Source organism: Mus caroli, unplaced genomic scaffold (genome assembly GCF_978045245.1).
Source record: "Mus caroli unplaced genomic scaffold, Mus_caroli_1 scaffold_10, whole genome shotgun sequence".
NCBI lineage: Eukaryota > Metazoa > Chordata > Mammalia > Rodentia > Muridae > Mus > Mus caroli.
In genome coordinates, this window is record NW_028227265.1 from 117,501,274 (window position 1) to 117,789,631 (window position 288,358).

General features: G+C 47.7%; 4 protein-coding genes and 3 pseudogenes across 13 annotated transcripts in view; 4 read left to right on the forward strand and 3 right to left on the reverse strand.

The window, feature by feature from the left end:
* Window positions 1-53,731: 53,731 nt before the first annotated feature.
* On the reverse strand, window positions 53,732-68,613 carry Tex29 (testis expressed 29). Of its 2 annotated transcripts, none has more exons than XM_021170903.3 (7): window positions 68,450-68,613; window positions 68,117-68,211; window positions 64,792-64,902; window positions 56,327-56,396; window positions 55,179-55,363; window positions 54,430-54,489; window positions 53,732-53,833 (listed from the first exon to the last, which is right to left on the reverse strand). In XM_021170903.3, the coding sequence occupies exons 2-7, from the start codon at window positions 68,172-68,174 to the stop codon at window positions 53,760-53,762; spliced, it is 558 nt and encodes a 185-aa protein (XP_021026562.1). In that variant the 5' UTR covers window positions 68,175-68,211; window positions 68,450-68,613; the 3' UTR covers window positions 53,732-53,759. The 2 variants fall into 2 exon arrangements, with proteins under 2 accessions (XP_021026562.1, XP_085700337.1); XM_085844211.1 differs by lacking the exon at window positions 68,450-68,613 and adding an exon at window positions 68,313-68,442.
* Window positions 68,614-74,224: 5,611 nt separating this feature from the next.
* Arhgef7 (Rho guanine nucleotide exchange factor 7) lies at window positions 74,225-180,968 on the reverse strand. 5 transcript variants are annotated; one of them, XM_085844206.1, is made up of 22 exons: window positions 180,522-180,966; window positions 149,647-149,733; window positions 125,689-125,773; window positions 124,254-124,384; window positions 121,077-121,278; window positions 115,688-115,776; window positions 107,951-108,045; window positions 107,637-107,732; window positions 103,324-103,446; window positions 99,565-99,703; window positions 98,853-98,912; window positions 98,078-98,224; window positions 95,814-95,900; window positions 93,496-93,574; window positions 93,221-93,360; window positions 90,624-90,848; window positions 88,800-88,893; window positions 86,494-86,583; window positions 83,867-84,043; window positions 76,946-77,045; window positions 76,583-76,637; window positions 74,225-75,515 (listed from the first exon to the last, which is right to left on the reverse strand). In XM_085844206.1, the coding sequence occupies exons 1-22, from the start codon at window positions 180,888-180,890 to the stop codon at window positions 75,393-75,395; spliced, it is 2,793 nt and encodes a 930-aa protein (XP_085700332.1). In that variant the 5' UTR covers window positions 180,891-180,966; the 3' UTR covers window positions 74,225-75,392. The 5 variants fall into 5 exon arrangements, with proteins under 5 accessions (XP_085700332.1, XP_085700334.1, XP_085700333.1 ...); XM_085844208.1 differs by lacking the exon at window positions 90,624-90,848 and having other exon boundaries at window positions 180,522-180,968; XM_085844207.1 differs by lacking the exon at window positions 83,867-84,043 and having other exon boundaries at window positions 180,522-180,963.
* LOC147002538 (ribosome biogenesis protein NSA2 homolog pseudogene) lies at window positions 168,707-170,107 on the reverse strand (annotated as a pseudogene).
* Window positions 180,969-193,775: 12,807 nt separating the features above from the next.
* On the forward strand, window positions 193,776-194,216 carry LOC147002539 (large ribosomal subunit protein uL24 pseudogene; annotated as a pseudogene).
* A 26,571-nt stretch (window positions 194,217-220,787) lies between these two features.
* LOC147002540 (katanin p60 ATPase-containing subunit A1-like) lies at window positions 220,788-221,999 on the forward strand (annotated as a pseudogene).
* A 13,949-nt stretch (window positions 222,000-235,948) lies between these two features.
* Window positions 235,949-266,316, forward strand: LOC147002541 (uncharacterized). Of its 3 annotated transcripts, XM_085844367.1 has the most exons (7): window positions 235,949-236,091; window positions 249,682-249,741; window positions 252,084-252,185; window positions 253,020-253,103; window positions 265,619-265,699; window positions 265,874-266,004; window positions 266,145-266,316. In XM_085844367.1, the coding sequence occupies exons 1-7, from the start codon at window positions 235,998-236,000 to the stop codon at window positions 266,226-266,228; spliced, it is 636 nt and encodes a 211-aa protein (XP_085700493.1). In that variant the 5' UTR covers window positions 235,949-235,997; the 3' UTR covers window positions 266,229-266,316. The 3 variants fall into 3 exon arrangements, with proteins under 3 accessions (XP_085700493.1, XP_085700495.1, XP_085700494.1); XM_085844369.1 differs by lacking the exon at window positions 265,874-266,004; XM_085844368.1 differs by lacking the exon at window positions 253,020-253,103.
* Window positions 266,317-286,060: 19,744 nt separating this feature from the next.
* Ankrd10 (ankyrin repeat domain 10) overlaps window positions 286,061-288,358 on the forward strand; it is a 23,985-nt gene continuing 21,687 nt past the window's right edge. The window contains exon 1 of one of the 3 annotated variants that reach the window (XR_015048696.1): window positions 286,061-286,560. Coding sequence is in view for 2 of the 3 variants with exons in the window: in XM_085844212.1 (XP_085700338.1) it covers window positions 286,354-286,560 (207 nt within the window). In the remaining variant the exon portion in view is untranslated. Of the gene's footprint in view, window positions 286,561-286,870; window positions 287,163-288,358 lie in introns of those variants that run through there. The other 2 variants (XM_085844212.1, XM_085844214.1) reach the window with 2 other exon arrangements.

Here is a 288,358-nt window from a genome sequence, read left to right on the forward strand (position 1 = left end):
TGCTTGCTGCCAGCTGCCATTAGATCAGAGCTGCACAGATCCAAACTTTCCTCTGGTTCCCTCCCCCATGAAGTCCCAGGAAAATGGATTCTGGCTGGCAAGTTTTCAGCAAGAACCAGCTACCCCTTCCCTCCTCAAATGGTTTCAGTGTTGGCGAGTAAGCTAGATTAATACATTGAATCCAAGCTGTTTGATAAGAAAGAGACTCCTGATTTCAAGATGTCAACACAAGCAGCAAAGTTCGTATTAGGATGCATGGTGCCCTGCACTCCCAAAAGCCACCACTTGAATACCGTGTGCTGTCTGTGGTTCTGATGAAACAGCCTGGCTCATTTACACCTCATCTCAACCGGGGTTCCATGTCACTTTATCCCCAGTGTCAACCAAGGGCTCAGTTGATTGCTAGGACATAGGCTGATAGCAAGGCCAGGGGTATGTCTGGGCAGCTAGCTCCAAGGACTTAATGACCCTATCATGTGTCTCCACATCCATGAAGGGATGGCCACTCAAGGGTTATGCTATGCCTCACTTCTGCATCTCCTTACTGAGAAACAATGTCTGTCCATTTGTGAAGTTCAGCAAATGCCATCTGAGGACCAAGCCTTAGTGATAATGGAGAAGCTGTGACTCGGATGAATTTAAGCCAGGAAGAACGTGGAGTGGAGATACAGTCCAGGAATCACGGGTTATTTGTCCTTGGATCTGAGAACTGGTCGCTGCTATGACCCCCACATTCATAACCTACTGTTCTGGTACACACACATACACACACACACACACACACACACACACACACACACACACACCCGCCTCAGTGGGTGATGACCCAGGCTCCGTGTTCTTAGATGGAGACCTTGCAACACATTACAGCACCCAGGACCTAGGATTCTCCACACAGATAAGGACCCCTTTCTGGAGCTGTCCTGGGTATCTCCTGGATTTATTTCAGCTGCTTACGATGAAGACATGACTAAGATTCACATGGCAAAACTGGGGAACAATGTAGGTCCAGGCCAGCTGGCTTCAGGGTCAAAGTCCTACGTGGAGGTTCTGAAAGGCAAGACCAGGCTAAGACAAGAGACAAAGTCTTCACCGCCTGCTTGTTTCAGCGGTGGGGGACACCGCTGCTCACTCACCAGCCCCATGCTAGCTGTGCATGTGTTGATAACTGTCAGGTGCTTCATAGTGCTGCAGGCCAAGGCACTGCCATGAAAGCATGCATGTGAGGGGTTAAATAAGTCTGGGACTCAGAGAAAATAACTTGTTCTTAACATGAGGGCCCAGGAAGCACCTAGTATGGGGAACGGGGAACGAGGTGACTCCTAAAAGAGTCATCAACAAGACTCAAAAGAAGGAAGAAGGCCATGCTTTCATGCAGAGGCAATGGCTGCTTTGAGAGAAAATGACCCAGGGTGAAGAGGTAACCACACTGCAAGACACAGACCCAAGGAGGAAATCATATCTAATAACAACAGTGCTAAGTGTTGCCTGTTGTGGGTGCTGTGAGATCTTCTCTAGTTAAGTCTTTTCCCCCATAAACATATAAACATAGATGTCCAACTCTTTGCTATAAACCAAGAATGACAACAAAGATACTTATAACAGAACCCAACTTCAGTTGCTTTTAAGCAAAATAACAGGAAAGGTAGTTTATATTCTAAGTGCATTAATGCATTCATTTGTTCAGCCCCATACACATACATGGACATTAGGCTAGATGTCAAGATTACCCAAAACATAAATTCATCAGTTTTGATGTTTTTGCTTTCAGTGACTAAACAGCACAGAACAATGAGTACATCCCATAATTTACCTTGTCTCAGGTGTCATACGTCACTAGAGAAGACCAAAAGCATGCAGAATTCATGTGGAAGTCACATGCAAACAACACACCAGTCAGTACCAGGGACTCAGCATCCACAGATTTTGACATTTTCAGGGGGCCTAGAACCCACTCCATAAGTGTCGGTCCCCGTTAGAGCCAGTGTCCAGCATTTTCCAGACCAACAATACAATGACTTGTACTATCTTTAAAGATGTCTTCAGTGTACAGCAACACTGAGGGGAAATGATAATTACTAATCCAAACCACTGCCCCTAGAAATGAGTACGGTCACGAGGCATTAAACAACCATCTCAGGAAACCTCAAAGATGATACTTAATAATTAGTCTCCACATTGAAATGCAGGGCAGAGCCACACGTGTGGACACACACCTATAATGCTATCACAGTCAATGCTAAAATGAAAGGAATCAGCTTCTACATCAGTGTCGAAGCCACCTACAGCCTTGCAGCATCCTTGTCCTAACAAGGTAAGCACATATCTGTAGACAAGAGGAGGAGCGAGGGCGGGGTCAGGAGGGGAGGGAAAGAAGGAAGGATGGGAGGACCGATGCCACTATGTCCACACTGACCTTAGTATAAAGTCATCACACTTAACTCCTAACAAAAGGTCAGCCCACAGGACTGAGGCAACATCAGTTAGCTGGATGAGACTGTCATAAAGCATACACACACCTCTCTCTATGGATTTTTCTGCCCACTACCTCCTCAATTCTCTAGCCGCTCCCCCCCCCCCAAGTCACTACAGGAAACTAAACCAGAGGACCCTTACCTGTCAGAAATAGCCAAGTGACCTAGGCAAGTCTATGTCCCCTTTAAGAGTGTTGGTAGTAGACCTACTATGTGGCCAAAGATCACAGGACAGGACCCCACATGGACAGTGCCACCACTGCAGACTACTGGTCCCCAGAGCATGAGGTAGAAGCCTGGCAGGGACATTGTACCCTGATTGGCTGCAGGCACTGGGTGTCAGGGAAAGTGAAGCTCTAGCCAGGGACAAGTGCAACATATTCACGCAGGATCATGGTGGGTACAGAGCCTGGAACCTCTCCAGTTCTAAAAGATATGAACACCTAGCACCCTGCCTGTCAGCGGGCACCCCGACTTCCATGTTCTCAAGCCATTCTAGTACACTCTCAAGTCCTTCCTGTCTGCAAGGAGCCCTTCCTGTGGAACAGCCCAGCCAGCAGCACCCTCTGCGGGCCCTATTGGAGGGGCTTCCCACAGCACACCTGAGGGGCAGACTGGAGCAAGGACACCACTCTGGACTGAAGGACTGACTCAGCAGGAGTGGACCTGCATTCGCTAACAATGACTGGAGCAGAAGCTCAGAGATAACTAACCACTTGCTTAGAATGTGTGAAGCCCTGGTCTCATTCCATCCCAGCACCAGAGATGGTAGCAGAAATTTTAGTAGCAACAATACCATACCCATTTTCCTGGAAGACTCACTTCCCACTGGGAAGCCATCTTCAACACCTCATCTGAAGGACCATAGAATTGAGACGTCCTCTCTCCTAAGGGTTCCTGGGGGCGGGGCGTGGCAGAGCTGGGGTGCGGGAGGGAGTGTCGGTATGTGAAGATCCCCACCAGTGCATGCTGCGGGACCCTACCACTGAAAGATGGACTGCCTCTGAGGAATCAAAGGACACTTGGACATCCAGAAGTGGACAGGAGACTGGGGGTGTGGCTCTATGGTGGAGGCTGCCTGACATGAGCAAAGCCCTGGCTTCCATCTTAGCACTGGGGGGTCCGGAAGAGGGAAGAAAAGAAATCGCCAAGTCTTCAAGACAGAAGAGTGAGCACAGCTGTTTTTCTCTGCTTAAGAACTAGAGAAAAGCTTGGGCTTCGGGCCAGAGACCTCCAAGTCACGTGATCTTTCCCAGACATTGCCACTGAGGCTCCAGGGCTGCCCACCTCGCCTCTGCCACGGCACTCAGCTGTCCCTACCAGACAGAAATTGCCCTGAACCCCCTCTGTATCGAGACAGGGGGACATCAGATGAAAGACCACCCAAGCACAAGATGAAGAAATCACAATTTCCATGTGGAGACTAAGTAACGGTTTTCTCTGACTAAAACCAGTTTCTGTTGTTCCTCTGAGAAACAACACAGTGAACTTTCCTTTATAGTTTCCATTACACCACCCTGAAAGGTAATTCTGACAGTTAGCAATCCTGCCTTTCACAGCACAAGAATAAAGCTCCGAGCCTGTGGCTTTGCCAGCGGGAGAAGGAACTGGGAGGGGGAGGGGGCGTTGACAAAGTGCAGAATGAAAGCCAAAAGAATTCTGGGTTTTCTCCCCCAAAATGAACTTGAGATAAATTCAAAATCAGACCGTATGAAGGGGATTGTAGCGCTGAAAAGCCCAGAATCACGAGAGCAGCAGGATAAGACGCAAACAATTAGAACCTTTATTGCTGAAAGACTTTGATGAAAGTAATATTGGTTAAGATTTGAAAACACAGAGGTGTGTTAAGTACGGCATAAAAACAACCTTGTGTTAACTAATTGGATAATGACACATGTTACCACAACTGTCAGCTTCCACTGTGCCTTTAAAAGTTCCGTTTATCAAGCATGTAATTTCATTGTTAAAATACCCAAACCGCACAGAGGTGCCCGATAGCCAGTGTGAACCCAGCACACATCCCTTATGTATCTGCAAACAAGCAAAGCCCTCCTGCTCTCTGTCCCGGCATGGGGTGGAGGCAGGCTCACCCCTGGTTGATCCAGCTCCTGTGGAAACTGTCAAAGTTTCTTGTCTTAAAACTGCACAGCCACAGCATGGCTCTCACGTCAATGTCTCCAATTTATAATTCAAGAATGGAGTTAAGAGACCTTAGGCTGAACCAGAAAGAAAAAAAATATATATATCATTCCTGGTTCCTAGGGAGGCTCAGAAAAAGGTGACGCAGGGTAACACCTGAAACAGTAGCTGTGAAATCGCCAACCTGTGTTCCCTCTGCGGCTGGGGAGACTCTGTCTGGCCCCACTGACACCCTCCGTCCCACCTCAAGCTGAGTTCTTTTACTCTTTCCTGTTTGTCCACTGAGCCTAACTCAAAGCCAAAAATTAAAACAGCAACCAAAAAGTAGTTTCCAAGTGGCAGAGGTCTCTGTGGAACGACTGCTCTTCCTGAGGCTCACAGCCTCACAAGACGGCTGCACGCAATTATGCTCTGAATGCCATGGTCCCAGTAACAGAGAGAAAATGACCTCGAAAGAAAGCTCTCCTTTATCTGGCTGCCCTGGACCTGCTGCTGGGTCCAGGAACACTGTGTCTGTTTCCACAATGCAAGGTACAGACGAGTGTGTCACACATTCTTACAATCACTAAAACACAACTTTCTGCCAACTTGAGCATCCAAGTCTGGACCGCCCACATCCCGCATCCAGAAAGACATCTCCAGGACAGTAAAAGCTCCCTCCCCCCACCCCCACCCCACAGAGAACTTCCAAGTCTAGTCCAGCAAACACAGGTCTCATAAGGAAATCTGCTCCCAACATCACTGGGTCTCTAAGGACCAGATCTAGGCTGTGAGAGCAAACACTTCCAGGGGACAGCAGGCACAACCCTGGAGTCCCCTCAAGAGGTCTCACCCAGAGCAACTCAATTACACAGCCTTGACCCACCTCTGATCTGGATTCACAGCTAGGCTTGTTCCCCTTCGGTGACCAGTGTCTGTCCCCACCCTCAGTACATCACACACCCACATCATGGCTGAGCACCAGAACGTCTTCTCAAGACTCCAGAGGAACCAGCCACCTTACCTGGTACCCTGTCCAGGTGCCGGCCTGTGCTTGCCTGTGGACTCCTCCATCCCTGTCAAGGTAGGGCTGCTCCTTCAGAAAGCAGGTTGCCAACTACAGCCTCCTCGTCGGCAGCCTTCGCAGTGATGAGCACAGCTTGGGACCGTCCACAATTAGCCAAATACTGTGTGGTCGCAGCGAATCAGCCACGGGAACCGGCACACGGATAGAGAGCAAAGGAGGCTTTCAGAGGGACTCGGAGGTGCCGTCCCTGAATGCTACATTTCTTCTTCAAGATCGTTCCAGCCAGCCCCTTCTGCTATTTTTACTGTACCATAATGCACTAGGTCTGGCTTTTACCCTATTGAAAGAACATGAATATATTATTATCCACACAAAAGAGCAGGTTATTGTTTATGAATTACCAGCCTTCCCAGCAACAAAGCCTATTTTCATAAGAAAACTCAATTTCATTTTAGCTCCAATTTGATTACCAGCTGAAGAAAGGAAGCTCTGCTCCCAACCCTCAAAGGGTTTTTATTCATACCATTGAATGGGCTTTATTGCTTCCTTTTCAAAACTGACGTAGAAAGCTTTTAGAGTAAAACATTGACAAAAAATTATTGCGCTGCTATTTTGTACAACAGCAGAGCTGAGGAGGGCAGTGATTTCTCAGCCATCCTTCACGGTACTTCAGAATGGTGCGGGCTGGAATTAATGACAGGGAAGGGAGAGGAGGCACGCTAAGGTCTCACAATGCGCGTCAAATCTAAATGATCACCATACATTGAAAAGCCCCCAAAACGCCCAGGCTGACTGATTCACGGCTTTCACCAGAAAGACAGGCTTGAAGAGTTTATTGCACCACAATTTGCTCGGGAATTATCATAAAAATGAATGTGGAGGCTGAATGTCACCCCAGCATGCTCCAAAAACACACACCCGGGGACAAAGTTCATGTGGGAATTACAGCCGCACTCGCAGGCTGCCAGGGTCAGGGTGCAGGGTGTGTCAGGAGGCTGAGTGGCAGTTATCTGGCTTCCCTCAGCCAGGCTCACCCAGGGCACTGGAGAGACTATCCCTGCCACATCAAGTGTTTCCATTTACCGAAGCTTAAAGTAAAAGAAGCTATAGCTGCGAACAGCGAATAGCCTGTGCCCCACCTGGGCTGCAAGGCTGGGTGCGGGAAAGCTCTTGGCTTGTTTGTTTTCCTTGTGCACGGGAGAAGGAAGTTTGTGGGAACTCAAGTGCTCCCTGGAACAGTATAGAGGCAAATGTTTAAATGATATGGAGAGTATTGTTAAAATGGCTCTCGCCCCATGCGCATACTTCTCCTTTCATTAAAACGGGAGCAATAATGGCTAAGCTCATGGGGTTGCCAAAGAAACCTGCACTTGATATTATGCAAATAGAGCCTATGGTAAAATAACTTGATGCTCGGGCCGACAGCCAGCCCGTTCCAGCGGTGTCAGGCAAGATCAGACTATTGGGCCGGTGAGAGCTGTCAAGGCCTCCACCCATCAGTCAAGTGTGATCGTCACAGTTTCCTGGTAATGTTTATGTGCTTTTAAAAGAAATAAAACTCATCAGAGCAAAGAAGCTGGACCAGTTCTCTGATAGGAGGCTGTCCTCTGCTGTCTTCAAACAAACCTAACCGGAGACAGATGAGTCAGCCCTTTCCCGGAGCCCAAGCAGGTAGGGTACGTTGCCTCAACTTGGCCCAGATGGCCTTGAACTCAACCCCAACACCTGCCCCAGTGTGTGTCCCATACACTCTGGGGCTTCCTTTGGGACTTCAGTTACCAGAGTAGCTCATGTGATGTGGAAGACAGTGTGTTCCTTGATCCACGCTGTGTGTGTTCCTAGATCCACGCTGTGTCTGTTCCTTGACCTACATTGTGTGTGTTCCTTGACCTACATTGTGTGTGCTCCTTGATCTACACTGAATGACTTCACATCCCTGAAGCCACTGTCAGTGACTTCCCTTCCCAGCTCTGCGATGGCCACTGGTCATGGCAACCGACCTGACCTCGGCAGTGTCAAGAATAATGTTGTTTAGACACTAGCCTGCGTGGATGCTCCACACACTTCCAGCATGGGGCATTCATCGCTGGTGTGATGGTACAGGCCACATGGCTAAAGTCAAACTGACTTGGCTTGGGCTGTCGGCTCTGCACTCTCAGCCTATTCCGTGTTGGAAAAGGTGGAGTCTGCAGTGAAACCATCATGGACCATCATCACTAACTCAGTGAAGCCCAGGCATTAATCCCAGGAGAAAATCATCTGATCATGCTTTTGACAACTGACTAAATCCAAGACCTTGGCTTGTTTCTTTTAGGTGGTGTGGGTTTCTTCACACAGAACCATAGCTGCCAGCTCTAGAACCCACACTGAACAAAGTTCACCTCACACGTGTGTTCTCCACCAGGCATATCGTGGCCTTCCTGAGTGTGGGACACCAGGCTTCATGGTCACAGAGCAAGCTGCAGGGAGCAGAGACCTCTTCCTGCTCAGCTAGAATAGCTCCCTGGACACTGCTCAGATTCTTCGCCACTCCAAGCAGACCTGCAAGAAGCCACAGAGGCGTGATATTAATTTAGGGGCTAGAGATTAATTTTGGCAAGTTAGTGAGTTCACAAATACATAACCCATGAGTTCTAGTGACAGCCTGTTTTCTGCTTGCAGCTGTCTGCTGTTGCATCTAGAGTGGTGCTCTAGGGTGAACAATGGCCCAAGTTCACGTGTCAGAACCCAGAGCCCAATGAGATGTCTTTGGAGACAGGGCCTTTGGGAGTCACTGGGGTTAGATGAGGTCATAACAGTAGGTTCTCATTAGAATTAGTATTAGGTCCTTAGAATTGTGGTCTTGAGGAGAAGAAGAGAGAAAGTCCACCCACTTAGGACACAGTAAGAAGGTGGCCATCACAGACCGGGATGAGCTCACTCCCAGAGTGTTTGGAATTTGCTGCGGCTGTTTAAGCACAAGAGTGTGGTGCTCTGCCTGGGAGACTTGAAGGTATAGGGAGGGGAGAGGGGAGAATAGAGGTCCATGCCCCTCACCAATGATCACCAAACCCCTGACACCTGTCAGGGCATCACCAAGAGCAGCACAAGAGCTGGCCAGAGCCAGCCAGAGCCAGTCAGAGCAGGTCAGAGCTGGCCAGAGCCAGCCAGAGCCAGTTAGAGCAGGTCAGAGCCAGCCAGAGCCAGTCAGAGCAGGTCAGAGCCGGCCAGGGCCAGTCAGAGCAGGTCAGAGCTGGCCAGGGCATGTAGCACTGCAGACTTTGAGATATTAGCATGAAATCTGGCTGAGCAATTCATGGGCCAGCCAGCGCTCTAAGACAGGAGAAATCCTGCATGTTGAAGCAGATTGCAGATGCTGACTGTACTGGCTAGTTTTGTGTCAACTTGACACAGCTGGAGTTATCACAGAGAAAGGAGCTCCAGTTGAGGAAATGCCTCCATGAGATCCAACTGTAAGGCATTTTCTCAATTAGTGATCAAGGGGGAAAGGCCCCTTGTGGGTGGGACCATCTCTGGGCTGGTAGTCTTGGTTCTATAAGAGAGCAGGCTGAGCAAGCCAGGGGAGGCAAGCCAGTAAAGAACATCCCTCCATGGGCTCTGCATCAGCTCCTGCTTCCTGACCTGCTTGAGTTCCAGTCCTGACTTCCTTTGGTGATGAACAGCAGCATGGAAGTGTAAGCCGAATAAACCCTTTCCTCCCCAACTTGCCTCTTGGTCATGATGTTTTGTGCAGGAATAGAAACCACTGACCCAGCCAGGAGCCCATGAATTCAAAACTAGGTTTATCTTTTAAAAGATATTAATGTTAAAAAGATAAGATGCTAGTAAGATATTAGTACCAGACCCCACTTCTGTTTTCCAGCATCTTAAAGTCAGCTCACAGAGCCTTGCTGCTCTCTTCCTGCTTCCCATCCACACACAGGATGCTCCGGCCTCTGGTGGCTTCTGCCCAGACTTCCTGGATTTGGAAGCAAAGACACAAAAGCATTGCCGGACAAGAAAAGAATGGATCCTGTGAGGGGAACCATCTTTGTGTTGAACTAGTGATTAAAAAACCTGGGTTCCAGAAAGCCAATGTGGCCTCCCAGGACTTCACAATCATAACCCCGCCCCTGTGCTCCACAAACTGGGAAAAGCAGCTTCCCTAGAGCAAAGCTTTGTGCAGATTCTCAGAGACTGAGAAGACACAAGAGTCCTAGTGTGGCGAGCACCAGACTTTCCACAACCCATGCTGAGGGGACGCAGCACCCAGTGGGCAAGCAGCAAAACTTTACAATGCTACATCCAACATGGCAACGAGTCTAGCTTTCCCAGAGGCCCATGACCCTCATTTCCTCAACAGTGACAGGAGTTCCACCTTGTAGCAGGCGGCAGAGTTGGCTTCCAGGCACCACAGAAGATGGACAGGACCAGTGAGAGGAGATGAGTCCACACTGCCCCTCCCCTAAATACCAAATATGGAAACTGGCCAAAGCTTGCTTGTCTCCTAGGCAGCCTTGGTGTGGGTCAGCAGGGGGTGGTACTGTCTGGGCTTAGCAGCAAGCACAACTCAACTGTGTTCTCTCACCATGTTCTTCCAGTTCATTCTATCTGTTATGCTATCCTGAGAACCCTACAGACCTCAGGTCATTAGACCTACGACTCTGGGCTATGTCACCATCACTGTCTTGGCTCATGAGAGATACAGGGCACAGGACAGCTACATGACATTCCACAGTGGATACTGCAGAGAAGAGTCACATGGCTAGCTGCCCCACAGCCCCTTGAGTTCAGACTCTGGTTCAACACGGTCACCACTCTGCTTGCACACAACCACTGCATCTGAACACAAAGTGATTGCTCAGACACTGTCTATCCCCTTTCCATGGTCCATCAGCACCACCGAAGGCATGCCCTTGAGATCTCTAGTCACCAGCCTCTTCCAGACTTGGAAAGGCTACCCAGGGTCCCTCAGGCCCTGTGGTTGGAGTGGCCAAGCTGTTGGAGCCCAGGCCCAGCTACCACCAGAAGTGAGCACAGCTGCCCAAGATGGGCCATGATTCTGAGAGTCCTGCAGGTGTTGGCCCAGGCCATGCAGAAAGAAAGAAAGGGGAAAAGGAGAGGAAAAAGGAAAAAGGAAAGGAAAGGAGAAAGATGTGAGCATATCAAAGAGGTAAAGATTTGGAAACACAAAGCCAAAGAAATTAAAGGCCAAATGAAAGTAAACTTTGAGGTGTGCGAGAAAGGAATGCATGCAGTGTAAGCGAGACAGAGCAGGCACAAACACATGCAATGCACATCTAAATGTGTGTGTGTGTGAGTGAGTGCACGCACACGCGAGTGTGCATGCTCCAGCACATGCACATATGTGGAGGTCAGAGGACAATTCAAGGCCATCTGTTCTCTCCTTCCGCCTTGTTGAGACAGGTTCTTTTGTGTTTCCATATATTCCAGGTTAGCTGGCCCACAAACCTCCAGACAGTGCTCCTGTTTCTACCTCTCCTCTCACACAGGAGTGCTAGGGTTAAAGATGCCTTCCAACACACCTGACTTTTTAATGTTTTCCAAGAATGGAACGCAGGTCATCAGGCTTGAATGGTGGACATATTTATCCACTGAACAATCTCACCACTCCAAAATGCTCTTCCAGTGTGAGTAGGGTTTGTCCTGACACCAGAGACAGGTGAGCCCATATCCCCCAGTGACCTGATTTCCCTTCCAGAAAGTAAAAAGCCAAGATCGCCCTGGGCTCAAGAAAAATCACACCATGTTAGCCAGTGTGGAAATGCCAGCGACTCTGTATTGGTGTTCATTATGATTACAAACCTATAGGTACCACACACACACACACACACACACACACACAAAGCACACAGTGCTTAGAAAGCAGCAGAAGTACCCTATATAGCCGAGGCAAAAGCAAGGAGATAAATAATATGGCAGAAGGTATTTTAACATGAAGGTTTGGCTTTTGAGGGGTGTCACATGTCAAAGACAAAGTCCCTTCACAATGCAGAGGCAGAGTGACCATCATGGGTCAGAGAATTCTAAAGAGGGATGAGATGGGGAGCTCAGAACCCAACCCAGACCATAATGAGCGTCCCCAGCAGGAGGAGCACCCTGGGAGGTGTGCTGGTTTGAATGAGGCTGTCCTCCATATGCTCAAATGTTTAAATAGTTGGTCCCCAACTAATGGAAAGATTAGGAGGTGTGACACTTAGTATGGGCTTTGAGGTTTCAAAAGCTCACAGCAAGCCTGTCTCCCTCTCTCTGCCTGCAACTTGCAGATCAGATGTGAGCTCTCAGCTACTGTTGCAGTACCTGCCTGCCTGCCTGTCTGCTGCCACACCCCATACCATGATGATAAGGGACAAACCCTCTGAAACTGTAAGCCAGGCCCCAATTCAATGCTTCCTATTATAAGTCGCCTTGGTCATGGTGTCTCCTCACAATAGAATAGTGACTAAGACAGAAGTATTTAAAGATGACAGACTGAGAGGAGGCCTCCTACATAAGAGAGGTAGGAGAAGGCCACAGAGTCCTCCTGTTACAGGGCTTAAAGATTATCAGAAAGCTATTGTCATTGCAGGCTAGGTCCAACCCAAAGAAGGACCTCAGCTAACTCCCTATCGCCCTGGACTTTTGTCTATCACTGAGACATTAAGGCCTGACCTGGGACCACATCCCATCCACGATCCTGTGTCTCTCCTTCTCAGGTGCTTCCTGAAGCTCAACTGCACAATCACAACTCTAGGTCCCAGGCAGAGGCCCCCCTACAGAGCATGCCACTCTCTGACTGAGGGGCACAGCGGCTATGGTGGCCAACCTCCCACCTCCATGCTGGGACATAGCAGGGTCCTGAAAATGAACATGGCAGCAGCATGTCCAAATGACTGGGCACACGGGGGTGGGGGGGATAGGAACCCTACCTGCAACTGGAGCTCATCATCTGCCACAGAAGCCCTCTCCACTTGGCTCATGTCCATTGTCTTTGGGTGAGTGCAGCTGTGCAGAGGGACGATATGCGGGGGGCCGAGAGGAGAGAAGCAGCACAGCAGTTGTCCCCAAGAATCTCAACATGACATCCCGGCCGCCCTGCCTTCACTGCAGTGGAGGCAACCGGGCAGCTGGAACAGGAGAAGATTAGCAGCCACTTAACATGGGCACTGTTTAGCCAGAGTCAAGACATCAGAGTTAAGCAGGGCCCCTGAGAATCCTGGTATTCTAGCTGTCTCCCTGTAGCAGCTAACACTATGGTCCTGGGTTTGTGGCAGCAGAGGACTGTGACGTTGGCTATGATCACGCCAGGTGGGAATCTTCAGATATTCTAACACCTGGCACCGCTGCCCTCAGTGACAGCCACACAGGGATGAGTCAGGAAACCAGGCAATCCACCCGCTCCTCCCCCATGACCACTCCAAGTATAAGCTCAGATCTAACTGTGATCCTGTCTGGCCCACTTTGCTCAGCCAGGCTTCAACTGCCTCGCAATCAGGGGCCAGAAGACAGTCGGTTGCTTCTGGAGGAGACTGGGACTCAGCTAAAACCTGGGCCCAGGTGACTCAGCCCCACCTAGCTCGTGGTGTTGGACTCCATGGTCCTGGACTGCAGAAGGGAGGAGAGGATGCCCTGGGCTGGACTAAGACAGCTGCAGCTCTACCACATTGTCAGACAATGACAGTGACCAAGAAGCAAAGGCTGGACATACAGACCCAACTTTCATGGCTCAAACCAAAAGAGGGGTCAGACAGGAGCTGGAGCCATTCTTCATTTGACCAAATAATGTGTCAAAGACACCGATGCCTTTTGTGAGGCCTCTTCCTCTGTGGGACCAGAGAAAGGACAGTGGCAAGGCTTTCTTTGAAGGTCTTCCTAATTCTCAGTGGTTTAGAACCGGGAAGAGGAGACTCTTGTAGAAACTGTTGCCTGGAAACCAAAATAGAGCCGAGGACTAGGGAGGTGGCCCAGTCTACACGCAAGCATGAGGGCTTGAGATTGGTCCCTAAAACCATGTAAAAATAAGAGGGGCGGTGCATGCATGTCTTCCCAGTTCTGGGGAGGTGGAGATAGAGGTCCTGGGGCTAGCTAACAGCTCAGCCTAGCCTACTCAGTAAGATCTAGGTCAATGGTATGACACTGTCTCACCAAGCAACAACAAAAGTGAGACTTAGAAGAGACAGATCAGAGGTTAAAAGAGGTCACTGCTCCTGCAAAGGACCCAGGTCTGGTCTTCAGCACCCACACCATGTGACCCACAATCACCTGACTCCAGTTCCAAGGGATCCAGTGCCTCTGGCCTCCACTATGTGGTGGAGCTATGCACATACACATAAATGATCATTTTTCCAAGTACACACACACTTACCTTTCTCCTTTCTGGTTTATGAAATCAACTGAATACCAGAGCAGGTCTCATTCCTCTTTGCAAAGGCTTAGAAAGGTTATGTCCTTGAATTGAATTTCCCTGATAGCTTCTGCACACAGCTTCCTGGACAATCTAACAAATACGTATTTCTTCCAAATCCATCCCCTTTGTTGGGTATCTGGGGACAGGTTTTTTCATAGAACAAAAGATTTGGTTCTTAAGACCAGAAAAGACCTGGGTGGCAAAGGCTGGGAGGAAAGAATGGCATTGGGGAATTCCCTCTCATTCTTCAAGGGCAGGGAGCCCCTTGAAGCCAAACCAAGAGATTCTGTTGCTTTTGAATCCAACCTCCTGATGGCCAGAGCTCTCAACAGTAGGGAAAGCTATTTTAGCCTTGGATAAAACAATACTCCTTATTCATTTTGCTCTGCATTTAATTTGAATAAACTGGATTCTATATGCATTCAGCAGGAGAGGCAGGACTGTGGGGATCCTGTCAGCACGCCAGGGACAGTACCCACTTCCCATGTGTTAATGACACCCAACTAGAGATATGGCCCTTCTAAACTTCAGAGAAAAACTACAAGCTAGTGAAATCCTATAGGTCCAAGGAAACTTACCTGTGGGCCCTAGGCAAGGCTTCATCTGAAACCCTCTGCCCTTTGTCACTGTCCTAGTGTGTCTCTAGACTATGGTCCAGGGCACTAGCAGGCTTCTTAGAAAAGCATCCCAGAGAATCATCCACTCTTCCTTTCAGATTTCTTCAGTAAGGTGATGATAATAAAATTCTACACATGCTGGCCATACCTGCATAGAGTTGAGGGGTTCATATTGCAAGAAACTAGCCCAGGTCTACTGCTGAGTCCATGGGGCCTCCCAGAAGGGACCCTGACCAGAGCATGACACAGCAGGTTCAAGGTTCAGTTATTTGGTGTCACCCATCACAAGCTCAACTTGAGTTGTAGTCACCTCTGGCCCTCATCTCCCGACTGGGAAGAGGCCATCAAGACTTGGTGTTTGAGCTAAGGTTTTCTCCTGAGGACAGTCCACAGTGGTCCTGGACATCTGGCCAAGTCACTAGAGTCAGTAAACCCCCAAGCTTTCAAGATTGTACCCTGGGACACAGGACTTGAAAGGCACCTTGTTCAGTTCTCCATCATTTGTGAAGCTATACTGAGTTGACAGTGACATCATCCAGTTTCTCAGACAGTCTTGAGATCATCTGTCCATTGGACCAGCCCCTCTTCACACCTGTCACAGGTCGAGAAGCCCCTGGGAGAGGCTGGTGTTCTTCCACCCCGGGAATGTCATTCACACAGAGTGGGGGGCATCTACAGGCATGAAGAATGTCTGCTAGACCCTAACTGGGTGAAGGAGATGTAGAAGCATGGGGCTGGGCTTGGCATAATAACGTAATGTGACTCTGCCACTTCTTCTGTCTCTATCTCTCTATCCCCACTCCCTCGTGTGTGTGTGTGTGTGTGTGTGTGTGTGTGTGTGTGTGTGTGTGTGTGTGTGTGGTGTGATGTATGCACAAGTGTGGGTGTGCACAGGCCATGTTCTTCGCGGCTGTGTGTATCAGGCTCTCTGGGCCCGAGCTTCCAAGGGGCCCTACCTCCACTTCCCTCCTTGCCGTGTGAGCACCGCAGTTGCAGGTGCATGCCCTGTGTGTGGTCTGATGTGGCTTCTAGAGATCCAATTGCAGGCCTTCGTGCTTGAACACCTAGCCCTTAGCACTGAGCAATCTCCCCAAAACCCAAAACTCTCTTTAAGCATACTTTGGAGTTAATATCCACAGGAGTTTATGGTGCTTTAGCATTCTTAGGATGAGCAATGATCAGTTCAGAATAACAGCCATGCCACCTAATTCCTTGCGTTGGGAACACCCAACCTCTTCTCTATGAGTATTGTGAGGTAGTTGGTTGGTACTGTCAATCGCAGACATCCCCATAGTGAGAACATGAGGTTACTCCTCCTGTCCCACCAAGCCCCTTGCCCACTGACCATCCTGCTTCCATCCATCCCTCCCCACGCCCTTCCAGGCCCCTTCATCAGGATCCTAATCATTACTTAAGTTCACCTTCAGTGTCTGTCCCCATCTAAGTGGGAATGTGCAGTGCTGGTCTTTCTGTATCTGGTCTATTCACTCAGCACAATGAACTGCAGTCCCATCCAGGTCTCTGTCGATGACAAATTCTCATCCTTTCTATGGCTGAGCGATGCTCCATTGTGTGTATATGCCATATGTTCATTATCCATTCATTAGTGGGCCTCTTTGGCTACCGTAGGCAGTGCTGCCAGGGACGTGCAGACACAACTCTGTGGAATACTGATCTCAATGGCTTTGCCATATGTACCTGGGCATGGTAGCACCATTGACCACACGGAGGTTCACATTCTAGCTTCGTAAAGAATCTTCATACTGTTTTGCTGACGCCACACTGATGATGTGTAAGCATTCATTCCCCTCTGTGCACACCATGGCCAACATGTTGGTTTTGTCATTTTTTTTTTCTACAATGACCATCCTACCTTCAATGAGGTAGCATTTGTTGTGGGTTTGACTGGCATTCCCACAATGGTTAGTATTGTCAAACATTTTTTTTCATAAACGTATTGACTACCGTGTATCTTCTTTTGAAACCTCTCTTTAGGCTTTTATGCTGCCCCTTCTTTTAAAGGCTTGTGCAAGTTTCTATTCTGTGCTGTTCCCTCTGGGTTCTGGAACTTAATTACTTGTGTGCAGAATGGTTTGAAAGCCTGTCCCATCCTGGAGGTCATCTCTCCCCTGGTTGCTGCTTCCGATGTACAGGATGCTCTGGCTGGCTATGTTCCTTGTCAGGCTGCTTTGGTTTCCTCTACTCTGGGGGTCCTGTCAAAAACACCTCAGCCCTAACTAATATCTTGAAGTATTCTCCTTCATTTTTATCTAGCAGATTCATGATTTCTGATCTTACATATGGGTCTATGCTTTTTGGGTTAACTTTTTGCTGTAGTGAGAGGTAGAAAGTTAATGTCTCTGGCATGTGGAGATTGCAGTCCCCCAGCTGTTTGTTGACTGACGCCGTTATTCCTTAACCATTCTCCAAAGTCTGTGAATATATAGGTTTTCTGGGCTTTGGCTCTCCTTTGGCTTGCATGTCCATGTACGCCCATACTATGTGCTGTTTGAGCTACAGTTGCCTTCTAATATGATTTGATGTCAAACAGTACGCTAGGTGTGTTCTTACTGCAAGAAGGAAAAACCAAGATGTGTCTCACACCAGGTGTGCAGGCCAGTGCTGAAGGTCGAGTACCTCCTGCACCATGCCGGGGTCTAGAAGGGATGGTGATCTTTCCCTGTCTTTTCTTGATGGTAACTGAAGCTTATCTAATGTTCTTAGAAACAAAATAAAAAGAAATAAGGAAGAAATGATAGAAGATAGGGAGGGCTGGGGAGTGCAGTACCCGAGGGGTTACCCCATCCTGTACCAGTACTGCCCTAGCAGTAGTAAGGGCTGCCTCTCCATCCCTAGATACCCTGAGATAGCCCTGGGCATCCTCTTGTCTGATCCTCCTGTTCTACCATTGTGTGCTCAGCTTTCTGCTGCTGACCTCCTCCTGCTTCCTCCCTCAGATCAGCACACTACCCAGAGCTCCGGGTCTAGCATAGTCTGGGCCTGCTTACCCTGGAAGGTGGATCAGCTACAGCTTCACACACTGTGGACAGTGACTGAGAGGCTCAGAGGCAGATGGTGGTTTTGAGCTGTGAGCTACACTGCCACAGGGATGTATGCAGCTAGCTCCCTGCTGTTCTTACCAGAATGGTGCTGCAGGTGGGGTAAGCAGTGCTGGCTCTATGCTGGTCGGCAGGAAGGCGTGCAGAGAGGAAGTGCAGTGCATGCCCTGGCACTCACTGTCATGCTCCTAAAGCCACCACGGGAGCTCACGGGGGTCCACCTCCCCACTTTCCTCCTGAATCTCATCTCCCAGGACTGCTCTGTTTAGTGTCTCCCAAGGGGCTGCCATTGGTGCTGTTGATGAATTCTGGACACTCCACTTCCTATTTGGATGGAGATGAGCTACACCCTTGTGCCTTTATGTTCTGAACTGCCCATCTGTGGAAGAAGTGCATTGCCAAACCCCTGTCCTCCATAGCAGACCAAGCAGCTGGACATTCGGGAGTGAAAGATGTCACAGAAGCAGAAGGTGGTTTTGGTCCTCAGGGCACTTGGGCTTCATTTCTATGCTAGGATAGATGAGACCTGTGGTAGCAGTGGGCATACTCTCATATCCCAGTGGGGCACTAGGCCTGAGTGCAGCCTGTCTTCTCAACAACCCCTTCCCATGGCTCACTGGCCCAGGGGAGACAAATGACACCAGGATAGTGGCTAAAAGTTCCCTTTCAATGGTCCTGTGTGTCATTTACATTTCTCCTGCAGTACAGAGCGTTCAGAGCCAAGTGAAGCCACCTCTTGCACATAGAAAGGGCTGCTTCAGCCACTCACAAGCTCCAGGACCCCTGGTCTTTCCTGATACATACTCAATACATGGTCTCTGAGGGTCTAGAGCCTCCAGGAGACAGAAGGGCTCCAGGTAGGAGCCTCACATTTGCCTGAGGAGGATGCTGGGCAAGCCTGGGAGCTCTGGGGTACTCACTCTGCAATTCAACTAACTCTCTCTCTCTCTCTCCCTCTCTCTCTCCCTCTCTCTCTCCCTCCCTCCCTCCCTTCCCCCCTCCCTTCTCTTAGTGTCTGCATGTTCCAGTCTAAATACGCTCATGAGTTTCCAGGTGATCTCCTGTCTCCACCTCCCATACCTCCCTAGGAGTTCTAGGATTATAGAGACATGTACAGCATCAGACTCAGAAAGTCAAGCTTGGTTAGAAAGCTCCTTTAGCAGCCAAGCCACCTCACTCGCCTCACTTTAGATCTTAACTTTCTACCACGTGGGCACTCTGGAGCCCTGGAGAGACTCCCAACGACCTGTGTTTCTTTTTCAGTGTTGATCTCACATTCAATACTTGGAAGAAGTCATCCCTCTCTTACTGTCACATCCCAAGAACACACCACAGGCCTACTCAGTGAAACTAGAGAGTCAGAGCTGAGCCAATACCTGGGGGGCGTGACAAACCTCAGCTCTGCATTTCCTGTGGGCTCGTCTCACCTCGCCTTACTGAACCCTTTTCCCTTTTGCCCAAGAAACTTTTATGCAACCCAGGGTATATAAAATAGATCTATAAATTAAACATTTGCTTAATATATCATAAATTTGTTTAAAACAGTTCTTGTTATAAATATAATTGAACCACTTACTAAGATGCAAGCGAGTGATGAGATGAGTGGGCTTCTCAGCCTAACACCGCACAACTCCAGTTACACGAGTTTGATGCTAAGGAAGGGGATAGGAAATGTTAAAAAGTCCTGTTTGCTGTAATTTTGCCTCCCTGTTTCAATAAGAGCAGAAAACCTTGTGTGTATAGTTAGAGCACTGCCCTTCATAGCACACAGTAGCCCTGAATCTGAGCCAGGTGCTTCCGTGAATGTTTGTTTCTGTGCAAAGTACACATGTGTTCAGAACCAAGGCTGCTGTGAAGTTACACTGTAACACACAGGCAAATGTTACCAGAAAAACCTGGGGTTTGCTATATGCTTGATTTTTAACTGACTTTGGTTATTGTGTATACAGAAACCTTTACTGTTACCAACTGTTCCTCAACTCCTCATATTCTGTAAACAGAACCCTGCATGGGTGGTGACCCATAGTTTACAAGAATGCTCACTGCTGGGAGGGGCAGGAGCTCAGGAGGCAGTGACCCAAGAGCCATTTAGGAATGGGGGAGGGACACATGAGCAGCTGGATATGAGTGACAGCTGTGACTGACAGCTCAAGATGCAGTGACTCTGAACCTGAGCTTGAGCCCAGCAAAGCCCGAGAGAAGCCTGACTCTAAGTTCATAACGAAGTCAAGCAGAAAACAGGGAGTCTTACCTTCCCCAATGTGGGGTGTCCATGATCATGCCTGGCACACTGTGACACCAGAGCCTGTGGCTCACTGTGGCTTCTCGGAGCTACACTGTCCCCATGTCTTGGCTGATGTCCTTCTGTCAACCCTACATGGAATTCTTTCACGGACTGAAAAACCCTTGTGCTCCACTTGCTCATCTCACAGCTCATCCTCCACCTGGGTGACCACGGGCATTTTTCTGTCATATCTATAGCTCTGCCTTCTCCACACTGTGGTATGGCTGGAATCCTCCTGCAGGGCCTGCAGACTGGCCTCTAGGTCTTAGAAACAGGCTCACTGTGTGCACATCTCCCACACAACTCATGCCTCAACGCTCATTTCTTTCACTCTGGCTCAGCATGTCGCTCTCTGCTCCTGATACCGCTGCAAGCCTCCCAAAGGGACACACAGGTACAGAGGATCTTTGAAAAATCAACTATCTAGAGTCTCACCTTATTTAATTAACCCCCCTCCCCTGCACACAACTGACCTGCTGGAGAGTGACCCTGTATTCAGGGTGGCTCACAAACTCTCCAGCTTTCCTCAGTTCCCCCCAATTCATGATCTCTGTTCCCTCACTAACTTTAAGAGACAAAAAGGTCTGCAGAGCAGAAGCCCACATCCTGGTGCCCCCAAAGGACTCTTGGTTGAGCCACCATGGTCACCAACATCATCACCTTGCCGACTCCAAATACATTTCTATAGCGTTGTGCTCTGTGTTCAAGGACCACTTGGGCCAGTTGCAGTCCAGCACATCAGGATGCTAACACCCATGAGGAAAATTATTAACATTGATCTTATTAGGGTAGGTATGTGACTGGAGGCAAAAACCAATTCAAAGTCTCGATTGCCTGTTATATGGAAATCAAACTCTGAGAAGGGCACGAGGCACATTCATCACCTGTGACAGAAGTGCTTGCTTGGAAGTTTTGGAGTTCATTTGGGTTTGAGAAAAGATTTTGTTGTTTTACTTGAGGGGAGCAGGTTGAGGTAGGGTCTCACTATGTAGCCTGCGCTGGTCTCAAACTCACAATTCCTCTGCCCCAGCTTTTCAGATGCAGGACTGCATGCAAGCATGCTACCACCTCTAGCCTATGGGCAGTTGCTGGTAACAAACTGATCTGGTCTCCTATCTATTTGGACAGTGGGCATGCAGGGCTCTTCCCTGGGCAGCTATGTGTCCCTGGGCAGGTCGCTTGCTTCTCTGTTTGTCTTTCTGTGTACATTCTGGATTGCTGGGGAACCCTGACTCAGATGAATGTGTGCGCGTGCACTCGCACACACACACTTATTGTAAAAGGTGTATTGCCGTCCACTCTGAGATATGAGCAGTCTTGTGATGAGAGACGCTTGAGAGGGAGCTACTGCCTTCTCCTCACCTGATACCCTTTCTTCCCAGAGCTCCCTCTCCACCGACAAGGAGGTTTGTTTTGTTTTCTTGACAGAGCACCTTCGGTCCTCTCTTGTGTTGCTTACCAACTCACTTCTGAAGGAGAGGCAGATGCTCACCTGCCCAACAAAAGCCACCCCTCCCTCTGTGACGGCCCCACCCCTCTGTAACGGCCCTAGCTACTGAGTGCACCTCAGCTCCAGCCTCTCTGAGGAACCCAGCCAGAGTCTGTGGGCTATACACGGCTGTGGTAAGCAGGGTGCGGCTCTGGCCATCACTTTCTCCAGAGTCCATGAGCCTGCCACAGAGCCATGGGCACCCTGAGAGCGGGTATGTGCCCCATCGCCGTCTCCACCCGGCTGCCCCCTAATTGATAATGTAATAATCAGGAGAGGTATATTGCTGCACGCTTCAACCATTTATCACAATGTTGATCTTTATTTTAAATATAAATCAGGCAATCATTTATGTCTTTTACGTTCTTTGTATTTATTCAAGAATATTTAACTGTAGACAAAAGGTGACTTACTCATTATTCATCCCCGCACAAGGCGAGTGTGGCAATTTGAAAAGGCTGACATTTGAGCTTTTTGCCAACACTAGCGAAATTATACCCTTCCTATTGTAAATCAATGAAGTAGAATCATTGCGCACAAAGGAATTAAATTGCCTTGTCACTTTAATAAGGCCACCTTACATACAACCTTCAGCCAGCGCCATTGTGCCTGGAAGCGCAGCTCCAGAGCCTGGCGCCTCGGATCTCAGCTGGCTTCCCAATTAAATGAGCATCTTCAGGCTCCTCCACGCCACCCTCTCCTTTTTGAGAGACAGTGTCAGAATGTCACCGTGCAGCTCGCTATCTGTGGCAGACACCCATCGCAGTGAGTTGGCACCCACAGCAGGGCCTGACTGTAGCTCTTCCCCACCCTGTTCCCTGGGTCTCCTCCATGACCCCTCCCTTGTGCCAGTCCATGAGTGCACACGTAGACCCATGGGTACCGCCCTCCCTTGGAAAAGGAGTTCATGGATTCAGTTTGCTTCCCCTGAGAGAGGAATGGCAAGATCTCCAGGAAGGAACATTTGTGCAGCAGCTAATGACCCCTCTAGAATTCAAGGACCTCAGCAGGACAAACTGCATGGACAAGACAAACATGGCCATGGGACAGGACTGTGAGCAGAGACTGAGGGCAGCAGTGCACACAGTAGCTTCCCCTCAGACCCAGCATGGACCCAGGATGGAGGAGGTCCTTGCCCTGTTCCCTCTGCACTGGGCGATTCCAGTTGAGGAGAAAGGACAGAGAATGTAGCAAGAGCAATGGCAGGAAAGAAGTAGTGTACCTTGAGACATGTTCTATTGTGGAATCCGTTACAGTCGCAAAGCAAAAGACAGCCATAAATCAACAAACACATTTGCCACTGGTGGGGACATCAGGTGTGTGACTACAGCAAGACAGGGGAATCTCTGCTACAGGTCTCAGGTCTCAGATGCTGAGGACAGTCTCAGCTTTGGGGCTAAGGGGTCTGTTCCAAGCTAAGAAAAAATACACTGCAAACGTTTTCTTTGGTAATAGGTCAGACACAGAGGTGAGCAGTGAGCAGCCACAAGGAAGACTAACAGACATGTTGTCTCTGAACCTGAGCCTTCCAGCTCTCCACTATCATGAGGTTCTAACCAATCAGCCTTGTAGACTCTTCCACAAGGGGTGTGGCTTCTGATGGGAAGTTTGGCTCACATTTGAAAAAAAGGAAATATGAGAAAAAAAAACTATATTCCATGAGGATGCTACAGATGATAAAAAAAATCATCAGAAAAATGAAAAGGAAATACAGAAAACCACAGAGAATATTCTAGAATAAGCCTAAGACATTTACCATCTGTTTTGGAAAAGAGGTGCTGTCTTTCCCCTGGAGCACCCTGGCCTTGCACCCCCATCCTAGGCAGAGCACCCATCCATTTGCAGCAGTAACTGGAGCCACTCTGCATCCTGTGCAAGAACCCTGAGCATAACATGGCCTCCTGAGCCTTGTGTGCCAAGTTGGAACCTGACCTTTGACCTCAGCAATGAGCAGAGACTTCCTATTGAAGTAGGGAGGGAGGGGGTACTGAACAGGTTCCTCTAAGAGCCATCATCTCCTTTGGAGACCAGGATCCAGCATTCTCAGAAAAAGGGTGCCTGGCTCAGACCAGCCAAAATTCAAATAAGACCTGAATCCTCACAGAACAGACAGACCCGAAGCCCAAATGCAGCTGTAACTAGAGCCCCAGGATATCCATGCTGATCCCTTTCTAAGCAGCACCAGAGGACCACCCTGACTCCACAGGTCTGCCCATTCCCACAGCAGCCCGAGAAGAGGACTCTGACTGTACAGGATACCCGGCTCAGCATCCTCTTTACCTCATAGCTACACACTACAACTTTGTCAAACCAGCTTCCTTCTGCTTTGAACTGGTTATTTCATGGGCTGAAGGAGATCGAAGGCCATGGGGACACACTCCTCTCCTTATGTCAGTCAAGAAGCATGTATTACGTTAGTGCCCACTGAGGGTGGAGGGGCAGGGCACCACCAGCTGCCTCCCCAGCCCTGCATCTACAGCAGGCAGCTCTGAGGCTTACTCTGCAGGACCCTTGGGGCCTCGATCAGAGTCTGACAAGATCAGATGGGGAGCAGCTATCCTCACTGGCTGGAGATCCCTGTAGAGTTTCTTCAGGGAACAACAACCTTGCTACCACCACCACCCCCATTTACCATGCTACAGAGAAGACCAGGTACACATGGGCTTCCCAGCCCAGAGAACTCAGCAGGTCCTAAGACTTCCAATCTCTCTGCTGACTTTTTTCTTCAGGGTTGCTTGAGGAAAGAAATCAAGACAAACAAATGATTAGAAAGAACGTAATGACTATAAACAACCTAGCCATGACCAAGAGACCCAGGTCTGATTCACTGATATGTATCATGGATCAACGTCACCTCTTTGTAAGTTCCCGAGGTCTCCCACTACAGATGGTTTATGTGTTCACACATACGTAAAGGGAAGTCACAAATAAAACAAAACAAGTGGCCTAAAGCAAAGGAGGCAACTTTGGGGGTACTGAGGATTTAGGGGTTACCCCAGCTCCTGTGGGCACACCACCCTCAGACTGTAGATTTCCACGCTATCCTCCAGGCCAAGGGTTCTTGAAGACATAGCAGGTTCCAGGTTAGAAGCAGGAATGAAGACTGAAGGAAGGATGCAGACAGGAGGCAGGTGAAGAAGATGTCAGATGCTCCCAAGAGTCCTCAGGAAAGAATACCAGAGCTGAACACCCAGAACATCTGTGTGGATAATACCAAAAGAGAATTTTATTATGTGGCCCAGAGACTTTTCTTGTGATATTTTGATGAAGAATGTGCGTTCTTTTTGCCCTTGTCTGAAGAGTCTATCTAAGGCTAATATTAATTGCATTGACAAAGGAAGTCCCCAAAAAGCTCAACCAAGACTTTGTTCTCTGGTGAAGTCTTATGAAGAGCATTTTAATGAAAAGGAGCGCCAGGCAGTGGTGGTGCATGCCTCTAATTCCAGCACTTGGGAGGCAGAGGCAGGAGGATTTCTGAGTTCAAGGCCAGCCTGGTCTACAGAGTGAGTTCCAGGACAGCCAGGGCTACACAGAGAAACCCTGTCTAGAAAAAACAAAAAGAAAGAGAGAGAGAGAGAGAGAGAGAGAGAGAGAGAAAGGAAGGAGGAAGGAAGGAAGGAAGGAAGGAAGGAAAGGAAGAAAGAAAAGGAGCAAGCTGAGAAAGGAAATTCCTAGTTAAAAAAAAAAAAAGAATGTTAAGTCTAGGTGTGGTGGTAAAAGTCTTTGATCCCAGCATTCAGGAGACAGAGCCACGCAGATCTCTGAATTCAAGGTCAATCTGCAGGGCAAGTTCCAGGACAGCCAAGCTCAGGCAGTGAAGGAGTTGGAAAACTGAAAGCTGGTGATGATGTAATAGAACAGGGTGGGCATGTTCCAGTCCCAGCACGTAGCAGAACTTGGCAGCTTTGGCCATGTGGCTCTGGCTTTAGAGTCAAAAATAGAAGGGACTACTGGGCAACTGATGCTGGTTAGCTAGAGCTAAGACATTAGCAGTGATTAAGAAAAGACCAGGATCACTTAGGTGAAACCTGGGAAGTGTTTTCTTAGAGCACAAAGAGACTGTGTTCCAGAGATAGCCAAGGTTGTACCGCCTGCTGCAGCTGGACTTGGTAATGTGTACGAATCACCCAGGTGATACTGGTGTTGAATGTCTGAAGGGGTCATGGAGAGCAGCTGAGGCTCTGCACTGTGAGAGGCCATGGAAGGCCACTGGTGAAAGTGCAGCCTCAGTTGCAGTTGATGGCCCAGGACTGAAGGGGTCATGCAAAGGAGCTGAGAGTTGGCACCATGCAGAGAGCCTATGAGAGGACATTGGTGAAACCTAGTTGCAGCAGTGTATTGGAGATGCCAGTACCATGGGATGATCACCAAGAACAGCAGCAGCGGTTGAGAGAAGTCAACCAGAGCCTAAAGTTTTACAGAGGGCAGAGCTGGAGATGTGACCCAAGTCCCATGAAGGATCTCAGAAGATTGTGTGTGGATCTCAGACATTTGAACAAGAAGCTGTAACACTGAAGTTGCCTTGGAGACCCCAAGATGTCTGAGATGCCAGAGTCATGGGGATATCTGCTGAGGAAAGCTGCTAACAGGGAGTGGAAACAGCCCAGGAGAAAGAAGTTTGTTGCAGTCAACAAAGATGAAAAAAGGAGTTGGAGATCTGAAGACCACTTTGACATCAGACTTGGAGATGCAGAGTTTGGAGGTTGCCCAGCTGCTTTCCTGTGGGCATTACAGTTAAGTGATCGGATGAATGTCAGGAGAGACCTTGAACTTTGGACTTTTAACATTGTTGAGACTGCTATAGATTATAGAGATTTTTGAAGTAGGATTAAATGTATTTTGCATTATGCTATGGCAAGGCATGGCCTGCAAAGACTCATAGGTGTGAGCAAGCCTATGGGGGCCAGGGAGTAGAATGTGATGTTTTGTATATGCTTGGCCCAGGGAGTGGGACTATTAGGAGTTGTGGCCTTGTTGGAGTAGGTGTGCCATTATGGGTGTGGGCTTTAAGATCCTCCTCCTAGCTCAGTGTTCTGCTAGCTACCTTCCAATGAAGGTGTAGAACTCAGCTCCTCCTGCACCGTGCCTGCCTGGACGCTGCCAAGCTTCCACCTTGATAATGGACTGAACCTCCGAACCTGTAAGCCAGCCCCAATTAAATGTTGTCCTTATAAGAGTTGCCGTGGTCATGGTGTCTGTTCACGACAGTAAAAACCTAAGACAGATGTCAATTAACACTGAGAAAAAAATAAAACACACACACACACAAGAGAACAGATAATCAGCACTGTATGCCAGGACGGTAAGCACAGCAGAGACAGGATAACACAAAGATCAGAGGGCAGCACTGTCAGGACACTGAATGGCCACCTTGCCCTTGGGCTAGCTCCCACAGCTGTCCCACGGGTTCTTCACCTCCTCCATGCCAGAGTTATACCTTAAAATAGTTCTAACTTCCAAAAATCACTGTCAACAAGTCACAAAACAAGAGAGATAGGCAAAAAGCCTCTTCAGTGTCTCTTACATATAAAAGTTATTACAGAAAATATTGTTTAAAACAGAAGAACCAAGAGGCTAAAAGTCCAACAGGAAATAGGCACACACAAACAGCGCTCACAAATCAGCGTATGAAAGGGGTCTGCTGTGTGAATTAGATGCTTAGCCCCACTCATAAGCATCCAGCCTGCCACAGAACTCACCAGTTTGGAGAGAATAAAAAATCTGACCATAGATCCGTAGGCAAGATCTCTGGGCAAAGCCTCGGATGCAGGGTTGGATGGAGGTGGAGGAGATTGTGATTCAGTATCTCTTGGAAGGAATTTCAAAATAGTCAAAAGAACATATCTACTTAACCTATAGAGGTTTAAATGTGAAGTGCCTCCCATGGGGCTCGGGTGTTTGCTTGCTTCCCAGCTATTGCTGCCATTTTGGAGGCTCTATAGCCATTGGGCAGTGGGGTTAGGCCAGCATCAGTAGGTACTAGGGTGAATCTTTGAGAGCTACTAGCCTGACCCTGGTTCTAGCTGCCAGCTACTTCCTGTGAGCCACCACGGGTGCCCATCACTGCTGGGGTAGACTGAAAACTCTCTGAAACTATGAATCAAAACATGGTGGTGCAGAAGTAACATCCCCTTTGCCAATTTCTACAAATGTGGGTGGATAGTTCCCAAGAGTCTATCCTTTGCCAGCTAGCTACACAAATGGTAGAGTGGCCACAGACCAGGACCTGCAGCTATGAAGAAGGAATGTATCCATAAGATAATATTGAGTCAACAACAATTCCAGGATGTATCTTTAAGTTAAAGCAAATTACAAATAGAAACAGATACATAGATAATAGATACATAGATATACATGGATACATAGATGATAGATACATAGATAATAGATACATCATAGTTATATAGCTACATAGTAGATACATGGATATATAGATGATAGCTACATAGTAGATACATAGTGATAAATCTTCTTATCCTCACCCTTTTAAATGTATAGAGTTTAATAAGAAACACACCTATGTACTTAGAAAGTAATTGGGAGCTGGGTGTGATGGGGCACGCCTTTAATCCCAGCACTTGGGAGGCAGAGGCAGGCGGATTTCTGAGTTCAAGGCCAGCCTGGTCTACAAAGTGAGTTCCAGGACAGCCAGAGCTACACAGAGAAACCCTGTCTCAAAAAAAAAAACAAAAAAAAAAAAAAAAAGAAAGAAAGAAAGAAAGAAAGAAAGAAAGAAAGAAAGAAAGAAAGAAAGAGAAAGGAGGGAGGGAAGGAGGGAGGAAGGAAGGGAGGGAGGAAGGAAGGAAAAGAGAAAGAAAGAAAGAAAGAAAGAAAGAAAGAAAGAAAGAAAGAAAGAAAGAAAGAAGGAAGGAAGGAAGGAAGGAAGGAAGGAAGGAAGGAAGGAAGGAAGGAAGGAAGGAAGGAAAGAAAGAAAGAAAGAAAGAAAGAAAGAAAGAAAGAAAGAAAGAAAGAAAGAAAGAAAGAAAGAAAGAAAGAAAGAAAGAAATTGGGGCTGGAAAGACGGTCAGCAGACAACGCTTGCTACTCTTACAGAGGACCTGGGGTCACATGAAATGCACTAATGTCAGACACCAAGAGCTTGTAAAAGAGGAACTGGAGTGGTGGGAGGAGGGACTGGGCTTCCGTGGCATGGAATGGCATGGCATACCACAGCCAGTAGGCACACAGCACTGCCTGCTCTGACTCTCCATCCACAGAAGCAGCAGAAACCAGCACCCTAGGCCCTCACGACTTCTTGTAAGTTTGTCCCCACTAGTGACACCAGGGTTGCTCTTCAGATCAGCTCCTTCCAGGGCTCTGTGGGGCAGATGGAAGGAACTTAAGGGGGTTGTATAAGAGGGAGGGAAGCTTCATCCAGGACTGAGGGCACCCCACTCCCCTCTCTGCACATGTGTGCTGACTGAAGAGGCTCTGTGGGCTCTGGAGACAATTCCATCAGCAGCAGGAACAATGTGTGAGCTGGGGCATGAGCCTGCAGTGGCAAGCCCTTGAATCTGTAATGAACTGTTTTGTTTTGCTTTGTTTTCAAAGTGGCAGGCAGAGTGGAGGGGAGGTATTCTCTCTTTCTCTTTTCCTTTTGTGAGAGAAGACCCAAGCTCTGACCTTAGGCTTACTGGGAACTCGCTGTGTACCCCAAACTGGCCTCAAGCACATCTTCCCCCTACCTCAGCCTCCCAAGTGCTGGGATTGTAAATCTGTGCCACCACATCCAGTGGAAATGTCATTCTTTCGAGAAATAGCCAGATAACCCATGTGGCCAGACAGGACTAGAATGATCTGTTCTGCAGCCTTGAAGACTGCAATCTCTGGTTGGGCTAGCACACAGCTCACCCCAGCACCCCACAGGGCTATTCCCAGCAGAACTCTGGCACCCATCTTACCCCAATGATCACATCTAATAAGGGGGTCACATGTCCTCAATACAGTGAAACAGGGGTGCAGGGATCTCCCATAAGGTATTCTATAAGACAGTCACCCCAAAGACCACAGGGCAAGTGGCATAGTTCAGACTGCAAGGGAACCCCACGCTGCTGATTGAGAAAAAAAGCAGCGGGCACTCTGCTAGATCACGAATATGGAGACACGTCATAAAGAAAGAGCATGACCTGTGGCCTTCAACTGCTCCTACATGGCACAGAGGATGAGAAAGATGTTTGGGGACCACAAAATAAGCTGAAATATGAAGTGTAGTAAACTTGGAAGTATTTGCAAATTGTTCATGAAGGATTTGTGTAACAGTGATAGAGAGGGGTAAAGAGATAGACAGAGAGCAGAGGGGACAGAGAGGGAGTTACTGCTCTAGTTTACAGCAAGGACCTGGGAGAGCAGGGGTTCAAAATGAGGAGGACTAAAGTCCCATGCAATAGCCACCTTTATTCAGAGCATCAGACAATTATACACTAAAGGCTAAGAAGAGTCACTTAAGTGCCGTAAACAACGGAAAAGGGCAAGCCAGCACCGCAAAAACGTGTTTTCCCATAGAGGCGTATAAACAGATAACAATATCTAACTGTGATGAATAATCCAGAGTGAGCTCATTCCTATCCACTGCATGTGGGCGAGACACAGACACGTACTCTAAGAACATCTCTGTCGTTTTAAAGAAACTGAGGTCGCAGGACTCTTGTCTTGGTTTCTTGGAGTTTTCTTACAAGCACACAGAAATCTTCTACAACTCCATTCTTGGACAATGTTTCAACAGAGAGGGAGACAAAGGCAGAGAAAGAGAGAGAGAGAGAGAGAGAGAGAGAGAGAGAGAGAGAGAGAGAGAGAGAGAGAAGAAGAGGGGTGGGAGAGAGGGGAGGAGAGAAGGAAGAAGGAGGGAAGAGAGGGGCAAAAAGAAAGAGGGAGAGGGAGGGAGGAGAGAGAGAGAGGGAGGGAGAGAAAGAGGGGAGAGGAGAGGGAGGGAGGGGAGAGAGAAGCAAGAGGGAGAGGGAGAGAGTGGAGAGAGAGAGGCAAGAGAGAGACAAAAAGAGAGACTGGGTGACAAAGAGGGAGGGAGAGAGAAAGAGGGAGAGGAGGGGGCAGAAGAGAGAGACAAGAGAGAGGAAAGAGAGTGATATAGAAAGGAGAAGAGCTAGAAGGTAGCGAGTGAGACAGGAAGATGGAGAGATGCAGAGGGGGAGGATGAGGAGAACAGCAATACAATGAGATAGAGTGACCAGGGCCACAGGCACTGCTGTGACAATGAAGGATGGTCACAGGGAAAGGAATTATGAGGCTGGAAGACAGAGATGTGGTTGCCAATGTTTGTGCTGCCTGGGCCCTGGCCCTGTGTCTGCCTCTCTTTGCTGGCCATGGCTTCTCTGGGGCTCAGTTTCCCCACTGGGTGTGTAAGAATTCCACAGCACTCACTAAGGATTAAGTATAAAGCGCCAGGCGTGGTAGCTCACCTCTGACCCCAGACATCAGGAGCACTGAAGCAGAACTGTTGGAGCCCAGGAGTTCCAGAGCAGCCTGGGCAGCAAGAGAGACACCGTGGTCTCTAAAGAACTGAAAGTGAAGGACCCATATCACTTGGAAGAACCGAGGCCTGAGGTGGAAGCCAGGGACAGGCGGACAGCGATTCAGATACTCAAAGAGAATCAGGACTGAGGAGGTGACCCACAGGTGACGCCATGGGGCAGACCGGACTAGGGAGTGGGACAGGCCCACACCATGACACAGAACTGCAGACACTACTGAGATCATACAAAAAGAACAGAGGGTAGGGTGGGGATGGGGCTGTGTGCCGTCGTCTCACTGTGCTCACTCAGAGGGTGAGGGCAGGGGTGGCACAGAGCAACTCCTGATAGAAGGGGAAGCTACTAGAGACAAAGAAAACCCTAGCAGGCCAGGAGGCCACTGCCTCTTCCTTGCCAGAGAAATAAGCATGGAGCCAAGCAGCTCCGGGTCTCTCTCTCATTCTCAGAGTCAGAGCCCACAGCCAAAGAAAATGTCTGCCAGATCCCGAAGTTCAAAGGAGCAAAACAAAGGCAACATCCTACTGTCAACCCCACGCCAGAGGCCCTGACACCCACGGTCAGTTGTGCTTGGAGCAGCGCTGTGTGAGCCAGGACCTCTGCAGCCTCTTGTCTTTGAGGTGAGCCTCTGGCTTCCATGACAACTAGGCACGACCATCTCATGTCACACAGGGGACAGGGCACCAGCCAGCACAGCCAGAAGCCAAAAACAGCTTTCCCTGTACAGACCACAGCCAAAAAGGCCCTTTCTTTTCACTCTGTAGCTCACGCACCCTTCTGGCATCAGATTCTTTCCATTTTCAATATTTTACAGTTTTGAGTTTCCTGAACCTGCATGATAGAAAACACGGGCACAGAACGGCGCCCGGTGTGGAGAGGCCGGGAACCAGGAAGAAGGCCAGCTTTGCTGGAGATGTTAACACGGAATGACCTTTCTCTGAAGGGTATTTTAAGGAGACAAAGCAATTCTCTGTAATGTGGTTACCATAGTGACTGGCCCTTTAAGAAGGCCCGGGCGGGCGCGAAGCAGCCCGCATCTGCCATCAACACAGGCAGCACATGGTTTGATAAAGCAACATTAGGGGATTCATTTGAAACAGGAAAGATAAATGAATGTTTTAAAAACCAACCGGAGGAGGGGAGACACCCACAGAGCCGAAGAGCAGGGCTGTGGTGAAGGGCAGGGGCCTTCTTCCAGGGTAGCAGGGCTGGGCAGCGCCAGGCTGGGCAGCATGTGAGGTGAGGTGTGTTCCCAGGGTTCTAACACCAAGACCCAGGTATGGCAGAACAGGGCAACAGTATCACCACCAAGGAATAAGGAGGGGACATCTATAGTCCCAGACTGCTGAAACAAGACTCCAACTTAAGCATAAAGGAAGTAGGGTGAGATGGCTCAGTGGGTAAAGGCGTTTGCCATGGAAGCCTGGTGATAAGAGTGTACTCATCTCTAGACCCCACATGAGGGCGGAAGGAGAAACCCAGCTCTATATTGTCATCCTCTGACATCCACATGCATACCGTGGCCTGAACAGCCCCATGGTGATGATGATGGTGATGGTGGTGGTGATGATGATAGTGATGATGATGATGGTGATGGTGGTGATGGTGGTGGTGGTGGAGGCAGCGGCAGTGGTGATAAATGAGAAGACAGGGAAGAAGAGAAAGAATAAAAGAAACAAAGGAAGTTAGGAAGGAAAGAAAGAGGGGAGGGAGGAAGAGTGGGAGAGAGGGAAAGATGGAAAGAGAGGGGGAAGGAGGGAGGGAGAAGGGACACTGGCAACATGAGCCAGGGGCAACCTCAGAACTAAAGAAGTGAAGAGGCCAAAGGAGAAAGCAAAACATGTCACAGACAAGGAGCCACCAACCAAAGAGACACAAAGGCCCGCTTGCAGGACTGAGAACAGACACTCATTTTTAGTGGCAGTAATTAATACAATCAGTCATCAGCTCTGCTCTGACACTCACAGGCTAAGGACTCCAGAGAAACACGTCACACCCATTCCCTGTGCTTAGCTTCCCTTCATGGCAGCCCACTCACTTGATAGCTCACACTCTCACACCTGCCTCTGGGGTGAACAGCAGCCAGAGTGACCCACCTAGGCTTAGCCCAGGTGTTCATTTCCAACCCTGTGAGCACTGAGCGCTGGACCCTCTTGTCCAGGATCATTCATCATGGTTTGTGTGGCCGTTGATATGTGTGTACTGGGACAGGAATCACAGTTAGTCTCTGGAGATGGGGAGCTCACAATGGCAGAGTGTGGTGGTGAGACTCGGGCTTTCACAAAGGGGCTTCCAGGGCTCCCCACTCCACCCCCATGCGCTTGGCCGGGTACCAGGCCCTACCAACCCCCATGTGCTTGGCCGGGTACCAGGCCCTACCAACACTCAATCTGCAGGTGCCATGAGTATGAACTTCTTAGACTTCAAACCATGAGAATGAATGTCTGGTATTTGTAAGCCACCTGTATTATGGCATTTTATTGTAGCCACGTGGGTGGGCACCGACTCTGCGGTTAACACTATAAAGAACTGTCAAAGGACCTTCTGAAGCAACTCCACCCTTTTACACTCCTGCCAGCGAGGCAGGAGAGTTTTACCTTCCACAGTCTTGCCAGCATTCACTATTAACTACTTTTCGGTATGGCCATGCCTGTGGGTATAAAGCTGTGTTTTGGCACGCTTTAATTAATGTTTCCTTAGTGATATGACACACATATCGCAGTGAGCTCAGAGGCAAGTCTCACAGGTCAGCATCTCCAACAGTTCATACATGGTCTTCCAGAGGCTCCCCACAGGGGACCCAACAGTGCCCTTACCTGCCTAAAGGCTTTTCTTAAAATTTTTCATGGCTACTACTATGGCCTTATAACTTGTCTATTCTCCGTGTTTGGAAAACCAGCACCAAGCTGTGGCCGAGACCTTGGGTCACAGGTGCAATGGCCCTTAAGGGCCTGTGTGACTCCACCCAGGAAACACTTCATCATGCAGCCTTGTGTGAGCAGAGCTCTCCGGAGTCACTCATCTTGTAAACGCTTTCAGATAAATCTAGGTTTACACCCTGGAGCCTGCAATGGGCTGAGTCCTTCCGATTCCTTTTCTGCTTTCCCAGCTTGCGTTGCTCGGCTTCTTTGTGCTGTGCTAAGCTTTCTGTCCGTGAACTTGATGAACTCCAGCCAATTTGCACATCTTTCTGCTTGTTTTGCTCCCAGTGCTCACTGTAAACCTGGCTAAATGCAGCCCATGATGACCGTGCCTCAGCCTGACCGCAATGACACTCTGTAATCTCCTCTATCAAAGTAAGTGACCCCTTGCTTTCCGAGTAAGCCTCCCTTAATTTTAAGAACATGGGCAAAGCATAGACAATTTTTTTTCCCAGAATGCAACCCCCCCCATGCATCCTGTTGCAATCCCCAGTGAAGTCCATCTAAAAGCACATGTTCACAGTCTTCATTATCATGTTTATACTCACATTCAGGTCTAAACTCCTCACCAGAATGTACCATTAAATTCTGTTCACCACATTCTAGTTTCTCCTGTTCACACCACCAAACTCTTCCAGTTCCTCCATCAAATTGATTGCAAATACTTGAGACCCACACAACCCATTTATCATAACAATAGCCCTCTTTGCTGGCACCAATTCTTTGTCTTATTTACTCTGTGTGACTGTTAACCATGATGCGTGAACCATGTAAAGGAACAAATATTTAGTCTGGCTCACAGTTTTGATCCCATGATGTCTATTTTGAAATTCTTTTTCTGTTGTTGGTTTTTTTTTGTTTGTTTTGTCTTGTTGTTTTGTTTTTCAAGACAGGGTTTCTCTGTGTAGCCTTGGCTGTCCTGGAACTCACTCTGTAGACCAGGCTGGCCTCGAACTCGGAAATCTGCCTGCCTCTGCCTCCCGAGTGCTGGGATTAAAGGCATGCGCCACCACTGCCCAGCTATTTTGAAATTCTTGACCGAGTTGCTCAGTTCATGCAGTGGGAGTGTGTAGCAGAGACAGACTGGTCACATCACAGCAGGCCAGGAGGCAGAGAACACAACTGGGTTGGTCTCTATAAGCCTCCCACTGCGACCCACTGTACAAACGATGCCCTCTTCCTACAGGTTCCACAGCATTCCTGTCCCAAGATGGCGCTACCAGTTAGGGCACTTTTTAACATCAAAATAAATATCTCAGACTATGGCTACAATGATCCCTGTCACAGCCACCACTCGCTCGGATGATCTACAGATGACAAGGACGACATGTCCCATCATAGCTCTGTGCAAAGCCATGCAGTGGGCACCAGAGCAACCCAATGCAATGCACAGGTCAGATTTAGTGTGTGCCTTAGTTAGTGTTCTATCTCTGTGAAGAAACACTATGACCATGCCAACTCTTATAAAGGACAGCATTTAACTGGGGCTGGCTGACAGTCTCAGAGGTTCAGTCCTTTATCATCACGGTGGGAAACACAGCGCTGGAGATAGAACTGAAAGTCCTACATCTGAATCCACAAGCAGCAGAAACGACTGTGCACCACACTGAGCATAGCTGGAGCATAGAAACCTCACAGCCCACCCCAACAATGACATACTTCCTCCTAGTAGTGCCATTCTCTATGACCAAGCACTCAAACACATGAGTCGATGGGGACCACTCCTATTTAAACCACCACACTCCACTCCCTGGTTCCCACAGGCTTGTAGCCATAATATAGTCCTACTTCAAAAGTCCCCAGAGTCTATAACAGTATCAAACTTACTTAAACATCAAACGCTCAAAGTCTTTTCTGAGACTCATGCAATTTCTTAACTGTAATCTCCTGTAAAAATCGAAATCAAAAAGCAGATCACATACCTCCAGCATACAATGGCACAAGACACACATTACAGAAATGGAGGGAAGAGAACCTGGTGAGGGAATACTGGACCAAAGCAAGATGGAAAACCAGCTGGGAAAATTCCAAACTCTGCATCTCCATGTTTGATGTCAGAATCCTCCTCCATGCAGGGCCACCCCTGCCACACATCTGGCCTCAGTGACTTTCCTTAGTCTCAGAGGGAGATTCCATAACCCCTTTCTTCTACCTTTGACTCTAAAGTCAGACCCACATGGCTATGCTTGCAGAACTTGCAGAACATGACCCCCTTTTCAATGACATCATCACTAGCTTCAGTGACTTCCCTCACTGCCTAACCTTGGCTGTCCTGGAACTTGCCAATAGAATGACCTTGAACTCAGAGATCTGAATGCCTCTGTCTCCTAAGTGCTGGGATTAAAGGTGTATACCATCACTGCCTGGATCTATGCTTTTCTTTAATTACTTTTCACAAGATGGGAACTTAGCTGGGTGGGGTCTTCCCCAGAGAAAACCACTCCCTTTCTTCCACTTCTTAATCTATTTATCTCCTTGAACACAGGCCTTAGCTCCATTTCACTTTTTGGTACCTTCTTTCTACTCAATCTGTACATTTTATATTTTTCCTTATTCAACTTGCTCCTTTTCATCAAAACACTATTCATAAGGGTGAACCATATAACAGAGCCTATATTAAGCTGTTTTTAAACCTCCTCTGCCAGCAGTATTAATCTAAATCTCTTCCCCTTAGATCTCCAACTCTCCAGACACTCTTCCAGGCAGACTCTTCGGACAAGGGCAAAAAGCAGCCACATTCTTTGCCAAAATATCACAAGATCTATCTCTAGGCAACATACTAAAACTCTTTTCTGAAAACCTCTTGATCGAGGCCCCGCAGTTCAAATCACCCTCAGCACCACTGTTTTCGATGCTTCTACTCGGATGACCCATCAAGCTCCACTTAAAGCAGTCCACTGCTTTCCTAGTCCAAAGTTCCAAAACCCACCGTTCCTCCAAACAAAAGCATGCTCAGGCCTATCACAGCAATACCCCACTCCTGGTACCAACTTCTGTCTTTCTTAGTTTTATTGCTGTGGAGAGACACCATGACCAAAGCAGCTCTTTTTTTTTTTTTAAGGATTTATTTATTTATTGTATATGAGTACACTGTAGCTGTACAGATGGTTGTGAGCCTTTATGTGGTTGTTGGGAATTGAATTTTAGGACCTCTGCTCACTCCAGTCAGCCCCACTTGCTCAGTCCCTGATTGCTCCAGCCCAAAGATTTTATTATTATACATAAGTACACTGTAGATGTCTTCAGACACACCAGAAGAGAGTGTCCCATCTCATTATGGATGGTTGTGAGCCACCATGTGGTTGCTGGGATTTAAATTCAGGACCTTTGGAAGAGCAGTCAGTGCTCTTACCCACTGAGCCATCTTGCCAGCCCCAAAGCAGCTCTTATAAAGGAAGACATTTAATTGGGGCTGGCTTACAGTTTGAAGGGGTTAACCCTTTATTATCATGGTGGGAAGCATGGCAGGTAGACATGGTGCTAGAGAGGTAGCTGAGAGTTCTACATCTTCATCTGAAGGCAACAAGGAAAGGCTGCACATCATACTGAGTGTAGCTTGAGCATAGGAGACCTCAAAGTCCACTGCCACAGTGACACATTTCCTCCAACAAGGCCACCCTTCCTAATAGTGCACTCCCTATGACCAACCATTCAAATACATGAGTCTATAGTCAAACCACCACAGTGTGAGAAATCGCCATGGTACTGCTGTTCATGGGGGTTTACAGAGAATGAAGACATAAAGCTGTGTCTCTTCTCAGAGAGACAAAAGTCTAAAGTGACAGGCAGGCACAATTCAGGCCTAAAGTCGCAGGTCCAAAGGCCAGGAAATGACGTTAACCACATCCCATCCTCACAGGATGGCCAAGACAAATCTAGCATGGGCAACCTTCATCTTCAACCTGCAGAGTTGCAACTGCCACAGGCAAGGGAAGAGCAACACTTGGAAGCAGCCCTGGGCTTCTGTAAAGCAGAATCTATCCCTCAGGCAGGCAGCTGCCATAGGTGATCATTTGAACATGGAGAGCTAAGACTCCCAAAAATGGTTATGAAGCTGTAACACAGCCACGGTAACACAGGAGACAGGGACCAGTTGATGTGGACGCTGCATTCTTTACCTGTCTTTCTGGTCTTTTCTCTTCATTCATTCCTGAAGTCAGTGTCTTCATGCCTGCCCAAGTGGGGAGTTTGTGAGTCCTGGGAGTGGAGGCTGAGGTTCTGTTCCAGCTGCATGGCTCTGGAGATGGTCTTCAGCCTCTCTGGCCTTGGGTCTCCTTACCCATGCCTCTGGCAAGCCCCAACAAGTCTCTTGTGGTCCTGGCACTACTAATCCGACTGCTTGGCCCTCTGGGGTCTTAGAGGTGTCAGCTTAGCTCCACTCCCCGTTTCCCGACACACCCTTTTGCTTCCCTGTTAACACAGTATGACTGCAAATGTTCTTTACAGTCTGAAGGTTGAAGCCTCATTATGCCATCAGACTACCTTTCCTTCTGAGGCTCTAGGGGACAGTCAGTTCCATGTAACTGGCAGTGGCTCACACAGCCTCCTCCTTCTCTGGCTCTTTCGCAGGGCTGCCCACCCTCCACATAAATTCTTCCCTCTGCCCACAGCATGAGGAAGTCTTTTCTCTCAGAACCCCAGAAGTTGATCCTACCTGGAAGACCCAAGACAATCATCTACCTCAAGGTCCTACAGCACCTTAACCACATAAGCAGAACGATTGCCACAGGCCGTTCTAGGCCTCTTCCCTAGGGCTCTGCCCTTTTCCCCTGTTGGTGGCTTCCAAGTACCTACAGGATTTTAGTAGTGTTTGTACCCTGTCTCCCACCATATGGTGTCATAGATAGATAGATAGATAGATAGATAGATAGATAGATAGATAGATAGATAGATATGATGGTGTCTCCTTCTCCATCCCATTTTTCCCTTCACAAAGTTTATCTCTACAGCCCCTACCTGCCTGGACCATGCAGCATGATTCCACATTTACCCACTTGCTTAAACCTCATTTCAGTCATAGATACTTCCCTTGACAGAGTGACAGGGCAGGAAGAAAAAAGCCATCAGGCACGGAGACTGACTTAGTTAAGGATTTACTGCTGTAACAGACATTGTGACCAGGCAACTCTTATTAAGGACAACATTTAATTGGGGCTGGCTTACAGGTTCAGAGGTTCAGTCCATTATCATCAAGGTGAGAAGCATGGTAGCATCCAGGCAGGAATGGTACAGGAGGAGCTGAGAGTTCTACATCTTCATCTGAAGGCGGCTAGAGGAGTGGCTCCCATGTGGATAGGAGGAAGGTCTCATTGCCCACCCCCCCACGGTGACACACTTCCTCCAAAAAGGCCACACCTACTCCAACAAGGTCACACCTCCTAATAGTGCCACTCTCTGGCCAAACCTATTCAAATCACCACAGTGACCTTCATGTACTTTTAACTCTAAGATCACCCCAAGGGCTGGAGACCAACATTCCTTTTTGTAATCTATCTACTTATAATCCTGAAAACCATCTTAGGAAGCATAGGTCCTAAGATATCGATATCCCTAGACCAAGAACCCAGAGCTTGCCACACTACTGAGGCAGGTTCCACATCCTGCATCTAAATCCAAACTGATCAGCAAGTTCACTCTCTAAAAATAACCCAGTTTTTCTTTGCTTCATCAAAAGATGGATTATAGCGAGTGCCACCTTCTTATCAGGATAAATGCTTTCATTCCTAGACAGGTAAGGACAACAGCTCCATTACATAACCTGTCGGGAACTGCGCTGCTGCTGCTGCTGAAGTCTTGCTTCCTTACCTTGAAAGTCTTGCAGAGCTTTCCCCACTGTGAAGGCTCAGCAGCCGGCAGCAAGGATCAAAACTTCATGTGGTGTGAAGTTTTCTTCAGGTACCTGTGTTTCTCAGGCAGCAGCAGGGGGCTGCGACTTCTTTTTTTTTTTTTTTTTTTTGATTTTTAATATTTTTATTACATATTTTCCTCAATTACATTTCCAATGCTATCCCAAAAGTCCCCCATAGCGCCCCCCACTTCCCTACCCACCCATTCCCATTCTTTTGGCCCTGGCATTCCCCTATATTGGGGCATATAAAGTTTGCAAGTCCAATGGGCCTCTCTTTCCATTGATGGCCGACTAGGCCATCTTTCGATACATATGCAGCTAGAGACAAGAGCTCCGGGGTTCTGGTTAGTACATCATGTTGTTCCAACAATAGGGTTGCAGATCCCTTTAGCTCCTTGGGTACTTTCTCTAGCTTCTCCATTGGGAGCCCTGTGATACATCCAATAGCTGACTGTGAACATCCACTCCTGTGTTTGCTAGGCCCCGGCATCGTCTCACAAGAGACAGCTATCAACTTCTAAGGCAGAATTCCTGACCCCCTCCCCCTTCCCCTCCCCTGCCTGTCCCATCAATTCATGGTCATCCCTGCCCTTCTCAGACCCACCCTCCCAGTGCCCTCTCATAAGGGAAACTGGGAATTCAGAGGCCACGTCCTAGGAGCTGTGTAAGAGGCCTGATCTTCCTGTGGTTGAACCATTTGTGTATGAGGGAGGGGCGGATATGAAGGGATTCAAGATACAATTCACACAGCATCAAAGTCAACCTTACATAGGGTTTGTATAATCAGTGTGCTGTGCCTCTGTCAACACTGACTGCAAAGCACCCCACAGAGAGAAACCCTGTGCCCATCAGCAGTCTGTTTTGAGGACAACTCCTTTATTTCACAGCAATACATAAGCACCTACTATCCAATGGGCTCAGAATGTAAGGAGGAAGAAATCCCATATCTGATTCCAGTGGTTTGTGGGCCCCTCAAAACACTCAGTCATCATCTAGGGAGATGACTTTTAAGGTAGCATGCTTGCTGTGCACACATGAAGGCTTGAGTGTGGATTCCCAGAGCATTCCCACATAAAAACCTAGGCAAAGTGTAATATGTTCATAATCCCTCCCTGGGGAGGCACAGATAGATCCCTGGATCTTTCTGGCCAGACAAATCAAAGAGTCCAGAGTCAGTGAGAGATCTTGCCTTAGAAAATAAGGGAGAGTGCCCTTGAAGAGATGATTGTCTGAGTTAGGGTTTTATTGCTGTGAACAGACACCATGACCAAGGTGTCTTTTAAAGGACAGCATTTAATTGGGGTCTGACTTACAGGTTCAGAGGTTCAGTCCATTATCATCAAGGTAGGAACATGGCAGCATCCAGGCAGGCATGGTGCAGGAGGAGCTGAGAGTTCTACATCTCCATCTGAAGCAGAATACTGGCTTCCGGGCAGCTAGGATGAAGGTCTTAAAGCCCACACCCACAGCCTACTCCAACAAGGCCATACGTACTCTAACAGAGCCACACCCTCTAATAAGTGCCGCTCTCTGGGCTGAGCATACAAACCATCACAATAACCAATGTTGATGTCTGACTCCATATGCATGTGCACACATGTGCACAGACACGAGAACACATACCACACATATGTGAGAAACATAACCACTGAGGGAGCGCTGACCAGGCGGTGGGGACCTGCCCTCATAGAGGCTCAGTTCCAGGCTCACAGAGTCGCTGCTCTAAGTGTTCTGCCCTCATTGACCTTTGCTGTCCATATGGTGTAAACTAAGTCATCTGAGGAAAGTCTCACCTGAGAGACTGCGCAAACCAGACTGGCCTGAAGCTGTCTGTGAAAGGCTGCCTTGATTGATGTAGGACAGCCCAGTTCACTTGTATGTGACATTGCTAGGCAGGTGGATTGCAGCCTGTATAAGAAAGCTAGCTGAGTGTGAGCTTTGAACAAGCTGATGAGTGAGCCAGCAAGCAGCATCCCTTCATGGTTTCTGCTTCAGAAACAGATAAACTGTGACCAGAATGTATAAGCCAAATACCCTACCTCCTCCAAGTTGCTTCTGGTCATGATGTTCATCACAGCAACAGAAGAGCAATGAGGTCATGTGCTCTTCTCTGGATAATCCTTCACCAGATGCCTACCCTGGGATACTGGATACCCAGCCTTCAGAAATGTAAGAAATAAATAATTGTTTTGTGGCATGTTGTATTGTATTGTATCGTATTGAGTGTGAATGAGAGTTTTGTGCACTACATGCATGCAATGCCTGCAGAGGCCAGCAGAGGGCATCAGATCCCCTGGAACTGGAGTTACAGATGGTTGTGAGCCATCATGTGGGGTGCTGGAAATTGAACTCAGAGCCTCTGAAAGAGCAGCCAGTTCTCTTAACCACTGAGCCATATCTAGAGCTCAAGAAATAAATCTCTTCTGGCCTCTGCACATGTGTGTGATGCACAAAACACCTACAAGTCACAAAACACTGATGTGTGGTACCGGAATACAGATATGGGTTACTGGGGTCACAGGGATATGAACAGATAATTTTTTTTACCATACTTCTTTCTGGAGTCTCCATATTTCCTATAGATTTTTTTTTCTGTCTGATGAAATAGATAAGAAAAGTCCTAGAACAAGTATTTTCTCCCCAATTTTGACAGCTGATGCTTCCCTTCCATAAAAATTGAGTTCACATGATCCTTTCCACAATGGCAGGAGAAATAAAAGTGAGAATATGCTTCCCACAGAGAAGAGCCAGGAACACCCCACATACACAAACACAAACACACACACAGAGAGAGAGAGAGAGAGAGAGAGAGAGAGAGAGAGAGAGAGACTCACATCGTCTGCCCAAGCAGTGTGAATAGGATAGGATCCATGCCTGCCCTTCAGAGGGTGAAACGAAATGCCAGTCTGAGCTCAGAGCTCCCTGGTGTAAAATGCACACTGAGATCCCGGAAAGAACGGCATAGCATGCCATTCATCAGGTGCTGATTGTGTTTAACAGAGATAGATGAGAAATAGATGATAGATAGATAGATAGATAGATAGTCAGATATTGTCTTAGACAGAATTTCTATTCCTGCAAAACATCATGACCAAGAAGCAAGTTGGGGAGGAAAGGGTTTATTCAGCTTACACTTCCACACTGCTGTTCATCACCAAAGGAAGTCAGGACTGGAACTCAAGCAGGTCAGGAAGCAGGAGCTGATGCAGAGGCCATGGAGGGATGTTACTTTACTGGCTTGCTTCCCCTGGTTTGCTCAGCTTGCTTTCTTATAGAACCCAGGACCACCAGCCCAGGGATGGCACCGCCCACAATGGGCCCTTCCAATCTTGACCACTAATTGAGAAAATGCCTTACAGCTGGATCTTATGGAAGCATTTTCTCAAGGTGGGGAAACTTTCTCTGTGATAACGAAGCTTATGTCAAGTTGGCACACAAAACCAGCCAGTACAGATAGATATACTGAGCTAAACAGGATATACACAATCTCCTCTGGCTTGTCTTAGGGCTTGGCTACTAGACCACCCTTGTAAACTCACAAGTATGCTCTGCCTCTCTCTCTCCTCCTTCCTGGTGCCAGTCTGAAGCGTGGCGGAACCATACGAGGCTCCTCCTTTGGCAGAGCCCCTCTGTTTTCTTGCCTGAGTTCAACCCCTGGCTGAGGGTACCCAGAATTCTGCTCATCATCTCTGCCTAGGGAGCCTGGAGAATGGACACTGGTGGGAGGGACCACAGGGACTATCAGTGAGACCAGCACAGCAGTTACTCACTGGATGGCCTGGTGAACCTGGACACAGGTCTCTGAGGGGCCGTCCTTGCCAGAACAGGAAGGGGGTGTGTCCTCAAGGTTATCCATTTCCCAACCCCCACACAGATAGATGGCATGGCACACACACACACACACACACACACACACACACATGTATATTGGTAAATTGTCAAATGCTATTTGAATTCACTAAAAAACTCTGGGAGTAGGATTGCTATCTTTCACCCCAATTTCAAGTCTAGGTATGTTTCTTACAATGTCTTCCAAGGCCTTGGGTCCAGGCATGCACCAGTCCCCAAACCCTGACAGAGAGGGGAGAGAACAGCTAACCATCCCAAGAATAAAAACATGGCATCCTTGAGAACACTTAAAAAGTGAACCATTGGGGCTAGAGAGATGGCTCAACGAGTAAGGGCACTGACTGCTCTTCCTAAGGTCCCGAGTTCAAATCCCATGATGGCTCACAACCACCCATAATGAGATCTGACTCCCTCTTCTGGTGCGTCTGAAGACAGCTACAGCCTACTTATTTATAATAATAAATAAATCTTTGGGCCAGAGTGAGCAGGGACTTGAGCGAACAGAGTTGACCAGAGCAATTTGGGCCAACCAGAGTGAGCAGAAGCCCTAAATTCAATTCCCAACAACCACATGAAGTTTCACAACCATCTGTACAGCTACAGTGTACTCATATACTTGAAATAAATAAATAGATCTTTAAAAAAGGAACAATTTCACACCAAGGTTACTATGTTCTCCTTATGATATAAAAATGCCCACAGTGGGAAAAGGAAACAAGAAATTCAGCCTTGGGAAGTTCAGCCACAAAGACAAAGGTGATTCGGGAACTCTAAGTAAGTCCCTGTCGGTTTCTGCTCCATACTGTGAGTATCCAGTTTGTTGACATTAGTCTGTCTGTTGCTGTTTGTTCTGCTTGGAAGCCTCACCCAGGGAGACATCTGCTCTGCACAGGACTACCTGGAATGCTAGCTGGCTGCCTCCACAGGATCTCTGACGGGTTTCAAACATCTGATTTGCTGATGTTTGCTACCTGTCTATCTATTGCTATTTTTATTTTGGCCTGCTATAGTCTACATAAACTCACATATTCATAACCAGCAGCTATTGCAGATCACTCTCTGGAATACACAGGACACACCCAGGGTGTATGTATGTAGTACACAGCCCACAACCTGCTCCTGGGCTTGCTAGCACCCACGGTCAGGCACTCTAGTTTATTGAAAAGTTGTAGAAGGCCACCTCTGACACTGTGGGGCCGTGATAGGCAGCCTATGTTGTTTGAGGCTTGCTCTGGCGACCCAGTAGAAAACTCTACAAGGGATGGAACAACGAGTCACATCCCCAAAGACAGGTGCCTGACACCACAGAGCCCTCCAACTCCATAAATCTGTGACTATAAGTCACGCAGACAATGTGACTTACTCACCAACTTCTGTCTTAGTTAGGGTTTTACTGCTGTGAACAGACACCATGACTAAGGCAAGTCTTATTAAAAAAAAAAACAAAAACATTTAATTGGGGCTGGCTTACAGGTTCAGAGGTTCAGTTCATTATCATCAAGGTGGGAGCATGGCAGCATCTAGGCAGGCATGGCACTGGCACAGGCAGAGCTGAGAGTTCTACATCTTCATCCAAAGGCTGCTACTGGAAGACTGACTTCCAGGCAACTAGAGTGAGGATCTTATGTCCACACCCATAGTGACACACCTAATCCAACCAGGTCACACCTATTCCAACAAGGCCACACCTCCAAATGGTGCCACTCCCTGGTACAAGAATATACAAACCATCACATTCCACTCCCTGGCCCTCATAGAATTGTTCAAACACATGAGACTATGGGTGGGCCATACTTAAACATAGCATAATGCAAAATGCATTTAGCGCAACTTTTAAGGTCCTCATAGTCTATAGCAGTCTCAACAATGTTAGAAGTCCAAATTTCAAGGTCTCTTCTGAGACTCATCCAATCACTTAACTGTAATCCTCAAAGAAAGACAGGAAACCAGCTGGGCAAATTCCAAACTCTGCATCTCCATGTCTGATTACAAAGCGGTTCTCAGATCTCCGCTCCTTTTTCACCTTTGTTGAATGCAACAACGGCTTTCTTCTGAGCTGGTTCCACTCCGTTAGCAGCTTTCCTCAGCAAGTATCCCATGGCTCTGGCATCTTTAACGTGGCTCTGGCATCTTTAACATCTTTGAGTCTCCAAGGCAATTTCAATGTTACAGCTTCTTGTTTCAGTGTCTGGGATTCCACTTGATCTTTTGGGCTCCTCCTAAGGGCTGGCATCACATCTCCAGTTCTGCCCTCTGTAGCACTCTAAGCTCAGGTTGATCCACTCCACTACGGCTGCTGTTCTTGGTGATCATCCCATGGTACTGACATCTCCAATACATGGGGGTGTTCCACTCCAACTAGGCTTCACAAATAGCCTCTCATAGGCTCTCTTCATGGTGCCAAGCCTCAAATCCTTTGCATGACCCCTTCAGCCCTGGGCCATCAACTACACCTGAGTCTGCACCTTCATCAATGGCTTTCTATGGCCTCTCACATTGCCAAGCCTCAGCTGCTTTTCATAACCCCTTCCTGCTTTCAAAACCAGTACCACCTTAGTGACTCTTTCCCATTACCAAGTACAGCTGCAGCAGGAGGTATAACCTTGGCTATCTCTTGAACACAGCTTCTATATGCTTGCAGAAAACAATTCCCAGAAGATTTCACCTCAGTGACACTAGTCTTGAAAAAGTGTAATATAAAAACAAACAACAACAACAACAACAAAAACCTAGGTCTTTAGGCCCAGGCTTGAGAATGTGACCTTTGTGACTCAATGCTCCAAGGCATGCTAATCATAAAACAGATAGCGACATTCCTCCACCCACCTGCTTCCTGTGTTTGTTCAAAAAAAGGCCACCCTGACCGTTTATGAAACCCGCTATGCAAATGTGCTATTGTTAGAGGCTCATAGAAACTGTCTTGAGAAATAACCCACACAATTACCAGGTATTCCTTGTGACTCTTGTGAGTCCACTCCCTCATGACTCTTAACTGGTATTTTTGGTATTTTCCAACAATGCCCTCCCCACCCCCTTGAATTGTGGTTTCTTCCTTTAAATACCCCCTTACCCAGCTACTCTGGGTCCACACAGTCCTCTACCCCTGCGTGGTATATGACTGTGGGCCCCAGAGCACGCCTGGAATAAAAGTCCTCTTGTGGTTTGCATCAAGACTGTTTCTCGTGAGTGATTTGGGTGTCGCCTCTCCTGAGTCAGAATGTGGGGGAGTCCTCACATTGTGGGTCTTTCAGTCTCTTCTTAATCACCGCTAATTTCTTAGCTCCAGCTAACCAGCATAGATTGTCCAAGTAGTCCCTTCTATTATTCATTCTAAAGCCAGAGCCACATGGCTGAAACTGCAGAGTCTGCTACTTGCAGGAGCTTGAACATGGCCCCCTTGTTCTATTACATTATCACCAGCTTTCTGTTCTCTAACTCCTTTACTACCTAAGATTGGCTGTTCTGGATCTTGCTCTGTAGATTGACCTCAAATGCAGAGATCAGCCTGCCCGTCTTCTGAGATTAAGCTTCTGGCATTCTGTCTAGACTCCACCCCCACAGTCACCTGACTGTATCCAGGTATGCTCCTCCCCCACAGTTACTGATAGCCCAGCCCACTATAAAAGGGGCTGCTTGGCCCCTCCTCACTCTCTTTAAGCTCTCACCTTTCTTACTCTCTTCTCTAGCCCTCCTTCTCTCTCTCCTCCCCCCCCCCACCACATGGTCATGGCCGGCCTCTCTCCCTCTTTCTACCTTCTCTCTTTCTCCCTGCCTTTCTACAATAAAGCTCTAAAACCATAGACTGTCTCTGCTCATCAAGGCCTGCTGTGCTTGAATGATGGGATAGGCTTTCCCCTATCCCATCCTATCCTATGAGCTGCGTTTAACCTCATGCTGGAAGGCCTTTCTGCATTCCAGTCACAGAATAGACCAAGGACTCTCACCCGCATGGGAACCACCCAGTGCCCCCTCCACCCTCTCTCTTCTGCCAGGGGCTGACCGAGCCATGGGGGGGGGCACATTTTGTTCTCAGCTCTTCCGAGGTGTCCAGCTGTGTCTGGGATGCCTGAGACTCTGTTTACCTAGGACTACCCCTTGTTCACCACCCACCAAGCTGGGGTCCAGTGGCTTCCCATAGCCAGACACCCACCTGGGGCCATGTGGACAGTGTGCAGCAGTCTTCCGCGTCCACCGGCCCAGAGCGCCGGAACTCTGGTGGGATGTGGGTTTTCTCCCACTTCCTTTATTCCCTCCATGCCTGGCACCCACTGCCCAACATGACACCACAGAGTAAACTGAAGAGAACCTAGTGTAGAGCCAGTGCCGTTAGCAACTGACACCACCCCTCCCCTTCCCTCCACTCCCTCCCCCGTCTCCCCCCACACACACATAGCAGCACCTGTAAAATTACTTAATCAGCATGTTTACAAAAGGATTACCCAGAGTGCCTGCTTATTTTGAGTTCCCTGGGAATAATTTTGGATAAAGATCAAACCAGGAACTACCGGACTCATTAGCAAATGTCCCTAAGGATAAAGAGAGATGGTTCTACTGGGGATACAACTGAGAGAAGAGGGAAGATGATGTGCAAATAGTGACCATATTGGGGGACATGGGATGGGGCTGGGGTGGGCATTGGATGGGAAATGAGATAGGTGTAGGTAGGGAAGAGGAAAGGATAGGATGGGGGCAGAATGGGTAATGTGGTGAAGAACATTTCAGAGTCCATGAGTGTGGTGGTTTGCATATGCTTGGCCCAGGGAGTGGCACTGTTAGAAGGTGTGGCCCTGTTGGAGTAGGTGTGACCTTCTTGGAGTAGGTGTGTCACTGGGGGTATGGGCTTTAAGACCCTCCTCCTAGGTGCCTGGAAGCCAGTATTCTGCTAGCTAGCAGCCTTCAGATGAAGATGTAGAACTCTCAGCTCCTCCTGTACCATGTCTGCCTGGATGCTGCCATGCTCCTGCCTTGATGATAATGGACTAAACCTTTAAACCTGTAAGCCAGCCCCAATTAAATGTTGTCCTTATAAGAGATGCCTTGGCCATGGTGTCTGTTTACAATAGTAAAACCCTAAGACAATGACTCAAAAGAGACGAGAACAGGGGGGTGGGGGGCGGCAGGAAAACGGTCACAAGCATCCCTTAGAGTTTGCCATTTTAATCATGAACCTGGTGAGAGCGGAGTGTAGCCCTCCCTGTAGGGACACGAATGTCATCCATCAGCACAGAGATGCTACAGAAGTAAAGTGATCTCAGAAGGAGAGATAAGATTCTTCAGTCCTTAGGGAGGAAGATGTGGATTCCTTCAGCATTAATGAGCACACGGTGGAGAAAGGCCACAGCACAAAAGAGTTTTTGCACAGGGGCCTCTGCTCTTTGATACAAGGCTCTTAAATTTTTCTATTTTTATCAGCTTCTTCAATATGAAAAGATAGCATGAATGTAATTGGTGCAATAGTCGTAAATGTGCAAAGCTTTTTTTGTTCAAAATTGGATCATCCTGAAAAGAAAGCACAAAGGGAAAGATGCAGGCTAATTAAGGGGCCTGAACTACTAAGGAGCCCAGTGGCTTCCTTAAAATCTCATTGTTGATTTGAAAAAAAAAAAAAATCACGTGGATAGGGTAAAAACAGAACACCACTCAGGGAACACAAAAGGCATACGCTCACCATCACATGTGTACCTACAGTCACATGTTGTCTGTATGATTTCCTGGGACAGGACCATAGTGCAAACCCACACTGTGTTCCTCAGCACAACAGTGTTCCTCAGACTATCCACATAGGAGTGTCCACTTTCTTTCTGCACTGAACACACACACACACACACACACACACACACACACACACACACACACGTTCATGCACAGGAAACTTCAAATAAGGGTAGACAATCCTTGTCCCTTGACCTCATTTGACTCTAGAAATCGACCTTGTCTGTATAGGTAGTTTATGCTCCCCAGTCACGTGACCAGCATTGAGCTCACTTTTATAGGTCTATCCTGTGTGTGCCTCTTGGAGATCACACTGCCCTGCCTCTCCATACCATCATTTGGGGTATAAATAAATTTTGGTCTTGGTGGCACAAAGCTGGCAGAGGGCAGCTCAGTGCTGCAGGTCGCAGAGCCATTTGGTGCCATTACAATGAGCTATAGGGACACATACAGAGGCCTTGATCTTGTGGAAGGTCTGTAAAGCAGTTGATTGCTAAGTCTTCACTCAGTTGTGCAGCATGGCTGGATGTTTAGTTTCTAGGGTAATTCTCATGTCACTGTGACAGGAACCAGACTCCACTCCACAGGCTCCAGAGCATCAAAGCACTTAGATCCAGAGCCCCTGATTGATTACCTATAAGAGGAAATCATTGAAAGAGAGCTTTGTACAAAATACACCCTTAAACTTTCATCTTCACCAGAGACAAACACCAACAAGCATCAACATTTGTACACCAAAGAAAGAAAGAGGAGTGTGTATTCTGAGGGTGCTCAGCCTCAAATACGAAGTGTCGTTAGAGCCTTGGTGAGCGTGGAGACTTGTCATGTTCCAGTGACAGTGTGGGGCTTAAGTGTTTCCCACACTGGCTCACCCATCTCCTGGCTGGATACCCTAAGCAGTGCTGAACTTGTGGAATGAAGCAACTATAGTGGAAAAGGCCATTGAAAGGCCAGCAACTGCCCTAGCCTGGCACCCGGTGCCCTACAAGAAAGATGCATAGGTGATTGTAACTTTACACACAAGTCTCTGACTGACCTCCTAGCAAGACACAGGCACAGGATCACGGGGGTGGGGGGGAGGGCAGAAACAGGACATCCTGGCACAGAGTAGGTTACAGCAACTGTTACCACTAGCATGGTTCCCTGGAGACCCTTTGGCAGGTCTGATGAGCCAGCCCCACAGCACAGGATGTCATGCCTGCCATCTTGTTTGAGGTTTGCCCTCAAGAAATGGAAGCCACACTGCCCCAAAGGGCCTCAGATACCAAGTTCCCCTTTCCCAGGTGACCTACAACCAATAGCAGGATGAAAAAACACAGAATCCATCCTCTTCTTCCAGACCAATAGTCATAGATCAGAGAAACAGAACCAAGAGGACATATACCATATGTACAGTCATGGTAGGACATATGCTATATGTGCAGTCATGGTATGACATATACCATATGTGCAGTCATGGTAGGACATATATGTGCAGTCATGATAGGACATATATCATATGTGCAGCCATGGTAGGACATATATCATATGTGCAGGCCTGGTAGGACACATATCATATGTGCAGTTATGGTAGGACACATATCATATGTGCAGTCATGGTAGGACATATATCATGTGCAGACATGGTGAAGGAGGCTAAGCATTCCCAAGAGTGGCTGTGCTAAGGATGGGACTTTGGAGTCCTGAAGGTTGAACTCCCGTCAAGTCTTAAAAGTCTGATAACCAGGGTACCAACTCAGGATCCAGCCAAACCCAAGTCCAATGCCACAGCAGAGACAAGCAGGTAACTCCTCACCACGCTTTGCATTGGGCTCAGACCTTTAGCTGAACGAGTGTGCCCGACCCAGATCTGCTTTACCACAACTAAAAAAGTAAAGACTTGACTCCCTCCTCCTGAGCAGGCTGCATCACCCCAGTAAACTCAGGGTGATGGTTACTGTACGAGAAGCCTCCTGATGGGGTCCGCAGCTGCTGTGTGCACCCTCTGCCCTCCTGGTTAAACAGTACCTGTATTTATTATTACTTGCCTTGCCACTAAGACCAAATACCTAAGAAAAAGGACTTAAGGACCAAAGGGCTTTCTTCAGCTCCCACTTTGAGGATGCAGTCCGTCATGGTGGGAGGTCACAATGGCAGGAGCAGCTGGTCACATTGCATCTGCAGTCAGGATGCAGATGAGTCCTGAAGCTCAGGGCTCTCCTCTTTACTCAGTCAGGACCAGAGTGGGCTTTCATGCTTTAATTAACCTAGTCTAGAAACTTCTTCCCAGAAGGGCCTAAGAACTTAGCTTTTCAATGATTCTGGACCCCATGAAGTTATCAGTATCAGCTATCACAGCCTGTTAGTTGACAGTGAGAACTCGATGCCCTTACTCCTGCCCCAGGCCTCAGCCATCTCAGTGATCCCGACTCTTACTGTGGCCTCCTCCATTTACCTAGAGTGGAGGCCACACCTATCACACTCCTTCCAGACACTCTAGAGAAGATGGAGCCCACCCTTCCTACAGGCAGGGCACAGATGCATGCATGGAAGAGCCAAACGCCAGACCATAGCAGGCCATCCTTCACAGGGCCTATTGACCATCTTACATGTGTGCTAGGCTAGGCATCCCCTGACAGGGTCCCCAGAAAGACTCAACCCCACCCCTTCTTCCTCACTGGTCTCTGAAGTGCTATGGAAGGGGCAGTGGGTCTTATGGGACCCAAAGTGGAAAATCCCTTTTCTACATTTACCCCTAACAGAGGGACTTCCTAGGGGGTGGGCTCCAGATGACTGACAGGCACATCTTTGAACAGTGTCCACTCATTTGTGCATCAACAGATCCTTGATGATTAAGAATTGCACAGGGGACCTGGGCATAGGGCGGGGAGGGGTTCTAACAGAGAGAGGTCACCACTAAGGGAAACTGTAATCAGATTCTGGTGATAGCAGGGCAGCCTCCAAAAACTTACATAGGTACCCCTAAGGCACACCTTGAGGTTTCATGTGTCACTTCCATGGAAACAATCCAGGAAGAGTTGGGAACTTCTTCCCACAAGCATGTGCCAGAGAGGATGCCACCCTGCTACCACAATGCTCCTTGATCAAACCTCAGCTTCCCACATCACCAGCCTCCAAATGCGTGCTAATACAAGGCCTGTGGCTTCCACCCAAGTCCAACCTACCGCCTGCATTCCTAGCAGAGTCACTGGGTCTTGACACACCATTGGTGCACGTGTCTGTGTCCATCTTTGTGCTATAGCAGAGTCAGAGGCCTGGAGATAGTCAAGGTCTAGACTATGTATCCCTTTTCCAAAAGCATGCTAGAAACCTAAGCGATAAGACCAACCAGGCGACAGTGGGAATTACAGAGCTGATGAAAATCCACCTGCCTCAGCCCCACAGAAGCCTCTATGGGACGGTGGGGGATGGGGAGTGGGGAGTCTCCATGCCCACAGCATAGAAGCAGCATCACTGAGACACACCTGAGGGGGTTCATCCTCAGCTTTCACCCAAGTGGCAGGAACCTGAGTCAGGTCTGTCTGCCCCAAGTATATCTCTTCAGAGCCCTAGCTCTATAGACGCTGCTCATTTCCAAAGGGCTTCCCAGCCAGCCACCCCACTAAAGTGTTCAGTGGGTGCTCTGAGCCTCCCGTTCTGGGCTCCTGGCTATGGCATCTGTGGAAGCTCTCACCACAAGGTGAGGCATCAGGGAAGATTGGGTGCCTTTAGGGTAGAGATAGCTACAGATGGTTGGAACATCCACTGTGGGATTGCCTCCTCTGAAGAGTCAGTCCTCTGCTCCTTAGAAGGCTTCCACTGGCACATTATGCACTCCCTGAATCTGTGTGACAACCCTGCTCTTTCTTCTGAAAGGGGACTGTACTGGCTGGTTTTGTGTGTCAACTTGACAAAAACTGGAGGTATCACAGAAAAAGGAGCCTCCCTTGGGAAATGCCTTCATGACATCCAGCTGTAAGGCATTTTCTCAATTAGTGATCAAGGGTGGGAGGGGACCCAGCCCATTGTGGGTGGAGCCATCCCTGGCCTAGTAGTCCTGGGTTCTACAAGAAAGCAAGCTGAGCAAGCCACGGGAAGCAAGCCAGTAAGTAACATCCCTCCATGGCCCCTGCATCAGCTTCTGCCTCCAAGTTCCTGCCCTGTGTGAGATGCTGTCCTGACTTCCTTTGGTGATGAACAGCAATGTGTAAGCCGAATAAACCCTTTCCTCTCCAACTTGCTTCTTGGTCATGATGTTTTGTGCAGGAACAGAAACCCTGACTAAGACAGGGACTGTGTGGCCCATCTATGTTAGGACAGTGTTCTTACCTCCTGGTCTCAGCATTAATGGCAGGCAAAGCTGTAGAAACCAATTCGAGTTCCTGCTTGCACCCAAAGGCATGCTCTTTCTCCTAAGTGGAAGCATGGCCAGGGATGAGGCAGAAGAGAACAAGAAGCAACACTTAAGAAATGTCTTTATTTTTTATCACAGACGGTCTCTCTGTTGCACACATTCAAGGTGCTGCCTGGGGCACGGCACTGCCACTGTTGACTTTCTTTACCTCCGGGTTTGAGGGCGATTCTCGGGCTAGATGACAGGGGAGAAATGTGAGTATTTCTCTGATGAGACGTGCAGCACTCAGAAGATTTTTAGCAAGGGTTCGGAATAAAATGAACACGTGACAAGCATTTTCCCAGAAGCCAGCTGGGAAGAGGCCTGTATGGCCATTGTTTCCCAACACATCCTGAGGACTGAAGCCTCACCAGGAGGTCTTCATGCCCCCTGTCTCAACACAGAAGGCACCAAGGAAAAGATGAACCTGTGTCCTACAGGCAATCTTAGATCCACAGACTAGCAGGGAAGGCTCTTCTAGTCCCACTTGCCCTGGGGGGCTTCCATGAAGCCAAGGGCATGAGGGTGAGTGTCAGACATATCTTTCCATCTCACATCCCACAACAAGATGCCACCTTTGGGACATCCTTTTCTCTAACCCAGCCTTCTTCTAGGCCAGAAAAGCAGCAAGAGACCTGTACAGCCACCTGGGAGTCACTGACAAGCAGGTACTGTGCCCCTCCCCCAGCCATGAGCAGGCTCAACAGACCTTAATGGTTTGTCACAGTCAGTCTTCCACGGACCTAGCCCATCTAGGGTGGAGTCTTCAGACCTAGGAGGAAGTCCCTCACCTGCAGTTTCCTTCTGAGGTTGATCTGCTGGTTTGGATTTCATCCATAAGCAACATCCAGCTTAAACAAAGAATGGATCTTTTAGCTGGGCGGTGGTGGCACATGACATTAATCCCAGCACTTGGAAGTCAGAGGCAGGCGGATTTCTGAGTTCAAGGCCAGCCTGGTCTACAGAGTGAGTTCCGGGACAGCCAGGGCTACACAGAGAAACCCTGCCTGGGAAGGGGCAGGGGGAAGATGGGTCTTTGGGTTTCCCCTTTATAAACAGAGCTGAAAATCAAACTTTGAGCCTTAATCAGAAATCTTTGTCTTGGCTTCATCTTTCACCCACCCATCCTTTTTCATTCCCAGCGTCCCTTTCAGGTGTACCCAGTTCTCCATGGCTGCTGGACAGCTACAAAGTGGCTTTTCCTCGTGTGTGCCAGAGCAGGCAGTGAGCTACCATTACTTCAGCCATTGCCTCAGCAGCAGCAGTCACACTCACCCTGCAGTGGCCCCAAGGGAGGACACTGATAAACCTGAAGGTGTTATTGGACTGTCCCCAGGATACACACTGACCAAGACAAGCAAGGTTGGCAAGGAAGGAGGAATCCTCTTTTGGACCCGGCCCTCCACAGTTGGGAACATTGGAATCCTTGCCCAGCCTAAAACAGTGTTGGCCATTCCTGTCGAGGGCCATCAGAAACAGTGAGCATGTCCAAAGGGAAGAGCCACAAGGGTAAGGACAGACGACAGTCATACCAGCCTACCTTGTACTGGGCTCTCAGTCTTCTTGACAGGAGTGGGAGGTTCTGACTTGGGTTCTGGCTTGGGTTCTGGAATGGGTTCTGGAATGGGTTCTGGAATGGGTTCTGGAGTGGGAGACTTCAGTATTTCAACATGTGAGTCCTCTGGGAGTAAAGGCCTCTTCTCTTTTTTAGTCCCCTGTATAACCCTGAGGAAGAAAGGCTTGGTCACAGCCAAGCCCCTAGGAGACAGAAGCCCCTGGCCCTGAATGCTTCCTGCCCCGTGCTCCATACACGGGCTCTGGAATGAGCCCCACATGCTTTGCTCTGTGGTCTCAGCTCCATCTCTCTATGGCAAAACCCAGGAAGAAAGTATACATTGTGCTACAAGTCAGGCTGTGTTGGCCACATGGAAGGCTGGAGCAGGTGCTGAGGGTGGAATAAACATCCTCTCCACGGCTTTGTGCCAATCACAGGACAGGGCTCTAAGAGCGGCAGGCACACCAGAGCTGGATGCCGAATTGAACACCAGCCTTCCTTGACAGACACCAGCCGTGTGGTCTTCACTATCTCCAAGACAATGACAGGAAGGCTGTCCCTCTGAGTGAGCCCCGAACCCTGGCATGCCACATACGGTACACAGAGTTGCTCAGCCCATGGCTTCGAGCATCATGTGGGGTTTGTGGTGGTTAGTGTTATCAACTTGGCAGGATCCAGAATTACAGAGTCAACAACCCACAGAACATGAACCTCACGACTAGATTCATAGGGGTGGCAAAACCAACCTTAACTGTTGGCAGCATCGTCCTTCAGGCTAAGCCGAAATAAACCCTTCCTCCTTAGGTTGACTTTTTAGCCATTGTTGTCACAACAACAGTGCTTAAGGACAAAGGAGGGCCCTTAGCACCAGCCATGGGACCTCCTTGGTGCTGTTTTTCATCACCATCACATAGCAGAAGATGGTCCCTGGACCTGTGGCTGCAGAGGCTGACAAAGCCATTGCACTAAGCCCTGCTCTTGGGGTCTCAGACATCCAGTGGATACTGGGGACTCAACTTTTATCACTAAGGGGAAATGTTCCCAGAGCAGCAGCAGATGCATGAGGGAGTCAACGGGGATCGTACGCTTGCCTGACACCATTCCTCCTCCCACACAGAATTCAGAGCACCCACCTATAAATGACGGCAATGATGAAGGCCCCTGCCACGAACCAAATCAGGGTGAAGAACACCTGTACATAAACTGGGAGACAAGCCCTGGCTTAGAATCTGGACCCAGAGAAGTCAGGAGGGGGTCCCAGTCCCACCCAGAGGGGCCCAGTGTGGCCCAGGGCAGCTCACTGTCATCCTGCTCGTCTGTTAGCCCATTGGATCAGGGTGAACAGTAAGAGAACATTCAATGTCTCTGGGCTCTTGAGCCCAACATGTCTCCACAGGAGGAGCCAATGTTATGAAGTCTCAGTCAGGAAGAGGCTCTAGCTCCCACCATACTTGTCTTCACAGGGTCGTGTGAGGCCAAAGTTTGAAGCTCATGTGGGCACAACAGTCATACTGTCCAACGCTTTAATTATTACATTCTTCCCTATCCCATTTTCCATTCACTCAAGGGAAAGGAACTATCTTTCTGGCAACATCTGACCCAAGGGATAGAACTCCATTTAAGCCCCTACCCTTGCCCCCTCTGAATGACTTTCAGGTGTCCCTAACCAGACAGGAAAAGAAAACCCAACCCTGCTGGATGTGATGTCCTTCAAGGACACTTCTGCAACAGGGGCCTTAGAATAGTAGATGTTTGTTGCTATACAGGTCTGGAACCATGAGTAACAATCAAGGCACCTCCCAGACCTGACGGCTCTGAGAATCCTCAGTCTATTTCATTATGGCTTCTGATGGTTTCTGGTGATCTTTGGCTCCTCTGTGTTTCTGTGTCTTTTCTCTTTGAAGACATAGGGCGTGTTGGGATCATCTTGCTCCAGTGTGACAGCCTCTTTACTAATCACACCTACAAAGACTCTTGTCCTAGTTAGCATTAACCATCAACTTGCTTAGCCTAGACTCATCTAAAGCAAGAGTCTCAACTGCCTGCCTTTATCAAGGTGGTCTGTGGGTAAGTCTGAATGAGTCAACAAGCAGTATTCTTCCATAGTTCCAGCCTCTACATTCCTGCCTTGACTTCTCCAAAATGATGGATTACAGCCTGGAAGTGTAAGCCAGATTAACCCTTTACTTCCTTAAGTTGCTTTTGGAAAATATGTTTTATCACATACATAGAAAGGACATTAGAGAAGAAACTGGTACCAGGACTAGTTAAGTAGTATGTTGCTGTAATGAACCTGACCATGCAATTATTTCTCTCTTTGGACTAGTTTTTGGAGGATTGTAGGTGGTTTTGGAACTTTGGGCTACAAAATCCATCGGTGTTCAGAGCTTAATGAGCTGCTGTTGTGGGAGCTTGGAAAATAATGCAGTGAAAACCTGACTTGTGAGGTTTCAAACACTTCATAGACACTATGTGTGAGAAAATTTGAATTGAGAATCTATGATTGCTGGTCAGGCTAAGGCTGGAAATCATTGGTGATTAACAAGAGTTCAGCACCATTGAGGTAATAATGTCCATTGTTTTGAGGGGGGCCATAGAAATATTTCATCCAAGTCAACACTTAGACATTATAGGCCAAGACCACATCTCATGCTGGAGGATAAACTTGGCAATGTGTAAAAGTCACCCACATTCATACTGTTTTGAGGGCATGAAAGATGCAAGATTGAGGGACTGAGGGAAAGCAACTGTGGTCTGGTACCATGTGGCCGGGTCAGAGTCCCTGAAGAGAAGACAAGAGAGGTCAAGGCTGAAGGTGCATCACTTACAGTGGAGCCCCCAGGATACTGGAGATACCAGGACCATTTGATGTCCACCAAGAACAGCAGCAAGTGTGGAGTGTGGCTGGCCTGAACATATAAGACAACCTGCAGATTCTGAAGATGGCAGAGCTAAGGAGGTGTGGCTGCCCAAAGCCTCTGAAGCTGAAAGATCATGAAGGGTCTTTTGGTAGATGCCAAGCATTGAACTACAGAGTCTTGATCTTGGTTCTGCTTAAGTTTGAGTGTCCCCATGTCATGGATTATTTTGGAATAAGACGTATTTAACTTGTTTTTTATTTTACAGAAGTCCACAGTTAAGAGACCTCAGAGTCTTTAAAAAACCTGGGATTCTTTTAGAATTTTTTTATAAGTGCTCTGCCTACAAGTGTGTGTGTGTGTGTGTGTGTGTGTGTGTGTGTGTGTGTGTGTGTGTGCTGAGCACATACTTGGTGACCATTGGAGTCAGAAGAGGTATTGGGTTCCCTAGAACTGGAGCTACAGATGATTGTGAGCCACCTCATGAGTGCTGGATACCGAACTTGAGTCCTCTGAAAGAGCAGCAAGTGCTCTTAAACACTGAGCCATCTCTCCAACCCCAGAGCCCTTGGACTCTGTAAGTGGTGAAATATTTAAACACTATGGGACTTTTATGTTGAACTGTGTTTTATATTCTAATATTACCATAGATCTTTGGGACAAAAAATAAAAAATTGTGGCTTAAAGTATTGTGTATGTGTGTCCATTTGAGAAGAGGTGGACTGTCCTAGTTAGCTGTCAACTTGACAGACTAGCATCACCAAAAAAGAAGTTTCAACTGCGTCTTCTATCAAGAAGACTCAGTCATGAGTCTGTCATGACTCCATGTCATATCAATGAGTCTCATGTCACTATCAAGTTGGTATAAGCATGACCATGAGAAATTTTCTTGACTGTTAACTGATATAAGGGAGCATAGTCCACTGTAGGTGGTACCATCCCCAGCACAAGTATCTTGGACTATATGAAGAAGCTAGTTGAATATGAGCCCGAGTGAGCCAGCAAGCAATATCCCTACATGATTCCTGACTCTGGGTTCCTGGCGTGAATTTCCTGGGTCTGTGACCTAGAAGAGAAAGCCAAATATTCCTCTCCCAAGTTGCTTTTGGTCAGCATGTTCTGTCACAGCAACAGAAAGAAAACTAAAGCAACACCCTTGACAAGATAGACCACAAACACCAGCCCCAAAGATCAGGTTTTGGACAGAGTTCAAGTCACAGCACAGCTAAAGAACAAGCTGCCCCTAGGCAATGGGCAGGATTCCAACAGGATCCATGAGCTCTGGACTCCTTTGAGTTCTCTAGAAGGAGGCAGAACTACAGGATCCCTTATATGTGGGCAGGAGCTGATTGCCGAATGAGGGTTGAATCCAGCAGCTCATGATGTCAGCACAAGTTTTTCCATCTCATACTGATGTGAGTTCTAAGGCAGACACCCAAAACTGGCTATTCCAGTCTCACCACAAGCAGAGCCTCCCAACTGACAGAGACTATGGCAACATAAGCCTGGCTGGTATGTTTGATGTAGCACCCAATCAAAGTCCCAGTGAAGCCTGTGAGCTGTCACTTCGAGCCACTGAACTTTTGGGGCAACTGAGTATAGCATAAAGTGATACAGGACAAAGTGTGTCATGAGGAGCCCCTGTTCCTGATGTCAAGCACACAGAATCAAATAAAAGGAGATGTGTAACTCATGGCTGGGTTAGGGGCTTTCGGGTAAAACCCCACAAATTCTTGAATCCCAGAGTGATAAAATCAGAACCATACATGAGCATGGCACATATAATATTTTCACGTTTTAGTGTCAGCACCTTCCATATGTGGTAGTGTTTTCTCTCATCCCTGTTGTCAAGCTAACAAAAGCAAGCGATGGGACTCTGTGTCTCCCTCTGCATAGCATCCGGCTGTGAGAAGCCGCATGTGTGGTTTGTCAGGAGTCATATATTGTGACTGCTCTTCCCCAGACAGAGAAAGGGTTATTTTCCAAGGGTAATGTCTCCCCAGCAGAGTTAACAAAAGTTTTGAAATCATCTCAGCAAGTCCCATGAAGAAACTGAAGTCAAATACTTAGAAGAAGTGACATATTAAATAATGTACCCTAAATCAAGGTTGGAGAATGAAGGCAAGTCTTCCCCTTCTAGCTCCCGGTTCCTTTTTGAAATATCTAATGCTAATTCCCCAAGTTCATATTCTTAATAATACAGATTATGCCATAACACAATGTGCACTTCAAACCAGCCTATTTAAGAAGTTGGTGAAAGGTTTTCATAACATGGAATTATATGCACAAAGAATTCATAATACCCTGTCACTGAATCCTACAACTTACACGGCACAAAGGTTCATTTGCTGCCTTGAATGAGAAAGATGTCAAAGAAATGAAAAATAATTTGAGGGCACAGTGAGAACCCAAATGTAGGGCTCACTGCCCAGAATCTTCCTACAGATGGCCCCACCTCTTCACACGAAAGATGTCAGAAGTTAAGAAAAAATCGCGCCCACCCACAAGTTTACAAATGGGGGGAAGATGGACAGAGGGTCAGTATCTGTGGCCATGACATACTGCTGTGATCCCTTGCTAAACAGAAGCTCTCGAGACTCTGTGCTGTTTTCTGGGTTCCTGAAGGAGACCACAACTAAGATGCTTCAGGGACCAAGGCTTGATCTCAAGAGAGTGACTGATTCTGGACCTAGTGAAATCAATGGCTGGCACACACACTCACAAAATTGCTAGTGTCTTCTTAAAATCTACCAGAGCGCTATCCAGAGGACACGGCAGATTACAACGCATCGGTTGTCTAGATCCATCTCTAAAGAGGGGTCTGCCTGGAGGTGCCAGCTCCCCAGCTCCTGGCTCAGACCATAAACTGAGTGTGCCTCACATGCTCACGTGACTGAAAGCTCCTCTTAAGTGTCTCCTGGAAGCTCACTCCTCCTACTTCTTAAGAGCTCTGAATGTAGAACTTTCCAGATACAGTTGCTGAAGGACTGTCAGGCACTTCCCTGATTACGGAACTTAGGATTTGTTTCACCTCACAGCTCAAGGTTGCCGTTCATCATGGCGGGGAGGTCAAGAAGGCAGAGCTGGGCATGCTGTGTCTACATCCAGGAAGCAGAGAGGGATGAATGCCTGGGCTCAGCTCACTGTCACTGTCCCACGGTCTAGGATCCCACCCTGGGGAGCAATGCCACCCACCATGGATGAGTCTCCCCATCTCAATTAATGTAATCAAAATGACCCCCAAAGGCACAGCCACACGCTACCATCCAGATGGTTCCAGAGCTCATCAAGTGGCCTGTCGTCACAGTTGCCCTTGTTAAGTGATACCCAGATACATCGCCCTAGATCATCACCTTCTGCTTCTTATCCCCAAAGTCTCATGTTCATCTCAGAATGCAAAATACAGTCCAACTTCAAAAGGCCCCAAGGTCTTTAAAAGTTACAGCAGCTTCACGTCTAAATAAAGCCCACATCTCATTTCAGATTCAAGGCAATCTCTCAACTGTGAGGTCCTATAAAGTAAAACAAACAAACAAACAAACAAACAAACAAACAAACAAACAGACTAGTTACATACTTCCAACATACGACAATGTTGTACAGAATAAACGCTGCACAGAATAAATAGGCCCGTTCTGAAATGGGAGAATCTGGGTGTATCAAGACATGACTAGATGAAATGCCTAACCAAGATGAAATGCCAGCAGGGCAAACGCAAGTCTTGCAACTTCATGTGCAGCACCTGAGACTCACAATGTGACTGGCCAGTTTAGAGGACTCAGATAGCCTTATCCTCCCGTTATGCCACCCAAGACACACATAGCCTCTCTCAGGTCACTTCTACGTCATGTCTAGAGCTTTCCTTGGCCCCGAAATCCTGGCATCTCCACTATCCTAGGGTGTCCACTGCAACTTAAGCTTTGACTACAAAGCCAACACCATGTGGCTGATGCTGCCAGGTTCTTCTGCCAGCTCAAGCTGTACCATACACACACACACACACACTTGCACCATAGCTCTATCAGCTTGTGCGTGCTAACTCTGAGGGAAACATTTGCCTGGGCTGTTGCCTTTGAGGGAACCTATTTTAGACATTCTTCTTTCAAATGAATTTGGATTTTCACTGCATTGCGCCTCTAATGGGTGGGGCCTTCGTGATACCTTTGCTACTGTCCCAGTGCCATGCAGGTGTCTCCTGAGCGGAGTGACCCCTTTAGCCTTTACACTTGTTCTGTCAGCACTGAGCTCAATGCTCTCTTGGCTCACAAGTTCCTCTGACAAACAAATCAGTTCTTTTTTTAAAAATGCAACTTTGCTCAAGTTCATAGAACACAGAAACCCACAACCAATCAGAACGGAGAGAGCAAGTGACCACTCGGCACTGAGCCCCAACCGTGTGTTCTACAACACAAGTCCTCTACCCAAGGCTTAGAGATCATGGCAGGAAAGGAGGCATCAAAGGAACAGGGAACTGCATGGTGACTGTCTCTCCTAGACATGTCAAAGTGACACCCATTGTCTTAGTCAGGGTTTCTATTCCTGCACAAACATCATGACCAAGAAGCAAGTTGGGGAGGAAAGGGTTTATTCAGCTTACACTTCCATACTGTTGTTCACCACCAAAGGAAGTCAGGACTGGAACTCAAGCAGGTCAGGAAGCAGGAGCTGATGCAGAGGCCATGGAGGGATGTTCTTTACTGGCTTGCCTCCTCTGGCTTGCTCAGCCTACTCTCTTATAGAACCCAAGACTACCAGCCCAGAGATGGTCCCACCCACAAGGGGCCTTTCCCCCTTGATCACTAATTGAGGAAATGCCTTACAGTTGGATCTCATGGAGGCATTTCCTTAACTGAAACTCCTTTCTCTGTGTTAACTCCAACTTGTGTCAAGTTGACACAAAACTAGCCAGTATACCCATGAAACCTCACCAAGGTGGCTTCCTAAACATGCTCTGAACAAAGGCATTGCCACCAGACATGCTAATGTGGGTAACATCTCATGGGACCCGACCCTACACAGAGAACCATAGCAGCTGAGGGATGGGAACACTGGGGAGAGGAGAAGTCATCTTCTCCAGGGGAGAAGCCCCAAACGAACTCTCTAGTTCACAGTGGTCACTCCCAAGTCACATCCATGTACGTGACTCTGCAGGGAATGACCACCTGTAGTTATATATCTAGGAGTGTGTGTGTCTGTCTGTATGTCTATGTGTGTGATAACAATTAAAGAAAAAGAGGTCATGAATTTGAAGAAAAGCAAGGGGCAACATGGGAGAGGCTGGAGGGAGGGAAGGGGAAAGTTATATTTAAAAAAATTAAAAATTATTTTTAAAAATGAGTGCATGCTACTGTAAGAGAAAATCCAAATGTGGTTCCCTGCACCCAGATCAGAGGCATCCTGAGGACAGACAGTGTTAAAAGCTGTCTGACTCTGCGAACACACTAAGACTGCGCACTTGGGGTGGATATTAGCATAAGCTCTGGGATCTATAGCCAGCACGGGGTGGGGGGGGGGGGGGATGAATTTTATAGAATGACCATTTCTTCTAAATAGAAATTAAAAAGGCACCAACTTCTGATTGTTTCTGTCAGAAATGGGTCCTGGTATGCAAGGGTCACTCCTCCCCTAGAGTGAGAAGGGCCCTGAGCCTTCTAAAGTCAATACCTAAAGAGATGCTGTCAGTAGAGAGTCCTTGTGCTGATGGTGTGTCTATTGTGACCTCTTGGGTCACTATCAGAGGCTTAAATGCCCAGTCTCCATGATGCTGACATAAGAAAGTATGGGCCCTGTCTGTCTGTCTCCAGCTCTTCCTGGTGTGGGGTGGCATATCTGGTAGGTCACGTTGATCACTAATTCCCTGACTTCCAAAGCCACATACATTCCCAGGGAAGAGAACAGAGTGCTGTGTGGAAGAATTCACTCTAACTGGGGATTTAGTAAAAGGAACAAGAGGAAAGGAGGGGCCCAAGAACATTTAGCACTGTGCAGAGGGACAGGGGCTGGAGGCCAGCACAGCAAGGGTCCCCACCTACAGTGTGGCCAGTGTGGTCTTTCCTGGCTTTGGAGTGTTTACCCCTGTTCTCTGATGGAAATTAAGGGTGGCTGCATCCCACACGGCTTCCATAGTTATCCTTCTGAAAGTGAGGACATATATGAGCCTCCAAGTAAAATGGAATGAAGGTTTGGAGGTGGTGCTTCAGAAAGTCCTGGAAGTTCAGAAGGCCCAAGTCCTGACATGGGAAAACATAGCCATGGGCACAATGGACACAGCCCTTCACTCCAACGACCTGGTTCTCTGCTTCTTCTGTTCTTTCCCACTCCTCACAAATACCTGGATGTCTAGAAATGGCTCACCAGGAGCAAGGCAGCCAGCCCTGCAGCTCCTTGGATAGCCCAGGCCTGATCTCAGGACTGTATTGTGTTCTAGTGTGGTGCTTAAATGACCTCAGGAGAAACCCAGTCATATCATCGTGTCCCTCGGCTGTCCCCACGGTCCTTGGCTAAGACACCACCAGCCTGGCCCAATCAGACTCTAGCTGGCTGCAGCCAGCAGCATCTTGTCCATCAGCTGTCTTGGAAGGGACATTCTCACACCCAGTGTTCATAATCCCAGCCTTTTCCAGGAAGGACTGTGGTGAGAAGCCCCTCCCACTCCACACAGAGCAGAGGTGTGTGAGGTTGTGGTGTGTGAGGCTGTGGTGACATAAACAGTGGACAAGGACCAGGGTTGGATCACTCACTAGGAACAGCTTTCTCGTAGCAGACGCCCTTGTAGAAACAGCAGTCGAGCCTCCTGCAGCGCTCCCTGGTGACATTGTAGTCACAGATGTCATACAGAGGGATGTCACACACTGCAAGGCACAGACACAGCACTGACTTGGCAGAAAACAAGGCGGGCATGGGGGTGGGGTGCACTGGGAGTCTGCCAGATTGAACCGAGGTTCTGTTAATTCTCTTATTCATTATGAGAATCCTGCTTTGAAACGAGGATGAGAATTAAATTTCTGAACAAAATAATATAAAGTTAATTACGGAGCATAATACAAGGGTGGCTGAGGATCAGGGTGATAAGGCATCTTAGCAGTGACAAGCCAGGCACGGGCTCCTCCAGGCATCCAAGAGGGCTAACACGTGACGTGCTGGGGTGGCCAGGTCACTCAGTGCAACGTGCACACTGAGGTACAACCTGAGCTCTGCTAGCACCGTGGGTTGAGGATTGCTCCTGAATTTAGAAGCTGAATCCAAAAGACAAAACTTGGCACTGGAGAGGTGGCTCCGAGGCTAAAGTTGAGTATGTTGTAGGGACCCAAATTAGGTCCCCAACACTCAGGTAGGGAAGTTCACAATGGCCTCTCATGACAGGGTGGTTTAAGAGCTGGCTAGCCCATGCCTACTTGGCCTAGGAGACACTTGGCATCCATGGGTCCCTCTCAAGATGCTTTGTGAGAGACAGGCAGGAGGCCAGGCAGAACAAGGGTCTGGAAGAACACTTAACACGGCCGATGTGGACTAGCTGGGCCCTTCTCTGCTAGGTGTCCTAGCAGCCTCTATGCCTCCACATGGGTGGACGGCAGGCTCTGTTCTGCTCTGGGTTGCTCTATTACATAAAGCACTGGCAAAGCTCTTCAGGCTTTGCCCTGCCCCAAGAGACTCCACGTTGAGGATGAAGGAAGACTGTGAATCTGGGTGAACAGCAGCACCAGGTGACAGGAGCTACCCAGGTAGGGCTTAACTCTAAAAGAAGAAAGGATACTGTCCTGTACATTTTTCAAAAATAAATGAGATGTGTCTAGGGTGTTACGTGCACAGACTATGGAAAGAAATCAGGATGAAAGCGATGTATGGATGCTCTTAAGATCAGACCAAGAGCTTGCTGGACACACCACAGGGAAGGTGTAACTCCCTCACCTGGACCATTCAAGGACACCTCACACTGTGGTAGCAGCAGAATCACTGACCTGTTTCCTGGCCACCCCAGTGTGCATCTGGACCAACAGTGAACTCCCAGTGGTCTCAGGGGCTTTGTCTCGGTTGGGTGCCGACCGATGATGTCATCTCAGTTGTCAGTGCACTGTTCAGTGTCACCTTTCGCTGTTCCAGTCTCCACCATACCTTGTGCCCGCAGCTCAACTCTGCTGCTGTAGCTCAACTCTATCCCAACCCCAAGCCTCTGTATCTCTATCAGCAGACCCAGATTCTGCTCTTGTCCCTCTTTGGAAGTCCTTGAACTCTCCTGAGCCCTGTGTAGCCCTGTGTTGCCCATATATATATATATATATATATATATATATATATATATATATATATATATACACACACACACATACACACACACACATATATATATATGTACACACATATAATCAGTATATATTAATGTATGTTACATTAATATATTTATTATTTATATATAATTTATTGTATAATTAATAAAATTAATGTTAATATATAATAAATATTAATATATCATATAATATATTCACAGAGGTGTTTTACTGTGTGATGTGCAATCTGAAGACTGATATTAATAGTTACAACTGAACTTTAAGAACCTGTGCTCAATTGGCCGAGAAAGTGAATGTGCCAGACCAAGTCTGCCAACAAAGCTGTTGAAATGTGAATGCATTGTTATCCAAAAAATTCCAACACTGTAGGAAGAAAACATAGCTTCACCTCCCTCCATTTTCCCAACAAGCCTTTGAGGCTCAAAGGAATAATAGGAGTGTGGTCCCTGTCATTTATCGTGGAAGCAAAGCATAGGTCTACAGCTTGGGAACACCAGGAAATCTGGACACCAAGCGGGGATCATTTCATGCCCCAGGGCTACAGCTCAACAGTCCCTAGACACGTTATGCACCTCCTGCCCCAGGACACAGCTTACCTGTACCCTGTGGTCTCCTCTCAGCTGCCCCCTGAAACCTGCAGTGGGGTGTCCCAGCTCCAAGCTTAGGTTTTCAGGGCCAGTGTCCAACAGCTCCCAGGAACCTCTTGCAGAGGTAGGTGGGTATTGATCCCACCCCATGAAGACAGTTCCCCAGGGCTCCTGGCTGTAGATGAAGACTAAGAGGCTGCACACAAGGACCTTAAGGACAGAGTTTTTCCACCCTTTGTTATAGCTACTGCTCTCCCAGTGGGAGACGACAGAGCCACTGGATTCTAGCCAAACATACAGAGCAACCACTCTTGATTTGGCCCAGCAGTTTCTGCTGCTCTCTGTGGCTCCAGTCTGCCTACATCTCCGGCATGGCTTGCTTGTTCTGAATCAGATATCGCAATCGGTTCTTTTAAGAGTCTTTGGCCTGTGGAGGTATCTGGCCCCAGCATGACCTAGTGCCTCCCCAACCCCACCATGGCTGAGCCTCCCCTCCCACTCCCAGCCTCTAGGGAGAAATTGGCTTTCTTTCAGGGAATCCCATAGAAACGCGCCTGGCCTGCCTTCCAAGGGAGACAAACAAAAGATGAACACATTTCTTCTCTGTTTCTCCATGTCATATGGCATAATAGCAATGCATAAATACATGCACCATTGAGGAGAGAGAAAAAAGGAAGTTTCAAACAGTGAGATTTGGGAGGGAAGGTGACAGTCCCCAGTGGTCTGAGGCTCCTCCTGCGAAGCACACAATTCTAGAAGGTTTTCCTGCCTGACTTAAAGTAAATGCAATTATACCATGCACAGTCAACGTGCCTTTGAGAAAATCATATTTTTGCACGACTTCCACACCCAGGGTCAAGTGTCTAATGCCTGTTTACATACCTCGTGGGGAGGCAAAATGTGTTCCTTGTTGTAAAAAATAACTTATTCTATAAAAGCCACTTCTGAGATGAGAGCTTTAAAGTGACTGGAGTATAACCAACCGAAAGCCCTGGGACTCCCTGTTGTTTCTTGAGCTGATGTGAGAAATCCCAAGGGGCTGCTCTGTAATGGCTCAAGACGCAGAGATCTCAAGGTGGCCCCATGGGGTAACCTGGAAACACACATTCCTGCTTTCCTTGATCAGATAAGCCAGATGGCATGGACAGCCAAACTCTCCATGCAAACAGCCCCAACAGTCTCTTCCATGTTACCTGCAAACTTCTTCAGGAGATGTGGTGGGGACCTCTTGATTTCTTTGGTGTATTTCATGGTAGCAGCTGACAGGGGATACAGGGATCAAATATGCCTGGAAGACAGGACACCTCAGCACAGGGAGTACAGGAGTTGTACACTTAAAAGATAGCCTAGGCCACCTCAGCACACAGGGGCCTCAGAATATTCACACACCTGAAGACAGGTCAGGACACCTCAGCACAGGGTGGCAGTGTGGCCATCTTTGGGGTGTTTTGTATGGGTACTAGAGAATTAACAGGTCAAACTTTGAGGGCTTCTCCTGGCCTCAGGGTAGAGGGGTGGTCACCAACCTGTCCATCAGTTCCAGAACTGAGGTCTCTGTACTGCCTCTCTGGTAGCCTCTAAGTAGGAACAATGTTTTGGTTAAGCCACGAAATGGCTACCTCTGCTTCTTGTCTACGGCTCACAAGTAGCTGGAGGTCAGGGTGGATAGAAGGAAACCAGTCCCTGCTTATTGTGACATCATTTTGAAGCTCAAGGTCATAAAAGGGTTACACAGCACCTCATTCTATGGACTGGGTACGGAGAGAGGGGGCCAAGCACACTAATGGGCTGGGGAAATCTCCCCTGTGTAAGGTACTGTTCTGAAGCCTCAAGTTAGAATCCAAGTCCCTCCTTCCTGCAAGCGTGGTGACCTTGGGAGCAGGATCATATTTTTAAATTTTGCCATGTGACTTTTGTTTTCTGGGAGTGTTTTCACAAACACTACTAGGGTGCAACCATGAACAAAACAAGGTCCCCTCTATCCATAGGAGATGGAACAAGGCCCTGTGAGTCCTATGCCTCCATCCTCAGAGTGGACCCCTTCTGCTTATCACTGTGCAAGCATGTCCTTGGAAGGGGGCTGTAACAGTGACAACCTTCCTTTTGCTCCTTGCTGGAAACTGCCATATGTTTCAGTATTTTCCAGGTGTTGCAAGAATCCCAAGTAGGTCAGGGCTGGGAAGTGAGCTACTGGAGATGGCCCCCTTTCTAACTGCAATGCTCCGTGGGGACCCTCCCTGAGATATACCACTGAAGGCCAGCACGGGGCTCTGGAGCCTGTGGAGGCTACGGTGCTCTCATCTCTTGCTAATGTAGATGCAGTATTTCATTAAGTTGGTCTTATTTGTAAACAAATGTGGTTGGCATTTAATAACCAAGAGGCTGTGTGTACGAAGCAGCTCCTGCAAACATGGCAACTTTTACAGAATTAAAAGCTGGTGGCTGCATAATATGAGGGAAATTATCCTGGGAGCTACTGCTCCCTGGGGTGAGGCTGTTGATCAGCCGTCACTGAGAAAGCAAGTACAGCCAGGTGTGGAAGAACCGGCCGTCTGTCTTGCATGTGGAGGGTGGGGAACCCAGGGACTACCTAGCAAAGCTCCCTTGCTCTCAGTTTTTCCAATCCGCCAAGAGCAGAACCCTGCCACAGGGCAGAACTGAGCTTCAGGGACATCTGGGCTCAGCAGAGGCAGGGACCCAGCCCACAGTGCCACGGCCAGAACCAAGAAACTGGGCCCACAGAGCACCTTTGAGTCATTACTCAGGCCAGGACTGGGTGGGTCTCCCACGTCTGCCCTTTGATGGAGACTCCTTGATGCCAGTATTGACCAGTATTAACATCTTCACAAGGTTCTTACACATTCTTGCTAATTTCTACCCCCTCACAATCTGCAGAACTTCTTTGAGATGTAGAACAGAAACAAACAAGTCCAGGGCTTCCTAGGCATGGCAGGAGACAGATGAGGAGTCAGCACCCTCGTAGCCTAGAACCCCTAAACCATTCCCACTGTCATCTGTTTCAACCGCCTTCGCTTCAACACCCTCCGATCTAAAGGTCTTTCATCTTTCACTTTATTTCTATTTAATGCTTTTTGTTATTAATAAAAATCGACTATCTTGCTCCTGGCCTATTGAGAACTGATCTGTAGACAAATATTCTATCTTGCACCATGGTTTCTAACACACATTTATATTTTTTACACAAACAATATTGTTGGCAGCAGTGAGTGTTCCAGTGGGGTTTCTATGACCTGTGCACCCTCTTTCTGCCTTCACTTGCCAGGCAGACACTGGGTCAGTGGTGAATGAGACCCTCTTCTAGTCAGAGAAGCTCGCCTTTCCATGGTCACTAGTGTGCTACGTGCTGACAGTAAGCCCTAAGCCCCAGAAGACAACCAACCACATATCCGTTACACAATCTGCAAAGCCGAGGGCCTGGTTAGAGCAGCGAAGAGTTGGAATGTTACAGCTCTACATGCAAACTATCCAGAGTTGGCCTTAGCCCTCTAACAGCCATTCATCACCCTACTTCTAGGTTAGACCTAACATTTACCTGTGTCTATCAGGTAAAGCCTGTTAAAATGTACCAATATACCATTAGCATCCACACAGCCGAGAGCTAAGGATGTAATTTCATAGCATCTGAAACCTACTGTGAAACCCCCCCTGTTGCTCCGTGCATGCCCCCACCAGGGGGCATGAGTTCAAATCCCAGCACTGTGAGATGGTGGCTCACAACCATCTGTAATGAGATCTGATGCCCTCTTCTGGGGTGTCTGAAAACAGCTACAGTGTACTTACATATAATAAATAAATACATCTAAGAAGAAAAACAAAAGTCAGAGGAGAGATGATTTGGGGAGAAGACTGGAAGTTGGAGGAAGAGGGTGAAGACAACAAAAATACCAGTGTGAGAGCCATGGTCTCATAAAACACTAATAAAAGGGCACATCCACACAGGAAGCCAAGGCTCCTCACACTTGGGGACCAGGATAGGAGTGCTGGCCATGGCTTTCAACACCTCTGCACCTGGGCTGGGACACACACAGTGACCCTTAGACAGGTCTACACTGCAACCCAAGCTCCTGTCTTCCAGGGACAGTCCGAGCCACACTGCCTGGAGAGCAATGGTCTGAGTGGCTGTCCTGCTGCTTATCAGCTCACCAGCTGGCTGCCATCAGGATCGGACATCAAGCAGCAGGAAGCCTGTGGGACAGTCAGGGATGGGGCAGGTAGGACAGGAGGGGACAGGAATGGGGGATAGGAGGGGTGGGTGGGCAAGCAGCGGGCCCTTGGCAGCTCCTTCACAGCACACGCTCAAGTCGAGTGGACTGAGGGTCCAAGAAGCCTCATGTCCTGCCTGCCATTCCGCATCACCAGACTCATAAACTTCCAGACACCGTGGTTGTGCTGGGCAGCAGCTCTGTCTTGTAAGCCACTTACCATCCATGACCTGACAGGGAAGACTAGGTACAGAGCAGGGTCTGTGGCTCTGAGAAACCTGCAGGCCATGGGAACACTACATTAATGATTTCCACTAAGCTTCCAGCCCATTTACTTGGTGTATGCTCTTCTGGAGGCCCCAACTTTGCTACTGAGATTCCCCAAACCACGCTAGAATCTGGCCCTGGGGGATGGAGAGAACAGCCTGTCTATCCCAACCCTAAGAAACACCCGTGTGCTTTTGAGAAGCCATGCAAGGACTGACTGCGGACCCACAGCTGCCTTTTCCCTTAGAGGGATGAGTGCTGCACTTGGTGACCAATCTGTGAGAACTGCCCAGGTATGGACGGGAGCCAGATAGGGACAAATCACAGTGCCTGCGTAGCCCACAGCATGGCAGCCCAGAGCACAGCTTCTAGTGATGGAAATGGAGAAGATGTTTTACCTGGCACCTACACCTCTACTCCTGATGACCCTGAAGGTTTACACCTGTTAATTCCAGCACTCAGAAGGCAGACGCAGGGGAATAACCTAAGTCTGAGGGCAGCCTGGAACACAGAAATGAGCATCTGTAATATCCCCAAACCAGAAAGTCTGTGCACAATAATTCCAGCACCTGTGAGAAAGAAGCAGGAAGACTGCTGCAAGCCCAGGACCAGCAAGTGACTCAACCCCATGTGTGCAGAGTGGCATTAGGACACGCCAAGGGCCGTGATATACACACAGGAGAGCAGGGAGCTCTCACACTCTACGCTTGAGCATCTCTTGAGAGCCATGGCTACTTGCCAGCATGCTTTCACAACAGCAACTGCCCCCACACAACGGAGCTGTCTGCATCCCTCAGGGAAGCCAGGGAGCCAGTGTGATTTATTTCAGCAAAGAGATGCTACAAATGCAAGCCACAGCTTTTGCCTGGGCGAGTGGTTCTCCTGCCCATCTCCTAAGTATCTCCTGCAGGCGCTTGAGACCTGTGTTCTAGCACACTGCTAGCATTTCCTTGAAAAGCAGGGATTTCTAGACTTTAAAACCACTATGAAACAGGTAAAGGTGTGATGTGTCTCACACCAGGCAGTTCAAACAATGTCCAGAGCACACGGTCAATTATAACACAAATCTCATCATTTCTGCTTGAAGAGGTTTGAGGTTCTGACTTGCTCTGGGTTCTCTCAACTGAATGGTGGTTGGCCAGGTCTGTTCACATGGCCGCCCTGGCAACTGACAGCACCGTCCACCAGAGCCGAGTCCTGCACTGCCTTAGAGCCCTACCAGATAGGGTACTCTCACCGTAAGAGCTGCGTGCCCCAAAGCCAGCTCGTGCTCCTGACTGACTGGGCTTGGGCTGAGGTCCACCCTGACCCCCGTGAGTGGGGTGGGTGTTTGGCCTACATCTGTATCCACTGCTTACAGGAGTTCTGGATGACCAAAGAGCAATCTAGAAGATGCTGCAGTCCATAAAGCATTGAGGCACAAAGGAGTGTGTTTGTGTGAGTGTGTCAAACCTAGGAAGGCCTGCTGCTGCCGTGTCTCTGAAATCTGGTACAAACTTCCTAATGGGACTCGGGAGCAGCTCCTGACCAGGTAAAGCTGACTGAACAGCAGCAGTCATTTTCTTTTGTAGAGATCCCAGATTCCTTCAGAACACTGCCTTTGGTTTTAATCCAGGAAATGGCCCACATCTTACCAGCAGTTGTTATTCCAATTTAATGGGAGTGGGAGGGGGGTGAAATTCGGGAGAGAAACTACCCCTAGAACTTCTGTTTCCCACTCTTACCATCCTTAAATGCTCCCAGAAGATTTCAACAGTATTTTCCTGCATTGAACACATCAGGATTTCAAACCTGAAAAGCCAAGACACGCACATGGAAACCATCTCAAGGAAGATGAAGCAACACGTTTTGTGAGATAAGAAAAATAAGGAGTTTAATAATTGCAAGGGTGTAGCACACACAACTGAGTAGTCGACCCCGGTGTGGTCTCCTGTCGTGTCCCAGGGAAGTGGGGGTTGGCATGAAGTGCACAGGGCAGCAGCTGGAGGAGAACAGTGGAGTTTCGGACGCTGCTACACTGCAGCATGGTTCAGAACGGAAAGTGCTTCACATCTACACGACAGGAAATGGCTTGATTCCCCCGCATCCCTTATAGAACACGGAGGACTTAAGAGTTGGTGAGAGGCGCCCTGTGCTGTTGGTATCAAAGCTCCCCGCGCAGACACGCGGGAGAGAGAGAAGTGGGTGTGTACACCAGGGCCAGTTTTAAAAAGAACTGCTCTTGGGTGCAGATTCTTGCTCCCTGGAGAGCCTGGAAGACACTGGATCCTCAGAGAGACAAGGCGGCGTGCTGACAGCCTAACCACCCTGTCCAGGGTAGGGATGCTGGGAACATGAATACTCATGGAACACTCCAAGCAAATCATTAAGGCAGGTCTGAAAGGAATTGTCCTGGGGCATGGACGGCAACCTCGGCGGTGGCAAGGACACTGGCAAACATGGTCTTTGCTTCCTGTTGATGGAGGGGCTGCCCAGCAACCCCAGGCCCCTGTGCCAGCAGTGGAGTTGCAAGGAGTGTTGTTCCTGAGTTGAGACCTGCTGTGACAGCAAACACACTGTCTTTGCTGCAGTGTCTTCTGGGTCAGCAGAGTGCTTGGAAAACAGGGCTTACCAAAGGAAAGGAACACCTCAGCTTTTCTCACCCCGCACACTGAGCTGTAAATGCTAACAGGAGTGGGAGGCTCTGGTGGATCCTGACAGACACAACCCATAGACACTGCAACCAGCTAGAGTGTGGCAGAAGGAGAGAGCACAAACGGCCTTCTAAGCGCCCACGCAGAAACCTCCACATAGGACAGGCGGGCGGGCGGGCGGGCGGGGGCTCTCTGGGTCACGTCCTAGGGAAAGAGGCTGTGCTGAGGCCCCAGTAGCACACATTGCTCTTCAGTGTTTAAAGACAAAACACCTTTCTAAGGGAAAGTATCTCTGACTTGAAAACAACCTCTTTGGAGGAAAGAAGGGACAGCTAAGCTCCTGAGGTCACTGTTAACTGTTGCCAAACCAGGGGCAAGCATGGCCTAACAGAAGCAGGGCCGCTTGCCCAGGCCACCAGCCTTCCAGGGCCTGCCTGGGCCTGGCCTGGGGAGGCAGCAAAGTAGGGCGCGGGCCCAGCACATGAGGGCTCTCGCTGTGCTGCTCCACTTGGGGTTTGTATTGCTTTATTCTCGCTCAGAGGGTTAGGAGGGCTTTCAGTGGCCTGGACAATGCTGACTGCAGCCAGAGGCAGAGCAGAGCTCCTGGATGAAAACAGCCTGCAGCCAAACCCTGCCCGGCCGGCAGCACCGGCTGGAGAGTATGGAATAAATAACACATCTATGTACAGGGCTAACCCACTTCTGCACACTGTGACCAAGGCCCAGACAGGACAGGGCAGGGTAGCAGAGGCGGACACCACAGGCAGGTAACAGTTTCCCCTCCCTAGAACCCATGATGCCCTGGGCACAGCCATAGCCGAGACTGGAATACTGCAGTTAAGAACAGAGACACACAAATTCGCTGTGCCCGAGTGCCTGTTCCCGATGGCACCATAGAGCCTGCATTAAACACGAGTCAGACAGCTGCCACGGCATCTCTTCACCTTTCTGCTTCCAACACTTCACAAACACAACTTCAGATCCCTGTGGCCAGAAAGGCTGAGAAGGAAATCCTAGCAGGAGGGTTAGCCTAGTCCCATCTCAGGTAGGTGCTCAGATCCCAGTATATACAAGGAGTACACAGGTATGCTATTTATAGATTCAACTCAAGTCCAGAAGCCAAAGGACTCTGGTCAGTCACTGCATGGAGAAGTGGCAGATATGTGCACACTCAGCCCACCTCAGTGTCTGTAACTCACATGTAGCTACTTCAGCAACAGCCTCATTGCTGCTGCTCGCCTGATGGAGACCACCTTCCTTAGTCCTGAATGTCACTGTGCTGGAGGCCAAGGGCCCTAGCCTTGTCCAGGAACTGCTGCTCTTCAGCCTATGAGAATGAAGTCAGCCTATAGATTGGTCTCATCCCAGGCAGGGTCGTTCATATTCTTTAGAACCTTCCTCACCAGCTTCTCTAAGTCCTTCCGGGCCCTCTGTTCCTCCTCTAAGGACTTCTTCATCTTCTTGTTATCCTGTAAGGCAAGCAGACAACAGCAGGTTCACTACCTCGGCACCTGCAGGCATCCTTCATCTTAGCTGAATCCTTAGGTAGCCCAGGTTGGGAGGGGCCGGCCAACCGAGCTGAGTCGTGAATGTACTCGAGAGTAATGGCAGACTCCTACTTACACGCATGAAGGTAACGTGAGGAAACGTGCCAGAAGGAAGGGGCTGGTAATAGGAACAGAACAGGGACAATGTCTACAGACCCACTGCTAGCATTTTTAATTCCCCTGTCCAGTCAAATGCAGAACAGAAGCAATAGCAACTGAATGAAACACATCAGGAAGGGAGAAAAGCCTACTGCCCCAAACACGAGAAGGAGAGACGGGCACTGCCAAGTATGTCCAGTTACCTCACCCTCAGGACAATGCTGCCCTGTCCCTCCAAAGCATTGAATATACACATCATACAACGGCTCAAGCAGGTGAAGGGGCTTGCAGGGCAAGTCTGACATCCAGAATTTGATTCTCAGAACCCACATACAAGTAAAGAGAACCCACTCCACATGTGCCATGCCATGTGCCCCACCCCACATCAAACACATAAAGTAATAAAAGACTACTTAGAAGTTAGGCAAAAGACTGCTCACACCCAAACAGCAGCAAACCCAGGGCCGCTCGCACCCAAACAGCCGTGCTGCACAAGCAGGCATCTCCTGCCTCTCACTCTTGTGTTTTAAAATGATAATTTATTCTTTTTTAGACATGCACGTGTGTGTGTGTGGGGGGGGTGTTTTTCCTACATGTATGTCTGTGTACAATGTGTATGCAGTACCCACAGAGGCCAAAAGGCAGCATTAGACACCCCAGGGCTGGAGTTAACAGATAGGCTTCCGTGTGGATGTGTAAGCTGAACTTGGACCTTTTAGCCGCTATACCATCTCTGCAGCCCTTGCCAGTCACTCCTAACTGAGAAATGGCGTTGACTTTGTGGTTTCCTTTCAGTATACAATGAGCTTCACGTTTAAAACAGTATTTCCCTTTTTCTCCCATTAAAAAAAAAAAAAAAACTAATTAAAAGTAAAAACTGGCTGGCGTACCTGTCTTAACTCCTGGACTTCATCCTTTAATGCATACACCGTATCCACGAGGCTCCTGGAACAGGAGAACGAGTAAGCAAAAGAAAGGCCAAAGAGACACAACACAGACGGGCAGTGCCTCCAGGGTGGAGCCCCCCCTAGGTTCCTCAAGCTAACTCCAAGCTTAGACTGCCACCCATCTGAGGGGCTGCACCCCAGCCTCCGGCAGACTTTAGAGATCGTGTCACCCATGGGGTGGTGGGGGTGGGGAGCCAGCCAGAACAGAAGAGAAAGCCATCTTCTTTCTTTTCTATCACTGTCTGCCCGAGATGGAGTGGGGTGGGGGTGGGGAGCCAGCTAGAAGGGAAGAGAAAGCCATCTTACTTTTCCTCTATCACTGTCTGCCCATTGCTCCTGGTCTCTTCGACTATAATCTTTTCTTCTTCTGGAAGCAGCACTTGTGGAGCAGATTCTTTTCGTGAACCTGGGTCATTAGAAAGAGAAGGCCCACGTGAGTGCCACCTGAGGGGCAGGAAAGGGCACCTACTTCACTACACAGTCACTTATCACCTAGCGCCAGTGATTACGCAAGGAAACTTTTCACCCCTTTCCTCCAGCTGTCTGCTGAGTGTGGCCAACCAAAATACTACAGAGCAAACGAAACAGCAAAGGCAAACTAAGTAAAAATAGCCTCTTTTGCGAATTATTAAACTCTCTTAAATACGTTAATCGCTAGCTAACAGCAAGTATACACTAAATAAAGGTCTGTCCACACTGCACTCAACACACAATCGAGTTTAAACCATTATAGCATAGCAGTAACGCTGGAAAGTCCAGACCATGAAAGAATGCATAATTCTTGTGCTTATAAATGAAAAAAGTCTAGCAATTGAAAAAAAGTTTCAGAGCTGGAGTGGTAGCTCAGTGTGAAGGGCTAAGAGTCACAGCTAAAGCGTCAAGAAAAAGCTGTACAGTAGTGATGTCTTTTAAAACCCTGTAGCACTGTAACACACTGGTTTAGGAGAGGTGAGGTTTACTGACTGATCACCAGGTGAAAACATTCTCAGCCCCTTGAGACACACAGCTTCCAATGGCAGCGGGAACACTGCTCACGGCGTAAGAGGCCCATGGTCCTGGCACAGACGTTGGCTGGTAACCACCTCATGTGTCGGACGCACAATGTGCTGCAGACACTGGCCTTGAAAGGATGGGCACCAGGAAGAATTACGCCGTGTGACTGATTATTCTCATTGTTTTTGCGCACCACCACCAGGTCCGCACTGGAGGAAGGACGGGCTCTGCATGAATATGGGCGCCTGCTGAAGGACGGGCTCTGTGTGAACACAGATGCCTGCCGAGGGCTGAGCTGTCTCAGCTCTTCTGAGGAAAGCATGTGGCACGAGGCAAGATGACTGTGCACAAGGGGTTAATTTGCTTTTGTGTTTCTGGGGTGCCCTTTGTATGTCTTTCTGAAAGCATATCAGATTTTAAGGAGCACTTCTTGTGCACCCTCGTTGGCATGGAAACCCTAGAATGGTGTTTGAGAGAGAAAACTGTGAAGAGCAGCTTTTCATGCAATTTAACCCGAGCCTGTGCTTCTCTGAATGCACTGAGGTGAGCCCACTGCTGTCTAAGCTTATGAAATGTCCCTGGCATGTAGGGACATATAGCTGTACTTCAGGCTAACTGTGTATCTGCCAAGCCTGTTGCACTGGAAGGTACTCAGTCAAGCCCAGAATGACAGAGACTGGAAACACCTTGGGGAGTTCAGGAGTGGCCATCAAGCCAGGCCCGCCAGGCCTATGTCACAGAGCACAACTTTGTCAGTAAAAGGAGGGCCCTGTATATGGTGAGGTAGTCCAGCCTTGACTCCCATGTGAGTAGGTTGTCAACACCCTAACATGTTCGGAGTATACTCTTTGTGAAAGACTATCCCAAATGATAGCCACCCCACCCTGGATGGGTTGCAGCTACATGCTCTACAGCACCTATCTTTCTCTCTGTGTCTCAAGTCCTGGAGATGGTAGGCTTTAACAGATAGTCCTAGGGAGGGACATATTTTAAAAACCAGCAGCAGGCTGACAGTGTCAACCCCCACCCCCAGCAGGGTGCAAGTGACAGGCAGATGTCCTTCCTGGACAGCCTCTTTGATTTAGCAGGAGCCACTCTGAGGCTCATTTCCTGTTGAGCACTGAGGGACACAGGTCACACAGAGAAAGCATGTTTACGCATGCCTCCCACACGAGGGCAGGTGTCTTTAGAGGAAGCTAGTGCATTCTAAAAGTGCCCAAAAGTGAGGACCAGAGAAGTTCAGGCATCTGCGCTGCTGGACCCCAGCTCCTGGGGGAAGAAGGGGGTCCAGGAAACAGCACTTGGGATGGCTCTCCAGGCTCCCCACTGTTACCTTGCAGCCAAGTCGTACGCTTGGGCTGGGTGCTGATGGCTGTGTTAGCCTCAAACTGTGTTAGTCTCGGTGACCACCCTGTCACATTAAACTTACTATGGGCTTGAGAAGGCCCAGCGGGTGAGGCCCTGTGAGGCCTTGTCACCATACCAGAGCAGTGCGGTCCGCGCACTTCCTCTCAGCTCTTCCAGTCTTTTCTTGCTGGAAAATCTGTTTCCAGCATTAAAGCTTTCAGATTCTGTAGGAGACTGAGGGGTGCTCTACACTCACCAAGGACACTTTGCTGAATGAAGGTTGACCTTTTAGTTAACCATCTCTTACCAAACGTGGTCCTAAATAAAAGCTATGAGCTCCAGTAAGTAACACAATAGATAGATCTAAGGGACTAAACTTTATGGCACAGTTGTCAGTTTGAAAACACATGACAGGGTCCTGGACGTGAAACTGCTGTGTGCACAGGGCACCCAAGAACTCAATCAACGTCTAAGACTGTACTCTGGATTGAATGTATGACTGCTCCAGCTCTGAGACAGGCAGAAGGAACTGCTGTTGAGCCTGATAGTGGGTGACGGGCATGTAACGCAGACTGCTCATCTGTACAGCAGGCAGATACCCGTCAGGTCACCACAAGCCACCCATCTTTCAACATAACATGCATTTCTAAAATGATTTTTTTAAACGTGTAGCCGCCTTTCAACAAACAAAACAATGAAGTATAGCAAGCCAGTTTGAAAGTTAGCGGTATTTTAAAGACAGCAGTTTTCTAAAATACATACTCAACACTGTACTGAGACATTGCTGTGCTTAGTGGCATCAGAGCACAGTTTTCTTGAATACCTGGGTTGGAAAAAAAGCATGTAACCACAGAACCAGAGAATGTTCTAGCACTTTACATGACGCCCATCACAGGAGCTTAGATACAGCAGCACACTGTGAAGGCTCTGCAGCATAGTGGAGCTGTCTTACACACTGTGGTCCCTAGGGCGATGGTGTCAGGATCTGCTGCTGTTGCTTGCCTGAAAGACTGCATGCAGACCTCTCCTGGAGGTTCACAGCGCACTTCTAGAACACTACAGGTTTGGGTAAAGCAATAAAAAAGGACTCCTTTTATTATAATTCAGTCTATCCAAAGCTCCTCATCTAAACAGTGGACTTCTTAAATCTCAGCATCAGTGTTGTCACTTATGGTGTTTATGGGTAGCAGCATGAGAAGTGCCAGGTAGCCTCACAGCCCCAGTAAAAACTATCAATCTGCCCTCACCCTCCATTACGCCCTCCGTGTGCAAGTAGAGAAAAAGATGCATGCGCCAGACACAACAGTTTGCAATCAGCCCAACCTGGCACTTCTCATGCAGACTCTCCAAGAACAAACCTACAGATGTGTCTCACCAACCTCAAGTCCTGCATGAAAATTTTACAAGGTCATTCTTTGGTGACACTGGCATGCTGGGGACGCCTGCAGGCTCTAGGTCCTATGGCAACACCCACTCACAGATGTGATTCAAGACAGAGAACATGTCCACAGCAACAGAAACACAAGAGTCAAACACTAGTAGTCTCGGAATCCTGCCCTGCATTGTCAAGGCCACCTGGCTGTGGGTCTCGGGTGAGAAAAACAGATCCACAGAGGCTGTTAGAGCCAAGGATCACCCCAGACTCCTTCCTCGTGTCAGGGACCACGGGATGACATACAGCTAGGACTCAGCGATAGCTAAGTCAACTGTCCAACTCTGTAACTGTCACACCCTGTGTATGTTAAAAAAGGATGTGGGCACACACAGGTATGTGTTTGCCTACTCAAAGCAGTAGCTAAAGGTCTGTCACAAATGAGCATCAGCCCACCTAGTCAGTGGCCTGGCACACTCGGGACATGCTCCTGCATCATTTAAACACAGCTGATCCTACTTTCAGGACAAAACATAGCATTACACTTAGTCGATCTCTTCAGGAGCATCCAAGGCTCACAGGCTACACTAGCTATGGCTCTGGGGTTTGGATTGGCTTTTCCAACCTAGAAAAAGGAAGGGCTGTCACTACGAAGGGCTTTTTCTTCTGAATTAGGAGTGCAATTTGCAAAACAGAAGGGAAATGCTGGCCCTGGTCCAAATGAAGGACTTAAAAACTGAGCTTCTTTTCACTGTGAGGAAGGGACGCAGCTTCTGAGGACAAGCCTTTCAGTGACAGGAAACAGGAAAAAAGCAGCTGGACCTGGGGACACACCTTCGATCCCACCTTCCAGGAAAGAAGTGGGCAGAGCTCTGTGAGTTCCAGGCAGCCAGGACTCCACAGAGACCCTGCCTTGTACTATTTAGACTACATCTTACCTAAGAAAGTGCCAATCCTCAATCACAGCAAAAATGCATGCCCGTGGACGAATGCCAGCCTGGAGAATTGGCCATGGCACACTCAGCTTCAAGCTATGCTATGCCCTCCCCCATGTAACAAATATTAAAAGCCAAAGGCTAGCAAATGCAAAATTTATTTCAACTGTACAGAACAGATGTCTTTTTAAATATAAAACAGACACTTCATTGCCATATGCAACCACAGACAATAAGCATACTGTACAATACAATGCAACATTCAGATATACATCCAAGTGAGTTTTCAAATGGGAGTCTTGTACTAAAATGGCTTTTCCCATTCACAGATAAAGAGCACAATATATAATTTCCCCAAGATCTTATACCACTATATACATATTATTGTGTTTTGGCAATCTTAACGCCAAACACCGAGTTAGTGTAGCTTAATAAAGACTTCTGGCGAGTATCAGTTAGACAGGAACACTGTTGGGCCACCTACAGAAGGCCCGAGATGGCTTGGACCTACCTTTTCCATCAGTCTGCATCTTCCGTTTAACACTCACTGCATACAGGGCTTTACAGAGCTGCAGAAATGTTAGGTGCTATCAGCATGACTAGTGTTCCACAAATGTAGAAACGATGGCCCCTCCAACGCTGTGTCCCCTCTGCTACATGAGGACCATCTCCTGTGCCTGTGGCACTAACAAATTTCTAACCAGGTCACAAAACTAATGTCAGACATTCAAAACAAATGCAAAAAGGTTGAGCTGTTGTTCCACAGTGTGGGCCTCAACAGAAATTGTCACCCAAATGGCTCTGACTGGGACAAATGAGCAAGGGCAAACTGTCAGAACCAGCTCAGCAGCGCCGACCACAGCGACAGCTCCTTGAGCCAGCAGTGCCACTCCAGTCGGTGTGATGAGAAAACCCGAGTACAGCAGCTGCGCCTCACTGTTGCAGCACACAGCTGAGGACAGGCAGCCCATACTGAGGCAGAGTCAGCAACGACAACCACCATGTGAGGGGACAATAGAGCCACCTCGTCACTAAATACAGACGGTTTGTGTTTGTTTTGTTTTTCAAAAATCCCATTTGCTATTTGGCTGAATCCATACAACCTTATTCCTACTGGAAATTAATACTGGGCGCAAGTTCGAAAGGCTTGCTCCTTGACTTTCTTATAAAAATACAAACTCTTCAGAGGCAAAGCTGCTGCACAGCTACTGGGGATAGACAGATAGACTCAGTGTGAGCAGCTGTGCTGCCCCGCAGCTCCAGGTCGCAGCAGCAGGACCAGCTCCCAGGAGAGGGAGCAAAGGGGTCAAAATACTGTATCCACTAGCTTGGCAACAGGGACTAGGGGTCAGAGGTCATGGCCACCAGAGCTCCATGCCCTGAAGGATGGAAAGAACATTATTCCCTATGGACACTGTGGCACCATTTCTAAAGCAGGTGTCCACAAACACTTAAAATACAACCCTACACTGTAACACCACAGTACCCGGGCCTGTGCTGCCCCTGGAGGAGCTAGAGGTGGCTGTCAGCTCTAACTGATACATTGTAACAGCACCCAGGCCAGTGTTGTTTCTCGAGCAGCTAGCTGTGGCTGTCTGCTCTAACTGAGGCAGCCTCGCATTCAGTTCTCAGGGCCAGTGCAAACCCCTTACAACAAACCCCAGGGTTCAGAGGGCTGGTCTCCCAGGTCACCCTGCGGGAGCATGCTCAGTCTTCCAGACTGTGCTGTGCTGAATACAGGGCTGCGGGAAATAGCTTCACTGCCACAAGGTGCTCATGGCTCTCACAGCATCCTGTGGCTGTGGGGCAGCCAGGCTGCAGCCAAGCCAAGCACACAGTCACACACCGATGTTACCTCCCACCAGTCATCACTGTGGTTCAGGGAAGTGTGGTGCAGTGGTGAATGTCTAAGCCATGTCGGTGAGAGTTCTCACCTCACAGCCATGCCACACACAGGAAAAGGCACAGAGCAATGGGTGGAGACAGATTCCAGACTCTGCTCTCAACACCCAGTGGCACCAGCCCTGGTGTGCATCAGCCCGGTGTTCTGCACTGTCACCAGAGCAGCTGTCAACTGACTCAGTGCTTCGGTCACAGACAATCCTCTCAATCTCTCCACAGCAACTTGGTCAAGTGCATTATATATTAAAAAAAAAAAAAAATTAGATCCCTGTGTGTAAGGCTAGTCTTCTCCGTTGTGGCACTTGGACGCAAACCTATGTGGCTGCATAAAATAGAAAAGTGTCCATACGGCTGTATCCAAAAGGAAGGGAAACAGTTGCTACATGGAGCTTGTAAGAAAAAGCTCCCTGTTGGGAAAAGCCCATCAGGTACTCACTGGACTTGCCACCTCCCTCCAACAGGCAGCAGTTTAAATTCAGTCTTAGATTGGCAATTAAGCCTCCACTAGGTACAATGGGAAATACCAAGACACTCTCCAGAGTTGTTAAAATATCACATAAGAGAGACAAGGAACAGCAAGAAACGTCTAAGAAAAGCAGGCTGCAGTACAAGCATTGTTAAGAAAGGCTCAGTGCGTTAGTTAGTTCTGGTGAGAGATATATGAGCAGCAGCTCTTACGGGATGCAGAACCCATTCTGTAACTATGGGCTGTCCATATACTGTCATACTCAGAGTCTTCCGAGAGGTCTGAGGGCTCCAAACGAGAAAGGCTACTGCGACGACCCAAGGAGTCTAGACTTGATTGGTCGTCATCAGCCAAGACGTGATTATGCATCAGGTCAGTGCCTTGCCATGCTAAGACGGATGAAGTGACAGGTGCGACAGGCAGAGGGGTGAGGAGGGACGGACAGGAGAGCCACAACCAAAACATGGAACAAAAGCAAAAGGTGATGGGAAGAGAAGGGAAAGAGAAAATATTGTTAAAAAAATGGCAACATGTCTGCTTCTCCTTACTTACTGCTGGGCTTTCCTAATGAACTTAAGCACAACCCTCAGAATAAACCCAATTCTTCCTCAGCCCAAAAGTCACAGTCCTGCTTCAAATGGCTGCATCTAAAGATACCTGTATGTCCCAGCTAAAAAGGCTACACACATTCATGCCCAAAACATGATTCTATATTCTTGGCAATTAACCAATTCTATTGACAATTTATTTAGGACAAAAATCTGTAGAAAGATATTAATTACATTATTAATTAATTATCTCCTATTTTGTTTCACCTCTGCAGTTATTCCTCTACCAAGACCACACACAGCAGAAGGTGCCTAAACTTACCGTGCCGGTCTACAACCTGCCCCAGCCTCAAAGTCTACGTGTGGACAAAGGGAAAGAGTGGTCCCTGGCTGCCCAGCTCCAATAAGCCCTGGCAGAGTGTGTTCCTATGTCACTTCCCCTGGTGTGGAACCTTTACTATCAGAAAGGTGAGTACAGACTGGCAATGCCACCACGTGGAAAGGGAGTTGACAGGAGGCAGGGGCAAGGGGACGGGGCAGAAGGAACTGCATGCGTGGTTAGCAATGTGAGCGTGAGCTGGCCAGCAGCTAGGTGGGCATGCAAGGCTGTGTGGGGCTCCTGTGGGGAGAAACCACAGGGAAGCCTCAGCAACCAAAGCAGGCTGTGTTCCAAGTCTGAAGGCCATTCCTTCTTTGAGACAGAAAGCAATGTCAACTGTGCTTAGTTTGCAAAGTCCTGCTAGCATCCACACATGTAGTGAACAGAGAGAAGCTTGAGGTAACGATATATTAGCATTCTCAAAACATTCTGCTAGGCATTTAATGTGGAAATGTGCTCCCTAGGAGCCCGTTCCCAAATGCCCTCGCCAACCGTATCACCTGTGCAGCACAAACTGTGCATCTATCCCGTTTCTCAGAGAGCTAAGAGGAAGCCATGTATGGCTGTAAGCTGAGGCCCCAGGATGCTGGCTGGGACACAGAACATCAACTGAATGCACCAGTCAGCACACTGACCATGCTTTCTGCATGGAAGGAATGGAGTCAGGAGCATGGGCCAGGCAAGAACAAAGGCTCTGCACAAACCACAGGCTGCCCTCCTCAGGCAGCCGCAGCTCACCCCAGGCACGGCTCCTCGCCCAGAGGGAAGTATGGACTGTCACATGCGGGAGTTCACAGAGCAGCCAAAGTCACCTGGGACTATAAGCTGGGGACTCTCATTTCCCTTTAAGCACTTGAAGTGAGGTGACTAATTAAAACCACACATCTAAAATCTATGAAAGTGCTGGCTATGGTTACAACCTATCAGAATACATCACGTTTAATCATCAAAATTATATTCATGAGTCACTCTTCAACCATCACAATTATATATTCCACAGCTTGCTAGGGTACCCAGGCTTCCTTCCCCATGTCTCTCCTACTCCTCTGAGCAGTTATAACCGGTTCTTCCTTAGAGATGGTAAGGACAAAAAGAGACCTCACTGAACCTCAGCAAGAACTTGACACCATGAGCAGAAGGCAGTGCAAAGCTGCAAGTGGAAGAAGAGGCCCCTCTCCACCTGTAAACGCTACCTGGGGCTGCGCCTGCCAAACCTGCTGGCTAAGCTGCAGGCTCCTTAATCAAAGCTCAAATGGCTGAAAATTCCCTCCCACTTTTCCTGTCCAATTGGCAAGGTGTGATCTGAGCCACCACACTGAAGGTGTTGTTAAAATGTGGAGGTGTCCTTCCAAAAACTGGGGTGGAGAAGGGAACAAGGTAGAAGATCCACGGCAACCAGTTTCTATGCCAACCAGCCAGCTCCAAAACAAACAGAGGGAGGACCGCAGGGGCCCTGCCTGCAGGTCAAAGGCAGAGGCCTCTGAGTCAGGCAGTGCTCCTGGACACACAATGCAGACTCTCACCTGTAAGGTGTTTAGAGAAACTACCTGGTGTCCGCCAAAGAAACTACCATTGTTTATTAACAAATACTAAAAACAAAATAAAATTTAAAGGTGATAGAAAGATGGCTCTAGATTTGAATTTTAGATAATTTTTAAAAGGAAAAAAAAAACCCAGTAACACCAAAAAAGGAGCAAAATTAAAGAAACTTCCACTGCCTTCTGCATGCAGCTGCACAATTCAAGTTTCCTAAAGGATGCTGGCCTTCACACTGGATGCTCCCTAGAACACAGTACTGTGGGACACTGCTATACTACTTGCTAAGCGCCTGAAACCTCCCTCTCAAGAGCAGCTAGTCCGTGCAGCAATTGCTTGTAATCTGTGCCCACACAGGGTGAATTGGGACACTCACTTGAGTTCAGGGTCTGCCGCGTCTTTGCGCTTGTGCAGTAAGCTTCGATAACCTTCAGGATCTGAGCGTCTTCTTCCAGCGCGGCTGTGCCTGTTGAAATACATGAGCCATCACCACTCAGCACACAGCCCAGCGCAGTTCAGATGCCACTGGTCACTTTCTTGTGAGCTAACATTTAGGCTCTCTAAATAGTTATAAATAGCTACACTTAAAGAGATTTTAAGGTTTGAAATTCTCACACTGTGAAGGGTTAGCATCACAGCTCTGTAAAGTCCTAAGTCCCTCAGTTTCTCCACCCACACACCAGACAGACAGCACAAGACTGGAATATGTGGCCTACAGGAGACAGGAGTAGCCAAAAGACCTCAAGTCTCATGAGAACAGGAAGTGAGACTCAGAGCTAAGCACCCCCAAGTGTCATCCACTGGGCCTTGACACAGTATGGGTAGGAGAGCTGCAGAGTCATAACATGAAACTTCTGGAAAGGCACCAGATCGCAGGCCTTAAAGGGACACTGTCTCTGACCCTAGAATTCTCAGGCACTAATGTAACAAATTTACCATGCCAAGCACAGAAGCGCTGCAAAGCTCTGCCTTAAATATAGCCTAGCCACCTGGGTACAGGTTTCATCTCCAGGCAGAGGCCAGAAGGAGCTGTCAGGCAGTGGGACCAATCACAGCCCCTTAGCCCGTGCTCAGAAAAGGATGGCATGTGGAAGAAAGCTACTTGTTTTTTTATATTTTTCTCTTCTGGTTCTAAGTTAGTTAGCTGTATTTTTTCTTTTCTTTTTTAAGTTCACTACTCTCCAACCATGGGAGACCAGAAGGCTGATACTCTCACAGCTGTAAATAACTATGCCTTGGTAACTTTTACAGATTTGTTTATTTCACACCTCAATGTGTAGCCTTGATATTTCTAGAACTTGCTATGTGGCCAGGCTGGCCTCTTATCTTACAGAGATGTCTGCCTCAGCCTCTGGAGTGCTAGGACTAAAGGCATGAACCACCATGTCCAGTTCTCAGCAATATTTTCAGAAACTACAATGTATGTAAGGCAAACCAAGTATTTACTTCAAGACAGAGGACAGCAGTCCTGAGAGCACCCAGCTCAGCACCTGCAACAAGTCATGAGGCCGCTTCCCACAGCTCCTGGCCTCTGCAGAGGCTTCCTCTGGGAATGCAGATCCTTCCCTCAGGGTGCTGGCTGGCTGCTGTCACCAGTTGCTCTGCTCACGCCTAGGTGAGCACATGCATACCACACAAGGGCAGAGAGCCAATGAAGCCAGCAGCACAGTGCAGGCTCACTGTGTCCACAGCTATGCCAGCCGCTCTCCTCAAAGCTGCAGATGTGGACTACCCATGGACACAGAACGTCCTAGCCTTCCAAGCTAACCAGTACATTCCAGAAGCTTGAGAGGTGAGGCTTGCTGAGCATCTGTCTGGCTCACATGTTGAGTAGGGATCAGCAATATAACCCTTCTCTTCAACCCTTGTCCTTGGTCTGCCATATCCTCTCATCCCTAACCCGCTGGGTCTTCTGGGTAAGGATGCAATACTAGACTGCCTCTCCTGTGAGCTGAGCACACACAGCTTTCAGCTGGTGCAGACTTCTCGCATCACAACCACAGCTCTACCACCACTCACCCTGCCTCCAGGCTATGTCTCCCTGATACAGGCCCACCCTGCACCAATCAGACAGCTGAGGTCCCCTCAACAAGTGCCCACCCGTGCCCAGGAGGGGTACTGCTGCTGTCAGTGCTAACCCTAAGCAGGCTGCTGCACAGCACCCCTTCTCAGCAACAACACCAGTGATCCAGGCACCTAGCTAGGACAAGCGAGATGCTTTTACACAGTGCTGCCTGGCTCCCGGGGAAATCCACCCAAGGACCAGTGCTGCAGACTTGGTCTCACAGCTGGGCACAACACAGCATGAAATGTCTGCCAGTACTGAAGGTCTGACTAACATTTGGGTCCCAGCACCCCATCGTGTCAGTCACGTGGAAGATACATGGTAAATGATTATTCCATCAGGCACGCCTGAGCCCAGCCCTCAACTCTCCTCACCTCTCCTAAGCCATGTGTGAGTGAGAGGAATCTGGGTCTACCTCAAATTATAGATCTGCTGGGTGAGGAAAGGCACTAGGAAACCGCAACCCCTCGGAGAGGTGGGCTGGAGTGAGGCTGGAGGAGCAGCCGATGCAGAGACTGCCCACTCCATTCAGCCAGCTGCTTGTGAAGCTGCGGGCCCTGCTCCCCCTGCACTCCCGCAGTCCACGACATGCCATGCTCCCACACATGGGCACTCACTCTTGCGCACAGCGAACTCCTCGTCCGAAGGCTTCCGCTCAGGCTTGCGCTTCGGCAGCAGCTTTTTCATGGTCTTGGGGCTCTTACTGAGATCCTAGGGAGACACCGATAATAAACATACTAACAGACTGTATGACACCAGCTGGCCACCGCCAAGCACCTCTCACCCCCATCACCAGTTTGTCCATGTTTCTCTGCCAATGCCAACATAAACACAAGCCAAGAGGACATTCCATCTTCCATCACCTACAGGCCTCAGCTCTGACGAAAAACCCTTTGTTAACAAACCTAGACCCCACAGTGTACATGGCAGTAAAGGCATGTGCCAAGCAAAGGAAGGACAGACAGACTCACATACTCCACAGAGCCAGGAGAGGGCTGTCCATTCTGGGGTAGAGAGGGAAGGGAAACAGCAAAGTACAAAATCCCAAAGTTAAAGCAGAGGGGGCAGGCAGGGAACCCATGGCTAAGCACAGACTCCTAGAAATGGGACTTGCTGGCTACTCTGTGAGGCCCATGTCCCAGCTCCCAGCAAAGTAGAAATGGATGGTGGCCAGCCACCATCTCAGCCTCTTTCCTTTAAGGTAACACTGGAGTATGACACAGAATGCTGGCTGCAGTAGGCACGGGCACCTGCCTCCCCGCAGCTGCTGTTACAGAGGGGCGAGGCACTTCTACGGCAGAGCAGACTTCATAGCTATCTCTTCTTCCATGGCTAACTCTCAGAGATCCTCCTGTCTTTGTATCTGGGACAGTAGAATTAAAGGCATATGCCACCATGCCAACACAAAACAGACTCTATATTTTGTCTTGTTTTTAAATGTACACTTGGTTTTTGTTTGTCTTATTTATTTTTGTTTGCTCTGACTTTCCTTTTTTGGTTTGAGAGTGTGAGAGAGAAAGAAGATGAAGATGGGTAGGTAGGCAGGTGGAAAGGATCTTGGAGGAGTTGAATATGATCAACGTATGCTAGGCTTCATTGTTTGAAAGCTCTCTCCTGTGGTCCATACTGGCCTCAAACTTAATGTGCTACAGAGAATCTTGAGCAGAAATCAGTTCCAAAACCCCTGTACTGTGGACTCGATGAACCACTAAAACACAGGAGCACCCACCCAGGGGCCTGCCCCACTCACTCTTCTCATCGTGTCTCGCTCGCTGTGAGTCGCCATGGTCAGGCTGACACCTACTGCAAGCCTGGCTTGTCACACTCAGCAGTGCTGAGCCTCCTCAGGTGAAAGCAGGGTTAGGTGAGCGCATGAGACTTAGTGAAGATCAAGTGCATGGTGGCTGCACTCACATGCAGGGAGAACAGGAGCACTGAGGAAGGCTGCTGCACCTCCCCTCAGCACAAGGAGGCACTGCCTTCAGGGACCAACCGCTTTCACTAGGGAACCTGCTCTTTACTTCCAAAGGCTTCAGGACTCCGGGACAGATCTTAGGCACAGCAGAATGGCATGCAGTCAGGTGAGGCCCTTGGCCTGCACGTTCACTCAGGAGCACCTCAGGCTCCGTGCCTCCTGGGCACCACTCCTCCAAGTGTGGGCACAGTGCACAGAGGACTGGAGGGGTGCATGCTCACTCCAGTTTGTTTAAAGGTGACACCTGGCCCTTGTAGCAGAAGGGGATGACATGGAGTAAGGGCAGACCCTCTTCTTGGTTCTGAAGATGCCATGGGGTGGGGCATGTCTTCACACCATGAACAGAAACACAAGACTTTCACTTCTGAAGTCACCGGAAGGACTGCTGCAGCTAAGTGCAGACCTCACATAGAGATGTCAAGGCATGCTCACTGCAGTGGCTGTCTGAGTGGCTGCACGACCTCACCTCCTTGTAGCAGAGAGCAGCTGAGGGCCGGAGGGGAGGTGCAGGCCGCAGGCAACTCAGGCTCCAAGGCTTGGGGGTCTTCGGAGGCTCCAGGGGTCCCCAGCTGATGGTGGTGTGTGGGGTGCCATGGTGAGAGGGGTGGGGGAGTGTGTGGTACGCAGGCGTCAGTGCCACGGGCTTGCTGTCCGCGTGTTTGCTGGATGGAGTGAGAGGATGGGAAGGAAGCTGCCAGGCACAAAAGCAAGAGCAGAGAGCATGAGATGGGCAAGGCCACTGAGACAGAAGGCCCTAACCACACGGCTCCAGGGACAGGAGCCCAGCGTGTGCTCCTGGGCAGACATGGGGCTGAGAGACCCACACTCTGTACAGGTATCAGCTGCTATGTTGTACTGTATGAGAAGCTAGTACATGTATCACAATTTCACCAAAAGAAAACAAAACAAACTTAAAAAATTACCAGGTAGGCCCCGACTAGAATATAGTGACTGAGTGGGGCACACTCCCTGGACATACACTGTCACCTGTTAACACAGGAACGAGAACAACAACTGTCCCTTGGGTGGGCGGGGGGGAGGGGAGGAAGAACTTTCCTAGAGGTGCTGCAGCCAGGCCTATCCCATCTATGGCTCCTCCTGCTTAGGCAAACCCAGTTGCCAGAGCTATGTGAACTCAGGAATACAAACCATTTGGCCTTTATAGGAAGATGTTAATATCTGAAATCAAGATATGTTTATCTTAAGAATCTCAGCTTGTTTTAATAAAAAGCAGAGCAATCTGAGATCTGATTCTTCAGTGGGGGATGTTATTAATAAAGTTTCTATTCATAGAAAACCCCCAAATCAACCACACTGACAATGAAATGAAAATGTTGATAAAATAAGCAACATTCACGTGAGCGCCTGGAGTTCCTGTAGCCAATGCAATTTCAGCACAATTACAGAAGGCCGCTGCGTAGCCTGGGAACTAAACACTGACTGTGACGGTCAGCACCACAGAGCTGAAACCAGAGCCCAACGCTCCAGGCTACCCACTAGTTGCTGGCTCATGGTATATTACAAAAACACCATAACACTATAGAATACATTTTCTCAAATCAAGGAACCTACACATTAGAAAGCTGTGTCCCATGTCCCTTGTGGCAATAATCTGGTAATAATTAAACACTGGCTTGTTCCTCCTTCCTTGAAAAAGAAGAGCTATGCCTGAGACTAAAATGAGAGATTAACTGATGCCAGACAGAATTGGGTCCCAGGCAGAAAGCTTAGGTATGCCAACCAAGGAATTCCTGGAACAGCAGGCCTTCTCACACTAGCACGTGAGGGGCATCGCCTTCTCCACAGCAGGACTGACTGCACAGCTGCCTCTGCCACGGGATCTTCTGGCGTCCACTAAACAGAGATGGCAGCCCACACATACAGCAGTCACCGTGACAGGTGTGGGCAGCCTCGCTTCAGGCTGTTCTGCACATACTCACCCAGGCAGCCTATGTCCCTGGGGTAAACTTAGCCCCACAGAAGCTAAGTGGTTTTCTTTTTTATTACTTTGGTGTCACCAGGGATCGATCCCAGCACCTTGCACATCAGGCAAATGCTCTACCACTGAGCCACACCCCCAATTCCCAGCCTTCTCCTCAGGACCTTCTGAAGTAAGAATAAGTTATGGAGCATAGCCATATGGACTGAGGTAGTAGCTAACACAGTACGGTATCTGAACCTCCAACTGTGAAGACAGCACAGCAAGACCAGAAAACTGGACCCTGGTACTAACAGTGGACAGTGAACCCCGTGGTAGAGGTGTGCTCGTGGCAACTATGGTGACCCTCTACATGACAGCACAGATGGTAAAAACGACCTCTGCAATAGAAAGTATCCCAAAAGGCACACGGAGAAGGGAAATCCATATCCACAAACTGTGCCATCAAAGCTCACTGCTAAAGGTCTGCCAAGTCTTTACAAAGGCCAAACTTTACACACAAATGCTAACCTGCTTTGAAATCTGTACCTCTAAGAAACCAAAGTGCCGCCGAGTTCTCATCTCATCAGGGGAAAAATAAATGGTGCTCTGTTCTGTTCTGTTCTGTCAGGTTCTCAGGTGGCCCAGGCTGGACTCAACACAAAGCCACAGATGACCCTAAATTTCAGACTCTTTGCCCGTCTCCCGAGTGCTGGGAGCACAGGTGTGTGCCAATGTACTCAGTGCATGCTGTGGGTTCTGGGTATTGAACTCCGAGCTAAGAAAGACCTCTCCCAACAGAGACCCCTGCCGCTCCTTAAAGGAAATCAGGAACTGTGTCGGATGCCTTCTCAACACCCTCGGCACTTCCCTTTTGCTTTTCTGTTTATGAATGACATATATAAAGTTTAAAATTCTCAAAGAAAACCATCATTGGCGGGGCTAGTGGCTTCTGGGGTCAGTGGGAACACTGTGAGGTAGCTCTAAGCGGCACTGAGGAGAGTAGACACCAAGTGCCTGGGGCAGCTTGCTCTGTGGTGACACCTACAGGAGCAGGAGGCCAGGGTTTAGAATCCTGCATCCACTGACAGCCTCAAAACAGGCCATTACTGTGAGAGCGGCGAATGGAAGTCATGTTGCCTTACTGTGTGTGATGGCACCGAGTGGGGTTTGATGGTGGGGTTGCTCACAGACGTGACCTTCGTCTGCTTCTGCAGGTGCTCCACCCACTCATGTAAGTCCTGCTGGCTGGTGCAGGACACCAGAATCCGCTCAATCATGCTCCCTAGAGAGGAGGGGCACAGTGAGTGCACATAAGCACATGTACACACCCAGGACCCAAAGCCACCTCACACACCCTCGGACATACATAAGGCTCTTCACTCAAGGACATGGCGCTGGCACAGTGTGGATACATTACCTGATATCTCAAATGCGTTCCTATGGTTTTCACTGTCCTCAAGCTTTGTGATTGTCATTCCTGTTGTTGGCAGCTTTCCCTACAAAAGACCCCCCCAAAACAATGTTTTCCTAATAAAGAAGGGACCACACACATTAAATGACTTCACACGTGGCAGCAGAATTAAAGTATACAAAAGAGCTTAAAGGACACCTTACAGTCAAACCAGATCAAGAACCCAAACTGAACCAAAGCAGGATCTTGACCCAATGGGTGATTCTATGAGTGGAAGACAGAAGACAGAGCCAGGGTGCACAGTGTCTGCTTTAACGGCATATGACAGAGAACTCACTGCCTCACAGAGAAAGGAGTTAGGAGTTTGAAGAGCCAGCTGATGAGTAATAGAGACAAGAATACACAGAGAGACAATTCAAACAGGAAATAAGCCGCGATGTCAAACAGATGCCACAGGGTGCCCAAGTGGCAGTCAGTCTGTCTGTAAAATGGGAGGGATTCTCCATGAAGCAGGAAATGCCAGCTGAGAAAAACAGAGGGAGACAAAGCTCATTTAAACAGTAAAAGCCAGCAGGCAACAGCTTTCCCTGGGCCATATAAACTGTGACAGCCAGCTGCCAAAGGCCACATCTTTACAAAGAGAACAGGGTTTTTCACCATCAGACAGGAGACAGGAGTTGTGCTGATGAGTTTTGTCCACTTGATACAGCTAAAGCTACCAGCAGGAGAGAAGCCCAACAGAGGGACTGTCAGCCTTCCAGGGGCCCACAGACAAGCCTGCCCAGGTACTTTTGATTAGTGATTGACAGCAGGAGGCCCAGCCCACCATGCAAAATGCCACCTCTGGGCAGAGGCTTCAAAATCTTAGAAAGGCGTGGGGGGGGGGGGGCGCAGCAGGGGAAGGCAGGCAGCAGGGCACTCCTTCTTATTCTCCTTCTCCGTTCCTGCTTGTCCTGCACTTTTCTCAGGGGTGAACTGTGACCGGGACATGGGAGTCAAACTGCTTATGATGTATAAACAGAGGTCCAAAGCAAACGAGGAAAACTATCAACGACGGTTTCCCTATCTTGTGCCCTACTCCAGGCAAAACACAAACCAAACAAACAAGTCACCCAGTCCAAACAGTTGAGGGCCAGGCTGAAAGCGCAACAGAGGCCTAACCCCTCAGTGGCTGAGGACAAGAAGCCCCACAGAGGAGTGCTGGCTGCACTTTCCCTGCAGCCGCCTCTTATCTTCAGCCATGGAGCCGCAGTCCCACTGCCAGAGCTGCCATCCCCAAAGCCAAGGAGGTTCTGTTTTTAAGACGAATCTTGCTATGTAGCCCAAGACAGCCTCAAAAATCTTGATTTTTCTGCCTTAGCCTCCAAGCACTGGAGGTGATGATCACCACAGGGCTAATCAGCATACTCCTGTGAACAAAGATGACCCTGGTACAGAGATGGCATCTCTAGGGGCATGCTGCAGCAACAGCAGACAGCCCCTGCACCAGTGCCAGCCTAGGTTGGGGCTCTAGGGTATGGAATGGAGCCAGAAACAGGCATCTCTCAACAGGGAGCTGCCACCTGGGCACCTCAGCCACCCAGAAGGTCTCACCAATGGAAGCCTCAGGTTTCTGATTCTTCCCATGCATATTTGCTCGGCCATCTATCTGTAAAGGCTCCCTTGGGACACCTGTGGTGACTAACCCTCCTAGGGACAGACCAAGCCACATCTACTTTCCACAGTACAACATAAAACACACACATCAGAGAAAAGCCAGCTGAAAGTGAAGCAGCAACATCCACTAGAACAGTATGTGGAGGCTAGCCAGCCCTTGAGACAGGATCACTGAGAGCATCCCCCAGACCCTACCTAATGTCCCCACCAAGAGTCCCTCACACTCTCTCCTACAACCAACTCTCAAATGTTCTCCAAGAAATGGTGACAAACCAAGACACTAAAAGAAAGTTTACTAACAGTTTACTAAGGTAAAATGATCAGGTTCCAAGTCCAGAGTTTGGGATGTTCTACCCCTTGCTGAAGACCTTAGCCCACAGCACCTAGCTGAACCTACCTTGGGCAGAATGGAACATGAAAGCCCAGAGAAGCAATGTGCTTTGCAGAGGACAATGCGGTCAGTGAGAGATGGATGTGGGCTGTTTACTGCTCTCCAGTCACATCAAAAAAAGCAACAGACGTGAACACACAGAGAAGAACACAGAGCCACGACACGGTACCACACGTGGCACACACAGGCGAGTCCAACATTAATACATTCAATTCAAAGGAGAACAATTGCCACATTCACTACAAACAAAAACTACAATCAGTGTAGCTGTGTTTACCTGATAGATGAAACCACTCATCCTGGGACTTGCAGACAACATGAGCAGAAGGTTTGGGAAGAGCAGGAGGTATCTCTCATTCTTCTCCTAATAGTAAAAAGAATCTGTTCATAAATGTGTGCACAAATCTTTATACAAGATCCCACGGAACCTCAGACCCTATTTCTACTTGAGATTTCTACCAAACTAGATGAGCAATATTAAATGCCACCAGAATATAACCAAGTCCACATTAAACCTTAGCATAGTTGGAGAACTATAACCAGAAAGAGTAACCACAAAGACTAATTTTCAAAACACAAAGTAACTAAATGACTCAAGAGCCCCGAGCTTGCGAGCTCTTTGTAAGACTTAAAAAAAAAAAAAAAAAAGGTTTATTTAGCTAGGTATGATGGCACAAGCCTTTAATCCCAAAACATGGGAGGCAGAGGCAGACAGATCTCTGTGTATTCCAGGCCAGTGGTCTATATATTGAGTTCTAAGACAGTAAGAGCTATGTAACAGAGATCCTGTGAAAAAAGAGAGAGAGAGAATGAGAGAATGAAAGAATGACAGAGAGAGAGAGAGAAGAGGAAGAGAGAGAGAAAAAAAAGAAAGAGGAGAGGAGAGGAAAGGAAAGGAAAGGGAGAGGGAGGGAGAGGAAGGGGGAAAGGAGAAAGGGGAAAGAAAAGAAAAGGTAAAAGGTCAGGATATATTTCTTTGTATTGCTTATATGTGTGATGTCTTCCTGCATGTGAACAGAGCCCAAACACCACAAGAAGGTGTGGGACCCCCTGGAACTAGAGTTACAGATGGTTGTGAGTTGCCATGTGTGTGCTGATCATCAAGCCCAGGTCCGTGGGAAGAACATCCACTCTTCATAACCACTGAGCCCTCTCCATCTTCGTGTGGAGTGTCTTTGAATATTAATTGGTAACTGTCTGCGCGTGGCCCAGAAAAAAGAACTTAGAAAATGCTAATGAGGCCTGAGGACCGGTGGATTCTTCAAACTACAAGAAAGTAGGACAAAATATTAAGTCAATGTTGCTCTCATCTATCTGGCAAACCTTTCCAGCTTATATAAAAAATAATTCTTGTACACTAAAAATCATTTGCTTCAAAGTAACAAAAGCCAACACACATCTAAGAGATAGGAGCCCAGAGATCCTGAAGGACAGACAGACAGGCGTGAGTCCTCCAGCATGAGCCACTGCCTTCAGATGTGGGTAAGTGAACAGCTTTCCCAAGCACGTTCCTCACACTACCACATCCACTGAAAGGCTAGCAGGGATAGGGAAGGTGTCTATTCTAAGGAGATGCTGAAACCTTCTCCTGGAGGCACACAGGTGTGAGTGCCAGCAGATCCCTTTTGAGGGAATGACAACTCTAACTCTCTTTGGAGTGACACCGACTATTGTTACAGAGACTTAGCACTTTGGGAAATGTTGTACAGTTATCTAACAAAAAACTTATAAATCACTTATTAAGGGGCTGGAATGGCTCTGTGGTTTAAGAGTACTGGCTGCTCTTCCAAAGGACCCTAGTTTAATTCCCAGCACTCACATGGCAGCTCACAACTGTCTGTAACTCCATTTCCAGGGAGCCCAGACACCCTCTTCTGGTCTCTGTAGGCACTGCATGCACCTTGTACAAAAACATGCATACAGATAAAACACCCCCACACATACAATCATTTGATTAAGGAACATACTCTGAAAGATCTGACTGTTTCAGGTCAGTATGATAAAAGGAGAATGGGATAGTTTCTTCCAGTGGTGGGGACACTCAGGGAAAATCCTGTTTCTTCTTCTGCCATTAAAAGCTAACATTCACTGGAGAGGGATGTCACTTAACAAACCAGCAGCAAAGCAGTGACTCCCACAGACAGACACCAGGATACACACAAGCCAGTGCTGTGAAGCACTAGGTCCCAAAGTGCACTCTTACAGGAGAAGCCTGAGCCAGAGTCATGCTAGTGTCTCTAGAAGACACCTGGACACGCTGAGATACATGGCGGCCTCTTCCAATCTTGGGTGAACACCCTCTCAGTTCACACACACGGCTCTGGAACGAGCTGATCCTGGGTGGATGGGAACTGGCAAGCAGCCCATCTCCTGGGCACTGTCTACCCGTACCACAAGCTCTTCATGTTTGTCAAGGATCAGAAGTGGACCACAGACGTGAGGCTCCTATACACTGTCAGCAGCACATGCCACTCCTCCAGACCTGGAGTACCAGATCCCAGGGGTAGGAAAGAGCCGCGGTGTGAAGGTGGGCCTCCGTACCTCGCTTCCCGCACACTGAATGGTGACTTGGGACATGTATGTGACACTGCCCAGGGTCTTTATGTCATCCCCCTCCCAGCTCCTGATGGGCTCCGTCAGGATCTGTAGCTCCAGCTCCTTCCTCTTGCGTACTTCTTGACACTGAGCCTGAGGGATGCAGAACACAAGCGCTCAGAGACAAGCTTCCAGAGCCCCGCTTCTGCTCACACAGCTACACTCCTCTGTACCAGCTGGATGTCAGCTTAACTATAAGGAGTAAGCCAAGTCACAGAAGCAACACATACTCCTCTCTGGCACCCTAAGTTTTATAGGCTGTTCTATAACGGATGGTAAAGCGAATGCGCAGTACAGTACAGGGCAGTGCAGTGCAGAAGAGCACCTCCCTCTGGCCCCATCAGCACCTGCCAGCAGAGAGGCCTGAGAGGAGGGAGTGTGCTGGACAACACAACAAGCACTGGGGTCCTGGGTGTCACTGAAGCACCCTGGACCTGGGGGCCAGGAGTCAAATGGGTTCCCAGCATCTGCAGCATGAACTACACTGTGTCCTTTGGGATTCCAATCACCTCAGCTCTGGCTCTGCTGCCTACAGTGCACTCAAGTGGAATTAACTTCCTGGCCCTGGAACACTGCTATGCATGTCCTTTACTTCATCTCAATAAAAACTGCACTTAAGTCACAAGTCACTCGTTTCCTGTGTATCTTTCCTGTGGGCGATAACCCACCACGCATCTGTGATGAGAATGTCAGACAAAGTATCATAAGCTTAACCACTTACTGAAAGGTTTTTGAAGGCCGTCATAGACTTCTGAATATCTTGTCTATCAGGATGATAATCCTTTGGATAAAGAAAGACAGGATTAACTCTCACATCGAAAATACCCTGGAGACATTTTGATACTGTTCAGCCATTAGCTTCTCAGCTTGAGGACTGCTTAGCCATTAAAGGATTATGGTGCCAAGAGACTTGAGGAAAACTAATTTAGTACAAAACTGCCAAGAAGGGTCAGCAAACCGCATTGTCTGGTAGAAAGCCTCAGGAGAACATGGCCCATGAGTCCTTAAAGCCATCTGAGCACCCTGCTGTTCTAGAAGGCAGAGCCGAGCTGAGCAGCTGTGAAGACGGTTTACAGACACACACACCCTAGCCTAAGAACAGGCAGAGCCAGAGTCCAGTTAATCCACATACAATAGATGTCTCCATTATCACTCAGCACTCGGTCCTATTGCCTACAACTAAACACTGAGAGGACACCCTACTCTACTTGAAAACTACACTCTGCAGCTTTCTGGAACCCTTGTTGGGTAGATGGGCACATAAGAAAGTAAAAAGGCAGATCGTTCTCCTAGGGCTGGAGGAGAAAACCTCTGCACTTAACAAAGTCTCCCTGAAAACCACTATGTTACAAACTCTGGACAAGCCCTAGGGTGGTTTCACAGACACAAGGGGCCTGACATTAAGGATGGCTCAGACCAGGGAGCAGCTGTACCTCCATGTGTCTCTCCAGCTCCTTCAGCAGTGTGGGGTACTTATCCAGGCGCATGAAGGGCTTGCTCAGGCCGGTGGTCAGCACCAGGATCCCAGGGCTGCTGGCACCTTTTGTTTCCATGAACTCTCCCAGGTCCTCACTGGGCAGCAGGGGCAAGGAAGGAGAGAGAAGAGACTCCAGTTAGGAACACAGGGCAGATCTATGTTTCACAGCCAGTTTTGTCTAAAACAAAATGGCCTACTGCACTGGCTACAGCCTTACACCCCCAGATGTGCTGGTTACCATACCATGTGAAAAGTATCCAGTATCAGTCTCCCTGCAAGGCACATCTTTACCTGGGCATGCTGGCTTCACGGAGACCTTTATAAACTCTCAGAGGTCTCCAGAGAACAAGCTGGTAAGAGCTACAATAAGCTGTCCCTGAGCCACAGAGACCTGTGTGAGGCGGGGGTCTGAGAGCTGGTGAGCTGACCGCATTCTCCAGGAGCAGCAGCGGCATAAAGAGCCGCACAGTACACAGGAGCGGGAGGAAAGTTGAAGGAGTCAGAGTAACGGCCAAAGGGTCTGTACATGGTGTCTTCTGGTGCCAGGAAAGCAGAAGTAACAAACCAGTGGAAAATACGTTCTTACACAAGTGGCCCCTAGGGCCATGCCTACTATCAATACAGAAAGGAAAGGTGCCCATGGGTAGACCCCTACAAATGCTGACTGGTGACTATATACACATAGGGAGACCCAACCTCAGACACACAACCCTCTGACACCTAAGAATGCAGAACAAAACCGAACCCAGGGCTTGTACGTTCTAGGTAAAACTTCCCACCAATAAACTACACCCAGCTTGTGAAAAGCAAAGCTTTCTGACTTGAATAAACAACTTTACTTAGAAACTCAAAAACTAGGCCCAGGCTTCAAAACAGAATCTATTGAGCAGGCATGGTGTGGCTGCTGAATGGGCATCAGAGCTACAGAAAAGCAGCAAGACTGACAGCCTAGCATCTCAGTGTTCAGGCAAAGAACTCACGACTCAAATCACCAACTTACGCCTCAGGAGAGGGGTGGGGTCTGTGGGAGGCTGAGAGGGAACCGTCACAGCTCAGGGACCTCAGAAGGGCACACAAGCACCACATCCTGCTGTGTCTGCTGCTGGCTCAGGAGGGTGCTCCTCTTTATGGCTCAGGACCCCACACCACGCTGCTCCAGGCTTTCCCAGCAGGTCCTAAGGCCCTCGTTCCACACTTGTGCATGCCACGTTGAGCAGGCAAGCCGGACACTCCCCACGTAATACCTCATCTGAGTCCTTCCCCTGGTTATTTTGAGATGTGCTTGCCTTTCAGACAGACTCAAATAGTCACTGAGCTAATAGCAGAGTAGAGGTGCACAGCACTGTTCCACAGGCATTTCCCCAGCTCTGCTGCTTTGACTGTTGCCTTCCCACAGAGGTAAGTCAAGCTCTGCCCAGAACTGCGCACCCTGCCATTTCTGTTCCCACTCCACCCTGTAGGACCAGACACACTCTCCTCAAGTGTATGTGTGCATGCGCATGCGTGTGTGTTGGGGTAGGGGATGGAACAGGACATACCACTTGCTCTTTAGCTCCCTTTTCATTCCACCAATAATACCTAAAGAGTTTTAGAGACATAAACACAGCATCTGTGTTCTGTTTTTGTTAAATGTCATTAATTTGCAAGCTCAATGAGTCAATCTGAAGAGTAACTGCATGTAAACTTCATGCTAAAGAGAAGGAGAGGCTGACCCAGCCCCATCTCAGGCAGAGAGAAGGACCACAGTGTGCCAAGGTGTGGCTTCTACTGCCCCTCTAACTGTGGAGCTAGCTCTCCAGCCCCTCTTCCTACACAGTGGTCCTAGACTACTGTCTCCACACACAATTATAGGAGTGTGACAGGCCTGAGTATACCAAGGAGCAGGAAATGCTTGGGGCCACTCACTTTCCTTACCAAGGTCAGAAAAAGTAATGAACCCTTATTGTGCCTGCTCTTCAGTAACCTACACATGCATGGTCCTACTGATCACAACCCTATGAGCAGGGACTGGCCACTCCAGCCTCTAGGCATCGCAACATTTCTAGGCAGGCAGGCAAGGTAGCCTCATCCAACATATTTCCTTGTGTTTCAGTAGTTTTACATCAAAATGTTCAGTTAAGAATATACTGAATTTATTTAAATAAAAAGCACAATCACAAGTATCTTGATGCTGATGAATATTTTTCCCTTAAGAGAGTTGAACAATACTGAACTGCTGTTTATGAACAAAACCACCTAGTTCCTTCCAACAGTCATAAAATTGGTGTGTTAATAAAGGATGCTGTGCCTCTTTTAGCATCAGAAACCATTCCTGAGCTTGTTTGACATTTGCTCAGTCACCTGGCACAATGCCAGCTCTCAATTCCCAGCACGCATCATAAGGGCCCTCCCCAAAATATTTCAAACAACCCTGCAATCTCTTCCCAACTCAGAAGAAATGGCTGGCACATAAAAAGCACATGAAATCCTGCACACTGATTTTGTTTCAGGCTGAGAGGTTCAAGCTAACAGTGTGCAAGTGAGAACTCCACCTGCAAAGCACTGCTTCTCATGCCTGCCGCACTCTCTGAAGCCTCCGCATGGCATGCAGTGGCCTCCTAAGCATGCAGGGACTCCTAAGCTTGCAGTGACCTCCTAAGCATGCAGGGACCTACTAGGCATGCAGTGACCTCCTAAGCATGCAGGGACCTCCTAAGCTTGCAGTGACCTCCTAAGCATGCAGGGACCTCCTAAGCATGCAGGGACCTCCTAAGCAGTTGCCAGCTCCCTCCAGGCTCTCCATCAAGGAAAGGCCTCAGACTAAGGACAGTTCAAAAGGGTCCTCTTTTGTTCTGCTCTTTTGCTTGTATTGGTGTGTGTGTGTGTGTGTGTGTGTGTGAGAGAGAGAGAGAGAGAGAGAGAGAGAGAGACACATAACACATCTGCTGTGGGCACACATGAACAAGCCAGGGAAGAATGTTGGGCATCCTTCTCTATCCGACATAACCTGAGACACAAGGTCTCTCATTTAGCCTAAAGCCAGCCTAGCTGTCAGCAAGCTCTGGCAATCCTCCCATCTCTGCCACTCAGAGATGGAGTTACACGTGGCCATGCTTCTCATTTCTAACGTGGGTGCTGGGTCCAAACTCAAGCTCGCATGCTGCACAGCAGGACTGTTGCCCAATGAGCCAGCCTTCCAGCCTGTAGTGGCTTGAGTAAAAATGGTCCCCATAGGCTCAGAGAGTAGCATTATTGGAGGTGTCCTTGTTGGAGGAAGTCTATGTGTACAGGGTAGGGGAGCTGAGCTTTGAGGTTTCAGAAGCTCAGGTCAGACCCAGGGCCTCTCCCTCTCCCTCTTCCCTTTCTCCCCTCCCCTCTCCTGATGCCTGAGGATCCAGACACAGAACTCAACAGTTACCTCTTCAGTACCAAGCTTGTCTGTATGCCACCATGCTTCCCACCATGATGATAATGGGCCAAAACTCTAACCTAGCCCTGACTAAAGGTTTCTTTTGTAAGGAGCGGTGCTGTGGTGTCTCTTCACAGCAGTAAAACCCTAACTAAGACTCATCCTCAGAGCCCTTTTCTTTCACAACCACACGAACCAGCTCTTAACATTTTCATTTTGAGGAAAATAAACTTATCCTTGCTGTGTCTGAACATGCTCCATGAACTAGCTAGAGGACAGAGCTGCCCACCTTCCTTCCCTTCTGGCCCAGATGGCTCAGCAACAAACCTGTGCTCTGTGAGGACGCTCACAGCAGATGGGTGGTTGGCACAGTAAGCGAGGTACAGGGTCCTCATCTGCGGCATCAGGCTCAGGAAGCAGCCACCAACTCTCTGTTGGGCTTCAGGAGACCTGTGGGTATGAGAGACACCATCAGACAGAAAGAAACCAGCAAGTGGCAGGTGCTCTGTGATCTTTTCTGCACAGTCCCTTCTGACCCTATCACTCCTACAGGCTGACAGGCTAACCTTCCACAGCGCCCAGATGGCTAGGTCTGACATGCCACAGTGACTGACCGACCTAGCCAAATCCATGTTCTCTGTGTGGTGAGGAAAATATGTCCTGACGCCTCAAATGCTGTACACAAAGTTAGAAGGTACCAAACATGACTAGGAGGAAGGTAACACACATGGCTGTCTCCGGAAGCTTCCTACCCATGTAGTTATGAGGGTAGCACAAGATTAAAGACTCCTCTCAATTGCAGGTCAAGGGGCTGGAAGGAGCAGCTCTTCCCACTTCCAGACATCGGTGATGGGTCACAGGATTTTAAAGTTTAAGCCAACTAGAACCCACTGGTGCTCTGCCTATCCCCTCTAAGTATAGGCCTGGGATAGGACACCACGCTACAGATGGACTGAGGTCACCCCACCTTGCTGTGCCCCAATAGTGCACATCCACCAGATTCCTAGCACACTGAGAGCAAAGAGGACGCCCTGTCCTCTGGGGACTCTGACCAAGAGAAAATAGGACCAAAGCTCCTGATACCAGAACTCTTCATCAGTGCCGGTAAAGCGTCTGCGGTATGCGATCTCCGCTCTAAGCAGCTGTGCTGGCCAGCTGTAGGTCAGCTTAACACAAGTTAAAGACATCTGGGAGGAGAGAACCTCACTCGATGACAAAATCCTCTTTAGGGCTGGGCTATAGAGTGGCCTGTAGGGCACTTTCTCAATTAGTGATCAGGTGTGAGTGATCTCACCCCTGGGTTGGTGGTCCTGGGTTCTATAGGGTTCTATAAAAAGCAGGATGCACAAGCCAGCAGGCAGCACCCTCCATGGCCTCTGCATCAACTCCTGCCTCCAGGTTCCCACCTGGTTTGAATTCCTGTCTTGGCTTTGCTCAATGGACTGTGAATCAGGACATGCAAGCCAAATACACCCTCTCTCCTTCCCAAGATGCTTCTGACCACAGTGTTTCATCACAGCAACAATAACCCTAACTAAGACAGTAGGCAAGGAAGACTGTGGAGAGGAAAGAAGGAAGGAGCAAAAACTAACAAAATGACATGGAGCTAAAAAGAAGGCAGACTAGGCTATGTTCAGAAAGCATCAAATCATAATTTGCTCCTGAGAAAAGACACAGGGATAGTGTATCTAAAACCTGAGACAACTGAGGACTTGCACGGAGCATTTGTGTGACCCAGGGCTGGGATCAGGACATTGGCGGAGTGTGTACTAGGCACACTTAAGGCTCTGACAACAATCCCCTGCAGTGCAAATAAACACAACACAAAGCAGTGATAAGAATTGGACAGTGGGAGAATGGAGTCCTAGGAACCAGAAAAGAAAGCAGAGGACATGACCAAGGGACATACTGCTGTGCACCACACCAAAGTTCCAAAATGGAAAAAACACAAGCACAGGCAAATCAAAGAAGTAACCGTAGGACTGGGCAGAACGGCCAAGGCAGACAGATGTGAGTGTCCATGCGGGAAGTGGTTCCCACACTTCACTGGTAAGCCCTAACCCAGACAACACGGCATCTCACGTTGGATCCTAGCAACAGCCACCTGAAGCTGAACAAGCTTCAGAGAGGGCTGAGAGGCTCTCTGCCTTCAACTGACTCACTCAATGGCCAGACACCTGCTTGACAAGAGAAAGACAAGGAGAAAAGAGAAACAGGTGGGAAGCTCCTTGTCCAAGAGAGACTTCCCGAAGACAGTGTCTGGGAGCAGAGGTGACACCAGCCTGCAGGCAGAGGTAGCACAGGAAACACACACACTCCCAGGCCAGCAGTCGGCTGCGCTTCACTATGACTTCATAAGTGAGACCAGAACTAGGAGACTGCAGGAGCGTGAGCCACAGCCACCTACAGAGGGTCTGAGAGAGCAGACTCAACTCAACAGAACAGACTGGGGGAGAGTGGCTCTAAAACTCCAACCCCAGACCCCACTGTGTCTCTTCCAGGACTGTGTCTACTGTCTCTCTGCCTTAGGCCACACTCCAGGCCCAGCCGACAGCAGACTTGACGCTGCCTCAAGACAAAAGCACCTTAAAGCTGGGCTTAGGGCCTTGCCCCAAATCTCAGCAGCACCCTGACTTCTCTGAAACCTGCTGCTGCAGGTTACACTATGATCCCACTCACAAAGGACACCGAGGCAGGAGGAGCATGAGTAGAGGCAGCCTGGACTACTGAGAGACTCAGCTCCATCCTGGAGCCTTATCAAGATCTTGTCTCTATTTTTTCTTTTTCTATGTATGGGTGTTCTGCTGGCATATATGCCTGTGTACCTCATGGCTGCTTGTGGAGGCCACAAATTAGGAGTTGGATCCCCTGGAACTGGGGTTACAGATGCCCGTGAACTGCCATGTGGGGACTGGGAACAGAACCCAGGTCCTCTTATTAACTCCAGGCCCTTGTCTCAAAATGCAGGCAAACAGCAGCAGCAGCAGCCTGTACTCTGCAAGGAACAAGAGCTGGTGTGTTGGGGTAGCTTTTACTATTGCGAGACACTTTTACTATTACCACACTGAATATTTTAGTTCAATAACATCCCCATTGTCCCCAAAGTGAGGATCTATTATCTATTTTAACAGAATGTTAAGTTGTTTTTCATAATAAAATACAAGGAAATTCTAAACTTCTGTACACCTTATTTGAAACCTTTTAAGACACAATGAAGATTCTCAGAGTTTATTTTTTTTTAAGATTTATTTATTATTATACATACGTACACTGTAGCTGACTTCACACACCAAAAGAGGGCGTCAGATCTCATTACAGATGGTTGTGAGCCACCATGTGGTTGCTGGGATTTGAACTCAGGACCTCTGGAAGAGCAGTTAGTGCTCTTACCCACTGAGTCATCTTGCCAGCCCAAATTTATTTAAAAAAATGTTTTTACACCTGTGTACACATACATGTCTGTGCACACACCACAGCCCCTGTGGAGAGATCAGAAGTCTCTTGTTCAGAGGTCTCTTATATAGGTAGGTCCTGAGGACAGAAGTCAAGTCCTCTGACTTGGGGACAAGCAGCTTTACCCACCTAGCCATCTCTCTGGCCCCAGAATTCATTTTATTATAGAAGCAAATTAATAAGCCACAGTTAACATTCCCACACCAGTGTCGCTGGTATTGAATGGGGAAAACTCTTTATGCCATCTAGCAGGAATACAGTGAATCATAAGGAATCCTGTCAGCTGAAACAGTATGTGAGAGGAAAGCTGATGGCCAAACACATTCTCAGAACACTCAACCACCAAAAGCGAGGTAGAAGCAGCTCTAGAGAATCTCGGGGAGCAGGGTGGGGGCGTGGGGGGAATCATCTCAGAATCGATGGGTACGTCCCACTGTGGGGAGTGAGCCCGGCCAGATTCTAGCCCACTACTCTTGGTATCTTAACCCCCACCTCCCTTGATAGGTCATTTAAAGGAGTTAATGAATAAACATTGAGATTACTGCCTGGCACATGTTAGGAACTCAGTAGATAAAAGAGTATTATTTACTTATAAAGAGTAAATAAATATATGTAAAGTAACCCTGAGCTTACTTCTACAAGCCCAAGCCATGCTACCCAGACATGGCTATTTGCAGGCCAGAGTAACACAAAACTAGAAGAAAACACTGGAAAAAACTACCCTCCATAGTACACGGCATGTAAACGGTTAAGCCTGCTGCTCCCTCCTTCATCAGCTTAAACTCTCACTCTCCTGAAGTCTTTCCCAGGCTAAAGTGTCATAAAACCCAGCCAGCCTAATTCACAGCTTCTACTACAAAACTACTTAAAGAAAAAAAAAAAAAAAAAAAACTAGCTTTTTTATATCTTCAGAACTGTTAATTCTAAAATTATGTTAAACTTCATGCTTTTTTTTTTTTTTTTTTTTTTTTTTTTTTGGTTTTTCGAGACAGGGCTTCTCTGTATAGCCCTGGCTGTCCTGGAATTCACTTTGTAGACCAGGCTGGCCTCGAACTCAGAAATCCGCCTGCCTCTGCCTCCCGAGTGCTGGGATTAAAGGCGTACGCCACCACACCCGGCTGAACTTGATGCTTTTGATATCAACTAAACGCATTTGTATTTGTAAGCTCTTCAGCTGGTTTACTTACTTCGTACATTCTTCTAGGGACTGTACAAGCACTTGCTGGAAGGAAGATATTTCCTCTAGATTTCCCATTAAATATGAAGTATTTGCTGAACTCAACCTAAGGCCAAGAAAAACCAAAGTAGAAGACTGTCAGTGGTCTGACTTCCTACCACAAAGTGTTATTGAAGGCCCTAGTCTGATGAACACGATGCTGTGCCCGCAGCAAGCGGGCACTCTGACCTCCACCCACCACCTCAACCTCCTCCCTCCTCTGCAAACACAGACAGGGGGACCAGCCAGCAGGCAGTCAACGCACGCATGTTCTGGCCAACTTACTTGTCACTGGTCTGCAGTGGCCGCAGGTAGGTGGACAGCACAGACTGCAGCTCCTTGGAATACTCATGCTCTGTTTCCAGGATGTTCTGTAGCACCTGGTGAGACATGGCTGTCACTCACATGGCAAGAGGCATCTGACAGGTTGTGAGCTCAAGCAAGTCCAACCCATCGAGCAAGTCTCTTTATTGCTGACATGCAATACTAACACACTTACTGGCATTACTCTTTTGTGGTTATTAACCGCTAACCCTAGGTGATGAATTATGAAGGCCAGAGGTCTGACTTTGTCTTACTGACAACAGGCATACCTAGATTTTGTCAAAGTGCATTCCATCCTTGGACAAGCCAGGCCAGGTCTACTTAAATTACAAAGAACAGACTGTAGACAGTCTCAAAAGCATCTATGGGCAGATGTGACTCTTAAAGTGCTGTATGGTGCAAAAAAAGCCACCAGCAAGTACCACACACACAACTCACCCAGCTAGTTTAAGAGCAGAAAACTAACCTACAATGATCAGGAGAGGAGGGTAGGAGACAGACTGGCTCTGAATTCTAATTTGGGCACAAGGCTACCCGGGTCAGCACAGTAGCTGAAGCTCACTGAACTAGATAAAACCCACTCGTTCTTGTATGCAGGTGAGCATCCCGAAGCAAAACAGCCCAGACCCAAAGTGACCAAGACTATTAAAGGTTTTGAGCACTACCGTGATGCTGTGGGTTTACACTGTGGACCATTTCAGAGTTTGAGTTTAGGGATCCTCAAACCACGGAAATCTATGCAAATATTCCCCAAACTCCAGAATCGCACAAAGTTCTAGTTCCAAGCACTGAGGTATGGACTTAACATGCATGTAAGACATATTCCAGTTTAATACATGAACTTTATCCTTGACTGGATCTAAAAACCGAACTAAACATGTGGGAAACAGAGACTTTGATCAGACAGTGTGATGATGCCTGGATCATCCCCCACACAACATGCACTGAAGATAAAAGAAAGGCCTATGAAAACAAGTCTTTAGACATTTATTCTTCTCAAGGATAGCAGTGTAAGTATAAACTAACTCTAAAATTTAAAAAGTTACAAATAGCATATGTTAGTATAACAAATTTAGCAAAAACTACTGAACTCCTAAAATTTCCAGACAAACACTATTCCAAACAGTTGAACTTAAACAAATGCTTCCCACCAGAAACCTCCAACACCATAGGCACCTGACCAAGCAGGACAGCAGGTATGGATTTCCTAAGCCAAGAGCCACAAGCACTGACATCCAAACAACAGACTACTGTCCTGGCACCTAGAACTAACCAAGGGCACAGTAGTCTTTAATCCCTGGAAAACATGTCCTTTATTTTGGCCTGGTGCGCACACCTGTCATTTCAGGCATTTAGAAGGCTGAGATAGGATAATTACAAATTTAAGGGTTGCCCTACTTCAGACGCAAGTTCAAAGCCAGCATGAGTAGCAATGGGCAAATAGCATCTATGCATATGCTGTTTCCAAATAAACAAGGGGGGAGGGGAGGCACAGGTAGAGAAGTGGGAACAGGGCAGAGCAAGAACTAGAACACAGTCCCTGGTAGCCCAAGTCACTGAAATTAAGACACAGGACACCTCCCCACCCCACTCCCGTACACACACACACAGTTTCCTTTGCAAAGCAGTTAGCTCCTTCCATGTTCAACACTTGGTGAACTGTAACGCCAAAAAGTGACAGTGGGTCCCTCTGTCACAGGCCCCATAGGGCAGCTCCAGGCCTACAGGGTGGAAATCAGAGATCTACATACAGGGTCCCCCGACCAGAGAGGGAAGTCCCTTTCCAGCCCACCCTCTGGACAGCCAGGGCTATTTTAACTGGTCACACGGTGTGCACATTCTGAGCATGTCCTGCATGTATAGACTTGCTGCCTCACAAAGCCCACACACGCCCAGTAACTCGTCACGGACTGCAAGGGGTGGTCAGGATGGTACTTCCCTGTATGACCATGACTTCTGGTGTATCTGCCTGAGTTTAACACTTGAGCTGAACTTAACATGCACCATCTGACTGTTCTTCAGTTCAGTGCTGTCTCTGTAGATTCTAAGGAGCCCTAAGTAGATGAAGAGTCACAAGCAGCTTACACACTCAACCCCAAGATGAAACACCACAGGCTCTGTCTCTGTGGATGCCTAACTCTAGCTTCCTCCTGAATGGACTTATTCATGGAGACAGCTGGGAGACAGCCAGGAGGGGGGAGGGACTATGCAGGCAGTTCATTCCTTTGTGGGGAAATCTAGATGGTGCACCCAAATTGACAATGTCCTGCTATGACACACTCACTGAACCCAAGTGCCAAAGGTCTGGTGACAGAAGCACACTGACTACAGACACCGCTCAGGAGACAGCCACGTAAACCAGACACCGTTCTCAAAAAGCGACAGAACAAGAGGGCAGTAAGCAGCAACCTCGGGTCTGAAGAGAAAAGGATCGTCCCAGGATGTGTACGGGAAGCTCTAGGCCAATGCTGCAGCTCAGGGAGGAGGGACAGCTGGGGACGTGAGCAGGACCCACCCTCAGAACCTAACACACTCTCAAGGTGATGAGCAAACGCAGAACCCTGCTAGAATCCTGGTGCAGAGACCCCAGGACACTGTGCCTTCCTCAGTCAGAGCCTGAACACAGCTGTGCAGATGCACACCAAGGCTTCCCAAGGGAATGCCACAAGGCTACCCACGGCCCCACAGAAGCAAGCTCACCATGCTGCTCCACTCCAACTACTGACCAGTACCACATACTACTTGCAGATACCTACTGAGTCTTCCACACTCCCCAGAAGACAGGCAAGATACACTGGTGTCTGCACAGGAACACAGAGCCACATACCCACTCACCTGCCTACAACAGTGCCACCAACCCTCGCCCAGGGGGCTTAAGTGCTTGTTGACCTAGGTAGCCTCATCACCCTACCTGGCCTAAGTCTGCCAGTCACTAGCCTCACCTCTCCTCCTCTCTGCGCCTCAGGTACATGCTGGCTGCTGCAGGACCCCATGGACCTCACCCCAGTGGACACAGCTCCATCACACCATGCCTGGGAACCCAGAACATAGCTGTGCTCAGAGAGATGCAGACTTTGTGACCCACAGTGCTGAAGAAGGCCAAAGAAAAAGTCTCAGGCGGCATGGCTGGCTCTGAGTCACGAGACACAGCGCTGTCCAGTCATACAACAGTGCCACCCAGGAGGGCGGACACCCTCAGCAGCCACACAAACGTCCCTAAGACCTTCTGCCTTGAAACAAACCAACTCCCACACTGTGCAGACACAGGCGCTGTCTTCATGGGAGGCAGTTAAAGGAACACTGGCATCTCAGACTTGAGATGTCCTGTGTGTCCCTTAGAAGTAACTAATCTACAGAGCTGGAGGTGCAGCTCAGTGACAGACGGCCTCCCTAGCCTTTGTGAGGCCCTGGGCTCCATCCTCAGCACTGTAAAAAAGTTGAAACATCTATAAAATAACTGACTAACATACAAGAACACAAGGCATTAGGTCACTGCCTTAAGATCCTCCCAAACTAAACCTTAATGTTCACAATACAAGCCTGGTTTACAAGGGCAAGTGAAATGGCACATTTATCCTGTCCCAGTCTCCATTCTGCCAACCACCCCTACCACACACCTCCATAGAGTTCAGTCTTTTGTGTGTTTGTGTGGGTGTGCATGTGTGCACATATGTGAGTCTTCCTAAATCACTTTCTACTTTAGTTTTTTGAGACTGGGAAGGAACCTGGAACTCACGGATTCAGCCAGGGAGACTACCTCATTAGGGAGCTCTAGGGAGCAACTGCCTCATCTCCCTGGCGCTCACCTGGCTTCCACATGGATGTTGGGGATCCAAACTCAGGGGCCCATGCTTCCACAGGATTTTCTTACCTTTCATAACCTCTTAACAACTAGAGCTTACATAACTGGCAGACAAGTGTGCTTTAATATCTACACTGCCAGTCCAGTCTATCTGAATTTTCAAAATGTGAATTGCTAAGCTGGACTCTAGTCACAATTTAGTGTCTGACAAGCAGTCTGTGTGCTCTGGTAGCAAGGAAGTGGTGGTGAAATAAGCAGCTGTAAAGGCTCCTATTGGCTCTGTACCTCTAGGGGACAGCAGGGACCCACTCTAACATTACTGATTGAGCTGTGTGAGGGCTACTCTCAATTGTCATCCTGGGAGATGAGCTTCTGGGCTTGACAAAAGGTGATAATCATGACTGGGCTAAGGAAGTGGGAAGACCTGCCCACTCTGGGCGGTACCATTCCCTGAGCTGTGATCCTAGGCTATCTATGAGGAAAGATGAGATAAGCACAGGCATTCATTACTCTCCCTCCCGACAGACCTCAGCATGGCTAGCTGCTTCTACCTCTGTTTTCTCACTTGCCCACCACATGGGCTGGAACCTGACACTGTGACCCAAAATAAGCCCTTAAGATGCTCTTGTCAGGCACTTTACCACAAGAACAGGAAAAGAAACTGAGACAATATCTTGATTTACACTTGCCTTTAATAACCTCCTGACACCTAGAACCTAATTAACTGACAGACAAGTGTGCTTTAATATCTACCTTTTAAAGCAAATAGGTTTACTACAGTATTCCTAACTCAGGACTCTACTAGGTTTGGGAGAGATATTTCTTCCAAATGTTAAAGTTTGACCAGATAAAGGGCTGAGAGACACAGCTCAGATATTACAGCAATGGCTGCCCTTCTAGGAGACCTGGGTTCAATTTCCAGCACCCATCACAATTGTCTGTAACTCTGGTTCAAGGAAATCCAACACCCTCACGCAGACATATATGCAGGGGGAAAAAAAAAAAAACAAATGCACATAAAATAAAAATAAATTTTTTAAATAAGGAAAATAACATTTAAAAAAAGATTTACCAGGCAAAAGTGGGTCCAAAGAATTCATGTCAAAAGAGTAGTGTTCAGGGACACAGCTGCCCACACTCACACCCACACCCACACCTCCTCTGCACTGTTCAGTCAGGTACTAGTTATGTAGACTCAGGCACAGCTGTACTCCAGCCCCAGCTAAGCAGCTTACTGTCCATAGCTAGACACCCAGCCCCCCTGCTTCCTTCTTTTATACAAAGGAACCTTCCTGGGTTATGACAATTCTGAGTTAGGTAGTAGGAAACGCTGCCTACCCATCACCTAACACACCCCGCCACCAACACTATCACTCGAGGCTTCTCTTTGAGGGACTTTTAAAGTCAGGAGGTCTCTGGCATTCCCTGGGGTTAGGTTAAGTCACTCACTCCCTCACTCACCATGCTGGGCTCCTGATGCCACCTGAAACTGCAGCCCGTGTCATCCTGGCCCACATAGCACAAGCAATTACACAGAAACAGCAGGGAGAAAATGTGTTGCAGGAGCTGGCAGGTGTCCAACTTCCCCAGAAACTGTGGCTAGGACACAAGAAGTGAGGCACTCCCAGGAGAGCCAGGAACTCCTGCTGCAGGTCTCTTAAAGCTCACCTGTCAGACACCCAAAGCCATAGGATGAGTATGTCCGACACTGTCTCCTATCTGAATGCTCAGTCCCCAGTAAGGTTTAGGAGGGATGGCCTTGTTGAAGAAGGTGTATTACTGGGGGCAGGCAGGCTTTAAGGTTCCAAAAGGCCATGCCAGTTAGTATGAGCTTCCTCCTCCCCCATTTTCCCCCTCTCTCTTCCTCTCATTCCCCGTCTTCCCCTCTCTCCCTCCTTCCTTCTTGAGGATCAGGGGTAAGCACTCAGCTGCTGCCCCAGTGCCTGCCTGCCTGCCACCATGCTCCTCACCATGATAATCACAGACTGTAGCCCTCTGGAACTGAGAACCCAGGAAAGAGTTCCCTTTGCAAGTTGCCTTGGTCATAGTGTCTTTTCAAAGAAACAGAAAAGTAACTAGAGATGTGGGATATAAAAGAAATCTTGACCAAAGTGAAAGGCAAAAGATCAGATGAAGCAAGACCTGGGCTGGCAGTGTCTGCACTAGTCTCTGTCTTCTGTGGCCCAGCACTCAAGAGGCTGCAGGAGCAGAGGATAAGCCCAATGCCACTCAGGAACATAGGAGAAAGCACAGGAGTGTCTCCCAGCTTCCAATGTGTCTGTTTCGGACATGGGTAGATCACAACTACTGACTGCGCCCTATCACTCAGTCTGCATACGTATGTCAAGGGAAAGCCACACTGCATTCTTTCCACACTAGACATCAGTTACTTCCTTTAGCAGCACAATATGCTCAGAATGGAAGCTGCTAAGTGAGCAGACTCCAGTGACGAGTGAGGACACATTCTAAACTGGTAAGGGTCTTGGAGTAGGGCATCCAAGTCCTTGCTGGATCCTCATGGGAAAGAGCCTGCCATCATCATGCTCTGGGTGGAGCCAGTAGTTTCACTGTCAGGATACACCAAGTTCAGACAAAGTAGATCATGTCATAAGCATGCCTCTTATAACTGCATGATCCAGTCACTAGATTAGGATCTCATGAACATACTCAGAAACCACCAGGATACCTGCCTACAAATAGAATCTGCCATGCATTTTGTTTCTAAATGTGCTGCCTGGTACTGTGGAAACCTCTACAGGACTTCAGCAGGCACTCAGAGGCTAATTGCAAACTCTTCACATGCAAGGCCAATGCTAGCAGTATCAACAGCATACTGCAGGTCAATCCTCCGACAGCCAGCAGTTCATCTCCCAACCACTCCATGGCTAAGCAGCAAGGACAATAAGAGCCAGCACAAATACCCCTTCCACGGCACCACACCATCAGCACCACACCATCAGCACCTTAGCTAGGCTGCCAGCATCAGGACATCCAGTCAAGAGCTGAGTGCACACCACAGGGACAAGCTTCAGGTGCAAGAACCTGACCTGACAGCTGACAGCACTTATCACATGTCAGAGTTTCAGCTAGGCAGCTGAAGGCCAGCAAAACCACAGCAGGAGAGTCAAGGGCACTACTTTATAAATAACACCTGTCTGGTTGGGTTGGAGAGATGGCTCTACAGTTAAGAGCAATTCCCAGCAACCATATGGTGGCTCACAACCGTCTATAATAGGATCTGCTGCCCTATTCTGATGTGTCTGAAGACAGCTACAATGTACTCATATAAATAAAATAAATAAATATTAAAAAAAGAAAGAGTGAGCGAGCCAAGGTCTAAAGAAGATCTAAAAGATTTTTTTAAATAAATAAATAAATAAATAACAGCTCTCTACTGGTCAGATACTCTAGGGCAGTGACTCCCAACCCTTTACCACAGTTCCTCATGTTGTGGTGATCCAACCACAGAATTCTGTTGCTACTTCATAACTGTACTTTGCTACTGTTATGAATTGTAATGTAAATATCTGTGTTTTCCAATGGTCTTAGGTGACCCCTGTGAAAGAATAACAGCTCACAAATTGAGAAGCACTGGTCTAAGTAATGCCTCTAACTCCATGGACACTGATACAGATACAGTGATCTCAAGAAAGACAAGAGCAAAAAAACAAAACCAACCAGAACATATAAAACTAAAGGATATCTAATCTACTCCAACTAGGCCCACTGGCACCTGAAGTATGTAAGGATTTGAAGTCATGCACTTCACCTTTTTAAGACTTACTTTTAAACACTCAATAGCCACAGCACCTGACTGTGACAAGACTGCAGTCCTGTCTGTGCAGAACACGCCTTCCTGTTCTAGGACACGTGAGACGCTGTCTGCAGTTACTCACCACGTTGTAATAGCTCTTGTTGATGGCAGTCGTATCGAACCCTTTGGGAGGGCTCTTCAAGGTCCCTGATTTGGGTGACACAGGCTTCTCTGCAATTAAAAAAGTAGAAGGAGACTTTATTGGTCAAAGCCAAGGTAACAATCCCAGCAGGCCTACATGCCAACGCCTCCCCTAAACACCAACCCGAGAGAGGAGGTGAAGGGCGGGCCTAGAACACTGCTGAGGAGCAGACCACTTCCTCACGCTGGGAACCCAAGGTCACTCTTTCACCCACCCCAGTCTCCCAGGCTGGAGTGCAAGCATCTGAGAAAGTACACTCGGCAGTGCCAGGAAAAGTTCAGCTACACCTACAGCTTCATAGGGTCATAAATATAAAATGTTCCACAAGCAGAATTAGAGAAATGTTAGCAGGCATATAAGGCTCAAAACACCAAGACCCAGAGTTCTGGGAATTCCACAGCTAAAACAGTGGCAGGTGATAGGCTTCTAAACAACCAACACGGATGCAGACACACGGGAGAAAAGATTCACTCAGCAAGAGACTCCTGTTGGGCCTGCAGCACACCTGTAAGTGGTCCATGCTTAGGATGCTGCCACCTGCCACCATCCACAGCTTCCCCACGCTCCCGGGAGAAGGCATGGAAGCAGCAGTGTTCTGTGTCGTCCATCTGTCTGTATCTAGCAGGGCTTCCATGTGCATGTCTCCTACTTGCTCTCTGGGATAGGGAAGTCTACCTGCCACTGTTTGTAATGGCGGAAGAGAGGGGATGGATCCACTGATCTTGGGGTGTTGTTGGCTCTGTGGGTCAGGATGGAAGACACTGCCACCTTTCCACCCCAGATACTCCATTATTGCCTCCCTGTAATAATCCTGCTGTGTGAATTCTGGTCACTGAGCAGAGGAATTCTATCCCTCTGAGTGTGAGGAGGCACCTGTCCAGTCTCTCTCTGACTCTCCTATTCTCTGCTCACACTTCCTCCCACTACCATCTCATAGCACCAGGCTCTCAGACTATTTCCATACCCAACATTTCCAGGCTACAGGTCCTAAAGCCAAGCTTTACCCTTGAGTTCCCCACCATGGGACTGCTTGCCTAAATGCTCATGCAGTAGCTCACCGTCAAGTTTTCGCACACAGTTGAGAGAAATGACAAACAGAAGGCATTCTCTCTGGATGGAGGAGCGCTGCCTATAGGGTGGAGAAAGAAACTACTCTCTTTCCCTAAGTGTAAGTAAACAGAGGAGCCCAGTGCTTCTGGCTGAGACCCATCCTTTCCACAGGCAGACTCAGCCGGGGACCGGGAGTCTAAGCTGTGAGACACTTTGTATCCGTGGTAGCAGTGATTTAAGCCTGGAAAATCTAGAGTTTGGGCAAGGATACAAAGTGGTCAAGAGTGACCACTGACCCCCAACCCTTGGAGAAAGCACACCTGTAAGCTCGGCCAGCACAGGAGCTTACAATCTAACAGCAAAGCATGGAATTTCTAAAGTCTCTTCTCTCTTCTTTATTTAAACCTAAGGAGGCATCACCTAGTCAATAAAATTCAGTATTTACTACAAGAACCAAGAGAAAGTTTTTCACAATGAAGTTTCAGGCTACAGTGTTAATGAACAAGAACCAGAAAGAATGGGTGGGCTATCCTCCTACTCCCTCTGAGGACTGCTACAAAGCACAGGATAGATGGGAAGTCTATGACCCTGTGTACTAACACATCCTACCATCAGCTCTCAAAGGCCATGAGCCATGTCCATGGAGCCCCCACGACCAGAGAGACTGCAGCCAACCTCACAGAGCTCTGCTAAAAGCAAGCAGGACTACAGCAAGAGGACTACCAAGAGCCATTCCTCATTCCAAACACAGTGTCCACAAACTCAGTATCAGCACAGATGTGTGTGTGTGAAAGGACACAGAGGGACAGGCCCAAAGTAGAGTTTATAGCACTCCTGAGGACCCAGTACAATAAGCAAAATAGAACCTTTTGATGACAATAATCACAAAAATCAGCCTTGATGCTTCTACCAACTGGCTTAGAGACTTCGAGGAAGGACAGGACTCTGAGCACACAGGGCATATGGATGTAATTCCCTTAAAGCACCTGGGTAACATGAAACCCCATGTAAAACAGGACCTCTAAGCACTTGACCATTCACATCTGTTCTCAGCAGCCCAGATCAGCCCCTAGGATGGTCATCTGTGGCCACAAGCACAGAATCATGCTGACTACACATTAATCTTGTGCCTCCACATTCATTCTGCAACAGTAAAGCCAGTACCACTGGCCCCCTGAACCTCCTGTCTCCTCCTCCCTTCTCCCTTGAACTGAGGGATATGTGTGTGTATTAATCACACACACTGCTTGTATGGCTAAAACACAATAGAAATCCATACATAGTACACATCCAAAAATGGTGCACATAAAAGCTGCATAACAACTCTGCACCTTCTGTAGCACTGTACATACCAGACGCTACATACATTATGGGCTGCCAATTAAAGATTCTTACAGACTCCTGGACAGGTCTGTGCTGCAAAGTTTGACAGCTTGACACAAGCTAAGGCCGTCTGGGAAAAAAAAAAATCTCATTAAAGAAACTGCTTCCTGGGGGCTAGAGAGATGGCTCAGCGGTTAGGAGCACTGACTGCTCTTCTGAAGGTCCTGAGTTCAATTCCCAGCAATCACATGGTGGCTCACAACCATCCGTAATGAGATCTGATGCCCTCTTCTGGGGGGATCTGAAGACAGCTACAGTGTGCTTGCATATAATAAATAAATAAATCTTTGGGCTGGAACAAGAGGGGCCAGAGAGAGAAAAAAAAAAGTGTCTGAAGACAGTTACAGTGTACTAACATATAATAAATAAATAAATCTTTTTTAAGAAGAAAAGAAACAAAACTGCTTCCACCCACTGAGTAAGGGCGGCTCCCCTCCATGGCCTCTGCTTCTGTTCTTGCCTCCAGGTTCCTTCCCTGTTTGAGAGCCTGCCTTTATGGATAGAATGAGTAACACAATTGTCCTTTACCTCCCCAAGTTACTTTTGGTCATGGTCTGTGTTCACAGAAAAACTGAAAACAAGCCAGGCGTGGGCCAAGTCTCACCACACGAGGGAGACAGTCAGTCACTGTCATCCTTTCTGAGAGAGGCAGGGCAGCTGAGGGGGAGGAAGAAAACAGAAGAAGCCTTTGGCTTTTTTGTTTGCACAAAAGCTGTAAATCAAACCAAAGCGGGATGCAAAGTAAAAAGTTTCAGCCAGGGAAATGGACTCGAGCTTCTGTTCGGTTAGAAGTGACCTGTGAGCTTCAGTCAGGGGTGCTGTTCAGTGAGAAGTGACCCGTGAGCTTCAGTCAGGGGTGCTTTCAAACTGGCAGTTTTCTGCTCAGAACACTAAGCACCAACTATAAATTATAAACAGAATCCAATCCCATGATTACAAAACCAAATAAACTACTGGAAAATACAATACTAAAATGTGACTATCTAACTCAACTGCTGGCTACAAAGACATTGTTGAATTTTTTTTTTTAATAGTGTGTTTTTACACCAATCTGCTTGAACTACCAATATTTAGAATCAGACTGGCTTAACTTTTTTTTTTTTTTTTTTACAATCAACTCATATTAAGAGAATTCTGTAAGTAGGAGCTAGTCCCAAAAGAGGCTACTCTCCTGTCTCATTGTCAAGTAGAGGGCATCCAGCATAACACTAATATGCAAAATTGCAGTATTTCTTGTATTTACAAGGTGGGGGGGGGACCTGTAGGTCTCAATTTGACACAAAAACTATGAATTCAACTTGCCTCACTGAAAACAGTATTCCTGAAGAGGGGTGTGCTGTGGATCAAACCCAGCGGCCATACAAGTTAGGTATGTGCTCTGCACTGAGCCACATCCCCAGTCCCCAATATACATCTTTGACACCAGGGTAGCCTGGGTACACTTTAAACTGGTACAGAAACACAAACTCATAAATAAGGTGTAAGCGTAAGAAGGAGGGTGGTGTGAAGGAATTGGCATTTACACACACACACAACACTGGCCCTTCCTGAAGCTTCCTCTTTCCCCACACTCCACACCCAAAATGCAACAGCAACCCCAAATGCAAGGCACACTCTATGCATGCTGCCAAGAGACAACATTAAATTTATATCTCTTTGAAATATTTCCACAAGTCATGTGAAGAGGACTCTGGGACTGCCATGCTCACCTAGTGGCATTTCTTATGCTAGGTGAACTAAAAATTCTGCAAGGAGAAGTATCTGAGAAGTAAAAATGTCACAAGACACTCTTACTACAGCAATTCAGAGACCTCAGATACAGCCACATGACTTAGACAAACCAGACTGAACAACTACCTCCCCTGAGTAGGTCTCTACACCCAAGGGACCCTGCTTACAGCATGAGGGACTCTCCCATAAAAGTCCTGCCTATGACATCTTTTTACTTGTTTTTTATTTTAACAAGAAAATCTTAACCAAGTGCAACAAGAAAGCAGGATCACACACACACACACACACACACACACACACACGCGCGCCATCTTCCCCAGGCTTGTCCTTGACACAAGCAGTGATCCATACAAGAGAATAACCAAGGGATGCCAGCATCAGGAAGGACAGTACTAAGTCTCATGAACAACGAAACTCAGTACTGCTGGCCCAAGTCGCTGAGCTCCGACTCACCAGCCTGGCACTGATGACAAGCGTGCATTAAACCATTCTCCCCAGACACAGAGCTTTCGATTCCAAGACACAAATCACAGCTAAGTGGCAATGAAAATGGGCTGAAAGCTGCTACTCACCCCTGAAAGACTTGTCATGAATGAAGTGTCAATAACAGGAAACAGGAAAATCAACATATTTCCAAAGAAAAAAATGGCAGAAATTAGCTGCCTGTGACTAACTGGTTGAAGAAATCTATCAATGACAGTAATAAAACCCAGCCTGGCCCAGGCCATTGGAAAGCACCAGTTTTAACATAACGCAGACTAGTGACAACACAGACTGGTGACAACACAAACAAGCATGTGGCGGCTACAGGAGCACACACCTGTGAACCTGGTGACTCAGAAGGCTGAGGCAGGAGAATCACTTGAGCTCGGGAGTTCCAAGATTACCTGGACATCATGTCCAGAGACTCTGTCTCAAAAAGCAAGAGACAACAATTAACAGACCTAAGAGGTTTTTCTTAGGAAAACAACTGGGAAATGTCATGATCTGATACAAAGCCAGTTTATAATTATGGGGCCTTTATCCAGCATCCCAAGGTACAGGGGAAGATGAAGTTCACTCCACTGAAGACCAGACGCTTTCTCTGCACTTAATGGAGAACAGGCACTCAAGACTAGAACAGTCACATCTTAGGCTTCTCCCAAAGTCAGGTTCAGCCACTCACCACTTGGCTTGATCTCTCGAACGTAGTTGCTGGGGAACCAGCCGGTCCTGCCATTGTGTGTGCCCTCCCACCAGCCTCCTTCCTCCACTCGTGTGACATGGATGACGTCACCCTTTGAGAAGGAGAGTTCATCTTCATTGGTCTGCTGGAAGTTAAACTTGGCTCGTACTACGAGTTGGCTGTTGGTGTTATCAGTCATGTCCTAGAAGACAGGTGGGAGGAGTGGGAGAAATTTCCATGAAGTATGGTCTACTTTCCGATAAAAGTTACACTTCACTGTCATAAAGATGGCCAACACGTTTGTAGAAATGCTCCAAACTCCAGCAGCAGGAAAGCAACAGGCATGGTGGTGTATGCCTTTACTCCCAGCACGAGGCCGAGCAGAGACAGAGAGGTACGTGGATCTGAGTTCCAGGCCAGCCAGTGCTACAAAGCAAGACTCTGCCTCAAAAATAAACAAACAGTAGGAAAGTGTCTTTAAGAAGCTTAAAGCTCCTGATCTCCTTGTGCACCTTGACCACTGTCAGACTGCAACCCAGGAGGGAAGGGACTCTGTACTCCCACTCCTGCAGGCAGGCAGGCAGGCAGGCAGGCAGGCAGGCAGGCTCCTTGCTCGCTCCTGTATGTTCGAGCTTGCACATTCTCTCCCTCCCTCCCTCCCTCCCCCCTCCCCTCCCCCATCACTGTGCCTATCTCTACCTTGAAAATTAATCTCTATACATGTGGACATACTTCCAACTACATAAAGCCACAATGTACACTTGAGTCACTAATTTTTAGGTTATTCCCAATGTTTGTTTATATACTCCACAGTGTTTCTCATATCTCATAAAAGGCTGCCTTAAAAATATTCATACATCCATTTTTCATAGCAAATACAAAAAAAAGTATGTTAAATCATAAAAACATTTAAACTTTAACAGATATTTCTAAACTGATCTCCAAAAGAGTTCTACAAACTTACACCAAACAACATGCCCTTCAGTACAAAGATCCCTCCTTTTAAGGTTTTAAAAAGCATTTATTCCAGAAAGAGTAACAGAAAAACAGCACCTCACATCCTGGATGGTGCTCAGAGACAGCACTTCCAGGCCTCTGAACAGAGAAGGGCAGGCTAGTGTGTGTGTGTATGTATGGGTGTGTGTGTGTGTGTGTGTGTATCATCTCTCTTTCCACCCAGCTTGGTGAGGCTCTGGAGAGGCTCAGAAGTATAAATCTACCATCAAGCGACCAAAAAGACAACCCCTAGACCAGCCTCTCCCCACCACACAGAAACAGAGTCAACACATAAAATCTACACCTATATCTCTAGGGACCAGATCCACACACCATCTACTGCACTGTGGGCTCATTTGACCTGCTTCTTGGGGTGAGCCAAGGCTAACAGGATGCCCTGTCACCACAGCCCATTGGCATCCATGAAGACTAGCCAGGAGTCCTGGCCTCCTCCCTACTGGCCCGATGTGAGCACACTGGTGTTTTCTGGCCCTCCACCCACTCAAGCAGCAGACTGGCACAGGACCCCACAGCATCCCTTGCCACAGTGTAAAAGACACAACAGAAGATGTCCCCCACTGCACAGAGGACTTCATTCTTTTCAGAAAAGGGTGCTCAGTGGACGATGGTCAATGATGAGCAACTCCAGATGAAAGGAAGCTAACACAGCAGAAAGAGCATTTCACTCTCACACGTCCCAAGTGGTTTAGAAAATGGCCCAGGAGGATGAAATCTAAGGCACTGAAGGAGCCTGGACATCTTCCATGGATGCTGTACTAATAAAACTGTGAGTGGATTTGGCATAATTTCCTACGGCAGTTTGCCAACCTGGAGACTGGTACCAGAGCAGTGTCAGGAAAACACCAGAGTCTAGGGTCCCCAGCTCTAAGAAAGGGGGAAATGCCATTACAATCTAGTCATTCCTCCCAGAGACTAGGGACATGGGGAGTGATGCTCACACTAACCCGGCCACGCTGAGAGCCACACTCAGCTATCAGTGGATGGACACTCAGACCCAGACATTCAACAGCATCAGCAGAGTTCTAAAGACAAAGCGTGACAGTGCGTCTCACCCATGAGAAAACCCTCATCCGAAGCCCACAGAGCACGTAGCTCGTGCTGAGAGTCGCCTACACACTAGTAAAATGGCTTTTAAAAACATAAGAGGAATGTGTCAGAAATCTACACTTAGATTCTGAGCAAGAAATACCTGTTGTCCCTTTCACCATGCCAACTGTGGGTTTTCTTGTTCTGAGAAGTTTCACATTTCCTCTTGGGGAACGAGGGCGCCATCCCCCCAGCAGCACCAGGACAGAGGCTGCAACCTCCTCCCCCTACACACACATTCTCAGTTCCAGGGCAGCCAGAGCTGACTGAGGAAGGTTTAGGGGGCAGGCTTTAGGCAGAGAAAGAACTGCCTTCAGTCTTCTGCTCTAAGGGAGTTGCACGACTTAGCAGATGCCCCACCATGCAATCTTTCCAGCCAGTGGGATGGCAGTCCCGATTCCCCAAGAGTCTCAGTGAAACTGGAAGCACTCCTGCTATGAGTCAAATGAGCAAGTCCTTCCAAAGGCTTAACAGGCCACAGTTTCCCATGTGCTCAAACGTAACTCAAAAAGGAAGTTGTGGGGTCTGGTAATGGGGAGTCTTAAGGAGTTCACGGGACTGAGTTTGGGTGGCTTCAGCGGAATGTTAAAAACAAAAAGAGACATAAAGATACAGCTGAACACAGCCCTGAGCGCTTCTGAGTGCTGTGCATCCTCACTGTAGTGCCTGCCCCACAACCTGGGTCCTGCCCTGTTCTCCTGGCAACAGGCTCCTGAATCATGCCCTCTCTGTGGAGCCAGGCTTATGCATAAAGGCGATGTTTATTCTCAAATTCATGTGCACAGCGAGCAATTACCTGAGGGCTGGATGTCAAAGCATTCACCTCTCTAGAGAAGCAGCTGCAGCCTTCAGGATAAACCCAGATAAACAAGTGTCCAAGAGCACTTGGCTCAGTATCTGTGGAGTCCAGTGAAAAGCACACGCCACCACACCACAGCAGGAGCCACCCAGCAACGCCAGGAGCCCAAGGTGCTCCACATCCCATCTGCGTGAGCGCAAGCATCCTCCCAAGCACTTTTGCAGACCCTTGTGCCCAAAATGTCTTTGAATCAAATAATAAAACATCTTACTTACCAAGCTTCGGTACTGGCTCTGAAGCAATTTTGAAGTCCTACTGTGTGAAGACTGGGATCCCAGGGAATCAAAAGACTTTATCCGATGGGACGAAGGCCGAGCACACACAGAATCACTTCCTAGTCCAATGTCTGAAAAGGTGGAACACACAGAAGAAGTGCTGAAGGCCCGATACCATGTGCCTTCAACACACACTGGGTCTAAAACCGGGCCAGTGTGGAGGGACACACCAGAAGTCCACAACAAAGCAGGCCATTCACACTAACAAAGAGCAGATTCTTCTGCTCCATAAATGACGTGGTCATCCCCCAATTACCTCTCCAGGAGCAGTCTGCAGAGGACTGACTTACTGGTTCTCTAATGTCATTCACAACAGTCTGCACACCAGTCTATAGATGTCTGGAACAACAGGAACTGCTCAACGAGGAACTGCCAGGCACTTAAGTCTCCAGCACACAGCACACGTGCCCTTCTCCAAGACCACACGCCACACACGCCACACCGTGGAGGCAGGGATGAACAGCCACATGTCATATAAGCCAGTCATGTCTGAAGACAGCACACACAGAAGTAGCTGGCAGAGGCTACCCAGGCATGCACCACAGCACAGCCCACCGCTGACCAAAAATCATTGTGGGACTCAAGGCCACACTAAACAAGGGACTTGGAAACCAACTGTACTGGCTGGTTTTGTGTGTCAACTTGACACAAGCTAGAGTTATCACAGAGAAAGGAGCTTCAGGTGAGGAAGTGTCTCCGTGAGATCCAACTGTAAGGCATTTCCTCAATTGGTGGTCAAGAGAGGGAGAGCCCATCTCTGGGCTGGTAGTCTTGGTTCTATAAGAGAGCAGGCTGACCAAGCCAGGGAAGCAAGCCAGTAACATTCCTCCATGGCCTCTGCATCAGCTCCTGCTTCCTGACCTGCTTGATTTCCAGTCCTGACTTCCTTTGGTGATGAACAGCAGTGTGGAAGTGTGAGCTGAATAAACCCTTTCCTCCCCAACTCGCTTCTTAATCATGATGCTTTGTACAGGAATAGAAACCCTGACTAAGACACCAACATTGTGAGTGGTAAGGAGTGTGAAAGTACCACATGCTCTGAATCTTAACCGTGTACCAGTGAAGACACAGCCACACCCCAGCAGTGGCACACCCCAGTGTTCTGAACCAACAGCCCCCACTCCTGCTGTAAAGTCAGGAGGCAGGAGATGCAGGGCTGAGGGAAAGGGCAGCGTGCTGAGGAGTGAAGGCTCCCTGCACCAGGAAGTGCTGCCCCAGCACTCACAGCCCCAGAATCACAGAACACCATCAGCAAAAGGCGAAATGCCAAAGCAGCTTCTCTCTCAATGAACAAACGCTCATTTTACCTTGAGGACAGAAAAGCAAAGCCATGAGCCTTCACATCCTCAATGGGAGGACACTTAAAGAGTCTTACCTGCTGTCACTTTATTTAGTGTCACCAAGGAGCTGAGGACCTTGTTAAAGTTCTGCCCCTGATACAAATCATTTGCATCAAAAGTCTGAAAGGAGAAAATAAAGCAAGAAAATTAGTACTGGGTTTTATGCTAGCACAGAATAAACAAAACTCCCGACAATATGCGGTTTCACATGGTCAGCAGCATTGTCTGAAAAACCCAACAGACAGCACAGCCTCCAAGTGGCTCCCTGGGAAAGGAGTCCATTGGAAGTCCCTTGTGAGGATCTCCTTATGGGGCATCAAGCCCTTGGAAGAGTACCAAACCTAACTTGGCTCCCTTTAGTACCCAGGTGAGGCGAAAGCCAGGATGTGGGCCAGGAGCCAACAGTTAATGGTACCCAGGAAAGGCTCATGGTAGCTTGTAATCCTCTCTCCTTAGACCATAAAAGCCCATGGACATGGCAAAGATGCTCTCTTCTAGCATGGGAGGAAGGTAAGCTAAATTCACCCCACTGCACACAAGGCCACGCAGACACAGGGAAGCGCAGAAGATGGCAGCCAACAGGTGGGAGATAGAGTGGATCCCAGAGGAGAGACAGGGCAGGGCCTCTGAGCAGAGTTCTGAAGAACCTAGGCTATAGGCAGCCCATTCTGACCCCAAGTCAGTCACACCACAAGATTAAGGCAGGAAGAGAAGATGCATGAGCTAGCCTGGTTATAAGACCTCTGAAAACCAAATGTGTGTGAACATATGTGTATGTGTACCACTGTGTGTGCATTTGTGTGTTATGTGGATGTACCACCAACCTAAATCTAGGAGAGATAACATACAAAAGATGACCTGGTTAAACACGTCTGGCTTTTGTTTTGAGGCTCGCGCGCGCGTGTGTGTGTGCATGTGCCTGCTTGCAGATATGCTAAAACACTCACATTCTGATAATCAAATCCTCTAACACTGTATCCTAGAAAAACCTCACTGGTACAAATTATAGAAAGAAAAGCCTGGATGCCAAAACGTATCCCATATTGTTTCTCTCTTGAAGCAAACTGGAACCATCTTGGTTCTCTGCCTGGGATGAGCACCTGTGGGCTGGCACTGTACCTTGCCCTCCTCGCCTCCGGTCTGCAGTCTTTCTCAGTGCCAGGAACTCCCTCCTCCGCCCCCTTCCTGCCTCCCACACCGTCCCCCTTCCCCTTCCTGCTGAGCCTTACTCATCTTCCTTCCTGAAGGAGAGGAGCGGCCTGAGCCTTACTGAGCTCCAGAAATCCCCCAAGTACATTTATCACAGGAAAACTTTGTGCCAGTGTTGATGTGTGCATTCCACCCTAGCTCGTAAAGCCCAAAGAAGAGGACCAGACCACACATTTCACACTGCCTAGTTAATGTATACCTGACCAGGACTGAGTGGATCTGTGGGTCGCTCATCCAGAGAGTCAGATGTAGCTCAAAAAGGAGGCTGAGGGTCAAAACTGTTCTAAAAAGGATGTTGCTGAAAGTTCCCAAGAACCAAACCAAAGCACAAACGGTAATGTGTCAGGAACCGCTGGTCTCCTTGGGACAGTCGGTCATCCTCTGAGCCTCCAGGCAGAGCCCTCCGAACCTTTATGACTACAGTCTTGATTCCTGGGCTGTAACACCCGTGCCCAACAGAAAGCCAGCCCAAATGGGAACTCTGTCTAAGCTTACCTCCCTCCCTGTTCAGATTTTTAAGAGTCCCATATGAGTTAAGTTATATCTTTTTAAAGAATAAAATGACTGTCCTGCCTAGGCCTGTTTTCTCATGCAAACGTGAAGCCCCCTGAGTTATAAACTGCTGCAGTGATGGTTTATTCTTCAGCTCTCAATTCTAACCCTGTGCCTGGAAGACTCAAGCTACGGCACAGTCCCCAAGAAACACACACACAAATGTCCACTAACCTTCATTATGGCAAGGCAGCAAGTCACAAACCCCAGAACAACAGGATGTGAGATATGGGAAGCTTCCTGTTATCCCAGGATTATATAGCTCTCCTACCCAGATACCACGGAGGACCTGACTGGCTGCAACTGCCTGCCAATGGGCTTCAGCATGACGTCAGAACTCAGTGAGCCTACCACTACCTTCCTCCCCAGGAAACCCAACAATGAGAAGAGACAAACCAGAAGGCACACTCTAAGCCTGAGAGCATTCAGACAGGACTGCTTTTCCAAGGAGCAGAACGGACTACTTCACTAAACAGCAATCTAACCAACAAAAAGCAAAAGTCCTTTAATTCAGAGAGCATCTGTGCCAAAGGAACCAGGAGAGAGGCCAAGGACCTTCCCTGAAACAGCTTTCATAAACCAGCCAGTAACACACCGAAACTGCGCCCAGAGCCATGAGGTGTCCAGGACAGAACACACAGCCTGGATGCACACTGGGCTAACAGCACAGGCTTGCAGGGAGGCTGGCTTTCACAGTGCATGGAAGGTGTAGGCCACCGTCACCACGTAGACCAGAAGTGCACATCTGCCTGCCCATCTCCTGCCATGACGGTCCGTCTATCCAGGTTTAGTAGAAGCCTGTGACCCTGGATCCACAGGTCAAAACTAACCACATTTCCAGATCTTCAAAGACTAGAGTCTATCTAGTCTTCTAGACTAGTCAATCTGGCCTAGCTGCCACCTCCTGCCATAACTTCTTCCAGACCTCTCAAGTGCTCTGCCTCGGCATACTCCTTATTTTATGGTTAGTAATGATATCCAAATGCAGTAACAGGCTTGTGCTCTTGTACAAGAGCACGAAACAGGAAAAATGTGGCATCAACTGCCCAGTGTCTACCTGATAAGCTGTCACCGTCGAGGTGATCCTGTGGGCTGGCATGAAGGTGCCTGCTCACATGCGGCCCCAGATGTAGTACTTCTGAGCAAACTGTAACACTGTCTCAATCAAAACAACAGTAGGCCACACAGAAGCCTACCTACCTGGCACAGTTGCTAAGACCGGATCCACCCCAGAACTGTCCTATCAGGACACAATTTTCTGACCTCCTCTATCTCTAACCCAGGCTTACTGCACTGTAAGACTTTTCCTCACTACAGTTCCCAGATAAGTCTTCATCCTGCAGGCACACAAACAACTGGCCTGACTGGGGTTGGGGCCCATCACATGGAGTTCCAGGTGTCTTGTGGGGAGGGTCAACAAGCCTCTGACCCGGCTCCTCAAATGAGACCGGACAGGCCCGAGTTGAGCTGCTGTGGAGAATGGCAACTAGCTCCCGGCAGCAGAACTGGTCAAAGAAGCCTCTGCTTTAAGCACAGGGGTGGGGGAGTTGTCCACAAGCGGCAGCAGAACTGGCCAGAGAAGCCTCTGCTTTAAGCACAGGGGTGGGGGAGTTGTCCACAAGCGGCAGCAGAACTGGCCAGAGAAGCCTCTGCTTTAAGCACAGGGGTGGGGGAGTTGTCCACAAGCAGTGTCCATCAGCAAGGTGAGGCCTCCAACTCCAAACAAACAGGACTTCCAGAAACATCTGACCAGCTAGAACAAAAGCACTTTTAACACAGTACCTCCTCCTCTCAGGATGCTGTGACGCAAAATAAAGGTGATTTTGAGTAGGTACTGGCACACTCCTTAGCAAACAAGGGTCCCTTCTACCCCAAATCTAAAACAGCACTTATACAGTGTTGGCAGCTAATGCTCCACAGAGACTCAGAAGAAAGAAAGGAGGGAGGGACAGAGGGAGGGAGGGGGGAGGGAAGGAGGGAAGGAGGGAGGAAGGAAACCCTAATATATGCTAATTTGCTGTGAGGAGTATTCCTTCCCAGAGGACCCCGCTGTGTCCTTCAGTAGGTGACAGACTGTGAGGCAGAAGAGGACAAACACCTAGGTGAACTCTTCTACCCTGGCCTGTACTACACTCTCCACAGTGTCACCTCTGGGCAACTGGGCAAGCACACGTGTCCACAGCCATGCTCTACACACAAGAGCGTGAAGAGCAAAGCCCTGCAGTGTCGTATCTGCCAGCGTTCAGAAGCAGCTTGCTGCGTGAATGTGGGTCACAAGGGAACAGCACTGCAAGGCTGGCGGGAGGAGCCCAGGACTCCTTGTGTCCTCACCGCAAAGATAAAGGAAGCCAGGGCCTAGCCTTGGAAGCCATGTGTGCCATGTATTAGGAGTCATCAGTGGCGTCCACATTAGCAGACATGAGAACACTCCTCGAGGGAGAACAGTACCTCAAGACTACCAAGATATAAGCCAACCTAGACAGAAGCAGGAGAGCCCACAAGGAACCAACATGTAGACACTGCATATAATTTAAAATCCAGAAGGCTCAACAGCGCACCACACACAGACAGAGCCTATCCAGCCACCACACAAACATAAACATCACTGACCACGAAACTGATGTGATGCACCCTGAGATACTGAACTCAAAGCAAACCAAGCTGAGTGACTCAGACCTAAATGACTAAATGCCATCCTTATATGGCTGGCTACACCCAGAAAGTGCCAGGGAAAGGTGTCTCTCCTCCGCCATCTCAATAGGAATGAAGACCCTCTTACAGGACAGACTGACCCCAACACCTTGACATCAATCAGTTCCGCCACAAGAGGTTTATGAGGAAGCTATATTCATTCATTCATTCATTCGTTCATTCTCTCTCTCTCTCTCTCTCTCTCTCTCTCACACACACACACACACACACACACACACGAGTCTTGGCAGATATTTCTGGAGTGTTGCTTGCAAGGTTTAAAAATATACTTTTGTCCTACCATATTGTCAGGCAGAATCTGTGATTTCAGAACAAGACTGACTGACAATGAATGGTAAGTAAGTGGTGCTATTTAAGTATAATGCAAATGGTCCACACTGGTCAGACAGTGAGATCCAGCCCTGGCTCCTCATCTTCCAGGCTCCTACAGATTTTGAACTTAAGTCCACCTACTGCTCCTCAGGGATAAAGACAGAGCTTCATAACAATTACAGCGCTCTCACCGAAGATGACCCTGAACAAGCTACTGTCCTTTAAGATAAGAATTGAACCTTATCCTGTTTGTGGATCCTCTTCATCAACATGCAAACACTATGGCAGGGAACATACTCTTAAGGACAAGGTCAATTATCTTTGGTAATTTCCAGAAGGACAGTCCAGAACACAGTCACACTGCTGGCCAGGCACCCTTCCCAGGCCTAGGAGAGACCGTCATAAAGCACAGCTAGGCAGTGACAGCATCCAGTCACGACAGAGTGGAGATAAGCTTGCTGAGGGTAAATGTCACAGCAGTGCATGCAGAGGCTAGACCTTCCAGTTCAAACCATCTTACACGTGGGGAAATAAGCTCTGACTCAGGCCATCTGAACTCTGCCCTCGACAGTACACTGCCAGCCAAGGAGGGGAGTGCGATGTTGCAGATACCAGGAGGCAGTGCAGTCCCACAGGTCACACAGGCCCCATATAGCTGCTATCCATCCCTTATCTCTACTTGGCAAAGCACTGCCTACCCATCACTAGACCTGAACCCAACCACAGCAGGACCTGAACAGAGTTGTGACAAATGCTTGGGCTAAACCTAAGGGAAGTAACAACGTCTACAGCTCTAAAAGGCAGTGAGAACATTGCAATGACAATGGCCAGGTTTGGACAAGTGTTTCAAGACCCACTGCAAACACTGTTCTCCTTCCTCCTACTGCACGCTAAAGTGAAAAATGAAAGATTTTAAATGGGGGAGGGGCTATGAGCAGTAGGCATCAGATTTTAGAGGACCACTGGGGGGAAGCAGATGGGTTCTGAAAATCCTAACAGTTGGGAACAGTCCCATGAAGCCACATGATACCAAGGACCACAAGCAACTGCACCTGCACCCACAGGCCATTTTGCAGAAGGTGAACAGCACCTAACCCCTCTTTATACTCGGTCCTAAGGGCAGATCAGCTTCAGATGTCCCTGAGTTCATGGGGCGGACACTGAGAGGAAGAGGGGTCAGTAATCCCGCCCTGAGCCAGAGCTCAGCAGCGTCAGACACTCAAGGCCCTGCTCCTAGATAGCCCTCTAGACTCTCCACCAGCTCTTCCTGCCACCCACATGATGGCACAGGCATGCAGGCTACTATCACAGGGCTCAGTGGTGGAGTGTGTGTCTGTCGGACCAGGGCTGGATCACCAGTACCATATAAAAGCCACGGTCTGACCAAGGCACACGTGTGAGAAGAAGATGCACTTGATCACAGGTACAAAGCACTGTCAGCATGAGGGTCAGAAGGCGGGAGGATCTGAGAGCAGCCCACCTGCACTCTATTTATGCTTTAGATGACACAGGTGCCAAAGCAGCCATGATCCAAGAAACACCAAAGGCCCAGATGAGAACAACTCCCAAATAAAGCCTGCTCTCCCAATGTGCCAGGAAAGGGTGGGAGGTGAGGTGGGAACCCTGCCTCAGCGAACACTGAAGTGGCAGGCAATGCAGCCCTACCCTACAGTAAAGTGAACCAGGGAGCTGGGACAGCCACAACAGGCTGCAGCAAGCTCCCCAGGCGCAGCTAGAGTGGCAGTGTCCTTACCCCTACATCAGGAAATACAGGTTTCGGCCTGGCATAGTGCCACACAACTGTAACTCCAGCTACACAGAAAGCTGACACAGTGGGGAGGAAGGGTCACAAGTTCAGAGCCAGCTCAGGCTCTATTGTAGAATGAAACTATATCTCAAAAAGTAAATAAAATGACAATAATCAAGGCTGAGGAAGCTGATCCCTGGAGGACACTTGCCTGCCAACATCTAAAGAGGCCCGGAGTTGGGGGAACAACCCACAGACCACAGAGCACAAGACTGTCCAGTACTGCCACAAAACCATACAGAGCAAAGACTGGAATGCAGAGGGACTGTGGAGAGGGGCAGCTCAAACACTCTACACTCTTTGTCTGCTGAGAGCTAAGGAGGCTGTGGTAAGAAAGGGAGTTTGCAGGTAGAGATCGCAGGCTTCCTGACGACTGGGCACAGCAACCATAAGTAACAGCAAATATCACTTTAGCCAGACTCCATACAAACTCCAAGGGAAGCCTGTGAGCAGGAAACACCAGGGCAGCCAGAAAGGCTTGATATGGGCTTCAGGGTGATGCCATCGAAACAGTCAACAGAACAGCAAGTGCTGATTTCAGAAGAGTCACGCAAGTCAAAGAGAGCACTTCCGTGCAGCACTCTGTAAGTCTTGCTGTCCAGTTCCACATGGTTTCCAGGCCCATCTGCGCACATTTGGTCTCAGCACACTCACCAGCATGACTCTGAGAACAGGGTCTGAGGACTGAGACCCCCAGCAAGCAGCCTTCCTCCTGTGACCCTCACTCCACTTCTCATGGAGCAGATCCTAGTGCCGAACACCTCCCCTTAAAAATGAACCGCCTTCAAGACTGTCTGGGCACAGGGGGGGCTGGCTCACTAAGAAGGGGGAGGAGTTGTGTGTGGTGGCTTGCATGATTCTCAAGGCTGACAAGGAGATTCTAATGGATACTAGCTTTTCTTTGTCTCAGACCCCAAAGCCAGGAACCTGTTCTCTGCCCCTCACTTCTGCCCAGCTCAGACTGTAGGGATCTTTATTAAGTCAGGGATAACTTAGGGGAGGAGGGCAGAGGGGCGGGGGCACAGCAAGGTTTATACAACAAAAGCTGGGGTACGTACATAGGAGATCCTCATCCTTGAGGGGGTAACCAGATCTTGGGGGCACAAAATACAAGCAGCATCAGACCAATCCCCTAAACTCAGCACCTCCAGAGACACAGAGGGGCAGACACTAAGTGTCCTCTTCATAAAATGCTATGGGAAATTAGAACACTTTCATGCAGAATCCTTTGCCAAAACTGTTTAACTAGAATCAAACTATAGGCAGGTTTGTATCTCACAGACACACAACTGTAATCCGAGCACCTGCAGGGAGGGAGATGGATAGGGCAGAAGCATCTCACCCTGGAGGCCAACAAGTGCTATACAGCAAGACTGTTAAAGGAACTAAAAGAAAATGGCAGAGAGACAAGCAGCAGCTATGTTGGGAAGCCTCCCTCCTCCTGGCTGGCTTGCACAAAGATGCTCTCCGGTCTGCTGACAGAGAAGTGTCAGCAGTCTTACCCAGGTGTAGACCCTGCTAGCTACAATACCAACCTGCCTGTACACACAGTAATGACCAACTGTTTTCTGCCAGGGTTTTAGGCCTTTTCCACAGGGAAGAAATGTGCCTGGTGTGTAAACCTGGTCAAAAGCTTATGGCTGGGATGGTCATAGCTAAAGGGGAGTTGGGGAAGACAGATGAACTACTCTGTTGTCTTGCTTTACGGACATGATATCAAACTGCCTTCTAAATATGTGTGTACCCAAAGGACAGCGCTCCTCAGCCTCTTTTTAGAGCCTCTGTTTACAGTGAGTGACCACTCACAGACTCATAACTGGTCATCGTGAATGTCAGCCCTGAACAGAAGCTCTGCATTCCTCCCAAGGCCCAGGACACTACAGAAGGAGGAGTGCTGTGAAACACATCGCCTGACATGACATGGCTGTCTACATCCATGAACTCACAGCAAGCAGCTATGTGTACAAGACTGGGACCATTGACACTCCATCATGGCGGGGAGGGATGCATACGGGTTCAGCCCTCCTGGAGAAGTTGTGGGCAGTAATGGCTGCCAGGGGAGGGCGGGTTACAGTACAAGTCACCCCTGCTCACGTGATGCTTTGGTCAATGTAAGTCACCCCTGCCCACCTAACTCCCCACTTACACTTATGCAGGCATCCCTAGTTAAACACAGTGGGGTCACAGGGCAAAGACATGAAGAAGGCTAGGGACTTGCTGGAAAGACAAGATTCAGTGGGAGGGAAAGGGGAAGAGGGGGTAAACGAGAGGACACAGTCAGAATACACTACACTTATATGTAAATTTGTAAAGAATAAAAATGAACAATTCTAAGTCCTAAGTGATAAAGGTGAAGGACAGATCTTTGTTAGAAGTCACTGGAGAGGCGGGCGGGACACAGTGAATGAGGCATGTCTCCGCTCGGACTCCTCAGAACAGGAAAGCTGCATGCCATCTGAGAACTCACATCTGAACATGGACTAAACAGATTTTAATGCTAAGTGCCTTGGGAAAGTATGAAAGCTAGCATCTAACTGTATGTTAACACAGGCACTGAAACATTCAGAAGTACCACCAGGTCTATAAGGTAGTTTAAATGCTTAGCAAAATACAATTTAAACAAACATGTAAAGACTTGCAGAGATAAAACTCAATGCGAAGTATCAGTCCTGGACCCAGGGTGTTTTCTATGGTGGCTTTCCACACAGTTTCCCATATAAGAAACACTCCCAGGAGAACAGGTCAGGAAGCTCTCTGGCACCCACTCACCACCCCTAACCTTGAGGTAAGAAAACGAAAGCATCCATTCTCCAACTACAGGCAGCAGTGAGCAATCTTATAAGGCCCAATGGCCCTCCCCAGAGACTGCAACTTCAAGTTCACAACCCTACAATCTACACAACGGTAGGCAGGTAGGCCCAGTTCCATAGGACTATGGCTAGAGAGACATTGTTTCTCATATCTGCTCTTGGCTACCAAGACTTCCCATCTTCTGTACTCCTGGGAAGTCAGCTGTTCCCTCCCCGGCTGGGTAACAGGTGCCATCCATGCCCTCAGCAAATCAAACAGATGAGCTAGCCAGCTCCAAATACCACACTCAGCAGCTGTTTCTAAGACCTGAGAGTGTGTCTGTGATGTTCCCACACACTGAAGCCCAGGAGGGCACGAGCCCCCTTCCCTGTCTCTCCAGAGGAATAAGGGGATCATTCCCCAAGAAGCAGAGTAGCACAGGCCCCAGGAATCAAAGGCACTCCATGGAAGAAGGAACAGTTACGAGAGAAAACACCAATAAAGCCTAATATAAATTTAGGCAGAAATACATATTCTGGGTAATTTTACTTTTAACACATACTCAGTATATATAGACTTCACATCCAAACACAGTGCAAAGGCTTGGGGTTTGTTTTACTTATTCAGTAGGAACCTGTCCTCTGCTGGTTCCCAGAACACAAAGGGTTCTCAAAGACACAAAGATGCAGGACAAACAGCGTCAAGAGAAGAGAGGAATGTGACATCCAAGCAGACAATGGCCTCTATTTCTGGATCTGTTTTCAAAGGAAATCAGAAAGATGACTAAAGGACAGCCAGAAAGAAACCTGTTTCACTAGACATGGGAGGGGGCGAGCACCTAATTCAGGGACACGGCATCTACCCAGCTGGTACAAAGCTCTGGGTCCCATCCCCAGCACTGTGTGTGAGTAACTGCAGGCAGGAGTCCCGCACACAGAGTGCCACAGCAGTGCCTCCCTCTCTCCCACCACTCTCGGCCAGGCCTGTGCATCTCAACCTTCATTCCACAGCCACTCATCTGTCATGACTGTCACTGTTTTATCGTCCACAAGGACTAGGGAGAAAATAAAAGCACAAATGTCAGTGATGCCTTTTCCCACTGTCTGGCCAACTGTAAACGTAGGATAAAGCACCCTTGATATAGAACAACTATAGGCAGGGTAAAGCACACTTCACATACAGAGTGTCTGCTCCTTTTCCTGCTCTGGCCCCATGGCACTGAGACTAAGAAAGGGTTTCCCAGCAAGCTTCCCAGACCCACATGGTCAAATGAGTCAGTCCATACAAGCAACCCAGCTCAGCAGCAGGTGACAACCACAGTCTGGCCTGTAACTTGCACTCTCACCTGGCGGCTCAGAGGTACAACCTCGCCATCTCTTCAAAGGGACCTTCAGAACCTACCCCAAGCCAGTAACTGCCCACTGTCCACCCACTGGACACCACACTAAGCTCAGCTGGGCTCCCTGCGAGACAGAGACCCAGGATGGTAGTGGAGAGCTCTTGTAGACTCCTTCACTTTCACATACAGCCCTTCCCAGGATCCCTGCGAGACAGAGACCCAGGATGGTAGTGGAGAGCTCTTTGTAGACTCCTTCACTTTCACATACAGCCCTTCCCAGGATCCCTGCGAGACAGAGACCCAGGATGGTAGTGGAGAGCTCTTGTAGACTCCTTCACTTTCACATACAGCCCTTCCCAGGATCCCTGCGAGACAGAGACCCAGGATGGTAGTGGAGAGCTCTTGTAGACTCCTTCACTTTCACATACAGCCCTTCCCAGGATCCCTGCGAGACAGAGACCCAGGATGGTAGTGGAGAGCTCTTGTAGACTCCTTCACTTTCACATACAGCCCTTCCCAGGCTCCCTGCGAGACAGAGACCCAGGATGGTAGTGTAGAGCTCTTTGTAGACTCCTTCACTTTCACATACAGCCCTTCCCAGGATCCCTGCGAGACAGAGACCCAGGATGGTAGTGGAGAGCTCTTGTAGACTCCTTCACTTTCACATACAGCCCTTCCCAGGATCCCTGCGAGACAGAGACCCAGGATGGTAGTGGAGAGCTCTTGGAGACTCCTTCACTTTCACATACAGCCCTTCCCAGGATCCCTGCGAGACAGAGACCCAGGATGGTAGTGGAGAGCTCTTGGAGACTCCTTCACTTTCACATACAGCCCTTCCCAGGATCCCTGCGAGACAGAGACCCAGGATGGTAGTGGAGAGCTCTTGGAGACTCCTTCACTTTCACATACAGCCCTTCCCAGGATCCCTCAAGCTCCCCACTGTGAGGACTAATGGAACAACTTGCCCCTGCACAGAACCTGAAATGGCTCTGGGCATTCTTCATCACCCCAGAGCAGAAACATACAGACCAGAGAAAATGGATGCATAGTGTGTGGCCCTCAGTCCTGCGGCTGCCCGGGGACTGCTTCAGTTTTTCTTCCCCTAGAACTGAAGGAACATGCAGGGTACCATTCCTACTAGCTCAGCTTAGGGTCCTCTAACTCTGAAACTTCTACCTCGTCTAAGTCTCTAGGAGCTGGGCATCCTTCCACTGAGCTTCGCCATAAGGAAATCAGCACTAAAACCAGGAGTCAGTACCAGCCAGCAGGTGGCACGGAGCCATCTACCAGCCATCTGTCCTCTCAAACTGATCCCCATATGTCGGGACTAAGCTAACAGCACCCATGCAAGTCAGAGTTCACATAAACCATCTGACACAGGGAGGGACACAACGGCTACTATCCTACTACACTTGATCTGCAACAGTTTATGCAGCAAGGCTTTGAAAGAGCCAAACAAAAATTCCGTAGTTCTGAGGATGAAATAAAGATATGTATGGGAGAGAAAAGGAGAGAGACCGAGGTAACACAGACAGGGCACAGCTCAGCCCCTGCTTGTTGGGGATGGTCTAGCGCTATTATGTATTCAAATACTGAATACTGTATCCTAAGATCTGGTTGCCCCAAGACAAGCAAATTCACACACACACACCAGCTTTTGTTGTGTAAACCTTGCCTGCAAGTTATCCCTGATTGGTTAATTAATAAAAGTTGCTGGTCAGAGAGGTAGGTGGAGCTTCGGTTCCCAGGCTTGGGGTCTTTGGTAGGGCCATGAGGAGAACCAGGAGGAGAAAGGAGGAGCAGCCATGGGGTTGCATGGACCATGGGGTTGCATGGACCATGAGCATATGACCATGAGGGCTGGCCTGGTGGAGCAGAAGCAGCCTGAAGGGACATATGGCAAGTGATAGCTCAGGAATTTTGACAGGGAAACAGACAAAACAGCTTAGAAGGTCAACACCTGCCCAGCTCTAATGCTATAAGGTTTGTGATAAATGTTAAAGGTCTCTTGTGTCTTTTATTTTGGAAATAGCTGCCTAAAAAGCTAACTGCTGGTGTATTAATAATTTCCAGCATTAATCTGTAACAACAGAATATTTAAATCACGCTACATCTACTATTTGTCTTGGATAACAACCTAAGGCCCTGGATGGGCCCCATAGTTCTTGAAGGATGCCCAAGGACTCTGACAAGTACCCCAAGTCCCCTGGTTGGTCACCCCATGAGCCCTCTAAGGGTTCCCTAAGGCCTCTGGATAGACACTTTGGGAAATTTTTCTAGTTCAACAAATGTCTACTTAGTGATCCACAAGCAATGACAGCTGCTCAAAGGAGCCACAGGCAAGCAGACAGTCCGGAGCACCCAGAAAGGAGGAAGCATGGCACTGGAGAGTTTTCACCGAACCGATGACAACTCTGAAAATGAGACAGAAGGCAGGTTCTCCAAGCATAGAAACAAGGCACGATGGTTGCTGGCACTAATGACACTTCACAAGAACTGGTAGGAGTGTCAATAAGTGGACACCTGTGAAGCTACAACTCCTAGCACAGGTTAGTCACGCATGGAAGGTGAGTCAGTTGTCATTACAGGCATCTCCAGCAGTTGGACACTACTAGAAGTGCAGGTCCAAGAGCACACAGAAGTCGAGACAAGGTGATGCTGTTAGAGACCAACCCTCTAAAGCCAACTCTTGGATAGGCCCAACACATTTCCCTGGATCAGCTAGGCAGGAGAGTGGCAGAAGTGACAGGCCCAGGTCAGCAGAGCACTGGGCTAGAGACCCTGTGAGCCATCCTGTCTTGAGCATAATGAGGAGGCAGGAAACAAGTTGGGGGGAAAAGCCCATCAAATGGAGAGTTTTCATGCTATGCACAACTTTCCAAGGACAGATACTATCCTGCAGACTTCAAAAACAAAAAGCAGAATTACAGCAACACATGTGAACAGCTCATTCATCACCCAGCACTAAGACAGAAGATCAAGAACTCAACTCTAAAGAGGCCATGGGCATAGCCCAGAGGTAGCAAAAGCCAGACCCTAGACCATACGCTAGCACGCCCAGCAGTCAGAATAAAACTCCACTTCCAACCCTGACTTGGCCCTCAGAAAAGAGGAAGGGTTCCTAATGAGCAGAGTTCCATCCAAGGCCAGCCTCTCTACCAAGCCTGGGCATGCTCAGGGCTTCCATGCCCCATGTCCTCACGCAGACAGGGACTACACCCTGCAAAAAGCTGCAGTGATGACTCTGAGACCACTGGGTCTAGGAGCTCAGATCAAGGCTTTCTGCAGCCGGAACAGTGCAAATGAAACAGGAGAGGACCACACAGGGCTCACCCCTTAGCCCTCCAGACCCACTCACTCACTCACTCACTCACTCACCTCTATGTAACACATAGTTGGCTTCTGACCCACAGACTCAGCTCCACTTGGGCTCTGTACAAGACATGGTGTACTGGGCTCTCCCTTCCCTTGACATGGAACTTCCTAAGGCAAAGGTTACTGGAAAAGTTCCAGACCTAGGTCCTTACCCAGCACCTATCCACTCCCCAAATCTTCTGCCCCTCTGTGCTCCCCACTGTTTCTCCTAACTCCTGTGCTCCCCACTGTTTCTCCTAACTCCTATCATCAGGATTCTTCTGGCTAGTTCCTGCTGTGCACCAGCTTCCTCTGGAGAGAGATTTTTTAAGGCACAGAACATACAGAGAAAGTGAAACACTGGGATGTTTAGGACAGAAGAACTATAGGGAGGTGAAGCAACAGGCTCTTCTAAGGGGAAGTGAATCACTCCAGCCTGCAGGGATGGTCGACTAAGACAGGAAGTAAAGAGCTCTAAATAGCTTCAGGAAGTCCCTAAAACTGACCACATTCACCAGGTTCCTCGATGCCAAGAGTGTATCAGCAGTAAGGCAGGCTGTGAGTCATTCTCAGACGCACCAAGCAACCAGGAAGAAAGTGAGACCAGCTGAACTGCCCAGCAGAACCCAAGACCAGACAAGCTCTCTAAGGAGGCTCAGGCCAACTGAACCACTGGGAAAGGACTCTCCACCTGTTGACAGTCAGCTCTGCTCCTCTGAGTCATGCCGTGCCCACTCTCCTGGAAGCACCCGAAGTCAACTCACTGGCTTGCCAAACTGCAGATACCTGTGTGTGCTGTATCTCTCCAGAAAAAGTCTGTCACAAAACAGTCCGTGTGTTTACTGTGAATACCCCATCAGCTGACTCTGTAGAGCTGCTAAAACATCGGGCACTCAGAACAAGCAAATGATAAAGTACAACAGTACACAGTGGCTCTCCCTTAACCTCTTCATTTTCATTTTTTACAAATGTCTGACCTGAATATATGCCCATATGCCATATGTATAGTGCCCCAGGAGGCCAAAAGAGGGTGTCGGATCCCCTGAAACTCAGGTCACCGGTGGTTATTTGAGTAGTGGGAAACAAACCTGGGTCCTCTGCAACAGCAGCAAAAGCTCTTCCTTCAGAGCCACCTCTCCAGCCCCTATCCACTTAGTGTTTTAGGAACACAGGCCAGCAGCAGCCCCAGTACGCTAGCTTCACTTCCCGGGCTCTGATAAACACAGCCTGACAAAAAGCACCTTAGGGGTGTGGTGGTGAGGACAGGAGTGGTCCTCAGGCCACAGATCTGAATGCTGACTCACCAGGGAGTGAGTGGGCTTTAAGGTTTCAAAAGCCCAAGCCTGACCAATCAACCTCCACCCTCCTCTCTCTCTCCCTCTCCCCTCTCTCCTTGCTGCCTGGACTGGGATGTAGAACTCTCAAGCTACTTCTCCAGTACCAGGTCTGCCTGCCACAATGAACATGTAAGCCAGCCCCAATTAAATGTTTTCCTTTCTAAGAGTTGCCATGGTCATGGTGTCTCTTCACAGCAATAGAACCCTGACTAACATAGAGAGGGTTACAGTGACCACTGAAGTCAAGGCAGGAACTCAAACAGCTAGCCAGGTCACATACACAGTCACAATCAGAGAGAAACAAACAGAACCCACTTGGTGCTTTTGCTCCGCAGCTTTCTTCAGTCACACAGTTCAGGGTCCACATTCAGACTGGGTCTCCCAGTTTCAATTAATAACCAAAATAATCCCTATGGACGTATTCAGGCCAACCTAATCTAGATTGTCCTGCACTGACTCTTCTCAGATGATTTCAGGTTGTGGGATGTTGACATTCAAAACCACATCAACCATCACACCTACCATCATACCAACTATCACACCAACCATCACACCTACCATCACACCAACCATCTAACCAACCATCACACCAACCATCTAACCAACCATCACACTTACCACACTTACCATCACACCAACCATCTAACCAACCATCGCACCAACCATCACACCAACCATCTAACCAACCATCTAACCAACCATCGCACCAACCATCGAACCAACCATCACACCAAGGAAGGCCCAAATACTCTGTGCAGAGCCACAATCTAATAATACTTACAGCTCATGTTGTGAGGCTACACAGAAGGACAACTTAAGAGGAGATGCATGGACTCTAGAAATACAGACAGACAAGAGCCTTTAAATTCCACCAGAAATTACATGCACACTGGGCAAAACCATCTCAGAACTGTCACTAATCCAGCACTGTCCCAGCTCTCCTCTGATCCCCAGACACAGGTACCAGAACTTTTTGACAGAAGATTTAACTATGTACATTTAACTTCAAACTGCTCAGTAGGCATGATTAGCGCCTCTGCTATAACAACCACCATAACCAAGGCAACTTACAGAAGAACTGAACTGGATTTAAAATTTTAAAACTTCAGACATTTAGAGTCCATGCTAGTGAGAACTCACATCCTGATCCACAAGGAGATAGAGAGGGAACACACTGGAATCAGGCGAGGTTTTCTTTTCTTTTCTTTTGTTATGGGTGTTTTTGTTTTTTCAAGACGGGCTCTCTGTGTTTGAGCCCTGGCTGTCCTCTAACTCTTTCTCTGTGAACCAGGCTGGCCTCAAACTCGGAAGTCTACCTACCCTGCCTCCCAAGTGCTGGGATTAGAGGTGTGATCACCTGGTCAAATTTTTGACACCTCAGAGACAATCTTTAATAGCACACTTCCTCTAACCAAGCCACACCTCATAATCCTTCCCAAACCAGAGTCCCACCAACGGAGGACCATTTATTACACAGGAGCCTATGGAGGGTACTCCCATTCACAGCATCACTGGCAACAGTGTTGGGAAGGTCACAGAAACAAACGCTTTCTGCTCTGTCCAGCATCCCAACCCCCCCTCAGCCTCCCACATCACTGCCTCCAGCTGGAGTGACCCTGCCCTCTCCATTGTCTCCACCACCACACCCTCACAAAGCCTGAGAGCATCACAGGTTTCTTTAAATCCACTCCAGACTTCCCAGGCCACTGAGGGGCTTATGCTTAAGTAAGAAAATGTTTAGACAGAGATGAGCAATCTCCTTTCTGAAACCTCACTTGAGCTGAGCAGTGGTGGCACATGCTTTTAATCCCAGCACTTGAGAGGCAGAGGCAGGAGGATTTCCGAGTTCGAGGCCAGCCTGGTCAGCCAGGGCTCTACAGAAAAACCCTGTCTCAAAAAAGAAAGAGAAAGAGAGAGAGAGAGAGAGAAGGAAAGAAAGAGAAAAAAAAGAAAGAGAAAAAGAAAGAAAGAGAAAAGGAAAAGAACCCTCACTTTAACTACCTAAGTCACCCTGGCTCACTTCAACCCTGGAGACTGAAGTCCTTTGGGAGTCTCTCCACATTGAGGCAGGAATGAAAACCTCACTCAAAGGAGGTGTACCGGCTGGTTTTGTGTGTCAACTTGACACAGGCTGGAGTTATCACAGAGAAAGGAGCTTCAGGTGGGGAAATGCCTCTGTGAGATCCAGCTGTAAGGCATTTTCTCAATTAGTGGTCAAGGGGGGAGGGCCCAGCCAGCCCATTGTAGGTGATGCCATCCCTAGGCTGATAGTCTTGGGTTCTATAAGAAAGCAGGCTAAGTAAGCCAGGGAAGCAAGCCAGTAACATCCCTCCATGGCCTCTGCATCAGCTCCTGCTTCCTGACCTGCTTGAGTTCCAGTCCTGACTTCCTTTGGTGATGAACAGCAGTATGGAAGTGTAAGCTGAATAAACCCTTTCCTCCCCAACTTGTTTCTTGATCATGATGCTTTGTGCAGGAATAGAAACCCTGACTAAGACAGCTCAGCCTTCTCTCTCCTTTTCAAACAGCTACAAGCCTGCTTTCAGCTTGAGCTCCCCCTGTACCAGGCTGAAAGCGCTACAGATGTCCAGCCTCCACAATGTACCTGCTAAGGCTGCTCTTTCAAAGAAGTCCACCTCAGGGAACTGGGAATGCCTCACTCCTGCCTCGGATTACTGCACCCAAAGAAGGAGCACACCAAGCAAGACACACAAAGATAAGCCACACTGTGTATTTTTGAGGTCTACTTCTCTGAGGGGAAAAAGCAGTTGCAGGGCACCTAGGAAGGTACACTGACAGACAGTAACATAAGACAAGAGAAGGTAGAAGCAGCTATTCAAAGCCTGTATGAATTCCTACCTTTAGCCTTGCTGTGGCCTAGCAGGAACATATTTGCAATGATAGTTACAACTTAAGTACTAGCACACAGATGGAAATGGCCTTCACTGTTTACAGCAAAGGAAACTGAATCCCATGTCCACATCTGACAGGATTTACTGATCTTCAAAAGGCAGTCACTGAATCAAGAGACAGACACAGAGCATGAAGAGATGGCCATTCTGCTACCATAGTGTATCAAGCTAAGGTATGTTACAGAACATATATGCTACAGTATCACAGGTGTCTAAGGCTGTCTACATATGTGCAATGGAGAAAAGATCAAACCCCTAACATGGACATCTAGCCACAACATCTCTAGACAGCAGTATCACGTAATTTTTTCCCCTACATTTCTCTACTTTCTGAGTTTTATGTAACAAACACAGACCATGGGCAACTTAAAAAGCAGAATAAGCACCATGGTTGAAAGCACAGAAAATACTGGTGGTTTTAACAGGAGCTGCCTGGCACTCTCTGTGATGTTTATTGCTAACTCGTGTTTCTTACAGCACACACAAAAGACAAGCATCAAAACACCCACTTGCCAACTGACGGGAGGTGGGGGAGACTGGCAAACTGGAGCAAGCTGTAACCATGCATCTGGAAAGAAGCTGGTGTCCAAAACAAGCCAGGAGGTAAGACCACTACCTAAAACCTTTACTCTATAGCCACATCTCAAAAGGCCTAAGAATAACCAACAGCTATTTTTCATAAAGTTCAACATCACTAATATCAAGGAAATGCAAAGTAAAGCGCAATGAACTATCACCTCTGACCTCTTGGCATGTCTACTGTCAAAACGACAAGAGCTACCTGCTGGGGAGAGGTGAGGATATGAAACCCTTCAATACTGATTGGTGGGAATGCAAGACAGTATATACATTACAGACACTGATAGATATATACAGTGGTGGCTAAATCACCCTGTGATCCAGCAATCTGGACCAGATACACTACCAGGTGTATAGCCAAAGAAAATCAGACATGTTCCCTATATCCTGCAAGGGTGTTCACAACAGCCTCAAAATGGAAACAACCTGAGATGGACAGATGCAAGGACCTGGACACTGTGAGGGTGAGAAGAAGGAATGAGGCCCTGTCGTCACTGGCAGCGTGAGTGGACCTGGAGAAGCAGCAGGGAGGGTAAGCCAACTGCCCAACACCAACTGGTGAGGCAGGAACAGTCCAAGCCGCAGTCACCAGGGCTGTGAGACGGTCAGGGCAATGGGAGGATGCCCAATCACAGGGGACAGAGTCAAGGTAGCCGGAGGATGAGTGTCAGTGGGCACCACAGTGTGGCAGCTACAGCTGACAACATACATGTGAAGGTGCTATAAAAAGAACTTAGCATGTTCTCACCACAAAAAAAGTCTATGGTGGTGACAGATGGAGACTAACTTGATTTAATCATCCCACAATGTAGTCACATATCTGAAACACCACACTAGACCATATTAAGAAACTAGGTTGTGAAGCAAACATTATGTGGACAGTTAGTATCTTAATCTCTAATGAACTGAAAGACCAAATGTACAAGCCAAAAATGTCCAAGAACTAGGAAGGGCAAAATACATTTCTGTTCTGAATCACCAAGACCTTTGGACAGTTAATACTTTAATTAGTGTTTTTAACTAAAGCAGAAATGGTGTTGATATTATTGTCTAGTGTGTGAGACGACAAGAGGGAAGATTGCAGCCCTGGGTCATAATCTCTTCCCGGTCCCACACGTGTATCAAAGCCAGAATTGGCTGGAATAAAGAGAGTGTGGTTTTCGTCATTGACAGACTCCCAGAAACCATCTTGGCAACCGTGAGAAATCACATCCGAATCTTATTTTCCTTCCCAGAGCAGAGATACTGTACTGGAAGCAACATTAGTTCTTCAGCAGGAGAGCCGTGGTGCCATGCTGCTCTGTCAGTTCCTCTTGCTTATAACCTAGTTCTCTCTTGCCTTGGAAAGGCCAGTGCCATCTGGGCAGAGGACTCTGCCAGGAACGGTCAAGCCAACATGGCTCCCACTTCATAATTTCAACTTAGACTTTAGAAAATGACCTGAAATACAGCCATTTATAATAGTGCTAAATTCCAACTTTTCAAAATTCATGATTAAAAAGTGTATATTATAACATTTGCAAATATGTAATATACAACTAAACACTCTTAGAACAATGGCTGTTTCTCTGATGAACAACTAAATCGAAGTTCACTGCTGCATTTCCTATCTTTGCTGCTAACATCCCTGATACTGTCTGTCATGACGTAGGCCAAGCTTCATAAGACGCCACTGGAACTGGATTCATGTGGCCTTAATTTAAGGGGTTTTGTTTTATTACTATTGCATGTTTATGGTGCCTTGCCTGCATGCAAGTCTATGTACCAGGTGTGCATGCCTGCAAAGGCCAGAATCAACACTGGATCTGGAACTGGAGTTAGAGAAGCTTGTGAGCCACCATGTAGGTGCCAGCACTTGAACCAGGCTCCTCCGGAGAGCAGGGAGTACTTTTAACTACCGAGCCATCTCTCTAACACCAATTTTAGATACTGAATAAAGCTAGTACAAGCGTCATGGGAGTGACAAGAAAAACCAGTTTTTTTTTTCAAGGAAGGCAGCCTCTGCTCTGGATAGCTGCAGTTCACTAGTCAATCATTCAAGTGCTTAATTATCATTACTGGGTAAGAAAATCTTGACAGTTAATACACTGTGACCATCAACAAATATATCTAATATAATTTGAGGACAGAACAACAGCAAGTAAGAAAAAAGTTCTCCATCTCTGCAGCTATTCCACCTTAGGAGCTGCAGACAGGGGACTCCGTGACCTGTCTCGCAGTCACTGAGGTACTTCTGGTTGCAAACGTCAAGCACATCAACACTGCCAATAGCACCACCACCGTCACAGTTCTGGTTGGTTTTTAGATACAAACGGAAAGACACTGATGTTGTTGTGCCCAGTTTTCTGCACAAATCAGAAAATAGAAGTGCATGTGTGTGTATGTATGTGTGAGCATGTTGAAGTATACAAGTTCACAAACACACATGTACACATGAGGGCATGCATGCATGTGGAGCCTGCCAGATTGGCTCTCCTCTCTAGGCGGCAAGACCCAGGGAACCCTGCAATCTCGGAGCCACATCAGTGAGATCCTGTGCACCTCGCTTGGCTTTTTCTCTGGACCTCACACTTGCACAGCAAGCACTTTACTGAATAAACCATCTCCCTGGTGCCTACTCCAAATATTTTAAGGACAGCAGTTGGTGGAAAAATAAGCTGTAAAAAGAAAATAAAGAAGCCAGCAAGATGGCTCAGCAGGTAAAGGCCACTGCCATTAGGGCTAAAAAACTTCATCCCTGGAACTCACCAGGTCAAGGAGACACCATCGGTTTCTCTGACCTCTGAGCCAGTGCTGTGGCACACTGGCGCACACACATGAACACGGGCAATAGAAGCTTAGAAATGACTGATACGGCCGGGTGTGGTGGCACATGCCTTTAATCCCAGCACTTGGGAGGCAGAAGCAGGTGAATTTCTGAGTTCAAGGCCAGCCTGGTCTACAGAGTGAGTTCCAGGACAGCCAGGGCTACAGAGAGGAACCCTGTCTCGGGGGGGTGGGGTGGGGGGGTGGGGGGGGGGTGGGGGGGGGGATATGACCAATACTGTGATGGTACATTTCTTTTCTTTAAAGAAATCATTAGGAGCTAAAGTAGAGTAAGCTAGACAGTCTTTCTTACTAACACAATCTGTGTGTTGTTTCACAGTCTGAAACAACACCCTGGGAAAAGCCCCTTGGTATTAAGTACTAAGAACAAAAGCTACATTGGAATTTAGGTTATTTTGTTTCCCATTTAATATCAAAATGTTCTCAGTCTCCCATCTTTTGAGAATTGGTTGGATATTAAATGTGTCAGTCCTAGTATTACTCAAAGGTACAAGGCCCTTCCCTCGGGGCTTCTGACTGCGGAAGATTTGGTCTTTCCCTAAATAGGCCTCTCCCCTCACACAGTTACAGACTAATGGATGAGTTAAAGCCATTCCTTTCCATAGGAACTTCCTAAAACGTGATGGCTAAACAAACTGGAGATTTAAGTATGGTATACCTTGAGAAAAATGTTATATTTTCCTCTACCATATTTTTAAGTAACTAGAAGAGATATTTACTCTTTAAAATCAACACAAAAAAAAGACACAATTGGTCTTTTTTTTTCTTCCAAGAGGAAACCTATTTGCTATCACAAGTGCAACTTCAGACTCATCCTCTCAGTAACCAATCCTTAGCCAGGATTTGCTTGTGTTCAGGGCTGCTCTAAGTGCCTGGGACAGGCCCATGTTGGGCTCTGACAGCATCTCTGGACAAACTCAGAGCCATAAACATCACTGCTATATGAAACAGCAACAGCCTCTGCAACCTTTGCAAAGATGGAAAGAAGGGGCGACTTTCACGTTTCTTTAAAGCAATTTCTTATTATAACAGTTTACACTGGTTGTGTTAATGTGTAGGGTGAGTCTGAAAAAATACTGTAACATAAACAAAACCCAGGCGTATGTATGAGGATAGAACCCTATGACAAAGGTCAAAGTAAATTTCCAGTTACTAAAACGGCAAGGCTGGTGCCACCAAGAGAAGCCAAATACCCCATTTTTAAAGAGCTGTGAGGCTTTCTGAAATCGGCCAGCCACGATCCAATTATCTGCAGCAATTTCCTCAAAGACATCAAATAAATTAACAAAAAGGACGGTGACACTTGAATCACTATAAACCACTGTCTGTCCTATTTCAATTTCAAATACACTTTCCAAACGAGACTGGATGACTTCTACACTTCATCTCAAGAAACACGCAGTCAAAGTCTGTCCTACCAGAAAAGGAACACCGCACTGGGTCACCACAGGACTGGAGTGTGTGTGATTTTACCAACCCTTCACGGGGTGAAATTGCAAACCTCGAAAGTGACAGCAAAGCTCATCTACCTGAACGTCCCCAAAAAGCAAAGCCACTTTTCTAGATCTACAACACTGCCCCACGAATAACAAAAGCAAGGAAACAGCGACATCCCTGGGGAACTGACACAGAAGGACCACAAAGGGTGTTCATCAAGCACTATGGAAAAGACAATCCCACGGAGGTGTCCCCAGAAGCAGGTTTTACAAACCCCAGATTCAGGCTCGTGAGTTTTCTAACGTAAGCAATTATGGGTGGAGGATCCAGCCACGCCGCCGAATTTCGGGCCTGCAGAAGCAGCATATGAGGATGTGAGACCAAGAGGGGTTTGGCCCTCTACACTGCAGCTAGGACCTTGCCTGACCGACCACCTGCTGAGGGCTGGGTCAGACCTGGTTGTGATGCTAGGGATTCCCAAAGGGCGGTTTTCAGGATTGGACAGATGTCCCCCGAACAACAGGGACTACCAACGTGCCACCTGCACAGGAGCTCGAGAACCAGTGGTTCGCGTGGAACCAGAACAAGGCGTGGGGTCCACGCGCCAGCCGCGAGGGGACGTCGAGAGGCTTCTTCCCCGGACAGGTAGCCCCGCTCCACGGAGCCGGCGGTGAGGAGCGGTCGCTCGGGACAGCGTCAGCTCACGCGACCCCGATCCGACCCCCGACCACCCTCCGCCCCGGCCCTACCTCCCCCGAGCCCGACCCGACCTCCCCCGCCCGGCCCGCCCGGCCGGCCCAGCCCGGCCCGGCCCCGCGCTCACCCACCTCTAGGCGCAGGGACGCCCCGCAGGCGCGCAGGAACTCGCGGATGTTGCTCAGGCACTCGCTCTCGTTCCGCGGCTCCGGGTAGACCTGCAACACACAGCGGCGCTGAGCGGGCTAGACGCTTCATCCGCTCCCCTTCCTCGGGGCTGCACCAATCTCCGCCCCTGCCCGCACCCGGAAGCGCGCCCGGGACCGGAAGTGACGGCGTCAAACCGCGCCCCCGCGTCCCCTTCCCGCGGCTCCTGCGTCTTCGGCTGCGGCAGTCTCCTCCCCAGCCCCGCTTCAGTCCGGTCTGCGCTCTCCTCCTCCTCCCGGCTCCCCTCACCACGCGCTCCGTCTCCTTCGGGCCCTGCTCCCGTATCGTGCGCACCCGCCTCCTCCATAGCCGGCGTCCCTCCAAACGCACTCCACTTCCTGGCCTTGCTCAGGCCCTGCCTCCTACAGACCTCCGCTCCAGCCCCACGCCCACCCCTCCAGGCCCTGCTCGGGGCTCCCATCCCCGCCTCCTGACCGGCATTCTACTGGCCGCACCTCACGAATGCACAGAACTCTGCCTCTGCAGCTCGAACAACCCCAAAGAGATTCGAGAGAACTTCCCTTCTTTCTCACCTAGGTTCCTGCAAAGTGCAGTTACCATAGCTTAGATTAATGAACAGCATAAATTCTGCAGGTCGGCATGAAAAATGCCCAGATTCCTTTTCCCAAACACAGCCCATGTGCTTTGTGATTGATTAACCAGAGTCGCTGTCCACTGTGGCTAAGGCTTCAGAGAAGGCTCCTGTTGCTAGCCTTCACCATGAGCAGCGAGGAAGGTCTGATCTACCACCCAGTGCTGCTTCTGCCCACAGAAGAGTCCGTGAGGCATCCTGCTACACTTGCCACATGTTAGGATATGAACCCGACAGTACCAGACACTAAGAGAAACAGGAGCAGAATCTGAGGCTGGAACAATGTAAGGAAGACTCCGATACATCAGGAAAGATTTTTATTTCATAAGCTTCTTTGGGCATGAGTTATAGTGCTGTCGGCTGTGAGTGAACAGTACAATATATCCACAAGAAAAAAGATTCATCCATAGACCAGGCTGCTCTGGAAAATTGCTAAGGCAACACTGAATGCCTCATGAAGCTGTGGAGAAGATGGAAAAGCAAAATGTAGATTTATGAGATGACCAGTAAAAAAAAAAAAGGTTAGACAGCATTTCGAGTCTGAAAGCAAGTAAAATTTACAGTTACATTACCTGGGGCCAGAAACATGCAGTTTCCTCAGCTGGTCATTAAAAGACTGATACATCATGAACATATCAACTTACAGTTCAGAGTGGCTGTATGGATAAAGAGTTTAGGAAAGACTTTGTTATCTATAGCTAGGGCTGTGCTAAAGACAGGTTTCCAGTGCTGCTGAGACAGCGTGTTTTCCGTGAATGTCAGAAAACAAAACTACGTTATGAAAACAGCTTCTCAGACTCCTGCGCAAAGGCTTCCGAGACGGTGCAACCTTGCTATTGTGTGCCAATACCAAGGGCAATTTTTAAATATAAGCTGCCCCTAATGGGATACAAAAAACAAACCCCAGGGCCACTTAGGACCAAAAACTTCCACTGCATGCCAGTCACAGGAGATGACAATACATGTATGGATGGCATCCAGAATGCTCTGGGGTTGATCCACAACTGCTTCATCCCAGTCCATGAACACTTCCAGGACAAAACCTTAGCTTCTGGGTGTTATTAACTTAATGTCCCTGTTCCACTCTCATTCAACCCCCTTAGGGCACAGTACAAGCTTTTAAGGCACACTGCCTAGACAAGCTGTTTAGTAAAGCTTTTAACACTCAAAGGCCAGCAAGGAAATTACCATGTGAGACTATTGGAAACCCATCCCATGTGCAATGTCAGCTATGTTGGCACAACCTCGGGCGGCAGCAAGCTGGCCATCAGCAGTAACTATCAGAAAGGGTTTGGCCAAGTTGCCTTAACGACTGTAAAAGTATGACAGAAAATATAAGTAATAACATCAAAACCATAATGAATACTACACAGCAAATGAGTGGAGAGTGGAAACAAGAAGGAAAACTAGAGGAAATTTGGCCTGGAAGGGCAGTAGAAACCACTGACCAAGTCCTAGAAATGATCAAACATGGCACTGGAATAAATACTGTCAGCAAGACAACACAAAGTATCCCCACGGCAGCTAAAGTAACAATCCAAGTCTGCCTTGGGGGAAAAAAAAATCCTAAGACATGAAGAATGTGAGCTCATGCTTGAATGCAGCCTTGCTTCCACTGCGTTTGTCCCTTGAGTCAAAGACTGGAGGTGACAAGCCAAACAGACGAGACTAAGCAATGTTTCAAGCCTTAAGCCAGTTTCAGTCTACTTAAAAAAAAAAAAAAAAAATGCCAGTCTTCTAAGGGACAGCCATCTTTACCCACATCTTCCCCTTCTACCAAACTAATTCCAATCTCCCCAAGATCAGAGTTCAAAGTACATTCATCTTGCAGCTAGCGCCCCCTATGGGGCAATTTTAACATTTTCATGAAGCCAACCACGTGATCTTTGCAGAGTACTTTTCTTAAGACTTTTTTTGCATTCCTACTATATACAGCGCCCAGTATGTGTGTGTGGTGCTGCAGTTACTGTCTGATTGTGAACATGCTGTATATGTGGATGTGTGATAAACCACTACAGCCATGGTACGGTAGATTACACAGTCCTGTACTGGAGATGATGTCTTATTGTAAGTAAATACATAACATTTATAGCATACATTCTCCAAAAATGCCCATAAAATAAGGTCACGCATTCACTCATTGGCAGAATTTTGTGACCAGCCATGTGCACACATGCTCACATCTACAAGTACATGCAAATTAAAAATATGACCAGGGTCATTTGGTTTCCTAGCCCTGTGTTTCCCCCAAGGACAATGTTGCAGTTCAGTATTCGAGATAATTTCAGAGAAGGTAAACACTACAAATAGTTAGAATCATCTCTTCTTCATCTCTGCATTTGATTATGAAACCACAGGCCAATTGTTATTTTCTTTTCTTGTATGATAAGTATATAAAATAATGGAAGCAGCATACATTAATTTTGATAATTGTTAACTATAAAAAGCAAAATTCCTTGAGGATTTACATATTAAGGAGAAATGTGGTTTTTAAATTACACATACCTGTGTGGGGCATGCGTGCCACGGTGTGTGTGGAGTCCAAAGGAAAAGTATAGCAGTCAGTTCTCTTCTTTCACCCATGTGGGTCCCAGGAATCAAACTCAGGTCATCAGACTTGGTGGCAGACACCATTACCCTCTGAGCTCTCTCACGGGCCCAGATTGTTTTTCATCTGTGGATTATACCACTTTGCTAGAATGAAGTGTTGTCCACCACCAACTCTTCCTGACTGTTCTCTCCATGCGTGTGCTGAGTGGCATCCATAAAGATGAGCACGTGGAAATGGGAGCTTTGTAATGGGACTTATTCTTTGACACCTAATGAGTGACAAGAGCCAAACTCCAAATGTGGCCTATTACCCATTCAGAGATTTTAAATGTTAAAAGCTTCACTAGAGCCTCCTATAATGTCTATGAAAGCAAGGAATTAGAAAACCCAGAGTCACAGAGTCCCTGCCACTGGGGTCACTGAACCCAGAGTCACAGAATCCCTGCCACTGGGGTCACTGAACCCAGAGTCACAGAGTCCCTGCCACTGGGGTCACTGAAGTCTTAACACCCTGGGTGTTTCACTTCATTTTTGTTTTCTTTTTTATAAAGCATGTTTGTGATTGTCCTTTAAGTGACAAGAAAAGAATTTCATCTTTTTGCAGTACATCTGAGGAAGACAAGAAATGGATGACAGTCTGCCTTATTGTGTGACGTAGGAGAGGAATGTTATGAAGAGGAGCAGGGACAGCCAAACTGGCTATGTGTCCTTATGGCTACAGGCTCCTTTTTGTGGACACACTAGTTGAGGCTCTTTCCACGGGTCACCTTAAGACGTCCTGGCCCACATAACTCTCTTAAGTCTGGCACATGGGTGCATGTAACTAGAACTTCAATGAACATCGCTGTTTGGAAAACTAAGGGGTCAACATTACAAGTGAAGACCTCTAGCGCTATAACAAACATGTCACTAGGGGAGTCACTTGACCCCTCTAGGTCTATTTCCTTATCTCCAGTTTAAGGCCAGTAGCCTAACTGAGTTGTTGGATCAAGTAGATAATAAATTAATCCAGCAATATTTACTGGGTCTCAAGTTCACAGCAGAGCACACCATTTAGAATAGAAGTTCAGTTCCAGCTACTTGAGAGAGGGGTAGGTCTATCACTTGAGCTGATCAATTTAAGTCCAGGCAACACAGCAAGACACCATCTCAGGGCAGAGGGGAAACACCCGTGACGTTTCAGAAGCCCATAGTGTTTTCTAAAATGTACATAGTCAAGGGCACCGGAGACTGTAGTGAAAAACAACATGTCTAGAATTATTACAAGACAAAACAACATGGGAGAGTCCTTCATGCCTCTCTAAAGACAGTTTGCACATAGTCAATGAACAAATGAAAACCTGACATCATCAGCCATCAGGGTCCACTCATATACATTCCCACGCACGCACTCGCACACACACATGAGAACACATTAAAAGTCCAGCCAACACTGCACGCCTAGCAGAGGGAGAAGAAGGAGAATGTTCACAGTATCAGGGTCGGCGAGGCTGAAAAGCAACCTTGAGCCTGACTTGGGAGAGTGGACCAGAAAAACAGGCAGTTCCTTCCACAGTTAAACTTGTTTCTACCCTAGGACCCAGCTGTTGTTTGCCCAGGAGAAATCATAGCCACTAAAAGCCCAGTGTAAGAATGTTCACAGCTGCTTGCTGATTAGCAAGGCCACCAAGCAGAGGGCTCTGCATGTACTCTAGAATGGCAACAGTGGCCTGACACTTGCTCTGCCCAGGTCATGTCACAGGAATGGTGTGAAAGGTTCTCCACAATATTAACTTGCAAGCTTTCACCAGGAGATAATCAGGACTAGAAATCGTCTAAAGACCTTTCTGGTTTCCCTAGAGATAGTCTTTATGCTTGATAATTGATCAAAATGTGCCTGATATGAAAATTAGTCACCAAGTAATGCTGAAACCAGAGTCCAGGACCCTCACAGCTGTCCAGTTTCTCCTCCACTCTTCACCAGCTGCTCCTGGCTGGGGCAGTGAATCCCCTCCCCAACAGTCTCAACAAAGTGCCAGTGAAGGCAGCTGTCTTGGACAGACAGCTGGACAGTGTTTAGGGAGTCTGTGGGGCAGCTGTATGAGAAGGCAGGACATGTGGGTCAGCAGGGCTGAGAGCATGTAGGGCATTTGCCGCCTGAGCAACCCCATTGCCCAGAGTCCCTGTTCTCTGGGTTCTTACTGCACAAAGCTACTATGTTTGCAGAAAACGCCACCTGATTCTGATGTCCAGCCAGGCTTGGACATAAGAACTGTCAGAGGCTAAGGTCAAGATCACAGGATGAGTGAGTGACTGAATGAAATAGGGGTGAGCTGTTGGGGAAGGAATATTCCAGTTCTCCAGGGAGAATCACTCAAGCTCCTGACTCCAGAACAAAGGTCCCACTCTGTCAACAATAATCTTGCCACCCAGTGGGGAAGATCACTATGTGTTCTGAGCCCTGTGCCTCTCTGTGCCATCCACAACATGGCAGGACCTACTGGAACATACCTCAGCTCCCTGTTAGACATCAGCCCTAAGGCCAACCCACTGGCACCTCATGGTAAAGAGCTAAGCTGAGCGAGCGCCCATGCACCTGGAGCATCCATGCACCTGGTAACGTGGCCATGTGGGCTGAAGTGCAGGAGCCTTCCCCAGGAAAAGTTGCAAAGAGCAGTAGAGGGAGCCCTTATTTTACTCAAAGAGATGCCAAGACTTGTCCCAAACTATGCTGTGAGCTTCATCAGCTGGCTGTGTCTGCAGAGACATGGTCTCTCAGCTGCCCATTCTCTGACATTGATGGGCTTCAGCCTATCTGCGGTCCTGGCAGGAAATGGGGAGACACTGGAGGTACTGGCTACATGGTGTGCTGACACTATGTCACAGAGATGTGAGCATCTCACCCCAGCTCCACACTTAGTGACATTACACTGGTACCCAGGAATCAATGAACACCAGGACTCAGGGACCCCCATCCAAGGAGCCCAGTTTGTTAAACACTCACATAAGTTTGTTGTTTTTTTTTGTTTTGTTTTTGGGGTTTTTTTTTTTGAAGCCAGGCTTCTACTGGAAGTCCTCTCTCAATGAGAGCAGCTCTGGAGTCTATTTCAGGCTTACTCTAGGAGCCCTGCACGCACACACACACACACACACACACACACACACACCAAACACAGAGTCCTTTATAGGCCAATGGGGAGTAGTGGTCTCTTGGGAACAGACTTATCTCTCAACTCACAAATGGGCTCTTTCAGCCTCATCTATTTAATGTAATCTGTGCTCTACAGAGACCTTAGCCTGAAGAGCTTCCCATGGGCAGCTGGAAACAGATAACCAAAAAAAAAAAAAAAAATCAGTAAAAACTATGATGCTTCCCCAAGATGGACCACCACCACACAACACATAAAAAGCAGTGCTGTGTGATGCAGGCCTGAAATGGCCACACTCAGGAGGTAGAGGCAGAGGATATTTAGTTTAAGATCAGACTGGAGCCAGGCGGTGGTGGCACATGCCTTTAATCCCAGCACTTGGGAGGCAGAGGCAGGCGGATTTCTGAGTTTGAGGCCAGCCTGGTCTACAGAGTCAGTTCCAGGACAGCCAGGGCTATACAGAGAAACCCCGTCTCGGAAACAAAACAAAACAACAACAACAAAAAGATCAGACTGGAGTACACAGCAAGGTCCTGCCCCCCCCCCCCAAAAACCCACTAGCTTTCCTTATATAACTGACCAGAAATATGGAGTATAGTATGGACAATACTCACTTGTAAACTAAAGTCGGGTGTAAGTGCCCAGAAAACATGCAGTCCCCACAAGCAGTGGCAAGAGCAGATGCTCTCAAGGATGGCAATGGCAGAAGGCTTCTTGTAACTGTGCACCTATTGTACCTCATTATTAAGTAAACTAAGGGGAGGACAATAGCTATCCCCCAGCCTGCCAACCTTCCCCTCAGGCAGGACAACATGCCTTCCCGAGTGCACAGCACCTTGTGTGCGGATCCCATCAGAACAGGCCTTTATTCCACCACAGCAGCCAGCCGGAAGATCCAGCGAGGCTGAAGCAGGGTCCCACTCCTCCAAAACACTCTATGCTTACTCTGCAGCACGGTACGGAGTGTACAGAGTAAACACGTGTGAGTGGAACTCCCTAGACAGTTCTCCTCAATCCACTGGACAGCAACGGAGGCAGTGAGCAAAAGTCACCAAGGTTTGCTGCTAACTACCAAATAAAGTCCTTCTCAAAGACACGTGGCTTAGTAAGAAAGCTTACTGGGAAAAAAGTGTAAGCCTTTAATAATGTATATTTTTCTTTTGCTTTTTTTGTTCCCAGGGTATCCCAAGCACCAGCTCCCAGACACAATGCCACAGCCACCAGGAGGAAGACTAAATATTTTCTCATTGGATAAAACTGGTCAGACTGTAATGTACAATGGCAGACAGACATATACAGCCTCCACTCCCACCATAATTCAGAAACCACCCGAGACATGTCACACTGAAAGATGACCCAGGCTACGCTTACGTTAGCCCACATCCCCTGGGACCTGGTTCCCACCAACTCTACTGGCATGTCCAGCCCGGGGGAGAGGTGGCAAGCATCCCAAAGGCATGCCAATGCCAAAAGTGGATAAGAAAATACTTAGAGACAAATCATGTGACCTGGAACAGCATTATCCCCAGACATGCTACATAAACAGGCTATGGAGTGGGAACTGCCGGGTGAGAGCAACTTGGAAATGGGCAGGTATCCCACTCTGCTACCCAACAGTCTGGCCAGAGTAAGACACTCCACTCCTCCATGAAAGCCACTCTTGTGACAGAAAAACTGACAAGAGTCATAGGTCAAACTGAACAGCTCGTGTTGAGCAGTTGTATTTTGTCATCTTTCTTTGCAGCTCTGGCTTAGTGAATGCCCATAAATGATGGGATGGAATCTTGGGAGCCTAGCTGACTGACTGCTTCCTGTTTAAAAGGATGTGTTTGTTTTTATATATGTGTATGTACATGAGTTTATATACACCCCACGTGTATAGGTGCCTTCAGAGGACAGAGGGTGTCAGGTCCCTGGGAACCAGAGTTTGAGGTGTTTGTGAGCTGCCTGATGTGGGTGCCGGAAACGAAATCCAGGTCCTCTGCAAGAGCAGTCAGGGCTCTCAACTGCCAAGCCCTCTCTCCGGGTCTCGCTCCCTCCCTCCACTTCTATGATGCTTTATCCAAACACCTTGGATTCTTTATGGTTGTCTATTTCTTATCTTGCTCATTGTACCTTAAACTGGCACTGATGACATTTCTAACTCTCTGATAGTTCAGAAAAAAAAAAAGTCTTGCTTTATTATCACTATTATGATGTATATGAGAGGGGGAGAAAGAGGGAAAGAATGAGAGCAAGAGAGACAGAGAGAGGGAGTTGCATGTGTTTTTGAAATTGTTCAAAAAGCTTCTCTTATAGCTATTAGACATTGGAAAGCCACATCCAAGGAGGTGACCTCGTTGTGCCTTTGATCACGGAGACTTGGAAGGAGCAACACACAGAGAGAGCAGGCATGCAGTGGACAAGAGACAGTGAAGCCCACAGAGCCCCTCAGAAAGATGGCTGGCCATGAATTGGGAACAGCTGAGGGTGAGCGGGGCAAAGTGCAGCTCTATAAATAGCCCCGGTGCTCAAGGAAGGCAGGACAAGAAGGATGGAGTGACACTGGCAAACTAAACCCCGTCAGGACAGCATCAAGGCCAGCGGGGACTCTTCCAGTGTCAGGGATGACAAAGAGATAAAAGGCTCCTGAACTCAGAACAGTGTGGCTGAAGTAAAACAGGCACAGCTGGGAGAGAGCTCGGTGTATGGTGCAGCATCCTAGAGAAATACTTTTTTTTTTTTTTTTAGAAACACGCTTAGAAAATTTGACCTTCAATGGTTGCAAGTGTACCCACTGGCTATTTCTTCCGTCCATGTTTCCACGACTGAGACATCCCATTGCTTATAACCTGATCCTTTGAGAGAGTGAAAGACAAGCCACAGACTGGGGGGAAAATATTCGCAAGACTCAAACCCAAAGACCTATATTCTGGGGTTGGAGAGAAGTCCAAACATTTTAAGAGTACTGGCTGCTCTTGAAGAGGACCCAGGTTTGATTCCTAGCACTTAGATGGTAGATCACAACCACCTGTAACTCTAGTTCCAAAGGATCCAACACTCTCTCCAGTTTCTAAGGGCACTGAACACAGTGATGCACAGACAGATATGTAGGCAAGATACTCTCACACACAAAATAAAACAACAATAAAAGACTGGTATCCTCAATAAAGAAAGAACTCTTGGAGCTGGCAAGATGGCTCAGCAAGTAAGAGCACTGACTACTCTTCCGAAGGTCCTGAGTTCAAATCCCAGCAACCACATGGTTGCTCACAACCACCTGTAATGAGATCTGACGCCCTCTTCTGGTGCGTCTGAAGTCAGCTACAGTTTACTTATCTATAATAATAAACAAATCTTTAAAAAAAGAAAAAAAGAAAAACTCTTAAAAACTCAAAAAATAGACAACAAATAGCTCAATTTAAAATATGAGTAAAGGGGGTGGGATTGCTGGCTCAACAGTTAAGAGCACTCACTGGCTGTTCTTGCAGAGGACCCAGGTTCAAGTCCCAGCACCCACATGATGGCTCACAGCAAGCAGTCTTAACTACAGTTCTAGAGACTCCAACGCCCTCTTCTGGCTTCTAGATGAGCTGCATGCACATAGTACAAAGTCACACACATAAAATAAATCTAAAACACAAAAAGACAAGTAAGATCTGAATGGACAGCTCATTGATGTCAAGAATTCGTCAGCTTTCCACTACTATAACAAACACCAGAGACAACGCACACGTCATAAAGAGGAAAGGCTTGTCTGTGCTCATAGCTCAGGTTTGGTTCCTCGGTCCCAGTGGTTTGGGTCTTATGTGAAGACAGCACATGACAGCAGGGTTGCACAGCAGAGGAAGCTGTTCGTTCATTCATGGCAGCCAAAGAGCAGAGAGAGGAAGAGGAAAAGACCAAGGACTTGCCTCTCCTTCAGGAGCTCACTCCCAGTGGTCAAGTCCCACCCACCGCTTAAAGGTTCGACCATGTTCCAGAGCTTGGTGAACAAGCTTTAACAGGCTCTGAGGGACACTGGCCCAAGCCAGAGCATCAGGCAAGCATATGGTAGTATTTTCTTGGTCAATGATTGATTGGAAGGGCTTAGCCCACTGTGGGGGGTGCTGCCCCTGCGTAGGTAGTACTGGGAGCTGTAGGAAAGCAAACTGAGCAAGCCATGAAAAGCCAGCCAGTGAACAGCATTCTGCCCTCCCCTCTGCTTCAGTTCCTGCCTGCAGGTTCCTGCCTTGACTCTCCCACCCCACCCCCCAGTAATGGAGTGACCTGAGAGTTGTAAGATAAATAAACCCAAGTTGTTGATCACAGCTACAGGGTCAAAGTAAAACAGGCCTCCGAGTCTGCCCTGGAAGACAACACCTGGAAAAAACACCATGCGTCTAGGCCGTGTCTGGAGACAGACGTTGGGTACATTTGAAGATCAGTAGCTGCCCATGGCGGCAGGAGGACACGGGAAGGCAAGGATCTGGTGGCAGCGAGGCTGTGCCCTGCTATGCTGTGAAGCACATGTACACCATTACACACTTGTCAAGAACCGAGCTGAGTGGAGCCTAGGAAACCGAACCTGGGCTACTAATTGCTATTATCTCAATGTCACTGCAGCTCATGCTGAAATCTGACCTCTTGGAGGGCTAACAGCCACAGCAGGCGGCAGTGTGTAATGAGAGGGGGTCGTCTGGCCTGCTTCTCTCTGCCCCTTAAGTGCTCACCTGCCCTTCTGTCCTGCTATGACATGACACAAAAGCTCTTACCAAGGGTGGCCCTGGGATCTTCAACTTTGCGGCCTCGGTCCCTGGGGTCAGCGAGCTCTGATTACTCATCTCTGGGACAATAATCACATACCAATATTTGCCATTAGTTGTAACCAGGCGCACCACGCCTATAGGGGGTGCTGACATGGGGAGGGTGTGGGGGACCGAAGGGGGACAATACAGGAACTGGTACTTTGTGCTCGATGTTTCTGGGAACCTCAGGCAGCTCTGAGAAGTCTGATCACAGCCAGCCCCTCGGGCCTGTACTGTAAGTTCAGGCTCCCGCTCTAACACCACCAGTCAGCTGCTGTCTCACTTGTGCGAACCCTGTTCTTCCAGGGTCTGGGCAGGCCCCTCCTACCATAAGACTTTTTTGCTTGCTATCCTCTCTGCCAAATCACTCTCCTCCAGGGTGTTCACACCAGTGTCTGTTCAACTGACACACCTCAGGAACAGCCACCCTGACTTCCGGATGCAAACTGCCCCACTGCCCACGCTCTCCCTCCCCCTCATCCTTTCCCTCCCTCTCTCCTGTGCACTTTCCCTCCTTGACACTAGTCACCGCAAACCTGTCGTGCAGAGTTTATAGAGCATTTTGCTTACAGATGACAGGTGTTCTCCAATTAACCTTACACAGCCAATCTAAATTTCCCTGGCTCCTCTCAAGAACTCCAGATAAGCACTCCAGTCAACCTACAGGAAGTAGGCCTGTTTCCTCACCTACTTCTTCCTAAGGGCAAAAATCTCTTCCCCATTCTCAGGCCTTAGGATTCCTCATTCCAACTACCAGAACTGTGGGCCTAAACGTTTCAAATGTACATCCAAGATTTAGGAAAAAAAAATCTAAACTACTTAACTTTCCCTGTCTCTATCTGTCCAGCAGACTTCAAATCAACTACAGACTACTCCAACAATTCCAACTATTTCCTCGAAATGTACATCCAGGCCCATCCTCACAGAGTGCACTTCCCTAGCTTCCAATGGTCCCACAGAACCTGGACATCGACTGAAACAGCCTGTTCTTCCTGGCCTTGACCAGCAACCCAGCTTCCTTGGGTCCCTGATGACACTCCAGTGTCAGCAGAAAGCAGCCAGAGAGAACGATGCCCACTTAACCCAATACCTAATAATAAAACCCAATAATAAAACAAAAGGTGGAACTGGGGGGCTCCAGCAGGCAGGAGCACTGGCAAGTACAGCTCTGGCAGGCCTTGCCCTTCCCCATTCCCTCTGCCTCACTAAACTGTTAGATTACATTCCTAAAGGTACCCACCAAGGTCCAGTCCCTTATTTGCCCACTTCCTCCTCCTGAAGCTGACCACCGAGGTCCAGCTATCAAAGTATTGAAGTCTAGCAATCAAAACCCCTTTTGGCCCACCTAATTAACATGCCCAATTAAATTAAAGATATCCTAACTCAAGTTTCACTTTTTGCCTTCATACCATTGGCCATTTTCCTACAGGCCATATCTGTCTTCAGAGGCAGTCCTTTGTCCCTCCTGGGCAAATATCTCTTCCTCTTCTCTCTTGCTCTTTTCCCTTTCTTCCTCATCCTCCATCTCCTGTCTTTGTCTCTTATTCCCTGCCCTTAACTCTCTGGGATAAATAAATCTTCCGCTGAGAACCTGATCTGGGGTGTCTTGTGATGACTCTGCCCCTTACAGCTATCTCCCTGAGCTCTGCAATGATGAACGGTCTTGGGAACTATCTTATTATTCTACTGCTGTGAGGTTACACCAAGACCAAGGCAGTTTATAGAAGGTATTTGATTGGGGACTTGCCTACAGTTTCAAAGACCACCCCTCCATGACCATCATGGTGGGGAACATGGTGCCGGAGCAGTAGCTGAGAGCTCAGTCAAAGCCCACTCCTCAGTGACATCGCCTCCTCTGACAAGAACCCACCTCCTAATTCTCCCTAAACAGTCCATAAACTGGGAGCCAAATAAGTACAGAAGAGTATAGAGGCCAGTCTCATTCAAACCACCAGAGGGACAAATCTAAGCGAGGATGATATGTATAGCCACTTAATTTTTTTTCAGTGAATTAGTAAATTAAAGACCTGTGTCTAAAAGCCTCTAAGTACCAGTGTTGGCTTGACCTTAGCCCCAAATGTGGTGCCAATGGCTGTTGTAATGTCTGATTACAAAAAGTCAACAGGTCCATAGCCTGAGACATACCTTCTGTGACTCTGTCATTATCTGGACATCAGCGTGCATCTGCTATGAAAGGTCTAGGCAATGGATGCTCATCCCAGGGATGCTGGGAGACACGGTCCATTATCCACCCAAACCTGCAGTTTAGGACAGACCATTCTAATATAAGGATTAAAGAATCCCTAAACTATCTCCTTGGAAACACAGTCTCAAGAGTGAATGACACAGGAATGAACCATCCCCTTGGCTTTACCTAAAGACCACAACTCTTCCGGTTGCGACAGGCCTGTTTCTGCTTGAGGCTGCTGCCCTAGGGCTCCCCTGCTCTCTGGAATGCTCTCCTGTGAGTTTCCTCTGGGATTGCAACACTCCATCCTGCAGGAAAGCTCCTTAAACGGAAGGTGATCAACTCAGAATAGCCTCAGGAAGTCCCTGAAACTGACCAGATTCACCAGGCCCACAAGAGTAAGTAATAAAAGCTGAGAGTGCCCCTCAGATGTGTGCAGCTAATCTGCAAAGAAGGCTCTCAAACAAGCCGAGCTGCAAGGAGTGAGGCCAGACCAGCTGCTTGGAAGAAAGAAACTGCTTCCTTGGAAGAGGCTTAGAGCAACTGAGGAACCCGGGGAGGACACTCTCCAACCTGTTGAGCTGCCTGCAGGCTGGGCAGTGAGCTCCAGGTTCCCAGCTTTTTGAACTCTCACCCATATAGGGGTGGGCACCAGTGATGTCTTTGAGCCATTTCTGCATCTGTGAGTAACCCACCATCTATATTATCCATCTATATTCCTGTAATAAAACTCACTGGTTCACCAGGTTGGGTTTTGGTAGCATCCATACTTAGGTCTGTTTGGGGCTCCATATCTGGGGGGGCACAGATGCATATGCTATGTCTCCCCAGGAAAGGTTTTGTCATACAACACATGCCCACACTGGGTCTGGGGCTCCATTTCCTGCAGGTGCATCAGGGCATCGATGCAACCAAAGAAGCTCTGGTTTCAGAGCTCATCCCTCTATCACCGAGGAAAATCGCTGGCTCCACACAGGGTCTCCCGCCAGCTGGCCTGATCACTTGGCCACCCCCGAGATCTGCATATTTCATTGGGCTATGTTATATGGTTTCCTAAGTTTCACCTGAGAACTCAATGTAGACCTCAACAATTCTGATATTCCAGAGAGAAAAAAAAAAAAAACAGCAATGAGGAACCACAGAATCAGGCTGGACCAGAGGCAGACACAGTCAGAGGAGGAAGGGCAAGGCAGCTGCCCACACTGACCTAGGCACTGGCTCACAAGCACTGGCTCAGCTCAGGGTAGCTCCAGGGAAGGGTGACAGCCTGGCTACTCTCTCAACTTCCGCGTCAACTTCTGCGTCAACTTCCGCGTCCTGCTGAGCGTATTCACAGATGTGTCCTCAGTTTAGCACTTCTGCCTCCTCCATCATCTTTGCTTACTTCTGAGCCTGTCCTGGGAGATTTATTCTGGTGGTTCCTTCCTCAGATCTGAAATATCCACTGGTCTCTCTTTCTGCAACCTCGCTTACTGCAAAGACCTTCTTTCTCTTCTGTCGCTGTTTCTCAAAGCCTCCTCATGATGGCCCTCTTAGGATTCCCTGGGCTTGGCTCTAGAATCATCTCAATAGACAAAAGTTGGCCACAGGATTTCCACAAAGCCCCCATAAGAGTGTCCACGCTGACCAGAGCTAAGGCTTGAGGGCCCCAGAGGGTCCTACACAGGTCAGTGTTCTGTGGTCTGCTGGGACAAGTACTGTCAAGTGTCTCTGTCCGTCAGCTCACAACAGAGACTGAGCTGTAGCCTACCAGGAGCTGGTGTGACCACCAGCTAGTCTCAGTCTTGGTGAGAACAGGAAATCCAGCTTGGGCCGGGGCCTCACTAGCTTCCTCAGATTTACAGAGGACCAGGCCAGCCCAGAGCAAGGACCAACCATCTTCACGTAGCTAGAGGCAGTGTGGGAGCACAGGAAGCCTGGCTGTGCATCACAAAGAAAAACATGTCAAATTGGGGGTCAGTGGACAAACCCACCGCCACACCCCGGAGTTTGTTTACGTTTCCCACAAAGCCTCACTAGGAGAGAATCTGTCTACACAGATCCTGCTGCTCCTTGGGGGAACTTCTAGAAGCCCTTGTCTTGGTCCCTTGGTTCTACATGCTGAGTTAGCCCACATCATAGACCCTGGACCAGCATCCTGAGTGTGGTCTCTTAGCACATGGTACACCTCCCATTCCAAAGGAAGTTTTTAGATGTACAGACACATATAGGGACCTCTTAGACAAGTTCAAAACCCCTATCCAACCCAAACAGGATTTCTTTCCCTTCTTCCTGCCTCTGAATTCCAATACTGCATACATAAATCAACCCAAGCAGACACTGGGACACCACTGTCTAAGCAGAAAAGACTTAGGGAGGAACTACCAGGCCTGAGGAGACCCTCCAGGGTGAGCATGCAGACTGGCCACCTAGGCAGGAGTCTGCAAGGCACATAGTCCTGGTTCTGTGTGATTTGTTCAGTAGGCTGCTCGTGGCTCCCAACTGAGAGCCCCTGAGCATCAGAGCATCCGCTTTCTCTCTGACCTGGGTAAGCATGAGGGCTCTCAGGCCTGGCCCAAGCCTGTGATGTCTGGAATTCTGTAGATGAAAACCAACAGTCAATGATTTCATGAGCCAATGTGGTGATTTCCACCCCAAAACTGACCTGAACCGAAGGCAATAGAAGGGGTCGTCATAACTGGAGAGGACCCAAACCCCATGATTCCTTAGTGATACGGGAGACTGTTGACATTTTAATACACTATACCACCTCTGTGGAGAGGAGGGGGTGAGCCTGCTGGCCCAGATATTTTCATCCTGGAACTCAGTAGTGAGACACCTCTTCCATGCCCACTGTGACTCCCAAAAGCTCTCCTCGAGGCCTCACAAGAGGAGGCGGTAAGGAGCTCAGTGCCTTTGTTTCCCCAGTCATGAAAATGGAGCTGAACTGGGCTGAGTCAAGCTGGTTTTAATACTTCAAGTTGGAAAAATAACCCGAGAGACTTGCTCACAGCGATCGATCTCACGGTATTCAACTGTGGGTTCGCTTCCCTCCCTGGTTGTCATGGTATGTGACACACTGTGAGCCCTTACTGCATGGAAAAAAGAAACAAAGCCAGAGAGTCCACAGAGAGATGAAATTATAACAGATGACCCTCAACTTGAACCTGAACTTAGCAGAAACTCTACATTTGGCATCCCTGAAATACCTGCCGTCTCTCCAAACGGAGACTCCGACGTGCTGACTACAAGACACACTACATATAGCATTTTAGAATGGTGACAGTCTTCCCTTAAAAGCCACCCACTGCCTAATGAGTAAAGACACAACACAGATAGAGTCGTGAGCTGAATGAAGGTGACCACCTTGGAGGTTCTCGGGGCATAACTGTTTACAACCAATACAGACCGTGCTGGACTTAACCCAAGGACTTGTTTACTGTGGAGAAAAAGGAACAGACTTTAAAAGCTAGGAGACAAAAGAAACACACCCTAGACCCACTTCCCTGGAGCTTCCGGGGCTCCAACATGGAGAAAAACATACTCAAAGGTCCACTCCTGCTAGCAAATCCCCTACACAGTTTCTAATGACAGGACCTCCAGTTGAGTCCGCCACAAGCACTGTAATGCTTTCTGCAGGAATTCGGATGTTTAAACTCTTGAGGCCACCATACTTTGCAACTCCATTTCCACTTGCCACGCCCAGCTAGCTCCAGGCTCTCTCCTTGGCCTTGACCAAGGTCATCAAGATAAGTGCAAGCTTTAACCTGGGTGGCCCTAGCCAGTCCTGCTGAGCCTGCTGACATTGTGGGATCACAGGTGGGGTATCCTTCCCTCATGATGATGAATCTTTTGGTGACACACCTCAACATCCCCACACTACTCTGCAGGTTCCTTGGTCTCCTGCTCTCCCAGGCACTGTCTGGCTGTCGCTCGTTTCAATCATGGCACCAGGCCTTCCCACACCTGCAGTATACAATGTCCCACCCCCACCCCTGGGGAATCTCACCTGCAACAGCTCCATGCCTTGTCTCTAAACTGTGACTCCAAGTTTATAACTGACCATTATCACCCAGATGTCCACAGCTCCACAGACACTGCTACCAAATGCTCCAGACTTCCACCAAGCAACCAGGGCTCACATGGCTCGTCCTGCTGAGCTTCCACAGATCAGTGGGGACTGGAACGGCCATCCCCAGGTAGCCTGCATCAACATCTTCCCTGAAGTCACTCTCACCCCACCCCATCTTCATCTCTTGGCAGCCCCCCACCTCAAGTCTAACAGCTCCCTATGTTTTCTACCCTATGACTGGAGTACTGTTTTCTGAACACTTAGGCAATCATGGCTCAAAGCTTCTCAAACTCCTTGCCCACCAGGCCCTCTGCTGTCTTCCCTCTCTGTCCCTCAGAGAATATTTTGCTGCCAGCCTGGACCATCCAGCACAGGTCTAGGGAACCAGGTCACCCCTGGCCAAGCAGGGCCTCTATCTAGTGCATGTGTCCTTTGCTCCACATAGCCACCATCTGCCAGGGCTCATTGTGAGGCTAGAGCCTTCCTAAGCCACACTCGGTCCCATCTGCCAAGGGTCAGCCAGGTCCTGCTGTTGTGCATATTTGGAAATCTGTCTCCTGTTGTCTGAGCACACAGCTACTTCATAGCATAGCTCGCTCACACCATTTCTTCACTCCCACAGCTCTTGGAACATAGTGAACACCCAGACAAGATCTGGTGAGAAAGACACAAATGAACAGGGAGCCTCTCTGTAGTAACTCCCATCCCCCACCATAAATGTAAATACATCAGTCATCTCGGACTTTGAATCTATGCATGTCTTCTTCATTCACAAGGAGATTCAAAGGTACGGAGCAGCCAGTGTGATGTGTCAAAGTCCCATTCTCCCCCACAGAAGCAGGTGACAGAAACTGTTCTGTGACACTTACTGTGGCATCCATGGGCAGTATCGATGAGGATGGATCTTTACACATTAAATTTTCTTTATAGACAATTGCGTGGTGTGGTGTCTACGTAGAAAGGACATCTTACCTTCCTTTCTAGATGGGTACTTAGGTGTCTTTGCGTCTCAGACATTCAGGGCAAGGTTAAGCAGAGGGGGAGACAGTTGCATCCCAGTCTTGCTTCTGATCTTAGGGGATGCTCTATCTCACTCCTGTTTACACCAGTGGCTGTGGGTTCCACAGCAGCCCCTTCAGCAGGTCAGGTGACCTTTCTTCCTCACCTGAGTGGCTGTCAGGATGTCTTAGGAGTGGATGATGGATGATCCTGGATGCTTTTCTGCATCTACTGGCACAATTATATTAATGGGCTTCCAACTGAGAAACCAATGTGATTCTCAAGACTGGTCCCTCTTGGTAAAGAATGGTACCATTTTTACATAATGCTGATAGACTAACAAACATAGTAAGTATTTAATGTAATATTTAATGTAAGTACACTTTGCCTGCATGTATGTGTACCATGTGCATGCAATGCCTACCCAGACTAGAAGGAAGCAGCAGATTCCTGGAACTACAGTTACAACCAGTGCTCTTAACTACTGCACCATCTCTCCAGCCCCTGCTAGACTCATTTAAGCTTTACCCCTAAGTTCGTGAAGGTCACAGGTTGGTGATAGCTCTTCTTACAATATCTTTGTCAAGTTTGCCCTTGGCATAGGTTCACTGCTTGGGATAACGTAGGAAATATTCTCTACCTTTAGAAGTTTTAGAAGACTTTATGAAGAACTGGCTTTATTTTTCCCTACACATTTGGTGAGATTATCTAGGGAGATTATCTCACCTGGAATTTTCTTTATGGGAGGTGTTTTCCTCTCCAAACCTGATCTCTAGAGTAAGTGTAGGACTATTTGGGTTATTGGCTTCCTCTTGAGTAAGCTTTAGACATTTGTGCTTTCCAAGGGATGTGTGTACTTTGTCTGAGCTGTAGAATTTACTGGCAAAGGAACAGAATCCACTGTCAGAGCTTCCCTCCTGCAGCAACGTCCACTGGTGAGCCCTCCCCACCAGTGGGCTCTGCCTCAACGCCCATGCCGCTGGCTGTGCCTTCTCTCCCTTGTTCTCCATCAGATGTAGCTTCTGGATGTTTGTTCTTCTATAGGACTTTTATATTTCATGATTTCCTTTCTGCTTTTTTTTTTTTAAACTGGGCAACCTAATAAATACTTCTTGACAACTGCACATAAGATAAGGCCACTTGGTTGTTCAGAAAGAGCATAGAGACGGTGTGTGGTCTTTGGGAGTGAGTGGGATGACTTGAATGATGTCACTGTCAAACCAGCAAGACTGCATTTAGGCACCCATCGTTTTCAGAATTGTGGGTAACTTGGGCACACTTTCCCCAAGTCACAGTGCCTCCTAGTGTTACAAGGCCCAACTCAATCACATTCTCTCAGTAACTGTATCTTTGGTCATCACACCAGAGTTGTATATAATGGGGATGATAGATTCTTGTTCACAGCACGTATTGACAGGCCAAGGGTGGCTTTCAGCTCAGGGTGTGTGACATGGATTTTTGGAAACACAGGCCCATTGGCCTAATGAACCTTTCGTTCTCAGGTGGTTCTCGTGTCAAACCATCACCAACAGAGCAGAGTTTAGTAACCATCCTCTTCTATGCCTTCTTTCTTCTTTTTCCCATTTGAAGAACTTTTAATATTTCTGATTCTCCCTGGGCATGAACTTCAGGTATAGGGACCTCCCATTTTCCTGTTTTCTCTTCTTGATTCTGCTTAATCATGTTGGAAAGAACTTTTACTCTCGACGGCCCCTCTCTGTCCAGCAGATAGACAGGAAGTGCTCCCTGTGGAGTCTTTCCATCATCCTTCTGCTTGGTGTTTCTCTTTTCGTGCATCTTAATAGTCTTTTTCATCTGGTTTTGTTGTTATTGTTGTTTTGTGTTTTGTTCTGCCTTTTGTTTTTTGAACATTCATAAGCCTTCTGACTTTCTATTTTTCTCATGGTAGTCTCCAAATGATATCCATATCATTTATGATGCAATTCAATATATTCATGATGTGGTGACAGCCAAGGAGCAGCCATCCAAGACCTCTCAGGTGCCAAAAACCTCTTGATGTCTGTCTCGCTGACCCATGATCTTACTTCAGGCAGCCATTCTGGTCTTCCTTCCTTTGAGGTAAGTTTTAGTCTCTTCAAGCAGAAGCCCCATCAGACAGCAGGAGACCATGACGCATGCTGGGCAGCTTGGTACCACCCCAAGCATCACCTCATGGCCAAGAGCCAGTGATGGTGAAGCTGTGGTTGCTCCTGAGAGAGCCGCCTCAGCGTGGCCGAGTCACCCATGCACTTGTCAGCAGCTGATAGTGTCTGAAGATGCTAATGCCATTCTCCTGTCCAGGAACAATGTGTCCTCCGTGACATGGTCTGGGAGTTCATCCTTTGACATGAGTCTGTCACTCTGGCCACATGCTGCAATAAAGCTTGTTCCAAATGGCTGTACCCAGAAAGCATGCTTCTGTGTGGGAAAAGCCCGTGACCGGCAGTGGTGTTCCTGAAATTAATTACACATCCCAGATCTTAAGTAAAGCAAGCTCCTCAACACCACAGGGAAACGGCTCAGGAGAAATCAGGGCAGCCAGGATGAAGTGTCTTGAGCCTCTCCCTCCTCCTGCGAGCCTGCAACTCAGGCAGTCAAATCTGAAGCATGCTTCCCAGTCCCCTCCTCTTCTGTCACAATTATTGCGACATTCTTACTCAAAGTGACTGACAAAGTCACTCTTAAGCCACGTATTTAAAAGGCAATGGGTGTTTTCTGAAAATCTGTACTCCTAACCAAACGGGTTGTTTTTTTTTTTATTAACTTTCATTCATTCATTCATTTTATTTTTTAGAAAGGAGCTGCAGCAGCATAAGCAGGCTTCACACTTACTGTGTGGCTGAGGGTGACCTTGAGTTTCTGAGCCGCCTGCCTCACCTTCCTCCTGCTGAAACTAAGGCATTCCACACCCTGTTTTATGGGATGCTAAGGATGGACCCCAGGGCTTCAGGCATGGTGGGAAAGTATCTCACCAACTTCTCCAGCCTACAGCTCACAGGTAGTCTTGACAGCCTTACCCACCCGCAGGTGTCCACTCTGGCTGAGTGGTAGAGAGAGGTATGTTCCAGCTCTGACTGACCGGTCTGGGATGGCCCAGGTGAGGACTGTTGGGATCTTCTCTGGGTGACCCTTAGCCCTCAGCCACCATCCTGGGCTTGTCTTCTCAGTGGACTAGAGTCTCTGGAGAGTGAACGAGCACAGCCCTAAGACAGACAGGCTAAGAGCCAGCAGCAGATGTCATTGCCCTCCCACTGGCCAGGTCCCATCTACAGCAGCTCATGTTCGAATGAAGAAGTCAGCTCCGCCTCTTGACCTAAGTAAAGTCGTCTTGGCGTACAAAATCTGGAACTCCTGACAGCAGGAGTGGGTGTTTCTCTCTTTGCCTGCTCTTGAGACGCTCTTCCTCTTATTGGGTTTCCTTGTCCAGTCACCATGTCCAGTCCCCATGTCCAGTCCCTATGTCCAGTCCCCACCGGAGGCTTTTGCTCTGTCTCACTGTGTCTTGTTTTGTCCTGTTTGGCTGATGTCTCTTGGAGGCCTGTTCTTTTTTGAAGAGGAAACGGAGGTGAGGTGAGGTGGATCTGGGGAAGAGGAGAGGTGGAGTGGAGTCTAAGAAGAGGGGAGAGGCTAAACTGCGGTTGGGATATATTGTATGAGAGAATAATCTATTTTCAAAAACAAATAATTTAAATTAAAAGGTGTGATGGCGGGGCTGGTGAGATGGCTCAGTGGGTAAGAGCACCCGACTGCTCTTCCGAAGGTCCAGAGTTCAAATCCCAGCAACCACATGGTGGCTCACAACCATCCGTAACGAGATCTGGTGCCCTCTTCTGGAGTGTCTGAGGACAGCGTACTTACATATAATAAATAAATAAATCTTTAAAAAAAAAAAAAAAAAAAAAAAAAAGGTGTGATGGCAGTGAGGCTGGAGACTTGGGATCATTTCCTGAATCCCCAACACCCTTCCTTACTTGGAGTCCTGACCTGATGTCCTCCCAGATCTTTACACAGGAGCCATGTCTAAGCACGGTCCTGTGGGTGCCATTTACTTAGACTCTAGTGTGAGCAGTTCTCCTGAAACTGAAATTCACAATGTACACCATCCTCTGTGCCAACCCTCAGGTAACAAGACAAGTAACCTGACTGTGTAAGGGAGACATCTGGGCTGCAGGACTTCTGCATCCTTGACACAGAGGGCTCCAACACTCTACATCTAAGACCACAGCAGGTCTCCTATGATGTCCCTGGAGAGGTGGTCCAGCAAGCACAATGGTGTGTGTTGCTAGCCTACTTGTGATAGGAGCCTGACAAACACATTCTGTTTGAGTAATTCTCTCTCTCTCTCTCTCTCTCTCTCTCTCTCTCTCTCGCTCGCTCTCTCTCTCTGTGTGTGTGTGTGTGTGTGTGTGTGTGTGTGTGTGTGTATGTGTGTGTGTGTGTGTGTACAGGAACACATATGCACAAGGAGGTCAGTCAGAGGTCAACACTGGGTATCTTCCTCCTCGGTCATTATTTTTGTGACAGGGTTTCTCATTGTGACTCATTGTGACTGTGTGACTCATTGGTTGACCTAGGACCCCTCCAGGGGCCCTTGTTTGTTTGTTTTTGTTTTTGTTTTTTTCAAGACAGAATTTCTCTGTGTAGCCCTGGCTGTCCTAGAACTCACTCTGTAGACCAGGCTAGCCTCAAGCTCAGAAGTCCGCCTGCCTCTCCAGGGGTCCTCCTATCTCCATCCCCCATTCAGACCTTGGATTGCTGTGAAGTGCCACTATGCCCAGTTTTCACTGTTGGGCTGCAGATCAGAACCCGGGTCCTCCTTTGTGCACGGCAGGCACGTTACGCACAGAGCCACCTCCCCCCATCCCTTGGATTGACTAACACGTACATTTGGGAGGAGCTCTGCCCGTGTTCTGCGTGAACATCCGCTACTCTGGCTGCGGGACCGCACGCAGCACAGTGGATGAGCAGCATCAGCCTGGCTGAGGGAGCCACAGAAGCTCAGGGCAAAGACTGAAAGCACAAAGTCTCCTAAGCTGACTGGACGGCAGGAGGCCACAGCAGCCCAGAGCCCTCTCTCTGTGGCACGGGCAGAGCTGCCTGCTTCCCCTCCATCCATGCCATATGGCCTTTAGCCTTCACGAAGCTGGACCAGGAAAGCCTGAACCGCAGCAGCTGAGCACCCTGCAGCTGCACAGGACCTGGAGCTGAGCCTTGTACCCTTCCCCAAGATGACAGTCGTCTGTTCAGGAAAGGAGGAGGGCAACTTCCCCACCCCACCCCTCTGCTCCCCAAAATAAGATTAACAGAATCTGTCCCTTGAGAGACTTCAGGGACAGAACAGCAGTTCCACAGCACCCAGCTTGTCTTCTCACCACCCTGGGGACACCCTGCTGCCCGCAAAGGCCACTCCTGCCAGAAAGAGCTGTGCGCACTGACACTCAGTGAAGGCAGACAGGGGACCTAAAGTCACGCAGCAAAGGTCTGCACCATGAATCCAAGTCTCCCTGGCCCTGGAAGACCTTCAGGAACCATGTCTCCTGGAAGATCTCCAGGAAGGGACGAGAGACCTGGGGGACCAGCAGTATCTGGCTTTTGTGTGGCAGAGTTGCATACACAGAGGCACAGCGAGCCCTCACCTCCAGGTAAATGACAGACACAGGGCAGTCTCGATCTTCAGAAGCTAAGAGCATCAAAGGACACAAGGCCCCGCCCAGCCCCACACTGTAATCCACAGGGACCAGCTGTATGTGAGGAAATAAACTGCTCACTCTCACGACACTCCAGCTTCCGCTCTGGGGCTCATACCCGTGTGCACACCACATGTCTTGGTGCAGAATCTCGGTAGCCACCGACACAGTGTGCGCGCTCTGGGATCACAGTGAGGCTCAAAGTCTATTTTCTGCTCTGCTGTGATGTCCATCCTCCTGGTACCCAGAGGAAAGAGATCCTGAGAGGGCAGACCCAGGCCAGCTGCAGAGGAGGTACATCTGAAGGATGCACCCAGCAGGGCACCTCCACCATCTGACCAGGGCTGCATGCAAACCGCAGGCCACTTCTGCCTGAAACCATGATGCTGGCCACTGCTGCAACTTTGTCCTTCCCTCCCCTGGCTCCTAGATGAATGGGGACAGTGCCACATGATCTAATCCTGAGGTCAGGCCCAAGCCACTCTATGGTGTCCCAATCTGGGTTGCAAGTTCCTGAAGGCGGTGAGGATTGACCTCCTCTCAGATTCTCCCTTCTCCTTCAAAGCTAGGAGACTTGGGGGAAGATGTCTGCTATGCCAGTGTCCCCTTCTACAAAGTGCGCCTCTCACGAGGTGCGCTGAGGAAGGAAGCAAGACACTGTGATTATAGACTGATGCTTTCTTAGTCTTAATGAAAGTTGGACAGTTCTTGCAGGCAGAGGGCATCGGGAAGGATCTGGTTATTTCTAATGATGGACGGAAGGATCTTGCCAGGGCAGCACGTGCTGGTCCCAGGCTAAGAGCTCTAAGCAATATCCCCAGGGATGCCAGTAGCCATGATTCCCATCCTCTTGTCCCAAACTGGCTGTTTGCACACATGTGTATGTGTCCACATCAGTGTATACACACCTAGTGAGCACCCATGCACCTTTATGCATGTGTGCATATGTGTACATGAGTGGGCTGCTGTGTGCTTACCTGTACATGTGTGTGCACAGGTATGTGTGCATCTACATGGACGTACACACATCTAGTGAGAACACACACATACCTTTGTACATATACATTCATGTGTGCTGCTGTGTGTGCTGAGTTTGCACGTGCATATAAGCATCCGTGTGGGTGGACTTGCATGCTAGTGAGCATACATGAGCCTTTGTACACATAAACATGTAATCTGTGTGTGTGCTTCTGTGTGTACCTGTGTGTGAACATCTTTGCATCTGAGGGTATGTACATGCACATCAGCAAGGGTGCACATGGCTTTGTGTATGTGCGCATGCGCGTGTGGCTGTCCGTTCACCTGTGGGTGGGTATGCATGTGCATATGCCGACATAGACACGACAGCGTTCAGTCTGGCCCTCAGGAAATCTCTTCTAGTTCCTGAATTAAACTGAATTTAAGTGTTTTGGTTTGGGTTGGGTTTCTGTATAAGACAACAGGGCACTTCAAGCTCACTCATCTCCAGGCCTGAAACCCAAAACCACCCGCTATAGTTGCTGGCTCTAGGCTAAGGCAGCACCCTGAAGTCATGTGCTTTTAAAGGAAACAAAGTGAACTATTGCAAAGTTCAGCATGCAAGACTCTACTCTAGGCTGACTTGTGGTTAGGCTCTTGTTAATGATGGTCTGGATGAAGTCTGTTTTCTAACTCTCCCCAAATGAACTGGCATGCCTTCACAAGAGCCACTATGCTCCCCATCTTCATTAGAGCCACCGTGCTCCCCATCTTCATGAGAGCCACAGTGCTCCAGGTCTTCATGAGAGCCGCTGTGCTCCCCGTCCTACACAACCTGCTCTGAGTGATCAAGTCATTAACACTGTCACCACAGCCACGACTGAGCGTGTGTTGCTCAGTGGTCAGGCCCAGAGGGAGTGCCGCTCCTGAGTGGGCATTTCTATTGTCTGCCCCCATACCATGGAGGCTCTTTCTCATCCTATCCCAAGGGAGCTATCCTATCTCTTCCCATCAGCTGCAAGACTGACCCAAAAGTAGGTCTTGCATCAAGTGAGATAGCAGACTTTTGGAAGGTCCCCATGGCTGCTGGAGGGACATGAAGCACACACAGCCCAAGTCACATGTCAGAAAGGTCAGTCCAGACCACCCAGCTGTCCATCTTACCCAACAAGATCTGTCCTTCTGCCTCACACTGTTCTAGCATTTAGCTATGCTTTCTCTTGTTCTAACCCCTTGAGAAGAACCTGCTATTTAAGATGTCGAGCTGGTGCCTACATAAAGCCTTCACCCCCTAAGTCCCAGAGTTTTGGGTACATGAAGTATTCTGCATGCTATTCTTGATATATTGATATATTCAGGCTATACTTGAAGCCTTCCCTGAGTGGTTGATATACCTGGTGTATATCAATATATAAACAAGAGATATAAACAAGCCAGCCACAAACCCTCTCCCTACAATTGTGCACTGCCTGCAAGATACACTAGGGCAATGGCGGCACAAAGCTTATAGGTATAACCAACCAATAACTCATCTGATTTAAGACCCACTCCATGAGACGGAGCTCAAACTGGATACGATTTAGGTTTCCAAGAACCTGAGACTAGGTAGCCCAGGGACCTAGGGCAAAACCAAATAATACTGATCTAAAAAAGGGGGGGGAAGGAGGAAAAATGCAGCAATAGATAAAATGACACCTAATGATATTTGTGTTATATTCATAGATGGGCTCCTTGTTCAACCAACACTAGAGAAGCTTCCTCCTGCAGCAGAAGGGAACAAATAGAGACCCTCATGCAGACGCTATGCAGAGACTTTGGAACACTCATGTCTAAGTGGGCTGTCTCCATCAAATCCCTCTCCCTCTCAGGGCTCAGGGAACCCTGAAGATGACGCCGAAGAGGTGGGGAAGAACAGGAATGGAGGACACCAGAAAACAAGGTCCTCTAGATCAACATGAGCGAAGCGCAAATGAACTCAGGGCGACTGGGGCAGCATGCACAGAGCCTGTGGCGCCCGCACCAGGTCCTTTCTCTCCTTCGATATAAGAGCCTTCAGTTCCATCTCCATGGGGCTCCTGAGTGCTGGGGATGGGTGGGTCTCTGGCATGGGGCTCTTCTCCTTCTGATGATTTGTCTTGTCTGGCTTTGATGTGACAGTTTTTGCTTCATCTTATTATATTTTATTTTGCTTTAAATATTTTAAATGAATGAATGGATTAGTGAAAACCTAGCAACTAGGGTAATTAATTAATGAAAACGAAAACCTAGCTACTAAAGTAAAGGTTAACCCTGAGCTGCCATTCAGACCTTCACCCCCCCCCCAACCTCCCCCCTACCCCCCACCCCCGGGAGAAGGAAATCAGTTTTCTCCAATGGAGTGACACTGGGTATATCAACCGCTCAGGGCAGGCTTCAAATTCAGGAGTAGTTGGCCAACATAGAGGACTCCACAGTTTTATTGTGGGCTTTTAATTGGTTACAGGTGGTGGGGTTCCCTCCTTTGGGGCATTGTTTAATTTTTCTTTCTTAGTGCATTGGGGGGAGGGCGCTGAGGTTGTCGTGCTGGGTGTTTGTTTTGTTTTTGGAGAAAGATTTAAAAGTTGGGGGTGAGCGTCTAGAAAGACTTGGGGGAGAGAAAGAATATGATTAAGTATATTTAAATTTAAAAATTGTTTTAGATAATAAAAAAAATGCCAAAAGTTGGCTCCCACAATGTCAAGTAGGTAAGAAAGTTCTTAAAAGTTGATTGAGATCAGCTGTGGTTGGATTATGCTCCACAAAATTCACACATGGTGGGCCCAGCCCCCAGGACCTCAGAATGTGGTTTTACCTGGTGATGGTCACTTGGGAGGTAATTGGGGAGATGCCCTCATACCAGGTAGGGGACCTATGGTGGATTTGGACAGAACGGATTTGCCCACAGTGAGAACTTCATATAACACAGTTGTGCTTCCACAAACTTAGGGATCCCTGAGAGTGTGAGAAAGGCCTGGGCAAGTGGCAAGTGCCCCAGTACATGCAGGAAGCACACGCCATACCTTGGTCACGAATTTCTGGCCACCAGACCACGAAACAAATGCATATATGGGGGGGGGACCCCCTGGTTTCAGTTACATTCCCAAATCCTGGTGACCCCAGTTCTCCCACAGAGAATGCCATGTGGACTGCACACAGCTTCCCTGACCAATTCAGGGACAAACAGTAGGAACAAAGTTCCTGGAGGCTTTTAGGGAAATGAAGCACCTTTGCACACTGCGTCCACAAGTAAAATTAAAACAGCATTTTAGCATAGATTATGCTTGGTGGTTTTCTATCCTCTAAAATTCCTGCATCTATGGTGTGCCTCCTTTGGACAAAATAACCTAGAAGTGTCTGTAAGCAGGAGTTTACTAAGGATGGTGCTGCCAAGGCTCAGGGACACGATGGCTAAGACAGGTTTGGGATCAGAAAAGGGAGGGAACAGGATGGGACCAGCTCAGGCCTGACTCTCCAGAGAACAATCAAAGGGCAAAAGTTTGATCCCCAGAGCTGGGGAGACTTGCCAATCCCAGCCTCCCTCTTTCCTGCAACCAAGAGCCGTGGCAGGCAGCAGTTAGCAGAACCTCTTACCACCAGTCTGAGGCTCACTCCTCTCGCCTCCAAAGAGAAGAAGAAGAAACACAGAGGCTTCAGGAACGGGACCCTAACCCTCCATTTTCTTTGCCTGAACTGGAGCTTAAGGAATGTCCCGTCCCCGCTAGCCAACCCCGTTGTGAAACACATCAGGACGTGCTCTTAATAAAAGACACATGGGAAGCCTTCCTTCGGCACTCATTCCCAGGCCTGGACTCCATTTTAAACTCATGAACTTGCGAAAGGGAAGTCCTACGCTGCTCACAACCCTCCAGTGTCAGCATGCCCACGTAGCAATGGGTCCAGCTAAGACCCTTCACGTGCCAGACCTAAGTTCAGCTCTGTTTCCAGGCATTTCCTTTTTAAGGAGAGAGGGTCTCCCTCTGGCATTCCAGCACCGAAGCAAAAGCTGCCCCACACATGTGCTTCAAGACAAATGTGATTCCATGCAAGCATTCATTGCCAAGTGCGGATGACTTCATGGCAGATGCAAACTCGTGGAATCCAGTATTTCAGACAGTGGCTGATGGTTTACTCCCCACAAATACCCCTCACTCAAGAGCCAGGGACTATCTGTACAGGGTCATCAGCCTTCACAAAGAGAGTCAAAACAACAGCGACCCAAGACATTTCCACTTGACTGTAGTTTCTTCAGAATGTTTGAGACCAATCTAGCTGCCAAAGGCTAGCCCTTTTTATTCATCTCTCTGTGTTGTGTCAGAGATGAAAGAGGCGCTGCAAGTTCCTTCGGGGATCTTTCTAGAATGTAAAACACATCACGTGACATGTTTGCCTGACCATACCAACGCTGCAAACATGTCATGTGACGTGTTCATGGATGGGAACATGTCCATTGACATAGCACAGGAATCTTTTTACAGCTTTGCCTCAGAAACAGAAGAGGGTTATCTTTAAGAACCTTAGCATGTGTCTCACTCAGACGTCTGTCTTTTATTATCACCAATGGCCAGGGGACAGCCGGGTTTTCTCAGTGTCTGGCAAGTCAGACCCTGCTCTCTTCAGTCGTCGCATCTTAAAATTGTAACTTTATTGATCTGCCCCATTTATAAACAGCATTTCCCACATCAGTTAGTCCTTCTAAGATGCATGTCGTTTTCAATACAATGTTCAAGAAAACACCTAAAACCTGTGGTACGCATGTGGAACTCATAGTAATTGTTTTCTGACACTGCAGCATGCCAATTTATGAATACAATTAGAATTTCTGCTTTTTCAGGTCACTTAATATGCATTAACAGAATGTCCTGCCTAGGGCCTGTCCGTGTGTATGTGCATGTGCGTGTGTGTGTGTGTGTGTGTGTGTGTGTGCTCCATTAAGAAGTGTTACTTCTTCCTAATTATGGGACACTTCCATTTCTGTATTTAACACCTTTTAAGTTACTAAGGATCTTAAGTTTTCTTGTAAACTGTGTATTGGCATAATCTTGAACACAGGACTTTAGTATTTTTTGACCTATCAAAGCTGGCTGTTCTTAGAAGTGCTCCCAACCCCTGACCCGGCCAGCTATGTGAGCTTACAAATGAAAACAAACTTTGGTCACCCAGAGCGGTGGTCAAGGTTCACACTGCAGAGTCAGGGAGCCAGCAGCCAGCAGCAGCAGGCAGACAGCTCCAAATCTAGCAGGCAGTGAGGATAAAAATTCTGATCCATCCCCAAAGAAATCGGGCTTCAGCACCCCGTGTGCGCTGTTCTGCAGGCTTGGCTGAGTGAAGAATCCCTTGATGGGGAAGGCAGTAAGTCATTTCACAGCTCGGCCCTCCCTTGGCTTTTGATGCATCCTTTAAACATGCCCAGCCACCGGTCCATTCAACGCAAGAGTCAGACTGCAAAGGCAGCGACGAAACCGTTCAAACAAAGCCATCGCAGAAAGCTGCGCGGCACAGAGACGAGGTTTTCCGATCGGTGTCGGCGAGGGGCGAAGCCGACCTCCCAACTTCACGTTAGGGTGGAGCAGAACCCCACCGCCGCCGGCACAGCCAACTCTCCTTCTCGTGACCCCGAGCCGGCCCCGAGCGTCACCGCGGCCCCCTCCGCTGTCTGTGCTCTCAGGGCGGGTCCCCTTCCCGGCGCCCCGCACACAATGGCGCCCCGAACTCCCGCCGCCGGTCCCCGCGCCTTGCGCGCCGCCGGGTCCGCGCACAAAGGAGGGCGCGCGGGCCCCGAGCCGGCGCGCGCCAGGTGCTCCCGCGCGCCCCGCCGCCCGCCCGGGCCGGGGACCCACCCGAAGACCGTGCCATGGCCACTTACTTTCTCGATGGTCCCGGGCAGCAGACGCTCCAGCAGCCGGCATAGGACCACCCCGTCCTTGAGCGACGCCTGCAAGAAGACCTCAGGGTCCGAGATGGTTTTCTTGGGCGACTCCAGCACGCCCAGGGTGATGAGCCACGTAACGGTCTGCTCGGCAGAATTCATCGCTGCGGCGGCTCGGGCTGCGCGCACAGAGGGGGCGCCGCGCGCGATCACCTCGGAGCGGCCCGGGCCGCGGCCACCCGCGCCCCCGCCGCCTCCGCGCCCATGGGCGGCCGCGCGCCGGCGATTGGCCCGGCCGGCCCAGCAGGTCCCGCTCCGCTCCGCGGGCTCGCGCGCGCCCTGGCCCGCTGTCAAGTGCCTTTTCATTAGCGGCGCAGGAACCTGCGGGCGCCCGGCACCGCCCCCGCCGCCGCCCCCCGGCCGCGGCCGCCGTCGCCCGATGACATCACCGGAGAAGAAAGACGCGGCGGCCGCCCGCGCGCACCCCGCGCCAGCCCCGGCGCACGACAGCTGGCGCGCCCCCCGCTCACCTGCGCCGCCCGCGCGCCCCGGGGCTGCGCGCCTTTGTGGGTAGGGCGGCGCGCGATTAGTAAGCGCTTCCCAGAATGCTCTCTTGAGCTAGCCCGCCGACTGCGGGGCGCGGGCGTCTCTTCGCCACCTCGCCAGCCGGCGGGGATGGCACGCACATGCTCGTTAGATCTGTGACCAGATGGGTCTCACTCAGGCAGGAACGAGCGTCGGGAACGCGGGCGCGATGCTAAGCGGCTGGCTGCAAGGCCACTGGAGGCGGGGAGCGGGAGCGGAGATGGGGGGCGGCGGGCGCGGACGACCTTAGTAGCCAGAAGCCTTGCATGACTCCTCGTGAAATTGACGGTGACGTGTCCAGCGATCGCAACCTCGGGTGGGTGTCCGCTGGAAAGCGTGCTGTCCACGTTTAGGCCCAGAACTTGGGCGTCCTCTTCCAGCGCTAAGGATGTGTGACAGGAGCCTTGGGGGGAGGGGGGAGTAGGTGAGGGCTCACCGTCAATCGACTTAGATTTCCACTTACTCCCACCACTGGTCCTATGCTTTCCCTGCTGGCTGGCACTCCTCAACAGTTTAAAATAGAGCTTGCAATGTCCCAGGAGACCTTTCCCCTGGGCCAGGCACGCACGTTCATCCAGTAACTGCTCAAGGCTAGAAGCCATGCGATGCTGTCAATTAAAAAAACAAAAAACAAAAACAAAACAAAACAAAAAAAAATGATCACAGGTTCGACTCTCTCCCCTGCATTCTCCAGGTGCTTCCATCACCACCATCGATTGCATTTAATAGCATCTTCTGGTTAAATGACTACATTTCTGTTCCAGACAGAAACAAAGCATTAAAATAGTGTGAAGTCTGTTGAGGGCCAGCTTCTCTGTGGTGGCAGCTGCCTTCAGTGCAGTGCTAGCCAGCCTTGACCAACCACTGCCGTAATAAGGTGTCTTTACCACCGACAGACCCAAGCCTCACTTTTTGTCCATTTTCCTGGTTACATATGAGATCCTCCTGCCCTAGGAGCCCCACATCAGCCAGTTTCCCATCTTGCTTCCCTGTGGAGGTCCAGAGAGTGGCAATGCAAAACTGACCACCGCCCGAGCCTATCGACCAAAGCTGCTCAACCCAGAAGAAACTTTCCCTACTGCTGAATTGGAAAATTTACTCATTACAATTTTTAAATCCTGTTAGATTAGGTCTGGCCTTATCACGCAGTACAAAAAGAAAGCTATATATATTGACTGTCAAGTGACCTAAGGAAGCCAGGCAGAGGCCGACTTAACAGACAGAGGAAGTTGGGAACCAATGGTCAGACTGGACCATTGACTACACCCGTTCATTCTGGGAAAAAAGCCCCTAAGCTGCTAAATGATAACCTTACAGATCACCTTCTTTTAACCCCAGTACACGCTAATTTCAAATCATTATTTGGAGGAGATCCTAGAAAGTAGCCCTGCTCACAACTGTGTCGTTGAGGAGCTTCGCTGAGCACTTCTGGTGTCCAAGGTGAACCCTTGGTCAAATTTCCTCGGCATTTTCTAAATCCCTGCTACAAGACTGAGGAGAGGAGATGCCCTTCTCCCTGTGGGTAGAGAAACACCAACTGGAATGTCAGAAGCCCTCACTCCAGCCTGAGCCTCCTGGAGGAGTGGATTAGCCATCTTCCCTACACACCTGAGCCAGTACCTTGTGATGGATCTCTCCTTAAACAAGCAGCTGATTGGCTGATATGGATGGATAATAGATGATTGACAGACAGGCGGTAATTGCTAGATTGATAGATGTTAGCTAATACACTTGGACACCTAAGAATGTACCATTTACTGCTGTGTGATATTCTGTGGCTTCATTTCTTTAGAGAACCCTAACGCAGTACGTGTGCCAGCATGGTCTCCGCTGATGAGAGATGTGGCTTCAGGCTCCTTTCTTGTGTGGCTACTTCCTAGGGTCCCCTCCGACATACCTGCCTCAGTCCAGATTCATAGCGTCAGTGCTGGCTAAACAAGGACATGGGAAGGTTGGATATGGCTGCAGTGATAAGCAGTCATCAGTCATAGCATAGCTTTTGCTCCTTACCCGCCGATCACCCCCTGGGCATTGGTGTACCCCCACTGAGTCCTGGATTATTTCTTGAGATTGCCATCGTCTTCAGGAAATGAAGTAGCTCAAAACAGCAAGAATACGTTCTATTATAGTTTAGAGGCTGAAATCATTGAGCATCTGAATGACTGGTCCCTCATAGAGGTGTGTGTGGGGATCTGTCAAGGTCCCCTCTTATCTCTGCAGGGGCCACTCGTCTTTGGACATCCTTCCTTGGCTCACACATTAACTCCCCAATCTCCATCTGACTTCTCATGGCATGTGCGTCCTTTCTATGCTTAGGTCTAAACATCTCTGTCCTTGGAAGATGCCAGTCACAGGGGAAGCCACCCTCTCTGACCCAGGGTAACTCCATCTTGATGACATATAGAGACCCTGCTTCCAAATAAAGTCCCACGTATGGGTACTGGGAGTTACGGCTTAAACATGCTTGTTGGGGCATACCAACCCCAAATCAGATCGTCTGAGTTGCCCCCAGCACCCCACCTCAGGTACATCCCACTGGGGGAAGGGATGGAGCTTCCCACCATCCGTCAGAAGGTGATGGTGCCCAAGGACACTCTAATATGTGTCTGGCTCTACAGGCGCTGATGTGGAATCCTTCAGAAGGGTGGCTCCTTTGGGAATCCAACCATCACCGTCTGTGACTCCGGGCCAGACTCTGGAGAGTCTCCATGAGGGCCTTGGGTTGTGGTTCCAACAGAGAGATCAAGGTGAGAAGCTACCTACTCCTGCTGCTCCCTCATTGCAGCATCCTGAGCTGCAGAAGTGCATCCTGGATTCATGGAATCTGAGGGATTCATCATTGTGTCTGTTCCTAGTCCCTCTTGCTTTCATCTTTTCTGTTTGCTTGTTTGTTTGTTTTTTTTTTCATTTTTAAATTTTATTTATGAATGCACACCAGAAAGAGGGCATCAGATCCCATTACAGATGGTTGTGAGCCACCACGTGGTTGCTGGGAATTGAACTCAGGACCTCTGGAAGAGCGATAGGTGCTCTTAACCGCTAAGCCATCTCTCCAATCCCTTTATTTGTTTTTTGAGACAGGGTTTTTCTGTGTAGTCCTGGCTGTCCTAGAACTTGCTCCATAGGCAAGCACCACCACCACCACCATCCCCCAAGTTCATTCATTCATTCATTCATTCATTCACTGAGACAGGGTCTCATGGAGCCCAGGCTGCCCTAGAACTTCCTATATAGCTGAGGACAATCATGACCTTATCCCCCTGCCTCTGCTTTTCCAGTGCTGGAATGACAGATGTGTGCCACCATTCTGTTCTATGTGGGGCTGAGAATTGAACCCAGGGCTTTGTGCATGCTAAGCAAAAACTTTACCTAGTGAGCCCCAGCCCCAGCTTGCCTTCCTTTGTCTCTCCATGCCTGCTGTAGGACACTCGCTCACACGTATGGGCACCCCATCCGTGACATCACAGCTTTTGCTCCTGACCTGCCTACCAAAAGTATTTTGTACCTGAACATGAGCCTGTAATCCCACTATTTATTGGGAGGAAGAGGCAAGAAGATCAGGAGTTCAAAAGCAGCTTGGCTGCATACATAGCAAGGCCCTATCTCTCTCCACCCCAAAGATGTTTACTAGCAATTGCCTAAAAAGACAGGGATCTTAACTCCTCTCCTGGGCTGAGGGCAAATTTTCTGGCTGGCCAACAGATTTAAAAACACGTCTTTGTGTGGGACAAAGTTTGGGCAGGTCTGTGTACCCCGTAAAGGCTGTTTCCAGAGCTCAGGGACCCTCATCGGTGCCTCAAGCCCACCATGCACAGCATCTGTGTGCCCTACCCCAGCTCCAGAAGACTCAGGAGGGAAGGGCAAGATGCAAATGTAAAGCCCCTGCCACCTACAGAGAGACTCTGAGGTCCTCTGTCCAAAACCCAGGAGTCACCCTGCTCCTGACAGCAATCAGAATTCTGGGTAACTGCCCTGACTCAACTCTCAGTCCCCTGCAAGTCCCCAGAATACCTCACTTGTTCCAAGACTCCACCCCTTCCCCCTCCCATTCTGCTCCCACTCCCTCTGGAGAGAGCCCTCACTGTGTCCCACGAGTTCTATAAGGGAACACTTCCTTTCTTACTGTTTCCAAAGGGAGTTATAATTTCCCTCTGATTCTCTCCTTTGCCACAGTGCTATGAAGAGTGTGCTTCTTAATAGCCAAGAATGTGAGGCTGCTGGCCGCTGACGCGATTGGCCAACTGAACCTGTAAATACCACTTTGCAAAACTGGCCCACGAGCACACGAGCACACGAGTGTATGCTCCCTGTTCGAGGGAGTGTTATGTTATATAAACCTTTGCGCCTAGAGAAGAAAAGAGAAACTTCTGTGAGACACTTGTACACTCCCAGTATGTATCAAGAATAGTTTCCATGAGCCCCACACCCAGGATGCTCAACCATAGCCACCCACACAACCAGAGAACGTTTTCAATACAAGCCTCTAACAAAAAGTGGGAGGCTAGTAACGAAACCAGACGTATAATGTGGCTCTCCCCAAATTTTTACAGGCAATGTGTGTAAGGGGGAGCAGAGAGGAGGGGGTTAGGTGTGTACAATGTGTGGTACATGCTCGGTGTGTGTGGGAAGGCTGTGGTATGGCATATGTGCATGTGCCCCTATGGTATAGGGTGTGTGTGTGTATGGTGTGTTGTGTGTGAGCTGGGGTACGTATTCTGTGGATACACTCCTGTAGCTACCACCATAATGTGGCCATGGCCATTGCTCGGATCCATAACCACAAAACCTCTACAGCCATGCTCTGCCTACTGGGTTTCTAAGTCCTTTCTGGCACCTGCCTTTTAAATATCTCTTCTGTATCGGTTCTCAAGCCTCTGGCGCTGGAATTCCAGGCATTGTTAGCATTAGCAAATGTGTATGTAGAGGGAGACCTGCCTTACCACCACCAGTGCAGAATGAGCTCCAAGTTCTGGGCAGAACCCCCTCAGCTCAGGGTCCAGGGGAATATGGTTCAAAGAAGAGACAAGAAACAGGGAGTGTTTGCTTAAGATAAGATCTTGCTACATACATAGTTCAAGACTCTTCCTGCTCTCCAGGGCTGAGGGCTGGGGTTAGAGGCATGAACCACTATACCAGCTCTACATAGTGCTGGAGCCAGAACTCGGGACTCCATGCATAGTAGGCAAGCGCTCTGCTGACTAAGCACACCCCCAAGCAAGTCTACTATCTGCTATTATAAAACCTGGTACAGAGAGATGGATGGCCTTTCCACAAGGCCTCGCTGCCCTTGGGGTCCTCCAGCCTAGGCAAGAAGCTGACAAGTCCACCAGAGGGAGAATAGGGACACTCACATGTCCCCAAATCCATCAAAGCTCAAGATTTACAAGGGACTTTGCTGGTGGACGGCATGTCCTCGGCGGCATCTCAATATGCAGAACCCCAGCCCTGAGACTGGCCAGGATGGCGAGGCTGAAGCACCGGGGCGAGGCCAGCTGCTCCACGCCTGCGTCCTCGGTGTTAGCACCTGCTAAGTCTACAGACCGCCCTCTCTAAGTCCTACTAACACAGTGCTGCTTAGGGACCCACATTCTAAACCATGGTTTGAGGAAACTACACAACATGAGTCTCTGCTGGCCTCAGCTGTACTGAACTCCCAGCCCAACAGGAACCTGGAGAGCCAGGATAGCCCAAAGCAAAAGGTCTGCACATCCATTGCGCTTCATCCCTCCTTCCACATCAGTAACTCACTCTGTCCAGGCAGGGGTGGGCAGTGCTACTTTAGCTGACTTGGAGACAGCACATGCCAAGGAAAATGACTCGGCTGGGACGGGAGCAGGCCTGTACCTGGAGGCTTGGCATGACCCTGTGGAGGATTTGGGAGATGTGTGGTTGCTCCTAAGGGGGAACTGGAGCACCTCTGACACCCAGAGGCTCTCTAACCCAGTCATCTCTAGATCTCAGAAAGAACCTACCCATGAGCACAGCAAGAGGACTCAGCTAGTAGACCATCCTGACAGAATGAGAGGTTAGCACGTGGATAGAAGAGGAGGCTCACAGATTTGGATCCCAGGACTGGGTTCAGCTTCTGGGGACCCTAGTAAGGGACAGTCTGTGATGCCTGCTGAACACAGATCTTCATAAACCAGTTAGAGCTGGTCCAAGGGAAGCCCCTCTCCTGGGGCCACATAACAGTGTCTCCACCCAAGAGAGCACCTGTGCAGGGGGTGGGGGAGGCATCAGGGGTGAGCTCTACACCCCTAACTTCTTTACATAGGTCGGTGATCTGGTGATCTCGATGGCATAGCAGCCTCTTGCTGATCTGGCGCACAGAGCTTGCCTGTTTTCATGCACTGTCAAGTTTGAGTCTGCAACCTTGCAAAACTGATGTCAGGCGTGGAAAACGTTTCTCTAGTAGGTTACCACTTGCATTGGTTGGTTAAGGCCTCCATAACAATGTGCCACAGATGGAGGGGCTCAAACAACATGCTTTTATCTCACAAAGTCCTGGGGTGGGAGGTTCAGGTAAGATCCTTCCTGGGTGTACCTGGTACCTTCACACTGTGCCTTCTTAGGGTAGATCTGGGCTCTACCCCAGCACATACAACAACCACCAAGAAACCCAGTTCCAGTCTCTGTGGCCTGAAACAGTGCCGCCCTCCGTTCTGCTCCATCAGCTCAGCACCTTCCTGCCTGGGTGGAGTAGCCATAAGATGACCCTATGCTTATGTCTGGCAGCCAGTAATGAGCTCAAGATGGATCAGATGTTCCCCTGTGGGGTTTCAGCTGCTTCTGATGTTTCCTCGGTGCCTTAGGGACTCAGCCTTGTTCTCAAGTGTCACAGAAAGGCACAAGCAGGGACGGACAGCCATGCCCAGGTATCCATCTCTCCAGGTTGGTGATCACTAGGAAGAGAAAGTGTAGCCAGAGACACTGAAACTAGTGGGCTTCGTGACTGCTTATTGTTAAGTGGCCAGAGGTGACATCCTCAAACCCCTATTGCCACTGCCCAGAGGTCAGACATATCCACAAGTGGGAAATGTCACCTTGTAACTAAGATAAAAATGTTCACAGTGGGGGAAGTGTATTCCACAGCAGTAAGGGATCATGGGTAAAGTTCCAGGGAATTAAAAGGTTTAAAGATGTGAGAGGAAGAATTAAACGTTGATTGTTGGTGTGGAACTATCTCCTCCTACAGAAGACAAAAAAAGAAAAAGAAAACAACAGAGCAGCAGGTAAGTACAAGCTATCTGTGGGGGAAAACCATGAAGTTACAATCGACTTCGTTAGTAAACACCAATGATAACAACTTAAACCAAAAATGTCATCATTAATATAAAAATAAATGTAAGATATGAAAACATTATCAAAAACATAACACAAACAAGTTGAAATTAATTTTATTTTTGTGTATGAGTGTTTTGTCGGTGTGTGTTTGTGTCCTGGTGCCCTCAGAGGCCAGGATAGGGCATTGAGATCCCCCAATACTGGAGTTACAGACAGTTGTGAGCTGCCCTGTAGATGCTGGGAACTGAACCTGGGTCTTTTGCAAGAGCAGCCAATGTTCTCTAGTGCTGAGCCATAGCTCCAACCCCACAAGTTAAAATAAAATGTCCCCCAGGACCAGCAAGATAACTGGTAATTCAGTAGGTAAAGGTGCTTGGTGACAAGCCTGGTGATCTGAGTTCAACCTCCTGGAACCACAAAGAGGAAGGAGAAAAGTGACTCCTGAAAGATGCTTCTGTGGCACATGTGCACACATGCACACATGCAGAGAGAGAGACAGAGAGACAGAGAGAGACAGAGACAGGGAGAACATAGAGGAAAAGGGACTGAGAATAAACCTTAAGAAGTAATAAAAAGATGACTCAATTGAGACCTAGTGTCATTTGTCCCAGACTGGCTCATGTAATCATTATTCCAGTTGGTACACTGTAAGAGATATGTTGAGTAGAAAGGGTAGAAACAGCAATAGAATGTCCAAGGGAGACCACGGCAGGTCAGAACCCAACTCAAAGCTGTGATTTCTAGTGGAGAAGGACTCAGGGCAAACCCAGATCAGTGGGACTGGATGGAGGTCAGGAACCACATCCATGAGTGATCCCTGGCTTACCACAGAGCCACATCCCAGGTCAGCAATGGAGGGACGTCCCCCTTGCTCAGCACATGCTGATCAACAGTGACATTCTGTTGCGGCCTGCCCGCAGTCCACAACACGAACGGTTCAACTGAGAATGGCAGTTCGCTGAAAAGAGAGGAATCTAGACGGGGCGGAAGAAAGAATGGAGCTAAGACAAATCCTGATCAAAGCTCAATTTTACTAATTCCAGACACTCAGTTATAAAGGGAGGGGGAGGGAACCCAATATCCCGCCAAGTAACTCAGGGTCCAGTAGCAGGACGAACACGTGTGTGCCTCCAGGCAGCAAAGGCAGGTTCCAGCAGTAGGTAGGCGTGGCAGGACGAATGAGCCGGTAGCTCCACCCTTGAGCAGGCAGGTTCCAGGCTGGGGGAAGGGAGGCCACAACATTCTATATGCAATCAAGCCCCGCTTCATTCTTTACCCAAACCCCAAAATTCCTGATGGGTTTGGGGCACACTGGAGATGGGCAAGTCTGAAACTCAGGAAGTAAAATCCAACCGGCTCCAAAATCAAAATGCATGCTATAGTGTTATTGAATTAAAGTAATTTTCATTCTCATAATGGTATAACTGTCACACAGACAAATATCCTCAGGAAAGAGTATCAGGAAACACACCCCTGGAATGTGTCATAGAGCTATGGGTGCTGCTATGCGCTCTGAGAACCATCTCCAGGGGTCAGGCTTTAGGTGGTTTTGTAATCTAGGTGGAAGGCACATGCTCATTGTACAATTCTTTTAACGTTTCTCTACCTTTAAAAGTATTTTGCCTTGTGCCTTTAATTCCAGAACTCAGGAGGCACAGGTAGGTGGATCTCTATGAATTTGAGGCTAGCCTGATCTACAGAGCAAGTTCCAGAACAGTCAGGGCTACCAGAGATTCATTCTCTCTCTCTCTCAATATCTCTCTCTCTCAATATCTCTCTCTCTCTCTCTCTCACACACACACACACACACACACACACACACACACAAAAAAAAAAAAAAAGAAACAAGGGAGGGAGGGAAGGAGAGAGGAAGGAAGGGAGGGAGGGAGGAGGAAGAGAAAGGGAAAGGATGGGCCAGACAGCTGGGTGTGACTCTGGGCAAGCTGCTCACTACGGAGCAGAGGACACTGCTCACTATCAGATCTGCCACACCAAAACCTATCAAGGCTGCAACTTACTTTGCAGATATTCCTGACCCCAGGCTGCTCCCAGCCCAGCTGCGATGACTGTGCTTTCCTGCCCCTTAGGGGTGATCCCAACAGTGCCCATGCTTACCTGGACTGTTTAGTCATGACCATACAGGCTTGGAGGCTACAAAGGGCCGTTACCTGCTTTGTTTGCCCATCAGAAGAACATTTGGAGACCTTGTGCTCCAGAGTCCAAGCCTCCTGTGGTCCTTGGAGCTGTTCACTGTACAGTTCTTTTAACTTTCCTCTGCCTTTAAAAGTTTTTTTGCCAGGAGGTAGTGCCTGACTTCAGACTTCAGAAACCCTCTGGGTTTGGGGTCTCCTGTGAGATCAGCAGAGGCACAGGGAGAGGCTTCTATATTGTCCCCTCTCCATCCTTCCTAGCATTCTGATCAGCCTCCATGCAGAGTGTGTACACACACACACACACACACACACACACACACACACACAGATGAGGTACTTCCCCTAAGATGGGCCTTGCCAGCCTGCCTCAGAGAATGGGCTTGTTACCTTGACTGGCATTGTGAGTGACAACCTGCTCCCTCCCAGATATTTGTTCTGGTTACTGGGGCAGAATCAGCCACCTCTGCCACCCTGACCTAGGTTATATCATGGGAAAGCAAGGGAAATTGTGACCTCTAAGTGGCCAAGCCTGATAACAGTCTTTGAATCCTCAGTTTGAAAGACCCTATGGATTGTTTAGTGGCTTTTGAGAGAATCCTGACTTTTAAAAACTAACACTTGCTCCCCAGAGTGAAATCCTGGGAAAATGGCTTTGAGGCAGAAGGCTGGTGATGGGGCTGATTGGGAACTACGTCTGTCCGGGTGACTCAGAGACCTCAGCAAAGGGGCGGATCCTTGCCTTAAGCATGTTTAAGGCTGCTGGACCAGACACAGCAGAAAGACTACGCTAGGGACTGGGGGAGAATTTAGAGGCACGTGGCAAGGATGGTTTGGAGAGAAGGGACGAGACAGAGCCTGGAGAGGAACTAGGGAACATCTCACTTCCTGGAATTCTGTCTTAGTGCCAGCCCCGAAAGCCTCAGGCCCCAGACAGGCAGCTCACACCTTCCAGACATGGAAGTGACTCCCTATCTATGCTGGGGCTCTCCTTCCTGCCCCTAGAGTTTGGTGCCGGAGGAAAGTGACTCTGGCAAGGTTTCAACAAGAAAGCAGAAGTGTAGTAGCTCTAATGCTTACCTGAACTGCTAGGTAAAGCCTTACTTGGGACACAGTGATTTCTGGGTAGAACACAACATCCATATTTAAAAAAAAAAAAATCTAACTTCCTTGGGGCTGGGAAAATGGTTTAGTCTGAAAAGTACTTGCCCTGCAAGCTTAAGGACCAGAGTTCAACCAGGCAGAAAAGGCTAAGCATGGTGGCACACACAAGTAACCCCAGCACTAGGAAGGCAGAGGCAGGCAGGTCCCTGGAGCCCACTGGCCTATCAGCCTGGCCTAAACCATGAGAGACCTTGCCTAAAAACCAAGATGGATGGTGAACTGATGAATAACATCCAAGGTTGTCTTCTGACTTCCATATGTGCATCCATAGACATGCATGTGGACTCTCTCTCTCTCTCTCTCTCTCTCTCTCTCTCTCTCTCTCTCCCTCCCTCCCTCCCTCTCTCCCTCCCTCTCTCTCGCCGGCTTGCTTGATGGCTCACTCGTGTGTGCACACGTGCTCAAACGCACGCACACACACACGCTTACACAAAAAGACATACACACCCTCACACACACACACAGAGACAGACACATAGACCCCCCCCCCCGCAACACACACATACTAGAGTCCATTTTGGTTCAGACGCACAGCAAGAAGATAACGATCATTCACTCCAGTATCCACCTAGAAGCAGGGACTCACACAGTCTGACCTTCAGTCGGTTTAGTCATGGCTTGATCTCCTCCAAACTCCACAAACTGAGCTTCCACAGACAGTGAGGGAGGTGAGGTGCAGACCTCAGAGTGGGCAGGTCATGAGTGTTCCCCTTGTGAATGGATTGAGACTCTTCAAAAAGAGGTTTTGTGCCAGTGTGCCCACTCTTCCTGCTGAGATGGGGTGCTCTACCCTGTGAGGACAAATTACTCCAAGACCATCTTGAGCAAGACTCGGTCCTCTCTGGACAAATGGCCTTGCTGAAGCCCTGACCTCAGCTTCCCAGCCTCCAGCACAGCACGATGGGTAATCACTGTCTGTTCTTTATTGATTACCCATCTGTTCTATTTTGTCATAGTGGCACAAACAGACCGAGGCAAAGTCGATGCTTAATTTTAGAACAGATGGCAGGCTGACTGCCTAGCATCCACAAAGCCCTTGGTCCCATCTCTGTCACTGTGTAGACCACACATGGTGGCACATGCCAGTAATCCCAGCACTCAAGAGGTACAGACAGAAGGATCCGAAGTTGAACTCATCCTCAGATACGAAGCAAGTCAACTTTGCTCCTCAAAGATCAGCAAACACTGGATAACTCTGGAGCGTTTTAGTTATGTAAAAAAGCCCTCTAATATCTATGTATAAAATTATGTGAGAGGACATTTAACTTCTTCATAAAACGTATAATTTCTTAGAGTAGTTCTTGCTGATAAACATAACCTTGATCAAGTGTTCACCTCTTGGCTGTCGAGACAGATGGAGAGAGGCCTGAGGAGAACCTAAGTCGGGCACAGGACAGACACCACAAGGGGCAGGGGAGGGCTCTATTCATCTACCCTGAGCTTCTGTAGCCTGGCTGGGTCTCTCTTACCTCTCTGAGGTCTCACTGGGAGGAGCTGGAGAGAGCTCTGTCCCAACTAAAGATGGTTCCCTAATGTGCTGACTATAGACCCTGCAAAGATTTCCACAGACATCTACTAAATAAAATGGGAGCTGATACATCTAAAACAAATACACTTGAAAAAACAGAAACAAAAAGCCCTTCAATCAGGGTCTGGAGAGATGGCTCAGTGGCGCTGCTCTTGCCAAGGACCCAACTTTGGCTCTCAGCATCCAAGACGGAGAGCTTACAACAATCTGTAACTCCAGTTCCAGGGGTTCCAAAACCCTTTTCTATGCTCCACAGACACCACCCCCTGCCACATATACATAAATAAAAATAAATCTCTAAGAGCTAGAGAGATGGCTCAATGGTTAAGAACACTGACTGCTCTTCCAGGGGTCCTGAGTTCGATTCCCAGCAACTACATGGTGGCTCACAACCATCTGAAATGAGGTCTGATGCTGCCCTCTTCTCGTGTGTCTGAAGACAGCTACAGTGTGCTTACATATAATAGTGAATAAATCTTTTTTTTTTTTTTAAATCTCGCTCTTTCCTTTTGCGACCATCGGTGGATCACAGCCGCCAAAATGAAATTCAATCCCTTCATGACTTCTGACCAAAGCAAGAACTGCAAGCAGCATTTCAATGTGCCCTCTCACATTCGGAGGAAGATCATGTCTTCCCCTCTTTCCAAAGAGCTGAGACAGAAGTATAACTTTCGGTCTATGCCCATTCAGAAGGATGACGAAGTTCAGGTTGTTCTCGGACACTACAAAGGCCAGAAGATTGGCAAGGTGGTCCAAGTGTACAGGAAGAAGTACGTCATCTACATCAAACACGTCCAGCGAGAGAAGGCTAATGGCACAACCGTCCACGTGGGCATCCACCCCAGCAAGGTCGTTATCACCAGGCTAAAGCTGGACAAGGACCGCAAGAAGATCCTGGAGAGGAAAACCAAGTCCCGACAAGTAGGAAAGGAGAAGGGAAAATACAAGGAAGAAACGATCGATCGAGACATGCAGGAGTAGAGACATCTCATGCATGGCTTTCATTAAAGACTGCTTAAGTAAAAGAAAAAAAAATCTCTAACAACTGAGCAGACATACAAAAATTCTAAAGCATGCAAAGATGCCTGTGTCCCATCCCCAGGACCAACATAATGGAAGGAAATCCTAAATCCTACAAGTTGTCCTCTGACCTCTATATACATCTGAACTCCACATACATGAGTGTGTGAGCATGCACACACACACACACACACACACACTCACACACACACATACACACTCACTTACACACACACTCACACTCACACACACTCACATATATACACTCACTCACACACACTCACACACACACACTCACATATACACACTCACTCACACACACTCACACACACACTCACATATACACACTCACTCACACACTCACACACACACACACTCACTTACACACACACTCACACACACTCACATATACACACTCACTCACACACACTCATACACACTCACTTACACACACACTCACACTCACACACACTCACATATACACACTCACTCACACACACTCACACACACACTCACATATACACACTCACTCACACACACACACTCACACATACACACACACACACCCCTAGTAAAAATGTAATAAAAACCACTCATTAAGCTGGATTTGGATTTCTTTCCAAATCTGTGGAACTTTCGACCAAAGGCGGGGTAGGTGCTCCTGCAGTCACACCCAGGTGGGTCACATTACCACTTGTGATTTGTAATGAAACAGATGATCTTTATAAGCACAGTATAGGACAAAAGAGGGAGACACAGCAGGATGGGGCACTGCAATACTCATAGAAGATTAAGCCATACTCTCTGGGGAAAATCTGTGCTGTTTTCTTAGGAAGCCAGACAAGGGAGTTCTAAATATTTTATAAAATTCCATAGTGTCCTAGTTTTCTTTCTGATGAAGTGATAAACATGGACCAAAAGTGACCCAAAGAAGGAAATGGTTTGTATGGCTTACAGGTCACAGTCGTTCACTGAGGGGAGCCGCAGCAGGAACATGGGGGCAGGAACTGAAACAGAGACCATGGAGCAAGACTGGCTTCCTGCCTCTGGCTTGCTTGACCAGCTACCTTCTTTATGCATCCTGCCCAGAAGTGGTCTGCACACACACACACACACACACACACACACGTCAAATAGCAATTAAAACAAAAATGCCCCCAGAGACATGCCCACAGACCAACAGAGATTTTCCTCTTCCCAGGCATGTCAAGTTGACAGCCAAGATCAGCTATCACACCTGTATCTCAGAACTCCCAAGGTGAAAGCAGGAAAATGGAAGGTCAAAGGTCCTCCTTAGCTATGGAGCAAGTTTGAGGCCAATCCAGGCCACCTGAAATCTTGTCTCAAACACTTACCCCACAGTCTGTTTTCATTCACCAAACTGAGTCTTCAAACTGTCCCCACAGATCTTAGAGTCCTGACTTACCTGTCAATGTGGATGGATACTGCAGTTCATATTTAGTCGCTGAAGTTGGCTGAGCCTTCCTCAATGGTTTATAGTGGACGAGCTGTTTTATCAAAGTGTTCCACAAGCGTCTGGCAAGGGTGTGTGCGCATTCTAGAATCATGGGGTTGGTTATCAGGGACCGAGTTTCAAGTGTATCCATTAGAGCAAACTTCTCCTTTTGTGTGGTGGAGGGGAGGTGCTTACGTGTACCTTGGGTGTCTTCCTTGATTTTCTGTAACTGTGGTACCAATGTGATGGGAAGGTCTGCCGTAATGAGTGATGGGTAAACCTCCCCAGCACTTGAGTGCATTTTTACTGAGCTACTTGGGGGTGCTGAGCATCTATCTCCCTTTGGGTGTTGTATGTCCTACTCTCTGGCCGTCTGTCCACAGGGCCTCATCATGCATTCATTACCATAATCTTCACCTTGAGACACTTGGTTCTGGCCATATTTAATTACCTTATGCCTCTGCACATTCTTTCTGTCTTCCAGCTCCTTGAACAAATAGAAGTCAGTTTGTTTTTATGCCTAGATCCACCAATTCTATCAAGAGGGTCATTCATTTACTTATATATATTTTTTTAATTAGTCATTTTTTCCAAAGTGTTTTACTTTTTTTAAAAAAGATTTTTTAAATTTATTACATGTAAGTATACTGTAGCTGTCCTCAGACATCCCAGAAGAGGGATGACCTCATTACAGATGGTTGTGAGCCATCATGTGGTTGCTGGGATTTGAACTCACGACCTTCAGAAGGACAGTCGGTGCTCTTAACCGCTGAGCCATCCCTTCAGCCCCTTATATTTTTAAAATTTTGTGTGTCACACACACACACACACACACACACACACACACACTGTATGCCTGAGAGTATGCAGTGCCCAAAGACAACAGCAGAGGGCGCTTGATCCTCTGGCACTAGAACTGCAAGTGGCTGTGATCAGAACTCAAGTCCTCTGGAAGAGCAGCGCCTACACACCATCTCTCCAGGCAAGACTTATCTATAGATCACTTTCCACCCGTGGCTTTTCTTCTCTCTCTGGCTCACACTGGACTGCTTTTTCTATCTGGTAGCTTGTGTTTGGATCTCAGGACATCATCCAGTTGGGGTAGTTCTGAGCAGCTGCGATCACATGTAGACTGTGTCCTGCCTTGTAGCCCAGCTGCTTTGGTCCGGTTAGATTTCACTTTGGTCACACACACACATGTGTCCCGCCTCCGTTACTCTCCACAGCTCAGACCAACCCCACGATGCTTCCTCAGCTAACTCAACAGAGTCCACTCTGGCAGGACAGCAGGTTGGCCATTACCCTGGGGATGCACACACTCTTGGCTCTTCAAACTATTTCCTCCCGAGCATGATGCCACTGTCAAGCTGAAGACCTACTGTGCTGCACACACCAATATCCTCCCAGGCATCACAGTCCTCTTGGCCTGGTGCCCAGTGCCCAGAAAATCCTGCTTTTAGGATATGTTCGCATCTCTGTTTTCCTTCTCTTGGCCCATAGCGAGTGTCTTCCCCTTGCCTTTCACTTTTGAAAGACACAATTTCCCAGTATAAAAATCTGCATTTGTAAGATTTTTTTGTTTAAGTCATTTAAGATGTTTTAACTTTGTCAGATTCTTGTATTTCCCAATGCAGAGTAAACCTCAGTGTTTACTCCTCTGTGTAAGACCCCTTCACAGCCTCCTTCCCCTCAGGGTTGAGCTGCACAGAGGCTGCACGTGGGATGCTATGTGGTCACTCCCTCCCTGTACTATCTGCCTGCTTCTCTGGCGCCTTGTTCCTTCCAAACATTCTTGGCCATGAACTCTCAGATATTTCCCATGCCCTGTTTCCTTTTCTTCTGGAATTACAATTCCACAAATACTCACTTTGGTATGTTCCCATAGTTCTTGTACACACTGAGATGGCTAGCTGGCTCTAAGGCCCCATCATTTCCATGTCCTGTCCATATTTGTACCCCTGACTCTCCCCTGCCTCCTGAGACTCTCCTGATGAGCCTTCTAGTGCATGCCCTAGCCCTGCCATCTCCTGCTGTGCTGCCCAAAGCTGGCATTTTAATCTCTCCGTAACCAGGAAGCTGGAAGCCATGGGAGCCGGAGGGGGTCTTATTTTATACACCAGTGTGCACTGCCCCATAAATGTCTGGGTGGAAAGGCTGTGGCCATGAAGAAATACTGGTCTCCCCACCTTACTAAGGGACTCCAGCAGCCACTGAAGGACTTTCAGATTCCAGGGACAGCCAAAGATCCCAGCTCCACAAAACTAATTCTTTACCTCAATGGAAGATGATATGAAAGCTACTCAAGCTTAGCATGGAATGATCACGTGCCTAGCAGCCCCCTTGTGGGTAAAGACCTGTCACGCCGCACGCCTGTCACTGTGAAAAGGTGCCTGGGAGAAGCAGCTAAAGGTAGAAAGAGGTTACTGGGGCTCCTGGTTAGAGGGTCCAGTCCACTCTGGCAGGAGTGAGGCTCTTTGTGCACAAGGGCAAATCAGGAAGCAGAGGAAGGCACGGGAGCACTCAGCTGTATTCTAGTTTGGATTCTGGTGCTGTGGGAAACATCTTGACCAAAAGGAACTTGGGGAGGACAGGGTTTCTTTCTTCTTACACCTTATGGTCGTTCACAGTGGGAAGCCAGGTCAGGAACAGGAGGCAGGCCCTTGAAGTAGACATGACAGAGGGAAGCGTGCTTGGTCCCTGGCTTATGTTTAACTGCCTTGTCGATACAGCCCAAGAGCCCCGCCTAAGGGATGGCACTACACACAGAGGGCTACTCCCCCCGCCCCATCGATTAGCAGTCAAGAAAACACCCCAACAGATAATCCCACGAGCCAATCCAATTGAGGCAGCCCCCACTGGTTATCTCTTCCCAGGTGGGCCAAGTTGGCAGCCAGTATTCGCTGTCACAGCTGGCTTTCTCTGTTCCCCTTTTTAGTCTGTTCAGGACCCCAGGCCATGGAGTAGTTCCATCCACATCAAGCCCAGGTCTTTAACCTTCAGTCAACCCTTTCTAGAAAGGCCCTCACAGACCCACCCAAATGTGTATGGGTTTTGTTTTGTTTGTTTGATTTTTGAGTCTTTTTATATAGTCCTGGCTGTCCTGGAACTCACTATGTAGACTATGCTGGCCTCAACTCTCAAGACTGCCTCTGCCTGTCTGCCTGTCTGCCTGTCTGCCTGTCTGCCTGTCTGCCTGTCTGCCTGTCTGCCTGTCTGCCTGTCTGCCTGCTGCCTGTCTGCCTGTCTGCCTGACTGCCTCTCTGCCTGTCTGCCTGTCTGCCTGTCTGCCTGTCTGCCTGTCTGCCTGTCTGCCTGTCTGCCTCTCTGCCTCTCTGCCTCTCTGCCTCTCTGCCTCTTTGCCTCTCTGCCTCTCTGCCTCCCAAGTGCTGGGATTAAAGGTGTGTGGCTAGATACACCTGGCTAGATATGACTTAAATTTTTACTTTGTTTAATTTTGTGTGTGTGTGTGTGTGTGTGTGTGTGTGTGTGTGTGTGCACGTGTACATAAGATGTGTGCCTGTTGAGGCCAGAGGTGTCCCTTGGAACTGGAGTTATATAGACAGCTGTGGGTCACCCAACATAGGCTCAAACTCAGGTCCTCTGGTAGAGTAGCATAAGCTGTTCATGGCTAAACCATCTCTCCAGTCCAGTCTTTTTTTCCTTTTAAATCAGTTTGCAATGTTAGGATTTATAATCAATGACCCAAGTTGCTGACTATCGCCCCATGTTGGTCACCAGTGCTAAGTGCATGGTTGAGTCAATCTGCCTGCTTTAACACATCTTTGCTTATGACATCTTTATACAAGCAGTGAAACAGAGCAGGAAAAGTGAAATTTAGGTGGAAGTTGCCATCTGCTGAGTGACACAGAGCTGCAGTGGCTTCGTCTTTGTTTCAGGACAGTTAACTACTTTGTTCTTAGGAGTCTGAGTTCCTCCAGCACTCATCCAGGCCCAGGGCAGGAGGGAAGCCTCACTCTAGGATAGACATCTATGGCTCTGGATGGCTGTGTGTCCATGTTCCTGGCAAAGCAGACACTCCCAGAGAGCACAGACCTGCTTCCTCAGTGGGCCACTCAGTGGGCTTCAGGATCTCTGAAGAAGGAATATGGCTTCTCCTACTCTCATTTTGCTGAACATCCAGGGGTCCTGCTTGCTAATTTTCTTAGTATCTGAATTCTGCATTTTTTCTGCTTTGGTAAGCATCCCAGAAGTGTGAAGGGCTGGGGAATGAACTCTCTACAGCCATCCCACAAGGGCACAGTGGGAGATCCTGCTGATGCCATAGAAGGGTGACAGCAGAGACAGCTTTTCTAAAATGACACAAATGGTGGGTCCCTTTACATACAGTGATTCTCTTCCTCTCTGCCTGTGACACCTGCACATCTGCAGAGCACATCTGCATGGCCAGACTGACAGGTGGACCTCATACCCAGCACCCAGGTCTCAGAGGCCTCCCCACCCCACCCTCCGGTTACTGCAGAAACCAGCTGGTTCCCCAAGGCCTCTGCCACACGATCTTTGCTCCTTGGTACTTGCCCTCTGCGAGAGCTGCCTCCCCCCCACCCCCACCTTAGCCTTATTATCTGGCTGCCAAATGCTTTTCTCCCTGGATACCACATCTGTTCTCCCCCAAATAGTGTCTCTCCCCAAGCTGGCTCCAGATACCCTCTGTTCACACTGGCCTTTGGATCCATTCTCTCCAGCTTAGCCCATTCTAGCTGCTACCTCTAGATACCAGAAACTCAGTAATTTGTGAAAGAGAAAAGTTCCTTTCTTACGGTCCTGGAGGCTGGGTGTTCAAGGCCAAGGTGTGAATGCATTCGTGTCTGTGGTAGCATCTTACAGCAACTCCAGAAGAGCAGAAGACGAAGGGCCAGAGAGGTGTGTGTTCCTTAGAGACACCGTTGAATCTAGCGCCTCATCCTGCCTGCCAGCCAGCCGACCTATGGAGGTCATACTGCTAGGAGTATACAGAAAGGAAAAAGACAAAAATGAGGGATTTCAAAAAGGAAAGGAGAGCCGACCAGCTGGCTTGGAGAGTGGAGTTGCTTGTCACTAAGCCGTGGTAGAAGGAGAAAATCAACCTCTGAGACAGGTTGTCCCAAGCAGTGTGTCCTAGTAAAAGCAGCATGAAGTCCTCCTAGTGACGGAGCAGCTTCTCTGCAGACTTTCGGGAGTGGGAGACAGCCAGTTGTGTACAGAGAGGTGGGGAGGGTGTTCAAGCTGGGGTGTGTCTCCCCAGGGCCCTGGGTAAGGAAGCCACTCAGCACCTCCAGCTGCTGCACACGTGGAGAGCCTGTCTCATGCTCGCCCTGGGATCTCAAAATCAATCGCCCTGCTGTGGACACAGCAGCTCCTGTCAGGTGACCGTCCAGCTGCAGAGTCCACAGGCTCCACAGAGGGAGCAGCAGAGCTGTGGCTCCCAAAGGAGGCTGCCCAGGCCTGCCTCAGAGCTGGGGCTGCTCGCTATAGGGAGAGCCTCCTGGCCACAGAGGACAGGACTGTCCCTTCCTCAGCCACTGAGGGATGGATGGATCTCCATTACTTCTCCCTGGGCCTTTCTTCACCCTGGGGCTGAGGCTGTTCCCAGATCTCAGGCCCCCTGGGGAGCTCAGTTTCTAAAAATAGGTTTTCTCTCAGGGTGGCACCAAGCCATTGCCCTCCCAGTCACATGGAGTAATAAAACAGGATTCTTGTCCACCACTAACCCATCTTTGGAAAGAATCACTGTCTCACCAAAAACAACTAGACCTGAGGTTTGTGAGGGCTGTGGCCTTGTCCCAAGGGTGAGACTTCCACTCCTCCCATGGGCCCCCAAACATTTGATTTGAGTTTGAAAGACGATGGATAATGGAGGTGAGGAGAGAAGTTTGACATGGCAAATTGAAAACACACAGGCTTAGACAGGACACATATGGTAAATTATTTCATCTCACTGAACCTGTGTCCTGCACAGGGGTGTGGTCGATGGAGAGGTGTCCACACATGGGGTTTCTGGGATGAGTGGGATGAATTCTGTTTATGTGGCACATATGAGTTGTGTGAGCAACAGTTTTTACTGGCCACATAGAGCGGGAATATAGATTTCTTCCCTTGCATCCATTTCTATACCCTGCCATCCACTACACGCCCCGACTGTGACCTAACAATAACAGAACATGCAAGGACAAGGCTAGGCTCCAGAGTAAGCCCCCTGGGTCACTTGTGTCCCCGAGGCACTGTGGAAGCTCAGGTGACACAATGAAGATTGCTTCTGTGATGTTCCAGCAAAGGCTTTGCACCATAAGAAGGAACTTCAGAGCCAGGGGTGGTGGCGCACGCCTTTAATCCCAGCACTCGGGAGGCAGAGGCAGGCGGACTTCTGAGTTCGAGGCCAACCTGGTCTACAAAGTGAGTTCCAGGACAGCCAGGACTACACAGAGGAACCCTGTCTCGGAAAAAAAAAAAAGGAAGGACCTTCAGAGACTTGAGTACTCTAAGGCAGGCTACATTATGCACTCTGGGCCCTGGGGTAGTGGAAGCCAGGAATATAGCCTGGGATTTGTAATGAGTTAAGTTCCTGCAGTATGGACAGCTGCTTTGTTCTCTGTAAGGTACACACACACACACACACACACACACACACACACACACACGCATGCACACACACCATGCACACACACCATGCACACACATGGACAGGCACAAGTGCTATGCATTTGGTATCCAGAAATCAGCTTCTTCTGAAAATGCAAGATGTCTTTTCAGAGAAATGACAAGAGGGTGCCGGCTTTTCCCTCAGCAGGGATGCTGGACACCAGTGACAACCCACAGGCTGCAGCTCATAGGCTACCCTGGGAGCCTTAACACTGGAGAGTAGCCCTGAAGTCTGCACCCACAGGAGAAGGGGACCACTAGGGAGTCTCTTCTTCTAACCACGAGGCCCCAGTTAGTCTAGAGTGACCCTGTGAGTCCACCTTTCGTAGACGAGCCTTCCAGGGCTAGCTCAGAAGCACAGGCTGAGATCAGGACAGCCACTTCCATGTGTGGCGGTGGCAACAGCAAGCTAATGCTGCTGCCTCTGGCTCTCGGTCAGCCTCTCTGCTTCCCTGCTTCCAGGCAGCAGTGTTCAGGGCCAGGACTCCATAGCACTCCCCTGGGACTGTCTCCCCGCACCCCCCGGGACCAGCACACACAGCAGAACCAGATGTAGTCTCCACACCCTGAGCTCAGACATTCCCAGTGAATGTGAACATGACTGGCAGGCCTGCACTGCGCATTCCCTCTCTGTGAAGCTCTTCCAAGATGCTAGCATTCTGACAAGGCTTTCCATAAATAACGGCTCCCTCGCCTGCCCGTGTTCCTGGAATATGCAGACACTCAAGTGCCTGACTGATTAAAGCGGTCACCGCTTCTTTTTGCAGTCACTAAGGGCAAAAGGCCTGGAGACATCCAAAAATAATGTGTCCTGAAAGGCGAGGGGCGTGACTTCCCTTGAGTTCCCGACTTTGAGTGTCCCCATGGAAAACACTTCTGACATCACAGATGTGTGTTTTGTCTGTCTGGTTGTTGTTTTTTTTAAAACAACATAGTCTCAGTATATAGCTTTTCTTATTCTGGAATTCACTCTGTAAGCCAGGCTGGCCTCAACTCTCAGAGATCCGCCTGCCTCTGCCTTCCAGGTGCTGGAAGTGTCCTGTGCTTATCTACAGAAGTGTATTTTTTAAAGTCCTGCTTTTTTTTTTTTTTTAAGAGAGATTCCTTCCCCAAACTCTGTCCCAGAGGACCAAGAGCATTGCATGTTGTCTTACAGTTTTACTGCTGTGGACAGACACCATGACCAAGACAACTCTTATAAGGACAACATTTAATCAGGGCTGGCTTACAGATTCAGAGGTTCAGTCCACTATCATCAAGGGGAACAAGGCAGCATCCAGGCAGGCATGGTGCAGGAGGAGCTGAGAGTTCTACATCTTCATCTGAAGGCTGCTAGGACAAGACTGGCTCCCATGTGGTTAGGCGGAGGGTGTCACTGCCCACACCCACAGTGCCACACCCACTCCAATGAGGCCACACCCACTCCAATGAGGCCACACCTCCTAATAGTGTCACTCCCTGGGCCAAGCATATTCAAAACCACCACACACATAGACATTGTCATATAAAAATATGCTGAAGACCATGCCAAGTCAGGCTCATGGTGGACTGCACTGTTTTCTTCTCTCTCAGTTCTTATTGTTAGCCAAATAAGTTTTCAAGGCTGGAAAGTAGAAAGAATCAAAGAGAAAAAAGGTGTACCTGTTTTCATCTTTTGGGTCTCACGATGCATGTAGGTCACTCAGGGCTCAGCCTTGCTATGTAGTTGCAAATGACCTTGAGTTCCTGGTCCTCCTGTCTCCCTCACCCCACCCCCCACTACCCCAAGTGCCGAGATTACAGCTATGTGCCACCAGGACTGGATTACTTACAGAAATTCTTTCAGTAACAAAACAGGTTATGTGGCACAGCTCTGTGTTCCTTCCCCAAGTCTGGGTGCCGGAATAGCAAGCATGCTTTTATCTTTACATCCTGCAACACAAATGCAACGTGTCCAGTAGCACAGATCAGCAAAAGAACAACCAGACAGCCAGTGCTTCAGGCTCTGGGAGCAGATAGTCTTTGCTGCTGCATGCACCAACAATATAAGTGAGTGGATGACACTGGTGTATTCTAATAAAACTTTATTTACAAGAACAGGCAGCTGGTTGAATTTGGTCTTTGGGCATTATAATGACAACCAACAATGTGCACCATCATTAAACAAATGACACCATGATATTGGCACCACTCTACAAAAGCTATTCTTCTTCTCAAAGCAGCGTTCTGGGGACTTATACTCCAAGGGGTGCCACTCTCCCTATTTCAAATGCCCTATAGACAGGACAGTGAGAAAAGGACCCCAGCTTCTGACAAGAAACAACGCCAACATGCTTCTATTCCCAAGAATGAACTTGTAATTGTTTTTTTCTCTTCCCATTTGATGTTCAGTAGTAGGACTCAACTTTAGCCCTGCTTGCTTCACACTTCTGTGGTTCTCTTTCCTCCTAACTCAGGAGATACTGGGGTGACCCACACCCTTTCTTGGATGGTTCACCTCCACTGTCAACTTATGATTTAGAGCATTCTATAAGACAAACTTCTGGATGTGTCTGAGGGTGTTTTCAGAGAGGCATGGTTGAAGGAAGACCTCCTAGAATGTGGGAATGTGGGCGGCACCATCCCCTTGGCTTCCTCCTTTGAACAAGGAAGAGGCTGGAGGAACAAATGCCATGCCTCTCTGGTCCCGACTGTGTGTTATGCAGCTGTTCCGAGCTCTTGCTGCCAGGCCCTCCCTCCATGATGTCATGAACCCACTTGTAAACACCGAGCCCAAACATACCCTTGCTTCGCATGCTTTTATCACAGAGATGAGAAAAGTAGCAGACACGCCTCAGTTTGTCTTCTTGTTGTTTTGAAGGCAGGGTCTCTAGCTGCCCTGAGGCTGACCACAGTTCTCACTGAGGATGGCCCTGAGTTTCTCCTGCTCATCAGCTCTTGAATGCTGGGATTGCAGCCTAGTCTCTGTGAGGCTGGAGAGCAAACCCACTTAGCGCGTTGGAGCAGCACTCTACCAAAGCTGCACCCCAGCCTTGCTCCTTCTCTTTAACATGTTCAGATGTCCTATCTCCCTGCCACATGCCATGGGTAGGGCAGTCGCCACAGAGCCTGTTCTCAGAAAGAGGCCTGGATGCTTGGTCAGTTCCACTTGATTCAACCTGCACACCCATGCAAGTCCTTTAAAAGTGTAAAAGTGAGTTAAAAACCATAGGGGGAAGGGGCTGGAGAGATGGCTCAATTGTTAAGAGCACTGACTGCTCTTCCAAAGGTCCTGAGTGTAAGGAGCCGCCCTCACATTGGCCATTACAAGATGGCGCTGATGGCACTGGCACCTGTGTAAACAAACCATCTGCACATGCGCTGGGGTAGTTTCCCACCCCATGTGCTCTGCCTTCCCCGTGACGACAACTCCGGCCGATGGGCTGCAGCCAATCAGGGAGCGACACGTCCGAGGCAGAGGACAGTCCTCCATAAAAGGGACGGTTTCCGCCATTCAGGGGATCTCTCTATCAATCTCTCTCTGGCTCTCTCTCTGTCTCTCCTCTCCACTGGCTCCTGATGGGGTAAGCAATAAAGCTTGTGCTGCAGAAGATTCCGGTTGCCCTGAGCGTGTTCTTACCAGGGGAACAAAAGCGCGGGCAATACCTGAGTTCAAATCTCAGCAACTACATGGTGGCTCACACAGCCATCCATAATGAGATCTGATGCCTTCTTCTGGAGTGTCTGAAGACAGCTACAGTGTACTTACATATAATAAATAAATAAATCTTTAAGGCTGGGTGTGATGGCGTACACTTTTAATCCCAGCACTCAGGAGGCAGAAGCAGGCGGATTTCTGAGTTCAAGGCCAGCCTGGTCTACAAAGTGAGTTCCAGGACATCCAGGGATACACAGAGAAACCCTGTCTCGAAAAACCAAAAATAAATAAATAAATAAATAAATAAATAAATAAATAAATAAATAAATCTTAAAAAAAATAGCGGGGATGGGAAGGGGGACAGGGCACAGAGACTTCACCAGCAAACATGCTAACCACTCAATGAAAGCAACACATTCTGTTTATTTTTATTACATTTTTATTATTTTAAAACTTTTTAGACAGTATATTTTTGATCACACTTTTCCTGCCCCAAGTCCTCCCACATTCCTCCCCACCTCCATACCTACCCAACGTCATGGTTTTTTCTCCTTACTTCATCCAGCAAAAAAAAAAAAACAAAAAAACCTCAAACTCAAAAGAGAAAACCCATAAAACCATAAGAATACTAACAACAAACACGTTAAGTCCTTTGTGTGGTGGCCAAGTACTCCTGAGCATGGGGTCTTCCCTGAGGCATGGTGGATATAAAAGTGTCACTCCACTGGAGGAAAATGAGTTTTCTCATCTCTACTGAGCTGCAATTGCAAATAGCTTCCAGGTTAGGGCTTTGGGCCACTTCTCCTTGGCCAACAACACACATTTGAGGAAGACATGGGTGTAAATACACAGAAATCCCACCTGGGGGGTGTAGGAGAACAGGGTAGACCCGTGATGAGTTTGGGAGAGTTAGTGGGAGTAAAAATGATCAAAACACATAACATGACATTCACAAAGAATAAAATCTTTCTTAAAGGTAAATATAACTTTCAGAAAAATAGTTGGGGCTGGAGAGATGGCTCAGTGGTTAAGACCTTATTTTGCTCTAACAGAGGACCTGGGTTTGATTCCCAGAACCCATGTGATAGGTTACCAAGGTATACAGTTCCAGTTCCAGGGGATCTGATGTCCTCCTCTGGACTTCAAGGACACCAGCCGTGCACAGCCATACACAGCCATGCAGGCAGGCAAAACCCCAAATGCATATACATTGTTTTGAATTAAAAGAATTCATTCTTCCTCACCACAAAGAGGGCCCAGGTTGTCTGTGATGTCAGTATCAGAGGACACAGCCTGGAGCTGCTGCGAATGTGGTGGGAGACTCATTCCTGGAAATCACACAGGGTGCTGCCAGGAAGAAAGCCAACCTTCTCCCCAGGTAAGACTCCTGCCGGGGCCCTGGAACAAAGAACACAGACATGGGTGGGTGCACCTCCACTTACTGTGGGTCCCACTTACTGTTAAGTGTTAGGTGGTGTGGAGACCATCTTAAGAACCGGAGCCCCCATGCTGTGGGCTGCTGTGGGCACATGTGACCAGTTAAAACCAGGGCTAAGCTAAGGATCCTGGGAGACACGGCATTCCTTCCTCTGCCTTTAGGAAGGGCAGCTCTCCCATGAGAGCCTTGTCATCTGCTGCAGGGACAGTCAGAGTCCTTCCTGCACCTGCCTTGCTCAAATCCCTGCAGTGTGGGTGCCCAACACATCAGATCCCATGTTCTGGAAACAGTATGTCCAGATCTGCCAGGTGCCATGCCACATGGGGCCGGGGAGCTTCTGACATACACACAGGGCCTAGACAGGTAGGGACAGCTCGATCTGGTCTGTGGCTTTGTCACACCCACTTGGCTCCACTCCCTGCTTGGCGCTTCCTGCTCTCTTCCTCCTTCACTCCAAGTGGACTTGGACACAAGGACCAAGCCATTTGTGATGGTTGGCACTTGCCGAGCTACAGCTAAAATCACCTAAGGGGACAAACCTTTGGGCTTGCCTAGGACAGTTTCTAGACTGGGTGGATGCAGGAAGACCCAACCCTAAATGTACCACACCATTGGCTTGAGGGGCTTTGACTGAATCAAACCTCAGAGAGTGAAGTTAGCGCTCCCACTCTTTGCTCTCTGCTTCTGAACTCGGACACAACAGAACCAGCTGCCTCGAAGGACTAGATCTTAAGAGCTGTGAGCTAGAATAAACCATCCTTCTCTAAATTGCTTCTTGTAAACTATTTTGTCACAGCAACAAGGCAAGGAACATAAGACATTGTTCCTCTTGTCTCACCCAGGCTGTGGTTAATCAGCCTTCTCCAAACAAGGCGTGGCTTCATCTTCACCCTCCTCATCTTCCTTGGGAACAACCGCATGAAGGATAGACAGACATGATCCTGCCTTTGCCTCTGAAACATAACTTGAGGAAACCAGAGGTGTGTGTCTCCTGCCTGCTCCTCTGCCCTCAAGGAACAGCTCTGTGGAAAGGCCGCTTTAGGACAGGACAGAGGCAGACTGACCTTGGCCAATGTATAACCAATGAGGTACCAAGTGCTCAGGGCTGGATGAAGCCCAGACTAGAATGCTAGGCATCTCTAAAAGTGAGGCTTGTCTCTGCCTCAGGGCCACAGTTCCTTAACGGTAGTACCAGAAATGTAATCTCGGCAGGTTGGGGGATGATAATAAACCGTGTATAGACATGGCTTCCCCCAGTTCTACTGTTCATTGACGTAGAAATCCTCTTTCTCGCTAATATTTAACTCCCTCCAAACCCCAGTTTTCTCGACTTGAGTGAATTTCCTATCTCTGGAACTAGGGGTGTAGAATGGAAGGTCTGACAGCAGAGGGCGCCAGCAGCACAGCGGCTCTCCAGGTCTGTCTGTGCTTCGGAGACAGCAGGAGTCCTAGTACACCTAGTGAAAGACACCCAAGTCCGACTTCTCTGTCCATCTCTGCACACTCCCACCTTCAAGTGTCCCTTCACCCTCTTCACACCCAAGCAGCCACACACACGGGGCCACACACACAAGGAGCACACCAGGATGCACACGCACATCCTACTGTAAGCCTGTCCTTCTCCCCATCCTGGGGCATGTGGAGAAAGGCAGCCCAGCTTCTCTCCAGGCTCCACTGCTTCCGTGGTAGGTTTTAGTGGGCTCTAGCAGGCAGCCTGTCCCCTCTGCAATGCTCTCAGTATGTCAGTGCCACAAGAGGATGCAGGGAATACAGGCTCTAGCCCGGGCAGAGCTGACACAGCTGAGCGTATAGTAAGGCAGGAGAGCCTAGTTAGATTTGACTCCATGTGTCCTACAGAGTTCTTCAAGTTGCCAGGTGACTCAGGGCTGCAGCCAGACCTGCCATCTGAGATACGTATGTGGTTCTGGCCCCAATTCATGGGCATTTTTTGCCCGCACTGTAACAGGCTCCCAGACCTTAGCACAGCTGATCACGTTAAAGGGGTCATTCTGTCCTTCAAACCCATAGGCATCTGCCAAAGCAGGAACAAAGACCTAACCCATTCACCTGGTCCGTGCTTCCAGGAAAGGCCTCAAATGCACTAACCTTGCTTTTTGACTTCTGTAATTCTGCTTCTTGCTAATGAAGTTTGACGATGAAAGGGCCTTTAACTCTGAAGACACAGGATGGAGAGGCCGCAGGAGGGGCGCTGGGCCTGACTGTGAGCCTGCGCTCCTTTCGGACACTGAGCTGATGTGATAGTAAGGAAAAGTTGTTCGGTTTTTGTTTTCTCCTGTTACTCAGGGTTTCTTTAGAGGCAAGTTATAGAAAATCCTGACCAAGGATTTAAAAAATATATTTTAAATCTCAGCACATGGGAGGCAAAGGCAAATGGATCTCTGAGTTTGAGGCTGGTCTGGTCTATATAGTGAATTCCAGAACAGCTACAGTTACAGCTACATAGTGAGACCCTTTTAAACACACACACACACACACATTCATCACATGAAAACTTGCAGCCTTCAAAATGTTGGTCTCTAATGTTGTAGGAGTCTCTAACCCACAGTCCATGGGCTTTATGCATCCAGGAACAGTCATCAATGTCATCCAACCAAAAAATTTATAAATTTAGTTAAAACAACATGAGATTTTTGTTGCAGTTTCCTTTTTGATAACTCAATTGTTCAGTTTGGGGCATGAACTTTGTAGACAACAATATTGTTGTGTCTCAGTGTCAAAAGATTGGATACCCATGTAAATCAAAATATTGAGGGGGCAAGTAGGGGTTCATTGTAAGACTGCAGCCAAACCAGAGAAGCTCTAACAGAGAATAAAACATGCTGTTGAGCCCAGCACTGCAGGAGACACGGGCCTATGGGCAGGCACCCATCATATGTGCTGATCTCCTTTCCACAGCTTTTTTTTTTTTTTAAAGATTTATTTATTTATTATACGTAAGTACACTGTAGCTGTCTTCAGACACTCCAGAAGAGGATGTGGACTTTGTTACGGATGGTTGTGAGCCACCATGTGGTTGCTGGGATTTGAACTTGGCACCTTTGGAAGAGCAGCCGGCGCTCTTAACCACTGAGCCATCTCACCAGCCCTCCACAGCTTTTTAAATCCTTCCAAACTGTTCTCCCAAAAGCTCACAGTGGTGTCCACATTCCCTGGTGAGGATATGTAACTGTCAAGATCAGTGCCACGTGACGGGGAGAGGAAGGACCACGTGTTAATAGTGTTGGGGTGATGACTTGAGAATGCCTTCCCCCGTGGCTTACCTGATCCACCTTTCCAGTTCCTGGTGTTCTCGTCTTGCTCTCCAGCTGGCTGGCAGGTTTTCCTTACAGCTCTATGAACTCCTGTGCCTATCAGAATGTTGTCACTGTCCCGAGACTCTGACCCCAAATATAATTTCATGCAACTCGATTTTCCCTTCAGTTAAGGTATCTTGTTCCTCAGCATCCACCTTTACATTTATCCTTGCAACGGCTTGATGTATTTCTCTTTTATAGATTTGGAGGAGGTGGCGGCAGGGTCTCATTGTGTGACATAGCTGGACTGGAACTATCTAGACCAGGCTGGCTCAACTCACCTCGACCTGCCTGCTTCTGCCTCTAGGTGCTGGGACTAAAGACGAGCATGCTGCCACACCTGGTTATTTTTAGATTTTTTGAGATCTCATGTAGCCCAGACTGACTTCAAAGTTCTCACACGGAAAAGCACCAGGGTAGCTAGGGCGCAGGGTCGGCTGACACTCGCCAGCTACCCACAACACCCGCCACAGGATCTTAAGACTTCTGGTGAGTGGAACACAACTTCTGCTCCAATCCAATTGCGCGCGGGACCTGAGACTGCATTAGTTAGGGAAGCAGAAACCGGCCAGAGTAGGGCCACAGGCCTCATCCGGCCGGATCAGCACCGGGGTAGCTAGAGCGCAGGGTCGGCTGACACCCGCCAGCTACCCGCGACCCCCGCCACAGGATTTTGAGACTGCTGGTGAGTGGAACACAGCTTCTGCTCCAATCTTTAAACAGTGACAATGACAACAACTAACCCCAGAGATTACCAGATGGCGAAAGGTAAACGTAATAATCTTACTAACAGAAACCAAGACCACTCACCATCATCAGAACCCAGCACTCCCACTTCGCCCAGTCCAGGGCACCCCAACACACTGGAAAAGCTAGACACGGATCTAAAAGCATATCTCCTGATGATGGTAGAGGACTTCAAGAAGGACTTTAATAACACACTTAAAGAAATACAGGAGAACACTGCTAAACAGGTAGAAGACATTAAAGAGGAAGCACAAAAATCCCTTAAAGAATTACAGGAGAACACTGCTAAAGAGTTACAAATCCTTAAAGAAAAACAAGATAACATAATCAAACAGGTAGAAGTCCTTAATGAAAAACAGGAAAACACATCCAAACAGATGATGGAAATGAACAAAACCATACTAGACCTAAAAAAGGAAGTAGACACAATAAAGAAAACCCAAAATGAGGCAACACTGGAGATAGAAACCCTAGGAAAGAAATCTGGAACCATAGATACCAGCATCAGCAACAGAATACAAGAGATGGAAGAGAGAATCTCAGGTGCAGAAGATTCCATAGAGAACATCGGCACAACAATCAAGGAAAATGTAAAATGCAAAAAGATCCTAACTCAAAACATCCAAGAAATACAGGACACAATGAGAAGACCAAACCTACGGATAATAGGAGTAGATGAGAATGAAGATTTTCAACTCAAAGGACCAGCAAACATCTTCAACAAAATTATAGAAGAAAACTTCCCAAATCTAAAGAAAGAGATGCCCATGAACATACAAGAAGCCTACAGAACTCCAAATAGACTGGACCAGAAAAGAAATACCTCCCGACACATAATAATCAGAACAACAAATGCTCTAAATAAAGATAGAATACTAAAAGCAGTAAGAGAAAAAGGCCAAGTAACATATAAAGGCAAGCCTATCAGAATTACACCAGATTTTTCACCAGAGACTATGAAAGCCAGAAGATCCTGGACGGATGTTATACAGACACTAAAAGAACACAAATTCCAGCCCAGGCTACTATACCCAGCCAAACTCTCAATTAACATAGATGGAGAAACCAAAGTATTCCACGACAAAACCAAATTCACACATTATCTCTCCACGAATCCAGCCCTTCAAAGGATAAGAACAGAAAAAAAACAATACAAGGACAGGAACCACGCCCTAGAAACAACAAGAAGGTAATCCCTCAACAAACCTAAAAGAAGACAGCCACAAGAACAGAATGCCAACTTTAACAACAAAAATAAAAGGAAACAACAATTACTTTTCCTTAATATCTCTTAATATCAATGGACTCAACTCCCCGATAAAAAGACATAGACTAACAAACTGGCTACACAAACAAGACCCAACATTTTGCTGCTTACAGGAAACTCATCTCAGAGAAAAAGATAGACACTACCTCAGAATGAAAGGCTGGAAAACAATTTTCCAAGCAAATGGTATGAAGAAACAAGCTGGAGTAGCCATTCTAATATCTGATAAGATTGACTTCCAACCCAAAGTCATTAAAAAAGACAGGGAGGGACACTTCATACTCATCAAAGGTAAAATCCTCCAAGAGGAACTATCAATCCTGAATATCTATGCTCCAAATACAAAGGCAGCCACATTCATTAAAGAAACTTTAGTAAATCTCAAAGCACACATTGCACCTCATACAATAATAGTGGGAGACTTCAACACACCACTTTCACCAATGGACAGATCGTGGAAACAGAAACTAAACAGGGACACAGTGAAACTAACAGAAGTTATGAATCAAATGGATCTGGCAGATATCTACAGAACATTCTATCCTAAAACAAAAGGATATACCTTCTTCTCAGCACCTCATGGTACCTTCTCCAAAATTGACCACATAATTGGTCACAAAACAGGCCTCAACAGATACAAAACTATTGAAATTGTCCCATGCATCCTATCAGATCACCATGGACTAAGGCTGATCTTCAATAACAACATAAATAATAGAAAGCCAACCTTCACGTGGAAACTGAACAACACTCTTCTCAATGATACCTTGGTCAAGGAAGGAATAAAGAAAGAAATTAAGGACTTTTTAGAGTTCAATGAAAATGAAGCCACAACATACCCAAACTTATGGGATGCAATGAAAGCATCTCTAAGAGGAAAACTCATAGCTCTGAGTGCCTCCAAAAGGAAACTAGAGAGAGCACACATTAGCAGCTTGACAACACACCTAAAAGCACTAGAACAAAAGGAAGCAAATTCACCCAAGAGGAGTAGACGGCAGGAAATAATCAAACTCAGGGGTGAAATCAACCAAGTGGAAACAAGAAAAACTATTCAAAGAATCAACCAATCAAGGAGCTGGTTCTTTGAGAAAATCAACAAGATAGATAAACCCTTAGCCAGAGTCACTAGAGGGCACAGGGAAAGCATCCTAATTAACAAAATCAGAAATGAAAAAGGAGACATAACAACAGATCCTGAAGACATCCAAAACACCATCAGATCCTTCTACCAAAGGCTATACTCAACAAAACTGGAGAACCTGGATGAAATGGAGAAGTTCATAGACAGATACCAGGTACCAAAGTTGAATCAAGATCAGGTTAATGATCTAAACAGCCCTATATCCCCCAAAGAAATAGAAGCAGTCATTAATAGTCTCCCAACTAAAAAAAGCCCAGGACCAGATGGGTTTAGTGCAGAGTTCTATCAGACCTTCAAAGAAGATCTAATCCCAATTCTTCACAAACTATTCCACAAAATAGAAACAGAAGGTACTCTACCCAACTCATTCTATGAAGCCACAATTACTCTGATACCTAAACCACAAAAAGACCCAACAAAGATAGAAAACTTCAGACCAATATCCCTTATGAATATTGATGCAAAAATCCTCAATAAAGTTCTTGCTAAGCGAATCCAAGAACACATCAAAACAATCATCCATCCTGACCAAGTAGGTTTCATCCCAGGGATGCAGGGATGGTTCAATATACGGAAATCCATCAACGTAATCCAGTATATAAACAAACTCAAAGACAAAAACCACATGGTCATCTCGTTAGATGGGGAAAAAGCATTTGACAAGATCCAACACCCATTCATGATAAAAGTCTTGGAAAGATCAGGAATTCAAGGCCCATACCTAAACATGATAAAAGCAATCTACAGCAAACCAGTAGCCAACATCAAAGTAAATGGTGAGAAGCTTGAAGCAATCCCTCTAAAATCAGGGACTAGACAAGGCTGTCCACTTTCTCCATACCTATTCAACATTGTACTTGAAGTCCTAGCCAGAGCAATTCGACAACAAAAGGAGATCAAAGGGATACAAATTGGAAAAGATGAAGTCAAAATATCACTCTTTGCAGATGATATGATAGTATATATAAGTGACCCTAAAAATTCCACCAGAGAACTCCTAAGCCTGATAAACAGCTTCGGTGAAGTAGCTGGATATAAAATTAACTCAAACAAATCAATGCCTTTCTCTACACAAAGAATAAACAGGCTGAGAAAGAAATTAGGGAAACAACACCCTTCTCAATAGTCACAAATAATATTAAATATCTTGGCGTGACTCTAACTAAGGAAGTGAAAGATCTGTATAATAAAAACTTCAAGTCTCTGAAGAAAGAAATTATAGAAGATCTCAGAAGATGGAAAGATCTCCCATGCTCATGGATTGGCAGGATCAACATTGTAAAAATGGCTATCTTGCCAAAAGCAATCTACAGATTCAATGCAATCCCCATCAAAATTCCAAATCAATTCTTCAACGAATTAGAAAGTGCAATCTGCAAATTCATCTGGAATAACAAAAAACCTAGGATAGCAAAAACTCTTCTCAAGGATAAAAGAACCTCTGGTGGAATCACCATGCCGGACCTAAAGCTCTACTACAGAGCAATTGTGATAAAAACTGCATGGTACTGGTATAGTGACAGACAAATAGACCAATGGAATAGAATTGAAGACCCAGAAATGAACCCACACACCTACGGTCACTTGATCTTCGACAAGGGAGCTAAAACCATCCAGTGGAAGAAAGACAGCATTTTCAACAAATGGTGCTGGCACAACTGGTTGTTAACATGTAGAAGAATGCGAATCGATCCATTCCTATCTCCTTGTACTAAGGTCAAGTCTAAGTGGATCAAGGAACTTCAAATAAAACCAGAGACACTGAAACTTATAGAGGAGAAAGTGGGGAAAAGCCTTGAAGATATGGGCACAGGGGAAAAATTCCTGAATAGAACAGTAATGGCTTGTGCTGTAAGATCGAGAATTGACAAGTGGGACCTCATGAAACTACAAAGCTTCTGCAAGGCTAAAGACACCATCAATAAGACAAAAAAACCACCAACAGATTGGGAAAGGATCTTCACCTATCCTAAATCAGATAAGGGACTAATATCCAATATATATAAAGAACTCAAGAAGGTGGACTCCAGAAAGTCAAATAACCCCATTAAAAAATGGGGCTCAGAACTGAACAAAGAATTCTCACCTGAGGAATACCGAATGGCAGAGAAGCACCTGAAAAAATGTTCAACATCCTTAATCATCAGGGAAATGCAAATCAAAACAACCCTGAGATTCCACCTCACACCAGTCAGAATGGCTAAGATCAAAAATTCAGGTGACAGCAGATGCTGGCGAGGATGTGGAGAAAGAGGAACACTCCTCCATTGTTGGTGGGATTGCAAGCTTGTACAACCACTCTGGAAATCAGTCTGGCGGTTCCTCAGAAAATTGGTCATAGTACTACCAGAGGATCCAGCAATACCTCTCCTGGGCATATATCCAGAAGATGTCCCAACCGGTAAAAAGGACACATGCTCCACTATGTTCATAGCAGCCCTATTTATAATAGCCAGAAGCTGGAAAGAACCCAGATGTCCCTCAACAGAGGAATGGATACAGAAATTATGGTACATTTACACAATGGAGTACTACTCAGCTATTAAAAAGAATGAATTTATGAAATTCCTAGCCAAATGGATGGACCTGGAGGGCATCATCTTGAGTGAAGTAACACAATCACAAAAGAACTCACACAATATGTATTCACTGATAAGTGGATATTAGCCCAAAACTTAGGATACCCAAGATATAAGATACAATTTGCTAAACGCATGAAACTCAAGAAGAAGGAAGACCAAAGTGTGGACACTGTGCACCTTCTTAGAATTGGGAACAAAACACCCAGGGAAGGAGTTACAGAGACAAAGTTCGTAGCTGTGATGAAAGGATGGACCATTTAGAGACTGCCGTATCCAGGGATCCATCCCATAATCAGCTTCTAAATGCTGACACCATTGCATACACTAGCAAGATTTTGCTGAAAGGACCCAAATATAGCTGTCTCTTGTGAGACGATGCCGGGGCCTAGCAAACACAGGAGTGGATGTTCACAGTCAGCTATTGGATGTATCACAGGGCTCCCAATGGAGAAGCTAGAGAAAGTACCCAAGGAGCTAAAGGGATCTGCAACCCTATTGTTGGAACAACATGATGTACTAACCAGAACCCCAGAGCTCTTGTCTCTAGCTGCATATGTATCGAAAGATGACCTAGTCGGTCATCAATGGAAAGAGAGGCCCATTGGACTTGCAAACTTTATATGCCCCAATATAGGGGAATGCCAGGGCCAAAAGAATGGGAATGGGTGAGTAGGGAAGTGGGGGGCGCTATGGGGGACTTTTGGGATAGCATTGGAAATGTAATTAAGGAAAATATGTAATAAAAATATAAAAAAAAAAAAACAAAGTTCTCACACAGCTGAAGACAACTCCTAATCCTTCTGCCCCCAACTCCCAAGTGCTTTGACGTCAGACACAGGCCCTGTGACCAATTTACGCAACGATGAAAATAGAACTCAGGGCTAGGTATGGACTTTACCAACTAAGCTACATCCCAAGGCCCCCAATAGTTATTACAATCTTTTCATATTTCCCAACTGATTTTCCATTATGCTAATTCTTTAAAATGTTGAGTTATACAAGAGAGTGGGGGATGAATATTAGGAAAGTGTGTGATCTGTATGACGATGGCAAGTGTCCTATCACTGAGAAGGCAGGTAACACGATGAGTTCCATTTGCTTTTACGCTATTCCTGTCTAGCTATTCCCATCTAGCTGTGTTTGCCAGGTGCAGCAAAGCTCTGTGGTCCCTGCTGTCCACAAAGGAGAAAGTAGCCCAGCAGAAACTCAGGAGCCGCTCTCTCCTCTGCAAGAATGGAGGCAGGGAGCAGAGCTCACACAGGGACCCTTTTCCATCAGATGGAACCAGCCAGCATCTGCATGCTCCAGTCCCAAGCAGGGCCTCTGGCACCGGCCGAGGTCCTCTGTTGTTTTAAGTTTCTAGACCTATTCCTGGACACCACACGGTCACAGTGCTGATCGGTTCTGGTGTCCTCCCTAGGCACCTGCTGCTGCCAGACTGCCTGGCCTTCACTCTTGCTGGCTCCCCACTTCTTCCTGAGCCTGGGCAGGGGCTGGGATGGGGCAAGCACTGGAGAAGTTTCCAGAAAATAAGTTGTTTCCTTTTTTTTCTCTACCCACCTATGTGCCTTGTCTCTCTGGTGCCTCTGATATGTCAGACCTGGATTTTGACATTAGAATTTGGTAAATTCACTGCAGACTCAAATACTCTGAAACCCACTACAACTTTAATTGTAGCTTCAATAATTGTGCCTGCAGTCTGTGACTCAATCTGTGACTACCTGAAGTCACTCTGACAATGGTGAGACCCCATGCAGTGTGGAAGAGACAGCATGTGGGGAGCCCCAGCTCTGGACCCACCTCTACCCCATCCCCCAAGGCCATGCACCAGGCTGTTGGGTGCCCCTCACTGGACTTCCTGGGTGAAGCTGGAGCAATCAAGAGAGGTTTGGGGAAGGTGCAGAGTCTACCGCAGACCTAACCTCCCTCTGATGGCCATGTGTCCTGTGTTTAAGTGTGTGTGTGTATTTTTACATAAGCTATGAAAGTTCAGCCCAACAAATAATTCCAGGTCTTTAATGCCCCACGAGGGGAACAATTTTCTAAGTCAGTCAGTCAGTCTGTCTGTCTGTCTCTCTCCCTCCCTCTTCTGACCTTATACACACACACACACACACACACACACACACACACACACACAGGATGGATCTCAGAGCAAATGCTCTATCGTGAAGCTTCAAAACCCAGCCCTAAACATTCTAGTAACTCTATTTTAAGGTGTTGGGAATAGAGCCTTGCAGATATCTGAACTCAAGGAGTTGGAGGATCGCACACCGTCTCAAGGGCCTGGTAGGATCCATCCATTGCTCTGGGTGTTAGTGACCCAAGAATTCTTGCACTCTGCGGCAGTGTAGCTCCAGTTCCTGCCTCTCTGTTTCTACACCCCACCTCAGCTTCCACATTTGCTGGTTATCTAACAAAGACACTAGACACTGGATCAGGACCCACTAGAATCAAATGGCTTGTCTCCAAACTGTTAGCTGACCAAATAAGAGGCAATCTAAGAATTCTAGGAGATATGAATCTTAGTGGGACACTGTGGTGGTTTGAATGACAATGGCCCCTGAGGGTCCCAAGCTCATGGAACTGTTTGGGAATGATCATGAGGTGTGGCCTTGTTGAAGGAGGTATGCCCCCTGGGGTAGACTGTGTGGTTTCAAAAGTCCACACCAGGTCTAGTCTCTCTGTCTGCTGCCTACAAATCAGGATGTAAAGCTCTCAGCGACTGCTCCAGGGCTAGACCCGTCTGCTTCCAACCTTGATTATGACTGACCCTGCCAAACTGTAAACAAGGCCTTGGTTAAATGCTTCCGTTTACAAGAGTTGCCTTGGTCATGGCGTCTCTTCAGAGCAATAGATCAGTACCTAAGACACCTTTCAACCCTGCTTATAATATTGAAATACTGTTCTCTTCAAGGCCCTGTGAGACAGTGGGAATCTCATCAGCTGCTGCCATCAGCCACTGCTCCTTTAAGAGATGGTTCTAAGCCAGGTGTGGTGGTGCATGCCTTTAATCCCGGCACTTGGGAGGCACAGGCAGGTGGATTTCTGAGTTCGAGGCCAGCCTGGTCTACAAAGTGAGTTCCAGGACAGCCAGGGCTACACAGAGAAACCCTGTCTCGAAAAACCAAAGAGAGAGAGAGAGAGAGAGAGAGAGAGAGAGAGAGAGAGAGAGAGAGAGAGAGAGAGAGAGAGAGAGAGAGATGGTTCTAGAGATACATCCCTATCTTGATGTTCAAGTTCCTCCTGGTTGAGGGACCTGCATGCTCACTATTGTAAGAGTGAGATGTCAAAAAGAGATGGGCACATTTCTGTCCACAATGTCCGTTCACCAAGTAACAATAAACTCGCAAGCTATGTTGATTTCATTGGCTTTAATTTAGCAAGAACCACTGATTGCACCTGACAAACATTGCATTGCCACAGGTTCTTCTACACCACTGCTAACGCTCACACATTTCACTGTACACAAATACTTACATTGCAGATCATCAACAAATGGATGAAAGAGGCTACAGGGCTCAAAGTGTCCTTCCTGCAGGACGGAGCAGAGAGCAAAGGGAGGCAGGACATGACAATATGTCAAGAAACCTGTCCATGAGCTTGTTTTAGGCTGAGCTGGTTCAAGGACACAGCTGGAGCTGGGTAAACTGGGTTTTAGGTGAGCCATGCATGGCACGAAGGCAGGATCATGGGGTTATAAGTTCCACGTATGAATTCTATGTTGGATGTACGTGAATGTCTGATGACAAGTACTGGGTGAGGGTTAGGGTTTGGTGGCATGAGTCCCTCATTTTATGTGGCCCTGGATGATAAGCCACTGCATGCTGCTGGGGTGAGGCATTCGTTTGCCTGGTTTCCGGAAACGGTTTTGGCATTTCCATGTTTGCACACTTAGCGTAAGCCTATGAGTGGCCATACTTTGTGTGTGTGTAAATAAGTCAGGTCTCAGCTGTGCCTCGTGGTTTGTGCAGGACAGAGGGTGGCTGCTTGCTCCTACAAACAAGGTGCAGAGTCCTGCCTTCTGCATTTACTCTCTGAGTGGAACAAATTACTGCTTTATAAAGAGTCCCAGAGCCAGGCACAGCCTCAGAGCCACTGTCCTACAGCATCGCCTGGGCTCAGCAACCATCTCTCCATCAGGGAGTCCACTGTGAGTAGAGGCCACAACTGTCTTCCCATGACTCAGATGACGGGATTTCAGTGGGGTGGGGGTTGGAGGAAGCTTTGGGGGGAACACAGGTTGAGTGTGCTATAAAAATAAAATCTGGAACTTGGTAGCAACTGAGAACTACAGAGGAGAGCCTGGGCTGTGCCAGCTTACATGTGACCATGAGTCTTGAAATGATCGTTGAGAATGTAAAATTGGCTCATGAATATGCACCGCTGGGAGACTATGACTTGGCAATGGTCTACTATCAGGGAGTTCTTGGCCAAATGAACAAGTACCTGTACTCAGTCAAAGATACACGCCTCCATCAGAAATGGCAACAGGTTTGGCAGGAAATAAATGTGGAAGCTAAGCATGTTAAGGATATCATGAAAACACTCAAGAGCTTTAAACTGGACAGCACTTTTTTGCAAGCTGCACAGCATGAACTTCCAGCTGCTGAAGGAGAAGTCTGGTCCTTGCCTGTACCTGTTGAGAAAAGACTCTCACCAGGACCTAGGAGTCTTCTCAGCACAGCTGACCCTAAGCCACACAGTAACCAGACAGGCACAGTCATCATCATCGGCCATCTAAACAGAATCTTCACAATGACAGAGGGAAAGCTGTTTGTAGTCGTGAAAAGAAAGAACAGAATAAGGGAAGAGAGGAAAAGAACAAATTACCTGCTGCCTTTACAAAACCAGAGGCAAATAAGCCTGATAGCACTGGATCTGACAAGGACTTAGTAGAAGCTTTGGAAAGATATAATTTCTCAGAATCCCAATGTTCAGTGGTATGATATTGCTGATTTAGTAGAAGCCAAAAAGTTGCTTCAGGAAGCAGTGGTGTTACCAATGTGAATGCCAGAATTCTTTAAGGGCATTAGGAACCATGGAAAGGTATGCTGATGGTTGGCCCACCTGGCACTGGAAGACCCTTCTTGCTAAAGAAGTTGCCACAGAATGCAAGACAACATTCTTCAATGTCTTTTCGTCAATTCTGACTTCCAAAAACAGAGGAGAGTCTGAGAAGCTTGTCCGTCTTCTGTTTAAAATGGCTGGGTTTTACTCCTCAGCTACCATATTTATTGATGAGGTAGATTCCATTTGCAGCAGCCAAGGAACTTCTGAAGAGCATGAAGCCAGCCAAAGGATGAAAGCTGAGCTGCTGGTTCAAATGGACGGTGTTGGAGGTGCCTCAGAAAATGATGACCCTTCTAAATGGTTCTGGTTCTGGAGGCTACTAATGTCCCATGGGACATAGATGAGGCTGTAAGACATCGTCTGGAGAAAAGAATCTATATTCCATTACCATCAGCAAAAGGCAGGGAAGAACTGTTAAGAATAAGTCCATGAGAGCTGGAATTGGCTGATGGTGTTAACCTTGTGAGCATAGCAGAAAACACAGAAGGCTACTTGGGTGCAGACATTACCAATGTATGCAGGGACACATCCTTGATGGCCTTGAGACAACGTATTGAGGGTCTAACCCCAGAAGAAATCTGGAACCTTTCAAGAGAAGCAATGCATGTGCCTATCACCATGGTCCTCCTTCATTTTGAAATGGCTTTTAAGATTTCTAAATCAGCCGGGCGTGGTGGCGCACGCCTTTAATCCCAGCACTTGGGAGGCAGAGGCAGGCGGATTTCTGAGTTTGAGGCCACCCTGGTCTACAGAGTGAGTTCCAGGGCTATACAGAGAAACCCTGTCTTGAAAAACCAAAAAAAAAAAAAAGATTTCTAAATCAGTATCAGCTGTAGATATTGAAAGATACAAGAAATGGATAGTTGAGTTTGGATCATGCTGGCTATGTTCACACATGGAAACTGTGAGGAATCTGCCTTAAGTCTTTGAAAAAATAATTAAATGTAGAATTTCAGTGCAAAAGATAAATAAATAAAATCTGATGGTCCAAAGGTGCTTCAAGCCAAAGTAGTACCAGCTGCCAAGGAACAGAGAACCTAGACTCTGCAAATTTCTGCTCTCTGGCCATACCACACACACACACACACACACACACACACACACACACACACACACACCAAGCTCTGCTTAGCCACCACTACCACCCCCCAGACCCAAATGGAGATTCAGACTAGAACACTGCTCACAGCCAAGCTTGCCTGCAATGTCCTTTATCTGATAAGCTTTAAATAGACAGGGTGTAAAATGTAGGGATAGTCTGGGTTCTGTTAAGAAAGATAAGACCTGAATGGCAAGATTGTTCCCTCCTGATACATTGGAAAAGGGAGGCCAAGTGTTAGGGTTGAAGTTGTTGTCTTAATGTGCCTGCCTTGTTAGGCTGAGGCCATCAGGCCTTATGAAGTGGTCTTATCATGAAGTGAGAACTGCTTATCTCAAGCTCTGCTCTCAAGCTGGATCCAGCAGGGATGGTACCTTCCTAACTTCATCAGATTCCTGTGTGCACCTAAGGTTGGACTTGGAAGAGAGAGAAGCCTAGGAATCCCCAACAGCCATCCCGTAGGTTGTGGGTAGAGACTAATGAATAGAATAGGAGGCAACCCAGCAAGGGGAAGCTGGCAATGCCCAGCCCGAGACTACAGAGTGGGGTAACTGAGAAGAGCTTGGGGGCCCTCATTCTCTGCAGCACAAGTGCCTAGGAGGTGCCTCAGCCCCAGTGAGGCTTGGAAGGCCCGGGGTCATTGGTTTACACAAAGTAAAGAGCTGCCACAGGAGACGGGAAATAAGAACAATACATGGTATATGTATGTGAAAATGTCATGTAGACATGGTGGCGCCCAGTACTGGGCACATTAATTGTAAAAAGAAGTTCAAGAAGATGGAGTGCACAGGCCTTTGGACAGCCCAGTGTTCTCCCCTGACTTTGGTACCAGCTGCTGTTGTCTCTGGCACAGCCACAGCTTTAAGATATGACAACAGGTGGCAGGATGTCCCCACGGGTTCAGGTCAGGACTAGGGACAGCTGAGCCCATGCTGCTGCCAGAGGGCCTGGGTTCACATCCTACAGCCAGGCCGGGGGTGGCTGCCAGTCTCCTGCTGACAGAAGTTTCTGTTTCTGTCACCAAAGTCCCTACGGAAAGGCCAGAAAGGGGGGGGGGTGCTGCACATGGTGGTGTCATCTACAATCCCCAAAATGGAGAGGTAGAAGCAAGATCAGTCTCAACAATATAGTAAGTTTGAAACCAGTCTGGGCTATGTAAGACCCTGTCTTGAATAAAGAAAAAGGAAAGAAGGAAAGAAGAAAGGGAGGGAGGGAGGGAGGGAGGGAGGGAGGGAGGGTGGGGGAGAGAGGGTGAGCCATAACTAGACCAGCAAAGGAGAGCTTGCCACCCTATCACGAGGCCAACAAGGGCTTCACTGCACACAGAGCTGCGTGGATGCTGGTTAGTCACGTGGAGTATGGACTCAGGCTGGGCAGCCATGGCTGTGGTATGAAGCTGTTCCGGGAGAGCAGGGCTGAGTCAGAGATGACACCCGCTGGAGCAATAGTAAAGAATGTTAGCTGAGATAAATTAAAATTGGGTAGTAAAGGAGTTAGCTCAGATGTATGAACCTTTTAAAAAGTTAACTTTCTATCTGGGTTAGAGAGGCGGCTCAGCAGTTAAGAGTGCTGTCTGCTCTTCCAGGGGCCTAGGTTGGATTCCCAGCACCGTATGGTAGCTCACAACCATCTGTCACTCCAGTTCCAGAGAATCTAATGCCCTCTTCTGCCTCAGAGGTTACTGCACACATATAATGCACAGATATAAATGCAAACAAAACATCCATATAATTAAGGGGGGAGTAATTTACCATCTAAGATGACTGATTTTAACTCACCTGGTTTACTCAATGGTTTGTTCTAGAGTTTCTGATGCTGTAGCTCTCAGATGTCAAAACCAATTACTTTATTCAAGTGAGCTGTGCTTTCTAGTAAAATCAGCGCTGGTGTGTGTGCGTGTCTGTGTGTGTGTACACTCGAGCAAGGGCCGGACTCCATGTGCAAGGCACAACGTCTACACAAGGGCTCCATTCTCCAGAAGCCACATTCAAGGTACTTTAGAAACCTTCAAAGGCTGGGGTTAAGATCTAATGGAGTCTGACTAGGCGTTGAATCTGCTGAATTTTCCTGTGGCAAGGACCAAAGACAAAAAGGTAAAATGTTCTTGATAACTATCTGGAGGCATCGATCCCAGCACCCCCAGGTTCATCTGAAGATGCCACCAAACACTGTCAGCACAAGACTATGTTTCTCAGCAACAAGGATATGGAAGTGGGGGTTTCTCAAGGCGGGGTGTGGGGAAGGTGGGACCTAAAGCCCAAGGGACTCAGGAGGGTGGCACTGGAGTCTGGAGGAGAAGACCTGGGAGCCCAGGGAGCCTGCTCTTAGGTTCCCCACACAAAAGTTTTTTAAAGGTTTTGTGGTGTGTGTGTGTGTGTCTGTGTGTGTGTGTGTCTGTGTGTCAGTGTATGTCTGCATGTGCCTGAACTCCTGGAACCAGACCTATAGGCCTAGAGTCAGGCATCAAGTAAAATTACCATGTCTTGGCCTCAGAAGAAATTTTCAAAGAACAATTTGCAAAGAGTTGAAATAAATAAATAAATAAATCAGCTGACTGCCTTCCCATTTCTGTGACTGAGACTATAAAAATGAGCTATGAGCAAGGAGTGCCCGCAGTGTTAATCCTGGCCAGCCCACCCTCCCCCACCCGCTCTGAGCCACCAGTTGGGTGGACAGCAACACAATGGAGCCAACTCAGTCTTCCGGGCAGCTGCAGGAGGGGAAATCTTTAAATAGGGACAGCTGCTGTGCTCTCACAGCTATTTCTGGGAACGTGGCTATTTAGTTCAGGTAAAACCCTATGAGATATCAAACGTGAATCTCATGACCCAGCTTAGCTTCATGGATGTGTGTCTTAATCCATGAGAAGGAACAACACACAAAGCCAGACCATACAGTCAAATCGACTTTTTCATAAATCTGTAGCCACGCCTGTAGGAGACCTGTATCTTATCTACAGTAACCAACCTGGAAGCCAAACTCTTTTTTTTTTTAAGATTTATTTATATGTATGTAAGTACACTGTAGCTGTCTTCAGACACTCCAGAAGAGGGAGTCAGATCTTGTTACAGATGGTTGTGAGCCATCATGTGGTTGCTGGGATTTGAACTCTGTACCTTCAGAAGAACAGTCGGGTGCTCTTACCCACTGAGCCATCTCTCCAGCCCAAAGCCAAACTCTTAAGAACTTCTGTAACAATGCGCTCAGAGCTGCCAGGGCATAACACCCCGAAGCTTCCATCCCCAGACCAACCAAAACCAAAGGGGCTCCCTGCCAACGGCAACCCTGCTTGCACTGACCCCATTTGCTACCAGATCCTCACACAACCCTATGGCCAGGCAGAAAGCCGGCTTTGTTCCCAAAGGCAAACCTTCAACAGCTTGCCCGAGGCTGCTGTTGAAACAGTAAGCTGTCCAGGGATTCTTGTTGAATATTGTGAACCAGGGAGAGGGGCCTTCAACCGAGGTCACCATCATCACAGCATCTCTTGAGGAGAGAGACCGAACCCAAAGTGAACACAGATGGCAAGTGGCCTTTCAGAACTAAAGAGAAGGCCGGGTTCAGAGGATGGAAAGGGGGCGCTTCAGGGGGAAAGAGGATTGCAGCAGAGTGGACCTGACAGGAATCTTTGAAGGCAGGACATAATCAGACATCCCTTGGGAGAGGGGGAGGCTAAGGTCTGACATGAGATTCTAAAGCAGCTAGGTGGGTTCCTGAAGAGAGAAAACAGTGCAGACACACACAAAAGCCCTAAATCAGGGTCTAGGGATAGGAGTGTGCTGTCTTTTGTCTTTGGACCACATAGTAGAGTTGTCCAATAATCTAGAGGCTATTTTAGTGACATTGTGACATGACATCATCTACAAATTTCATGTTTGAGAACACCAAAGTCACCAATAAAGAAGGAGGAGGAGGAGGAGGAGTAAGAGGAGGAGGAGGGGAGAGGAGGAGGAGGAGAAGGAGAAGAAGGAGAAGAAGAAGAAGAAGAAGAAGAAGAAGAAGAAGAAGAAGAAGAAGAAGAAATCTCAAAATGTTTTAAGTGTGCAGATGCCTGTGTGTTGGACTGTGTTCATAGCTATCCTGCCCCATTTGGCTCACAGGCTTGAACTGGACACTCCTGCTCCATCCTGGGTTATGTATTATTGTGGTCTTGTCCCTGAGATGAATATGAAAACTAAGATTCTTAAATGCAGAGACAGCACTTCAAAGTGTGTAGGGCCAGGCTGAAATTTTCAAACAGTTCATAGCAGGCCCTAATGATCGGATAAATAACTCAAACAAGTAAAATTCACTCTACAGGATTTGTCCTTTATCTTCCCTAAGACTCTGATCTCAGAAGGTCATGAATTTCGAGATAACCCAGGATCTGTTAATGGGCAACACTTGTCACTGTGACACTCCAAGAAATAAACATCTATGCTCAAGATGTTTCTACTTCAGTGTCAGCTTCTATATAAAACTTGAATATTCATAGTCCAAAGTTTATTCATTTAACAAAGGTTAAATCTTAAGAGTTGTGGGGTTTTGAGGACTTGGCTGGCCTCCAACTCACAGAGATCTGCCTGCCTCTGCCTCCTGAGTGTTTGTAGTTTCTAAAGGGTCCTGAGTGAAAACTCACTTGAAGCCACCTTTTGGTGGACAGGGACATCTGCTGCCCTTCTCAGTACTTCTTGGTGTGGGTGCTGTCACCCATTGATGGATAAAGTGGAGAATATTAAGGCCATGACAGTTAATGCTATGTGCAGACCGCCCAGGTATGTGACTGCACATCACTCCATGTCAAAGGGTGCTCCCTGGGGCAGACACACATGTGAATCATCAGAGAGGAGGAGAAAGGAGGAAGGAAGGGAAAGCAAAACCAAGAAAGTACTACAGTCAGGGCTGAAGCCCTGGTCATTGACCTGAAGTCAATGGTCAGAGCGGTTTCAGAGCCTACACACAGCCCTGGGCTCGTGCCTTGCCCTTGAGAAAAGAGAAGGAGGGAGGGAGGCAAAGTAGGATAACCTGGGGCATAAACAGACACTTTCTCACTTTGGAGACATCCAAGGCTACAGTCCCAGGGATCAGCTCCTGACAGGGGCCTCCTCGTGGCTTGCAGACAGTCGTGGACCTGTTACATTCTCCTAGGTCCCCCGTTACGGTGGGAATGTGGAGGAACAGGTAAGAAAGACAGGCTTCCTCTGCCTCTAAGAGCGCCAATCCTAGAAATTAAGATTCCCTCAGCCTTAACTGCTCTTGAAAGCCCGATTCCAAGAACTGCTACATGGGGGTGTGTTTGGAGAGATGAGGATTCAATATATGAGTCTGGTGATTGGGAACACATTAAGTCTAGAGACGCAGGAATTCCCACCATCTTATAGGCAGGAATGTGAAAGCTAGTCATAGAGTTAAGCTATATATAGATCTCTGAGAAGAGACATACCTGGCTAGCTAAGCTTTAGGCTGTACCTCTGGCAGGGCTGCCTCTTCTCTCCAGTTCTGCTCACCATTCCATGTTGGCCTCTGAATCCTGCTGGGTCTCATTCCAGCCACGACAGACATTGTCAGGAGCAGGACAGGCACACAGATGGGACACTGGTCACCACGCTGACTGGACAGCAGGTCCTTCATGAGCTCAGTATTTGCCTTAGTTAGGGTTACTGTTGTTGGAATGAAACACCATAACCAAAGCAACCTGGGGAGGAAAGGGGTTTATTTCATCTTATACTTCCAGGTAACAGTCCATCTCTAAGGGAAGTCTGGACAGGAACTCAAACAGGGCAGGAACCTGGAGGCAGATGCTAATTGAAATGCTGCTTACTAAGGCTTGCTTACCTGCCTTCTTATAGAATCCAGGACTTCCAGCCTAGGGATTGGCACCACCCACCATGAGCTGGGCCTCTTCCATCAATCAATAATTAAGAAAATTTCCTATAGCTGGATCTTATGGAAGTATTTTCTCAATTGAGATTCCCTCCTTTCAGAGGACTCTAGCTCATGTCAAGTTGACATAAAACTAGTCAGAAAAACTGACCCCTTGTCATCTTGACACACCACACATCTTCCTTTCTTGTTTATCTCCAAGATGGCAAATTAATATCGATATCACAACATAAAACATTTTTACAAACTTAAAGTCCCACAGTCTTTAGAAATTCAAACACCTTTAAATTTAGTCTTTTTTTAAAATACAAAGTCTCTTTTAAAACCTAAAAATCTCTTTTAAAATTCAGTTTCCCAACTGTTGGCTCCTGTAAAATAAAAAATACATTATATATTTTCTTGTTTCAAAAGGGAAGAACCAGGGCACAGTTACAAAAGCAAAAGCAAACTCCAAAAGTGTAAACAACTCAGTAGTCACCATCTGGGATCCGCTCATGATCTTCTGGGCTCCTCCGAAGAGCCCGGGTCACCTCTCCATCTCTGCCCTATGCAGCACACAGCTTGTCTTCTAAGCTCAGGCTGGCTCCACTCCACCATTGCTGCTGTTCTTGGTGATCATCCCATAATACTGCAATCTCCAAAAATGCTGGAGTCGTCTACTGCAACTGGGCTGCACTTTTACCAACAGCCTCTCCTGGGCTCTCCTCAGGGACTCTAGACTTTCCACACAGTGCCAAGCCTCAGCTGCTCTCCATAACTCCTTCACACTTTCAAAACCAGCACCACCTGCGTGACTCTTACACTACCATGGCCAGCTGACAGTACGAGGTACAATGTTGGCAGACTCTGGAACACAGCAGCTTCTGTGTGCTGACCCTGAGGAAACGCTTCCCAGAAATCATCCCGGTGACGCTGGTCTCTTCTTAAGGCTGATTCTTCAGCCTCAGCTGACCAGCATCCATTGTCCCAGCAATGCAAAGGTTTTTCTTTATTAGTTCTGGTCTTTTGTCAATCACAGCTGATGATTCTTCAGCTTCAACTGACCAGACAGCACAGATTCTACACACCAACGGCCCATGAGAGTCTTTGCTTCCCTCTAAAACATCACAACCCAGGTCTCCATCACCTGCACTGCTCTCACAAGTCTTATCTTCCAAGCTCCCACAGAACAGCTACTGAGCTCTCAACATTCATGCCTTTTCTAGCCCAAAGTTCCAAAGTCCTCCCCCAAACAATGTACTCAGGTCTGTCACATAAACACCCCACTCCTGGTACCACTAAGGTCACTTCCTTTCAGATGACTCTTGCTTGTGTCAAGTTGACATAAGAATAGCCAGGACAGCATCCATGGCAGGGAGGCAGAGAGAGCAGAGGAAGCAGACATGTGAGACAGGGCCTCCAAGGGGACCGAGACTTCCCAGCCGTGAGTGCCCAGTAGACAGGAGAGATGAAAGAGTGAGGGACAGAGAAACACCCTACAATAAATGCACTCACACGGGCATTCTGGTTCAGAGAACACACCCTCGGAGGGGCTCCATGGGGCACAACTACACACTCAGCCAGGAACACAAGCTGAGCTGGCCAGGGATTTGCCCCTGTAGAAACAACTGAAGCACACAGAACACAGGTCAAGTCACAATCAAAGGAAGTATTTTTCCTCCCAAATATTACCAGATGTTTGGAATGAACAACAGAAGTGAGGCTACTTGGATAGAAAGCAGGACTTATAGGTTTATTGTCATATAAAGCAAAAGTTTAAACAAAAAACCCTTGAACTTTAAAGTGTTTCCCCCCTGCCTTTTGCTTCCAAGCACATCTTAAAGAAGAAAAGAGCACGGCAATGGGACTTTCTGTGGTCTGGGAGTGAAGACTTTAAGGGTTGATCTTGGCCCAAGCGTTCCATCATCATTTGCTTAACGGATCCCTTAAATTTTCTGTCCTGTGCATCATTCCCAGCTAATAGCTTAAAAGTTAAATTTAGTCATGAACCTTCTGTTTATGAAGATCCTGAATCCATCGGGGCAGGAAAATGATGCTCCCCCGTGAGCGTGTCTAATAGTCTGGCAGGTGTTGCACCTCATCACCAACTTGGCTCGCTCTTGAGTAGTTCCTGGCAGTGTCACCACAGCATGCCTTTCCCTGCGGTTTCATGGCAGGCAGAGGAGCAGACAGGTCATGAGCAAACACATTTAGTTGTTGACTGAAGCCACAGCAGCAACATCTTGTGGAAAGTAGAGAGGGACCCGATGGAGCTGAAGGCCAGATGAAGGACCCGGTAATAAAAGACAAAGCCAGAGCGGGCCTGAGTCCTTTGTAGAGGATGTCACTCTCAGCAGAACTGTGTGGACACACATGAGATTATTCTAACCCCAAGTGATGGGAAACTAAAAACCACTGAGGAAATTTGCAGAATATGACATGTGACAGTAATAAATACATGTGATCTCCAGTGGTCTCCAGGGTGAAGGCCATGACAGACACATGGGTCACTAAAGAACAGAGGCTCTGAAAGTCACCCACAAACAGACTCTATTAGAAGCTCAACAGAACTGTTTTTTTTTTTTTTTTTTTTTTTTGGTTTTTCGAAACAGGGTTTCTCCGTATAGCCCTGGCTGTCCTGGCACTCACTTTGTAGACCAGGCTGGCCTCGAACTCAGAAATCCACCTGCCTCTGCCTCCCGAGTGCTGGGATTAAAGGCGTGCGCCACCACACCCGGCTTCAACAGAACTCTTAAGACTCTGGAGGTTCACAGGACTTTAAGATTTACAACCCCAACTTCCACCCCAAGACTAATGTGATGGTTTGTATATGCTTGGAGTGACACCATTTGGAGGTGTGGCCTTGTTAGAATAGGTGTGACCTAGTTGGAATAGGTGTGTCACTGTGGATGTGGGCTTAAGACCCTCACCCTAGTTGCCTGGTCTTCCACTAGCAGCCTTTGGATGAAGACGTAGAACTCTCAGCTCCTCCTGCACCATGGCTGCCTGGATGCTGCCATGCTCCCACGTTGGTGATAAAGGACTGAACCTCTGAACCTGTAAGCCAGCCCCAGTTAAATGTTGTTTTTTAATAAGACTTGCCTTGGTCATGGTGTCTGTTCATAGCAGTAAAACCCTAATTAATATAACTATACACGCAAAAATCTGAGTAAACGGGGAAGCTTTCAGGCAACAGGAGACTCCAGTGGAGCTGCCGGCAACGTGTGCAAGGAAAGCCAGACACCAGATTTGGTGAGTTATCACCTATGCTGGGCTGCTTTGAGAGAAGCAGCTGCCTTTGAGTCACTCCATGCTCTGAGAAGTAGCCCCAACGGGCTCACCCGCTCACCAGGCCACACTTGACTTGGTGGATTATCCCTTTGGTTGTCATCAGTGCCCTGTCTAAAGTGAAGACGTGTTTGTTCAAGTTGGCCTAAGAGAAGTCACACCTGTGACAGAACAGTACAAGGGTCCAGATGGGACACATGTCAGAGCCCTGTCTGAGGTGTCCTGATGTTGACTGGTGATGCTCTACTGGGAGACACTGCTCAGATGACCTGTCTGTGACCTTCTTCCAACTTCATGTGAATCCATAATCACCTCAAAATACACGTTTAAGCAAGCCTGAGCTAGGAGGTGAGGCGAAAGCACAGCTTCAGTTGTCACCTCAGCAGACACCGGGGCACTCACACTCCTTACCTCTGATTAATTAGCGGTCTGCACATGGCAAGGAGGAAAGGGCAACTGGGACAGCAGGAAGGTGCAGGTGCAGCAGCAGCAGCAGCGGCAGCAGCGGCAGCAGGAGGAGGAGGAGGTAAAGGTACTTGCAACCTGACGGCCTGAGTTCAATCCTCAGGTTGCTACAAGAAAGATCTAATTTCTGCAAGTTATCTTCTGACTTCACACACACACACACACACACACTTTTAAGAAGGAAAAGAAAAGGCTTTTATTAAATTTGTGTTGAAATTCTACTTTAAGAGCAACAAGAAGAGGTTAATAAAAATCAGAACCTTGCAAAGTCAAACTGAACTCCTTAAGTACCAGCACAGAGCTGTGTGGGTAAGCCTTCCATTTCTTTTTGCTTGCTTGTCTTTGTTGTTGCTTGGGTTTTTCTTTCTTTCTTTCTTTCTTTCTTTTTTTTTTTTTTTTTTTTTTTTAAGCCAGGGTTTCTCAGTATGCCAGCCTTTTCTGTTCTGGAACTTGCCTTTATCTCAGGCTGGCCTCGGGCTCACATAGATCCCATTACCTCTGCCTTCCCAGTACTGGAATTAAAGGTATGCAGCACATCGCCTGGTCAGCCTCAGTTCTCTTAGGGAAGTGCGACTTTACATAACCAAGCTCACAGCTGAGCTTCCACACTTATTAAAGGAGATGCCAACGCCTTGGGTTTTATTATATAGAGATTTATAGCCAACATGATGCTCTAGGAAACTTGATCTGAAGGCAACGAAGACCCATGAATGAATGAGGGCACATGCACATGCAGAAAGGTATCAGGGGTGTCCTTCCTCAGCAGACCTCTCGCCATTGATTCCCAGGAAAAGTGAGTTCCTGAGATGTTTCTCTGCCACCAACTCTTGGCCCCTCCTGCTGGTTATACATCTTTTTCCTTCTAGGATTTCTGAGTGACAAAGTCTGTCCTTGGGATTGAGATGCCTGGGGAGTATGCGCCCACTGTGGCTCTCTCCTGTTCTACCTTTTTTCTCAACTACATTTCCTAATAGAAAAATATGAGGGTTCCATAACCCAGTCCTCAAGTCGTTCTCCAAAGAGTGGGAAATTGAAAGAAATCAAGTAAAATTTAAAGGACACTGGAGATGCACTGTGTGGTCACTTACATACACTCTTGAGAAGCCTTCCGATGTGTGAAGGAGATGAAAACAAACATATGGAATTCCATTCTAACATGATGTGCTAGTTAGATTTAATTGTCTCAGTGAGGAACTGTCTACACTGGGCTGACCTGTGGACATGTCTATGATGTTGTCTTAAGTTAACTGATGTGGGAAGACCTGGTCAGTCCACTATGGGCAGCACCACTCCCTAGGCAGGGAATCCTGAACTGTATAAAAGAGTGGGGAAGGCAAGCTGCTCAAAGGCAAGCAAACATGTATGGATTTACTTGTCTCGGCTTTGGAGTGTATGTGTGAGGTGATAGCTATTCCAGGGTCCTGCTTCCTTGAATTCTGTTTGGATTGTGTTCTAGCTGTTCTGGGGTCCTGCTTCCTTGACTTCCCTACATGATGGACTATAATCTGAAAATATGAACTGAAACAAACACTTTCCTCTCCCAAGGAAAATCAAACTAGGAAACATGGTGACAAAGAAAAAGAATGCTAGGCAAAGGTCAACCAAATCGACAACACAGAAGAACCATAACAGAAAAGAGGACCAACTGACAAGTCATCAGTGACAGGAAACCTAACATGCTACATAAAAGTCTAAAGATAGAAATAATGCATAGGTGTGAAAGTGCTTACCTTTTGTTCCAGCACTCAGAGGCAGGGGAATCTCTGTGAGTTTGAGGATACCCTGATCTACACAAAGTCCCAGGACAGTCAGGACTACACAAGGAAACCTTTCTCAAAACACACACACACACACACACACATACACCAGAACAGAACAACACACAGAGTAACTGCTGTGGAGTGGCTGTACTTACAGCAGGTACACAGGATGGGATTCTGGCAGACTGGACCTGGGGGAAGTTCTTGGAGATTCCTGTGAGATTCTGGCTAGCCATCCTCAGAGGATGGTTAGATGGAATCTTTACCACCCTGACTTCCTGTTCTGAGGAACAGCCTTTCCTTCTGCATGTGCTCCTGTACCTGCCATGGGCCCCTTACCAGAGCGTGCACATTGCTAGCTGGGCTTACAGCATCTAAAACTTTAAGCAAAACCTCATCTCTTAGGAAAGCCTTATAATATTATTATAAGTCATAATATTATTACAAAGCAAGCAAAAACAATGAACAAAATAGCTGCTCTGGAAACTGAGTGGGTTACTTATACAAAACCATGATGACTACTACAGAAGGCAGAGTTATATCCATCAGAAAAAGGTTGGCAGACAATGAAGACCAAGAACTTCAACCCAAGGAACACTGGTGTCCCTGGGTCAAGAAGCAAGCAGACACCACGCACAGTCCCCACAAAAGCACAAATAAGAAAAGCATCTGGAACTACAGTGTGGTCTGACTCCTTGGGTCATATGAAAACGTATGAGGGAAAATGCAAAGTTAAGACTTAATTAAACTGTTGACCTTCATAAGAAAGAACAGTTCAGACAGTGAGAGCCCTGCTGGACAGCAGCCACCATACAACTTCAACCTGCCTCAGCAACATTCCAGATTTTCCTGAAGATCATGAAGGAGTAACAGAAGCTGCCAGGGATTTGGTTGTTTTTATTAACCTGGAGCTTCATTACAAATGAAACATTTTCAGTTTAAAGGAAATTGAAGCCTGGTCCAAGTGTATCATCCCAACCACTGACCTGTTAGACCATAAGGTAGCAGATTCCCGTGGCAAAGGATTCCTGGGTGATGACACCCATGAGGCCAGACTACAGCCAATTGGCACTGAATTAATGAGGCATTTGGGAGAAGAACACAGAAACGGGAAAGTGCTCTCAGGTCCCCATGAGAGCAGTAAAGAAGAGCAAAGGGTCCCAAAAACCCTGGTGGGCACACCACACTGGGTCCTCGGGGTCATGGGGGTACTGTTGGCCTTGCATCCAGAATTACGTCCTGGCCCACTAGGTATGAAGCTCTCTTAAGGCCGACCCACGGACACTCTGAAGTAGATGTACTCTGTACACCCTCTCTGGGCACTGGATCTGTCCAGGGATAGAGTGGAGCACGGCTGAGTTGACTGAAGGACTGTTTGGAAGATTTTGCATGGTTCTGAGGGAGAAAACTCCAAAAGTCTTACGAGCAAGAGCTGGGGAAGACGGTGGAGAATGTGGCCATTTGCTCTGCCTTGTGATGACCTTTCAGGGACAGAAACAACAGAAATGGATGCAAAGAGAAGAGAGGAAGAGAGGGGCTTGAGCTGCTGGAGTGTTTAGACTTTGAGCCCTGTTCTTCAGGGTCCCAGAACTGCAGAGCCATGGGCCATGTTCTTCAAGGACCATCTGGATCTGCTTGTCCTGGCATACATCCTGCAGTTCATCAAGTCCTCCAGCACCCTTTCAGGACGTCCGTTCATGGAAGGAGATATGATGGGCTTTGACCTTCACATTAAGAGTATTGACTGATGCCTTACCTCAAAGGTCTTGGGATTGTAGCAGACATGGACAGGCAGTGCAAAGAAGCCGAGAGGTTCTTAGGTGCAGTCAACTCGCATCCGTCTCTCCTTCTGAAGACCAGACAACAAGCATGGCCCTTACTCACAAGGAAAAGGAACCCTGATCACTTCCTGGTGGTGATGTCATAGGTCTCGGGCATTCCACGTATCCAAGAGATCAAGGCTGGGGAAGCTGAAGACCTTCCAGGGAAGGGCCTCCTCCTTCTGCTGGAGGGACCATGACAGCGAATAGAGGAGCAAGGACCTTCTTATCTGTCTTCCTGCTGTGCTGTTGGCAAGATGTGCAGCCCGGGCCGAATAGAGAGCTTTCAGGTAGAGTCCCCAGGAGACTGGCAGATAGAAAACTATAGGCACGATGAATCAGGCAGGCAATGTGGTTCTCTGCTATTGTTTGAAAGGGTTCCTTTCTAAGCTATAGGTTTGGAAATAATGATACCAGTAAGAGCTTCGATCTTTATGGTAACTGAGCCATGGAGGCCGTGCCCAGTAACCTGAATTAAGGCCTTTATAGAAAAGGTCTGTGTAGCACTTGACTGGTTTGCCTGGCCACTTCCTGCCATTAACATGCAGCAATGGAGCATTGTTCTGAAGGAAGGAAGCAGCCCTCACTATTCACCATGCCTGCCTAACTGTGAGGAATAAAATCTATAGACTTTGGAATGACATATCCTCAGGTCTTTTATTATCTCTGGAGCACAAAAAGGCTAAGGCCTTCCTGCCTATGCAGATTTACCATTGGACCAGTTCCCTGAGGAACGAAAGAAAATCGAAGTTTCTGTCTATGAAGTCCTTTGAAATTCTGCACGGCTATGGAAGAGTTGTTATACTGTGTGCTTTAATTTTCATTAACTTGGGGAAATATTCTACCTTACCTAAAAGTAAAGGAGGGTTGCCAGGAGCCTCAGGATGGGTAGCTGCTCTTGAGTTTAAATGACTGTGCACATTTTGCTAGTTGATCTTTGCTTCATCATTGAGCATCTTATGTCAATCTCCTCTGTATTTTTTTTGAGACAGGGTCTCACTCAAAATTAAACCCAGAGCTCAGTAATTGGCTAAACTATCTGGGGAGGTAGCTCCAGGATCCACCTGTCTCTATCCTCACCATGCTGGGATTACAGACTCACACTTCCATGCCCAGATTTACATGGGTGCTCGGGACAAAGGCTCAGGTTCTCGTGATTGCACACAGGCACTCTGCTGACAGTCATATCCTCAGCCCCTGGAATTTTTTAAGTGATAACTTTAAAGTTATTTTTCACTGAAGTTTTCATTCTGTACATTCATCACACATAACTAATTCCGCACAACATAAAGACATTTTTGTAGCAGTAAGTGACATGTGCTAAACACGTTCCTTCCCATTTCTTTCTACCCTGCTGTCTCCGTTTTCCACAGCCCTGAAGAAACTTCATAATCAAGACAACTTGTAAAAGAAAGCATTTAATTTGGTGCTCAAAGCTCCAAAGGGTTAGAGTCCATGATCATCGTGGTGGGGAGCAGGGCAGCAGTCATGCTGAAGTAGGAGCTAAGAGCTTGCTTATATCCTTATACCCAAGTAGAATACGCAGAGAGGGTTAACCAGGGATGGCTGGGCTTTTGAAAACCTCAAAGCTCACCCACAGTGACACAGCTCCTCCAGCAAGGCCACACTTTCTAATTCTTCCCAAACAGTTCCACTGACTGGGGACTAAGCATAGATGAGCCTACGGGGGGGGGGGGGCGCATTTCCACTCCAATCACACCTGACTTCTGTTTTGCCCCCTTCATTCTCCCAGAAAGTCTTCCTTTACCTTCATGTCATGTACACTGTGATTACATTTCAGAAATCAGTTTTATTTCCCTACTGTGGTCATCTCCAGATACGTTTCTCTCCTGAAAATGGCACCATGTTGTTTCTTATGGCTGAAGAAGATTCAATTGTGTATATACTACATAGTTTCCTCACCCGTTCCTCTGCTGTTAGGAACCTGAGTTGGTTCCATCACTGGGCTATTGTGAATTTTGCCACAGTAAACATCATCAGCGTTTAGTTAGCTCCATTGGTGTTGATTTGAGGTCCTCTGGGTAAATATCCTGAGCTGGACCACAGTGGCTCTTGTTTTAGTTCTTCGAGGAATGTCCATCCTGAATTCCATGGTGAGTAGACTAGTTCACATTCACACCAGCAGTTATCAAGGGCTCCTTTGTCTTGCTGGTCCTTGTGTTTCCTCAGTGCTGCCACTCTGACTGAGATCCCAGCGTACTTTTAATTTGCATCTCTCTGATGGTTTGTGAGGACAAATATCTTTCATGTTTAATAATCATACCTCTTATTTTGAGAGCTTTCTGTTCATTTCATTGTCTGCCTTTATTAGGACATTCCGATGTCTTGATTCAATTTTTAGTTCTGCACACCCTAGCTATTAGATCTCTGACAGGTGCAGTAAGAATTTCGGTATCTTTAAAAATCACAGAAATGGGACTATGCTTTCATTTTAATCCCAGGTATGGAATACAGAGCTGCTTCAGACTGTCTGAGGCAGCTGAGTCCGACTTGCCTCACTCTCTAGTAGAAGCATGATTTTGCCAGCTGCAGATAGTTTCTGTGATTGTGTTAGGAATTCTGGGGTTGGGGTTTCTTCAGAAGGCATATACATATACACACACACATATTTTGTGTGTGTGTGTGTGTGTGTGTGTGTGTGTGTGTGTGCTAGGCCCCTGAGGAGTAGGGCTGTTGGTGGCGAGTTGTTGGTTGGTTCTTGTTGGTCAAGATTTGTTAAGTAGTCGTGTACAAAAAAAGAAAGAAGAAATTAGATATCCTTACAGTGAAGATCAAACTTTCCCCAAGGAACTCAACGTCCCTAATCAGCAGGAAGCAGTTTAATGATAACATCACCTCTTTCCTTTCTATCCTTTTCTCTCTCCTATCTAGAGTTAGGGGGTCGAAAGGGGAGAAGGGTGTGAAAGAAGAACCCACAAAGTAACTAACACTGACTACTGACAGGTGTATAGCTAAGACTTTCTCCTACCTTGTAGGCTATCTCTTCATTTCAATGGCTGTTACTATCTGTGGATCTCTATAATTCCATCAGAAAATCCTTGCCTATGCCTATAATTTAAAGCACTTGCCTGACTTTTTTGGGGGGTTGGGGAGGTCTAACATTTCAAGTCTTTATACTGAACCAATTGAAGACAGTCATAAGCCTATAAGGCTGAGAAAAAATCTGATTTACATATAGATATCCAGTCTCCCTACCATGATTTGTTGAAGATATTGTCTTTTGTACAATTAATATTTTCAACATCTTTGTAGAAACTGAGGCAGCTGTGGCTCCATCCGTTTGTCTGGACCCTCTAGTCCATCATGTGTCTGTCTTTGTGACAGTACCATAATGTTTTTGTCACTATGGTTCTGTGACAAACCTTGGGTTCAGGGGTAGGAACACCTCAGACTTATTTGTTCATTCTTGATTTATTTCTTTGTCTTAGATTCCTTGCCTATCCGAGGTCTTTTCTGCTTCCAAATTAATGTTAAGATTGAATTTTTTCCTAATTTCCGTGAAGAATGATCTTGGAACTCTGATGAGGTTTGCATTGGGTCTGCACGTTTATTTTGTTGGTGCTACTAGTTGCTCAATGCTGTGCTAAGAGACATGATGAAAGCAATTTAAGGACATTTATTTCGTCTTCTAGTTCAAAAGCACAGCCTCATGGTGGCAGGCACATACCCAGGGCAGCCTCTCCCAGAGCAGCCACAGTCAGAAAGCAGAAGCAATGAATGATAATGCTCACCTCGAGGTTTCCTTTTTATTCAGTCCAGGACCAAATACGGCCAAGTACGGTGCCACCCATATTCAGGGTAGATCTTCCCACCTCAACTAACTTAATGTAAACAACTTCTCACAGTTATTGCCAGAGGCTAACCTCCCTGGAAGGTTTGCCCTTGTAGGCTATCTCAGGCTTGCCTAGAGGCTGGCACTGACATGGCCCTAGATGATGTCAGGCTGGCAATATTAATCACCACAGCTCTGCCTTCTTTCATCATCACACCAAAATACATTACATGTAGGCTCACGGCTATCTCATAATAAAAAAAAAATAATAATAACAAAATCATTTAGTCCCCATTGTCTTTAAACAGTTGCAACATTGTTTCAAAGCCCAAGGACTATGTTTGACCTATAAAATAAGAAACAAATGACAAGCTTCCGATAAATACTAGCACAGAAGAAGCATGTTCATTCCAAAAGGGAGGACTCGAGCACTGCAAGGGATGCTCAGACCCAAGTAAGAACAAAACCAAGTAGAGCAAACAAAGCCTGCAGCTCTGCATCTGGCATCTGGCTCTAGAGGCAGAACCATCTGGGTCCATGGGGTTTGGTTAGCCCTGCCTCTCCAGCTCTACTGCCTGCAGAACACATGGCCTCTCTCTTGGGCTGGTTGTATTCTATGCCTTCAGTTTTCATCAGCAAACATCTCATGGTCCTGGCATGTTCAAAATCCTGAAGTCTCCACTGAAACTTAGGCTTAGCGAGGTTATTTCTCGGGAACTCCTTGCAGGGCCTTCAACCCTGTCACACACTGCTTGGCCTCTGAAGTTTTCTGGAACCATCGTGCATGAGTCCATGACCCCTTTCATACTGCGTATTTCATTACTGTAAAGGGAGTGTCAGGTGTATGCTTCTGCCAACTTCTATCTCCAGCTTATAACAGAAGCTAGCCATTTTGGACCAGTTGTGTTAGTGTCTGTGTGTCCTGCAGGCTGATCATAGAGAGACACATCACTAGGTGTCATTTTCCAGCTGTAGACTTCTTACCTGTGTTCTCAGTTCAGGCTCTGTCCTCTCAAATGAGTTTGCACTTCACAATATGGATTGGCAAGTCTTGCCCTTGGGCATCTTTTCTAGTGTCCCAGTGCACAGCTGGAGTTTTCTCTTTAAGAATCATAGCCTCAAAATACCGAAGATACAATTTGCAAAACACATGAAACTCAAGAAGAAGGAAGACCAAAGTGTGGATACTTCGATCCTTCTTAGAAGGGGGAACAAAATATCCATGGAAGGAGTTACAGAGACAAAGTCTGGAACTGAGACTGAAGGAAGGACCATTCAGAGACTGCCCCACCTGGGGATTCATCCCATAAACCACCACCAAACCCAGACACCATTGTGGATGCCAACAGGAGCCTGCTGACAGGAGCCTGATATAGCTGTCTCCTGAGAGGCTCTGCTAGTGCCTGACAAATACAGAAGTGGATGCTCACAGCCATCCATTGGATGGAGCACAGGGTCCCCAATGAAGGAGCTAGAGAAAGTACCCAAGGAGCTGAAGGTGTTTGCAGCCCCCTAGAAGGAACAATAATATGAACTAACCAGCAACCACAGAGCTCCTTGGGACTAAACCACTAAGCAAAGAAAACACATGGTGGGACTCATGGCTCTAGCTGCATATGTAGCAGAGGATGGCCTAGTCAGTCATCAATGGGAGGAGAGGCCCTTGGTCCTGTGAAGGTTCTATGCCCCAGTATAGGGGAATGCCAGGGCCAGGAAGTGGGAGTGGGTGGGTTGGGGAGCAGGGGGAGGGGAAACTAGGAAAGGGGATAATATTTGAAATGTAAATAAAGAAAATATCTAATAAGAAAATTAAAAAAAAAAAGAATCATAGCCTTGGGCTGGAGAGATGAATCAGTGGTTGAGAGTACTGACTGCTCTTCCAGAGGTCCTGAGTTCAATTCCCAGCAACTACATGGAGGCTTAACCATCTGTAATGGGACCAGATGCCCTCTTCTGGTATGCCTTAAGACAGCTATAGTATACTACTCATATACATAAAATAAACAAATCTTAGAAAACAAAGATATCGAAGGGCTTTTCTAGACCAATGTTCCAATTTTTTTGCACATTCTTTCCATGGGCTGCTTCCAAAGAAGCACATGTTCAGGCTAACACAGCAATGGCCCCGCTATCAGTACAAATATTGTCTGTCAGCTACTTGCTGTGACAAACACCTGAAAAACATTAAGGGTGGATTTTTGCCTCACAGTTCAAGGAGACACTCAAGACAGCAGGAAGCTGGGCTGAGTGTCACCGTGTGTCTGCGGTCCGGAAGCACATGCATGATCAGCTTGCTTTCTGCCCTTCCTTCAGTCTAGACCCCTAGTCTAGGCAATGGTACAACACTCAGGACTGCTCTTTCCACCTCCATTACCCTGATCTAGAGAATGTCTCATAGGGAGGCCCTGAGTCTTGTCTCTTGGGCAATGCTGGACCACCCCCATTCCCCCATCCCCGGCTGGCCATTAGTATTAACACCACACCAGGATAGACATTTTCACAATACCAGTTCTTCCCGGGTATGGACTTAGAAGCCTCTCCATGTCCTGATTCCTTCTCCTGGGTCTTAAAACGTTTCATTGTACCAATCTTTCCCTTTAAGTTTAATTCCAGAGTGTGTTTCTCAGGCAACTGTAAGTAGGATTGTTTCCTACTGTCTCCCTCAGCTGTTGGTTAGTGCTCTGCTGGAAGGGCACCGCGGTTCACAGGTCCGTTTCACAGCCTGCCACACGGCAGAAAGGTTTTTCTCATGGCCCCCTGAAATGTGAGCGTCCCTATGTACAACCGTATCATCTACAGATGTGGCCCTCTGGCCTCTTCCTTCCTGTGTGCACCCTGTATCTCCTTGTTTCACTGCTCTCCCTAAACCTTCCCACGCTGTGCTGAGTGAGGACAGTGGGCATGTCAGGGACTCGGGCTTGCCCTGTACTGTACTAAAGATGCTCTTAGTTTTTCCACATTTAGCAGTAATGTTCACTATCTGTTAAACACCCTTTATTATGTTGTGATATGATCCTTCAGCACTTTTATCATGAAGCCATGTTGAATTTTGTAAAAAGCCTTGTCTGAATCTATTGAGATATCGTGTGGTTTGTCTTTGAGTCTTGAATTACATTTATTAATCTTTACATGTATATTTTTATATAACCAATATTTCAGCTCTAGAAATAAGCCAATATGACCATGGTAAATTACCTTTATGCTCTCTTCTTAAAATCACTTTTCAGGTATTTTACTTAGAATTTTTATATCTATGTTTATCAAGGGAATCCGTCTATAATTGTTTCATTGTGTCTTTATGGTTTTTTTTTCTGTGTGTGTAAAGATAATAATTTCACCAAAAGTTTACACTGTTCCTTTTTTTTTGTATTTTATGAAACGCTTTGAAATGGGGGTATGGGTGCTCTTTTACAGTCGCCAGCCAGCAGGATGGTTCAGTGAGTAGAGGTTCTTGCACCAGGCATGGCAACCTAAGTTCCATTCCTGGATCCCATAAGTGGCAGGGGAGAACAGATTCCTAAGCTTTGTCCTCTCGCCTCCATGAGTGTACCATGGGACACACATGCTGCACACACACACACACACACACACTCATCCTCTTTCCCTCTCAATGTGTGTGGGGGTGGGATAGGGTTATACTGTAGTGAACAGACATATAAGGCAGAATACAACAAATGATTTTTCTTTATTTTTAAAACTTCCTTTATATTCTATGGTATGAGATTTTACAGAAAGCCCCATGGCTGCTAAGAAGGATGTATATTCTGCCGTGTTTGGATGTAATCATGGTCTGTAAGTATCTTCTAAATCCATTTGATCTACATCTAGTTCAGCTATCTATTTTTATTACCAGGTAGCATCCAGTGAAAGCAGGATATTAATGTCACTCACCCATGAGGGACATCACTGGTGTCTGGGTAATCTGTATCTTTAGATCTAGTAGTATTGCTCTATGAGGCTGGACCCCATGGTCACTGTGCATGGGTTTAAAATGTTCTCTCCATACACTGATCCCTGCATCATGAAGAAGTGACATATCACTTTTATCTTGGTTTGAACTCTATTTTGTCAGGTATCAGTAGTATACCTGACATGGTACATACCATACCTTCTGCTAATGGCATTAAACTTTTCTGAACGACTAGAGTGACAGCGCTCTTGTGAGACTAACCAAGAAGAAAATATGGATTGTGACAAAACCCATCCGTCATAGCCAAAGCCACACAGGAATGTGACTATGATGTTCCATAGGGCTCACATGAATGGTGTATAAGAAACCAAGATTACAAACTACGTCAAGAGTAGACTGCTCATTGTGGTGATGCGCTCAAGACTAAGCTAGTCAGAATTTCAGCATGGATGGGGGAAGCCCTGCATCCCACAGTAAATTGCTGCTGAGGAAGGGGAAGTCACTCCTTTGAGGATGAGGCCACTGGTAGATTGTTCGCGCCCAGCAGGTGACTACAGACTTGTGTATCTGAGAAACAGCAAGTGGAGTTGGGGCTAAGTGTTGGGCATGTGTGGGGTGGGAAGGAGGTTGTGATAGAAGAATATGGCCCATACACACTGGAAAACATGTATGGAGCATTGAAAGAAAAAATAAAAAAAGAGCAGGCTTCTCACTAAGAAGGTCCATGTATATCAGTGTGACAAATATCCATCACAACAGGTGCACAAATGTCAACACAGGAACACAAGATACATGAGAACCCAGGGTCACATGAATCTTCCAAATCTCCTGACTCTCCAGTGACCAACTCTAAAGATATCTAGATGATGAAATGACAAAGAATGATTTCTAAAATGAGCTTAAATTCAAAGGGGCTGAGACAAGCAGCTGACAGAAGACAACGCTGGACATAAGAGTATTACAGAGAGGAGATGGAGAGTCTGAGAAAGAGACACCCAGTAAATCATACAAGAGCATGGTAGGAAACCTCACAAAATACCCCGGATCAAGCAAAGGAGAGACTCTCGGGGGCTTGAAGCCAAGGCTGATAGGTAACCACACCAAGGAATCCAATGAAGAAAAAAAGGCAGAATAAACAGAACATACAAAATCAACAGTTGAGCTGGGTGTGGTGGCACTTGCCATTGATCCCAGCACTTTGAAAGCAGAGGTAGGCTGATTTCTGTATGTTAGTGACCAGCCTGGTCTATATAGCAAGCTGTGGGCCAGCCAGGGCTACATAATAAGACCCTGTGTCAAAAAACATAATAAAACAAAAATGTCTTTGTCACTATTTGATTGCTATGAAGACACTGACTGAGGCAACTCTTAAGACAGCATTAAACTGAGCTGGAGAGATGGCTCAGCCGCTAAAGGCTAGCCTCACAACCAAAAATATCAGAAAGCATTAAACTGGGGCTTGCTTCCAATTTCAGAGGCTCTATCCATTGTTGTGATGGCTGGGAACATAATGTCAGACATAGCAGGCATGGTGCTGGAGAGGTAGTTGAAAACCTCATCCTGGTTTGCAGGCATGAGAAAGAACAACACTGGCTTTGGCTTGGGCTTTTGAAACCTCAAATATCACCCCCAGTGACAGACACGTCTCCTCCAACAAGGCCACACTTGATCCTACACAAACGGTGCCGCTCTCTGATGACTAAGCATTTAAATATATGAGCCTATGCGAACCATTCTTATTCAAGCCACTACCAACAAACAAACAAACACCAAAACAAAATCAGACATTAAAAGATTAAATGAACCCATAATCAAAATAGATGGGAGAAAAGTACAGAGTAAATAACTGACAAGCTATTCAGTTAAAAAAAAAATAGCAAAGTCCTTGTGAAAATATAGACATATAGGCAAAAGTTGCATTTAGAGCCCCAAATAGACTTGATCAAAATAGGACTGTCTACCACCCATTCCAATTAAACTGTCAACAGTAAAGAGCAAAGAAAATAATGCTGGGGCAAAGTGTGTTGGCTAGAGTGATGAAACCTGGGGATGACTTCTTTCTTCCTTTTTCTTTTTCTTTTTTTCTTTTCTTTTCTTTTCTTTTTTTTTTTTTTTTTTTTTTTTTTTTTTGAGACAGGGTTTCTCTGTGTAGCCCTGGCTGTCCTGGAACTCACTCTGTAGACCAGGCTGGCCTCGAACTCAGAAATCTGCCTGCTTCTGCCTCCCAAGTGCTGGGATTAAAGATGTGTGCCAACATGCCTGGCTTGGACTTCTTCTTTCTTAATGGGAGTGTTCTGCACCCTGACGCAATACAGAGAGCCCTGCACTCTCAGCAACAGCTCAAGGCCTGGTCTCCTGTGATTCTAAATGCTCTCGGGTTGACAATCAGTGGTAATTAACCATTACAAAACCTTTCAGAAATGACTGAACATTAACGGCCTCCGTTCTTCAGTCAAAAGACACAGATTGGCAGTTTGTATTAAAAAGCAGGAGTCACCTATGCTTGCCTCCAAGAAACATGTCTGTCAAAGACAGATCCAACCTTAGTATGAAAGGATAGAGAAGGGTACTTCAGGAAGTTGGAGTAGGGAACACCAAGGTAAAAGATTAAATGAACCCATAATCAAAATAGATGGGAGAAAAGTACAGAGTAAATAACTGACAAGCTATTCAGTTAAAAAAAAATAGCAAAGTCCTTGTGAAAATATAGACATATAGGCAGTATAAAGACATATACTCCTCTGGTCTTTCCTACAGTGTATGAGCTAACAGGAGATGAGGTCTACCTACACTGTGGTCTTTACAGGTTCAGAGTATCTGTGCTGTCAATTCCTGCTGCTGCTATTGAAAGACCCCCGGAGGGCAAACACTCACTCAAGCCTCGGGACAGCCGCGCACCCAAGAAGACACTGAGACCGAACTTAAGATGTAGAGAGTAAGATTTAATACAGCAACGACAAGAAAGCACATAAAAAGCACATATACCAGAGCTCTGGGGTCGAAACTCATACACCCAGCATGGTGTAGAGGAGAATCGACGACTGGCCCAAATTTTTACAGGCTTTTATAGGAAAAGGCCAGGGGAAAAGTACAAGTTTTACGTCACCAAGGGGTCGTGTCCTATATTTTGGCAATGTACCCGATCTATTGGAACATTCTGGGGTAGTACCAGGAGGCCCCTATCTCAAAAATGTTCTTGGAACAGTCTTCAGTTAGGAGGGTAGGACTAGGTTTGTTCCAGGAGACCCTTATCTAAAAAATGTTCCTGGAACAGTTTTCATTTGGGAGGGGGTCGGACTCTGGGGTGAAGAGTTCAGGAATGTACTCTGGGGTAAAAAGTTCAGGTGTGTTCCGGGAACAATCTCTAGATGGGAGGGGTAGGAGGACTATGAGTTGAAGAGTTCAGGTGTCCAGTAATTTTCCTCTTTCACTATGATGTGAACACAGAGGTGTGGACTTACAGCCCTCTATAGTTAGACATACATGCGTTATGTTGACTGGGGCTCTTCTTTCTCCTATTCTGTAAGTTAAAGCATCCATCCATGTATGCCTATGGCTGGTCTGCCTTTTTCTTAAAGGAATATAATATGGGTCATTTAGATAGCAAAGTATTATATGTCAGAGGGTGTCAGAAGCTGCAGAATTGGGACAGGATGCTTGTCCTCACAAGTGTTGCTGATGGCCTCACTTGTCCACTCCTGTGCACAACTCTTGAATATGCCTGAAAACTCCTCAAGTAGCTTCGTTAAGGGTTTGCTCTCCATGAGATGATTTCTAGTCATTTTCTCCTAAGACCTGGTCAAAACTGGGACAGCATTCACCATCTTCTCTAGCTTGAAATCTCACTGAATCCCTGTGTGACCCTCATGATCTTCATCAGTCTGAGGATGGTCACTACAAGGTCTAGCCTGGGCTTTTAGTAGCACACACCTTTAATCCCAGCACTCCAGAGGCAGGCAAATCTCTGCGATTTCAAGTTCCAGGATAGCAAGAGCTTTGTAGAGAAACCCTGTCTCAAAGAAAGAAAGAAAGAAAGAAAGAAAGAGAGAGAGAGAGAGAGAGAGAGAGAGAGAGAGAGAGAGAAAGAAAGAAAGAAAGAAAGAAAGAAAGAAAGAAAGAAAGAAAGAAAGAAAGAAAGAAAGAGAAAAGGAAGACGGAAGGGAGGAAAGGAGGGAGGGAGGGAGGATGAATAGATGGAAGGAAGGAAGGAAGGAAGGAAGGAAGGAAGGAAGGAAGGAAGGAAGAATGGATGGATGGAAAACAAACCCTACAAGAGATCTGGCTGTACTGTGTATGACTCTAAAGGTCTCCCCAGCTTGAGATTTGGCCATTGCCCTTTGTGACCCATGCCCCAAGGTCTTCCTCAGCTTGAGGGGACAGTGAAAAGAGTTTCTCCAATGTCTTGAGGGAAATAACACAGCTACCCTCACCCCATCCTAGAGTGCTCCCACTGCTTACAGGGAGAAAAGTTGTGACTCTAGGTATGTGTGGTTTCCTCATGGGGAGGTGCTGTCCACTTAGGATAGCAGTTGCTGTGAGCCTTGTTGATGTCTTATGTCTTATGTTCACTCAACCGGAGTGAACTCAGAATTCAACAGTGAACTTCATAAGGCCAGAATGTGCTGAAGTGGTCACTGAGAGGACATGAGTGTCCTGACCTTGTGGGTGTGTAACGTCTAGAAGCCGTGACTCTCCCCGGGAGGTGGCAACAGGAAAAGTAGGTAGAACAGCTACTCTTGACAATGCAAATGAACAGGTACAGACGATGCAGAGTACACACCACGCATGTGCACACGGATGACTTGCACAATGCTCCCATTGTGATTACAGGACAGACACAGGATGAAAAGAATATTTTTAACAAAGTGCTGGCACTGCGCAGCTGTCCCCATTCGTAAAGATCCATTAATGTCTCACGCAAAAAGAAACTGTACAGTTTGTTTGGTTTACCAAGGTCAGCACACTGAGAAGCAATTGTCATCACCACCACAGACCTCCTTACATATTTCCCATTGTTCTGAGCCATTCAGATGAGCGCATTGGGATGCAGATTGTCCATCATTAAAGCCTTTGAGAACAGCTTTGTCATTGGTTTAGCTGCAACTTTAGTTCTTCCAGACAGAGTTCTGTGCCTCAGAAAGGAAAGGGACTGACGGTGGCCCTGTTCGCCATCTTTGGGGGTCTCGGGACCTGGGAGCTGGAAGAAGAGGCCAACTTTGAGCTCAAACTAAGAGATGTACCAGATCGAGAGACACCACAGTCCCTGATAAAGAGGGGTCATGCCAGAAGGAGGGAGGGAGTAGTGGTGGATGTTACAGGGAAGAAACCGGTCCTCAGAATTCCCATGGCATCCAGACACAGGTAAACCCCATATGCCCAGAACACATCACAGATAAGAGCCCTGGGCCCTGGAGACAACAGCCGTCCAGAACCCTTGAGCCCACTGATCAGACTCCACTTCTTACCCGCAGACAGATCACCCTGGAGGGCTCTGCTCATGCTGGAGGAATGAGGTGCCCAGTCTCTGGTCCACCCCATAGAACCTCGAGTATCACAAATGAATGTGCAGGGCCACCTAGGGCTCTCAGAGAAAAACACATCTGAAGTGTCTTCACACAGAACAGACAAGCATTTGGGTGGTGACATGGGAAGCCTTAGTCAGGGGCTGGGCAAGTGCTTCTCCTCACTGGTGCTGAGCTGGGCTCTGGGCTGCTTAGGTGGGATCTGAGGCTGGAGCTCCCCAGACCCATCCAGATGATGTCACCAGCCATGCAGGAGGCAATCGCTGCTTCCTACAAAACAAAGCATGTGACCTCTTCCTTCTTTTGTCCCTGAGATAGAGCTTGGTTTTCCCTGAGCACAGACACTGTCTTACCATCCCTGAGGGTGACTCCAGAGAACAGGAGGGCAGGTTCTACTCAGGGTGCCAAGGGAAATCCTGGTTTCCACAAACACAGCTGCTCTGTGGGTAACGCCTTGCCCATCTTCCATAGGAGAAGCTCAAGTCCGGAGGGCTTCCCTCAGCGCACAGAGGAAGGAGCAGCACCCCACGCTGCGTCCTCTCTGTAGAGTAGACTAGGGCTGTGTCTCACAACTATCAGTTCACGGAGAGGTGGGTGAAAATCACTTAATGCTATAAAACTACAGGATTGTTTTATTGTTTTGTTTTCCTATCAGGTTCAAGTGGTAAGCAGTGGCCAAATTTAGAAACTCTGGATGACATAGCTACAGTGTTTGGTAAGGACTCTCCTCCTGGTCCATGGTGAGGGAGGGGTCGGGCACTCCCCAAGGCTTTACCAGACAGTCAGGTGTCAGTCACAGGCACTGGAGGAACTGATGTGTTTGAGGTCAGAACCACATTCTTCTGGCCCACAGCTTTAGCGCTGACCAAATTCCATAAGTCATAGAATGGCCATCGGAACCAAGTCACGCGTGGAGCTTTGCCTTGCAACGTGGTGTCCGGAGACCACTAGTATGTCTGTCACCCAGAGACTTGCTTCAAACACCCTGCATCAAGCTCCACCCAAGCCTCCCACATCAGAATCCACAGTTACCTGGACACGCTGATGCAGTGTATGACGGAGAGGCCTGAGGCCAAGGAACTCCTCGGCCTCGGATCAGGCAGGACAGTTCCTAGGGGTGAGGACCTGGCCTCTCCCCAGGGTTTCAGCCTTTGTGGCCTCACCTTAGGGCTTCCTACAAAACTCTGGAAGGGCTCGGAGCACAACAGGATTGGGCGCATTGATCTGACCCACACTGTCCCTCAGTGACTCAGTACAAACTGCAGACGTAAGGCTAAGTTCTCTGGTAGCTACCTGAGAAAGCATGGAAGCAGTGCAAAGTAACTGATGTGAAGTCCATCTTTAGCACCAAATCTACAAAGTCCATTGTGTACGACCCTCCCAGAGGCGTCCCCAGGTGTGTCCTGTGAACTGTGCTCACCACCCAGTGCCACACTCTTGTTACCCTTGGTAAAGTAAGGCCTGCAGAAGCTGCCTGAGCAGAGTCTGACTTGCAGCTTAAGATCCTGGGGCGTCTGTCTACCCAGGATCACCAGGTAGATGGGATCAGGAGTAGACTAAAGGAGGGCAGGGTCTGAGTGTGAAGCTGCTCTTACAGCTGAGCCTCATCAGGAAGTCTGTGATGGCAATGTCAGGTGACAGAGGCCCTTCCCATGAAGGACCTCTTCCACAAAGGTCAGGTCTGCTTGTTTCTGAGTCTGATCTGGGGAATCATTGTGGACACATGGCTGATCACATGAATGAGTGAATGAGTGTTTCCCAGTTCACCTCTGCTACCCCATCTGCCCTCCTAAACTACTACTGTGTCACATGCAGCAGACCTACTTCCCACCATGCAGGTGGCCTCATCTCCTCACACCGAGATGAGCAGGCCACACACAAGCTCGAGGTAGCTTCTGAGCCCCATCCATGGGTGGCCATCCTGCTGCAGAGACAGGCAATTTCCAGCTGTTGCTTATTTAGCTTCCACTCTGACACCCACACAGTGTAGGGTGCCATAGGTCTCACAAACAAGCACCCCATTTTATCAAAAGTACACTGAGAGTTAGAGACATGAAGACAATTCATTCTTACTCAAATCTGAGTAAGTGAGAAATAAGCCAGAACATTGGTTGGCTACAAAGTCCCGGATGCACGTAAGAGACTTCCTGGGAAAGGAAACAGAAGAAGAAAGACTGGCTGGATATAGCAGTGTGTGCACACCTTTAATCCCAGCACTTGGTGGCAGGGGCAGGCAGATCTCTGAGATCAAGGCAAGACTGGTCTATAGAGTGAGTTCCAGGCTATCCAGAGTTAAACTATGCAGACACTATACAGTGTCTATAAAGAAAAGCTGAACATGTTTAAATAGAAAAATAAGAAAAGTTGTTCTGTCAGTACCTGAAGGCAGAGTCAGGACAGCATGATAATGGACAGGAAAGTAGATCATGATCAGGGCTGGGGCTAGGCTTTGGAACTGTGACTTCAACATATGTGGTAGATTTTCCTCACGATGGCAAAACGCCAGGGGTAACCACTTATAAAGATCAAAGGTTTATCTGGAATCAGTTTTGGAGTTTTCAGTCCTTGTTTGGTTGGCTATGTTGCTTTGAGCAACTAGTCACATGTCATGGTGTGAGTGTGTAGTAGTATAATACATTTACTTCATGGTCAAGAAGCAAGAGAGAGTAAGGGGACCAGGACCCTACTACCTCTCTTGTAGATACCCCCAATGTCCTAAAGACCTCCTACTAGGCCCCATCTCTTATAGAGGTTCCATCGCCCTCCAATATTACCACTGAGGAATCCAGCCTTCTAAGACATGGGCATTGAGGGACCTTCAACATCTGGATTATAAGGGTGCTCAAGGATACTCCAATGATCTTAATCTTCCTCTACTAGGGAGGTAGCAGTACGGGCAGCATCCACAGATAAATTACCCAGAGTAAGGCCACTATCCATAAGTTACTTGAATTTTCTAATCACGGTATTGACAGGCTACCTGGAGTTCAAATTCTTCACAGAATATCGACCCTACATCATTGGCTCTATACCATGTTCTTGTGTGCTTTTTCCAAGATGAAATTCTAGCCCGGGAGATTCTGGAGCCAGGGAAAGCACCATATTTTGAAAATCAAAGCCCATCAACAACTTCACAACAAAAAACAACAAAGGAAAAAGGCAAGTATACCCTTTCAATCCCTCAATTGCCAAGTCTCTTTAGACCTGCAGTGTTGAATACAGGACCCTATTTCATGAGCACTCAGTAGATCCTGCCATATTTGGGCAGGAGCAAGTGGACACACAGAGAAGCCAAGGTCCGAGGCCACTGTTACAGCCTTCCTGAGATGGAAGAAGTCACCTCCAAGGCAGAAGAGGCTTGCTTCCCTCTGGGGTCATCTCTGAGTTACAGTCATACATGTCCTTAGGCCCAGGATAAGGATAGAGTCCACTCACTGCAGGAACCCAGAATGAGCCAGATCACTGTTAACACACACCATCTGCTTGTGCTCACCTATAGCTTCTAAGGGAAGCCCTTCTGTCACATGATATGGCCAAGGTCCAGCATATAATGTGCCTAAAGCCAAGGAGAGCCAGGGATAGAGGCAAAGAACACGCTTTGCAGAGCACAGCTCTACACTGAGAGACTGTGCAAACAGATGGGGCAACAAGGGCATGGAGGATGTGACAGACGGTGGCAAGGAGAGGATCTTAGGGAAATGCACGCAGAGGAGGGCTCATTACTTTCCTGGTAGGTTTTTGTGCAGATGTGACTAGATCATAAGGTTTGTTCACCCTGTAGCTTCCTAGTCCCAAACCACCAGGCTCAAGGTGGTTGGATGACACCCAACTATTTAAAGATTTAACTTTCTAGTGCACAGTTTCAACTAGAACTTAAACCCTGTGCCATCATCCTTCCAGCCCAGTGTTGGAAAATAGGGCTCTGGCTAAAAATGTTTACAAACATGTAATAGGAAAACCCTTCCCTGCTTCTTTCCATGTTTTTCCTCAAAGAAGTCCACACGAAAGAACCCACACCTTCTAAGACATATCAGAAGCAGTCATCTTCCAGGACCATGCACACCCTTTCCTTTGATGGTAAATATAACCCCATGATCCCTTTCCTGGATGCAGAACTTCTCTCTTAGGGTTTTCATCGCTGTGAAGAGACACCATGACCTAGGCAACACTAGGAAAGGAAAACATTTAATTGGGGCTGGCTTACAGTCTCAGAGGTTTAGTCCATTATCATCACTGTGGGAAACATGGCTGCATGCAGGCAGACATGGTGCTGGAGAAGGAGTTGAGCTTGATCTGAAGACAGCAGGAGACTGTCTTCTACACTGAGCAGAACTTGAGCATAAGAGACCTCAAAGTTGATCCCCACAGTGACACACTTCCTCCAACAAAGTCACACCTACTCCAACAAGGCCACACCTCCTAGTAGTGCCAGTCCCTATGGACCAAACATTCTTTTTTTAAAAAAATATTTTTATTACGTATTTTCCTCAATTATATTTTCAATGCTATCCCAAAAGTCCCCCATACCTTTCCCCCTACTTCCCTACCCACCCATTCCCATTTTTTAGCCCTGGCATTCCCCTGTACTGGGGCATATAAAGTTTGCAAGTCCAATGGGCCTCTCTTTCTAGTGATGGCCGACTAGGCCATCTTTTGATACATATGCAGCTAGAGTCAAGAGCTCCAGGGTACTGGTTAGTTCATAATGTTGTTGCACCTACAGGGTTGCAGATCTCTTTAGCTCCTTGGATACTTTCTCTAGCTCCTCCATTGGGGGCCCTGTTATCCATCCAATAGCTGACTGTGAGCATCCACTTCTGTGTTTGCTAGACACCGGCTTAGTCACACATGAGACAGCTATATCAGGGTCCTTTCAGCAAACGCTTGCTAGTATATGCAATGGTGTCATCGTTTGGAGGCTAATTATGGGATGGATCCCTGGATATGGCAGTCTCTAGATGGTCCATTCTTTTGTCTCAGCTCCAAACTTCTTTGTCTCTGTAACTCCTTCCATGGGTGATTGTTTCAATTCTAAGAAGGGGCAAAGTGTCCACACTTTGGTCTTCGTTCTTCTTCAGTTTCATGTGTTTTACAAATTGTCTCTTATATCTCGGGTATACTAAGTTTCTGGGCTAATATCCACTTATTAGTGAGTACATATCATTTGAGTTCTTTTGTGATTGTGTTACCTCACTAAGGATGATGCCCTCCAAGTCCAACCATTTGCCTAGGAATTTCATAAATTCATTCTTTTTAATAGCTGAGTAGTACTCCATTGTGTAAATGTACCACATTTTTTGTATCCATTCCTCTGTTGAGGAGCATCTGGGTTCTTTCCAGCTTCTGGCTATTATAAATAAGGCTGCTATGAACATAGTGGAGCATGTGTCCTTCTTACCGGTTGGGACATCTTCTGGATATATGCCCAGGAGAGGTATTGCGGGATCCTCCGGAAGTACTATGTCCAATTTTCTGAGGAACTGCCAGACTGATTTCCAGAGTGGTTGTACAAGCTTGCAATCCCACCAACAATGGAGGAGTGTTCCTCTTTCTCCACATCCTCGCCAGCATCTGCTGTCACCTGAATTTTTTATCTTAGCCATTCTGACTAGTGTGAGATGGAATCTCAGGGTTGTTTTGATTTGTATTTCTCTGATGATTAAGAATGTTGAACAGGGGCTGGTGAGATGGCTCAGTGGGTAAGAGCACCCGACTGCTCTTCCTAAGGTCCAGAGTTCAAATCCCAGCAACCACATGGTGGCTCACAACCATCCATAATGAGATCTGATGCCCTCTTCTGGTATGTCTGAAGACAGCTACAGTGTACTTACATATAATAATAAATAAATAAATCTTAAAAAAAAAAAAGAATGTTGAACATTTTTTCAGGTGTTTCTCAGCCATTTGGTATTCCTCAGGTGAGAATTCTTTGTTTAGCTCTGAGCCCCATTTTTTTAATGGGGTTATTTGATTTTCTGGAGGCCACCCTCTTGAATTCTTTATATATATTGGATATTAGTCCCTTATCTGATTTAAGATAGGTAAAGATCCTTTCCCAATCTGTTGGTGGCCTTTTTGTCTTATTGATGGTGTCTTTTGCCTTGCAGAAGCTTTGCAGTTTCATGAGGTCCCATTTCTCAATCCTCGATCTTACAGCACAAGCCATTGCTGTTCTATTCAGGAATTTTTCCCCTGTGCCCATATATTCGAGGCTTTTCCCCACTTTCTCCTCTATAAGTTTCAGTGTCTCTGGTTTTATGTGAAGTTCCTTGATCCACTTAGATTTGACCTTAGTACAAGGAGATAGGAATGGATCAATTCGCATTCTTCTACATGATAACAACCAGTTGTGTCAGCACCATTTGTTGAAAATGCTGTCTTTCTTCCACTGGATGGTTTTAGCTCCCTTGTCGAAGATCAAGTGACCATAGGTGTGTGGGTTCATTTCTGGGTCTTCAATTCTATTCCATTGGTCTACTTATCTGTCACTACCAGTACCATGCAGTTTTTTTTAATCACAATTGCTCTGTAGTAAAGCTTTAGGTCAGGCATGGTGATTCCACCAGAGGTACTTTTATCCTTGAGAAGAGTTTTTGCTATCCTAGGTTTTTTGTTATTCCAGATGAATTTGGAGATTGCTCTTTCTAATTCGTTGAAGAATTGAGTTGGAATTTTGATGGGGATTGCATTGAACCTGTAGATTGCTTTTGGCAAGATAGCCATTTTTACAATGTTGATCCTGCCAATCCATGAGCATGGGAGATCTTTCCATCTTCTGAGATCTTTAATTTCTTTCTTCAGGGACTTGAGGTTTTTATCATACAGATCTTTCACTTCCTTAGTTAGAGTCACGCCAAGATATTTTATATTATTTGTGACTATTGAGAAGGGTGTTGTTTCCCTAATTTCTTTCTCAGCCTGTTTATTCTTTGTGTAGAGAAAGGCCATTGACTTGTTTGAATTAATTTTATATCCAGCTACTTCACCGAAGCTGTTTATCAGGTTTAGGAGTTCTCTGGTGGAATTTTTAGGGTCACTTATATATACTATCATATCATCTGCAGAAAGTGATATTTTGACTTCATCTTTTCCAATTTGTATCCCCTTGATCTCCTTTTGTTGTCGAATTGCTCTGGCTAGGACTTCAAGTACTATGTTGAATAGGTAGGGAGAAAGTGGGCAGCCTTGTCTAGTCCCTGATTTTAGTGGGATTGCTTCAAGCTTCTCACCATTTACTTTGATGTTGGCTACGGGTTTGCTGTAGATTGCTTTTATCATGTTTAGGTATGGGCCGTGAATTCCTGATTTTTCCAAGACTTTTATCACGAATGGGTGTTGGATCTTGTTGAATACTTTTTCCGCATCTAATGAGATGATCATGTGGTTTTTGTCTTTGAGTTTGTTTATATAATGTATTACATTGATGGATTTCCATATATTAAACCATCCCTGCATCCCTGGAATAAAATCTACTTGGTCAGGATGGATGATTGCTTTAATGTGTTCTTGGATTTGGTTAGCGAGAATTTTATTGAGTATTTTTGCATCTATATTCATAAGGGAAATTGGTCTGAAGTTCTCTATCTTTGTTGGATCTTTCTGTGGTTTAGGTATCAGAGTAATTGTGGCTTCATAGAATGAGTTGGGTAGAGTTCCCTCTACTTCTATTTTGTGGAATAGTTTGTGCAGAACTGGAATTAGATCTTCTTTGAAGGTCTGGTAGAACTCTGCACTAAACCCATCTGGTCCTGGGCTTTTTTTGGCTGGGAGACTAATAATGACTGCTTGTATTTCTTTAGGGGATATGGGACTGTTTAGATCGTTAACTTGATCCTGATTTAACTTTGGTACCTAGTATCTGTCTAGAAATTTGTCCATTTTGTCCAGGTTTTCAAGTTTTGTTGAGTATGGCCTTTTGTAGAAGGATCTGATGGTGTTTTGGATTTCTTCGGGATCTGTTGTTATGTCTCCCTTTTCATTTCTGATTTTGTTAATTAGGATGTTGTCCCTGTGCCCTCTAGTGAGTCTAGCTAAGGGTTTATCTATCTTGTTGATTTTCTCAAAGAACCAACTCCGAGTTTGGTTAATTCTTTGAATAGTTCTTGTTTCCACTTGGTTGATTTTACCCCTGAGTTTGATTATTTCCTGCTGTCTATTCCTCTTGGGTAAATCTTCTTCCTTTTTTTCTAGAGGTTTTAGATGTGTTGTCAAGCTGCTAGTGTGTGCTCTCTCCAGTTTCTTTTTGGAGGCACTCAGAGCTATGAGTTTTCTTCTTAGAAATGCTTTCATTGTGTCCCATAGGTTTAGGTATGTTGTGGCTTCATTTTCATTAAACTCTAAAAAGTCTTTAATTTCTTTCTTTATTCCTTCCTTGACCAAGGTATCATTGAGAAGAGTGTTGTTCAGTTTCCACGTGAATGTTGGCTTTCCATTATTTATGTTGTTATTGAAGATCAGCCTTAGTTCATGGTGGTCTGATAGGATGCATGGGACAATTTCAATATTTTTGTATCTGTTGAGGCCTGTTTTGTGAACAATTATATGGTCAATTTTGGAGAAGGTCCCGTGAGGTGCTGAGAAGAAGGTATATCCTTTTGTTTTAGGATAAAATGATCTGTAGATATCTGTTAAGTCCATTTGTTTCATCACTTCTGTTAGTTTCACTGTGTCCCTGTTTAGTGTCTTTTTCCACAATCTGTCCATTGATAAAAGTGGTGTGTTGAAGTCTCCCACTATTATTGTGTGAGTGCAATGTGTGCTTTGAGCTTTACTAAAGTGTCTTTAATGAATGTGGCTGCCCTTGCATTCACTGTGTCCCTGTTTAGTGTCTTTTTCCACAATCTGTCCATTGATAAAAGTGGTGTGTTGAAGTCTCCCACTATTATTGTGTGAGGTGCAATGTGTGTTTTGAGCTTTACTAAAGTGTCTTTAATGAATGTGGCTGCCCTTGCATTTGGAGCATAGATATTCAGAATTGAGAGTTCCTCTTGGAGGATTTTACCTTTGATGAGTATGAAGTGTCCCTCCTTGTCTTTTTTGATAACTTTGGGTTGGAAGTCGATTTTATTCGATATTAGAATGGCTACTCCAGCTTGTTTCTTCAGACCATTTGCTTGGAAAATTGTTTTCCAGCCTTTCACTCTGAGGTAGTGTCTGTCTTTTTCCCTGAGATGGGTTTCCTGTAAGCAGCAGAATGTTGGGTCATGTTTGTGTAGCCAGTCTGTTAGTCTATGTCTTTTTATTGGGGAATTGAGTCCATTGATATTAAGAGATATTAAGGAAATGTAATTGTTGCTTCCTTTTATTTTTGTTGTTAGAGTTGGCATTCTGTTCTTATGGCTGTCTTCTTTTTGGTTTGTTGAGGGATTACTTTCTTGCTTTTTCTAGGGCGTGATTTCCGTCCTTGTATTGGTTTTTTTCTGTTATTATCCTTTGAAGGGCTGGATTCGTGGAAAGATAATGTGTGAATTTGGTTTTGTCATGGAATACTTTGGTTTCTCCATCTATGGTAATTGAGAGTTTGGCCGGGTATAATAGCCTGGGCTGGCATTTGTGTTCTCTTAGTGTCTGTATAACATCTGTCCAGGCTCTTCTGGCTTTCATAGTCTCTGGTGAAAAGTCTGGTGTAATTCTGATAGGCCTGCCTTTATATGTTATTTGACCTTTCTCCCTTACTGCTTTTAATATTCTATCTTTATTTAGTGCATTTGTTGTTCTGATTATTATGTGTCGGGAGGAATTTCTTTTCTGGTCCAGTCTATTTGGAGTTCTGTAGGCTTCTTATATGTTCATGGGCATCTCTTTCTTTAGGTTTGGGAAGTTTTCTTCTATAATTTTGTTGAAGATATTTGCTGGCCCTTTAAGTTGAAAATCTTCATTCTCATCAACTCCTATTATCCGTAGGTTTGGTCTTCTTATTGTGTCCTATATTTCCTGGATGTTTTGGGTTAGGATCCTTTTGCGTTTTGTATTTTCTTTGATTGTTGTGCCGATGTTCTCTATGGAATCTTTTGCACCTGAAATTCTCTCTTCCATCTCTTGTATTCCGTTGCTAATGCTCGCGTGTATGGTTCCAGATTTCTTTCCTAGGGTTTCTATCTCCAGCGTTGCCTCATTTTGGGTTTTCTTTATTGTGTCTACTTCTCTTTTTAGGTCTAGTATGGTTTTGTTCATTTCCATCACCTGTTTGGATGTGTTTTCCTGTTTTTCTTTAAGGACTTCTACCTGTTTGGTTGTGTTTTCCTGTTTTTCTTTAAGGACTTGTAACTCTTTAGCAGTGTTCTCCTGTATTTCTTTTTTTTTTTTAAAGATTTATTTATTTATTATATGTAAGTACACTGTAGCTGTCTTCAGACACTCCAGAAGAGGGCGCCAGATCTCATTACAGATGGTTGTGAGCCACCATGTGGTTGCAGGGATTTGAACTCTGGACCTTCAGAAGAGCAGTCGGGTGCTCTTACCCACTGAGCCATCTCACCAGCCCTCTCCTGTATTTCTTTTAGTGAGTTATTAAAGTCCTTCTTGATGTCCTCTACCATCATCATGAGATATGCTTTTAAATCCGGGTCTAGCTTTTCGGTTGTGTTGGGGTGCCCAGGACTAGGTGGGGTGGGAGTGCTGCGTTCTGATGATGGTGAGTGGTCTTGATTTCTGTTAGTAGGATTCTTATGTTTGCCTTTTGCCATCTGGTAATCTCTGGAGCTAGTTGCTATAGTTGTCTCTAGTTAGAGCTTGTTCCTCACGTGATTATGTTAGCCTTTATCAGCAGACTTCGGAGACTAGCTCTATCCTTAGTTTCATTGGTCAGAGTACTCTGCAGGCAAGCTCTCCTCTTGCAGGGAAGGTGCCCAGATATCTGGTGTTCGAACCGGCCTCCTGGCAGAAGTTGTGTTCCACTCACCAGAGGTCTTAAGATCCCGTGGAGGGTCCTGTGAGGAACTTGGGGGTGCCCAGAATCTCAGCGCACAAGGAGTGAACCTGAAGGGACTTGTGCCCCTAATTAGGCCAGGTTATCTGCTTCCCTAGTTAATGCAGTCTCAGGTCCCGCATGATTGGATTGGAGCAGACGCTGTGTTCCACTCACCAGAGGTCTTAGGATCCTGTGGGGGATCCTGTGTGGGTCCTTGCGGGTGTCCGGAGACTCCCCGGGCCAGGAACCCCGGTGCTGCAGTGGACCGGAAGGTGGTCGGATGTCTGGAGCCCAAAAAGGGTGCTGCCTCAGAAGCTCTGTGGCTTCCGCCTGTCCCAGAAGCTGTCTGCTTCTGTGTGCACACTCTCACCTGTGCAGACTACTTTTAGGCGGAGTCCCAGAACCAAGATGGCTCCCGCCATTCCTGAGGCAAAAACCTTCCAGGCCGGGTGGACATCTGTCCTCTGGCCGGGCTGGACCAAGCATTCTAACACATGAGTCTATGGAGACCATTCCTATTCAGACCACCACAGATCCTAACTGGGGAGCCTCAGCCAGCCAGGCGCAGATGGATGGTTGTACTTGGAGCAGGGCAGAGATTCTTCTGCTGGAGCCTGTGGCTGATTCACCTGGTTAGGTAGGTTGTTAGGTAGGTTTCTTACGATGTCCCAAGCCTTAGGATGTCTCGGGTGTCTAGTCCTGCATTGGAGCTCAGCATCCCACAGCTCCCAGACCTGTCCTGAGCCGGCCTCTGCATAATCCAGAGCTGCCCAGAAGACATGTCTTCTTGTGGGGTAGGCAGTTACCATGAGGGAACACAAGCTGAGTCCCCTCCCAGACTTCTGAGTCTGAATAGAATAGAATAGAAAGAATAGAATGAGCAGGGCATTTGGAATGCCCCTCGGGCAGGAGGGAATTGGGAGAAAAGCCTCCTTCCCTCATGAGTCTCCTACCATTGACAGGGACAGGAGACGCAGCTCTTTGCTCCAATGAGTAGATAGAACAAAGTGTATGTGTAACAAAGGATGTGCAAGTCCAATGTCTGCAGAATGACCCCACGTGGAGCCAGACCGTGGCTTCGGGTATAGGACATATTAATATGGTAGTGCTGTATGGCTCTGGGAAACTGCATTTCAATGCTGCATGGCTTCTCCAGCTGCTAAAGCTGGAGGTGAGTCAAAATGACAAATCCATGGTGTCTTAGGGTTTTACTGCTGTGAGCAGACACCATGACCAAGGCAAGTCTTATAAAAAAAACAACATTTAAGCCGGGCGTGGTGGTGCACGCCTTTAATCCCAGCACTCGGGAGGCAGAGGCAGGCGGATTTCTGAGTTTGAGGCCAGCCTGGTCTACAAAGTGAGTGCCAGGACAGCCAGGGCTACACAGAGAAACCCTGTCTCGAAAAAAAAAAAAAAACAAAAACAAAAAAAACCAACATTTAGTTGGGGCTGGCTTACAGGTTCAGAGGTTCAGTCCATTATCAAGGTGGGAGCATGGCAGCATCCAGGCAAGTATGGCACAGGCAGAGCTGAGAGTTCTACATCTTCATCCAAAGGCTGCTAGTGGAAGACTGACTTATAGGCACCTAGGGTAAGAGTGTTAAGCCCACAACCACAGGGACACTCCTACTCCAACCAGGTTATACCTCCAAAAGGTGCCACTCCCTGGTCCAAGAATATACAAACATGGCATAAACAGAGCACAGTTGTATTTAAAATGACTAGCCTAACACCTCTGAGGTTGACCCACTCGTCAGTTTGATGACGTTGCTGATGATGGTTCTAGAGCAATAGGTAAGAATCCTTCTGGTAGCTGCCTAGAGACAGTGAAGGTAAAGCCTATTGAAGGGACTGCCCTATACCTAATGGCAGGCAAAAGCAGACTGAGAGACAGAGAAGAGCCTCACAGGTGAGGAGATCTGAGGCTATAACTGAGAAGGGAGAGGCAATCCTAAGGTGCCACCCAGGCCCTACAGCTGGCTACGCCCCACTGGGACAATGTGCTTGCCCACTGGAGGTCAGCAAACATCCCAAGCTAGCCCAGAATGTTGCTTGCATTGCTGCCCAGGCCGAAAGACCGATCTATGGCCACCACATGAATTCCTTCCCTCCCCAAGTTGTCCCTGAGCTGCTGGGACCTGATAAGAGCCTTCTCCTGGCCCTCTGGGCACACAGTACCCATCAGGACAGCTGAATCCCTCACTGAAATTGTGTGATTCCTAACCACCAAGCGAAGACCAGCCTCTGTGGGGACTGGGTAAAAATGCATGAGTTATAACTCCATGACAGAGAGATTGAGGGACAGCCAGGTTAGGGGGAGACTTGGAGACCATCGGAGACTAGTGTGTGACCCTAGTAACATGACAATAGGGTACCCAGAAAAAGAAAGTGTTAAGAATGGGAAGCAGGGCCCTTGGGCTGCATGGTGTAGAGCCCTAAGCAGAACCTGAGCTAACGAGGCAGCATTAAAGAAAAGAAGCCCCAGCTCCCAACAGCAGCAATATGGGCAGAGTCCCTCATAGCCCTGCCAGATTGATGCTGTCAGTGATGAAGGCTAGGCGGGTCTGGAAGACCGAAGGCAGGGCAGAGACCTCCATCCATTGTTTCCACACTCTTGTCTCAGACAGAGAAAAGATTCAGATAGACAACATATAAACTTGGAGGACGTTTAATTAACAAACATGTCACTCACTGGACTGAAGAAATGGCTCAGCCATTGAAAGCATTCGCTGCTCAAGGCCCCAGGTTCTATTCCCAAAACCCATGTCAAGCAATTCACAACTAGAGTTATGCCTTCTTCTTCTGGCCAGCACAGACACCTGCAACCTGTATGCATAGCTCTCTCTCTCTCTCTCTCTCTCTCTCTCTCTCTCTCTCTCTCTCACACACACACACACACACATAAAGTAAGCACACCTTCAGGAGTGACGGCTATGACGGCTAGCTTCAGACAATAGCAGCATAGCAGCACTTCATAGGCTTTGGATTAAATCTGGTGATGTGACACAGGGGGTTACACAGGTCGCTTTGACCTGGAGATCTGACAAGAACTGCATTGCTGCTCTGTCTTGTCAGGGTGCATTCTTTCAGCACTAAACTCATGCTGATGGCTGTGGATCCCGCATCCTGCGTTTTTTGCCCCTCTTCCTGGTCAGTCCCTATTTCAGGTCCCTAGGGGCAACAGAGAGATGGGTTGTGGCCAGGCAGTTTCTCTCCATGATCACATCACTGACTACCCACAAAGCCCAAGTCTAGGCCCCAGTAAACCAGTGAGAGTCAGTGTATCGAGGCAAAACGTAGCAGGCCATCTTCAGCTTCAGCACACAGGTCCTGTGCTGGAGCCCCTCCCGGGAAAAGGAGAGTTCCAGGAAAGGATCTGTAACCAAGTGAGTGGCCAAAGCTGCGAGCACTAGAGCACCTGGAGGCTGCCTGAGCCCTCAGAGTTTCTGGGACAGGCAAGTGAGCCAGGCCGACATGCTAGCTGCGCCCCTTTGCTTGGATGGTCATGGCCCCTTGGTGTCTAGGAGGTATATCAGAGTTGTATCCCTGCCCAGAGCTGTCGTGGATGTAACAGGTGTGTGCTGTGCTGAGCAGAGGCACCCACCCTTTACCCACACATGGTCACAGGGGAGGGGTCCAAGATGGATATACCTGTAGGTCTCTAGCACACAGCAGAGGCACACACCCGCACACTAGTGTTTCCTCATATTTTTGCAAGTGAGGCTGTGCTCTCTGCCCAGGGCTGAGGACAGGGAGTGCAGAGGACAGGAGGTGAGATGCGGGCCTTAGAACTGATGTCAGCCCCAGCTGTACCACACCGTTCCTAGTGTCAGCTTAACCTTCACATGGGCTTTTCTGGGTGTGCATCATGCAGCCAGGAGTGTTGTATGGCAAGAGCATACTGTGGTGAGAGGGTGTGCCAGCCTGCTAGAGAAGGCATGTTTTCCTGCCCAGCTTCAGCAATGACCAGTGGTGATGTTGATGCTATATGCTCAGGGCTACAGGTAAGGCACCAGCCCCATGACTGGCTGCTGCAGGGGTTATGAGTGGCAGAGAGCACCTATGGCTTTCGGCTTTGCGACAGAAGGCTCAAAGGAAAACAGGTAGGTGGCCTGTGGGCTAACCTGCCCCTCCTCCCTGCCCCCCTCAATCCCCCACCTGGGCCGACATGGTCTCCAAGGCTCAGGACAAGGCAGTGTGTCTCTCTGGAAGGCAGTGTCTTTCTGGGATGAGAGGCTCTTGGTGCTCATGTCTGAAACAGGACCTTGAAGCTGTAGAGAGAGCAGGAAGGAAGCCGCAGAAAACACACTGTGGCCTCTACCACAGGATAAGATGGCCACATAAACAAAGATGCTTGTTTGCCAAGTGCTGTTGAGGGAGACCAGAGGTCTGTGTTCACCTGCTAGAAGTGGGCTGCTGTATGGTCATGTGCATGCAGGTGTCGCCTAGGAAACAGGATTGGGAAAGAACCTGGAAATCAGAAAATCAAAAAAAAAAAATCAGGAAAAAAGGGGGACAGGTTAAAAAAGGAGAGCAAGATGCTTAAAATAGCATCATTGTGACATTATTTTAAGCTAACAAACACTTCACAAGTGTCACAAAAAGCATGTAAGTTTATGTTGCAGCACTTCCAAGGTCAATGGTAATAATAACAATGGGGACATTCACATTCATGAAAGCTCTTAAATGACCCATGAAAACATTAGCAACAGCAGAAACAAAGGAACAATGACAAAAATCCCAGCTCTCAGGTCATAGCAGATAGGATATTCTGGTGCCAAATATGAGTGACCATAGCCTGGGAACATAGATTCAGATTATTCCAAATTCCATGTTCAGACATGGCCACAGTTTCACTACGTTTTTTTAGTAATGGAACAAAGTGAGTTATAAATCAAGATACTGTAAAAACACTTTGAAGGAAATAAGGCAAGCTGCTACAGCCAGGGAAGCTATCTCTCTACTATAGGCCTGGGATACGAGCTGATGACATCCTTAGCTTTAGGACTGATGAAAGGCAAGGACTGTTTGTACATTCCAAGGAAGTTAGGTCAGACACACTGGGAAGGAATGGCTAAAGGCTGCCTACTTAAGTGTGACTGGACGTGCAACATCTAACCTCTCCAGGATCACTGCATCCAAACAATCAGCCTTGCAGAGGGTTCAATGCAAGGCACAGGTTCCTCCTGAGAACTTCAGTTCACATCCACACAGCTTGTGCACACATCCCCACCTCTCTACTGTGTTTCTGGCTCCAGAGCCCATCAGGGTTCCATCTTTCCATTGCCTCAGTGTCCCCAGCATGGCCACTTCCTCGTACAATGTGTCTCTGATGACCTCAAAGAACATGGGCCTGTTCCTCTGTGGAATGGCTTTCACTTTGGGTTTGTGAGAATTCTCCTGCCTTCAGGAATTTGAAACATTCCATCTGGCCCTCCAGCATCATTGGTTTTATGATGAATGAAAATTTGACACAGCTCTATCACTATTTGAATTTCTTGTTTCTTCAGATATTTATACTGAATAAGCTCCTGGTGGTCACAGGGCAGCAGGCTACAAAAATGAGCACAAAACATATACTCACTCTATATGCTCACTCTGAGACCCACATGGCCTGGTTTCAAAAACCTTGCAGTTAAACAATATTTGTGATGTCTATTCATTGTCCTTAACTTTTCCACAGACAAGCAGAAAGAAATACTGTTTCAGCTAAGAAGCCTTGAAGCTCTGGAGAAAATGATTGACAAGATTCGAAGAGCTATTGGTAAGTAAGAGCTATGGCGTTCTCCCATGGGCTCGGGTCCTGGAGAGGGCTAATGAGACTCAGCCGGTAACGGTGCATGCTGCCACGGTCGAAAGCCCGACTTCCACCCCTGGGACCCCCACGCTGAAAGGAGATAAATGAATACCCAAGTTACACACACAGTTTTTTATAAAGGAGAAAGTGAGCGAGCGCCAGCACTGTCTCTCTGCTTTTTGGCTGTGAATGCAGTTCTCCAGTTGCCTCACGCTCCCGGCTCCATGATTTCCATCCATGTTTGCATCGGATGTCACCAGAAGAAGACACTGGTGGGTCACACATGCCTCCTGAATCCCAACCACAGCAGAGAGAAGTCAGTGCCACTGATATGTGACAAGCGCCTGACACAGGCTGTGGTGGCAGTCAACAGTATAGTAATAATTGTTCAAGAAACTCTCTCCCCTAACAGAAACTAAGCTCAAGAGAAGACAGAAGCTCCAGAAGAGTAGAAGCAGACAACTCCTGGGGAAGCCAATCCAGCCCTAAGTACTAGGCCTGGCGAGAGGGACGAGCCACTGCCGCACGGGGACAGAAGAGAGTGGGAGGAGCCATCAACCTGTGTGAACTACACTCAATGAGCACCAAATAAAATTAGCATATTTAAATATTAAGTTATCTGATAGGGCTGTTTTATTTCTTCATTATTTTTTATTATTATTCAAAATGAGGAGAGAAAACTGGAACTGGGGGGCATGGGAGGGGTGGAGCCCTAGTGCAGTGATGACTCCTAGTAACACAGGAGGACTCACAGTGATGGGAGATACAGAGCCTGCACCTTCCCTGTCTGTAACCAGGTGTGCTGGCTACTCTTATGTCACCTTGACACACAAACTAGAGCTATCCAAGAGGGAACCTCAATTGAGAAAAATGTTTCCATTATATCAGCTGTAAGGCATTTTCTCAATTAGTGATCAAGGGTGGGAGGGCCCATTGTGGGTGGGGCCATCCCTGGGCTGCTGGTCCTGGGTTCTATAAGAAAGCAAGCTGAGGGGCTGGAGAGATGGCTCAGCATTAAGAGCACTGACTGACTGGTCCTGAGTTCAATTCCCAGCAACCACATGGTGTCTTAAAAGCATCTGTAATGGGATAGGATGCCCTCTTCTGGTGTGTCTGAAGACAGCTACAGTGTATTCATATAAAATAAATAAATCTTTAAAAAAAAATAATAATCTAGTCAGGCAGTGGTGGTGCACGCCTTTAATCCCAGCACTTGGGAGGCAGAGGCAGGCGGATTTTGAGGCCAGCCTGGTCTACAGAGGTAGTTCCAGGACAGCCAAGGCTACACAGAGAAATCCTGTCTTGAAGAAAAAAAAGAAAGAAAGAGGGGGCTGGAGGGATGGCTCAGCGGTTAAGAGCACTGACTGCTCTTCCAGAGGTTCTGAGTTCAATTCCCAGCAACCACATGGTGGCTCACAACCATCTGTAAAGAGATCTGATGCCCTCTTCTGGTGTATCTAAAGACAGCTACAGTGTACTCACATACATAAAATAAATAAATAAAATAATCTTTTAAAAAAAAAAGAAAGAAAGAAAGAAAAAGAAAAAAGGAATCTAGCAGTTGCTCAGTCCCATGAAGCTAGTTGTTTCAGCTAGTCTTCTGTAGAAGTAGGTTCCAACAGATGTGCTGGCAAGTAAGTAGGTGTAAACAGTCGAAGAATCAAGAGTGAATCTTACTTCTTCCAATATAAGTCGTGGCCCAGATTAAAGGTGTGTACTCCTGGATCTGAGAGTTGCTTTGTCCAAGGCTGACCTTGAACTCCAAGATCTCCTTACCTCATCTCCTGGGATTAAAGGTGTGTACTACGTTGCCTGGGCCTAAGCTTTTCATGGCCACTATGCCTCAAGATCTCTATGCCAAGATCCAGGTCAGAAACTTGTGTCTTCCAGTCTCAAGATCTGGATCACAGGCGTGGATTGTAGTTCAATCCAGATATAGTCAATTTGACAACCAGGAACAGCCATTATAACCAGGATCAATTAAATCATTCTTAATGAGAGTCTGCTATACTTTATATAGATTGGTGACTCGTCCAGTCATCATTCTAGAGGCAGCTCTGGCCACTGAGGAGAGAGGATGGAGAGACCCAGAACCAAACAGTGAGCAGAGAACCCAGGCTGGAAGTCTCTATACAGTCTCTCCCCTCAGAACTGAGGGAGCCCAGAAACTGTGGGAGCCAGAGGGTTGAGAACCACAGGAGACAACAGGAGAGCACAGCCCACGGAATGAACTAAGCAGGTCATATGTATGTTCACAAAGACTGAAGTGGCAATCACAGAGCCTGCTTGGGTCTTTGCTGGGCCCTCTGCACATATGTTATGGTGTTTGGGGGTACTCCTGACAGTGGGAGTGGAAATTTATGTCTGGGGTAGAGGGGAGGTGTGGGAACTAGGAGGAGTGGAAGCTGTGGTCAGGGTATACTGTACTGTATAAGTGACAAATAAATTTAAAAATTCAAATATATTTTGACCATATTCTCCCCACCATATCCTTCTACATCCTCTCCACTGCCCTATGCTCTTACTTTAAGTTCTTTCTCAAAAAGAAAGCCAAAAACCCAACAAAACCTAGAAAACAAAATACAACACCCAAAATAACAAAACAACAACACAAAAGCCAAATGAAACCAAACTACAACCAAATGAAAGCACAAAAACCAACTGTAGAGTCCATGATTTGTTGGTCAGCTACTCCTGCACATGAGACCTACCCTCAGTGGTTTGTCTACCTAGTGTCATTTCAATGGGGAAAATGGATTTTCCCTCTCCCAGCAGGTACAAATGGGTTTGTTAACCCTTACCCTAGAGGCTAGATATTCATTCATTCATTCATTCATTTTTTAAAAATATATATAACAACAATAAAATATAATTTAAGAAGAAAACTATCATCCAAGTTTGACAAGACAGACCAACAAAACGGAAAGAGCCCAAGAGAAGGCATGAGAGTCAGACACCCACTCACTTGCTCACTCGGGAATCACATAAAAACATTCAACCACAAGTCATAATAAAGACCAAGAGGATGTGGTGCCAACCATGATGTTGCTTCAGTCTCTGAGTTCCTAGGAGCTCTGCTCATGTTGACTGGAGTTTTCCTGTTTCCTTGGTGTTCTGCACCCCCTCTGGCTCTTATTTTCCTTTCACATCCTCTTCTGTACAGGTCCCCGAGCTCTGAGCAGAGAAATTTGATGGAGGTGTGCCATATAACGCTGAGTGTAGGTGTGAGCTTTTATACTTGCTAACCAACCGCCTGCTGCAGGAGAAAGCTTCACGGGCAAAGACAGGCCGAGGCGTTCATCTATTAGTATAGCAGAACATCATAGGAGTCATTTCATCACTGTTAGTATAGCAAACATCATTAGGAGTCATTTCATCACTGTTAGTATAGCAAACATCATTAGGAGTCATTTCATCACTGTTAGTATAGCAGAACATCATTAGGAGTCATTTCATCACTACAGTTTTTTTAGATCAAGGACCCTGAGTTATTTAGTCAGAGGTTCATGGTCACCCAAGCAGTTGGGCATGGGTTCCATCCTGTGGAGTGGGCCTGGTTATTGGTTGGCTACTCCCACAACCTTTGTGCTACGGTCACCTTAGCAGGTAGTACATCTTGTAGATAAAGGTTTTGTGGCTGGCTTGGAGCTTACATTTCTCTTTTAATGGTGTGCACCACAGATGTTGGAACATAGGGAAGAAGGCTCTATGTAGGCAGCAGCTGGGCCTCTCCATGCTCAATGAGCTGTGCGGGTGTTCACTTCCTTCAGCAAGGGGGACTTGCTGTCAGATTATGGAGAGCAAACTATAGTCTTGGCAACAGGGTGGGTTGTTTGGAGAATTTCCTGGGGCTCCTTTGGCCAACAACTCAACAACCCAACCCCAGTACTAGGAGCTTCATTTGGTGAAAAGAGATGACCAGGTGAGGCTGTCTCTCCCATTGTTTGGCAGTTTCATTTAGATCACCTTTATATATATATTTTAAGAGATTTCCACTGTTTTAGGTTTCCATACTATCCCAGAAGTGCCCCTGAATTTTAGCTGTTTCCCCTATTTCCTCCCAATATCCTCTCTCCCTTCCCCATCCCTACTTGATCATCCCATGCCATATACCTCCTAATTCATCCATAAATATTTATTTTATTGCCCTTTCCTAATGGAATCTATCTGTCTCTTAGGTCCCTTACTCTCTATGTACTACCCTCTTAGACTGTAGCTTGATTATCAGTGACATAACTACCAATATCTACATATAAATAAAAAAATACCATATTTGTCTTTCAGGATCTGGGATACCTCATACCTCACTTGGGATAATTTTGTCCTAGACCCACCTATTTGTCTGCAATTTCATGATGTCTTTTTTTTTTTTTTTTTTGAACAGCTGAGTAATACTCCGTTGTGTAAATGAACATTCTCTTTATCCAGTCTTCAGTTGAAGAGCAAGTAGGTTGTTTCCAATTTCTGATTATTGTACGTAGAGACGCAAGGAACAGGACTGAGTCAGTGCTTCTGTGGTAGGATGGGGTGTCTTTAGAGTATACGCCCAAGCTGGATCCTGAGGTAGACAGATGCTCTCCTTAAGTAACTGCCACATTGAGTTCCACAGTGGTTGTACAAGTTTGCACTCCCACCAGCAAGGTGTAAGTGCTCCTCTTATCTACATCCTCACCAGCCCGAAGTTTGTTATGGCCTCCTTTTCAGTTGTAATTTTGTTAATTTGGATCATATCTCTCTCTGCCTTTTAGTTCATTTGCATGAGGATTTGTCAGCCTTCTTACTTTTTGAGAAGAGCCAAATCTTTCTTTAATTGAGTCCTTGTATTGTTTTAATTGTTTGTAATTTAATTGTTTAATGGTGTTCACTGCACCATCATGGAGTTTGATTTTTTTTTTTTCAATCTACTCCTCTTGGGTCTTATTTCTTCTTTTTGGTCTAGAGTTTCCAGGTGCACTGTTAAGTTAATAGCATAAGATCTTTCTAACTTTTTCTTTTAAAGATTTATTTATTTATTTCATTTATATAAATACACTGTTGCTGTCTTCAGACACACCAGAAGAGAGCATCAGATCCCATTACAGATGGTTGTGGGCCACCATGTGGTTGCTGGGAATTGAAATCAGGACTTCAGAAGAGCAGTCAGTGCTCTTAACTGCTGAGCCATCTCAAATGTAGGCAATTAATGCTATGAACTTGCCTCTTAGAACAGCTTTCATTGTGTCCCATAAATTTGGGTATGGTGTGTATTCATTTTCATTCAACTCTAGAAAGTCTTTGATTTCTTTCTTAATTTCATGGTAGTCAGATACAGAGTGTAATCTCAATTTTCCAGTACCTGTTGAGACAGACTTTGTATACGAGTCTGTGGCTGAGTTTTGGAGTAAGTTCCAATCTTGGAGGAGCTGAGTATTCTTTGAGTTTGGGTGAAATGTTCGGTAAGTGTCTGCTGGGTCTATTTGGTTTGTAACTTCAATTAGCTCCCACATTTCTCTGTTTCATTGTTGTCTGGATGACCCATCTATCTGTGACAATGGGGTACTTAAGTCTCCTCTATCAGTGTGTGAGGGTCAATATGTGATTTAAGCTGTAGTAGTGTCTCTCTTACAAACTTTGCTGCCCTTGTTTTGGGGGGTTTTTTGTTGTTGTTTTCTGTTTGTTTGTTTTGTTTTTCCGAGACAGGGTTTCTCTGTGCAGTCCTGGTTGTCCTGGAACTCACTTTGTAGACCACGCTGGCCTCAAACTCAGAAATCCACCTGCCTCTGCCTCTCAAGTGCTGGGATTAAAGGCGTGCGCCACCACTGCCCGGCTGCCCTTGTATTTCTGACATAGATGTTAAGAATTGAAATGGCCTTTTGATGAATTTTTCCTATGATGAGAGTATGTAAATGTCCTGTCCTGCCTCTTTTGATATATATATATATATATATATATATATATATATATGCTAGCTTGTTTCTTAGGTCCGTTTTGCTTGGAGTATCTTTCTCCAACCCTTTACTCTGAGTTGCTCTCTATCCTTGATGTTTTAAGTGTGTTTCTTGTATGCAGCAGCAGGATGGATCCTGTTTTCACCTTCATTCCATTTGTCTGTGTCTTTTTATTTAGGAAAGTGGGACTGTCAAAGTTGAGAGATATCAAATGTAAGTGTCACAGGTCCGGAGGGAAAGGCTTGCTCTGTACAAGTTCTGCTCTAGTGCTGAGAAAGTTTCCCCAGCAAAAGTGTTACAGCTCTGCTCTGAGAGGTATCCTGCAGATGAAAGCCAAGGAATACAGCAAAGTTACAGAGGACAACAAACCTTACCTAAGAGACTTGTTAAGAGGGAAACCCCCAAGAGGGTGGCTGCCTCTGCTGGGTCAAGAAGCAGCAGAGAACTGGGCAAAATGCAGGGTTTATATAGGGTTTCTTGGGGGGCAGGGAGAGGGAGGTAGTTTCCAGGGTGGCCTGGGATTGGTGGGACTATGTGGTCAAATTCAGGGATTAGTGGGATTTTTTTGTTTTTGTCTTGTAGGGTGGGGGCCTGGCCACTCTCCAGCCTCAGAGGTGGGAATGACCGCTACAGTCATTAGAAAACTACTCTTAGAGCAGTTAAGGAAGTCTAGGGGCAGGGCCTGGCCACTTTCCAGGCTAGGGGCTAGACTGGCAGTTACAGCTGTTTTAACCTTACTGTCCTGGCTGCTGGAGCTCCTCGGTTGGGGCCTGGTCATTTGCAAGCATCAAGTGTTGTTTACAAAGTTTATAGCAGGGAAAGCCTCCCCTGCCTCTTCAGTTGGTGTTAGTTGGTATGAATGGCCAACATCAATATCCAGTGATTGTTGGTTCCTGTGGTGGTGATGGTGGTGGTGTGTTTGTGTGTGTGCTTCTGAGAAACGAGCCCACCTCCATTCTGTAATCAGGAGCCATTTTAGCTCAGTTGGATTTCTGCTCACTGTAAGATATAAAAGTTCTGTTTCCTGGACACTGACCTACTGTGGCCTGGCGGTTTAACTCTAAACCCACCCTCCCCATCCTCCCAAGTCATCTGTTCCTGGAAATGTTCTGTGACCATTGTTCCAGGAGACACCTTCCTAACTGCCTGCTCTCCTATGCAAAACCTCCCACTCTGTGGTTTTGCCCTATAAAAGGGGAGTGGGAATGGTGGCTCACAACCATCTGTAACGAGATCTGACTCCCTCTTCTGGTGTGTTTGAAGACAGCTACAGTGTGTGTACATATAATAAATAAATAAATAAATCTTTAAAAATAAAAAAAAAAATTAAAAAATAAAAAGGGGAGTGGGAAACTGGTTCAGGGCTGCTGGTCTCCTGAATCCTGACAGAATCAGCAGGAGACAGCTGGACCTCACCTCCCATAGAACTTGTTTTCATTGGCCATAATTTGGGCTGGTGGTCTTTCTCCTAAGGTCCCTGGAACTAACACTTCCCTTCTTTTGGTTTTGCTCCCCTGGGATCATTCTGTCCCTGCTTTCTTGGCTGGACTTAATTTCTTTTGGTTGGCGTTTACTTTTCAGGGCCTCCCTCCCGTAGGGCTAGACTTATAGATATATATTACTTAAATTAGGTTTTACCATTGAATATCTTATTTTTCCCATCTATGCTGAATGAAAAGTTTTGCTGGGCATATTAGCCTGGCCTGGCATCTCTGGTCTCTTAGAATCTACAGCACATCTGTCCAGATCCTTGTGGCTTCTAGAATCTCCATCAAGAAGTCAGATGTGGCCGGGCGTGGTGGCACATGCCTTTAATCCCAGCACTCGGGAAGCAGAGGCAGGCGGAATTCTGAAAAAGAAGTCAGATGTGGGCTGGAGAGATGGCTCAGCGGTTAAGATCACTGACTGCTCTTCTAAAGGTCCTGAGTTCAAATCCCAGCAACCACATGGTGGCTCATAACCATCTGTAACGAGACCTGACGCCCTCTTCTGGTGTGCTTGAAGACAGCTAAAGTGTACTTACATATAATAATAAATAAATCTGTGGGCCAGAGTGAGCAGAGGTCCTGAGTTCAATTCCCAGCAACCACATGATGGCTCACAACCATCTGTACAGCTACAGTGTATTCATATACATAAAAAATAAATAAATCTTTTTTAAAAAAGGTTTGGTGTAATTCTAAGAGGTCTGCTTTTATGTGTTACTTGAGTTTTTTTGTTTGTTTTGTTTTCTTTGAGACAGGGTTTCCTCTGTATAGCCCTGGCTGTCCTGGAACTCACTTTGTAGACCAGGCTGGCCTTGAACTCAGAAATCCGCCTGCCTCTGCCTCCCAAGTGCTGGAATTAAAGGCGTGCACCACCACTACCCGGCCATAGTAAACATTATTATGTGCCAAGGTGACTTTCTTTTCTGGTGACAATCAGTTTGGTGTTCTGTATGCTTCCTGTACTTTGATACCTATCTCTTTCTTAGGTTAAGGAAACTTTCTGGTGCGATATTGTTGTATTTTCTGTGCCTTTCACATGTTTCTCCCTCTTCCTCCATTCCTATCATTCTTAGATTTCTGTCTTTTCATAGTGTCCCAGATTTCTTAGATATTTTTATGGCAGGATTTTTTTTTTTCTTTTTGGACGTGACATTTTCTCTGACCGGTGTATCCATCTCTTCTCTCAGGTCTTCAATACCTGAGATTCTCTCTTTCATCTCTTGTTATTCTGTTAAAAGCTTGCCTCTGCGGTTCCTGTTCAAGTTCCTAACCTTTCATTTTCAGATTTTCCTCAGTTTGGGTTTTCTTTATTGATTCCATTTCATGTTCAGGTCGTGAGCAGTTTGCTCATTTCCTTCCAGTGTTTGCTTGCGTTTTCATCCAATTCTTATGAAATAAGAACTTATTATATTCTCGACATACATCATAACCTCCATCATATTCATAAAGACTTTTCAGGTCTTTTACTTGTGCTTCAGCTGGGCCGCAATACTTAGGGCCTGCTGTGGTAGGGTTGCTGGGTTCTGGTGGAGACACATTGTCCTGGTTGTTATTCTGCCCCCTCCCACTGGCATCTAGGCATGTGGGACTGGGAAGACTAATTCTCAGTGCTAATATATGGTCTTAACTTTTTTCATGTGGGTTTTCTGTGGTTTCTTGATTCTTAGGAGAGGTGGCTGTGTGCAGCCTGTGGGAAAATCTTCTACGGCCTTGGTATGTGCAGGCTCTGAGGATTCCAGGTAAAATGTGTTCTTGGTTTTGGGACCTGAGACTTAGGAATGGGATGGGCTGGGGGCAGTAGAGGGGCTTCACAAGGGATGTGGAAGGGAATTAGGAGGGAGGAAGGCCGGTATTCCACCAGGATTTGCTTAGTCAGTCTCCTGGGAATGAGTGAGGAAAGGCCACAGCAGAAGGTCTGCTACAGAACTGGGGATGACTGGGGACTGGGAAATCAGAGTTGGAGCAATGCGGGGCGTGGGGGGTGGGAGGAGAGAAAGAGAGAGAGAGAGAGAGAGAGAGAGAGAGAGAGAGAGAGATGTCTGCAGTTAGCCTGCAGCTATTCCATGCCAGGAGTAGCCTGTGGGTTGCTGTGGAATTGTGGAATGTCTGCTGAAGTTGGGTGCTGGGATAAAGTAACAGAAAGAGAGGGGAGGAGGGGGTCTGTGGGATCCACTGGTAAGGGGGCATAGGGGAGAAGGGAGGCTGCAGGAGGCATTCTTTTGCAGTGCTTCAGATGAGTCTGAGGACTTGGGAGAGTGGGAGGAGAGATGAGAACCTGCAGTCATACTTCCTTCCAGGCAAGAGTGGCCTGTGGTTTCCTGGGGAGTACCTCCTGGAGTTGGGGGCTGGGATGATGGGAAGGGTAGTGGGAGGGAAGCTAGCAGATCTGTGGGGTTCCGTGGTGTGGGGGGGATGCTGCCATAGGAGTTTCATTGCAGAGCTGGTGATGAGGCTGGGGCATTGGACTCAGCGGAGTGGAGGGAGAGGTGAAGAAGGTCTGCAGTTAGCCTGCCTGCCACCCAGGTTAGAGTAGCCGGAGTGTTTGCACAGTGTGCCTGCTGGAGGGTGGAGGTGGGAGCACCTGTTTTTCCTTCATTAATGATTTTGTTTGTGGCCTCAGCTAAGCAATCTTTGATAGTCTAATGCCACGAGGGGCCTCTCATGTTTCCCGTTTTGTCATTTGTGGTTCTTGTTACTGCTGCAAACATTGGTCCTTCTTTTCTTCATTATTTCTCCTCCTCCTCCTTCCTTTTTTATTTATTTTTTTTCTTTGTTAAATACAAGGTCTTGCTTTGGAGCTCAGATGTGCCTCAACCTCCCTAATCCTACTACCTCAGGCTCTCTCTCGAGTGCTGGTATTTCAGGCATTCCTAGGTTACTGTCTTCCTCAACCTTCCTCAACATCACTTTACAGAGTTGTAAACAAGCTATGTATTGAGATTGGGGCTGGTGAAATGGCTTAGTGGTTAAGAGCACCGGCTGTTCTTCCAGAGGTCAATTCTTGCAGAAGTTCAGTCCCCAGCAACCACACGGTGGTTCACAACTATCTGTTATAGGATCCGATGCCCTCCTCTGGTGTGTCGGAGGAGAACAACAATGTAATCACATATATAAAATAAATAAATATTAAAGAAGAAAGGCAGGCAGGCAAAAGTGAAGGGAGGGAGGGAGGGAGGAAGGAAAGAAGGAAGGAAGGAAGGAAGGAAGGAAGGAAGGAAGGAAGGAAGGAAGGAAGGAAGGAAGGAAAAGAGAGATCAGGTTTCTGCTCTTAATTACTGCATAGAATAAAAACAGTGTGTTTTCAGGCAATGAATTATTTGCCCTAAGACTTTTTTTTTTTTTTTTTTTTTTTGGTTTTTCGAGACAGGGTTTCTCTGTATAGCCCTGGCTGTCCTGGAGCTCACTTTGTAGACCAGGCTGGCCTCGAACTCAGAAATCCACCTGCCTCTGCCTCCTGAGTGCTGGAATTAAAGGCATGGGCCACCACACCCGGCTCCTAAGACTATTTTTGCTTCCATTTCGAGGCTAGAGGATGACTGTGAATCTGGATGGACACCACCTTCTGTCCAGCACCATCCGTGCAGTACACATTGATGAATGACTTATTTTTAAATCAGGTACAGTGCTGCACCTTTCAATTCCAGCATGTGGGAGGCAGAGGCTCTGTGAGTTCAGGCCAGCCTGGTCTGTGTATTAACTTCTAGGACAGCCAGGACTGCACCGAGAGACCCTGACTCAAACAAAACAATCAGTGAGTTATTCCTCGGCGTGGAAAGGGTGTTACTATCCCTATAAGTCATCAATGTGAGTTGTGACTGTAAGAGCACATGATTGTATTTAAATCATAACAGGAAAAACCAAACCCAAGAATGTACTAGACATACCAGATTAAGGGAAGTGTATAACGCCCCTACTTGTTCTCTATAAAGAGGACAGCACCCCAACACTGGTTGGATTGGGCACTCTAGACCTTTGATTTGATACCAATGAGTGTCAAAAACAGGCAAAGATCCCACAACTGTGCTGGGGCCTAACTCAGATCAATCCATGCTACTGATGTGGCCCAATGACCTGCTTTCTGTTGTCCTGTGGTTTGCCCATCTGGACCTACTATGTGTCCTACCATCCACTCCAGCTCTGGACCTGGTTCTCCCCTAACACCTCTGTAGCAACCCCACAGTTTAGCTCTCAAGTTTGTGATCTACAGTGGTCTGACTTCTTTCCTAAAGCTGTCAGAATTTACAGAGTGTCAAGATTTCCAAGCTTCGAAAGTCACATTTATTGTGTGTGTGTGAACATGCTTGAGCAGTCGCCATCTACCATGTGGGTCCAGGGAATCAAACTTGAGTCCTCAGGCTCAGTGACATATGCCTTTACTTGCTGAGCCACCTTGCAGGCATTTCCATCCCAGTCTTAACCAGCAGTGTCTCTAACTTTCAAACTACTCGTGATAGTTAACACTGTTGCCTTTATGAAGTGGAGAAAGCTGGAATGCAGGAAAGGGCAGTGCAGCCTGCCGAGCTGCCGGCTGGGTATTAGATTAACAAGCCAATCACAGAGGTGCCTGGATGGCTGCCAAGGGGCAGCATCTCAACTGAGCTGTACCCGGGATCAATTAGAAGTTTGTTTCCTGGTCATCTCCTAGGCAGAGACTGTGATGAGTCCCTTAGAGTAGCCTCTGACAAAAATAATAGTTTAATGTGCTGTGTCTCTCTTTATACGTGTCTTGTGTGTCTCTGGTCTGGTCTCATAGGTCCAATATGTTCAATTGTGTTGTTAATATAGAAACAGAATTCTGACCTCAGAGGGCATAAAAGGTCATTTATTCCAGAGCCAATTATGAGTAACCATGGCCCATGATATTGGATTCATGGTACACCAAACAGTGTGTTTCAGTGTGATAGAAGCTTCATCAAGTTTTATACTAACAGAACAATGTCATAAATAGAGTAGATTTTCAAATATATTGCTGGATAAATGTCAGGTAGAAAGGCAAATCCGCCAAGTCTAGGCTACAGGCCTTAGGAGCTATCTGGTGACATTCTCAGGTTGTGGTTTGATGGAAGCTGGGGATCTACTAGCACAGTTCAAAAGGGATTTTTTTTTTTCTGGTAGTTACAAGGATGTTGAGCCAATCACAGAGGTGCGCATTAACCGCAACATTCCAGCTTCCCACAACCACTGAAGTCTTAATCTGTCAACCAGTCGTATGCAACAGTAACACAAGTGCTGCCCTTTCTGGAAACCTCATTCACAATGTCCCACATCCAGTGTGCCTTCAATTGTGTCCTGCTCGGTCCATTGAGTCCAGTGTGTCTAGTCACTCCCAGCATGCCACGGACCAGCCTTGGCTTGGAGAGGGTTCTGAGAAAGGGGTGCTCAGGAGCAACAGAAAGAACTTGAAGTCAAAGCGTGGGCACAAGCTGACAACTGTGTTCTGCTTGAGACAGCTTTCTGGAGATCACCAGATAGCTCATCCAGATAGCTCAGTTCTTCCAGACCCAAGCCCAGTCTTCTATCTGCATATCAATTCAATCATTCCCTATGACTATTTCACAAATCAGCATCCCTTGACCCCCACCCCACGATTCTTAGCAAAAGACTGCAAGTACATTGCTTTCCTTAATGTTGCAAATGAATTCAGGGATCTTTCTGCCAGCCTTGGTAAGCACAGGCAACAGCATAGCTGGGTAGGATCTCACTCTGAGATGCCATGCCCACCACGCCTGGGCCTAGCCTCCCTCTGAGATGCCATGCCCACCACACCTGGGCCTAGCCTCCCTCTGAGATGCCATGCCCATCACGCCTGGGCCTAGCCTCACTCTGAGATGCCATGCCCACCACGCCTGGGCCTAGCCTCCCTCTGAGATGCCATGCCCACCACACCTGGGCCTAGCCTCCCTCTGAGATGCCATGCCCACCACGCCTGAGCCTAGCCTCCCTCTGAGATGCCATGCCCACCACGCCTGGGCCTAGCCTCCCTCTGAGATGCCATGTCCACCACGCCTGGGCCTAGTCTCCCTCTGAGATGCCATGCCCACCACACCTGGGCCTAGCCTCCCTCTATCCCAGGGTAACCTTGAATCTGCCTTCTTTTGTAAGCACAAATAATAAACTTAGTTGGGTGGGATCTTGCCTCCGTGATGACCACTCCCTAAATCTCTTAATCTCCTTCCTTTTGTATTTTTCTGACAAGCTGGCTCATAATGCAGCTGCCTCTGTTCTTTTAAGTCTGAAGCTCCTTAGACAATTCATACTGCATCCTTATATTTTTACATAGTTGAGAAATTATATATTTTTGAACTTATATTTTCAGAGTTCTTTCCAACAGCCTTAAGGACTGTCCTGAAGGTCATGGCATTTACCATTTTGCTAAGACACACCCTCATCTTCCAGACTCACATTGCTTCTAATTATCATGAGGTCATTAACCTTGACAGAGAAAACCTTTTCTGATGGAGGAACATGAAGCAAAATATATACATTTTTTTATACAAACAAATGCCATGCCCAGCATCCTTCAACTCTCACAGAGACTTACGTCCTGCTGGCTTTGTTCCAGAGGCAGGAACCATGTCATGTCAGCATTAGCATCTGATGGTGGTTTACCTGCACAAGCAAAGCTCTAAGTCATCCCTGTTCTAGGGATGCATGCTGGGATAGGAGGTGAAAGACTGAAGGGTGACCAGCCAAAAGGCACCAAGGGCAGTTCTATGTATCCGGATCAAAACACTGGTTTCTAGTAATTCCCTGCAGAGTTACATGTCCTGGCTAGGAAATTGAAACTCTGTCTGTATAAGGTACTGAGCAAGATTACAGATTGCTCTCTCCTACATGAAACAAACTAAGGAGACCGGGTTTGTCTTAGTTAGGGTCTGTTGCTGTGATAAAGCACCATGACCAAAAGCCATTTGGAGAGGAAAAGGTTATATCAGCTTACAACTCCAGGGTCATACTTCATCACTGTCAATCAGCAGCTAGTCTCGATTAACTTTGACAATGACCCTTACAGCTGGACAGAATAATTACAGTCTTACCTTAGTGAGAAAAGAAACTAAACCAGAGAGGCTGGGAACTCTCTCCAGCATATAGTTTTCACACACACTATCCCAGCCTTCCCAACAGAGAGGGCAAGGCCGACAGAGAAATTAACTGCCCCACTAGAAAGCCTCCAGGGGAACTGCCACTAGAGCTGTTGTTTTCTGTTGCCTTTGTTCCATTTAAGGAGCCTCCCTAGGGCCCCAATGAGATTGCTTTCAAGTTTAAAATAACCAGGAAGTGTAGTGGAAGGTTCTACATAGTCTTCACTGTAGAGACTGTATTGTGGCATTAGCATTCACTGGCTTGGTGACTTTTACTCTGTGCAAGTAAGAGTCATTTTGACTCTTGTTCAGGTGACTAAGATGATCTTCTCCTTTGTAATGAACAGTCCTAGTAATATGTTTGTACATATTTCTTTTAAATGTGAGGTCTCATGTAGCAGAGGCTAGCCTTGAAGTCCTAACCCAAGTTCTGGAATTACACCAGCTTCTCTTGGTGTTCTTTCGTGGTAAATGTGGTAGTAGTACTTTCAGTTAAAGTCAGAAAGTGATATCACTTCAGTAACATCAGGTCCAAGGGCTGGTCAGCTGGTGGCCAGGCAACATCCTCTGCCTGGTCTGGCACAGCCTGGGTGGTGAGGAGACTTCCTAGTCTGCCATTCAGGAAGCTGGAAACCCAGGACCCTGGCTCAGGTGCTGAAGCACTCCTGAATAGTAGCAGTGAAGACATAAGCAGACCAGTTGAACACATTTTAAATGACTACATGACTGTGATGCTGAAGTCCACCTGACTGTTATCTTACCCCTCAGCTGCTTCTCAGGGCAAGGAACTCTTTTCCTACATAGCAGTACCTGACATGCCCACAGCTATCCCCCACCACTCCTCCCATCCCCACCCCCACCTCTGTGCCTGATATAGTTCCAAGTGTCTCTGTGTTAAAGGCTTGATCCCGAAGTGGAACTGCTCCAGGGGCAAAGGGACCTAGTAGAAAGGACTCTAGGTAATGGGGTTTGGGGTGGGGATCTCCTGCAAAGGGAACTATGGGACCTGCCTCTCACAATGGAATGCTCTGCCACACGTGCCTGCCATGAGGGAATTGCTGCTTGGGACCCAGAACTATAGGGCCACCCCATCGGGGATTGGAATCCCCAAAACCATTAGCTAGAATAACCTTTCATGTTATTCATGCCTCAGGTATTTCAATACAATACCACTAAACTGACTTAACACAGTACCCTTCACCTTCTTCCCCAACAATGACTTCTGTTCCCATCCATGTGACAAATGGAGTCTGATCTTGTGTCTGAGTAAAACATCCTCCCTTTTAATATTTGTACTCAGCATTTTAAAACAAAACAAAACAAAACAAGGCACTTAGAAGACACTGAGAGGTAAATTCTATAACTTTTGTTTGTTTGAGATAGGGTCTTTCCATTTAGACCTGTAACTTGCTATGTAAACCAGGGTGGTCTCAACTCGCATAGATCCTCCTGCCTCTGCCTTCCAAATGAGAAGAGGCGTGCATCACCATGTCCGGAAGTTCTAGAATACTGAAGTTCTCTTTAAGCAAGATCTTTGGCCACCCTCTTTCTGAAAATGGGCTACCAACTGATTTGAATCTCGGTTTTCAATTTTGTATCACTTGGCAAATGTTGAATGAGGATGAAGCATGAGGTGGGGGTAGGGAGTTGTCGGGAATCGGACAGAGTCATGGAGTGAGAGGAGTGAGAGTTTCTAATCCAAAACAGACATGGGAAACAGGAAGACCAAAGTCTACCTCCATTCTCAAAGGCACGGGGCAGCATCTGACAGCTTTCTAATCAACAAGGGTCTGTGAAGGCTGGGCTGGGCATGTTGGTAGACTATTTGCTTAAAATACAAGAATTCTAGAGTTCTGGCTGGATGGTGGTGGTGCACACCTTTAATCCCAGTGCTTGGGAGGCAGAGGCAGGAGGATTTCTGAGTTTGAGGCCAGCCTGGTCTACAGAGTAAGTTCCAGGACAGCCAGGGCTACACAGAGTAACCCAGTCTCGAAAAACCAAAAAGAAAAAAAAGAAAGACTTGTAGAGTTCCATCTGAAGTACCACATAAACCCATCATCCCAGGACTTGGGAAGTCCAGTGAGGGTCAGGAGTTCAAGGCCATCCTCAGCAACACAGCAAACCCCAGGGAAGCCTTAGTGACACGGAACTCTGTTCTGGAGGCAGAGACAGAGATAGTGACAGGCAGGTTACTGCTGAGGTGCCAAGGATACCTCCACACATCTTCCTTGCCTTCTGTGGTTGACAACAGCTCGCCACCCTCAGAGCCATGCCCCGGGACTCATGGGGTATCCCCCATATCTTTGTCCCCTCATCTCTCTTAACCAGCACAATAAACATCTTACAAGTTCCACCATGGTCCATTTAGTCTAGCATATAATCTGGTTTCTGCCTTCCACTCTATTCCTCCCTCCAGACACAGGTTCTGGTGACCAGCAGCTGCTGGCTCAGCAGCACCTGACACCTGGCACTCTACATTGACTGACCCTTGCCCTGTTGTGTCAGGAAAATATTAGTGATCCCCCAAAAACCAGACAGGAGTCAATCTGATGAAACTCACAGCAGGATCTTTATTCTATTCAAGCTAGATCCACCCCATCCCACCCCATACCACCCCCATCACACCACTGTCATGCAGGACAATTTTGGTGGGGGTGGGGGGGGGCAAATGTCTATCTGGGAAAAGTGTTATCGTAAGCATCAAGCAGGGAATAGGTGTGCAAGCATCTAACTGGAAAGCTCCTGTGGCCTTTAACATAACTGTCTGGTGTTGGGAGTCATATCATAAACTTAACTTCTGCTCCCCTCTGCATTAGTGATCGTTAGGCAGGGGGTGGGCTTTTTACCTGGGGTGCAGGGTTGTTGGGGGAATAACCTGGAGACACTGATCTTGTTGAGGGTCTAACCTGGAAACGCTGGTCTTGTTGGGGATTAGCCTAGAGACTGGAGCTAGGCTCCGGTTTTGTTCAGGGGCAACTTGGGAACTAATGCTAGGTTAGTTTACCTGAGTTCAAACTGAGGTCAGGCTCTCTAAAATCGAGTCTGAACTTAGAAGATTTGGCATCTCAGCTCCTTTCATGACACTATCTTTGGTTGGAAAAACACAATTCCAGTTTTAAAGGCAGGGTACTTTTTTGTATTTTCTTTGACAATAACTGAACAAAACGTGGCATGGTGGTACATACCCTCAATCCCAGCATACGGAAAGCCGAGGTGGATGTTGAGTTCCAGGCCAGCCCAGACTACACAGACCCTCAAGAAAGCAAAACAAACATAGTAGTAACTAAGCAAAATGTGGGTTACCCACCAACTGGAACGCTGACACTTGATACAGCCAATCCACAAGTCCCATCAGCAGACACTGGGGACCCATTCATGAGGACTCACATCAGTGTATGCATGGCTATAGAAATATGCATATTGTGTAAGTAATTGTACAAACTAAAAAGTGGTCTTGAAGAAAGATCCATTCTAAGAATCCTAACATTACATTTTATTTTACTACACCTTGATACTGTGTGCAAAATAAAATTCATGGTGAAAATGCAAAGCATGGGCCAGTGAGATGGCTCAGCAGGTACAGGAGCTTGCTGCTAAGGCTGATGAGCTGAAGAACAACCTCACAAATCCAAGTAATAGGAGAAAAAGTTTCCCAAAACTATCCTCAGACATCCACACGAGCCACGCTGCACATGAGAACATGTTTAAGGCAAACAAACATGGGTTGGTCACATGATCCAGATCTGATTCTACACCCAAGGGAGTTCCCTTAAGTATAAATCTCAGGCTCACAGTCTCCAGAAGACAGGGGAAAGTGCCTCTCCCTTGATGGAAAAGCTGATCAGGTACACTTGTTATCTTGCAAAATGAGACTCCTCTTTCCAGAGCTTAAGGGGATGCGCTCAGATACAGGCCAATGGCATCTCAAACAAAACCAACTTCTCAGTGAAAGAAGCTTGAAACACAAGAGCCTACCATTCAGTGCAAGCACCCAAGTAATACCAAAACTATTAAGATGTGTTCTTGCCTCACCGATTATGAACTTGAGACAGACAGATGACATCTCATATTTCCCACGCATTAGTCATTGCTCAGTGAATTGAAACATCACACTTGTCTATGTAGACTGGAACATTTCTCAATATCACTTCCACAGGGAGTGTTTGTTATTTGAAGGGATGGCTGTGTAGTGTGTTGACCCGGGTTAACAATTCCCCTTTATCAATTGTCTGGTTTCTAATTACTTGCTTTATGCTACTTAATGTTGCAATGTAAGCTATGTAGCCTGGTGGCATATTTATAATCCCAACAGCGGGGAGGATGATGAGTTCCAGGCCCCAGTTTCTGCAATACAGTAATTTTAATCTCTACTGTGTAGCCTCCTCAAGGATAAACATACACAAGGAACAAATATATAGCAAAAGGAAAAAAATAAAACTTCATTAAGTAAAAAGTAAAACTTCCATGAATAGTGTCTACTCCTTAATGGCTCAGTATGATTTTCAAATTTTATAGCTGGTCAGTGGTGATGCTCGCCTTTAATCCCAGCAGAAGCAGGAGGATTTCTGAGTTCAAGGCCAGCCTGGTCTACAGCGTGAGTAGACCAGGCTGGGCTACACAGAGAAACCCTGTCTTGAAAAACCAAAATTAAAAAAAAAAAAAAAAAATTGGCCCGGCGTGGTGGCTCACGCCTTTAATCCCAGCACTCGGGAGGCAGAGGCAGGCGGATTTCTGAGTTCGAGGCCAGCCTGGTCTACAAAGTGAGTTCCAGGACAGCCAGGGCTAAACAGAGAAACCCTGTCTCGAAAAACCAAAAAAAATTCAAATTTTTTACAAGCATAGCATTGTACCATTGGAAAGAGAATTTAGTAGTCAATTTTTCTAAAACTTCTTTCACCGTGTGCCCAGCCTGTTCACGTGACTCATGTTTTACAGTTACAAACGCCAGGGCCTCTCGATCCTCTCTGGCATCCATTCCAATTAAGGCATACCTAAGTAACTGGCTGCACCCTTGTTTTCGGGTTTTTAATGAGGAGCTGTGCTCCGCAGGCGCCCAATAAACACTAATTGGAGGAACTCAGGCAACCGCGGAAGCAGGCCAGGGCCGGCTGCCAGAGTCCTGAGTCCCCACTCGCGAGTGTGCCTGGCAGAGCAGCAGCTCTATTTAGAAGTAGCGCCTCAGGCATCGTCCTCCGCAGGAACCTGCGGCCGAGCTCCAACCGCTCCAGGTCACACCCACCAGCGCCAGGTCACGCCCAGCCGCCCCAGGAATCGACCGGAGCCCCACTGCGCTCCAAATCCCAGACTCTCCTCCTTTAGTTAAGGCGTGGCTTTCAGCTGCCAATCACAGAGAGGCCGGCCTGGGCTTTGGCCTTGCCCCAGGCAAGATTTTCTGTTAGGTTTACTGCCAGGGTCCTAGGCCGCAGGCTTCAGGCGAGGTCTCAGGCCTCAATCGCAGCCAAGTCTCCCCCCTCTTTTTTTGTTTTGTTTTGTTTGTTTGTTTTTCGAGACAGGGTTTCTCTGTATAGCCCTGGCTGTCCTGGAACTGACTCTGTAGACCAGCCTGGCCTTGAACTCAAGAAATCCACCTGCCTTTGACGCCCAAGTGCTGGGATTAAAGGCGTGCGCCACCACTGCCCGGCAAGTCTCGTCCCTCTATCCACGCTAACGTGCAGGCCCACCCTCAACCCCTACACCTTCAGCGTTGGCATCAGTAGCAGCCTCAAGCGGTGATCGCCTCCCAGCCCCTAACTTCACCACCAGACGCCTAAGGCGGCGTTCCTGCACAGACCCTGAGAAGGCCCCGCCCCGCAGCCAAGGCCACGCCCCACCCCAGGCGCCAGCCTCAGCACCACCTGCGGGAGGCCCCACCCTATCCAGGCTCAGGCCACGCCCCACCACGGGCGTCAGCAGCGGTCGGAGGCAGCGGAATGTTAGGCCCCACCCTCTCGACGCGCAGGCTCCGCCCCGGGGCCCAGGTCCCGCCCTCAGTGCTCGCCGCGCTCGGATGCGGGTGGACGCGGCAGGAGCTCGCCTGTCCTTTGTGTTCGAGTGGCGGCAGCTTCGCAGGCCTTCGCCGGCACATCCCTCTGGCCGATCAGTCGAGTTCTTCCTAGAGACCTATCATGTCGGCGGGAGCGGGCGCGGCCGTGGAGGCAGGCTTCTCCAGCGAGGAGCTGTTGTCGCTCCGCTTCCCGCTGCACCGCGCCTGCCGGGACGGGGATCTGGTCGCGCTCTGTTCGCTGCTGCCACACACGCCGCGCGCTCACCTGGCCGCTGAGGACTCCTTCTACGGCTGGACGCCCGTGCACTGGGCCGCGCACTTCGGCAAGGTGGGCGCGGGCACTTTAAGGCGCCATTTTCCGCGTGGTGTGCTGTTAGGGTCAGAGCGCACCCCACGGTGTCTGGAGAGCGCGGTCGGCAGCGACAGCGCAACCCCTGAGGGTTCCAGGGCGCATGTGCGGCACCGCGCGGTCTGCGACCCAGGACCTGGGAGGCGGGGGGGCGCGGAAGCTGCTCCGGCGCCAGGGGCGCCTCGAGGGCTTCAAGGCGCATGTGCGGCGGGCGGCGCGCGACCCAGGACCTCGGGGGGCGCGGGGAGTGTTGGGAGGCGGGGCGGAAATGGGGTCCGTCTCGCCTGCTCCCCCGAAGGATCCAGGGCGCATGTGCACACTTGTGGCTCTTCCGAGCGGGACGGGCAGACTGCATTTGAGGCCGTTTGCGCGGAGGCCGCCGGGCTTCGGGAATCGTGGCGAGGAGGGAACCAGGGGCCTCGCGCTCCTGTCTAATGGAAACCGGGTGCAGGGCGCCTTGAAGGCACGGAGGGATAGGCGCTGCCCTCGCAGCCGGAGGTGTCAAGTCTGCACCTGCTATGGCCGACGGCGGGGTCGCGGCCATGCCTACCGGCCCCCTCTCTCCACCGGGGCCGCCCTGTGTAAGCTGCGCTAATTGGCCCTGTTCTCCTGGTGTTGAAAGGTGGCATGCAGTTGGGTGCAGGTAGTCGCTGGGAAACCACCTTCTCGTGGTCGCCTTAGTTAACCTGCACACAGAAGTGCTTCTGCGCCGTAAAGCGGCAAAATTCACGCTGTACTGTTTAACCAGAATTTGATCTAAAGCTAAAGGAGCATTTTCACTTCTACGGAGAACGAGTTGTAGACTTGACTTTGGAGACCAGTATTGTAGCGGAGGCGAGGACGTTGTAGTTTTGAGCTTTTTACTGTCAGAAACCTGGATGGTCTTAAGATATGGAACCATCTTGTAAACCCGTTCCAATTATTACGGAAAGCTCTTAGAGGCGAAAAGGCCGAGCCCTTCTTCCCAGCCGGGCCATGTGTTACTGCTCTCCCCTCCTGTAGGTTTCCAGCGCGTTTCACTAGGTTGTACCTACCAGTGGTGCTCAGGTTACCTAGTAATTTCTGGGGCTTATTTATTCCCAGAAGACTGGCCATTGTGAAGGCTAACTATCTTGCTTTTACCAGATGCCCCATTTAAAAGTACCCTCCACAATTCCAAAGCCAGTTTCCTAGGTTGAACATGGCATAGCTAACAGGTTCAAATCCTGGCTCCACGTTAAAGGTTAATTAGCTGCTTTTCACTTGACACCAGTTCATCTTACTGCCACTTTGTACTTGTATGTTTCCCTTGGGAAATCTCACCAGCCATTACTTTTTGTTTTGTTTTGTTTTCTGAGACAGGGTTTCTCTGTGTAGCCCTGGCTGTCCTGGAACTCACTTTGTAGACCAGGCTAGCCTGGAACTCAGAAATCTTTCTGTCTCTGCCTCACGAGTGCTGGGATTAAAGGTGTGGGCCACCACCGCCTGGCCAGCCATCACTTTCTAACACTGTCCTAAAGTCTGTTCGCTGCGGACTGGGCAAGTTTTGTAGCCTACCGATCAATAAAAACTCAGAGAATCTGTGTTTATTGAAGTGACCAGTCCTTTGTAAGGACAAGCTTACCTTGCTTGGGGAGACAGATAGGAGGTTCGGGGTGCTGTTTGTTCTCAGGAATTGCTTGCAACCAAGCACAGCTTCTTCACTGCCTTGTGGTCAGTTGAAGAGAAACAGACAGCCCAAAATTGGAGAACAAGTAAGTACTGAAGAAATTCCTGGCCAGTGTAGGCACATGTTGAA

Bases quoted from the DNA above. Each gene is read 5' to 3' on its own strand.
- Tex29 (XM_021170903.3), bottom strand. From the start codon at position 68,174: ATGAAATACACCAAAGAAATCAAGAGGTCCCCACCACATCTCCTGAAG. The intron at 64,903-68,116 runs GTAACATGGAAG...TGTGCCTTGCAG, and splicing joins TCTCCTGAAGAAGTTTGCAG to TGTGTGACATCCCTCTGTAT. The intron at 56,397-64,791 runs GTGAGTGATCCA...CTTGTCTCCCAG, and splicing joins CTACGAGAAAGCTGTTCCTA to TTTATGTACAGGTGTTCTTC.
- Arhgef7 (XM_085844206.1), bottom strand. From the start codon at position 180,890: ATGAAAAGGCACTTGACAGCGGGCCAGGGCGCGCGCGAGCCCGCGGAG. The intron at 107,733-107,950 runs GTAAGTTGGCCA...TCTTGGCCTTAG, and splicing joins CCACTGCAGACCAGTGACAA to GTTGAGTTCAGCAAATACTT. The intron at 93,575-95,813 runs GTAAACACAGCT...GGTCTTTTGTAG, and splicing joins TGAGTGGTTTCATCTATCAG to GGAAAGCTGCCAACAACAGG.
- LOC147002541 (XM_085844367.1), top strand. From the start codon at position 235,998: ATGACAGCGAATAGAGGAGCAAGGACCTTCTTATCTGTCTTCCTGCTG. The intron at 249,742-252,083 runs GTAAGGACTCTC...GCTTTTTCCAAG, and splicing joins TGACATAGCTACAGTGTTTG to ATGAAATTCTAGCCCGGGAG. The intron at 265,700-265,873 runs GTAAGTAAGAGC...TTTTTTATAAAG, and splicing joins CAAGATTCGAAGAGCTATTG to GAGAAAGTGAGCGAGCGCCA.